The sequence below is a fragment of the Anabas testudineus genome, chromosome 17 (genome assembly GCF_900324465.2).
Source record: "Anabas testudineus chromosome 17, fAnaTes1.2, whole genome shotgun sequence".
Taxonomy (NCBI): domain Eukaryota; kingdom Metazoa; phylum Chordata; class Actinopteri; order Anabantiformes; family Anabantidae; genus Anabas; species Anabas testudineus.
The window spans coordinates 15,941,470-16,184,208 of record NC_046626.1 but is presented as its reverse complement, the minus strand read 5'-3'; the positions used below and the strand labels follow the sequence as shown (position 1 = coordinate 16,184,208).

At 39.1% G+C, this 242,739-nt stretch overlaps 19 protein-coding genes, 1 long non-coding RNA gene and 1 pseudogene across 31 annotated transcripts; 11 read left to right on the top strand and 10 right to left on the bottom strand.

Annotated features, from left to right (window-relative positions):
* Window positions 1–7,564: 7,564 nt before the first annotated feature.
* ranbp3b (RAN binding protein 3b) lies at window positions 7,565–19,125 on the bottom strand. 3 transcript variants are annotated; one of them, XM_026374587.1, is made up of 17 exons: window positions 19,036–19,125; window positions 16,943–16,998; window positions 16,585–16,621; window positions 16,423–16,500; window positions 16,229–16,300; window positions 14,818–14,883; window positions 14,611–14,703; window positions 14,276–14,382; window positions 12,898–13,017; window positions 12,433–12,533; window positions 12,266–12,341; window positions 12,074–12,155; window positions 11,249–11,376; window positions 11,042–11,162; window positions 9,839–9,981; window positions 8,900–9,095; window positions 7,565–8,748 (listed from the first exon to the last, which is right to left on the bottom strand). In XM_026374587.1, exons 1-17 carry the CDS (start codon window positions 19,055–19,057, stop codon window positions 8,705–8,707), a joined length of 1,542 nt encoding a protein of 513 aa, XP_026230372.1. In that variant the 5' UTR covers window positions 19,058–19,125; the 3' UTR covers window positions 7,565–8,704. The 3 variants fall into 3 exon arrangements, with proteins under 3 accessions (XP_026230372.1, XP_026230373.1, XP_026230371.1); XM_026374588.1 differs by having other exon boundaries at window positions 11,249–11,373; XM_026374586.2 differs by lacking the exon at window positions 19,036–19,125 and having other exon boundaries at window positions 11,249–11,373; window positions 16,943–19,005.
* Window positions 19,126–25,694: 6,569 nt separating this feature from the next.
* On the top strand, window positions 25,695–27,920 carry ccl25a (chemokine (C-C motif) ligand 25a). The gene is made up of 5 exons (XM_026373761.1): window positions 25,695–25,803; window positions 26,362–26,447; window positions 26,653–26,767; window positions 26,889–27,006; window positions 27,311–27,920. The coding sequence occupies exons 2-5, from the start codon at window positions 26,384–26,386 to the stop codon at window positions 27,335–27,337; spliced, it is 324 nt and encodes a 107-aa protein (XP_026229546.1). The 5' UTR covers window positions 25,695–25,803; window positions 26,362–26,383; the 3' UTR covers window positions 27,338–27,920.
* Window positions 27,921–31,029: 3,109 nt separating this feature from the next.
* Window positions 31,030–33,582, bottom strand: LOC113172174 (serine/threonine-protein kinase NIM1). Its single transcript, XM_026375026.1, has 4 exons — window positions 33,510–33,582; window positions 33,175–33,426; window positions 31,937–32,205; window positions 31,030–31,785 (listed from the first exon to the last, which is right to left on the bottom strand). The coding sequence occupies exons 1-4, from the start codon at window positions 33,577–33,579 to the stop codon at window positions 31,030–31,032; spliced, it is 1,347 nt and encodes a 448-aa protein (XP_026230811.1). The 5' UTR covers window positions 33,580–33,582.
* A 2,403-nt stretch (window positions 33,583–35,985) lies between these two features.
* On the top strand, window positions 35,986–40,052 carry im:7138239 (uncharacterized protein LOC497366 homolog). Its single transcript, XM_026375154.1, has 7 exons — window positions 35,986–36,094; window positions 36,524–36,619; window positions 36,783–36,922; window positions 37,188–37,464; window positions 38,211–38,392; window positions 39,300–39,358; window positions 39,827–40,052. The coding sequence occupies exons 1-7, from the start codon at window positions 36,046–36,048 to the stop codon at window positions 39,975–39,977; spliced, it is 954 nt and encodes a 317-aa protein (XP_026230939.1). The 5' UTR covers window positions 35,986–36,045; the 3' UTR covers window positions 39,978–40,052.
* Window positions 40,053–41,715: 1,663 nt separating this feature from the next.
* On the top strand, window positions 41,716–43,354 carry admp (anti-dorsalizing morphogenic protein). Its single transcript, XM_026375284.1, has 5 exons — window positions 41,716–42,007; window positions 42,105–42,241; window positions 42,362–42,484; window positions 42,580–42,769; window positions 42,930–43,354. Exons 1-5 carry the CDS (start codon window positions 41,716–41,718, stop codon window positions 43,352–43,354), a joined length of 1,167 nt encoding a protein of 388 aa, XP_026231069.1.
* A 1,882-nt stretch (window positions 43,355–45,236) lies between these two features.
* cib3 (calcium and integrin binding family member 3) lies at window positions 45,237–47,795 on the top strand. 2 transcript variants are annotated; one of them, XM_026375142.1, is made up of 6 exons: window positions 45,237–45,287; window positions 45,725–45,759; window positions 46,125–46,236; window positions 46,808–46,955; window positions 47,424–47,619; window positions 47,774–47,795. In XM_026375142.1, the coding sequence occupies exons 1-6, from the start codon at window positions 45,237–45,239 to the stop codon at window positions 47,793–47,795; spliced, it is 564 nt and encodes a 187-aa protein (XP_026230927.1). The 2 variants fall into 2 exon arrangements, with proteins under 2 accessions (XP_026230927.1, XP_026230928.1); XM_026375143.1 differs by lacking the exons at window positions 45,725–45,759; window positions 46,125–46,236.
* Window positions 47,796–48,263: 468 nt separating this feature from the next.
* On the bottom strand, window positions 48,264–53,236 carry LOC113171857 (ras-related protein Rab-8A-like). The gene is made up of 8 exons (XM_026374599.2): window positions 53,062–53,236; window positions 52,391–52,451; window positions 51,642–51,702; window positions 51,466–51,543; window positions 51,271–51,360; window positions 51,079–51,144; window positions 50,951–51,001; window positions 48,264–50,778 (listed from the first exon to the last, which is right to left on the bottom strand). The coding sequence occupies exons 1-8, from the start codon at window positions 53,183–53,185 to the stop codon at window positions 50,689–50,691; spliced, it is 621 nt and encodes a 206-aa protein (XP_026230384.1). The 5' UTR covers window positions 53,186–53,236; the 3' UTR covers window positions 48,264–50,688.
* Window positions 53,237–53,854: 618 nt separating this feature from the next.
* Window positions 53,855–61,636, bottom strand: tpm4b (tropomyosin 4b). 4 transcript variants are annotated; one of them, XM_026374998.2, is made up of 9 exons: window positions 61,316–61,633; window positions 59,276–59,401; window positions 55,969–56,102; window positions 55,597–55,714; window positions 55,430–55,500; window positions 55,242–55,317; window positions 55,037–55,099; window positions 54,885–54,954; window positions 53,855–54,162 (listed from the first exon to the last, which is right to left on the bottom strand). In XM_026374998.2, exons 1-9 carry the CDS (start codon window positions 61,427–61,429, stop codon window positions 54,080–54,082), a joined length of 855 nt encoding a protein of 284 aa, XP_026230783.1. In that variant the 5' UTR covers window positions 61,430–61,633; the 3' UTR covers window positions 53,855–54,079. The 4 variants fall into 4 exon arrangements, with proteins under 4 accessions (XP_026230783.1, XP_026230781.1, XP_026230784.1 ...); XM_026374999.2 differs by lacking the exon at window positions 53,855–54,162 and adding an exon at window positions 54,441–54,671 and having other exon boundaries at window positions 61,316–61,636; XM_026374996.1 differs by lacking the exons at window positions 59,276–59,401; window positions 61,316–61,633 and adding an exon at window positions 57,148–57,528.
* Window positions 61,637–65,768: 4,132 nt separating this feature from the next.
* Window positions 65,769–78,200, top strand: ap1m1 (adaptor related protein complex 1 subunit mu 1). 2 transcript variants are annotated; one of them, XM_026375140.1, is made up of 12 exons: window positions 65,769–65,959; window positions 66,568–66,724; window positions 66,842–66,909; window positions 67,028–67,158; window positions 68,483–68,630; window positions 68,821–68,947; window positions 69,293–69,435; window positions 70,937–71,008; window positions 71,300–71,458; window positions 71,779–71,904; window positions 76,898–76,973; window positions 77,370–78,200. In XM_026375140.1, exons 1-12 carry the CDS (start codon window positions 65,918–65,920, stop codon window positions 77,390–77,392), a joined length of 1,272 nt encoding a protein of 423 aa, XP_026230925.1. In that variant the 5' UTR covers window positions 65,769–65,917; the 3' UTR covers window positions 77,393–78,200. The 2 variants fall into 2 exon arrangements, with proteins under 2 accessions (XP_026230925.1, XP_026230926.1); XM_026375141.1 differs by lacking the exons at window positions 65,769–65,959; window positions 66,568–66,724 and having other exon boundaries at window positions 66,842–66,911; window positions 67,029–67,158.
* A 43,720-nt stretch (window positions 78,201–121,920) lies between these two features.
* On the top strand, window positions 121,921–124,206 carry klf2b (Kruppel-like factor 2b). The gene is made up of 3 exons (XM_026373781.2): window positions 121,921–122,246; window positions 122,494–123,406; window positions 123,520–124,206. Exons 1-3 carry the CDS (start codon window positions 122,175–122,177, stop codon window positions 123,693–123,695), a joined length of 1,161 nt encoding a protein of 386 aa, XP_026229566.1. The 5' UTR covers window positions 121,921–122,174; the 3' UTR covers window positions 123,696–124,206.
* Window positions 124,207–125,364: 1,158 nt separating this feature from the next.
* LOC113171436 (epidermal growth factor receptor substrate 15-like 1) lies at window positions 125,365–140,460 on the bottom strand. The gene is made up of 24 exons (XM_026373780.2): window positions 140,408–140,460; window positions 139,944–139,985; window positions 139,762–139,851; window positions 139,630–139,677; window positions 139,441–139,536; window positions 139,204–139,263; window positions 138,994–139,119; window positions 138,831–138,890; window positions 138,452–138,709; window positions 137,108–137,265; window positions 135,964–136,123; window positions 135,708–135,761; window positions 134,489–134,574; window positions 133,976–134,048; window positions 133,595–133,756; window positions 133,132–133,329; window positions 132,644–132,808; window positions 132,044–132,152; window positions 131,799–131,938; window positions 131,589–131,649; window positions 130,311–130,396; window positions 129,986–130,049; window positions 128,524–128,660; window positions 125,365–127,103 (listed from the first exon to the last, which is right to left on the bottom strand). The coding sequence occupies exons 1-24, from the start codon at window positions 140,432–140,434 to the stop codon at window positions 126,957–126,959; spliced, it is 2,607 nt and encodes an 868-aa protein (XP_026229565.1). The 5' UTR covers window positions 140,435–140,460; the 3' UTR covers window positions 125,365–126,956.
* Window positions 140,461–141,696: 1,236 nt separating this feature from the next.
* Window positions 141,697–145,221, bottom strand: calr3b (calreticulin 3b). Its single transcript, XM_026375313.2, has 9 exons — window positions 145,057–145,221; window positions 144,535–144,636; window positions 144,108–144,311; window positions 143,925–144,019; window positions 143,599–143,808; window positions 143,304–143,417; window positions 143,064–143,207; window positions 142,873–142,965; window positions 141,697–142,750 (listed from the first exon to the last, which is right to left on the bottom strand). Exons 1-9 carry the CDS (start codon window positions 145,151–145,153, stop codon window positions 142,538–142,540), a joined length of 1,272 nt encoding a protein of 423 aa, XP_026231098.1. The 5' UTR covers window positions 145,154–145,221; the 3' UTR covers window positions 141,697–142,537.
* A 1,436-nt stretch (window positions 145,222–146,657) lies between these two features.
* LOC113172532 (dynein heavy chain 8, axonemal-like) lies at window positions 146,658–179,118 on the top strand. Its single transcript, XM_026375537.2, is given in 94 exon segments — window positions 146,658–146,898; window positions 147,703–147,792; window positions 147,943–148,077; window positions 148,594–148,678; window positions 149,052–149,203; window positions 149,301–149,487; window positions 149,785–149,948; window positions 150,254–150,430; window positions 150,916–151,029; window positions 151,472–151,579; window positions 151,681–151,782; window positions 151,865–152,011; window positions 152,095–152,292; window positions 152,394–152,470; window positions 152,576–152,675; window positions 152,810–152,929; window positions 153,019–153,154; window positions 153,294–153,481; window positions 153,605–153,685; window positions 153,976–154,092; window positions 154,317–154,436; window positions 154,635–154,773; window positions 154,888–154,994; window positions 155,093–155,196; window positions 155,291–155,369; window positions 155,498–155,621; window positions 155,835–156,007; window positions 156,103–156,229; window positions 156,723–156,958; window positions 157,359–157,463; window positions 157,579–157,692; window positions 157,801–157,863; window positions 158,638–158,738; window positions 158,860–158,997; window positions 159,187–159,427; window positions 159,536–159,735; window positions 160,130–160,283; window positions 160,381–160,544; window positions 161,186–161,288; window positions 161,538–161,642; window positions 161,998–162,159; window positions 163,093–163,317; window positions 163,409–163,581; window positions 163,683–163,861; window positions 163,947–164,134; window positions 164,223–164,309; window positions 164,407–164,514; window positions 164,582–164,716; window positions 164,811–164,972; window positions 165,046–165,292; window positions 165,757–165,998; window positions 166,099–166,239; window positions 166,324–166,555; window positions 166,675–166,817; window positions 166,937–167,071; window positions 167,182–167,304; window positions 167,409–167,622; window positions 167,708–167,817; window positions 167,992–168,155; window positions 168,241–168,433; window positions 168,516–168,638; window positions 168,722–168,852; window positions 169,191–169,344; window positions 169,442–169,606; window positions 169,867–170,093; window positions 170,220–170,338; window positions 170,449–170,552; window positions 170,849–171,025; window positions 171,114–171,281; window positions 171,437–171,652; window positions 171,808–171,945; window positions 172,028–172,155; window positions 172,281–172,452; window positions 172,538–172,675; window positions 172,677–172,694; window positions 172,792–172,947; window positions 173,030–173,212; window positions 173,459–173,564; window positions 173,657–173,909; window positions 173,989–174,179; window positions 174,268–174,389; window positions 174,471–174,586; window positions 174,676–174,878; window positions 174,975–175,048; window positions 175,134–175,286; window positions 175,447–175,602; window positions 176,640–176,756; window positions 176,833–176,934; window positions 177,050–177,210; window positions 177,335–177,491; window positions 177,568–177,720; window positions 177,827–178,016; window positions 178,208–178,329; window positions 178,561–179,118. Coding segments are annotated over 93 exon segments (13,671 nt in total). The 5' UTR covers window positions 146,658–146,898; window positions 147,703–147,750; the 3' UTR covers window positions 178,849–179,118.
* Window positions 179,119–182,516: 3,398 nt separating this feature from the next.
* Window positions 182,517–187,280, bottom strand: rx2 (retinal homeobox gene 2). Its single transcript, XM_026375111.1, has 3 exons — window positions 186,998–187,280; window positions 183,263–183,519; window positions 182,517–182,954 (listed from the first exon to the last, which is right to left on the bottom strand). The coding sequence occupies exons 1-3, from the start codon at window positions 187,278–187,280 to the stop codon at window positions 182,517–182,519; spliced, it is 978 nt and encodes a 325-aa protein (XP_026230896.1).
* Window positions 187,281–191,653: 4,373 nt separating this feature from the next.
* On the bottom strand, window positions 191,654–195,290 carry cplx4c (complexin 4c). The gene is made up of 3 exons (XM_026375178.1): window positions 195,127–195,290; window positions 192,384–192,471; window positions 191,654–191,872 (listed from the first exon to the last, which is right to left on the bottom strand). Exons 1-3 carry the CDS (start codon window positions 195,288–195,290, stop codon window positions 191,654–191,656), a joined length of 471 nt encoding a protein of 156 aa, XP_026230963.1.
* Window positions 195,291–196,500: 1,210 nt separating this feature from the next.
* LOC113171920 lies at window positions 196,501–200,047 on the top strand (annotated as a pseudogene).
* Window positions 200,048–201,266: 1,219 nt separating this feature from the next.
* atcayb (ATCAY kinesin light chain interacting caytaxin b) lies at window positions 201,267–211,024 on the top strand. Of its 3 annotated transcripts, none has more exons than XM_026374307.1 (14): window positions 201,267–201,420; window positions 201,779–201,921; window positions 203,588–203,694; window positions 205,050–205,105; window positions 205,185–205,412; window positions 205,570–205,728; window positions 206,356–206,458; window positions 206,826–206,957; window positions 207,376–207,462; window positions 207,693–207,791; window positions 208,208–208,243; window positions 208,333–208,380; window positions 208,489–208,535; window positions 209,774–211,024. In XM_026374307.1, exons 3-13 carry the CDS (start codon window positions 203,618–203,620, stop codon window positions 208,526–208,528), a joined length of 1,065 nt encoding a protein of 354 aa, XP_026230092.1. In that variant the 5' UTR covers window positions 201,267–201,420; window positions 201,779–201,921; window positions 203,588–203,617; the 3' UTR covers window positions 208,529–208,535; window positions 209,774–211,024. The 3 variants fall into 3 exon arrangements, with proteins under 3 accessions (XP_026230092.1, XP_026230091.1, XP_026230089.1); XM_026374306.1 differs by having other exon boundaries at window positions 201,747–201,921; XM_026374304.1 differs by having other exon boundaries at window positions 201,267–201,428; window positions 201,747–201,921.
* LOC113171715 lies at window positions 205,272–217,738 on the bottom strand. Its single transcript, XR_003299722.2, has 5 exons — window positions 217,663–217,738; window positions 217,247–217,435; window positions 206,881–206,987; window positions 205,560–205,706; window positions 205,272–205,399 (listed from the first exon to the last, which is right to left on the bottom strand). It is a non-coding gene; the product is annotated as an uncharacterized LOC113171715 (long non-coding RNA).
* On the top strand, window positions 211,838–214,661 carry nmrk2 (nicotinamide riboside kinase 2). The gene is made up of 8 exons (XM_026374308.1): window positions 211,838–212,357; window positions 212,459–212,549; window positions 213,214–213,262; window positions 213,499–213,676; window positions 213,775–213,846; window positions 213,954–214,060; window positions 214,184–214,269; window positions 214,363–214,661. The coding sequence occupies exons 1-7, from the start codon at window positions 212,332–212,334 to the stop codon at window positions 214,267–214,269; spliced, it is 609 nt and encodes a 202-aa protein (XP_026230093.1). The 5' UTR covers window positions 211,838–212,331; the 3' UTR covers window positions 214,363–214,661.
* A 1,535-nt stretch (window positions 217,739–219,273) lies between the features above and the next one.
* loxl5b (lysyl oxidase-like 5b) lies at window positions 219,274–223,986 on the top strand. 2 transcript variants are annotated; one of them, XM_026374303.2, is made up of 8 exons: window positions 219,274–219,698; window positions 219,801–220,280; window positions 220,673–220,781; window positions 221,096–221,233; window positions 221,411–221,567; window positions 222,448–222,543; window positions 222,664–222,779; window positions 223,033–223,986. In XM_026374303.2, the coding sequence occupies exons 1-8, from the start codon at window positions 219,428–219,430 to the stop codon at window positions 223,037–223,039; spliced, it is 1,374 nt and encodes a 457-aa protein (XP_026230088.1). In that variant the 5' UTR covers window positions 219,274–219,427; the 3' UTR covers window positions 223,040–223,986. The 2 variants fall into 2 exon arrangements, with proteins under 2 accessions (XP_026230088.1, XP_026230087.1); XM_026374302.2 differs by having other exon boundaries at window positions 219,274–220,280.
* Window positions 223,987–229,892: 5,906 nt separating this feature from the next.
* Window positions 229,893–237,827, bottom strand: si:ch211-178n15.1. 2 transcript variants are annotated; one of them, XM_026375317.1, is made up of 3 exons: window positions 236,075–237,827; window positions 233,762–234,411; window positions 229,893–230,474 (listed from the first exon to the last, which is right to left on the bottom strand). In XM_026375317.1, exons 1-2 carry the CDS (start codon window positions 237,071–237,073, stop codon window positions 233,866–233,868), a joined length of 1,545 nt encoding a protein of 514 aa, XP_026231102.1. In that variant the 5' UTR covers window positions 237,074–237,827; the 3' UTR covers window positions 229,893–230,474; window positions 233,762–233,865. The 2 variants fall into 2 exon arrangements, with proteins under 2 accessions (XP_026231102.1, XP_026231103.1); XM_026375318.1 differs by having other exon boundaries at window positions 229,893–230,471.
* Window positions 237,828–242,739: the final 4,912 nt, after the last annotated feature.

The following is a 242,739-nucleotide window of genomic DNA, read 5'->3' as shown; positions in this document are numbered from 1 at the left end:
AACGAATAACCTTTCAATACCCTAAAAACAGTGCTGAGGCGTGTGGTAAATAATAAAGCAATTATTTTGTATGCATGACGAGTAGCCAACACTTTAGTCTGAGCTATTGAAAAATGATAAGGCCAATTTCAATGCGTATGCACTGTAATGTGACGGTCTGTGGAATGATGAGTGATTTATTTATTTATGTATTCAGTGAGTTTGGGACTGCTACTCATTCATTCAAGGTTAGTAATCTTACTCTATTTATACAACATTTCCATCTTGGAGGTGGATGCTTCTCGTAAAAAGCCTCACAGAAGTAACAGTCATGTGGCAGTGTTATTTTCCCAGCCCTCTTAGGAATGACTTGATTCCTTGTAAGGAAATAAATGACACAAATAAAGAATCATCAGAAAGTTCTTTATGGTATATCATAGAAATGTTACTCTGATGTTGATGATTGTTTTTATGTGTTTACCCAAGCTGCTCACAAGGATGAATATAATATGACTTTGATATATATTTACCTCTGTTCACAGATAGAAAAACAGCACTCCTCATCCACTCCTCCTTTTCCATCAGAGCATTCCACAAATTCTCATTTTAAGTATTTTCATCACAATATTTTATCAACATCTCCCTCTGAACTTAATCCTCTCTGACACGATTGTCTTTAAAGTGTTGCCAAAACTTCACAGGTTGACTAAAACTGTATGACTCATTTACAGATCTGCCTTTTGTAAACATGCTTCAGTTCACAGGTGATAACGGGTCTTAAAAAAGTGGCGTCAGAGGCGGTAATCTGAATTTTGCACTTCCTTTTAACACTCAGTGAGTTATAACACCAAAGCCAATTGTGTGAAGAAGAGGAATGAGTGTAGTGTTAGCAGGTGTAATTTATTCTTAGTGCCTAAGGAATTTTTAAAATGAGCCGTTTGAGTAATGACATAAGAGGTTAATTTGTGGGCTTTAACTTTTTAACAATGCATATCAGGTGCTTCTCATTGTGAAATCATGACATGTATATGCTTGAAAGTTGTTCAAGTCTACTGAAATTCAGGAGCTGCTGAAACTAAGGTATCACTTTTCAACAACTACCACCTGGTGTGAAGTAATGCATTTCTACGGTGTCATTTGCATTTAGTAGGCAGAAAAACAAAGTCTGAATATTCATATGAAGGAAAATTTATGCAAATTTATGCTGTGCAGAAGCAGAAGAGAACATTTTACTTGAGCGGCTACAGCATAGAACATTCTTCCTATTTTGATACCTCCATACAAATCATACCAGAGCTATACAGCCAGGTTTACAGCTCTGTCTGAGGTGTTACATTAAGGAACTGTGCCGACATGCTCACAACCACATTCAATTTAGTTTCGTTTTATTTATTTATATAGCACCAAATCATAGCAAAAGTCATATCAAGGAACTTTAAGTAAAGTAAACTCAGGACCTTACAAAACTATAGAGATGAAGCAAACAGATCCCCACTAGAACAAGCACTAGATGACAATGGAAAGGAAAACCTCCCTTTAATGGAAGATACGTCCAACAGAACCAGGCTCAGGGTGGGTCTGTGCCGTCAGTGGTCCAGGTTAGTGGTGGAGTGTGCAGATAGAGAAGAAGAACAACAAGAAGCCACAGACAAAACACCGGACAGGTTTGCAGAATGAAGAGAGGGAAGCAGAGAGGAAGAACCAAAACTACATGACACAATTTGAATTGACTGAATTTATAGAGGAGAGGAGAGGTGCTGAGAACATCAGACCCCTCGGAAATGAGGCCAGTAGGAATACTTTCAGGGTTATAAGTGTATGGTCATAAAACAAAGATTTAAACAAATAAAAAATGTGATAACCAAATTAACACTTCATAAACAATCCATCCAATAGTTGACACACTTGACTGGATACCATGAACCAAACGCTGCACGTGGGGCTCCTCAGAAATATTATTTATTTATTTATTTCGTTTTTTTTTTGTGTGTGTGTGAGTGTAAAATATGTTTACATAAAAAAAAATAATGGAGTAAACATAATTAAAAATGTAGTATAATCTTGTTTCTTGTTTTGATATTTAGTAAAATGGTCAACGACATTACGTAAGGTCGTAAGGTCAGAGGTCAAAGGCATCAATAGTCGTAACAAAACGACTGCCAACAAGTGGGTTGGTGTAGATGACGTTAAAAACTAAACATGCTAAAGTTACTTTTGTTTAGGAGATAACCTCCTTTTAAAGGTTTTCCACCATAAAACATGTTGGTGATGTTGGTTTGTCTTCTGTGGACGAACTGTTGGAAGCTAACGGCTACACAGCTAACGTTAACGTTAGCAGCAACCGGAAGTGGAGCCCCCGGTGAAGGGAGTCTGTCGATGTCTTCTTCAATTAAGGTAGGTAAAAGTACATTAAATTGTGATATCTTCAGAAAACAGACACTCGTTTAACTCATTTATAGTCATATCTAACTCCCCAAAGCCTCTTAAAACAATTTGGATATTAAAACGTCAGGCCTTGTGACTGAGAAACAATTTCTTACGACCGTTTCTGATCCCACTCAAATATGGCAGTCGTAGTTAAACCGGTTAAAACGTTGTTTTAATTGTGCATCAGACTAAATATTTGTCCGTCCAGATGGTTTGATGATTCCCTAAGGGTTCAGAAAATATTACTAAGTATTTCTAAACTGCCATATGTGCTGTACAAACAGTCTTCAGTTAATTAACACAGAGAAAACGATGGACAGCAGTTTATACCAAAACCTAATTTACATGAATCAATGTTAATGCAATATATCATAATAATAATAATAATAAGGAACTTTCACCAGTGTGGCTCAAAACAGATATTTCACAGAATTATGTTTTATTATATTTTATTTTTTCTTGTGAAAAGTCTACTGTCCACACCAAAGTCACATGTAGGTGTACATGGAGTCTCAAATCTACAAGTCCTGTTATATACCTTTTGGTTTGTGCTTTGTTTCCAGAGTCATTATATGGCCCTAAAACCTAAAGCATACAGTGGAAAAAAAGGCAAAGTTCAGAAAAACAATCATGTTTTTTTGTATGTCTGAACAGGTAAAAACCACCTTTGAATATTCTATGAACTCAGCTTGCAGTGAATCAGTGTTTATTTTAGTGCTGAGTTTCTTACGCAACAACGTTTTGAGAAGAGAATGACCCTAAGTACCATGTTTCAGCAAAGACTACAATAGGAGAGGAGTGGAGTGTTTTATTTTTTCCTGCATGGGTAACTTCATCCTGTGAAGAGAGAAGAATCTCAATTTGATCCCAATATAACAGATGGAACACATCAGGAAAAACATTCAAACCATTATATTGTTAACTCCAACTGCTTAGGTTTCATTACAAATTACAGTGATACCCCTTTAGTGTTGCAAGACATTTAAATAAATAGGAAGAATACAAATTACAGTGTAAAGAGAGCAGTTTACAGTATATCAAAAGAAAATTAATGACAATTAATTAATTAAAACATTTTCTCAGAGAGATAGTATTTTATTTTTGAGATTATAATCAAAAGATTTGTAATGAAGAATAATTCCACCTGGATAAAGTAGCACTTCAACTCAGGACACACAAACACATTATATTATTATAAAACTCTCGACAGATAGCAGGTAATTCCACTACATACAAATAGCTGCAGGCAAACTGAGGTTGACTATTCATTCCTAACCTGGGGTGGGGATTACTAGGGGGTCCTGACCACAGGGGGCCAGTGGAGGACAAACCTTATAACCTGTAGTCTTGCAGTATTGAGGATAACTAAAAATGAGAGCTGGTATCTTTGTAACCTCAGTGCTAATAATAAATCTCAGTGTTTCCTGCTTGACATTGTTTCAACAGTCTCCTGAGTTTGCATAAACAGGCTGCCCCAAAATGTCAGTTTTAACCTTGTTGCAGACAGTGGTGTCCTCGGCGTTGGGCATCCTTATAAAACGACAAACAATCTTATAATGCTCACAAAATACAACAAAACTTGGGATTACATTTGATCTCAGTCTGATTTTTAGGCTCCATTTGAAATCACTCATTCTGTTTTTTCAGTTAAGCAACATTGCAGAAACCAGACTCTTTCTTCACCCCAAATATTTAGATGATTTTGTTACATTGGGCCTGGCTAAGTCAGACTGTTACAGATCTCTGCAAAGAGGCTTTCAACAGCAACAAATGTATACTGAATATTTTACTTGTGATTTACAGGTCAATACATTTTCAGAGGGAAAGGAGCTGGTGTGCCCCCAACTACTGGAAAGAGTCTCAGGTCTTCACAGCACGGACTTCTGGCTGTTCCAAGGTCAGGCCTAACTAAAGCTGATCATAACCTCTCAGTAAAAAGCATATAATTTATGATAGCTAATCATAATTGATAGTGATTTTTTCTTGTATTTTATGGTTTGTAGAGCTCTATTTATGAAGTACTTTGTAACCTTGAGAAAAATCCTGTTTAAAGGCCCCGTGTTTATTTCTGCTGTAATTGCTCAAAATAGCATTAACTTTAATGGGCTTCTTAAGATTTGTAAAGTTCTTCAGTGCGGTAGGGATCTTTGCTGATAGTACATACTTTGTGTGGATTATTGTAGCTTTGAAATGTGTACTTTCAGTATTCAGCAGGATTTAGGTGATAGTACCAATATAGTAGAGAGATGTACATCCCATTTTCTACATCTAAAGTAGAACCTACACTGGCAAAAAAAGTTTGGAAACACCTACACACTTACATGTTTTTGTTATGTTTTGTTGGTTTTATTCAGTCAAATGGTTTTAAATGGATCTCGAAATGAAAAGGAAATGACGAACAAGTCATTGTTAGGCAGAATGACGGTCAAATCAATTTAGTATGTTAAACTTTACTTTCATCAAACAAGTTGCCCTTGGAGCATTAGCTGCCTGATAAATCTGTGGTTCTCTAGTGGTCAGTTTTTGTAAATGTTCAGGTGAGATTTCATCCTAGGCTTTCAGCAGCATTTCCTAAAGGTCTTCTGTGCTGGTTAGCCATGTTCATGAATTCCTAGATTCAGCTTGTCCCACACCATTTGATGAGGGTCAGATCTGGTGATTGGATTTGTAGCTATTTTTTTTCTGCAGATAGATTTTACATACCTAGGAACAATGCTTGGAGTCATTGTCTTGCTGCAAAGTTATTGAGAATAATTGATTGAGAATATCTTGATGCAGATCATCCACCCTCCCATTGTCAAAGTGTCCCCACATCATTGTGTATCCATCTTTACGTTTTACTCGTGTTAGGCCTCTATCATCTTTTCATGAGTTCTGCATCTGGGCTCTGGAGTGTATGTTGTTTGCTTGGATCCAAACAACTCAAACTTGGACTCATCAGTCCACAAGATTTGGTTCCAGTCCACTGTTTGTGCATCTTGGCCCACTGAAAACTTTTCTTCAAATTTGCCAACTTTAGTTTGGTTTTTTTCTTGGAAACTCTGCCCATGAGTCAACCCGACCGGAGTCTCCTACACGGAGTGCCTGTGCACACTGGTTTCTGACTTGTTTTACTCAACAATACATCAAATTCAGGAACAGTAAAGACATTTATAAGTACATGTCTTCTTGAACAAGTCTGCACTTGGGCCTTCCACTGGGTCTTCCTGATTGGATTCAGTTGCATCATGTCTCTGGAGACAACAGTGCACACCTTTTAAAGAATACTCACTCTCAAATGGAGAAAAAGCCAAATATAAACTGGACATTGATATTGGACATTTTAATTGATTATTTTAATTTAACATCAACATTTGAATTTATGGAAAAACAGATTGTTGCAAAGCCTTCAGGTTTAACACTGAGTAGTAAATGGTAGTTGTTGTAGCGTTGTTGTGGCTTTCCTGCTAATTAAATTATTAAATTTGAATGAGCAAAATGCTTTCTGTATTTTGATATTTTGTGTAAAAATCCAATAATGTCTTGTTTTTTCCAAACTTTTTCTTGCCAGTGTTTTTGAGGGATTTTGAAGCCTCAGGCGAAACCCCTCCAGTTATTATGCAGAAAGATTTACAGTGACTTCGGAGGTTTTTAGACCCCTTCAGTTTTTGGACACTTTGTGTTGTAGATTTAATATTTAGTGGATAAAATAAGATTTTGCTGAGAAATTCACACGCAATAACCTGTAATGCTGAGACATATTTACAAAAATGTAAGCAAATTTATTAGTAATCTCGCCTGTATGCGTCAGATGATTTTCATGCTGAAAAGTCAACAGTCATCCTAGTCTAGGTTGTGTGTACTCTGGAGCTTTTCTTTAAGGATTTCAGCTGCTGTCATTATTTCCTCAATTCAAACCAATCTCGCTGCTCCTGCTACTTAGCTAAACCCCCATAGCATGATGCAGAGCATGAGGAAAAAGACTCCCTGCTCTGATGAGTAGTGGTATTCCACTACTTTAAATGCTACTCCTCATCAGTTAAAATGTTATCATGATGTATATTCAGAGTTTATTGCACTTTATGGCTTGTTTTTTGGTCCCAACATGCAATTTGAATAGTAAGATCTTAATCCTTCACAGGCCTGTGCTTTTCTAAACTTCTAAATGTCTAGTCAATTCAGTGTCACACAGGGGACTCCAATGAAGTTTGACACACATCAAGATTAATTTAAGCAAATAGAACCTGATCACAATTCAGGGTGCGACAGTTAAATTTGCAAAAAATTAAAAACTATTTCCTCTCATGAATTGAATAATGAGGATTGTGCAAAAATGGCAATTTTATTTATTGAAAATGAAATCTATAACACAAAGTGTGCAGAACACAAGAGGTTTTAAGGGGCTCTACATCCAAGGATTCCATCTCACTGTTATATCCAAAGTATTTGTAAAATGTCATGTAAGGAGTAGAGTGATGGTTGTGTGTGGGTTTCGTGACAGCTAGACACTGATACAGAATGAAAGATGTAGGGGAATGGTCGAAAGCTAGTCTAGAGATATTACTATTATGGACGTCTTAATACCAAATACCAACTTAATACTAAAAATGTGTCCTTAGCTTTCCTGATAAGTTGTTAGGGTCGTCATTGGTGGATTTGGCTTAACAAAAGTTTTATAACCCGACAAAAACAAGCAGGAGTGTTGAGCCTCTTTAAATTTTATCCAAAGCAACTCTAGATTTTGTACTGTCCCAACAACTAAGGTTAGATTTTTTTTTTTTTTACTATACCACAGCAGTTATTTACATGAGACAGCATGAGAAAAAAAAAAAAAACTTCACTAGTGAGTCACCACAGAAAGGCAGATAAGGACTATTCTGGAGGCGTGGCAGTTTCTAGTGTAGATGAACTATTGTTATGTTTGACAATACTGGCACAAATCAAATATTCAAGAGGTTGTCTGATGCGTACAGTATATAAGCAGGTTTTAGTCTGATTTCTACTTGCAGTGCGCTCACAGCATGGCGTACATGGACAGGTCCAACACATAAATACAAAACAGATCAAGGACTTAGTGCCAAAGTATACCGTTGTCCGCTGATGTCTTACCCTAAAAATTTGGATTTCAAGTTTGGATCTGGCAAAGATGATCAAATTCGAGAAAGGAAAAAAAAAATCGTAGGTGTCAGTCCAAAATGGTTTATTTTGTAAAGGGGGCAGTCGGAAGAGATGAGAAAACATGGTGCGCTACTAAATGATGACATACTCAAATGTACATGACATTCAAAGGATATTACAGTTACCACTCATTTTTTTTAATTTTCCACACATGAAGTTAAGCCTTCATTCAACATGTTTTCCAAATGTAAATGGATAAAAAAAATTATACTTTCAAAATAAAAATGCATCAACACAATAAACCCCTGGGATGTTGTAAAGAAAATAAAACGGTTACATGCAGAATGTAGACTGAGTTAATTTTCTTGATTTGGAAAAAAAAAAAAGAATCATAAAAACCCACGTGAATGACTAACATCTTGTTAATTTAAAGAAAATTTTGAGGTGAATCCTTCTGCCCTTTTCATCACTAACTCACATTAGCAGAAACTGCACTGTTTCAGTCTTTTATTCACTATAATATAGGTCAATAGGAAATATAAGAAACCGCTATTAATGACAACTTGAATGGACTTGGCTAGCCATAACAAACAGCACATATGTGTTGAGATGCCTCATGAATATGACAGCCCAAAATAAATTACATTTGCCAAAACCTAATGCACATACTGGGTGGGGGTGGAGGGATGGACTCAATGTAGGAACAACTGACTGGATGGCAAGTCAAATACACTGTGAATGAAGCTTCTCTGGATGTGTGGCGTCCAGAGGTACGGCTGTAGAGTGAGTAAAAAGGTCCCAAAGTAGAAACTGCAGTCTTAACATGTGCCATACTTTAAAATGCTGAGGAAAACACCCTTACACTCATCAATATGATGAGCAGAAAAGTCCAAAACCAAAGCTTTGAAGTCTTTATTTTTGCTATCGGGGAGAGGAAAAAAAAAATACTCGAAAACAAAAATAAAGCACATAACAGGAGAGGGAGGGAAGAAAGACTCCAGATATTACGCTGAATGCAGAAAAGATGAACTGCACGAGTTGGGTGAGACACTCCGGCACAGGGGGTTATTTCCTGGAGCTAGACTTCTAATATCCAAAGGTACTGGTCTGGAGGACCCATGTTGGTCAAGGGGTGTCCATGGAGATGCCTACAGTAAAATGCTTCAACAGCAGCATCTTAGGAGGCTTTCCATGATTGACGCTATGTGCTTCCTGCTGCCTGGTTCTCTCCTCCCTCTGAATTACCTGCAAAAGAAAGTGAGTTTGATTAGAGTTTTTGGTGCAAGTGGTCTAAATACTTCCACAATATAAACATACAAACAAATCTTAGCCTTATCTTGATATTTACAGTAAGTAAATAAGTAAGTAAGTACTAAAGGAAACTAAAAGCACTGACTTGTAGCAGGAGTGGAGGCTGAAGCGGAGGCAGAGTTGTTGTCATCCTCGTCGCTGTCGTCCTCATTGGACTGCGGTACCTCCGCCACAGGGATGGTTGTTGTCGGGGCCTCGGGCTCCTGCTCTGCCCGGCTCTTCAGGGCTAAGATACGGTGATGTAACGCTGCAGCCAGCTGACCTATGTCCTTAGAGCTACCCTGGAGAAACAAAGACAAAAGTGGAGCCATACTGAAAGGGGGTAAAAGTCCTACAGACAACTTAAGATTCAAATTAGACTTTTCGCATTAAAAAGAAAATGATTTACAATAGCTTAATAATAAGCTAAGGTAAATTAGTATTTTTTAAATGGGTTTAATAATGTTTTAAGGGTGGAACAACAAATTGAACCCCATTTACAGAATTATGAAACAGCTTTCGTAGTTCTCAGGAATGTTGTCTAATAATTACATGATTTCCACAGGACCGGAAATCACACTGATAAAAAAACAAACAAACATAACTTAACTTGGAAAGTAAATATGCCAGTTACTGTTGACCCAGCATGAGGCAACATAATCTGAAAAAAGCAGTGCTTTGTCTTGAAGTGTTGAAAGTTAATATCACTTTTAAAAGTAACCAACTGAAAACACAGTTCACTGATTTGAACTCACTTAGATTTTTGACAAGCCATTATCTCACAAGGTGAAGGCTTGGAGGAGAAGTCTGTTTAGTGTGCACATTTTACTTATTAGCTCTGTCGTTTCTCATAACTAAATAGCTAATGCTAACTAGGCAGCTGTCAACATATATCAGGCTGATGGCGACAGATTAATTATGAGACAGCTTTCATAGCCATAGCAGAGCATATAAAGCAGTTTTATGTACTCTTTGGCTATATTTCAGATATAATAAGCTTTAGCTGTATACAAGGACACGCAGTCTTTTGCTTTCTGATACATACCGATATTAGGAAGACCTTGACCCCCTGGTCCTCTGTGTCCATGGCAGTGATTCGTACACTCTTCTCGCTGGCCTTGTCCACCTGCATCTGGGGCCAAAGTTTAGTGTTGAGGATCAACCGGAGGCTGCCCTGGGTCCTCATCACTGAGTTCAACGACAAACACGCATAACAGCAATGAAGTGCAGGCACAGGCAGCAATATGTTTAGTTTTACGCCATGTTTTATGGACATTAAAAAATGCTTACATTTAGCTATTTGTCAGATGCTTTTGTGTGTCTTACAAGTGAGGTGCAAAGCAAGCAAATACCTAAGCAAAGGAGACAAACTTTAAAGTAAAGTGCTCTAGAAAGAGCTGTTTCAATTTAATAGGGTATAAGTGCATTTTTCTTTTAGGTTTTAAGTGCAGAGTTGTGGAAGTTTGGAGTTTCTGATAGTTGAGCATGAGGCTGCTGAGCGTGCAGAGTGGGTAGGTTGTTCCACTAATGTGGAAGCACAGAGCTAAAATAATTTGCCTGGGATCGTGTGAGGGGACCACAAGACGTCTTTTTGTCAGCAGAGCGCATTGATGGATTGTAGACAAGGATAAGGGAGTTCAGGTAAGCCAGTGCTGTTGAGTACACTTTGTAGGCAAGGGTCAGGGATTTTAACCTGCTGCGGGCAGCTACAGGAAGCCAGTGCAGAGTGGTGTAATGTGTGTCATTTTTGGCTGATCAAAAATGAGTCGTGCTACTGCATTTTGAAACATCTGGAGGGGTTTCATAGTGCATGCTGGTAATCTGTCAGTAAGACATTGCAGTAGTCAAGCCGAGATATGACCAGAGCCTGCACAATAAGATGTGATCGGTAAAGCTCAGTTGATCATCAATGCTCACCCCCAGGTTTCTGGCAGACTTAGTTGGAACAATAACTGTGGACCCTATGTTGATGGCTTCTTTGTCTGACATGTATTCTTCCATTTTTAACAGCATCCTGGGGTATCAAGTCTAAAGAAGTTTAGTAGCGTGGGATTGGGCTCCCTCTTGTGTTCAGTGTCAGATATTCTAACAGTTATCTAAGAACTACTGTTATGGAATGATAAGCAGTAACAATATCTACACTGACTCAAAGATTAAACTCACATAAGTATTCAAACGATGCACATGAGAAATTGAACTATTATTGACAGATTTATTATCTATTATCTGTTTCTGCAGGTGTGTTTACCTAGACGGGACTGTAGCGTGCCGTCATCTGTCGATGCCATATCATTGAGCCTCAGCAGACCTCGACCTCTCTCTATCCATGATTGAGCAGTCTTCTCAAAAACATATAACTTGCATTGCATCTAAGAAAAAAGTGTGGGGGGGGTAGTGTTACTTTGTGTCACATTTATTTACAGCATGTCTTCAATAAAGAGAGTCCATTCTATACCTGTAAAACATTGCTTTCTGATTCCTCCCCAGTTTTGACGTCAACTTTCTCTAAGATGCACTTCTTGGCTGTGGCTTTGGTGTATGCTGCTGCAGACTCCTCCAAAGACTCTGACACGCTGTTTGCTGCTGAGATAAAACACAACAGTAAGAACCCTCACACCTCACTCGAGTTGTAGATGTTTGGTCACCAAGTGACACTTGTGACAATGTGATGCTCTCCATCACCACTTTGATGTGCATGTTTTCTCTTTCTCCCCAGACTTTCCTTTCTGAGCTTGCAGTTGAAGATAGTTCAGGTGTGAAATGCTGCCTTTTCGCTGTCATTGGACATAAGGACAGTCGTGGAAATCTTATTGTGATTAAATATGCTAAAATATGTTAAAAAGCTTTTGAGACATTAAATCCATTTTTTGAAGTGGACCAGTCAGAGCCAGAACCTAATATAAATTATATGATTAATCAGTTATTATTAGTTATTAAAACAGTTTACCTTTTCTACTATAATTGCGTATGTTGAATAAAGACATGAAAGATCATGACTGTATTTTCTCAGTGTATGAATGTATTGTTTGTTGATATTTGTAATCTTGGTGAAAATCAGATCATATTTCATGACAAATTTATGCAGAAAAACAGGAAATTGCCAACAGTGCCATTACTTTCTCTTTCCTCTATATTTCAATTACATTTTTTATTAATTATAGTTTCAGTGCACTGTTGCACTGCTTATTTAAGTGTGTCAGGTCTTTTTTGGAAAATTGTTGCACCAGGGTGCAGGCAGGGGTATTTTATTCCATTAGTAATCTTTGAGGTTTGCTTTTACCTTTCTCTGGTGTTGACTCCTGTGATGAAGGGTCTGAAGCATCTTTATTTTCCTCATTTGTGGACTCACCCTTGGGGGGACTCTGAAAGTACATAAAAGCTGATCATTGGAAACTGTTTAAAGTTCCATCACTAGGTGTTTTCCAATTTGGCAAAATGCAAATATTCCATGCAACAACCTGTATGAACTTACCAGAACACGCTCAGACATGTTCTGCCCAAAAACAAATTTTGCCCCACTGTCTGTACTGTTTGTGGCATTTTTTGAACTGAAAATGTAGGAAAGAATTTAACGTGAATGAGTTTATTTGAAATGAACATCTGTTTCTTAAAATATATGGAAGACACAAATTTCATTACCTTGGGGTAGAAATGTACTGTAAGAAATAATTAGTGCCCTCTGATTGAGACTCAGGTGGCACACTATCCTTCAACTTATCTTCTGTGCTGTTCTCGTCCAACTAAAGAAGGAAAGAAAAAGAAGAAGAAGAAGAAAAAAAAAAAAAGGTTAAATTTGGAATGCACAACACAAACTTTCACAAATCCTGAGCAATATGCATCATACAAACTTTCCATATAGTCTAAACCTATTTCTGCCTAAACAGTTCCGGACTAAACAAAAGGTACACAAACTAATATTGGACAAAACAGAAGACAAAATGCACTTCTTGTCAGAAACAAGAATTAACAAACCACTATAATATTCTATAATTACATTAAGCTTCCGACCATGCAGGCTTTAACAAGGTAACTCACTATTCTTAGCCTAAGAAAATTGAAGCCTCTCTTCTGTCACTTTCAGACTTTTACTTTACATCAACCCACCTTTGCTCTGTCTTTGATATTCTGACCAAACACAAAAGATATTGCTACATTTGTCTCCTTCTTCTCGCTTCCGCCTCCGTCTTTGTCACTACTTGCTCCATCTTCCTCATTTTCATGTTTCTGAAATGAGAACCAAAAAAGAACCTGTGAGCTACTTCTAAATTCAGACAAGACAGAGGTTTTTTGTTTGGTCCTAAAAACTTGAAAGACATCATGTCATTCATATTGTTACATTAGATGACATAACATTGGCTTCAAGTAATACTGTGAGTTATCTTTGACCATGATATCTCATTTAAAATCATACATAAAAGAAACCTCTAGAACTGCCTTTTTCACCTGAGGAATACTGCTAAAATTAGTAGCATCCCATCTCATGCTGAAAAACTAGTGCATGCATTTGCAACTTCTAGACTGGGTATTGTAATTCACTATTAATAGGATGTCCCAATAACTTCTTAAAAAGGCTCCAGTTAATCGAAAATGCTGCAGCCAGAGTTCTGACTGGAATCAGCAAGAGAGATCATATTTCTTCTACATTAGCTTCTCTTCATTGGCTCCCTGTAAAATCCAGAATAGAAAAAAATCCTTCTCCTCGCATATTAAGCACTTAATAGTCAAGCTCCCTCATATCTTGAAGACCTCATAGTTCCATATTGTACCATATTGTCCTAGCAGAATACTTTATTCTCAAAGTGCGAGTCAACTTGTGACCTAGAGTTTCTAGATGTAGAATGGGAGGCAGAACGTGTAGCCATCAAGTTCCTTTCCTATAGAACAAGCTCCCTTTTTGCTAAAGCTTATAGTTAGAGATGGCTCAGGTGACTCTGGGCCATTACTTTAGATTAGTCTGCTGTGGGACTTCTACCGATACACCGAGCTCCCCTCCTCTATCCATTCAAATGCCAGCATTGCATGTCATTAACTTTGTCTTTTCCCTCTACCATACCTGTGCTTCCTCCTCCCGTCTCCCTCTCTCTTTACTCCTCTGCAGGTATCCTCTGCCTTTCCAGAGTGCAGTTACCAGCCCTACCGACCTGCCCTCTCTCCTCTTTCCGCTCACACCAACCAGTCGGGGCAGATGGCCGCCCACCCTGGGCCTGGTTCTGCTGGAGTTTTCTATTGTTAAAGGAAGTTTTTCCCTCTCCACTGTTGCCTAGTACTTGCTCAAGTAGGGTTGTTGGGTTTTCTATACGATTCTGTATACAGTAATATTTTGTCCCTTGAGATGACGTGCTGCGATTTGGTGCAATACAAATAAAACTAAATTGAACTTGCATCCACTAATTTCCGTGTGTATTTTTAAATATATTTCTATAGCAAAGCTGTAGCTTTTCTATTACCAAGACCTTGACTTTTTAGAGGATGAGCGTCGTACCTGTGACTTGGCCATGGTGGCTGAGTGCTCTGTGTTGTTCAAGAAGAGGGACTGAATGGCTGCCCCATCTGATGACTTTTTCACACCGTTTGTTCCACAACTGGAATCTAGATGTAAACCAAAAAGAATAAAAATCACATACCACTTAGTAAATTAAACCTGTAAGGTGCAAAACACAAAACAAACACAATGCATGTTATCAAGTTATCAATATCAAGTATTGATATCAGTTATCAATACATTTTCAGACAAAGAAGGCTGAATGACGGTTTGAATGATGTCCTATTATGCAGCTAATATTGAGGAATGAGTTCAAGTGACTAAGCTTTTCTTACTTGACTCTATATGTGATTTAGAGGGTGGTGCCTGAAGGACTGCAGGGCGGAGGACACTGCGTTGCTGCTCCTTGGGTTTCTGACTTGGGACGCCTACAGCACAGCAAAATTGTCTCTTTTCTCAACATATTGTCGAATTCAGTTCAAGTAACATTTCCATTTGACAAATGTCATAAACATGAAGAAATAACAACAATAAAGACCAACCTGAACTTGGTGCCTGTCCATGTATGAGAGTTGGTGGCTTCAAACGGAATCCAACAGGCTTCTCCTCTGTTAACATGGAGCACAAAGGGGAAGTAGACATTGAAAAAAAGATCTACGACAGTTTAAGTGTTTGCCCATCTCTAACACAACACCAATTACCACAGATATTCATCTAGAGCATTAAGAGTTTAAATTCCTCTACGGTAACATGACAGTCTTAACAATGTCACATCTTTTTCTACCTCTCTCTCGCCATCTGAGTGGCTTTAGAAGCCTGGCATGACCTGGCCTTAATCAGTACTAAAGCAGAAAGCCTGAAGCATTTAGAAAAACTGCATCCTATTTTTTCTAGAGACTTATTAGGACATTTTCATCTCTTCAACCAAATTGTGATGTTATTTTACCAAACCAATATCCTACGTTCCTATGATTATTTTTAAGACTGCACCAATTAAGCTGGTGATATGATTTAAGGCCAAACACCAAAGGCACCAAAAAATAAGCTCTTAATCAAGGAGGTATTTCATTCATGACATATTACAGCATTTTTTTTTTCTTTGTACATCCCACCCGGATTTAAATATTAAAGACAAATGTGATCAACTATTACACGTCATATATCATAAGACAATCAGCTACTACCTATTATATGATAAATGTTTTATATTGTGCTCGACCTCAAACAGAAAGAGAAAGACTTTTCAACAACTGGGAACAACTATTAGATGCCTACACAGAAAAACAGACCCAACACTAATACGCCATTTCTCTAATATGTTCAACTGTATCACACAAACTGTAGCCAACTGTCAGAACATTATACTAAGGCACAGTACAGTAATAAATCCTCTGCTTCCACAAATATGAAAGTTGTTCCTAATACTGGCATCGTGAATTCGGCTAATGAACTCACAACCAGTTTCCGAGCCGATCTCGGCAGTCCTAACACTCATAATCTAGAAGATTATGGACATGCGTAGTCACGAGTCATAATGTTTCTACAAGTCATTTACCCTGAATTAATGGGCATTTTGAGAGGTTGATATTTAACTTCAATTTATATTTACTTATCCTTTAATAAGTTAATGAAGGAGTAGAATTACCACATGCAAGTTAACCTGAGCTGGTCAGAGTGAAGGGGGAGAATTTGCAAAAAAGGAACATGAAAAACTTCACTACCAACCTATTTAAGCCTCCCCAGTGCCATGACTGTAATAAAACAAATACATTTTCAAACATTTGTTCTTTTTGGCCACAAAAGATTGACTGCGTAACAATTTCGTCCAATTTCTGTCTGAAGCCTTGAATAGTTAAAAACAATAAATCTGACCTTTGAAACATAGATTTTTTTTTTAAGTTCCAAGGGCCTTTTAGCTCTTAAGAGAAACAAAGAGTGGTCTAGATGCCTCACCTGGCTCAGAGTCAGAGTTCCCAGTTGGAGACTGGCAGAAGCTTGAGGGCATGAATACATTGTTCTTGGGGACTGCAAAGTAGGAGACAGACATTACACTCAGCATACAAATTGATGTGTACACCACAAGCAAGGAAGGAAAAAAAAAAAAAAAAAAACAGAAAATGCTCTGCTTAGTCACCACATGCCCTTACCAGTATGTGGGGGTGGGAACGATGAGGTCCTTTCCCTTTTCACAGGGGGGCAATAGCTTGCCTCGTCTTTATCTGAATCTGAAATTGGCAACATAAAATTTATATTTCACTTCACTTCACATTAATCTTTGACAAAGATAATTCCACTACTTGGGCATTTACCTTCTCCATCCTCTGCACTTGAGCCCTCTGCAGACCGCTGAAATAAAACAAGTTGTTTAGTTATTATTCACCTCAGAGTAGAGCTAATGGACACTGAAATCACTGGAAAATTAATAACACTGGTTTAAATTGTGCTTGATGTCAGTGGGTGCTATTTAAAAAAAAAAAAAAAGAAGTGCTATTTAAGCAATATGAATGACAAGAAAAAGCATATTTTGACTTTTCATAAAGCTTAAATAACAGTTATGCAGTGTCTGCTTTTATTAATTCAGTCACAACTACACGTTATTATAAAGTATGTATGGTTTCATAAGTTTTAGTTAGGCATGATGAGTATTTGAGTAGCAGAAAAACTTACCTTCTGTGCTTTATCTTTTTGGAAAACAAACACAGGAGGCGCTATGGCAGGCTTGTCTGTTAAGAGAAGATGTAGGCTAGTCATCCAAGCTAATGTAAAATGTACAGCAATCCTATCCGTTTTATTCTTTGTGCTTTTACAGTTGAAAACAATGGCCTACTCATTTAGTAGTTTTGATGTTGATGGTCCGCTTTAGAAATAGTGACATCAAGACTGTTGATAAAGCTTAGAAAATGCCCATCAGTGCTACTCTGCAAAATAGTACCTAATCAGATGTCACATCTCATTGCACAGTGATCTATAAATAAACCACATCCAACAACAGGGTTGTCAAAACTATTGTGCACATCCTATACTACACAGAATCTATGTAATATAAAAATGTTGGTTTACAAACTTATAGTGTTTTATATAAACATTCTGGCAAAGATTTTAGCAAGGGAAAGCACAGCTCTGTTGAAATGTCAGGTTCAGCTGGGTTAAAAAAAAAAAGTGTGAAAACAATCTAAACAAGTTCACATGAGGAAATGCTTTTCTCTTGATCAGACTATACCACAGTTAATCATGCAATCCTATTAGGAGTACCAGGAAGACTGAGATCACATTCTGGTGACCTAAACAGTTCTCAAATATCAAAACAGTATGACCAAATATAAAATTTATATTAACATTAACATTCATTTAAAGATCTATGTATCAAACTGCAATCAGACTTCCAGTCGTTCGAAATGCAAAACAGCAACTATAGCTTCTTCTGCAATCAGAAATAAGATTTATTTTATTTACCTAATTATTTTGTAGCTACATTAAGCTTGTAAAAAAAAACAAAGGCAAGAGCAATGATAAGACCAAGTTATTGGGCCACTTAGTGTGTTTACTTTCACAGTGTAACTTGTGTACAGTGTGTAATCCTCTAACATTAGCAGACAAAGGTTTTCCTCTGTCTGGGCCTGTTACTTTGAGCAGGTGTAGCATCACTGTCGTTGTAAGGTCTGCAGGGAAAACGGTAAATACAGTAACAGCCAAATAACCAACAGCACGTTGCCAGGATTGTGGACCAACATTCACCGTCTCTGACACAAACTCTCTTGGATAAGCTGTTTATGTGGGAAACACGTTTAATGTCAAAAAGCACTGAAATGCTGTGTGACCTATATTTAACATCGAGCTTAGTATCTGCCTGTGGTTTGCAGTGGGTTAACGTTAGCCTGGCAAATTAGTGTATGAAATCCAGCATGCAGCGCTGCAGAAATTCAAGTAGCCCGAAATGTTCCCGACTTCTGTTAACTAGCTAGCATTTACACTAGCTGACCCGAACCAGCAAATAGTCGGGGCCACCGGTTGTTCCCTAAAGCCGAATGTAGCTTAGCTAGCCCGCTAATGCGCTACATCCCCGCATGAGTCATCTCGTCTGACAAGCAATGGCACCCTCATTCCCACTGAAATCTCATACCGTGATTCAATCAATCTATAGACGAGCAAACCCGAACGAAATGAATCACGCCAAGAAAGCAGCGATTAGATTGTGTCTTGAGTTTCCCTTTCTACGCGCCCAAATGAACGTGAAGCAACCCTGCAACTGCACGCCGATGCTAACTCCGTTAGCTTTGAATAATAAGACGACGCCGTACTGTAAACACTTCCTATCAGATGTGACATCAACACATTCGCACTGCGTTTTCACATCATCTTTAGCACAAACACAGGTTTCCATCTTTGGCCTAACAGGCTTGGATTTACAGTCACGTTAGGGCAATTTAGCTCAGCTCGTTCACCACAACCCGTAAAACACTCTCCTATAAATAGCCGGGTGCTAGCGTTAGGACGTAGCGTTGCCCCAGCTAATAGCAGGCAGCATTCGAGGGCGTTTAGAGTCATTCCAGGTATTAGCCAAGACCCAGACGTTAGCTTTGTTAGCTAGTTTGCTAACGCTGTAGCCTTGCAAGCACCGCGAAGCTGTAATTCCCACGAACTCACTGTTCACATGAGGCCAAGTGGCTCCGTAGCAGTTATTAAATGTACATATAATGGGCAGGCGCCGTTTACACCATCACAATAGCAGTATTGTTTTTCTTATACTGCCACTTACTCACCTTCGTTTGCCAAGTCCGCCATTTTACTTCGACGCTCACACACCCACAACCCACCGCGCAGATAAAACAAGTTGAGGCACAAACAGTTTCCAGCGGCAGCGCACAGACAGACGGCGCTCAGCAGGTCCTGCGACCCCTGATCTGTGCTGTGGCCTCCAGGACAACACACACACAGCCGCTGCCTGGTGGTGTCTAGTCATTAGGCACATGTTTTTAACTGAATGCACTTCAAAGTTGTGCTGGATTCCCAAACCTACTGCTACTAGTACTCCTAGTGCTGCTGCTGCAGGCCTCCATGGACATGAGGATGACACAGATGAGACCTTCAAGACTATTTACATGTCCAGAAATTCACATTTGCTTTTACCTTCACTGATTTTTTAAAATATCCTGCAACCACACGTCACAGTCTCAGGTTCACTGAGGTAGCAAAGGTTTAATTATCACTATTATAATAGTGAGAGGTGGAAAATAAGTAGCTCTGCTGATTCAAGAGCTATAGTTATAGATCTATAGAGAGGTGTAGTTTTATTCTAGTCGTTGCATTTATGCTGCTTTTATTATTAAGATAGCTTTGGTTACTACTTTGCAGTTGCATATTTCTAATTACATTTTATCAATATATACATTTTGTTTTTATCAGCAACTCAGTCAAAGTAATGCTCATATTAACCTGTTTCTTTGTGGAGTGGCTGTACCTTTGTAGTTAGAGTACAGTATTTTACAGAAGTGCATCAATCTAAGTAAAAACAAAACTGAAGCAGCACTTGTATGTGCACTTCTCGCACCACTGGTCATTGTGATTGCCGACCACAAGAGAACCCCAGGCGCTTTGAGGGACCATACAACCCAGATCTGACATAAAACACTAGCAAAACTAACTGCATGTAAGGATAAAATATATCTAGAGGACAACGATGAATTGCATCAAGATGAGTTCCTGAGGAATCACAGTTATATGAGACAGGGCGAAGGAGCAAAAATCAGAAGACAAATGATTTCCACCTTTTTTTTCTCCTACAACTATTCCTATGTTGATGTCTTTTCCTAGATAGACCCTCTTCATTGTCTCTGTTGACATACTGCATGACACATATTTATTTATTTACCTTTTACCAGTTTCAGCTGCAACTCAATCTCCTTCCTCAGAAATCTGCTGTACAGGTGGTGGTGGTGATGTTGGTTTGTCTGCCAGCGATGTGAAGGTAAACAAACAAAGGCATAGTTCACATTTCATGCATTCAGATTGTGTCATTTCCATAATCATCATGTTTACATTTATACACATGGTGGCGCAGTGGCGCCTCACAGCATTTCTTCATCTTTTTATGATAATGACAGAACGACGCATGATGTGATTTTAATACAGGCTACATGCTTATATTCACATCCCATCTGACATTGATTTAAGGTAATCAAACTAAAAAATCAACCAAATCAAAACAAAGTCAACAACAAATACAATCTAAAACTCTTCAATATGTGTTGGTGAATGGTCTGCAGGAATGAGAAGTATTATAATTGTCTTCAGCTGACAGACTAATTTAAACATAGACTTTAATTTAGTCATTTACAGTCAGTGTTCCTTCCAAAACATTTAGTGTGTGTCATTGATGTCTAACAGACATGTTGAAGGCATTTCCTGCTTCATAAAACATAAAACAAGTCTTCTTCAAAAATGTTTTGAAACCAGAACTGTTTACACCAGATTGCAGTCTCATTCCCCCCCCTCCTCTTTTACTGGCACATTGGTATCTTTTATGGAGGCCACATTCACGATGCCGTGGATCAAACATAAAAGCATCATGGATTGTTCTTCAGTGTTTATTGGTTCCTCAGAACTGTAAACACAGAGCCACTGCTCAATCAAATCCAGGAGTTCAACTTGCTTAGATATTTCTGCACTTTACGCAAATATGCGTCTTCAGTCCAGTTTTTTTTTTCCAGCATTCGTGTCTGAAGCTGTTTTCATATGGATGTGTTTACGACTTTGTGACATCTTGTTTGTCTTTTTGCTTGTGTCATTTTTCAATATAAAGTCAATGCACTAACTTCACCCACCACCAGAGGGCAAAGAAGAGCATGTGAAGCTGGACCTGCAGTGAACCTCTATCATACACAGTTATCACACATATGTACTGTATCAGCTTGTTCAAACACTTTATACAAAAAGGGAAGTATTCAAAACCAAGATGCTAAGTATTTTTATGGCCGTACTATTACATTAAATTATTCTTTGTATCTTATGAATCACTACAGACTTTTACATTATAATAAATGGTCTGTAGGGATTTCTTTTTTTATAATCATCAAATAAGAATTAAATTTCCTTCCTTAATACAAACATGTTTACAAGGTGAACAACTTGTTCTTAACTTGTCCACTGTGGGTTTTCGTGGCTTTATTCATTCATTAAAATATCATATTATTATCCAGATATAATAGCGTAATTATATTATCATCTTGTGATGATGTCGTGCTATTGTTAATATTTGTTGTGCTCCCATAAATAGTTTCTTTGCCATAGAATAAGGAACAAAGGAAGAACTCCTTAACAATAATGTAAGAAATGTTTTTAATCACAAAGTGACCAAAAAAAAAAAAGAGTCAGAATTCTCTGGGCAAATACAGCACAATCCTAAACATAAACCAGTTGTTTGCCTTGTTAGTTCAATTAGGGCCGAGGAACACTGAACACTGAACAGAGCACATTTCAAAAGACTTTGTGTTGCACAATTGCCCAAAAGTTCAGACTTCAGACATCAAAATTTTCCTCCAGGCACAAGTCAAACAAGCCGCTGCATGTGTTTATGCTGTTCGTTTGAGGGGCCTCATCTGTCAGAGTTTGGCTTGTACTTCGAGCTTTAGCCGTTTCACTTCTTCTCTTATCCATCACATAGTAAATGTACAATGTCCACTGTGAATCAGCGAGTCAACATATTTTTATTGGTAGCAGGCCAGGAGCTTTAAGGCTCACTAATCTCAAATTATACTCCAGCTAAATGCTGGTGTATTTTGTTGTGCTTGTAAATTGCCTGTTTTACCATGTAGTTTAGCAGATTTCTAAACAGACTCTGTAATGTTGTTAAAATGGTTAAGGGGGCCTGCCTCATTATGGAATCCATCAGCGATGGGAAACATTGACTTTCTAATGTATTTTTTTAATATTTGTTCCTTTAAAGTTATGTAAGACCACCTCATTCATTATGTGTTACATAATATTATTTATTTTTTCAGGTGATTGTAACCAATACTTGAAAATAAAAACCCGGGGGAATTCACTGAGAAAAACATTGGGTAATTATGTTTTAAACATTCTTTCAGAAAACCCCCAGTTCATCTTATTTGCTGAGAGGTACTATAATTAATCTTATCTTCTGAGCAGTGTCCTCTCAAGAACACAGCTCTAAATACAGCTGGGTGGGAAATAAATTAGAATAAATTATAAACTAGCTTCGAACGACACTCACACAAGTGTCCAAATCTGCATACGATGAACAAAACTGTATGATGGCCTGGAAAACTAGTGGACTGAGGTCAACACTGTAACTATGAGTAACTAATGTTTTAAAAAAGACTTTCATCTACAACAGGTTTGACATCAGGCAAATTGAAAATGAAATGTTTCATTACATAGTCCATGGAATAGGAACTTGAACCTCTGAGAAAATTATGCATCTTTACTTTAGATCATTTAGGACCCGATGCCCCAACCTATTCTTACTTTGGTTGTTGTTGGTTTCACCTTTGACGATTATGGGATTTTCTTTGTCTGTCACTTTTTTCTCTTTTTTTTTTAGTAATGGCTAAATACTCTTGTGGGAATGAAGTTTGCTACATTCATGTCCACAAGAGTAACAATTTGATCTGGGTGATTAGGTTTTAGTAGCAGATAAGCTAAAGCGCCCTTTAACATTAATATAGATTTATTTTAATGTTTTGCACATGCTCCCATCAGGCAGGAAAGTAATCATAACATGAAAAATCACATGAGCGTCTCTGTTCATTTATGAAAACTGGAGGAAACTTAATGCCTTTTTGATCATTTTTCTCTGTGATTGCTTTTATTTTACAGGCACATGCAGTTTACAAATGGATGGTTGCAATAGAGGTAAAAGTTAAATCAGTGTCATTATTCAGTCTAGCAGCTCTGTCCTCAGCTCTATTGTAGCTTTTCTGTACTTTGTGCCAAAGTAAGGTTCCTCGCACAGTGATAAATGGCTTCTTGGAGTCTTCTTTCATATGCATGCAAAATGACAGCAACAGCAAAGGTATAAAACAACATATCATATTGTCTGAAAGGAATGCTGGAGTCAACACAGTGTATCATCCAGGTAACTTTGGCAATGAACCATAATCGTCTGTCAAATATTCAGTGCCATCAATCCATCAGGATTTTTCTAAATATGCAATCACAACCAGGAATAGAGATAATTACAGCCAAGTCTATCTTTTTTTATAGAGGTAGATTTGTCAGTGAACATTCAGATCTCTTTCATGTTTTATTGTGATCGAGCCCACACAGTTCCCAAGGAGCGTTCATAGCAAGACCAGAATTGCACAAAAAGACTGAGGCAATTTATTAATAAATGAAAGTAAACCAAATTGACACGACCTGCTTTAAAGCCTGGGTGGTAGCTCGGGGAAAACAGGAAAATTTGCAGAACCACTGCACAGTTACTACACTGAACTATTGAGTGAGTCCTGCAAGCAAAATAAATAAAAAGAGCAGGCACGTGAAATGCCTCAATAAGCTTTATCTGGGTGGATGTGAGTTCTGCTAAGAGGATATACATGAGCTGCGCTATCAGATGTCCACTCAGCCACTCAAGGACCATTAATATCTGTCACAAGGCGTTCAACAAAAATCCCTGCAAAACGCCTATTTTGAAGTACTAACAGGAAAAGCTTCGGGTTAGAAATGCGATATGGCACTTTCTCCACTTGTCGGAAAACAACAGGACAGAGGACGTTTCATCTCTGATTCTGTACTACATCAGAGTCAAGCTCTTCTGAGCGAACTTACAAGCATACCAAAGGTCAACAAGCTTTTACTGTTAAGCTAGTGGATTTCAACACATCAGCAAAAAAAGTCAGTCAGGGAATGTGGGCCTAAAAGGTAATCAGTCATCATAATCACCAGTGTTGTGACTGTATAAATCTTACATTAATGACTACAGACATTACATTGTGCAAAGTGATGGATACATGCATTCATGAATTGGCTTATGATTTCCTCTGTCACAGTGTTTCAGTCATTCCAATGTCAAGTGATGTCAAGTAGGTTAATCACATTTATCCTGAGATAGAGTCTTTATGGCCTGATAAAAGTTGTGGCGTCTGTTGGGAACTTCCACAAGCAAATAAAAGTAAATGAGCAACAACTTCATCTTTATGCTGTAAATCCGGGGTTGGAATATTCTGTTCCTTGATGGCCACCAGACTGCTTGTTTTAAAACAATCTCTGCCCACACCAGAGTAACTGGATTAGGTGTGTTCAGTCAATCGGAAGTTGGAAGGCACCAGTTCACTTTATCTCCAACACCTCAACTCTCATTCAAGTTGAAATCCTCCAGCTGATTGACTAAACACCTTTAAATCAGGTAATCAGCTGTGTATAGAGCTGGGTCTGATGACACAGGGTTCATCACTGATGTTGTGTCCATAGACAGCAATGTCAGACAGCATATAGTGTGTGGTTTGTACTATGTTTAAGGTATTTAGAACTTGTAAATTTAATACAATGTCAGCTCTGTGGGTGCATTAACAGTCATCTTTCATATTATCAAATGAAGCTTAGCAGTGATTTGACAGCAGCTTTACAGACTCAAAGTGAAGTGTTTCTGTATGTGTCATATCTTGACAAAAAAATAATAATAAAAAATTGTATCGCATTGCACAATAAAAGACTAGAACGATGCTATGTTCACTTATATTAAAAAAGAAATCATTTACACGATGCCATTATCTGAACGTTAGCACAGTTCTCCTGAAACTATATGAAGTCAATGCTTTCTGCAGGATAAATGTCAAAAAGCTGCATCTTAGCACAAAAGTTCAGTCTGTCATCCCATCAAGGATTTTCTTCCAAAGTCTTTGGAAAAGATTTGAGAACAAATTATGTAAGACTGATTTTACTGAGAACCTTCATTCAACAGTTATTATGAAAGATTTTTTCAACATGCACCTGTCAGAGTGAAGCAATGTTAAAACCTTTAAGAGTTTCATAGGCCACACTCCAATCATAACAACCTCAGGCAACATGACAATATATAAACGTTCCCTATTCCTAAATCCAAATGTAGATTTTAGAAGTTATATGTTATTCGTCAGAGCAGCATCCTCCCAAACCAATGTATGGGCAAGTCGTTTCTCGAGAAACCATATTTCATCATTGCTCAGAATTATACAGGCTGTAAAACGTCTAACTCTGTTTGTTTAACTTTAATGATAAACCAAATCCCCAGCTCTTTTACTAATGAATGTATTATCCACAGTAAGGCATATGGAGAATAAGGATTATTTGGATTCAACTCCACAAACATCTTCATAGGGCTGTCATGTATTTCAGAGTAAAAGCTTCAAAAAAGCACACGTCTGTGCAAGTTGAAAGACAGAAAGAAAAATGAGCCGAGGTGCAAAGGTGACTTGTTAATGGAAATATGATCCTTGCCTATCCTTGATCCTGAGTGCTTAAAAAGAGCGCCTCTCCTGTACATGTTGATAGACACAAGAAGGGAGCTACCAACCACATCTGGAGCATCACAGGTAAGTACATGTAATCTTCACCTGAACTAAATGTTTGTTTTACTTTTCCTCCAATTTGTCTTTTTAAGGGAAAAAAATGCGTTTGCTAATTGACACAAATAATTTGATCATTATTATCACTTTCGCAAAGGGTTTTCTATGTTTTTTGTGTTTGTTCCATTCATTAGTTGTTTAATAATCTTGGAAGACTCATTTTTATCCACACTGCAAAGAAACCATGTATAGACAACAAATACAAATGTTTCATATACTGTTTCATAAGTTCATTAAGGAGATGCAAGCAGGTGTCCTGTGTAAAGGACAGTTATTTAGAAGAAAAATAGAATTTACAGGATTTAAAAGCATCTTGCAGCTTGTTAAAAAGATTCAGTTGATACAAATACAAGTAAGAGATAGACATACCCAAAGTGAGCTGGCGTGAATGATTTCGTTTAAGGTCCAAAGTTTCAGATGTGAATAGTGAAGGCGTGGGAGGAGGCGAGGTAAAATAATCACGTAGTGATAAGACTGTTAAGAGGTAAACACCATAATTCTTTGCATTCATCTGACTTGTTTCAGAGCTGCAACAACAGACGGCACCATGCGATTCAACCTGCTGTTCTTCCTGCTGAGCCTTTCTTGTCTCTACCTTGCACTGGCACAAGGTAAGATGTTATAAAAGAAGAAGTACCTGGCTGTAGTGTGACAAATGCAGCATGCAATAGAGATCTGTGCAAAGATAAAATGAGTCAGTGAAGCTGGTTTATGGTCTTTTGACTGAAGGGCTTGAGGGTATGTTGTATGTGTATGTTAAGTATGTTATGCTGTCAGAACTGGATTTCTAACTTTACTGCTGTTCTGCTCCTTCAGTGTCCTATGAGGACTGTTGCCTGACGTATGTAAAACAACACAAAACAGTCAAAAAGCTCGCTGTTATGTACAGAGTGCAGGAGACAGATGGAGGCTGCAACATCCCTGCAATAGTGTAAGGACACACGAACAGACAACAAGAACACTACAGCAATGTTTCTCATTTTGATAAAAGTGTTGTAAGTGCAAGTATTGTTGTTACAAAAATAAATATTTAAATATTAATTATGCTTCAGTTTCACCATGAGGCGAGGGCGTCGGGTTTGTGGCGATCCCAGAGAGGAATGGGTAAAAGCACTGATGAAGAACATTGACAAAAGTAACAGTAACAGTAACAGTAACCCAAAACACAAGGTGAGTGATTACAGAGGACTACAGAGTTTTTGCACTGCAACACTGCTCAGTTCTTGTTATTTAATATATAATACATTAGTTTTTTACTGATATATTATTAAGGCATTCTGCTGCACTAGAACTGAGACAGCTGTCATTTAACCTAAAATAAAAATTCTATTTACAAATGATTTCACCACAATTAAATGTTGAAATCTCTATTATAGACAAGATTATTTCTTCTGAGTGGCCTGAGCTTATGATTATTGTTTCTTTAAAAAGAATTGTAAGCTGATTTTTAAACGAATGTCTTTGCTCTTCGCAGCATTACCGGCATCCAAAGAGAGGCTAAGATTGACAACCTGCCACGGTGGCCAATATTCATCCTGCCCTTTGCCATCTTATCATTAAGTAACAAGTGGTTTATGGCAGTCATATCGTGTCTTACTGGAAGCCATTTGAGGAGGCTGGTCAAGGAAATCTTGTAGCATTACTTTTGCTTTCACTCTCCATTAAGATACAGGTCATAAGCTTGTGTGGAATTGCAGCAGCACGTTGTGTCCAGGGTTGAACTGCTGATGCAGAGAGACCACTGCATAAACAATATAAACACCTTTAATAGCATGGCAGCACTTTTTGCCTTTTAAGATATTCAATAAGCTGTTTTTATGTAAATGGTGACAGAGAATAAATGATAACAATGATAAAATAATATCTATATTATATATTGAATGTTTCTTACGTGACATGCCAAGATAGCTTTGTATATGAACGTGTGCATGTCCAAACACAAATTGTTAAATGTAAATAATTCTCTGTAATGTGTGTCATGGGTGTGTTGATTTCTGAATGGTTTAAGCATCTGTCTTTTCTTACATTTTGTTATATATAAGTCTTTTATGCAATAATACAATAAACTTGCGTATCACATCCTGCTCAGAGTTGTTTTAGATTTATTTGGTGGTGGCATGTTTTTGTGCAACAAGAGACACAAAAGAGAGAGAGATAGAGAGAACAGGGAACACACTGAGCATCCACAACATTAAAACCACCTAGTTAATCATATGCAGCTATAACAATATTTACTTGTAAAGTGACTACAGATCGTCTAATGTCAATATTGTACGCCCTAATTCTTGCACAAGACAAGCCCTGACGCTTTCTCAATTAAACATACTAAACTAGACGTTAACTGCGCTGTGCACACCGTTCACTGTGACTAGTAGATGTGTAACTGCTCTCAGCATAAAAACCTTTGAAGGGAATTCAATAACAGTTTCTCCTGTCACTCACTGCAATAAAAGGTGGTCTGTATAGACAGGTAGGTGATCATTTGAAATTAAGTGTTTTAAAGTTAAATAAATATGTGCAGAAAGAAATCAGGCAGATGTAAAACTTTAATGTCTATCAAGGTGATGAGTAGATTTACAACCGACAGTATCTAGACTGACACGGTGCTGGATTTCCTCATTGATCGACGAGCATTACTTAATCATAGTCATTTTCATGGATATTTGCGGGAACTGCTGGGACATGCAGCTGATAAGATCTGTGAGTAATGCAGTGTTTGACTTTGAGATTGATGACTTCCACACACTGGTGTGATTTGTAGAGGCTTTGTCTTTCAAACTGCAAAGTGCTAAAAAAATGTGTCAATAGCAACATCATCAGACAACGCAGGCCCGTGCACCACAGCGTAGTGATTATCTGATGTTTGTTGAACAAAAAGCTTGAACATGTCTTCTAAATTAATGTGCACGTGAGTAACGAGTGAGCGTGATAGAATTAGTGTTGAAAAAGTTTCAAATTAGGGCAATCAGCATTAAAAAGATGAAAATCCCCCACACATGCAGGTGCAGTCTTCACGTGAAGGAGCTGCCAACTTAGCTGAAAGGCAAAAGTGATCACTGACTAATATATAGCCATTAAGAAGACATTGATGACATATATAACACTGATGGAAGCCAAAAATTCCATTAAGTATGACTGATAGATGCACCACCTTCAGGGGTCAAAGAGTAAAGTTTCAGCTCGACTTTTGGTGCTGAGCTTTTATTTCGTCTTGTTTATACCACAACAATGCTGACAAATGTGCTGCAGACTTGGTTTTTGCATGCCGGGGCAGAAAGAAATGGCATGTTGGCATCATGAGGAGAAACCTTGGCATACTTTTATTAAAGGGGAAAAAACCAAGAAAGGAAAGAATGAGACTGCAAAACAATACGTAGGAAAAACACTTAATAGTGAAACAAATGCGATCGATTACAGGAAACGGGTTCTTTGAACACATACATGAGAAAAAGGAGAAAATTAGGTTATAACATGTTTCAGTATGTGTTATAATGAGTAATAAAACCAATAAAAATCACAGTACAAAACTCATTTTACTATCGTTGAACGTCTGCCACTTTCATAATGTGAAAATGTGGAAATTTATCAGAAGTCTATACAAGTTTGATTTGAAATGTTGACGGATATGTTGGAATTATAAATCCTAGCTGGAAAGAGGAGAGTGTAGAAAGGGGAACGGAATAAGATGAAAGCAGTAGTAAAACATTGTGTGCAATGTTACATATTTATTGCCATAATAATCATTATTGTTTTACCTGACCCCAGAAAGTGTCATAACACCTGCTTTCTTCTACCATGAACAGTGGTGTATTATGTGTATAATTTATTATTACACAGCATGACAGGAATATTTTGTAGAACCATAAAAGTTGTGTGTCATTTTTATGAGGTAACATCTCCAGATAAAAAAACATCTATTATTACATAAACATACTTCAGACATTAGAAAGATCTTTGAAATTATAAGTAATCAAACTAAATATCTAGGTAATAGGACATCATTTGGAGAAAAAAGTAATTGAAACTGTCATTGACATTTAATAGCAGATAAATTACTTCTGATACACTATAGACACAGACACTACTGCTCAAATGTTTGATATTATATTGTTTATTACACAAAATTAGTCTGAATAGGAAATAAAGACAAAAAGAACAGGACATGTTGACATAGTCAGAGTTAGAAATAATGATTTTGATGGAAATGATAACTGTGTTTTTAAAACCTTTTGCTGTAATTACAGCCTGGCAGACTTTAAGCATTCTAGCTGTCAATCTCATAAGCTTTCCTTCCTCAAAGTCACTTCCAGTCTGTACAAATCTCCTGTTTTACTACCTCCAGCAGCCAGACCATCAGGCTGCCTTCGCCATGCTTGACTAGAGATATTAAGCACTGTTCCAGCATCTTATCATTTGTTCTGCGTCTCACAAATGTTCTTCTATTTGATCCGAAGACCTCAATCTTGGACACATTTGTAGACAACACCTTCTCACCTTCTTCCAGTCTTCCAGCATCCAATAAGTGTGCTCTTTTGCCCATCTCAGTCTTTTGTTTATAGTGGCCAGTCTGCCATGACGTCCAGCATCCTGAAGTCTCCTCTTCACTGTTGGTGCAGACACTGGTGTTTGACATGTACTAGTTAGTGCAGCTGCCAGTTGAGGAGCTGTGAGGCGTCTTTATCTTACACTTCACACTCTGAGATGTTTGTCTTCTTGCACAGATGTGCATCGGGGCCTCCCACTCCTTTTTTCTGTCCCTGTCCCCTGACAATGTATTTTTCTTTAGAAAACAAAGAAATCTGATGTGATCCCAAACTTTTGAGCGGTAGTGTGTATGTATGAAAATCAAAAACTCTAGTATATACTCTACTATTGATTAGCTTTCTCCTCGTTTCCAGTATAAAAATAACTTCCACATACATGCTGTTTACTGAAAGATGGGTCATTGTCAGTCCTACATAATATTTTCATGTTCAGCAAACCTAAATGCAACTCACTCCTAAAACATTTGATGTTATCTTAATAGACAAACAATTACCGTCACAGACTAAACCACTGTCTAACAGTTCATCATTTTCTAAGAAACAACTGAAAAGCTCAACCTCACGTTATTGTGTTAAGTAGATTTACTTAGAATAAAGCCTGAAAGAAGTGGATCTCCTATCTCTAATGTGTTTTGTTAAAGAACCCACTCTACATGATGACACAGACAACAGTGTGGTGTTGGTTTAGCAGGCTGTCGGAGCCGGCTCTCCCTCTCAATCTGTTCCGTGACTCCTTCACGTACGTCTGGCTGTAGCCCAGAGCTTCCACTGAACTCCTCTTCTGGAGGCGATGGAGTAAAATTCGGTAGGCTCCAGTAGCAGGGCATCTCAGGTCTAGGCTGTTGTTGAGGAGATGAACCTTGGTAATACCAAGATCCTCCAGTGCTGCCTTTACGTTTAGGTCATCTGAGCTGAGGATGTAGGTGGGATCAACTAGATGGGAGGGGGTAGGGCTACTAAAAGGGTAGGCCTGGGGGTACTCAATGCTTTTCATCCAGTTGCTGGTCATAATCTGTACCAGAGTGATGCGGTCAACAGGCACTGGCCTCAAAAGGCCCTTAATGATCTCCTGACATGATACAGATACGTAGGAGGGAATGGCATATGAGCCCTGCAGGATACAACACCTGAGTCTCCCCGTGTTAGAAGCTTTGAAAGGCATATCGGCAGTCACCATGAAGTAAAGCAATATACCCAGTGCCCAGAAATCTGCATATTGACCGATGTAACCTTTCTCTTTAAACAGTTCAGGTGCTGCATAAGGTGGCGAACCACAGAACGTGTGAAGGACATCGCTGGGGCAGCAAGACGTGCTGAAACCAAAGTCCCCTACTTTAATGCAGTATGTGCTTGTGTAGAAGATATTCTCAGCCTTCAGGTCCCTGTGGACGATATGATTATCATGCTGGAAGAAGAAAGAACAGGTAAATGTTTATATTCAGTTTCATTGCAAGTGCGATAGGAAGTTCATTAGGTGCCACGTCACATGATAAATACGGGACATCATTTAGGAACATACAGTTTATACTGCTGAGTTAAATCTATTGCTGTCTTACCATATATTTGACTGCAGACACGATTTGTGAAAACACAAGCTTGCTCTCCAGGTCCGACAGACGCCCCCTGGTGCTGATCCTGGAGAACAGCTCTCCTCCGCTGGCATACTCCATCACCAGATAGAGCCTCTTGAATGTCTCCACTACCTCATACAGGCGCACTATGTTTGGATGGGCCATCTTCTCCATGCAAGCGATTTCTGATGCCAAAAGAGCCTGTGAATGCTTGCCCAGACGCACCTTATCCAGGATTTTTACTGCCACTCTTTCTATCAGGTGAAGACAGACATGGGCAAAGGTGTGAAGCAACAAGTAATAAACTTTACCTAACCCTTTTCTCTACCTTTCCTATCATCTAATCTGTCTTTTCCTTCTTTCTTTGTCTATTATTAATTCTTGCAGAATGTTGGCTTATCACAAGCGGACGATTGAAGATTAGTTGGTGGCTGGCTGATAAGATTATTTCTCAGATATTCCAGACATCTGGAATGAGTCAGACTAGACTTACATTGTGCAATACATTACATTAAGCTGATAAAATGTTTTCCATAAGATGAGTTTGAGTGTCATTATATTGATTATAAACCTGTGTTTTTATACAGTGTATATCTTTGTGTAGTATGAAATACAGGTCAACATGATAAAGGCTTCAATCTATATTGATAAAAGCCTCAGAACATCATCACATTTTCTAGTACTGCTATTGTGATTATACTATGCCCTTTTGGTTTTTGATCCATTGTAAAACTGAATTTCTGCAACGGAGTGACTCACTCTCCGAACTGCAATAAGTTGTTGTCATGTGCTTTACGTTACCTACATGAAGTTTAATACAAAAACATCATATACAAAAAGACCAAAACCGAGAATGAAATGATCATCAAGTGTTCGTTCCTGCTGTGTCAACTGTTCTCCAAAAGCTATTAATAAGTAACACTACCAGTGTACTCACTAACCTTTGCCACAGTAGTTTATTTTGACTTGATCCCACACACGGCCTCGCTGTCAGAAATTCTCACATAGTAAAACTGATTTGTAGATAAAACAGTTTCCAAGAAATGCACAGCGTACTGCTGTTTGTGTAACCTTTGCTAAAAGCTAAAAATTAGAAAGCAATGCTCCTCTAGTTTTGTTTTATTGCATTTGCTGTAAAGACAAATATACAACACTGCTCTCTTCGCCCTAATTGCTGATGCTGTGGAATTGGGAATAGAGGGATAAAGTATCCAGCATCTCACCTTTGGTCAGGTCATGTATCCCCAATCTAACTTGGGAGAAGTTTCCAGAGCCGATCTCCCCTCTCAGCTCGTAAAACCCCACCCGCCGTCCAAATGACAGGTCATTCATCACCTTCTCTGTATGGGTCAGATCATATAAGGCCTTTTCATATGCCGTGCGCTGCATCGCTTCCTCTTCCTTTGCCTCCAGCTTTTTCCCCACTTTTGGGGACGTGAACACTTCCTGGTGTGGCGTTGTTTTCAAGTGGGCCCCTTAAATGAAAACAGAATCTAATTGGTGTTGTTGTTTTATTTACATTATTATTTACAGCGCTGTTTAGTGAAATGTTACTCACATGTTTTCCCTTTTATGTTCTTCTTGCTCCGTTCTTTGCTGATGGCATAATTCCTGTTGGTCAAATACATGATTCCACTCCCAGACACCAGAGGGTACTCTTCTGTCCTTTGTAATAGATTTTTGAAGATTTAAGAAAATAAGCGGATGGTAAATTGCCAAGAAAAAGAATTTCCACAAAACCAGAACTGAAGGAAAAAAGGTCTAAGATGCATGATGTGTATTCAGGACTATTTGTATGCATCAGTAAAAAGATGATGAGAACTGCTTGACAGATGCTGTTGCAGTAGTCTTCTTCTCCAGCCTTCTCTCTCTATGCTATAGGACTGTCTCCTGATGTATAATCCAGAACTACTGTCCTGTAATCTCAGAGTCTGGGACTCCTCCCTCCCCAGACGGACAATAGACAGGCTTTACTGGGGCTTCTTTAAACCCTAGACATGGACCTAGAGTCTGACACGGGTGTTTGAAAGGACATTGATGGGATTACCTCTTCAATGTGCATATGACCATCATTAGAATAAGGGGTCAGTGGACTGAAGTAACTCTGTTAATGTGTTTCAGTTCAGTTTCAGCTGAAACTATAATGAAGACCAACTTTATGTGCTTTTAAATGATTATCTACGTTTTCTCATTTGTTCCTGTACTTGGTGCCATCGCTGTTTACGTCAAATTCTCAGAACTCCTTGTTTTAAAATAACCAGAGGAACTGCATTATCAATACAATTTTTTTATTTTCAGATCAATCAGAGGAATAGCAGAGGTGTTCCTTTCACTGCATCTCACAAGCACACAAGCAAGAGTCTGTAATGTGTCCAGGCTACAGTAACACAGTGACCCAGACACTGACCCTGACACCAAACAAGTGCTGACCAGACAAAATTCACAGACGTCTTGATGAACTGTCTGTCACCTGTCACCCCATCAACCTCTGCTGCCTGCTAGACTGGACACAGGGATTGTTTAGCAAACATACGTAAGCTGCATGTCCATGTCGCGAATGACTCACTGTAATCCAATCACCACCTCAGTTATGTCAGCACGTGCAACGTTGAATTCAAGTCCCCTAATGAGGAAAAGCTCACTGTGCCAGGAGTAAAGGCCACATTCAGACAGGTTTTTTATGAAATAGATAGTACTTTCATAGTTTTCTGGAGATAATGTAATATTATTGTCATCATTATTCTTATTGCTAGTGAAATATCACATCTATCCAAAATGAACAATGCATTTAAAATAACATCCAGAAAGGTGGTTCTTTAGTAAATGAAGCTTTCTACTGTTTCACAAAATCCTCCTCAGAAGAATATTCTCAACCTTAATTTAACAACACTGACGCCGGGTTGTAAATATGGTCGCATATGCTCAGAACAGTAAAGAATGGGTTTATTTCAGGTTTTAAATAATGAAAATAATAGTATTTCACAAGCTATTTTACAATATTTGTGACCTTCAGTTGAGTTTTCAAACCAACTGTTGACTTTATAAAGCTTTATAAAGTTTTTTTGACATCAAACTCTATGATCTACATAATTAAATTAAGTAATTACTAAGACTGAACCTGGGTTTTAGCAGGATTATGATGAATGTCAATACGTTTTGTTGTAACTTAATGAAAGGAAACAATTGAAACTGCTGTGTCTCCTTAATCAAGGTGTCTGAGTGCTGATGACTCCCCAAACGATGATCCGTTGATCCCGGTGAAAATGAGGGGATCACATCAGCACTTCAAAGAAGTACTAACACCTTATTAAGATATGAACAGAAAATCAGTAAAAAAACATGTTAGAAGAGAGCAAAATGTCTTCCTGTCATAAAAAATAAAACACAAACACAAACTGATTGTTCAGAGGCCCATTTAGATTAAATGTTAATTAACCACCAGGTGGATTCTGGGCTTTTTTCCAAATGTTCTTGTAGAAGTGACGTAAACTTTAATGAGTCGAAAAGCGTCTGATAACACTCATCTGAGCCACAGTTGTACTTATTCTTTCCACTTTCTCTGAGAAAAAGAAACAAAGATTTGAAGGGAAGCTCTGCGAGGTCTGGCCATTTGGTGTCATGATGAATAAACACAAAGGTGCTGGAGTTTTCTGCAGGGGAGGCTCGGGGCCCCACGCTGATCCTGTTTATGTGTTTGGGCCAGGTTTTGTTTTAAGTCAGAGGTGCTAAACACCTTCCCCCTGAGATAAAAGATGATTAATGCCTTTGAATGAGCGACACTTTAATGGCTCAAGGCTACTTAAGCACTTCATTAGGATAAGCTTGGTCCCGGTCGACACACTCAAGCCACTGGGTCCTCTTGTAGCAGAAACACAGAAGCTGTAGGGATTTCCTTTGAAGTGCTTGTAAGAACGCCTTCCCACGAGGCATTCAGCATGGAAATTTGATTAGCTTTTTGATTCCACACCACTCTGAGACCTTGTTTTTGGGTGACATTAGGGGCTGAAGCTTGAACCCATATAAATATCAGAGGCGTCAGAGAGCAGGAGGACAGTCGGGATCTGGCAGCTAAGGAGCAGATTTGGACTAAAGCCATGGATGTACCCTGTATCCTTCTCCTCCTGTGTGTCCTCCACCTGACATGTAAGTACAGCCTGCTTTACTTTACTGCTGCTGTGACATGGTTATGGATGCAGCTATTGATTTAGTGGACAGAGCTGAACACCAAACGGCCCAAATATGCTTGTTAATCACTTGTGACATGATAATAAACATATGTAGTGGAAGAGGGCATGATGGTGCAAGGTGTTTGTGACATGTTGAAGTGTGCTACTGCAAGAAGGGTCAGAATGGGCCCCGTGTAATTAAATATTAATATTTCTTCTTCTATTGGGTGATTGAGTGTTTTTCTTCTAGAAACCTATTGTTCTTAATATTCACATGGCTGCTGTGTGTGTGTTCTATTGATGTGATTTAAACATATTCATCTCTGATGATCTCTTAAATCAAATGTAGTATCTAATACCTTTTTACATATGCTTGTTTTTTGTTTGTTTTGTTTTTGTGTTTCAGTGACTGGAGTGCTAAGTAAACACATAGATCACAGAAATCTGTTCACACAGAGAGTGTGCTGTAAAAGACAGAGCCATTTTGTGTATATCGGACAAGGTAAAGCACAACACGTGCACTACATTACATCTATATGTGGACTTTTTCATCATCACACATGTTGGTCTCTATATCTTTTATCTCATATTCTATTGTTCAATGAGTTTAGATTTTAATAGCTTCATTATCAGTGTTGCTGATGATATCATCCGTTTCCCCTCAGACATCTCTGGGAGTCCTGTCAGCGTAGATGTGGGAATGTGCAGGTCACACTGCGGGGGAGCATCCAGACCCCCACATGAAGCTGGGCAGCAGGAATACTCCAAACACTCTTCAATGCTCGAGTTTCTCAGGAGCAAAAAAGTAGGTGACGTTTGCGCACACAGCCACGGGGGCGCGCTGTAACTTTGAGCTTCTCTGTCAGAGTCAAAGTCTCAGTTTGAAACTGTTAATGTCCATCATATATAATAAGATGTGGAAATTAGTGAACTATCTAAGTAGTTATATATATAAATATACATTTCTAAACCAGGCAAACCAAAACTCCCACCCCAAAGTAGAAACACACCAATGTAGAAAAATATGTTTTCCCATGTTTAATGCGATAAAAATATTTTTCTTACAAAAGATGAGGACACGGGGGCCGTCTGCTCCAGACAGCGCGGAGGTACTGAACCATCTGCCCTCCTGCGGGGTGAACCAGGTGTGTGAGCCGACCGGAATCCGAGTGGACCGGGTGCTGCTGTTGGAGGGACCCCGGGAGGTGGAGGTCATCGAGGAGTGCCACTGTGAGGTCAGGCTGAGCCAGTGCATCCGCGTCCCCGCACTCAAAACGTTTTACTCCGAGACACCATACGAGGCTGTCATCGACGTGGGAGGATGCTCCAGGTCCAAGGGCTCCCCAGGTGCGTGTGTGCCAGACCAACCAGTTTAAATCAACAACAAACAAACAGGAAGAGGTGCTCACCTGAGCAGAAAGCAGGCTGCAAAATGCAAAACGATTAAGGTCGCAAATTAAAGCAGGAACATTTCTTAACCAGTCTGCGTCCCGAGCTTTTGAAATGAAGTGTTAAATGTCACTCAATCATTTTAATAATGGCAATATTGGTGCTGACCCTGTATTATTAAATGTATGTCCAGTGTGAAAAATGAGGAGAAACAGTTTAAACAAGCTTCACAGTAAGAGGGAAATGAAATTGGTTGTTTTAATTAAATGAATTATAATTTAGTATTGCACAGTGAGTATAGCTGATAAATGTCTTTAAGTCCAATGTGTTTGTTGTTTGGCTAAAAGACAAAAACGTGCAGAACCTCGGGTGTAGTATTATAAGTTCAGACCTTAATTCAAAACAGTTCTGCACTGACTGACATGAGATTTATTGTTATTAACTACATTTCCAGCCTTTATGTTTGGACCAAACTATTTGAACTGAAATTACCTACATGTCTGACTGTCAGTTCATTTTAATGGCCCCTCATCCTCCTCAGTGTTCAAACGTTACTGACATAAACAAACCTTTTGTTCTGCAGTTGCTTTGTAAAGTAGTAAAATAGCTGTCTGTGAGTTTGAGAATGTCTTAAGACCTCATCCTGAATGAGCCGCTCTTTGTGCCCATGCAATTCTAACACTTTCTTAATTATTGATTCACAGAGGGATTCTCCTGTGTCCCCACTAAGTTTGATTCAGCCTTGGTGGAAACCCCTAACAAAGTGGATCTCATCCAGACTGTGGCGGCTTGTGAGCTGAAGGAGAGCTGCTACAGGGTCCCATATGTGGAGTATTACTATGAAACAGTTCACCATGCAGATGGAGTCAAAGAGGAAAGGCTCAAAGTAAGTCAAAACTTGATAAATTACCACCAAAGCCTGGACTTTTCTGCCTGTCTTCCTCCAAAACTTACACAGAACCTAATTTCTTTTGATTTGCATGGCATGCTTAAGACTAGCAGAAGAGTGATTCATTTGTGATGCTAGTTTCACACCCTCCTTTGTAATCTTGCTGAGAGGAAATGGGGGTCAGGTTGGGTGCCAGACAGTAATGAAGTGTCTTCATTCATAAGCCATGCATTGGGGACAGCACTCAATCAAGCTAATCCACAGGCCAGTGGCTGGCACCGCACACCCCAGGCGTCAATGACTTCAGGATGTGTTCCATGCTTATTCATGCACAACCTGCAAGAATACACATGGTAGACTGGCAGATTTCATTTGAGAGGAAGTCATTTTACCTGCTTCATGGTGCATGGAGGAGCCAAGTGTGAAGATGTTAAAACTCCAAAGTGTATGAGAAAGAAAAACTTTTTGACACATGTATTTCGGCTCATTACTTATCAGGATCCTAGTGAAACCCAAACAATGATGTTTCTGTACTGCTGAACAGTTCAAACTACTCTGTGGGCCTCCTCTGTCCCCAAACTGTGATTTAAACACTGGATTCTTTCTTGCAAACTTCATACACTTCTTTATCAGTGCCTCAGAAAAACAAGTCATTATCTGTGATTTTAAGATCAGTTAATAAATATGTTTAATGGAGAGGATTTCAATTTAATTCCCAGGCACAGTCATCTGCTGTGCTCCAGCGCCAAAAGTGTGAGTAGAGTGTAAACACAAATGGCCCCTGCAGGTGTCGAATCAAAGCGGTTAACATGCAAAACAGCAGCTGACTCCCATCTCAACTGGGTCAATATTGCAACAAGCTGTGAGCTGATTGCCCTCTCTCTGTGTCGCTAATTTTCCACAGGAAATAGATCTGGGCAGATGCTTGGGAGGCTGCACGACAGGAAACCGATGCCTTCTCAGGTAAGTACGAACACAGCTGCTACACACACACACACACACACACACGTCCTCTACCGCTCTCATAACAACTGCCTGCGAGCTCTGACACCTTCGACACTGAGCATCTGGGCCTTTTTAAATTCATTCCTACACCAAATGTCTCTTATATACCCACTGCTGCAGTTAGAGATTGTGGTAGACGTCTTACAGTCTAAGTTAGGAATAAGAATAATCTTATAGTGTCTTCATGATGTCATTAGACTAAAAGATACTGTACAAGTAAAACCTGAGTCTCACATACTAGGTTCATATTATTTAACTTTCCACAAGAATTTAAAATGAAGTTTGTGTTTTAGAGTTAGTTTTTTAGACTCTGTACAAGTAAAAAATGTAAATACTGCAGTATTTTGTGGGACTGGCATACACTGATTAAAACAATCACTTTATGTAGTGCACAGAATAATGATTTTAATATTCTTCTTGCTGCAGGGCTCCATCTGATCCAGACATTTGTCACCTGTGGGATGGGAAACAGTCCAGTTCCTGCGTTCCTCAGGGCTATGAGAGCCACAGTTTCCTCAACCAGCATGGGCAAATTCGCACTGTCCTCTCCATCACTTCCTGCTTCTGCCAAAACTGAAGACATCGCCCCCTACTGGAAAACAACTTCCACCACCTCACTGGGTTCCAGAAGTTCGATCCAAAGTGGACACAGCCCAGCAACCAAATACTATATCATTCATTTAACACTATTCTACTCTAAAGTATTATTTGTATTATATGTAATATATGTAAAAATGATAAATGTGTAAATAAATTTAGTATCATAAATTTCTATGAGGACTTTTTATTGAACCATTGTGCAATATGTGCTGAAATATAACCCCCCTAAGGACATTACCCAGAAAACAAACAAACCATGGACACATTTTTCTGCCAAACAGCAGCCTTCATTTTAATTCATATGTAAAAGAATAATTACTTTGAAGATATGGATATAAACTTCAGAAAACAAGTTTTTGATAGAAACAATAGCAAGTAAGCAAGATTCAGCTCACTGGCCATGTAATATTAGACAAGCTAATCTCACCAGCAAGGGCAATATACAGTAAATTATATATAGACACCTTACAAAATGCAGACAGTGCAGGTGCGTGAGACACTGCAAATCCAGTTACTTGTGTGAGATTCATTATAAATCACAAAAATATAATTTGCAGCAAATCAGTGTCAGGGTGAAAAGTTTCAAATAAGCTTTGAAAACGAGCACACCAAGAACCAAGATTGCAAATGTACACGTGTTGGTACTTAAAGGTTCCTTATTTTGATAGGAAAGTGTGAAACAACACGTTTCTCTCACAGTTTACTGTGTCATAAAAAGAAGAGGTTTTATTGCTTGTTTGCAAGGTGTGATGCAGAAAAAAACTTTGATCCCATGGAAGTTTATCAAGGTGAGGAACCCTTTTGTTTCAGTCTCAATCTGTCGTGCGTAATTGTGCGTAAAAAGGCACTAAATGGCACAGTGGACAATTTCTGGAACCCACATGAAAGACTTGAGTTGGTTTTAGATACATAGTTCTCAGTTGTCTGTATATATATTTATATATAGTCAGAAAGACTCAAGTTGGTGTAAATTAATTAGAATTTACATCTACGTTAAGCGAAACAATTCTAGAAACTATTTTATCACAACATCATCTTGTAACATTGCAGGTTGATCCAGCTAAAGTTATTTTAAAAGTAAAACGCCCGATTTGGTGATTATCCGGCTGTAACTGGATAAGCAGTTATGTAAATCTCACGACGTGTAGTCAGCGACACCCGTCTTTTCATTGGAGTAATTGGTTTCCACCTAAGACACTGTGCCCATTATTCTAAATTAATGGATTCATTTAGGCGCAGTTAACCTCCTGCGGCGAGTGCACTTCCTCAAGAGTCCAGCTCTAAGCTTTCTCTGTGCACAACTTTCATTTTCCTCCACTATAAAATGAGATATCAAAGTAAAAAATAAGTTTACATATCAAAATACTCACTGATCTTCAAGTATCGATCTGTTTCAAAGGCCAGATTTAGTTTATTTGAGCCTTTATTGCCAGACGTGGAGACAATGGGTTTGAATAAAATCTACAATCGGGTTCACACCTTGTTAACACCGCCATTAGTCCCCCTTTACATTCGCTGATTGGTGATTTACATTTGCGACCAAATAGCATCTTTACTGCTATTTACCAAGGCTTTAGGGACACTGGAGAGTGAAAGGGGGCATATGATATAAAAGTGGAGCTTCTAGGATCCTGCAGTCACTCCAACTCCAAGTTGCAGGCTGGCCGTGAGGTTTGAGGACACCGATGCTCCAGGGATCTAATCACGCTACAGAGATGTTGAAGTTTGTGGTCAGCTTTGCCACTTTGTGCGCCGTCGCTGCCCGGCCTTCATTCAACTACTTGGAAAATCATTTCAACGCCGAGAATGAGTCAGAAGAAGTCCGATCTGCTGCCATTAAGCGACTCCTGGAAGTTTTTGGGATGGAGGACCCTCCTGCTATCCATGGGCATAAGCAGCCACCTCAGTACATGCTTGATTTGTACAACACTGTTGCTGATGTGGATGGTGTGACTAAGGACCCTAATCTTCTGGAGGGGAATACTGTTCGCAGTTTCTTTGATAAAAGTAAGACTGGATTTTGTCCTGCATGCATTGTAACTACAGCTAATGGGGAAATAAGTCATGTTTATGTTGGTGCCTGACCATATAACCTCCTTTACAGTGCGCAGTGAACAGGTGGAGTTCAGGTTCAATTTGTCCACAGTGGCCAGAACTGAGAAGATTCTCACCGCAGAGCTTCATCTCTTCAAGCTGCGGCCTCAGGCAACACTGACATTCAACAGACATCACTTCTGTCAGGTATGTACACTGGGAAATAAAGACATCCACTCTAACCAAACGTGGGATGAGGGGAAACACGCAGAATCCAACCACAGGCATCTCTAATTTGGACATTACTAACATGGACTCTCCCTTTAGGTTAGTGTCTACCAGCTTCTTGACACCACCAAAGCCAACAACACACAGGAGAAGAAGCTGCTGTCTTCACGACTCATCCCAGTCCACTCCACTGGTTGGGAAGTCTTCACCATCACACAAGCAGTAAGTTTCCACTTCTCCTCAGAGCATACATAAACCGCTGTAAGCAAACACCAGAAAGTTCAATTTAACTGAGCAATGTGGATTTCTCCCTGAAGGTTCGCTCCTGGATGGTGGATGAAGGCAGTAACCTGGGGCTCCATGTGGTGGTTCGAACCCTTGGAGGAAGCCAGATGGATATGAAACTCATTCGATTTGCTTCAGGACGCGATCATCACCAGAGCAAGCAGCCCATGTTGGTCGTGTTCACTGATGATGGCCGCCGCTCTACTACTCTTGAAAGTGCAGGTGAGACTTGTTAACAGTGTTTTTACAAATGAGCTGTACATGTTATACTTTATAAACTCATGACAAAGATGGTACCACAACCTTTTCTTTAGGGGACTTGAAATATATACTATACTATATAAAATACAGTGTCTAATAAATCTCTCCCTTCTTTCACCAGACCCAAATGATAACCCAGCCCCTTCCAGCCTGCTTCAGGCCCCGCTGTCAGTCCCATCGTCCCGCAGTGCCCGCTCTCTGGACTCCAGTGAGGATGAAGGCATGTCTATGTCCTGCCAGCGCCTGCCCCTGTACGTTGATTTTGAAGAGATCGGCTGGTCAGGCTGGATCGTCTCTCCCAGGGGTTACAATGCTTACCACTGCAAAGGCTCATGCCCCTTCCCCCTGGGTCAGAACATGAGGCCAACCAACCACGCCACGGTCCAGTCCATCATCAATGCCCTGAAACTGATCAAAGGCATCGAGACGCCATGCTGCGTGCCTGACAAGCTCTTCTCCATCAACTTGCTCTACTTTGATGATGATGAGAATGTCGTACTGAAACAGTACAATGACATGGTGGCTGGAAGCTGCGGCTGCCACTGACATCAGCTGCTCACCGAGGCTGGGATGAACAGATATTCATTAAAATTACAAACGTAACTTGGGATTTGGTACAGCCACCTACCCTTTATAGCTCAAATGCAAGTAATGAGTAATCTGCTGAACCCCACACATGACACTGTAATATATGTAAATATCCATAAATTATAATATATGGAAGTGATGTAAGTGATATCCTGTGAGAGATGTAAATGTGTATATTTTATGATTTCTGTTGTGACTGATGATACAGTGAGAATAAATCCTGTAAACAAAAGATTACAGAGTTAAAGAGACTTTGTTCGTAAAATAGTTTGTATTTAAATGTGTTCCTTCATTTTGGGATTGAGAGAACAACAAAATATTTGTACATAATTTAGTGAAAATCATCTATTTGCAGAAATGAAACAGTCAGATTGGAGCAGTAGGTAATGGCCTCAGATTCCAGCCTACAACAATAATAATGCTAAATCGAGTAAAACAAATGTTATGAGACAATTTCAAATAATTTCAGTCTTATATGTCAATAATCCATTTTTCATACATCTTCTTCAGTCTGAAGATAGATTCTGTTGTAAACAGTAAAACCACGAAGACGGAGTATTATGAAAGATTATCACAACAACTGTTCCTTCACTTATCATTCTGACCTAGTGTGAACTAACTGTTGTGATCTTATTTCCATTTTCTTCTAAGGTTGTGATAAACGGTTCCTTTTCATTTGCTATTAAATCTTTTAATTTAATAAAACAGCAACCACAACATTTAACAAAGATTGTGTGTATACTCAATTTGTGTCACTTTGTTAAAGGTAGAAATGGAAATATTCCTGTGGTTTTACTTTGGCTTTAATCTTCATTTGGCAAAGCAGCAACACTTCAGGACATGATGTAAGTCATGAGCTTGTAGGATAATTAACTTTGGAAAATTAAGACCTCCAGGCAGGGAGCAAACAAAGACAAACAAAATCCAAATCAAGTGGATGCTGCTGGAAAGGAAGCCACATCAAAGCACACATCAACAAGACTGTATGAGTATACGCTTCTACAGGGGCCATCATAACCTTCAAGTCAGATGTGACGTGTGAGAACAAAGAGTGTTTCCCAATCTTTACAGCTCATGACCCCGTCTTCATATATGATCTTATATTTCATAACCTATGAGTGGTTGTCAGGAATTAGGTGATTTTCTTGAACTTAATTGGGCCCTGTTTTGATATCGGGTGACTGTACTGTAGGTGTTGTGCTTCATACTTTGTCTCTCTTATGATTCATACTAAAGGCTGAATACATGTGTGTGTCCTGGAGTGCTAATCTACATTTTCTAACACTTACTATATTGCTAAAATAAAAGGTGTAGCTAGTTAGACAGTTACTACATCTACTGCTTGTACAAGGTGGAGATATTTTAGGTTTCAGGTTTAGATGAGATATGTAACACCAAACCTAAAACTCAATGTACTGAATTGATATTACATACTGCATATATCCAATAACCAAGTTCTCAGCTGAAACAAAACGTGTCTCTCATCAAAAACTTTATGTGCCTACTACAAAACCCTGTCTCTAAAGAGTGTAACCTGAGCAGCGAGCAAGGCGTTGGCCATAGAGTGGCACTAAAGGGGGTTGATACCACTTGACATGATGCTGGACGACAGCCCTTTCTCATTGTCACAGGGGCTGCTGCTCACAATGGAGAAAACGATGAAATGCTGCCATTATAATGGGGACCAAAGAACCCTGTGGCAGCCCGACACCTGATCTCTTCTTTGGCTCTGGCTTCCTTTTGTCCCAGTATTTCATATCGGACATATCCACGCACCCTAAAAATGCACTTGATGTTGGTGCAGCGATGGACGTGAAGCTCCGTGTTTGCCCTCTCAGACATGGGGAATAAACAGACAATCTTTACAGCACAGCAGCTAGATGCCTATCAGGTTGGTGACAATCCTGTTTTATGCGTGAGAGCATTAGCAGTACTAACAACTGGTGTCTTTAAACAAAAAAAAAGGTTTTATGAAGAAGAACCAGGGTCATGTGGAGCACTTCATCATGTTGACAAGGAACAAGCTTCCTTCATGGTGTTTGTAGCTTTGATATTTTGTTAGTTACATTTTCCAGTCTTGCTGTTTACAAAGTTTGTCAAAATTAGTGACAGGATTCCCGAGTTACAGACAGTTTTAAAATAAATAATTGTATTATGTAATATGTTTGCATGTCGGAGGATAACCAACTCTTAATTGCCTTATACTTTAGTATTGCACTTCTGCACTTATCACACAACATGATGATTATTGAGCACCATACTGTTTAGGGACGTCTGCATCCTAATGTTCTCTGCAACATTGTGCCTTCCTCTCTTGTTTATTTGCAGGACTGTACATACTTTACAAGAAAAGAAATTCTCAGGTGAGTGACAATTATATTATATTATTTCTGAGTCACTGCTGCAGTAACACACCTAACACCGTTGAATATTGTTCTGTTCTGCACACAATACTGGACTGTAACTCTAAACTGCAGTGTCAGAGACTTGTCCTACTGTGGGGCAGTCTACCTTTGAGATGCATTTAAGAGTGTTTAAAAAAGTTTTTTCCAAAACACCTTCATAACTTTTTTTTTAAAAAATATTCTATGAATGTTTTCAGTGTTTGCCACATTGACGAAAAAAGAGACTTCATTACACAACTCAAGTGTTCCACTTGTCTTAACTACAAAGTCTCTAAAATACACAACTACACATTATAGAAGATATTCTGTAATTGAATATTTAGACTCTTCTACCGCTATCGGGATTTGGCACCACAGCTTGTTCCCCTTGACTACACCAACCACCCAGATGTGAAGTTACCATATGAGCTGATTGGCAGCATGCCAGAGCTGAAGGTAGACCCGCCGGTCCACACACACCCTGCATGCCCACTCTCTCCCTGTGTTCCCAATCCATAATTAATGACCAACTAATCGACAGAATTCTTTGATAGCTTATGTTACCCGACTCCTTTAAACTTGAAGAATGCTGGTGGGTCCCTCAGGACACACTTGTTGGAAAAGGGTCAATTATCTGCCTCTTAGCACAATGACAGCAAGGTAAACAGTGTGTTAACACACTGGTCACTGATAGCAAATGTCCAGAGAAAGCGAGAGTGGCAGCCTTCTCTGCCTCGTAGTTATTGTTATTCCAAATCTTCATCTTCTTCATCAGATTCACGCAAATCAAGCACAACTGGTGCTTCTAAAGCAACGCTCTGTGTGTTTTGACACCTGTGGCCAATGTTACATTTTTCCCATGCTGACCCCTCTTCGTCACAACATTAAAACCACTTCTTCTAATAGCATGAAACAGCATGAAGCTGTGAGATCTGATCTTAACAAGCACACGTGTTGACGTATGGATGATTAAGTGCAGAGAAAAGAGACTGACTTTCATGAGAGTCCTGGTGTCTCCTCTTTCCAGGACAACCCATTCCGTCAGAGGATCGCCGAGGTTTTCTCTGAGGACGGAGAGGGAAACATGACACTGGACGACTTTTTAGACATGTTTTCAGTCCTGAGTGAGATGGCGCCACGTGACCTCAAGGCCTACTACGCTTTCAAAATTTATGGTGAAATATAAAGAACAACTATTTCCCCCAGTGGGTTTAACAACAGTATATGAAGCATGGGAGTCGTGCCTTTTAATATGGTACTCACTGAATGATAACAGATGATGCGTGGTGAAGGGTTATGGAGCTGTAACCATGACAGGTGGTGCACTGAAAGTTGTAAATGATTAACAAGCCCACTATAGAAACAAAGAGCTTGTCAAAGTCCAGTTTATGTTGAGCACCGGTGACCCCCTAATTAACAACTGCTGACAGATGAAGAAGTTACATGGTCTTGTTCATGGGTCAAGGAAATGTTTTCATTCATTATTCATGACCAACAGAGGGGCGAAAGGTGAAAGAAAGTTGCATTATAATAAGGATGCATGTGATCGAATGCATACAATAACCTCTCTAATAAAGGATTTTGTGCTTGTGTGTGTTCAGAGGATGTAATTATGTTCCTTTCTTCAAATCATCCTTTTCAAGATTTCAACAACGACGACTTCATCTGCAAATCAGACCTGGAGAAGACGTTGAACAAACTGACTCGTAACGAGCTGACCGAGGACGAGGTGAGAATGGTGTGTGAGAAGGTGATAGATGAAGCTGACCTCGACAATGACGGACGTCTGTCACTGGAGGACTTCCAGCACATGATAGTCCGAGCTCCAGACTTCCTCAGGTGAGGCCAGGGTACCATACCATAGAGTAAATACGTCTACACTCAATGCACAGGAGCATTTCTGTTGGATGTTTTGTTAGTTATAGCAACATGTAGAATTCATTTACCGCTTCGAGTTCTAATTAACAAATATTTTTGTTATTTCTCTTTACAGCACCTTCCACATAAGGATATAAGGAAATGAAGCAATTAAGGACTTTTATTAACCTTCTTATCAACTAAATATGGACCTGAATATACTGCAAAATGTCTGGAAAGCAGGGAAATCCTGTACCAGTAACTCTTACATTTTTTGTTTGTATAATTTCAACCAGAGCTGTAACCAAAACCATTCTAATCTTCAGCAAAAGGCGATCGATTTTGACATCCGATTTTCTTTTATGACTGCAACTGCAGAAGTAACACCGGTCATGGTGTGACTGCAGGTCTACTATCTGATGAACGCATCAGCCAACCATCAAGACAAGACTCATTAGTTAGGAACATCAACTTGTGTCTAAAGTGGTTCTGTTACAAAAGACTATATAAATACATCCCAGAATATTCCAGTGGGTGAAAGTGGGCCAACAAGAAGAAGGCGTTCAACTGAGTGTAGTTTCCTCTGACTACTAGCCAAAAAAAAAAAAAACAATAATTAAAGAAGCTGAGTTTTATAGTCGTCTTTATTCAATCAAAAGTCCACATATCTACAAATTGTAGATTCATTTTATATGGGTTTAGAAAGTACAGTACAATTTAAGTAGACCTCTTTTTGTCAGTGTGATATTTACAATGTTTTTTTTTTTCAACTTTTTATCCAAAGTGTATAGTATTATTCTCCCTGTATACTTCACAAACAAAGGAATGAAAATATGGCTGTAAAAATAGCACAGACTATTGTGACATGTGATGGGAATCTTAAGAAAAGGATATGAATTAAAAACATAATCATAGAGGGAATATATTTTTGGCTGAAAACGATACAGCTTGAGTCCCACGAAAGCCTGCTCCCTATTTTTCTATATGACTTAAAGCTACAGAATCACTCGGATGAGACAACAGCACTGTCTCCACATTTCAACTTGCAGACTCCTCCTACTTAACCTTCATTGTGCTAAATTTCTCTTGCATTGATTGAGCAATATCGTTTCCTAAAAACAGATCACATCCTGTTTTTGGCTCAGTGAATGACACCAAAATAAAAATAACAAACTGCCTGTACATTCAACTGTACAGGCTTAAAATATAACATTACACATATGCACAGGTCCATGATTCACAATGCATAGCTCACCTATGACAGAACTTATTGTATCACCGGTTAAGACAAATGGTCATGGTAGTCATGAGGTCCCAAATTATTCAATATAAAAAGGTGCAGGCAAGCCAAAATAGATTCCCCTTCTATACTGTGCATATAAGAGCTTGATTTTCTGACTAGCAATAAATGCGAGAAGGAAACATGAGGAACAATGTAACCGACTTACACTCAATATCAATGTTAAACACGAGAAAAGGTGCAAGTTTGCATCACGCATGTCAAGTTCATGGTGGCTCGTGGTCTTGATAAAATACTGGTGACTCAGTTTGGGTGGTCACTGGGTGCATACTGTGCCTCTGGTGCCACCTAGCTGTCAAACTACAGGGCAACAATAAAACAAACGCACAAGAAAATGTACAATACTACTTAGGTCAAACCTGCTTTCACATAACTCAAGAAAAGATTACTTTTAAACTACCGTTTGGCAGGACAGGAGCATAGAAACAGAGTCTGACAAATCATTTTATAAATGATATAGTTCTTTACGTACATTATGGCAATGTTTTTCAGTGAATTTATACCAGGACAGTGGATCACTAGACGCTTAAGAGCAAAGGACATCATGTCAGTTATATGTAGGTGCAATTATGCCCATGATATTACCTAAGTCTCATTAGATTAAAACATTTGAACTAAGTATCTGTATTGTTGTATTGCAAAACTATCACTTGGCACAGACTACACACAAAAAACGAGTTACTGGTAAAGTGCAAGGAGAGCTGCATGGATAGCAGAGAGGAGGGGGCTTACAGTGTGAAACCTCAAGAGTGATTTTAATTGCTGATCAAATAACCAGAGACATCATTTAGCCTGAGAGTGAGTCCAAGCTGCTGCAAAACCTTCAGGTCAAAAATAGAAACAAAATGTTCTTATTTAGAGCTCGAACGATTGGTCTAATCATAAATTGATTTCTGGAATTGTCTTCTTAAGTCAAGTGTGATAATTAGCTGGTTTAGCTGCTATTTTTCTCTGTTGTCTACAGAGGCCGACATCTGGATTATAATTATAATCTTAGGCTTTGTGAGCTGAAATCTTTTGCAGAAAGTCTAAGAAAACTTCGAGGCAATACATAATGATCAGGGAACAGTGAAATACAACTTTTAGTCACATCAAATGTCTGTCGAGGACTATGTGCAAATAAATGAGCGGAACTCAACCAGGAAACCTTTCAATCAATTTCCCTTTTCCTTAGCCTCATTACACTCAATATGGTTCTTACCTGCTGAATAAAGAAAGCCTGCGCATCTCTGTTTCACTGGAGTTCAAGCCTTTCAGTCTCTGGGAGTCATTTATCACATAAAAAGGGAAACAGCACTAATAAAAATAGATCTAAATATCACATTTCTATTTATAATCCCAAAACTTTAACATTAATTAAATGATTTCTCATTCTTGGCTGTGCTACCAGCTGTAGGAAATACAAGTGTGTAGGACAGAGAGACTAACATAAGTAAGAGCCTGTCTTTCGGGTGATATGAAACATCTGGACAGCGCTCCTGGTCAGGTCGTCCACAAGTCATGCAGTCTGACCCGCAAACCATGAAGACAACAAATCTCCTTAAAAAAAATGGAGGAGATGCACCACTGGAAGCTTTCAGAAGAAAAAGGAAAGAGGTGAAGTCCTCCACTTATTGTGATTATAATGGTCTGTGGTGACTGGGAGAACAGGCTATGATTGGTGAGAAACAGGGGAAGAGAGGGAGTGCTAAGAGCAAGCACAGTCCATTTATGTCCAGCCAGCTAGCAGCTAGTGTCAAAGGCCTCGGTCCTCAGAGTAGGCTACAGCGGAAGAAGCTGGTCTTTTTCTGAGGTTCTGAGATCTTGACTCCGTGACTGCTCCCCTGCGGTGTGTTGCCCTCCTGCAGAAAGACAAACATGTCACTGCTCAGTCATGTAGAACTTGGTATAACAACTATTTTCATAAATGTTCCTTTGACCAATGTCACCTACAACAAAAGCTGCTGAAAGTTATTCATTACATATATACATTGATCAGTGTGACATTTACAATTTATCAAGAGTTTTTCTTACCAATTTTGTGTCCATTTTTGATTTGATGTCTCTGGCAAGTGTTAGAAATGCCTGTGAACCAGAAAAAATGAACTGTGGTCACATTTGTGTGTGATGCGATTATAACTCAATGAGGAATTGCTACTTACATTTTCCACATTGATGTTGGCCTTTGCACTGGTCTCCATGAATTTGATTCCATACTCTAACGCAAGCTGAAACAGAATGAGAGGGAATTATAGAAGTTACATTTTACTAAGTCTGATGACATTTTATACCCATAATCTATTTACAAATTTAAACTAGTGTATGTAATATATCAACTTCTACAAACTTCTTACCTTCTCGCCCCTCTCTTTGGATACCTGTCGCTTGTCATTGATGTCACACTTGTTGCCAAGAACCATCTTCTCAACATCAGATGATGCATGCTTTATTGAAAGAACAGTAATGTATCAAGAAAAAGCAAATTTGAGCCAATCAGATATTGCTGACATAATAAGTACATAAAAGAGGCCATGTGGGCCAGTAAGTACCTCCTCTATGTTCCTTATCCAGTTCTTGATATTATCAAAAGACTTCTCATTGGTGATGTCATAGACAAGCATGATGCCCTGTGAGAAGAAATAAATAAAATGTCTCGAGATTAACAGAGCTCAGTCATTTTTAGGCAAGTAGATTAAGTTACATTTCAGTGAATAAAGATACCCACCATTGCTCCTCTGTAGTAGGCTGTTGTGATTGTTCGGAAGCGCTCCTGGCCGGCTGTATCCCTGAAAAGATCAAGAAGAAATGTGACATCGCAAAGGGCCATTTCAGAACATTTGAACCTAACCTAACCTCCATTAAAAGTCGCTGCTAAACAAACTACAATCTTGTCTGACAGCTCCTGTCACTTGCATACAGAGTCCTACAGTATGTGCTGGCCCTGTTGGGTGAACTCTTACGTTGAAAAAGCATTTCCCCTGATACACTTTCTCTGTGTCAAGCAATGCTGGACTGCTGCACACAATTGCCCCTTGGGGAGAATAAAGTTTTTACTGATTGATTTTTGAGCAAAGAGTCACAAGGGAACGTTTAAAATCAATTTTGCAGTGCAGTTACAAATGGCAAGTCTATATGAAGAGGTTGAGCAGGTGGTTTGTCTTACACAGGTCTTAGAGGGACATATGAAAATCTATAATCACAGGATAACTTGTGATTAAACAGTTAATAACAGAAAAACCACAGACAAGGAGTCAAGCTAATGTATTCACACTAAAATTAAGAACTTGTACATTCAAATGTAAAACATTTTCAATAAATACATGTGCTTTTGTCTGCACACGTCTATATGGAAGCTTACTTTCAAGGTTTGCCGCCCATGACAGTTAACTAGGAAGCAACTTGATTAACTAGGCATTGACACATTAATGGACAAAATAATGCCATCAAATCAAGGCTGCGAGTTATTAAACTTACCATATCTGTAACTTGATCTTCTTGCCGTCAAGCTCTATCGTCCTAATCTTGAAATCAATGCCTGGAGCGATAAAGACGAATCGTGCATGTCAATCACATCATTACCTTGTTAGCTAACAAGCTAGCAAGTGTAGCTGTCAAACAGTGACCCTGATGTGGCATATAAAGACACTTCTGGAAACTGGGATTAAACGATAAAACTGCGAATTGTTAAGACAGACGGTCATAATATGTGCGTAAATATAACCCTGACGTGTTGATTAAGTTTGTATTAACCAACTAAAGCCTGCTATGTAGCTTGAGTCAGTCTTTCCGGTGTCTTTCCACGATATAGACGGGGACTAGTGTTAGCACTACTTGGCTAACGGCTAATGTTTGCCACCCGGCATGAGTTTATGGTTCAACAAAAACATTTCTACTTGTATATATCAGTCATATGGTGATCACAGTTAACATTGAATCGCGGCTCTTTATTATTAACAGATTAAATACATTAATCACGCATCAAGAGAGAAACATGTAGTTGACGGTTTACAAAAACTACACCCAGCCCTCAACTTAGCATAGCATAGCATAGCAAGTACTCCAGCAAGTAGGCCGAGCCTCGGGGACAGCCCATTGTCGTACCGTAAACAGAGCGAAACACACAATTCACGTCCACAGAACCTTACCTATAGTGGAGATGAAGGTGGAGTTGAAGGCGTCTTCTGAAAACCTGAACAGCACACAGGTTTTCCCGACTCCAGAGTCGCCGATTAGCAGTAATTTAAACAAATAGTCGTACGTCTTCGCCATACTTGATATTATTGCGGAAATCCCGCCCGGCGAAGCGGCGATGGCGGCGTGAGAGTGGCGCCCCCTGATGGAACCGACCCGCTGCTGCACCTGATGCTGTTTCTACTGCACCGCTTCTCAAATAGAAATAAATAGATGTTTATTATTATTTTAAAAATAAATAGATGTTTATTATTATTTTAAAAATAAATAGATGTTTATTATTATTTTAAAAATAAATAGATGTTTATTATTATTTTGGGTTGAATCTACTACAATTCACTCCACTACACTGAAGACAGATGCAGAACTTTAATAAAAAGTCTAATGAACTTATATGATGAAGTATTATTATGAATCTACCTGGCAACAAAGCTCAAGCGTAAATGTCTTAATAGACTAATTCAAACAGAGATTTTACTAAATTAAATAATTAGAAATATGTTTTTTGAAGTAGCTCTTTCCTGGAATCTGTTAAACCTAATAAGGCCTGAATATGTTGTATTTCTGCAAAGACCTTATACTCTACTTTCACCTACTAGTATTTATTAGGTCCAGCAGATTAAGATTAAAATAATTTAAATAATTAGTATGCATTAATGAAGATCTTATATATATATATATATTGATATTTATATCAATTTATATCAATAACATTTAATACATATAATAAGTCAACATAACACAAACTCAGTCATCATCAGCATCATTTTATTTGTGCTCAAAGTTTGGTCTTCACCACATATAGACTCACAACAATAAAAAAGGAAAGAAACAAAAGAACCATAAATATATAAAAACGAGTATACGTGTTTTAACAACTAGGAATAAGCGTGAAATCACAGAATGGATGGCATGTAGAAAAAAAACTTTTACAAAACAACTGTTTGGTTGCTCGATGTTCCTCTCGACACTTTACAAGCTGTTGAGCTCCTGCAGTGTTTGGTCCAGGACTTGGTGCATTCCTACGTTTTCTTCTTTTGCATGTGCTAGGCTCTCTGCAACAAAAAAGCAGCAGCAGATACAATATAAAATGCAACCAGTGGACATACGAGTTGTTAACATATGTGTGGTAAGCTAATGAAAGGCAACAAAAAAATAATATACTTATTTATAATATATAAGAATGTGGCTTTCTAGTTTTAACCACTAACTATATTCACTACACCCTGAATATCTGACTGTTTGGCTAAGGCAGAAATTTAGGCTTAAATGGAAGAAGGTAAAGCTGCAGAGTAGTGAAAGGTAAGCTTGATTGAAAAGACAGAAGACAGGATAAAATAGAAATATCTTTATTGAGCTTTATTTCAGTGGAAATGAGAGCAGTGACAGCAGAAGGGAGGAAAGAAGAGACAAAGTGTTTCCACAATCAAGCAAGAGGAGGCAAATGGAAACGTGAAAACATCATGAGCTAAACACAAGGTTTACAAGGTGTTCATATCATTGAGAGCATGATCCAGCTCCTCGCTGATAGCCTTGTATTTCAGCTTCTGAGTGTACAGTTCGTCTGCAGGTCAAAGGGAAGGCAGAGAGAAAGCAAGTGGAGGAGGTTCAGAGGTAAAATGTTGCAGACCACGAGGTGAAATTGGGAAGAGAAAGAGAAAAATCAAGGGAAAGGGATTAGGAAAACAAAGAATATTAAAGATCTGGACAAAGGTTGAGTGCAGAGACAGTGGAAATCACTGTAGCACGGAGAAAGAAAGACTAAAGTAAATCATACCTTCTAAGTCATCTATGGTCTTTTCCAGCTTTGCCACCGTCCTTTCAGCGAATTCTGCACGGGTTTCCGCCTTTCAAGAAGAAACAAACATCTGAATCCTCCGAACACAGTTAGTTTAGCTTCACTTTCACTATGAACAGACACAAACTTACCTCCTTGAGTCTGTCATTCAGGACTTTAATCTCCTCTTCATATTTGTCTTCTTTCTCAGAGTACTACACAAAAAACAGACAAGTAGTTAGAGAACTTATAAACTTTTCAAAGCTCAGTGTGTTAATGTAATAATGTACATTTTAGCTGACATTTGAATTAGTGAGTGTGAACGTGTGAAGAGTTTAAGAGTCAACCAGCATTTACCTTATCAGACTGAGCCTCTAGAGACTTGAGGTTGTTGGTGACGTTCTTCAGCTCCTCTTCCAGGTCACCACATTTACTTTATGAACACAGTAATGCATTTAAATGTTTTTAACATGTCAGAAATTGATGGGTTATCTCGAACAACCAAACAATGTGTGCAAACATGCATATAATATGTTCGTACTTACAGTTCTGCGATTTCTGCCCTCTCTTCTGCTCTCTCCAGCTCACCCTCGAGGATTACTAGCTTACGGGCAACCTGGCATTAAAAAGACACAAAATCCCAGTTAAGGACAAAAATGTCACCAGCTTCATCACCCCAATGAAAACTGAAAAGCCAACTCTGAGTCTGCACCTCCTCATATTTGCGGTCGGCCTCCTCAGCGATGTGTTTGGCTTCTTTGAGTTGCATCTCCTGAATTTCCATCTTCTCCTCGTCTTTCATGGCTCTGTTCTCGATCACCTTCATGCCTCTAAAGATGGAAAAAGATACGCAGCTCAGCTTAGGAGGAGTTAAATGACTGTACTGTATAAGACTAGAGCAGGGAGATCTGCTGCTTTTCTCTTGTTTCTATCTTTATAAACTGATTATTATGGATGATCTTAAGCACAATAAGACATCTTTAGACATGCACTGGAGTCTGGGGCAGTGCGGCTGATACTTCCAGCACCATTTTATTCCTAGGTTTTTGGGGTGAATTATTCAGAAGGATTTGTTCATCGTCACCTTTCACTCTCATCTGCAGCCTTCTCGGCCTCCTCCAGTTTCTGCAGGGCTGTGGCCAGTCTCTCCTGAGCACGGTCCAGCTCCTCCTCCACCAGCTGGATCCTGCGGTTCAGAGATGCCACCTCGCCCTCTGCCTGCAGTGACACACAAAGAAAGAGATGGGGAAAGAGAGAGAGAGAGAGAGGGGTCACAGGTCATCCAGGAAACGTGCTGCTACCACAAGAGGAAGGATACTGCTTAGGATGGTCAAACCTGCACATAAAATGACTCATTACATGTTAATGTGTAACCGACCTGGTTTTGTGTTCTGCAACTAGGGTAAGATTTAGATAAAATGTTCTGAAAACAAAGCAACACCCTCTGGCCGTGCACCTATTCATGGTGTCTTGTCCCTCTAGTCCAGTAAATCAGGTTTCTTTAGCGGCACTAGTTTAACTCCTAAGAGCTGAGGACAGCGCTGGACTTTGCAGCTTGACCAGACAGTTGGAAAACATGCTGACGAAGGACAAGCGAGTGACAGATTTAACCGCAACGTATCTGAAGTGGCACATCTGGCTTGACTTTTGTAGTGTCCACCCCTATATGTTTAGAGGAGGGGGGCAACAGATGGCTTATTGTCAGCCTGTTTCCTGCTGGACTGGTATCACAGATAGCCAGGTCTGCTCTCATCTTCCTGTGGAAAGCCGGAGGAGGAAGAAAAGGATTACAGCCCAGCTCCCAGGTTGATCTGTGCCATCCAGTCAGAAAGAAACCTTTTAGAAATTTTGCAAAACAGGAACAAAACACGTCCCTGGTGTCTAAATGTGTGGGAGGAATCCAAGCCTACAGCCTCCAACCACGCTTACAGTTAATCTGATAGCTACTGGGGGCGCTCGTAGCATTTCTGGGTGTTACAGTGCATTTAGGGCGGGTTGGAGTTAGACCAGCCGAACAAAAGCCTAGAGAGTAAAAAATATGTCCGCAAACATCCCCCCAACTCTCCACAGCACGCAGAAACGACCACACTCCCACATTAGATGGCAAAAAATCGAGTCTATTGGAGTATTATCTGGACCTGCAATCCGACACTGACGCATTCTTTTCAGCCAGTCCACAGCAAAGATGCTCGAAAAGGTGTTTGAAAGACAAGACAGCGATAAATAAAATGTGGTTCAGGCCGAATACGACACAAAATCTCACTTTTTCGCGCAGTTCCCGTTCCGTGTCCAGCTCCCTTTGTACGGCCAGCGCACGGTCCTCAGCTTCATCAACTTGTTGCTGGAGGCTTTGGATTTTCTTCTTCACCATCTCCATGATGCCGATTACTTTGTTTCCTCGAAAGCAGCGAGAAAGTAGCCCAGAGAGCAGCAGCAGCAGTCCAGATCGACTTGCTGTAGCCTCGTAAAAGTTTGCGTAAAAGTTGCAGGCCCCGAGGAAAGCTTTTTCTCTCGGACAGGAAATCTCGGGCGTGCAGTATCGGGATGGGGAAAAAAGGGGGCTGGGAGTTTTCAGGAAATTTATGGCGAGATCCTCCAATCCTGTGAAGACGCCTGCCTCAGATGACATCATAGGACTCAGGACGGGAAGTGACTTTTTTTTTTTTTTTACTCGCTTTTACGCAAAAGAGGTGCGTGATGTCAGGTGTGTGGGGTTTCTATTGTGGACTTATAAGGCAAATTTAAGGTGTTGCTTAGGCAGCATTTTTTCAGAGGAAGAGTCCAGTCTGAGTCATGCATCCGACTCAAACGTGTGAATCGTGTAACTGGACGAAGAGACAACACAACGAGAGTATGGGAAAGTGTGCGTGTGGACAACAGAGACGCAGGTTATAAAGTGTAAAGACGTCAAAAGGCGCAAAGATTCATTTCAACTAGGGGGAGGAGGTGGGGTCGAGTTGGGGTGTGGCGGTAATAATCCTCCTCAGCAGGGGTTGTTGACCTGCACTGGATTGGAATGTAAATTGATTTGGTTGCAGACATGACCCGTAGCCATCGGGTGGCGACACATTCCTTCAACACCCCCCTGCTGCCCCCTCCTGCCTCCTTTTCCTCTTCACTTTTCAGAGCAAAGCCTGGATTTATTTCCTCTATGTCTCATTGTATCACATTTCTATGCATCAGCAGCCATCACAAGCAGCGTGAAACACATTAGAAGAAGGATTTCTGGGAATCTGATAGGTCATCTGAGACAGAAATCTCTTCTCTGACCTTTAACCTTCGGGGTCTTGTCTCACCTGCATTCACTGGTAGTTTCTGAGCTGCTTATATTCGATGGCACCTGATAGGACAATTCAGTTGCACCATCATTATAGGAGATCAAAGCTCTCGTCCATTAATCGATTTGTTGAAAACTTCTCAACAGCTGTTTTGACAACTGATTGAAAATCCCACAGTTTTTTTTTTTATGTTTTATGAAATGAATTTCTTGAAGTCTGTCTAAAACTTGTGCAAACCATGACAATTGCATGTGCGAATATCAAAACCAGTGTTTAAAGTATTTCTGGTGTCCTGTCAAAAATATTAGTCGTGGCCAAATGTTCTGACTTTATTCTCTTAATGCTTTGCTTTATATATAAAACACTTTTTTTGATTAATTTTGTCTTTTTAGACGCCAGATATTAATGTACAAAAGAGCTCATAACTGAAGTAGCCACTCTTTAAAGTAAACTGTTGTTCACTGATAAGGTATGCACTGTGAAGCCAGACACAGGAGAGTGTAATACCTCTGCACCAAATAAGGCCAGAGCATTGATTTCATTAGACACTGCAGTTTGGGGTTCTGTTTGCTTAAGCTGCATTCCTGGGATTCCTGCTCGGCTACAGTGGCCAAGTTTTGTCTGTGCTTGAGAAATAGCTCAGACTTCAGTGAGCCACCAACAACACAGTGATTCTCACTCAATACTATCTGGGATAAGGAGACACGAGTCAGCCGTTTCAGGGTTGTTCATCAGCTTTAGTAGATTATTCTACATTGTGGTTGATCATTAGTTGCTGGGTAACCTGAGTTTAGTGTTATTGATTATTCCTGACACAGAGTCCAGAACTGCTGTATCTCACATGTTCCTCACACTTCAGTAAAGTAAAGTTATGATATGCACAGAGCCTGGATAACAAAACTGCCCAAATACATACGAATATCAGTCATATAGTTAATAACTAGACCACTCATAGTGTAGTGAAAAGTTGTTGGGTTTCTTTAAAATAAGTTCAGGGATTTGTTTATTTCTGTTCTAGTGAATAAGTTGATATTCATTCATTTTTAGGCTGGGGGGGGGGGTTCCACTTTAATATGGAGAGTGGGTTTCAGATGTTTCGTGTGGTAAACTCACATCTGTAGCCTTCTTCTCCGACAGTTCCAGTTTCTCCTGAGCGTCCTTCAGGGCCTCTGAGTACTTGTCCAGCTCGTCTTCAGTTCCCTTCAGTTTCTTCTGCAGGGCAAGAAGCTCATCCTCCAGCTGAAAGTCAGCAATAATGAGAAAAGCCGAGAGTCAGAGCATACAGCAAAATGGAACAATTATATATAGAACAAATATTAACATCATGTTAGCGTTGGCACTGTAAGTATTTATAGTGTTTTGTTCATGTTTCTAGTAATAATGTTCATCCCTGTCTTAGTTTAAGTGCTTGTGCTTGATACTTTACAAGACACTAAGCATGATGTCATCTACAAACTATCCTGTATTTAGTCAAAACCCAAAATATGGACAAATTAAAAATGAAATGGCATGATGAAGAGACGAAATGGAAAGTTACAGCTCAACCAAGATACTGCATTTTATTCTTAAGGTGATGATGCATTTATTCAATTTAATGGCAGTTCATCCAGAGATTGTTCACCAGTCGCTAAAGGAACATTCCTACCATGGATAAAAGTTTAAAGGATTTGTTCTGTTAAACTTGATTTACAATTGAAACAAGATGTCAACTGTTTTCATCAGGTCTATGTTTTTAATTTTTCATCATGCAGTCTGTGGGTTATCTCAGAAAAGACAGTGAATCTTTAAAATTCTTTGGTAATTTGGGGGGATAAATCCTTTTAATTGCTGCCGGCCTGTGTCTGAGGTTCTGTGTAATGTATGTTGATACCGAGCATTAGTTTTGTGTATTTTCAGCACCTTCCGTCAGCCTAACTCCGCTCTGATGTCCATCTCATCGTGCCAAGAATAGCAAAGAAAGCATTCTTAGCACTGCTTGCCCTGCCATCCAAACAAACTAAAGGGCTCTACATAATCTTCTAGGATTTCATGCTGACTGTTTCTTGATGTGGAAGACATGCCAGGCGTCCATATGTGCAGTGCCAGTGACAACTGTCACTCTCTGCGCTCACTGAGGGTCTGATTAGGGCATTAGCCACCGGAGAGAGGATTCTTTCCACTTGCTTTAATGTAGATCCTGGTTTTGTCCAAGCCTCCCCAACTCCCTGTACTCTGTTGCATTCCTGTCATACGGCCATGATGATGGCACCACCACCCATAATTGCCTCTATTTAGAAACCTCAAATATCCTACTCCTTCTCCAGATTCAAGTATGGTATCATTATGTTAGTTTTCAAAATATCAAGCTGTCTGCGGCTCCAGCACTGCGATACCTAACATACACAGTTAATTTAAGGGTGCAGCATTATCAGTCAGAGATAGTTGGGTTGTTTTATATATATGTGTAATCCCTATGGCTCTCTGTGGATAAGATGTCAAACAGTCGTCACTTTGTGATTCTGATCATGCATCCCTGTGGGCATCCTCCACTTTCACCTGCCCACCACAAGACGGTCTCAGCTGCTCCCAGTAATTCAGCATTTGCTGCTCGGCGCATACTGGACATTGCGTATTTGGCCCCTACACAGTCTGCTCAAATGTTTTGGATTTAAGTAAATTAAAAAACACTTTAATATGTGAATCTTATGTTAATAGCAAATTAATCACATTGAGCCGGTTTGTCAAAAGATAAAAGTGAAGGACCTCAGTTCAGTGCCTGTGAAAAAATTTTTTTTTTTTTCTGAACTAGATGTTTAATTTATTATCAGAGAATTATTGAGAACACTATTTGATTGTGACAAGGAACTATAATTATGTTGCTATATTAGCCCCCTTGTTGTTTTTCTGTTTGGCCCTTTGTATCTTTAATTTTGGTATCTGAGTGCTTCGTTTTGTGCAGAGTAGATTTTCATAATGTTAAGTGTGTAGTGTTCTAGTCTTTTATTTTATTTATGTATTTATATTAGCTTTGGTGAATTTCTGTGCCTAAATAATAGTTTCTATTATTTATCACATTCAGTGCAGCTGGTTTTAATCAAGCACACACATTGCTTTTTTTGAGTCTATGTCCATCCTGATGGACGGTTTTCCATAAAACCTGTCAGCACAGCTCACCTGCTTGCATTTATCCTCTGCTGCCTTCTGATCTGACTCAGCCTGCTCTGCCCTGTCGATGGCATTCTCCTTGTCCAATTTCAGCATTTGCATCTTCTTCTTGATGGCCTCCATGGTGATGTTTGGGTTTCAGTGTCTTGCAGACTTCACAGAAAAAAAAAAACTTCTTATAGTGGAAAGTTGTTGCAGATGTTTAGAGGAGCACCCCCTCAAAGAGCCCTCACTGAGTTGAATGGGAACACAAATGGCAGATGCAGAAAGGAGACAAGAGAGAGACAAGAGTTCAGACCAAGTGAGCACAGGAGAAGAGAGGAGATGCAAACTGATTTAAACTTGACTCAGAGTTTGGAGACAGCCCCAGTCCCTAGTGACAGCCCTTTCCCACCATTTGCTCCTTGCCGCCACTCCCCGCCTTGGCTACTTTAAAACCCACAGTGCTCCCCTCCCTTATCTAAACTTCACCCCTCAAAAGCTTTTGGAGGAACAGCATGTTGTAGATGTTTCCACAATATCCAGCCTATATCTCCTTATTTGGGTTCTGCGTTTTTGTTTTGGACAGAAGCAGGAGAATGATCCAGTCCCATTAGTTCACATTAGTAACACGAGTTACTGAAAGTTCATTTGGTCCCCCTATCTATATGTCTGTGTTCTTACTTAGGAATGTTCAAATTGATGTTAATACCAGAGTTGGTTTGAAACCACATAGTTTTCATTCTAGCGCTGAATGAAAAAGGGCTGTATGGAAAATAATCCAGCCAAAGAAAATTTAGGGGAAAGAGCTGTCTGCATGTGATCTACACCAGGCAGCCGGAGCTTTACAGCCGAGCTACACAGACATAAACTATGGGTCTACTGCAATTAAGATCCTCTTAATTACTATTGGCTTGACATACTTTAATTTAAATCTATTTTCTGTAATTTGTGAGGCACATAGTATCAAAAATGTTGTTGACTGTGGGATACAACGTGTTCCAGGAATATAGTTTTATGCTCCTATAAGAGGTTTAAAATATAGGTCATGCACAGCATTGGCTCCAGCCACTTTTTTATATTTACACTTATTTGCATGTTTTTAAAAGAGCAAAAAACAAAATGACAACAAAGCAAATCAAATTGTTAAACTGAAGAGAAGATTGAATGTAAGGTATATATTAATGTTTGATGTGTTTATTCTCTGTGTGCATGCTGGTGACGTCAGTACTGATGGGACCTGTCTTCTTTCTCTTCTGTGCCAGCTGCCCTGACTAAAAATAAACACTATAAGGAAAGTCAAACAACAGTGAGACGTACAGAGGTCAATAAAGTAGCATACGAAGACAAACTTCATCTCTTCTTTTTCATGTTGTATTTCCATGGTTGGTTGTTTTACTGCCTTGTACACTCTGCCCTGTTCTCTGTTCAGCTAATGACCCAGTCGAGGAAAAGTGAATCAAAAACAAACTGAGTTTACTGCAGTTTGAAATGCAGATGGATTAAGACTTCACAAGAAGAAGCGCTCCTTCTCTTCCACATTGAATTAATCATTTAAAATCAAATGGATTATCTAAAAATGATAACTAACAAGGCAATATTACTTAGTTCATTAAAAGATAGCAAGGTGTATGGTTTCCAATTAGCAGTCACGACAAACCGAAATAACCCTGTCTCATAGAAACTGACTAAGATCATGTAATATGAAGTTAAATCACTTCCTAAAAACTTTCTTACATTGTATTTGTGTCTTGATGTTTAGCCATTTCCGAAGTCATATTCATTCCACATACAATCACAAATCTTAATTCTTCTCTTTAAAAGTAAGCGACCAAAAATACTAAAGGTTGATTGTAAGGATTGGCTCCAGATCAACAGCTTTTAAATCAAGAGGTTAAGACAAGCTTACATCATGTCCTGTAGTGATAAGAGTAATGACTCTGTGCCTTATTTGGTTTGTCAGGAGGTTGGCTGCACACCGCGTTACAAAAACAAATTGCTTAGATAGAAATATGACAGTTTAATATAAGATATATTGATTTTGGACTTGTTATAAGAAAAAGAAATTTGAGATGTTCAGGTTGTAGAGTGAGCAGAAATGAGGGCCTGGAGCTGACCCAGGAGAGGAGAATAGATGGAGAGAAAGAGGGAGGAGGTAAGGGAGAAAGAAATAGAGACGGAGTGAATCAGACGCAGAGTGAGAGAAATCAGAACCCTCCCACAGGAAACCGAGCTAAACTCCTCTTCTCCTTGTATGGTAAAAACTCCCCCAAAAGCCACAGGATCGCCTAGGGAGTAGAGTCAAAGTCCTGCTAAGTATAAATCATAAAGCCAAGAGAATGGTGGAACAGATTAGAGTGTACGTCTATGAATTCTACCATGAAGAATACATACTAGTACAGTTTTAGTAGTCTTAAGTGCTTGATGTCATGCAAGCAATATGTGGACTGCTATTACAGCTAAATGTTTTTAACTAATGATAGACGAGGAGCATCGATTCACTCACAGAAACAGTAGTATTTGGTGCAGTAATGAGTCTAAAAACACAATAATGAACTAATGCATTATGTTTTAAAGGTTTGCAGTGTGATGTGTCTAATCCTGTAACACCTGTGTGACGCTCTGAATGGTAGTGTAGTGAGACAAGCCTGTATGTCAACCAAAGTCAACATTGACTGTGTGGTTTCCGTACAACCAAAAGTCACACACACACACACACATTGAGGGAAGTGGCAACCTTTTATATTTGGCTCTGTAACTCAGTCCAATTGTATCTATGACTTATGATAGATACATTTTGTCTTCGCTGCCAGATTTTCTAGCCGCCATCTTACCAGCCAAGGGATCACAGATCTGTCACTTAGTGGGCACACAGTTGTCTTACACAAGTCTGGTGCTGAAAGGCTTTTCATACCAAAAGGTGGTGGAGTTGTTCGACTAAAAACTCATTTTATATTATCTATGCGTCAATTAGCTGCATATTAACTTATCAAATGTCAGTACAGATATTTTACATGGTTTATATTCACACATCACATGCTCTTGTTTATCTCTGTGGGATCTTTCTCCATCTCACACCTTAATCTCTGTGTGTGTCACAGTACACAGAGGTGAAAAGTACCAGCTGTTTGGATTGGTGTACTTGAGTAGGCTTTTAGACCTCAGTTATGTTAATGCTAAGCCAGCCCCAACTCAATAATTACTCCAGTAGCAGTGTTTTATCATACACTGACATATTCATCCGCGGGGATATTTTTAGATACGTGAAGCAGCAATACTTCTCCTTATGTTTCAGTTTTCTTTTCACCTCTGATGAAGTAAGTGATTGTCGCTTGGCTGTCATTTAATCTTTGCACATTAGGGGTTATAGTAAGTGCAATGATCCACTGCATTAGTAAACAGAGTCAGGATCACATGAGCATTTGTGACATGTTCAAGCTTGGTGAAGTGTGACGCTTACATTTCCTCTGTTGACCAGTACAGTGGACATTTATAATGATTTATAATAATTCAATTAGAGTCATAATTTAAACACAGTTGTCTTATTATCATCATTACAAGTTTGTCAAAAGTTATTGAGTTTGAGTTAAGTTTGACAAGTTATTTGATAAAAACAATTTCTGTATTTGAATTTTAAAGGATATTCTGTACAGATTCTGGTGATCCTTAGTGATGATCATCATGTGACAAAGGTGTTTTTGTCCAAAAATACACCTCTGATGTAGATCACCTACTCCTCCAGCAGGGGAAGCTACAGGTTAAAAACAAAGATGATGACAGAAAAAAAAGCAGTTTAATACATCTCAGGAACTGGTGAGACTTGTAGATTCGTCAAATCTACAAGTCTCACAAGTCTGATTCAACAAATCAGCTAATAAGTAATTTTGTGATTTAAACTGTACATACTGTACATAACCTCAAGCTTTAACAGCTTAAACATTTTTAATGTTTACACCTGACTACACCAGTAATTATACCTCCATAATATAACATATACCCTTCTGTTCAATGGTATAACTTTCAAATTTAAATCTTAAGCTTTTGGTGATTTTCTTAGGCCATCAGTAGTGGAGCGTTTAAGTAGGCTTAGTACTCCAACTAGTGGTTGGTATAGTGCAAGAAATACAGGCATGGCCTTTATTTTAGACTGTTGTCTTTGCAAATTGTTTACATTCAAAAATGCATTCACAGTTTAAAGCACAAATGTGCAATACAGTCACAAAAACAATCTTTATGTATCTACTTTTAAAGGGTTTTTTTTCTGCAATTGTGCAGACCAACCATTCTTGGTGGAGTACTTGTATTTTTTCATGTAAAATAGCCTAAATTTTTAATCTGGTAGATGATTTTAACTCGAGTAAAGGATTTGAAGTGGTATTTGTACATGTAAGCGAGTACTTGCACTTCAGCATTGTATTCTTTGTACCTGCTTGTAGTTCCTCATTCCTCCGCCCCGACAGGGGGCGCTGCTTCGTCCGCCCGTCGGTGTGTCACACAGGGAAGGGTCGCTACCTTCCTCTCAGTATTATGAATGAAAGTCTGTTCTTTGAATTTTGATCTCTCGTTGTTATCAAACATTATTCACAAGGTGCCAGAAACGAGCTGAACTAAGCTCGTACAAATTAGTTCAAGATGTCGGCGAGTGCTGTGTATGTGCTGGATTTAAAAGGAAAGGTAAGATAACGGTGCACCCTGCTACGTTGCTAAGCTAACGTTAGCTAGCTGGCTAACACATTCTTCAGTGGTAGCATATGATGTGGCTCAATCTGCAGCACGGTGGTTAATGCTTCTGCTTTATTTAATACGCCTTGTTAGGGTTAAGACTCGAACATTACACCTTAACATATCGGTTATGACGTGTAAAACTGGACACAGGCCACGTAACGACAAGAAAAAAACAACCATAGCCACGCAGATTAACAACTGACCAGCTGTTGGCAGCAAATTCACAATTCCTCTGTTTTGACATATTTTTACTTTTGTGCAGCACATTGCATACAGTGTGTGATTTAGATGCATACATTTTTAGACTTGAGTGCCCTCTGACTTATTCGGCATACGTGTTCTTCATCATTATGCATTCAATTCAAGAAGCATCCGGTTTATCTTGTGTTTGCTGATGGTCCTCATAACAGGTGTCTCAGGGTTTGAGTTAGACATAACTGATGTTGATAACATTTTAATAACCTATCTCTATCTGTGCGAGAATGGTCGTACACAGCAGCTCTTGCCCCAAACAAAACCAATGATATGGCTGCACAAATACTAAATGTTTCTTACAGGTGCTGGTGTGTAGAAATTACCGGGGAGATGTGGACATGTCAGAGATTGAGCACTTCATGACCCTTTTGATGGACAAAGAGGAGGAGGGGACGCTCTCTCCAATCCTGGCCCATGGGGGAGTCCGTTTCATGTGGATTAAACACAATAACCTCTACTGTATCCTTCATATTCTCCTTGTTGAATTTGCACCCAAGCAGCTTGTCAACAGTTGATATTATATATGTTTTATGCTTTCTCTCTTGCACATGAATTTCTTAACACACATCACACCAGTGGTTGCAACATCCAAGAAAAATGCTAGTGTCTCGCTTGTCTTCTCCTTCTTGTACAAAATCGTTCAGGTAGGTTTGAATGCCAATAGTTATATAGCAATTTTAATTAATAGCACTGACAAACCATATACTTTATGCCCACAGTAATAGGCAATCAGAATTTATACCCAGCATTTGTGTTCATTAGGTTTTTTCAGAGTATTTCAAAGAATTGGAAGAAGAGAGCATTCGAGATAACTTTGTCATCATATATGAGCTGATGGATGAGCTGATGGACTTTGGCTATCCTCAGACCACTGACAGCAAGATTCTGCAAGAGTGAGTTTCCCATTAGCATAATTCTCATCACACTTAACCTAATAGTGATTCATCACCTAAAGAGTGCTGTCATAAATTTTTTTATTAATCTCTTTATGTTGATTGTTGTGTAATCTCTTAACTGACAAATGCTCGTCAGTCTTCTTTGGTTCTGCTCTGTGACACTCAGAAAAATAGAGATTATAATAGTAATATTTGGATAGGATTATTAGGATAGGATTGTTAAATAATATGATTTTGACTAATTCTTTTTCCCTAGAAGGCTATGAGTTATTGGGAATTTCTAGTGACACAGGCAAACCTCGTCAGCCCTGTCCAAATATACATTCCTTATCACACATGGTGTAGCATGATTAAAACGAAAACCTTTACTCCATTCTCATTTACAAACTTTGTGTCATATGTGCACCCATCACATTTTCCATCTAAGGATCACATACTTCACATCCATAACCACATAAGAAATGAATAATTCAGTGTGTCATGTCTGTTATTATTACGGAAGTTGCCTGTTACAACGGGCCCAAATCATCGCCGTTGGAAACCTGCATCTTCTAATAAAAATTAGCAAACATCTTTACATGTTTTTAATAAAAACATGTAAAGATTTTAATGATCTTGATTTCTATTGAGAAACACAAAAGTGACTTGCTTTTATGTTTTTGATGAAATATTATGTTTATATGACTTTGGTGTCAAATGTTAGCAAAACATCTCTCTTCCCATATCGTTTACACACATCCCTACATAAACACCATCTCCTGGCTACTTCTAGACAGTTAGGTGACCTCTGAAATGATTTCCTAAGCTAGGAAAGTTGATCAAATGTTTTTACTTCTAGTCCTAAACCAAAAATGCGTCACTCTACGAATGCTTGGTCAATTACAAGTGATTTCCTACTCAGATACATGTGATAAATACAGGGCTGATACTTAGGTCAGTTAATGTCAAACCTGTCAGTGTTAATTTCCTTATAAGGCTAATACTTAATAATTTTATTTGTGTCTTTATGGTTTATATGGTATTTTATACTTTTTATACCAGTCTAATGTAAGGTCTATGGATCTGAGCTTATTGTACTCCAACACTAACTGTAAACGACTGCTTAAACTTGGAGGACGTGGTTGATGCAGACATGAAGCTGGGTAACTCTGGATTTTCCCTCAGTGTTCTCTGAGTTCAGCAATCTGTCAAGTCAGACAAATCCTCCCTTATAGCCATGACACTCTCGGTTCTTCTTTGATGCTTTCTGGGAAGTTGTCACCACAGAAAGTTGATTTCCCCTTTTCCCATTTTTGCCTCATTGTTTACATTTTTCTCTAAGATACATTACCCAAGAGGGGCACAAGCTAGACACTGGCGCCCCACGGCCTCCCGCCACAGTCACCAACGCTGTCTCCTGGAGGTCAGAGGGTATCAAGTACAGGAAGAATGAGGTCTTCCTGGACGTCATTGAATCAGTCAACCTCCTGGTAGGAACTCCTTGCTTTAGAAGCGCTATGTTGCCTAAGGAATAGGAATCACAGCGTTTGTAAACTTCCTCCCTGCGTGCGTCATAAGACAGTCAGATTGCCAAGCTAGCTCAATTAGTTGTGTTTTCTGTGTTGTGGTATCTCTGTCCCACTGTGACCCACTGACACTTTCAATTCCTCCATTGTTTAGGTTAGTGCCAATGGTAATGTCCTACGCAGTGAGATCGTTGGCTCCATTAAGATGCGAGTCTTCCTATCTGGAATGCCTGAGTTGCGGTTGGGCCTTAATGATAAGGTTCTGTTTGAAAACACTGGACGTGAGTTCTCTCTCATAACAGGCTTTCCATTTGTCCTGATTTGAGCTGGGGCTGATGAGCTGTCTGATAGATGTCATGATGAAGTGGTGATGATAAATTACAATTTCAAAGTATGCAAGAGTGACGATGACACAGTTTCTTCCAGATACCCTTTGTTTTACCCTTTGTTATTCATCACATTTATTTGATTCCCCAAGCTCATTTGAAATCACCTTAAAGACATTTGCAAATGCATTTTGACCTGGGTATCATTCATAGAAGTTTTTTTAATTTTCTAGTTAATTGAATGCATATCGATCTATATTTGTCTCCTTGTAAAATTATTTCTGTTATTTCTTCATGTAGGCGGAAAGAGTAAATCAGTGGAGCTGGAAGATGTCAAGTTTCACCAGTGTGTCCGTTTGTCTCGCTTTGAGAACGACCGCACAATCTCGTTCATCCCTCCAGATGGAGAGTTTGAACTCATGTCCTACCGTCTCAACACTCACGTGAGTACTGTAGATTAAAACCACCTATAGTACTCACTGTGGTCATAGATTGCAGCAAATAACTTTATCCCTGTGGGGTAGCTAAACTGAAGCTAAGGGGAATCCAAATAGACAAATCTGGCAGGTACAGAGTGTATATGCAAAATATTTATAAGAACAGATAAATTAAAGCACCGTTCAAAAGCCTTGCTGAAAAATGGGGTCCTGACTCAGACCAATAATTAACAGACATTGTGTAGCAACATTGAGGAACATAGTCAGTTGTTGCCAAAATTTCTCTTCTGAGCACAATTTGTCAGGAGCTGTTATCATCTCAAAATCAGTTCAATAGTAGGTTAAGCAAACTGAAAGTGAATCATGACTATACACCACAGTACGTGGTCTTGATCACAACTGATGGCCATGTGTTATTCTGTGCTTCTTTTTCCTAATTGGGTTTAATTTGGCCAATTTGTAAAGTAGCCCATCAGGTGAGCTCCTGGCACACCTGAAAGTTGATTGTTGAATGTTAGAAGGTATAATCAGGATGTTAAGAAAGTATAAACTGGTTTCAAATTCTCAAATGTTTCACAATATGGTTCCAGTAAGGCTGTGAAAGGGAAGTAGTACAGTGGAGCAGAGGTTTTCAGTTGTAGCTACGAGCCATGACGCTCAAAAAACAATTTAATCAGTGACTCACCATATTTAAACATTTCACCTTAGATTAAATGTGAAGGCTTTGTGAAGGCTTTACAGCCTAGTGACTGATAGATTTGATCAGGATAATGAGTAATGAGTTTCCCTGAAGTGTTGTTAATTCATTCTGTTTGCAGATGTTTTTATAATTTGCTATGCCTGAGTTCATGCTCTTACTCTGTAAATTGTATTAGCAGTAGACCAAAATGATCATATAGCAGATATATATGTGTAAGTATCAAATAAAACATAACAAGACATTGAAGTTGAAAAATGCCAAGTTAGTTCTGGATCATTTAGAAACGTTTACATAGTTTGATTAGACTTTATTACTACACTGTGAAATGTGCTGCTCAGTATGTATCTTAGTTACAAATTAAATAAATACAAATTTAACTGATTGGGTGACATACAGCATACATTGTAATTAATATTCATATTATTAGTCTCCCAAATTTTCAGTTGGCTTGTTCTTGTTTGATGGATACGCAGGAAACATGTTACATAATTACTCAGTGTCGTTTCCCTGGTCTTGCACAATTTATGTTTTTCCCTAGTTTTCCTTGACATTGAGGGCAGACTACACTGATTCAACACAATGCAAATAGGTGTATTGGACTACTTGTTTGTTGATGGTGGAAATCGAGCAATTTAATGTCACATTATTAAACGTATACATTTTCATACGGTTTTTGTTGTAGTAAAAACTGCTGTCCACTAGGTGGTGACTGTGTCATATATGATTTAAACTAATTAATAAAAGTAATAACAGTCGACTGAAAATGAAGTTGCTTAGAGGTAAACATTTATGTTGTTTTGTTTTTAGGTGAAGCCCTTGATCTGGATTGAATCTGTCATCGAGAAGCACTCCCACAGTCGCATTGAGTACATGATCAAGGTAGGTGACTTTTTCAGCTGGAACACTGGTTGTAACGTCACCGACTGCAGCATTGTTGATGTTGTTTTACCTGGGTCTCATAGTTACTGGAGAAAAATAAAGCCAATTAACAACTTAATAGGCTGCAAGGTGTGTTCACACATTTAAAGAGTGTAAACTATAATTATTTTCAGGGACACTGTCTGGGGACACGCGTGACTAAACCTGATTAAACTGTACTGTCTTTAAGCCCTGGTTAAATGTGTAGGTGGGACACTGTGTTAAACTTGACCTGCTTGTTCCTCATCTTAGGCAAAGAGTCAGTTCAAAAGGCGTTCCACTGCCAACAACGTGGAGATACACATTCCTGTGCCAACGGATGCTGACTCACCCAAATTCAAGACCACAGTGGGCAGTGTGAAGTGGGTGCCTGAGAACAGCGAAATCGTCTGGTCAATCAAGTCCTTTCCTGTGAGCAGAAAGCGTGACTCATGAGTATCATACTGATGGTTACAAATTACTATGCAATCATATGTTCTGGGCTTTGGGTTGCAGTTTGCTTATTTTCCTGGCTCAAATCTTTAGTTCCTGCATTTAACACTTCATTTGTGTAAAATAAATAAAAACTTGATAGCAGTGTGGGTGTTCCTGTATGAAAACAAAGAGAAGCTGCTGGGGATTTTCACTTGATTTGATACTATATCATGTCCCGTTTAGGAGTTAAAAAAACCTTTGTGTTTTTCCCAAGTTTTGGTTTCATCTTCAAGAGTTTGTGTCTTGACTTGTCACAGGGTGGAAAGGAGTATTTGATGCGAGCTCACTTTGGTCTGCCAAGTGTAGAAGCTGAAGATAAAGAGGGAAAACCACCAATCAGTGTCAAGTTTGAGATCCCATACTTCACCACCTCAGGCATCCAGGTATGTCTCACACACACATATACAACAGACTGTGTCAAACAGTATTAGCGAGTTAATCCGCATATGATAAACCTCCTTCCAGCAGTACATAGGTAAAGCTAAAGGAAGACGAAGCTTTATTACAGAGGAGTAAAATATATTAGTACACAGTTTTAATTGACATATTCAGGCATTTATCACAGGATTATGTCCTTCAGAGCCACCTGGGAGCCGACTCAAGCAAACACAGTTTATTTGCACCTGTTGTTTGATTATCATGCAGCGTTATCATGCATGTATTCATAGCTCAATAATCTTGTGGTTCTTAGTTGTCTCTCTGTCATCGTGGATTTAGTGTTTATGTCATGTAGCCCTTGTGCGTCCTCTCCCTCTGCAGAACAGGAATTCAAACAATTCATGTTTGTCCTGTCGTTGGCCACAGGGGGCAGTAGGGCAGCACTGTTAGACTGTAAGACTCTGGGAGAAAATGTCTACTGTAGAACAAGCCAGAAAGTTACTGCTCATCAATTTGAACTTAGTTTTCAGCCTTCCTGTTAATTACAGTGATAGAAAATGTCATTCAAAATTACAGGTAAGTAGATTAATTGGATTTTGATTGTGATTCACATGAGACAGAAGCTAATGTTTTTCTTTCGTGTTTGAATAAAAACTCTTGCTGACCACAGACTTACACAGACGTGCAGCATATACTGTATAATCACAGTTGTCCTGTGATTACATGTGTCGTACCACAGTAACACAAAATTAAGTTTTCCCATGTCTTGATGAGAGGAAACAATGCCATCTCGACAAACTCCATTTGAAAATGTCAACATCGCAGGAAAGCAGTTTTTCACTGATACATTTAAATAGTTAAACCTCCGGTGTACATTAACCGGACCTCATTAGAGCTCTTGCTTTATTGTCTAAAGCAAGAGCTCTTAAGTTGGTGTATTCTCAGATATCAAGATTTTAAAGCAGAAGTTGTAAAATGTAAAAATTCAGCTGCTTTTTCCAGGAACATGGAAGCAGATACCAAAGTTTGTTTCCTAAGTGAACAGGAAGAGTGTTTCTTTAAATAAAACACACTTTAACGCTTATTAGGCACATTTTTAAATTAACTCACTGTAGATTTCATGCAGAAACACATAGATCACACATACTTCACTTTGAAGTTATGTTTATTTCTCAACTTCTGTAGATATGGTCAACCTCTCCACCAACAATCCCTCGAGAATTTTTACATTGTCACTGTAAATAGTCACTTCCTGTGATTATGTGGAGAACTTCTTACACAGTCATTCAAAAATGTGCTAAAGAAGCAGTTACTTTGTCATAGACAGACTTCACAAAGCCAAACGTTGATAATGGTTAATGAAAAAAATATGTATAAATTGTATATTAATACAAATTACACTTTATATGTCTGTTAAAACAAAATAAATAAAGTGCAGCGTTAACCTCTGGAGCAGCCACGGAGCATAATAACTCATATGACCATTTAATTCTGTAGACAAACTTACTTTAGCAGCCAGCATGTTGTTGACAACGTGCTTTTTATAAACTTGATTGATTCTATGTGACTTTCTTGCCTACACACTCTTATTTAGTTCTTAACTTTTTATACTGGCTTCTGCATGACTTTCTGCGTGACATTAAAAGAGGTAATATTTTCCAGCTTTTCCACATTTCCTATCATAGTCAATAAAACTTTATTAAGTTGTAGGGACATGAGGCCCACTCGGAAACAAGGCGCTCAAACCCAATTTAATTGAAATATATGATATTTGTAATTGGGGTGGGTATGGCAGAGTTGCTGCCACTTTCCAAGGTAATTTGGCAGCTGGAAGAAATAATGTGCTTTTCCTTCCTTTCTTCCAATATTTGCCAATCCATAAATGAGCAGATGCTTAAATAAAATAAAGGGTAAGCAATGATAGCATAGGCAAAGCAGGTGTGGACTTCATTTGCATATCCATATCCATGTTTGTCATGTCATTGAAGTTTATGACCAAAAATGTGTCAGTTGTATTTACCCCTAACATCAGATGTTATTTAATTTGAGACAGTGCCACCAAAAATATTTATTAGTGACATATTAATGTGAAAATATCTACTTACCACACATTTTTCATTTTCATTATAATCTGCTTACAAACTATAGAAAAAGCATGTTTCCTGTACACTCTATTCAATGAAATTGATTTTAATAGATTGGAGAACTGTTTAAAATACAACACGTAAAATAGCTTATACACGTGCAACATTTGAAGTGTAATATCCTGTCCTGTGTTTGAAGATCTAGATAACACTTACTCATCTGTGTTTTGGTGCATTAGCAGGTGAGTTTTGGTGATGGATCCTCTTTTTGTGGTTTTCTACAAATCATCACTCCTTGTTACAAAGGAGTGATGTTAAAAGCAAAATATCAACAACAGTTTAACAGAAGAATTCAGTGGCAATATCCTGGTTTTATAAAACAGAAATTTACCATTGTGATTAATGATTAATCATTTAAAACAAAATCATCAGACGTGTTGAGGTGGCTTATTACATCATTCTGTTCAGGAACTTGCCTGTGGAAAAAGTAAAATACAGCTAAAAACTTACAGTATGAGGCTCCACGATAAACGTGCACAATATCAAGAGCATTTTAGTCATTTTAGTCCTTCTGAGCACATTTACCTGTCAAAGTACAGGTAGTGCTCTGCTTGAGAACGTTTCTCAGAGTTTGCACTCACTGTGGTGCACCCGGCATCTCAGAGGCAATGTATTAAGAACCATTTTCCCATAGAACCCTTGTGTCAAGCCTGGAACCTTTTCTTTATTACAGGGTAACAGCAAACTTGGTCTCAGGCTCGAATGCAGCTACTAACACGACTCCCTACGTGTGAGAAGAGGCTGTGAAGTTTAATTAGATACATGTAAATATCAAAGCATGAGAAAGTTCCTCTTAACTCTGCCACTAAGTGTAGGGGAGAACATATGTGAAGTGTGTATAATGCACGTCACTGCACCTTATAAATTTAATTGGAAATGGAGGAACCCAGCACTTTAGCCAAGGGACAGTATGAGCAGAGCTGGAGTAACATTTTCAAATCTGCAGTCTTTAGGTGATGTTGAGAACCCAAACAAGTTGGCAGATGCTTTTCGGGCCATAGCTCCTACCAAAAGCCTGATAAATCCAGACCACACATGTAGTCTGTAGTTACCAAACGAGATACAACAAACATCCTCCTTTCCCCTTCTCATCTTACAAACCATAATGATATTTTGTGGAGGGTGGCTTTTGATGCTGTTTTGCTGACTACGTACTCACGGTCAGGCCGACTGTATGTTTGGCTCCTGGGTTCAGGGAGAAGTGCTGTGCCGGCAAACTCGGTGATCCAGCGTCTTATGTGTTTGTCATCATGTGTCTGGTGGCTACGGCGCTCTCTTGCTCTGACCTCACTGTGTAGTGGAAGGTAATAACAAGGCGGCCACTAGCGAGACCTTAACAGAGTCCGCCGCCACTCGACCCGCAAATTCCTGCCCTGTCTGTCCCCACTTTCAGCTGGGAACTGTCATGGTGGAGACATGGCATGGCGACACCTCCCAGCGAGGGGACCCCTCGCTTAAAATGGATGATTCTCATCTTTAATAATTGTGAGAAGAAGCTTTTTTTAGTGGAAAATTGTGTGAAAGTTACTAGTGCAGAAGAACATTGAAGCATGAACAACATGCCTGTAATTATTTCCCAGTGCACAGGGACAGATGCATACTCCTACCACAAGATGAAATTATATACTACTGAGAAGTAAGTTCTCAGTGTCACTGTGGCTAAATTATGAAACTATTATTCAATTTCATAATTCTAGAAACGTGTAAATGCAACACCAGCATGGACATATTGTGCAGCCACATCGGTTGACAGCTTTTCCCCACCTGACCTGGGGAAAAACAGAATGCAATCATGTTCAGCGATGTTCAGGATGGCAGGGGTATTTTTAGAGTCTCTTCTCGACATTCGACTCTGTAGTAACACTAGTCTGGTGAAATATCGGTTAATGGCTTGTGAAAGTTGTATCTTGATTATGCTGATGTGCATTTTCTCTGGCTTCGAAAAATACAGTTATGTAAATCAACAATGTGTGTCCCTTGAAAGCTGTTCTGTAGCTGCTTCCCTCTTCTCAGTGTGACTCATACTACTGCTTCCTCATCAGAAGCACTACTCTTACTATCATCTCACCACAAGCTTACATGAGTATTGTACTGGAAATCTATCTTTGGAGTATGAAATAGGTGATACCTGTAGTCTTATAGTTTGCTATTTCGACATCAATAACAACTACATTCAACTTTGGTAACAATAAAAACACAAAAAAGACCTGATCTTTCATGTCTGTAGTGATAACAACCACAAAACCCTCATAGTGCCAGCGGAAAAAGTATGTGAACCACCATATTCATAATTTATTTCTTACTGTGACCACAACTGTAATTTTTTTTAATGCATTGCATTGTAGGAGAATTGTGTGCATTGACAGTACACTCAAAACTCAAGCTGTGTTCTATTTAATATCCATACTGATGGTTTTCAATATAGTAAATGCCAGTTTTCTGGTGTGAAAACACTAGATATTGAAGCCCTACTAAAGAAGTACTATGTTATATGGTTATGTTAGTTATTAGTAGTTTAATTTTCTCTTCTGAATACGCTCAAGTTCGCCTCACAGTCCAAAGAGAGGCAGATTAAGTTTACTCTAGGTATGAAAATGCGCTTGCACAGTACAACCCTCTGCACTTCTGCATGGGGGAAAATATTTGGGATTATGTAGTTTTACCATCTAGAAATTCACGTTAAATCAGCCAACAACTTAAAGAACATTGTGTTAGAATTCAGCAACATACATCACTGTCTGCATTATTGCAAAATGTATTGAATAATCTGATGTTGCTCATGTTACATACATACACACACACGTAGATATATATATATACACTCTAATCATGTTAATTTCTGTTTTCCTAACAGGTGCGATACCTGAAGATCATTGAGAAGAGTGGGTATCAGGCCTTGCCGTGGGTACGCTACATAACCCAAAACGGAGGTAGGTTAAGAGGTCACTGGTACTCGCAGAGAGTGCCCATATGTGCAGGTATTAGGCAACAGTTGGGCAATGTAGTGCAATGCGGTGGGAACTAACATTGTACTGATGCAGTTCCATGAAAAAGGGGATACACTGTACTGTAGAACGTGAGGCAATGTGGCAATGTCCTGCAAAATGTGAGAAAGTGAACCTTTTTTGTCGAGCTTTCCCGACCTTACCAAGGTTGCACATGTTGGTCTTTTCACTAATGTTGCCATTAATTGCAAAACATCCTCATCTCATTTCCTTTGTATTCTATTCATTCTGGGTGGAAAGCATCAGCTGCCTCCGTTCGATTTCTCTCCGATTCTGTCGTTCCTTGTCCATTTGATTAAGCCTTGTCCATTTCCTCCTCAGATTACCAGCTCCGGACCCAGTAGGCAGCACTTCAGCCGGCAGCAGGCAGGTGGAAATCAGAGGGGGCGGAGTCGAGACGCTAATGCGCTATCAATGGCAGGTGTCCATTATGAGTCTAGAGGACTGTCAGTATCTACTTTTTGTTCTGTGTTTGCGTTAGTTGATGTTATACTCATTTCTGATCAATGCAATTATTAGATGGAACCATCACTTATCAAGGTTAAAAAGAAGTATTGATTTATGTATGATTTACTACTGTGTGGCTCCTAATGTCAGCGAGGCCGAGGAAAGCAGGAACGATGTTTACATCCAACCAGTGCAGAGCTGTACACAATCTATTACAGTGGGTCAAAATAACTTGACTGCAGATGTTACAATTCTCATTTACTGTTGCTGTAGTCACCTCCACACAGGTCAATAACACACTCACCCGTCAGTCTGAGTATGGTATTTTTTTTTCTTTTTTACATGAAGCTGCTTTGTTCTACCACAATTCCTATTTGTTGATTATCTGTATATATTTGTTCCATGTTAATGCCCTCAGTGTTATTAGTTAGACGACTGTAAATTAATTTCATTTTGTATCACCATCTTCATGTGATGCCATTGAAACATGTCTGAGCAATGCCTTCCTGCTTGGCTGTTGTGCTTTTTATTCATCAATTTAGCCCCTTAGACATGCAGCTTTGCAAAAATCATTAAATGCAGTGAGTTTAAGTTGCACAATAAACATAATACCCGTTGAAAATGCCTGTTTTCCACCTGTTTCCCCTTCTCCCTGTCTGTAACCATGCTATTTTAAATCATTAAATGTCTATTTAGAGAAAACTGTTCCATCGCGCGCTTCCGTCATTTCTTGTGTGATGTCACTGCACAGTGAGCTGTCAGTGTCCTCTGCAGGCACCTGTCCCACAGCCCAGTGAGGAATGCTGAATGGAGGGGAAAACTGCAGCGAGACGCCAAGGAGGGGGGTTTCCTGTGTCAGGCGTGTGGTTGTAACTAACCCTGGACGGTTCTTTCCACTCCATCCTGGAGGTCTTTTCAAACAGTGCGGCTCTTAATACCCGGCACCTATAATGTCATAGACAACTGAGATCCAGCCCTCCGTAAACATGCAGGAGATCTGGGAAGGATGTGACTCAAGCTGCGGTCAGCGGTCGCAGCCGTGCTAGAGAGAAACGGAGGATGGACTAAGACAGACTACCTATTGTTCACGTCAAGTCAGACTGCAGTGGTCCTACATGAGGTCATTGCTTAACCTTGTCTTGTATCGGTACTGCGATGCTCTCAATTCATGTGAGTCACTGTAAGCAGGTGAGTGAATCCATGTAACTGAAACCTGAGAGACAAATATGTACTTATTACTCATAACACGTTAGACTTGGAATTTAATGATATTGTTCTTGGAGGCACCTGTTTATGTCAAAACACCTACACAGCAACTGTACCCAGCCAGAAAACCATGTTTTTCCAGCCCCCAGTGTTCAGTCATCAAGACCAAGTTAACTGTTAACCTGCCTGCGTCCAAAACATTAAAGTCACACTGTCATCCTAAATTGTGTCTTTCATCAACCAGATTTGTTTTCTTTAGCTGCTCATGAACGTACCTCAGATAACATCATACATGTTTTGAAAAACTCAATTTCAAGCTGCATTTTCGTTTCATTCCTGAGACAGCATGACTGAGGAAACATGCTGCTTAATCCCGCTGTATCTGAAAAAACCTAATTTATCTATAATGTCATGTTTTTACTATCTTTTTTTTCCTCTTCTTGGGACTTTATACAGATGTTTTAATCTTTCTCTGATCAAATACCCGTATTAAATGTGCAGTTTGCATGTGAATACATGTCGTATCCAGCAGTGATCTGAATGGCAGGTACAAGGCTGGTAATAACGCCTACTCAGACCGGATTACATTTGTCTCATCTACTTCGACCTCTGGAAATGTCTTGGGGTTAGGAGGGATCTGACTCAGGATCCCTTCCTTTTTACGGCCCTGTCTTTTCATACCTTCTACAAGTAAAATAATAATTTAAATTCCCTGAAACACAGCTGTTGGTAGTGGTCACTGAGTGGGAAACGGTGTCTGTGATACTTGGTGGAGCGTGGGAATATAGTATTTGGCACATGATGAGAAGATTGCATTCATGAAGCACATGGAGCCTCTGAGGACTCAGAGGTGAGATCTGACATACCTCCTGTTGCAAGACTGCTTACAGAAAGCCTGTTGCAGCACATCATGAGTATCAACTCTTGTGTTCACAAATATTTAACTCTTAACTAAGATTAACCACAGGATGAGTCGGGTCGATACAGTATGTTCCAAAGATGCAACTTCCTCATTTATGTTAAAAATCTGTCATTTCCCAAAATTTTGAAATGATTATTAAAATGTTTTGCTCAAGTAAAAATAGTATAGTATTTCTTAGTATGGTATAAAGTATTAAAAGTAAAAGGAGCAGAATGGTTGCCGTCAGCAGTTTTTATTGTTGTACCTGGTAGAAACTGACCTTATTTAACCTACATAATATACAATAATTTAACCTCTAGCAACGCAGCAACTCTAAAGGGTAATTCTTTAATAGGCAGTGTAAGCATAGAAATACTGAAAGTACTCAAGCACTGTGGAAACTAATTGACAAACTTTAAAATGAAAAGGAAATGTGAGTAAATAAAATTATACATGAACTGTTTAGGAAAACATAATGATGTTAAAGCACTTTCTAAAGACTAAAAAATGTACATTTTAATTACATACATTGAATGATTATATAAATTATGATTGATGAAATGTCGCCCAGTTACTTTTTTTGCACGAAGATAAAGGTTACACAACTGCGTCATTTTAGCTTTGATCACTTCCTGAACAGAATACCTGCACTTTCTCATGCCTACAGTGACAGGTGAATAGAGCAGAAGTCTCACCTTTACCCTCAGGTGATCATGCGGTTGCCATGTCAACGTTACCCTGTTGTCACTCATTTTATAACTTCACAGTAGTGAGTTGCAATGGAAAATAACTATGGTTACTTAACAGCGTGGTGAAGCAACAGCTAGTTGTCCGACAGCGTGGCAGTGTCAACTTCAAACACAGGTGTGCCACGAGGAACCCCGTGTTTATCCACACACGGAACCCTGGTGCCTAGCAACCAAGGGAAATCCTCTGGTGTCGCATCAGGACTCTGATCCCTACGTGACGTCAAGGCAGGTCGTTCCCTTCACAGGCACGCACAGTGCCCCATAATCATCTTTAGAGCTTCACCCTCATTGTGAAATGCAAATAGTTGAATCACTTTGACACAGTAACTTCAGAAAAGGTATTTTATTTTAAGTAACGCCGCAGAATGTGAGGGACTTCCTCCCACAGAAACCTGAAATAGTTGTTACGCTGGTTGAAAAGCACCAGGAGCTCAGTGTGTGGTCCGGGCTGGCTGAGGGTATTCCTCAAGTGGGGGAACATTTCCATCCTCTAGTGTAGACTTTAGAACAATATTGCTTTAAAGAGCCTATAGTTGAGTGTTCAGCCGTACTGGCCTTGAGACACTGCAGTAATCTCTCAGTGTCTCCAGCCCACACATCGCTGACAGATAAGTGTGCTGAGAAAGCCGAGCGCAGTACGTGACGACTCATACCTCCCTATTTCAGCCTAAACATTGGGTCAATTACTCCTAGTGTCAGTGGGTCAAAGTGCACATCCGGGTAAATATTTGGCACTAATGCTATATTTACTTCCCATAAAAAAAGATTTCGTTAACAAGTGATTTGCTGTGTCTCTGCTTTGGAAACTGACTCATCAGCAGTGGAGTCCAAAGTCTGAAAGATCAGCAAGTACAGCGGAGCACGTACGACTGTACTCATCTCATAATGCACAGACCATATGATTATGGACTCCTAGAGCACCCAACCTGTGGGTCCGGCCCCTGAGAATAGTGGGTGGTCCCAAAATACATCCCCCTTAATATATCTGAGGACCACCCTAGAAAGTAAGGTCCCAAAATATATCATAGACTAAAGAGATGAGAATGAAAGAATGTTACAGAAAATAGTCGATTTTTCCAATTATTTCAAATGTGTGTTTTTTGTACTGTAAACTTTCCACTCTTCAGGTTTCTAACAAGAATCGAGCCACACAAGCAGCTTTGAGAGACTGTTTGTCTCCACACTGGTGCTGTAGGGTAAATTCCAACTTCACAATGACAATGGCATGCTGACATTTAGCAGGTTAATGAATTCTGCATTCACATTTCATTCTGATTTAAATGGCGATTAGCCAAACCAGAAAAAAGATCTTCACACCCTGGGAAAGTCTGTCAGCAAACAGATCTGCGTGAAACATATCCAAGAACAACAGGAAGCGTGGACAAGGCAATAAAACCAACACTAGAAACAATCAAAGCAAAAGTGACTCATTTGGCAAATTTAAAAGGTCAAACTACGGGTTTATTACTACCAGCACTGATACCCCATCAATCTGTCAAGACTTGAAAGCAACATTGCCAAACAGTGATGCCAAAGCCATTAGGCACTTGACCTTTAATCAAAGTATTGGAAATCTATGAGCTCCAAAGATATTGCGATATGTTGTGAGGTGACCACGATGACACATGATGACTTTCAAGACAGACCAGCATTTCCATCTCTGGACTAACGCAAATCCAAAAGAAAACTATTCTCAACTTATGTCACAAACTATGCTGAGAGGTCACAAGGAGATATTATTTAATTACAGCGAGTCACAAACTAAAACACTGCACTGGCTCTAAAGAGCCCACTGTCACATACTTTGGTGAGGAAATCTTTTATTAAGCACAATGTCTATTCACAACTATTTATAGGTACGTTTAGACACCGTAACCACAGACAGTAGTCACATACAATATGTACAGAGTCCGGTCAGTGACAATTACTGGAAGTCTGACTTCATTCTTTTCACTGTCAGAGTTATGCTGCTTGTTTCCCTGGTATCCAAGATGAAAACGCCACGCACCTCTCAGTGTCACAGGAGCCTTGTTGTCATTGTCATTCAGCACATGTGTCATCCATTTACTCATATTCAAACTGAAAGTATGGCTTTCTAAATAAGGTTCTTCTTCAGAGCGCTTTTTTTACCCATTTGTCTTGTTTGCTGAGGAGTTACAGCGACATCACATGTTCTGTCTAAATCTAAAGGCTGGTCTGAATAATGTTTTTCTTTCACAACCGTCGTGCGATGGCACTGGTTATGAAAAGTAAACAACCCCCCCAAAACAAATATAGATGTTTCCAGATTTCATGAGAAGGAAGTCGCCTTGTAAAAAAAAAAAAAAAAGCCTTCTATTATCAAATACATAGAATAAGGATAAGAAAACTTCATTCACGCAGCACTGGGTGTAATTTATGTCTTATTAAAGAAAAGGGAAGTCTGTCGTTCTTTTCTGTCTCTGAACAAAAGTGTCAAAATAAACGTTGCTCGAGGCAGCACTGATTGAGAAGTCTTTTCTTATAGCACAATGGAGAGTAAAACCCTTGTCTGTCTTTTTTTGAGAATGCACAGGACACCTGGCTGTTAGATGTAAGTTCAAAGGCTCGTAGGAGCTTTCAATTACCTTCTGTTCTTGTATTATATTCAGATAAAGACAGACAAGTGCACTGGGAAACATGGAGACACCTTGCACTCTGCATAATGACAATTTCAGATCTTCAGCAGTGCCACAGTGGATAAACCGCTGCTTTAAATTACAATTTTAAGTAGCTACAAGCCCAACATCTGGATATTATCTGAGCAGTAACAGCTGTAATAAACATTGACGCACTCGTCACAAACCCCCTAATTCACTTTGATTGTCCACCAGAGCGCCTTTTGGTTTCACTCGCTGCTACTGAAAATATTTGTGTTTTCCCTTCTCTCGCCTGTCTGGACATTTGATAGGCCTTGGATGGTGTCCGACATACTTTCTGCTGTCTTAATGTTGGCCCGATGCACCAAATGATATTTTAGCACAAGTGCATGGCAACAGCAAAACAAAGAGGCACAAGATGGATTCTTTGGCCGACCACTTTTTGAATTACTGATCATGTAAAAACCCACTGTGGCTCCCAGATTGCAAACATCAGTCCTTGGAGCCTGCATTCAAACCAGTCCTCTAAATAGGCTTGTCTATTTCTGTTGGGCTGCGGGGGGAAACATGTGTTTGACATCAGTGTCACCCGCCAGACATTTTGCAGCGGGGCTTCATTGTCCCCTCACGGCAACATGCCTTAGGTTATTGGTTGACAAAGGCTCAATCCTGAGACTAAAGCTAATCACAATCAAATCAATGCGCTCACGTTTGAGGACAGCTCTGCCAGCTGAGGTCGAGTGGTTTTTGGATCCAACAGCATGTCTCATTTTGAATCTGTTTGGGTTGCCGTTTATACTAGCCGTGGATAGACAGCAATAAAGTAAACAAAGACACAAAGTACAGTGTGTCCCGCGCCACAACAAACTCTCCAAGACTATCAAATCATGTACGACATGTTCAACATCAAAGGGCACAGTCATGAGCAGCTATAAATCAGTGAGTTACTCAGAAACCTGATGCGCGGTGACAGCTCGAGCAGGCGAAAGTGAACAAGCAGTTTTGTTCTGCCATAACGACTGCTGCTGCTGCCGCGAAGCTCATAATCAAAACAGTCGAGAGGAAAAATTGCTTCAGCTGCGCTGCTGATGACCCAGTGGAAAAATGCTTAGTAGCTCACAGGTGCGAAAATGCAACAGCAAATACGTGTCTTTCAGCTACTGAAGGGAATAAAGTCACACGAGTTGTTGTTATGACATGTTTTCAAATGACATTATAATTCAGTCCATGCAGGAGAAGTCAGAGACTCTGTTTGCTGATTACATGAAGAAGTATAAAAAGACTTTCACTGCAAGTGAAGTTTTCTTTTCAGTTTTTTTGTATGAAATACTAAACCCTAAACTTCATTCTAACCAAACCCTATTCGTTTTGTTTTTTTTTTATTTTGCTATAGTTCCCTATATATAACCCAAGCATCCGCTGTTGTTTAAACTTGTTGTCCGTGTTTGACTTTGAAAAGAAGCCTCACCACATTACATGAACATGGACATTTGTGGTGCTGCCTGACACACAATACTTTTGTGGTAAAGGAGCAAAATCTTCACATTGTTCTTGTCCATAACACAATATCTTCTTTTTGCAGTATCATGACATTGTGTGACCCTGAACTAAATGTCAGTACAAAGCAATATATGTTGCTGAAAAAGAGCCGCCCTACAACTAATCTTGAAGCAGAAACTCTCCTGTTAAAGCAGGTAGCACCCTCATGAACCCAAGCCGTTAATGTCTCCCTGTCCCAGAAGGACCTTGTGTATTTACCCAATCAGCTCATGGAGAAGAGGAGGAATGAAAGGCCTGTGTGACACCAGCTCGCTCACTCTATAATTTCCGTCCCCATTTTCCACCAAGACCACTCAATCTTACAGCCATATGGCGGTTTGCTGCCATAACCATTCACAGCTGAGTAAAAATAAACCTTTGGATGCATCCTTGGGACAGGGGTTTGAAGACGTATTCAGTAAGACTTGTGCCTGACTTTGTGCTGGTTACGATAACCTACTGTGATTCATCCTATCTGCAGATGATTCCCCTCATATAATTTGCAACAAGACTATGGTCAGGGTATACAATATCATTCAGTTCAAATTCGAGGGTGAGGCAAAAATAGAAATTCAACCACATGAAGAAGCTCAGACCAGAAATAGCTTGTTTGATGGGTATATGTTTCAGTGGTGCAATGATGGGGTCTCTCCAGTGAGCTTTAAAGGCTCCCCCTCATTTATGATTTGGGGTAGGGTGGGTGCACACGTGGTTAGCTTAGTGCGTGCTTCTGCATGAGAGGCTGAAAGTTTAAGAATTCCAGCATCCCGCAGCTTTTCGATTCAAACATCTTATAATGTAAATTACGCACATCTGCACTCCCAAGATCAACACACATGTTGGAAATGCCACTTATTGTTCGTCTTAGACATGATTCATTAGATTAGCTGATGGTCTTTCTTCAGCATTTCAACAAACACAGAATGTCTTCATATCACAGTCGGATGTAGTAACTAGTGTACATATCGGAGGTGTGGCTGCCGCCTACTGACTCCAATGCTGATTAACCTGTAAATGTGGTGTGAGGTGTGCAGACGGGGAGACAGCCTTCGCCCACCTCTAAGCAGTTAAGAGATTTCTGTCTCTATAATTATAGCTTTTGATTTATGGCCTTCTAGGTATTGTAACAGTTTGTATTTCACAATGGAAAAACACTGTTGGCACTTGTGTTCATTGCCAGCTTGAATGTTTTAGTTCTTGCAGGACGTTGATGCACTTAAACTCTTTGCGTATGAGTACTCAAAAGACTTAAATTCATTTAGATTAGATCAATAAATCCCTGTAAGTTTTTGGCCTATTGGGCTAAAACCAATGTAGCTCCAGGTCTGGTAATTCACCAATTTAGTGCAGACTGACATGTCACAATTACTGGATGGATTACTATAAAATCTTGTACAAACATACATGTTGCACAGATGATTAGTCCCTTTGACTTTAATGACTTGTCTTCTTGCATCACCGTGAAGATTCACATTTGTGGTTTTGTGTGGAACTAAACTGGATGAGTTGTCATGAGATGTGGTACTCAAATCCTCACCGATGTCTCCTTCAGGATGAACTGTAATAACTTTGTAGATCTCTTTACTTCCATATACCTCCAGCATTGTGTAATTTTCTTTTTTTTTTATTTGTATAATACTTGGGTTGTGAAAAAAAAAATCTGCATAACTTTTGCCAAACGTTGGCGTGTTCTCACGCTAAATAAAGATGATGAGCAAAGTACATTTAACTTACTTAACATTAACAGATTGCACCATTATCATTATCAGCAGCCTCACAGAGTTACTAGCATGGCTCTGAACTCTTGTCTTGTTTCATCACAGTTGTGACTTTTGTAATTCCTAATTTCAATAACAAGAAAATTACTGCAACAAACAGCAAAGGGTTTTTAAATTAAACAAAAGATAAAGAAAGGGGGGATTCAACTATTTATAGTGTGTTTCAAAATTGAATTTCAATTTCAAATGCACTAAAAGTGACCCCCAAGAGATACCTACCATATTATAATAATATCCGAGAATATCTTTTCCGCTCAGGTTAAGCGACCTGTGGACTCTCAGAAGGATCTGAAAGGTTTCAGCTGCCACCTGTGAGCTCAACAAGCTGATGAAGTTGTGCTGTGATCACTTGCTGAACAATAACAGTACAGGGAGCACATTACAGATGCAAATTAATCTGATGCCCAAAGGAGACCAAAAGGCACTCAAGTGAAGAATGAAGTCTGGATGAAAGACTGTGGCTTCAAGTGTGTGAAGAGGAAATATTAGCAAAATAATATTTCTACAGCATGGGAATTTTTCACATCTATTCCTGTTTAAAGCACATCATAATAGGATGTGCTTCCTCATACCTTTGTGCTTAAGTTATTGTTTTCACAACAGTACTCCAGGGATCCTTCTCCCAAAATGGGACAGGCATGAGAATTGTGAGCAAATAATTTACTGATATGCAAATCGTCAGCCCAAAACTGAACAGGACACATTGTAGAGTCACAGCTTGGGACGGCACCCAGGAAATCCTTCAGTTTCATAGAGAATACATGAGATCTCACTTTGAATATGTGAGGAACTGTTCTTTGTGACGAAAAAGACTTTTAAGTTTAAATGCAATAACCTTTTTATTATTATAGAAGACACATTATTTATTATTTATTATCTACTAATCAGACGCTGTGTGGCTGCCAACATTATAGTTTTAAAACTTCCAGGCACTGGTTTCTATACGACAATTTAAAATGTAAAAACTGGCATAGGGCATTCATTATAATCGACATATGACTGGCATCAAGTTTTCAAAGATGCATTGTTGCCATATCAGAGTGCAGCTGTGAGCATGGACCAACTTTTATGATGCACTCAGAAGAGAACAATGCCTGTTGTGAAAACGATAATGCAAATGTAGTCTTTTGTTGCACAAATGCTTTGCTAAATGCTAAAGAGTTCCCCAAACAGTCCTCGCTCACTGCTTCATCAACATGTGAAGTGATACACTCATTACTACAATGACTTTATTAATTATTTTTTTACGTGTTTTTGTCCATTTTCGCAACATGATACTGCTGTAAGGTCGGACATCATTCACTGCACAGTTTGTATTCAGTGGTTTCGGTGCTTACGTGTATTTGTGAGTGGAGGTGGGTCTGAATCTATAAATGGCGTGTAAAATTCATGGCATTACCAGAAGAACCAAACAGGAAATTGAGGTGTTTGAGCAACAGCTGCTTAATTTCGATGATGAATGTAGATCTACATCTGCCTGCGGGACGACTGCCATTTCCGTGACACAGTGTAAAATGTTTGAAGATTAAGGGGGAATTCTTCACCTGCCCCCTTTTTTCCCTTTCTCTGTTCACCCGACACATAAAAGGTTCAATATCTCTATCTCGTTCTACCTTTCTTGTCCTCATACACTCCTGACAGGACAGGTGAAGAGAGGTGAAGAGCAACAAGAGGCGATTGCATCCCTCAGGCTCCAGAGCCTCTCTCCTTTGATGGTACCTCACTAAACCCACCCCCCTTAAAAAAAAGACCTTCACAGCGAACTCCCTGAATTCAGGCTGCACTAATCTCTGTGATCTTTATCTCCACACATAAAAAACAACCTGTGTGTGTCTCAAAGTTCATCAAGATTCAAGAAAATCACTTGAATTACAGTCAATCTTTCTTTCAGTTTCAGTCCACAGCTCAACTCTGCCACCTGTTTGCATGCTGCTCGGACTCCACTTTCCAAAGGAGGCTGAGGGTGAGCCAGAGTTCGCCATTTGTGTCAGACTCGTAGCTTTTAAACAGATGCTGGACCCGCTGTAGCCAAACCACCCTCACTTTTAGTGTTGACCCATGTGGTAATTCTATTTAGCTTCTTACAGACCCCATTAAATTTACCCAAATGACTTGAGCCAAATATATCAAGCAATTTCAGTTTATATAGAGACGACTTTAGTGAGGCACTTTTAGTTCTACCAGCGTGCACAGGTGGTTTAAAGGAATCCTCCAAGTGATATTTTTTGAAAATGATTTAAAATTCAGGGAAGTTTAACATCACTCCCACAGGAGATGTGTTAAAGTGTTTGAGTTATATTGTTAGACGCTTGTGTGGGAAAGTGTTCAAGCATGTGTTCCCTCAGAATGAAACCAGTGTATGAATTGTTGCTTTATAATGTGAAGCACCCGCTGCCTCTGCGACTGACAGAGGGAGTGGATGGCAGAGCGAGGGATACATTCGAGCCTTGGTAGAAGACTAGTGGAGCAGTAGGCGGGTTGGAGAGGAAGAAATTAGTCAAATGTGTTGATTGTCCATGTCTAATTTAGCAGAACATCCCATAAAGTCATCTGCACTGCCTCCTAATCATCTATTACCCTCCTACATTCACAACAACAAGAAAATCTCATTTCCCTCTGCGGATAGTTAGCTGCAATGGTTTTATAATAGCTTACACTTTGACATGTCCTCTTGTATTTTATAGGAAGAAGGAAAAATAATAACAGCAACATTCCTGAGGGGCTGTAATTTTCTTCCGGCGGGTAAAAGTTGTCCATTATGGTCAGGGTCAAGGAACACATGCAACCCCGTCATCAGGGCTGCGTGGTCGGCCACATCAGAGAGGCCCGTCACGACCAGTGGAAAGGCCCTGTCTGTTAGCACAACACACAGCCAATCACCAGCCAGAGGCCCCAGCGCCTCAGTACATTTGCCCCCCTAACCACGCCACGCTCTAATTTAAGCACACATATTCCATTGAAATTACAGCATACATACCCACCCTTCCCTGCAATTTACATGATTTGCACGCTGATGGGGTGAACAACAATGCTGATATAGTGGATTCCGAGGAGGTTTCTTTTTCTTTGTTTTGAGCAGGTCAGCTGCAGCAATCAAGAGCTCAGAGGCAGCCGTGACACGAAATAAGAGGACTCATTCAGTCATCAGCGGCACTATCGCACAGTAATCAATCAGTGACCCATAAACGCGTAAAAGTCATTCACTGAGTTAATTTGCCGTTATCAGATGGCACACGAGATCTTCTCCTGGACACGTTTTATGAACGGGCAGCTAGAACTGAGACGTGTTTGCCAAAACTCACACCACATCTGCTCGTAAACTTACTGCATCCAGATGTGCAACGAAAACAAAAGTAAAGTGTTTAACGAGACTGTTTTCATTTTTCAAGTGCCTGGTGCATGTACTGTATGTGTGTGTGTGTGTGTGTGTGTGTGTGAGGATGTTTGAGAGTATTTTAGATGCTAGAATAACGACATTAATCCCAATCCTACAAGCAACAGCAATATGGTTGTTGTAAGTTTAACATTTAAACATTAAAAAAGTCTTCCTGATGTGTGTCCTATGTGAATTGTCTCATTATGCCGTGATGTAAAGCCAAAGACAACGCTGCACATTTTGAACGATGGAGGTAGTAACGACCTAAACAGGGTAAAAACAGACAGTGAGAGCCAGATGAGGCTTAATTTATGCCAGAAATTGTGCTCACAGATCTCTCTAATGAGCAATGTCAAAACACAACACACCCAAGCAGCAAAGTGTGAGTATCTGCAGGTGGGACAGACTGTCAATCACAAAGGGAAAATACTGCTCATCGTGGGTTTTGGTCATGCAAGAGTACATATATTTTATCACAAGTATGAGTGTGTTGGCTTGTGTGGGACGTTGCTTGGCTGCATCAACACTGCAATTCACGATGGAATTTTACAGGTGCTGTGGGAATGCGAGGCTCCTCACTACAAAACAACTTATCCACACACCTACACATTCTCCAACCTTCGCGGCTGTTGTTGGACCTGAAGTTATTCTGTTTATCTGCCTCTGAGGCGTTGACAGTGAACACCATCGGGATCTCACAAGGGTTGTCTGAGTATGTAATAGGTGCAACGAAAGACATGAAGACAATGTAACACGCACACCTCACCTGGGAATGCCTTGAGAAAAACACACACCGCTGGACGCTCGGTGCATGCCGGGATAAACGCTGACAGTGATGAGTCACTGCAGCAAGCTGGGAACTTGCAAGGTGCATGTGTTGTGGTGTCTTGGTATTCTGACTATTCAGACAATCAGACCCAGACTTGGTTGATGGCGTTTGACTTTATTTTTAGAAGGCTTGTCTGTTGTCATTTTGGTTTGTTTACTTTAGGTGTTGCGTGCACTTCTGAGAAGTGGATTCCATGAAGTGTGTGTTTTTACTTGGCCTCTGATGCAAGTCAACGGCTGTGTACAAGCAGCTGGCAGGTATCCGATGCAGGGGTGTATTTACGTAAATCCGGCACCACCACTTCCTAACCAGGGCTGCTTAGATGAATACTCTCTCATGGGATTAAAAAAAAATATATAATGATACAGGTGTGTTAATGTCCTTAATAAATAGCAAAAAACAATTACAAAGCAGTGGCACGCTAATCTGGTGCTGCCATACCTGAGTCACTTGTCATCAAATTGCAACTGAGTGTATGAAAGCCGGTTTGCAAACAACCAGATATATTGAAAGCTTATAGGTGTGGATAAAGTCATTAAAACTGCTAAAGTAATGGATAAACACTTAGCTACAAGCAATAAATAAACAACTGGAATTGCTAAAGTAGTTACCACGAGGAGATACAGAGAAGTGATGGGCTAGATAAAGAATAAATGTTCGACATTGTTTGGTAAAAACAACTATTAAAATGAACTAAACTAAATGAAGAAACAGCTGACATAAATTGCTAACAAATAATACACTATTCAAATAGTCATGGTTGATGGTTGAAATGCACAGCTTGCTGCAAATCTTGTGAGTTGTTATGTAGACGATTACTTATCTGACTGTGGGGCACGTCAGACTGAAATGGATGGGAACACCAAACCAGACAATGCTTCATGACAGAATTGTTTTAATCCCCGGGTAGATGTTTTTACTTTGGACTGATTTCAATGTGTCAAAAAGGTTTATGAATGATGAAACCTGGCTTCCGTTCAATGTAAGTGCATCAGTCGTGAATGTCACGTTTACAGTTCAAGGCCGGCTTTGTTCAACAGCGATGTGGTTCATTCATTTACTCAGGTGTGTTGAAGGCCCCACAATACCATGCTATCACACAGTAAGTGCTTTTCAATAGGAATTTGTTCATTGTCACATAAGATGGAGAGCCAAGGGGGCCTTGGCATTTGAAAAGGCCATATTTGAGGGCCTCCTCTGTGAGTGTTTACCTTCAAGGACAAATGAAGCCATTGAGTGCCTGCAAGCTGTGAATGAGCTCCTTCTGCACACACAGGCTTTTTGAATGCACATCAAAACAACCTCAGCAAACCCAGGAACACATTCCTCCGGCATTTAATGTGAGGGCAAATAGGCAACCACTTCAATAAAATACCTCTCGGATGGAATTGCATAAGTCAGAAAAGCAAGCGCTGGCCAGGCCGGGGTGAAGCTCAGCACCAACGGATGAAGGTTTACCTGTTTTTAAGGACTGTTACAGAGAGGGGATTTATCGTGTTGACAGATTTACCATGGACGTGCATGCAACTTAGCACAAAAATGTGACTGAGCTACTGCTGAGGCTGGCTCTACGTATCAAGATGCTGGATGGTGTCACCCCCAAGGAGGATTCATTCATCAGATCTGTGTAACATACAGAGAAGAAGAAGAAGAAGAAGAAGAAGAAGAAGAAGAAGAAGAAGAAGAAGAAGGAACTCGTCTGCCACGTCTATTTATACATGTCGTCTTTTTTGAGGTCGAAAAAACAATAACAAGTTGAGCCTTGTGAAGGCCATCCTATTTTAATTATATTGTACCAAAGCTCCCCCGCCCCATCTCCCTCCTCTTTCCGCAACCCCTTCCCTTCACAAACACACACAAAAAGGCATCACATTACACTCCAACATCCCAGCTCCCCGCGCCATATAATTATACAATCGGCAGAAAACATTTATTTTTAGGGTCCGTAAATGTTTGGCTTCTGCTTGTGTGCATGAGGCTGAGAGAACCGGCGGGGGTATTTCACCATAAATTTTTTAACAGCTCGAGTTTCATTGTCCAGTTTGAGGATTTTATGATGTGTAGGCGTTGATTTGAGTTGAAAGCGTTTAAGCATCCAAGAAAATACTTGGAACAGACGAGAGTTCTCAGTATAACAGGTGTAACTAGTTAAAGCTCCTGTACAGTGGGTGGATGTTTTAAAGTGACTCTACTTCATTATTAAATTCTTTGGCATTAAAGGGGCATAATACAGTTTGCTGTCTATAGTAGAATTTATAATATGTACTGTAATACATGTATAATTTTCATACAAGGAACAACAACTGAAGCAACATTATATTATTGTGCCCTGTCACAGTTTTTCAACTTTTACTTTCTGAGTCATAAATGTGTTGCAACATTGGTAGCATTGGTGATTGTCTACCCAGAAAAACCCAAGAAAAAAGGAACATAATGAAATGGATCATTGTGTCATGAAATAATAATATCATATAATAACATACTTTATTATATTAGATTTCTTTTGATATCAATTTCCCTTAATATCTACTGTCAAGTAGCATTTTTCTGCCATTTTAATGGAGCCAGTGAGAGATTTGAAAACCAGAAGTCACTTCCTTCATCTAGGAAATTAGTCAGTGGGATAGGTTGATATCAATCAAAGCCATAAAGATATAATATCTAATGGGCAGTTTGTGCTGTCGGAAAAGTAAAATCTTAGTCATTGGATCTGTAACCTCTGTTTGAGTATGGCACATTTTTACATGAGTGTGGTGGATGGTAGGAAGGTTTTTAGATTTTAGTTCATCCCTCCTATAACCAAAACTGTGCATTAGCCAAATCATGCCACAATAACAAAAAGAGGTGAGGTCTTTGTTATTTTTTTATTGAATTATCAGGCTTCTGTAGAAAATAGATACACTGATGGATTTAATACTTTTTAATAATTTGGTTTCCATTTCTGCCTGTTGACCAGATCCATGCGACGGCTTTGCAGTGAACGCCTGTGGCAGAACTTTCTGTGCTGTTTAACAGTCGTGTGAGTAAGTGAGAGAAACTTTATATAGTGATAATAAGAACAAGACTGCGCACAGTTCGTCCTATTATTTGTTACTCATCAAAAGTTCATTGAGGTATTTTAATGTCAAACATCACAAAGAGAAAGAAATAATTGCTGCTGCTATGTGCCGCGACTTGTCTCTCCAACGATTTGCTGTCTGTCATAAACCTTCTGACTGTAGACATGTCTTTTTGGCTCTGCTCACTTCACATCTCATTGTTCGAGGTACAGTAAGGCCCGGCACTATGATCACAACGCCAGGGTTCGGCTACTAGCACATGTTTTATCTGCGAGGTTCGTGTGACCTGCAGGGCTGCAGCCAGTCTACGCGCCGCTTTTATTTTCCAAGCTGCACAATCACCCAAGGAGGACTGTTTGTAGAAGTTGGGGCCTTATCTCAGATATAGAATAAATAAAACATTCGCTAAAGAAGTTATTGAATCTGGTGATGGGCCAGGTTTTAATCTAATCTACAGCGGGAGGAGACTGAATCCGTGCCAACAGAAAAGTGAGCTGTAGGCCTCTTCGTGACGTTTGTCTTATCTAATGGTGCCTATAGGTGTCTGATTGTCACAGAGACTTAGTGGACCACATTCAAGTTATGTTTTCATTAAAATTTTATGTCCATTAAGTTAAATCTCAGTACACATACAATCTAGAAAAGCAACATTAATGCTGTTCTCTCGATTACATATTTAACAAATACAAAATAAAAAGGGGAAAGGATCAAGCTTGATGTGTTGGACAGAGTTTCCTTCCCCATGAGCCAAAATCCCATCTTTGCCAAATTCTGTTATCTGTGGTGAATGTAGATTGACGGGGGACAGTAACCGCCACACCCTTGGCTGCGGTTGGAGTGACTCACACACAAAAAATCAAGCACAGTACAAGATTTTCACACATTGTTAGTTACACAAAAGCATCCAGACAATTCCAGAGATACAAAAGATTTACTGCTGTTCCTCTCAACTAATGACCTGTCAGAAAACCTCTCTGCAGCTTTTTTATATAACATAATGTCTTATAAACCTGTATCGGTCAAAACATATTACCCTCTTTATCTTTTAGTGGTACCTAGCCAGGCCGATAGTTCTGGTTTTATTTTACACAGCTTTTCTTCTGAAGAAATATGAATTTAGTTCTACAGTAATTCGTGATAACGTGATAACCTCATCCATTGGCCACTTGCTGTTGGTTCCTTCATGAAGAATCTGCAGACTTAGGAAGAAACTCAACCTGGTCAAGTTAACTCACCAATCTAACTCCAACAGTACCATAATATCCGGTTGGGTATTGCAGGTTGAGTACAGTAAAACAGCCTGGATGTTAATCAGTGCTAATCAAAGGAAGCTGCTGCTGGATGAGGTGAAGCAAGCTCTTCCTCGTTTTGGGTTCAGCAGGATGTTAATCAGCCTCAGACATCAAACAACTCATGTGCCAAGAAGTCCTTTTTGGAAATTCCTCCTACGAAGACAGTCACACATTAGGTGGGTTTCCAACCATCAGTTTTCATCTACATTTTTAATTGGGACATTCATATGGTTTACTGTGTGCTCTTACAGTGTTGTTCCAATACAGGAGTTTACCTGTATACAATAATTAGAGTTTATTCAGTGGTTTTTCTAACTAAAGCCCTGTTCCACATGAAAACACACGTTTTATATTGCCCTGAAGTTTTTGTTTCTAACAATACAAATGAGATGGACTTCTATTGTCATTCTTGATTAGTCTGGAGACAGAGGAACCTCAGGGCTACAGCTTTGTTACCTGCACTTAGTGTTTAATGTTGATAGGAGAAGGAGGGGGTTCACTTCAGCCAAGATGCTATCAGATGACGGAGTATTTACCTCTATTGGTGTTTTCTGTAATTAAAGAGTTTGCCTTTACTAAAAGCTGTGACCACTAATCACTTCAACAACTGTTGTCCTCCAGTGGCCTTTGATGGTCTCATGGAGCCACGTCTCCTTTGGCTAAATTCTGTACATACGTATCATAACCTCTGACACAGTAGTAATCAGGACTGAAAATCAACCCAGTTTCACAGCTTTCAGATAAGTAAGCTTTTTCTTTATTTAGATTGTTTCTCTGCTGCCGTAATTACACGATGATCCGATCAGCCGACTCACTTTAATGTTTGGAATAGCATCGCATCTTTGAAATGTGACACCGGCGCACAAAATCTGCAGCCTACAGGAACACCATGCCTAAAGGAAACCACTGAGAAGCCTTGACTGTGTTAAGCTGGACAGCTTATCTACAACACATCTCGAGGGCTGCTTAAAAAGTCCGCAATTATGGGTTGTCACAAAGAGAGAGATGATGAGTTAAGCTGGGCTGCTGGAACGTCACCAGCGTTTTTTTTAAAAGATTCCAATTTACATCAAACATGATGCGAATTCCATAACTGAGGAATGATGTTTTGTTTGGTTGGTTTTTTTCCACTTTAAGACAATTTTAAACAAAAGGGATGAAGGAATAAACTCAACACCTTCTAATGTTGTTAACAGAAAACTATAATCGTGACTAGAAGCAAATAAATGTCCGTGTTTCACCTTTTAATTTTCACTTTTCAAACTTTCAAATGAGAACTACCTCCTACGAGTCACACAAGCTTGTTGTTAATTTGTTGGACGTTTACTGAAAGGTGACTCAGTATCGCTGTGAGTCTACTCCTTCTATTGTCAGCTTGAAACATAGAACATAATATGCAAAGAAGTTGTTCACTGAGAAGCGTAGAATATCAAGAAACATGACCTCTATCACGCTGCGGACAATAAGATCCATGACAGCAGTGAATTTTAGATTTGCCATGTGATATCACACAGCTTTGCCAATGCAGGAGGAAGTCATGTGATGTCATTTCCACCACTTTAGGTGTTCGGCTTGGCAGGATTGTGGAAGATTAAAGGTGCTTCCGATGTGCTTCCTCTGCCTCAGAACAAGCCCTCGCGTTCGCCTTCTAATTTGCCTCCTGTCGTTTACTTTGTGTGCACACCGAAGCCTTTGAAGTGACGAGTGAAGCTCGCTTTGCGTATGATGTAAATGCTGTTTTGTGTGCATGCGAATGCACCAGCACTGGAGAGATAATACTAAATATTAGAGTTCAACAAAAGGTAGGTTTCCCGTCGTCCTCATTCCCATGTAACACAATGCAGGTGGACAATAGAAGCAGGCTCAGCCACCGTCATTATCCACCGAGATTTCACTGTGGGCTTCAGTTACATGAGCACAGCACACATCCCTCTAGTGACTCCAGTGAAGAGGTAACCTCTGGTTTATCGGCATGACCGTCAGTATAGGGTTGCACATGAAGGGTTGTGTTTCGAAATGCTACTGTATTTATGTGGATAAAAATTCTCCCAGAGCACACATGGTCATCACATAGACCGGTTTGTCACTCTGCTGACAGATGGTAAAACATTCCCAGATCTGATAGCAGCCGAGTCTTTGATTAGTTAAGTGAAACAATGGCTTTGAAACGAACGCATGAGAGAGAATTCAAAGCCGAACAAGAGAGAGAGAGCGAGTGGTGAGGCAGATATTGGTATGAAAGTTTAATTACAGCATCCTGCAGGAACGACGTGCACTCAGACACAAACACTGAATGTGCAGCAGAATGTGGATTTAACTGTTTGTATGTGTTTCTTCTTACATGTCGTATATTTTAACAGCTGTGAATAGTTTGTGCAGCAGATTTTACAGTTTTTTCACCCGGGATGAAAATAAAAACATACTGCCAACATTTAAAACTCCGAGTTACAGCCAACTACCTATCTGCTGACGACTGAAGAAGGATTAAGGGCTAAAGATTTATATTAGTTTTTACAGTAACTGTCAGATTGGATTTACTCCACATACAGTATAACATATTTGGCCCATTCTGTCACTATTAAAAGCGTGATTCAACAAGTTGCTGTCGTCTTGGTTCTGCCGTTCCAGTGACATGATTTCAACCTGGAGCTGAACATTTCTCTTGTTTTAGGAAACTCTGTTGACCAGTGGAGCAGTGAAGTTAGAAACACGAGCCGTTCATGTTTATGTGACACGTTACTGGAGCAGGTTTCTTTCGTGTTTTTTTTTTTTATATTTATTGCTTTTGTGTTGTTGAGGATCCACTGGCATATTCCCATTGTATTTGATCACTTTTTTGCGATAATTTCAGCAGCAGTTCATCCATATTCCTCTGTTCTGTTGCGGTATTTTGGTGCCCACACTGACTCTCAGTAGGTCTCTGCTTGCAGCCTGCTGGCAACACAGCCAATTCTCCAACACTCAGCAAGACAATAATACAAGAGGCCCTTCACAATGCAAGTGGCCACTCACAATACAAGGCTCCCATTAACAATGAACGGGGGAACTAAAGCAGCAATCAGGGCAGGACTCCTGATGAGGCAGACCAGAGCTGTGCAGACGTCTGGGCTGAGGATTTAACCAGAGGCCTCAGGCCATCATACCTGACCCTAGGCAACCTGAGACGCCGGCTGGAAGGATGGAGGGTGGAGGGGGGTGACACGTGGAGGGTTGAAAGACATCTAGGCAAATCATACAACAAAATAACCACCTGAAGACTTTTAAAAAGATGTATTAGTGATTCACCAACCATCCAAATGTTCACATCCACCACTGCTCACAGGTTTCTACGGGTTTCTACAGGTCTCTAAGTGGAGCTCCCAGTGGACGAGCATATATTTTGCTTGGACTACTTATTGTGTTCACTGTAATGACATGAACAAATTACCAAGCAGGGGCTAGTGCCAGGGGCACCAACTAAGCTAGAACCACTGTTGAAAAATTACTGTTCCTGAAATTTCTTTCTGTCTTTGAAAGACACAGACACATACACTAATGTCACACAAACACAAAGTCAGAGTGAACGTTTTATGTCCTCAGAACGCTCCAGGTTTTATGTCTGCAAAGTAGAAATTCACCTCCAAGTGACAACTTCTGAAGGAAAGAACGATTTCTTGAAGTGTATTCGTTTTTCAGGCGAAGTTTGAAACCTTGTGTTTAACAAAAAGTTGCTGTTTTAGCAAAGACGATCTACTATAATAATAGAAACTATATAAAGAGATCAACATCATAAGACAACTTTTACATGAATTGTTTACACTGTACTTTTGCGGGTACTTTATTTATTTGTTTGCATTTAAACATTAACAATATTAATTACTTGTCTCTTTAATTCTTCCTTTATTTTACTCTCCCACATAAAGTTTGAAAGTAATGAATAAATGCTATGACAACCAAAGCCCACTTTCTCAACCCTAAGCAGCAATATTTATGCACATTCACTCGACAGCTGACAATAATTTTGCAGGCGAAAAACTAAGCAACTACAACAAAAAAAATGTTTGTGTATATATATATATATATATATATATATTGGGTAAACAACACACCTTTAATAATTAAACAAGGTCAAGTGGGTGTTTGCAAAATGACGAGTGAATCTGTTGCAGCTCAAATCGAAAATATAAAAATGGACGAATGAGAGAGTAAGAGTGTGTGTGTGTGTGTGTGTGTGTGTGTGTGTGTGTGTGTGTGTGTGTGTGTGTGTGTGTGTGTCTGTGTTTGCCAGTTGTGTGTGTGTGTGTGTTTGTGACACGCTGCATAAATATTTACCATCTCTAACCAAACGAGCGTGCTGATGTGGATTTAAATGCTAACATTACAGAGGATGAAATAATGAGCTTGTGGTTTCAGGGAGCTGGAGAGAAACACTTGGACAAATAAGGACGGTGAGTAAATGGGGCCTTTGTTGAGCTCTGTGATACTTCTCACTCTGCGCAAACAGAAAGGACGTGTCGGAGGTGATTAGGAAAACAAATGTCAAGTTCTTTCACTCTGCTATCAGCTTTTATTCAATGCAACTCTGCACAGGTGCATGGTGAATGTGTTTATGTGTGTGTGTGTGTGTGTGTGTGTGTGTGTGTGTGTGTGTGTGTGTGTGTGTGTGTGAGTGGAAGCACGCCCAGCTGGAACAGAGTTATGCTACTGATGGTCAAGATCAGACTCGATATAGCTTTCTGTTAAATCTTACTCCGCGTTTTCTGTTCTCAAAGCCAATGTATTCTCACACTGAGAGTTTGAAAAAAAAAACAGAAAAGATTTGGCAGCTTTTTGGAGATACGTTTTAAAAAAGTGAGTTTTTACAAAGTGAATCAGCTAATAAACAACGAAGGCTCGAAGAGCTCGTGAACAGGAAGAAATTTTATGTGGTTTCCTGTGAGAAAATCTAACTTTTAACTGGCCTCACCCGTATGACTTGATGCTTCTCGTAAATGGTAAATAATTACAAAGTCACAGATGCAGCACAGAAAGCGCTTTGTGAAAAGACAGACAAAATGTAGCCAGTGCTCGTTTATTCTCGACTCTCTGTCAACACAAGTGCATGCTCCGTTTATGATATGCTCATTAAAATACCTGCAGAGTTTTCAGGTAACGTTTTACTGGGAGGCTGCGTTCAAGAAGCTCCTCTGAAGATTATTTTATTACGGCTTTATTGCTCGTCGATGTAAACAAAGAGAGGAGTGAACAAAAAACACAGTGAAATTTTCTTTGGAGGACTTTTCTCACTTTATTTCTTTATTTCTGTTGTTTTGATCCATCAATCAGTTCTCAGAGTACAACTGCATTATTTATTTTTTTAAAAACTTGAAAAGTAGAAATTTACAAAAACTGAAGTAAACATATGCAGGTATGATCAGTTAGAATAACTTTATGTCAATGCCTCAAAGCAGTAATTCTGTTGCATGAATCAGTATTTGTTACTAATACTCACAGTGAGGGTGTGAGCAGAGTTGAGACCTGAGTGGACAGGTAAACACACGCGAAATGTAGTAATCGTTTTATTAGCCTCTTAAACACAAAACACACCTACACTCTGTGTTACATGACTACAGAAACGTTCAAAGTTGATTTATTGTTATAGTCTAACACAGAAACCTCACTATCTTCTAGAAAATATATGCACAAGACATCATTTTACCATCAGTCATTTTGAAAAATTTAAAATAAAGTAATTGACTTGCAGTCAAAAAAAAGACCCTTGACACAGATTAATCAGCTTCACCTTATCAACAGAAATAAAGATAAGTGCTAAATGAAAAAACAAATTGCTGCGAAGCTGATGTCAACGCCCAATGCTTTGCAAACAGTTTTGACATCCTTTGAACTCTGCATTTACCTTGAACGATAGCAGGGATTTTATCAGTTCTAGAGTAAAGAAAAACTCAGAGGTGAGGAGAAGAAATGCAGAGTTAATAAATTATAGGTTTCATTTCTTTGGGTTTTTTTTATCAATTTCTTTGCCTCACTTACGTGTTTGTGTTGTGTTTGTGTCTCTTTTCCTTTCTTATTTTCTTCTCACCGTAGTAGCGCAGCTTTTCATTATTCCGGTATACACTAGAAGGATTTTAAATCCAAATAATAGTAATAATTAAAATGCTCGAAAAGCAGGTTAACATGAAAAATGCCTGAAGACTGAATGAATAACTAAAATGGAGGGTGGGAAATGTTTATTATCTCCAAAAGAAAAAACTGGCATTTAGCTGGGAGTGCAGAATTACCTGTTCTCCCTGAATGACCTGATCTGGTCAGAGCTCTGGTTTAATGGAGGTGGATGGTGTCTTAGTACTGAAACTGTAGAACCAAAAGTCACATCTAATGTCAGTGTTACAGTAATTATACATTTGCTTTTATTTCCAAATAGTGAAAATGTCCATTTAGTACACTATTATGATGTAAATGCACGTTTTCTATGCAAATGCTGCACAAGCATCTTCAGCTGTTTCTAAAAGGGAAACCTGCACCCCCCCCCCCCCCACCTCTCTGTATCTTTCCCGTAGTGGAGCTGTCATGTTAAGTCTCTCATCACCTCTGGGGTTAGACCCGGGGCGCTGCATTGTCTGCAGGTGAGAGGAGAATCCTTCTCGTGCTCATGTTTATCACTGCAGTGATGTGGAGCTGCTGAGTGAGGTCAGTGTAAACCAGGATTAACCCTTCCCACTTTCTGGTTGACCACAGGGTCAGGGGAAACCCTCCTGCCTCTCACTCAGCTCATGTGTTTTTACTTCTATTGTCTAGAGGAGCATCTCAAATATTTCAATCATTTAAAGAGCCTTTCTTTGCTGAGAGGTTGTGCCGTTGGTTCAGCTACTCTGGAGCAGGTGAAACAGGAGATGTTTGGGATCTCCAGGGAATTATTCGTGTGACACCAGAGGATCAAATGGCTTTATTTTAAAGTGGTTTGTTTTATGATGTAGTTTAAAATGGACACACTTAAAAAGGAGCCTTTGGTGTTCTTCAGGAACTTCCTGTTACCTTGCCATCCTTTCATTTTGTATCGCCAAGCAGGACAGTGTCAGTGTACACCACTTATCCACTCACAAACATAAAACATATTCAACTGAATGTCAATTGTAATGTTACATAACTTTTATGCACAACACCATTAATTGATGTTGATGCGTGCTAACATTCTTGTTCCGTGGTTTGCTCTATTGTTGTTGCTTCTTGTATGATTTTCGTTGGAACTGAATTTGGTCTTAGTCCAAAAACGTGTTGTTTCAACTATCATGCTACCAGATACTATAATTCTGCACGCAGGTGATTGAATAACAAACGTGAGACAATGAGACGGAATTGAATTAATGGGATCGATTAAATTTTTGGCATTGACAAAATGAATGGGTTTCATTTAAATACTGTGACAGCTACAGAACGTTTCAGCCGTACTGGCAACAGAGGATCGCTCAATGTCTTATCATGTCTTCTTTCAAATTGCCCCATCACTCACACTGTAATCAAGCAATTAGTAAATAAGATACGGGCGCCAAAGAGCTACAAGAAGGCTTCCTGTGAAATACCCTGAACTTGGTCTAAGGACAATCCAGGGCTCCTTGCGGCCACTGTGACCTCCCAGGCAGTGTTTGCTCTCTGGCGAAGCACGAACATGTTTTCACTGTGGATCCTGGGCTCGTAAAACGCAGTAATTAGAGGGCATCCTTCAGCCGAGTGCAACTATCAGTCAGTCATTTTATGTTTATGACCATTTTTTCTGTTGCTGTAAAACTGTGTTGCTGAAGTGGTGTATAGCTTACTTAGGGATCCTGGGACATTGATAAGACACCTATAATGCCCCCGTATCAGCACTGAGGTTAACGCTGTCTCCATTGGTCTGTAACCCTTGGACAAGCACCATTCCATATATCTGACATTCGCCCACGCATGTTTCCACAGCCAAGAACTGTGTCTGCGTTTTTGTAGAAGTGTGTTTTGTTGCAGTTCTACTCTGGCACTCTGAGTAATTCATATCCAACCATATTTCCAAAGTGATCTTGAGTGACAGGTACAATGCAATTCAAATGTTCTTTTGTCTTTGAGCTTGCTGTAGCCACATTCACGTGTAGCAAAAATGCACATGGAAACACCTCACCAAAGCCCAGTTCAAACAGATACTGCACATAAGACATGAGAAAAGATCAACAGTCCGGGTCCCATCCAGCAAGCATGTAATGAGTCACTGAAGCTTGGGCAAACGTTGTCTGGCGTGACTCATAACCACTGACACATGGGTATCCAGAACACGTGGATGGGCACACAACAGGCAAGTCGAGGCACACTGCTGCATCCAGCCTGACAGTGATTTACACCTGGTTAATTCCGCTGATCGATTGTATCACTCAACAAATCCTCCTCTTAACTCAACTCAGGGAATCTATGCACGTGGATGTGGATGTGAATGTGAATGCATGCGTTTTGGTGCCGTTTCCGTTTTTGTTTTGCTTCTTCTCTCTCTGTCCTCTTACACTCGTTTGTGTTTTGATTGGTCCCCTGACTACAACAGGTCCTGCTTCTACACCCACTCACATGTCCATATACCCTTGTGATTCCCAGCCCATCGCAAACGTGCGCCAGCCCTGCTGTGAGTCACTGAGTCAACATGAGAGTTGTCTTCTTGTCTTTGGCTCTAAACTGTTCCCATCACACATTCTCCAGATCTGTCTTCATGCCCAGCCAAGGATGGGAATATTATTCATGCATACATTTTGCAAACATCTAAAAATACATACTCTACACAACCTCCCAACATAAACACATATAGTCTTTTGTGTCTTTTGTTTTTTCAGATCACAGTTGCAAAAGCAAACACACACTTGTCACTCTGGCAGTTTGCAGGCTTTGCATACCCTGTATCCTGTGTTTCTTTTCAAACAGGATTTAGAGATTAATATTTGACAGTGAATGAAGCAGCCAACATCTTCAAATTGACACAAACCTATCCAATATAAAACACTTTGCTGAATATTTATTCCCTATTTTCCACAAAGAAAATATACTACTGCTTCGTGTGCTTCATACATTTCTTTAAGGTTACATTTAGGCTGGATTAGTTGCTTGGTTTTCTCACATTGAAACGAGGCAAACCTTCTTTAAACTGAAACTAGTTGGGACTTTGTGTGAGACGATTAATGACTCTCGAACATTCAGCACACCTGGTTGGAGCTCTTTATTGTATTATGTCTTCTTATACACCTGGTTATTCATTTGGTGGAATGTGGTAATTCCTGCTGATACCTTCAGACAACTAAAAACAAAACACCTGACCAACTGTTAAGGTCTTTGAGGACTATGTTGTACTTATGCGTCATGAAATCAGCTTTTTTAACAAGAGCAAACTTGTCGGAGGTATGATTTTAATTGCCTTTAATGTAAATTCACAACTTGTTCCAGGGATGTTCCTGAATAAAATAGCTTTAAAATAGAAGAGGGAAACATTTTGTACCAGTGCGTCTCAGATTTAATGAACATTTTCTTCACTGTGATCAGCTTTTTATATTCAAGAGCAGCTTAAGGTTTCTGGATTTATGCCATGCTAAACTAATTGAACATTTGGCTTGTGCATTTCTGCTGATTTTAGGATTTGATTTAAACATTCTTAATATGATAACAGCCCAATAACTATTTCTTAAAGCAAGAAGGAATTAATGAAAAAGAAGCTGTCATTCATCTAAAGTGTGTTCAGTCCATATTATGTGCCGGGGCCAATTAATAAATCATGATTAAGCCACAACAGGCAAAAGTTCCCAGCTTCCAGTTTTAAGATTTAGAACTTCAGCTAGTGGTGGCAGCACCCGGCTCCTCCTTGATTGATTAGGAGGAAGCTCCTCGATCAAAAACCTTTGGAAGAATATATATCTGCATTCCTGCCAAGCTGTTCTGTATTCACAAGAGGTATTTAAACGCACCTCTCTACAATAAGGGTTCTACTGAAAACGAAAATGGCCCCACCACTAATAATATCCATGTACAGCTTCTTGATCGTTGACATCTTTCTGCAAGAACTTCTTGTCGACTTGTCGACTTGGTTTTTGTGCAGATTCAACAAACGCACATTTGTGTTCATATCCATGTGTGCAACTGCAAGAAGGTTTGTTTTGTTTCCCAGGAGCACGAAGGAGGTACAAGAAGAGCTGGACAGAGCTGTAGAAGGGCAACAATCCATCGGTAGGATCGGTGTCTGCTGCAAATTGAAATCCAGCAGGCTACTGGTGTGAATGTTTCTGACTAAAGTGTCTGTGGCTACAGTGTTCAGGTAGTTCCTACAAACACGGTGACTGACAAAGGCATTGTGCATCTACCACCACAATCCAGGAGCCCTGATCCAGGTCTGGGAGACGATTCCTCATGACACTATCGGCTGACGCATCAAGAGCATGCCCAGACATTGTCAGGAGTGTATACAGCCATAGACACTTCACAATATGATTTGCTGTGATGAAATTCACAGCAGCTTGGATAATCCTGTGATTTAAAATGCTCACTCAGATCTTTAGTGTGACTTTGAATGCAGCTCTCTGTGGGTTAATGATTTCTGTTTATATTTACATCATTTTGTTCTGAACCAGAGCTACTGTATCCATGAAATCATATCTGATCTGTGATCTCCAAATTTATGTTTTTTATACCAAGTACTTGAGCTTCCACACTCACTAAGAAGCTGCTGCATGTCAAAACAATGCTGGAAACAAAATATCAGGTGTGCACTGCCAAGAAACCAGTTAAGTTATGAAATTTATGAGACTGATAAAGTGAAATCTCTGCCTCTGACATCTGCAATGAGAACTGATAATCCAGTCAACAATTTGGTTGGAAATGATTCACAGTCAGTCTCATTTTTTTATGTACACTTGTTATCTGCTGTTACAGTCATCTACAGTACTTTCCACAGAAAATCAGCTCTCCTGTAACTGTATGCGGCTGTGACCTCTCCGCGGCAACTCAGGGTCTGAGGGTGAAGGCGAGGTCCCTAGGATCCTGATGTGGCCGCTACGCTGGACACCACAGCTCAGAGGTCTCTAACTGAGAATGGGAAATGTTTTTTTTTCTGTTCTTTTTATTTTTTCTCCAGGGTCGCGTAAACACCAGCGCCAGACCTGAGTGGGATCAAAGTGCTCATTAAAGAAGCCCACAACCCTGAGAAATGGCAGACCAAATAGCAACCCATCGTGGCGGGCAAAAACTAAATTTGGAACAAGGGCACGCATTCATTTCCCAGGAATGGGGTGTCTCAGGCAATTGCCATTGAGCAACGGCAGTGCTTTAAACAGTCGTTTTTAAAGGTACAGCAACAATCTAAACTGAAAACAGGGGGAGGGTTGTTCTCGATAGATAGATAGATAGATAGATAGATAGATAGATAGATAGATAGATAGATAGATAGATAGATAGATAGATAGATAGATAGATAGATAGATAGATAGATAGATTCTAGATTCTACAATTGTATTACAAAAGGAAATAAATAGTTCTAGTATATAATAGATTGTGTCATTAAAAAGCAAAGTGGTCCAACTGAATATAAAAATCTGCCAGCAGTTCATTTCACAAGTGAATGGAGCCCATGTGTGATCAATAGGTTCCAAGGTGACCAAACCTCGTGTTAAAATAACGCACACTTATATGGAAAGAAAATGTGCATTACATCTAATTTTAATACCACAGACGTGTCATAGTTTCTGCTCATATAACGGTTTCCGCCAGCTGGCCAGAAATAGTGAAAATGCAGTATTTGTATGTGTGTGTGTGTGTGTGTGTAACTGAAACACACACTCTGTAAGTGTAACACAGACCTGCAATTCACAGTTGGCAACTGATTAAAATCAATGTGTTTTTTTCCTGTACAGGTGATGATCAGAATTTTTTATCAACTGGCACGATACAGAAAAACACCTTTGATGTGGCTTCTGAGTGAAAGCAAAAGAACAATTACATATCACGGCTTCTTAAAGGCTCAATCAGAGAAATGTTAGCATTGTGAGGGGGACAATAGGTTTTTCCAGCTCCAAATGTAAATCAAAATGCCCTTGTGTAAACAGAGGGAACAAAACAATCTGGAATCATCTGTTGATTCAGATTTCTATTTGAGTCTTTGTGATTATGGCTTTCCCACCATTGCTCTGTAATTATATGCCTGCTCTCCTCAGCAGTGAGGTTCACATTACAAGTGTGGTTATCAACATGTGTGTGAGAGTGAGTGAGAATGTGTCAGTGAGTGTACGTGACAGGCAGAGCAGGACTTACAGCACAAGTGAGCGTGCTTGTGGTTGACCTATTACTCTGAAAGTCCACTAAGGAGGTTTAATTATCAGAAATAAAGCCTCTCGCGAGTGTAATACATGAGTTTACCGTTGACAGACAGTCATATTTGTCAGTGCTGGAAAATAACGGAATACTTTTATCTGAGGACACATTTAAAGATACCAGATTTACAGTTACTGTTTCTACTTTGCAGAATACAATTTAGATTTTTTTTATTTATGTTGTTGATCAAACCACAGCTCCCTGTGCAACAGAAGCTCATGAGTTGAATCTATGAGTAGTTAATTGAGTTATTAGACAGACGTATGTTTTTATCTGTCCCATTCTTGTGAGCAAATGTCACCTGGACTCAAAGACGAACTAATTATACTTTTAAAAAGTCAAAGGTCAAAGTCACTGACCTCAGGATCACCCCATACTTGTGAATGAGATGTAACACAAGCACCGTGAGATGTGAGTATGAGTCTGACATACTTTTTTTTTTAAATAGTAAACTTTATTGTATTGTGTACCTTTGGTGCACATTTATATATTTAGTAATGATGCAGATCGTCCACTTACTGTTAGGTGGGTGGTATGATTAATTTTTCGTGAGGTAAGACGCTATACCCCTAGTTCGTGTGTATGTTTACTGCTAAGCTGCTTAGAATTGAAGCAAAATGTAAGTCCCCTACCCGAGCATTTGTTTGACACATCACAATCATGAAGATAAATGTGTTTGTCGTTTAAACACATGATTTTTCATTTATCTACATGTTTTTAGATTGTTTTTGATATTATGTTTACTTAATATCAGGAAATCTCTATATTTCTTTCACCACTGTTTCTTTTCTTGTGAATCCAGATAAAAAACTGAAGGATTAGGTAAAAGTCTGTTTCCTCGTGTGAATGGGAGGGTTTTTCAGGAGAAACTCAGGCTTAAAACTCTTAGGTATACACATTTTAAACTGTGGAATTCTGACTCTCCAGAGAAGTCATCAGTCAAGCGGAGGACAGGGCTGAGTTGTAGTTCCTTTAAGCTCATGAGACAGTGCCAACAGTCCCACTTTTTAAGTGTAGATAGAGATATTCCCAGATGAGGCTCAGACAGGCCGAACCTCGAATGATGAATTACGCTATTCACCTTTCCCAAATCCACACAGACCTCTGTGTGTTTTGTCACATGAAAACACAAGGTTGCCTCTTGTACCTCAGGCCCAACTATGTAAAAACAGAGGAAATAGCTGAAAGAAAAGGTGTCATTTTCCTTCATCTGAAAGAGCACGTGTGTGTGCATGTATGAGAGTGAGAAAGAGTGAGAGTGCCTGCTTGTGTGAGAAGCATATGGAGGGAAAGTGAGAGCGAGAAGGGAGAAAGAGAAACTGGCCTCTAATTTGCTGATCTCAGCTGATTACATTTTCCCGTCCAGACGGTAGACATTCCTCCAACCTGTGGCCGCAACCATCGGGCCCCTCGGTTTTAGCTCAGCAGCAAAGTCCGATTAGAGGTAAACAAGCATGAGTCTGAGCAGGCCGCAGAAACAGGTGGGTGTGAGGGGTAAGACTGGTCACAACAACTCAGTCAGAGGTCAGCAGACAGATATTAAATCATCCCTAAAACCTTTGAGAGATAACATACGGATACAGGATTCAAAGGTTTATAACCATCTGTACGTCTGATTTTCTCACAGACATCAAAAAGCAGGAAAAAAGATCCCCTGTGGTTTCTGTTTGTTTAGATGGCTGTGAAAGCGCAACATCAGTGACTCAAAGAGCTGAACATCATATCTGTTTGCTCCTCTAAATACAGCCTGGTAATGTGATCTCACTGAGTCGATCAGAGCAAAGCTGTCATTCCCTCAGGGAGTAAACCACTTCATATCTTGGTCGGTTGTGAAATAGCAGGACCTGCCGTCAGGCCCAGCCAGGGACACAGGAAAGATGTGACATGGCAAAAATGAGTCAGGTCATAATACATCAGTGTGTGTGTGTGTGTGTGTGTGTGTGTGTGTGTGTGTGTGTGTGTGTGTGTGTGTGTAAAAAAAGGTCAAAAGTTGAAGAGATTATAAATAATCCTGATACATAAATATGTAGGCAGCTTCCTCCTAAGGTAGCTGGCAGGTGTTTTAGTTATCTGTGTCATGAGGCAGGAGAGGAGCTAAACCAAAATTTAGCTACTCAAACAGAACTTTTCTAAAATCTATGCTGTGCTGTGAAAGATGGTATAATTTTATCACTTTGTGCTTTAATCTGTGAAAAATTTAACTATTTCTGAAAGTTTTAGAGAAGAAAGTCCAAATCTGTATTGGTGAAACGGCCAACAACCAGCCAAGGCCGACAGTTTTTAATAAACTAGAAAAAGGATATTAACGTGAACAGGACTTTATTTCCATCTGTAGTGTGGTGGTGGAGAAGTATGATGTAGCATAATGTGTAAATGCTTCAGAAAAGCAAAGGTACTAAGTGTACTGAGTTACTTTCCACCAATGCTGGACATCTACACATGGACACAGTCAAAACATGCACCTCACTCCAATGGCAGGATCAGTTTTTCCGCCATAAAGGCCACAAAAGGTCAGGGAAACACTGGCAGTGTTTCAACAAGGCCCCCATCCCCTCCCTTTCTCCTCTCCTCTGCAGGCCACACGTTTACTATCAACAGGAAACATCTTTCACAGTAAAGGAAGTGTTACTCTCTAATTGGCCTGATGTGATTCAGTGACCAGACTGCTCTCAGCCAATGGGAGGGGGCTTATTTTAAGAGGAGGTATAAAAGGGAACAAAGGCCCTAACAGAAAGCTTAGATGGCAGAGTTCTCACACTGACTACATGATGTGCTCTCTGCTCAACTTCTGCAAAGTTGTTAAGACTGTACATAGACGCATTACTAAGCACATCTGGTTTCATTGTTGTTTCATGGATCCCATAACACATCATGAAACCACAGTCTAAGCAAAAGAAGATGGGGGAAACCCAGAGTGCAAAAAAGCGGACCTTATTATGATTCTCGGGTCTTGGCACATGTTTTCCTACTCGCACATTTTATGAATAGAGAAAAATACCTACTGGATATCTGTGTATCCAGTAGCCTGTGCAATACCAAATCATAAATCACACAGGAGCTAACAGGCACGTTAAGGTGAAGGGAAAGTTATTGTTTCACTCTTGGAGCCCCCTCAGCTGCCACTGATGCCACTAACTCATTTCTACTCTGTGCATTCCTAAAGGTGATTGTTCTGGCCAAGTTTGACTTTTTCTTTTTCTTCTTTTTTTCAGCAGACTGTGAGAGGCATGAGACCAGAGCCAAAAATATCTTTATACAGAGAGTGACATCAGGGGAGTACGGCCTAGCGACAGGGAGCAATGACGGAGTTCCCTGATTAGTGAGTTACCACGCAGAGACAAAGAGGCCCCTGAAATCACAGGAAACAGAACAATAAAAGAGCCGGTGCACATTCCAAGAAAAGCAGCGTGCCACAGAAACACAACATGATCCAGGACACTGCTGCGACTGAGCATCTGATGAAAGCTTTAGCTGAACAAGTGCGGTGAATTATTAGAAAGGAATGGCTCCGAGGACAGAGCAAATAGCTGTATTGTTAAATCTTACTGAATAACGCATGCATCAGATGCTATCTTTGATCGCTATTCCTCATATTTTCCTGCTGTGAGAGTCAAAATAAAAAAGAATCTGAGACATTATTGGTTAATTATGAGCTCCACACTGTTTGAATCTGCCTTCTAATCTCACTGTCAGGTATTTTTATACATTTGCACATGCAAAACCATTCAACCATCCAAACTGTGGGGTCTCCCAGACCCCAAAAAAGACCAGCAGGCCCACACAGCTTCCCTATGATCTATTAAGTCTCAGCCTGGACTCAGGAAATAACTGGCTCCTTTCCTTTCTCCAAAATGGCAGCTCTGTTTCCGCAGAATTGGTTTGCTGGATTAAAACAATTCCCCACCAGCCCATAATTTGTGGGATTCTTATAACACGGCACACCCTGCCACATATTTCCATTATAACCCCATTTTATCCTCTGAGGAGGATATTTCGGGATGAAAGGGGACATGTCCATTTTATGGTGAAAGACCCTCTGGTTTTGGGGGGCTGCTTTGGGTTACAGCCTTCAAGGATGAGCTTTTAGCGGCAAAATGTCTCCGATTTCTCCTCAATTGTTCAGCAGCAGGTAACAACAGGGTTGGGCAGAAAACCCTCAATGTGGTCGCACAAATTCTAGGTCAAGTAGAGATGAAGGGGATCTATTTTCAGCAAAATGTGCTGTTTATCTCTGTGTGTAAAACCAGTGAAGAACCTCTTCCCCCACAAGTCAGGCCCACTTCTCTAACCTGTGGCATATGTGGCTGCCTATGTGACGAGGCTGCTAGATGATCTGTTTTCTCTTTCTGTCTTCTAGTTGTTTTAGTAGAACATTTTTGATTAGCAGTAATGAGTTGCAACTGCATTAAATGTAAGAACTTGATGGAGACCTTTTGTATTTCTAAAGGTTAAAACATGTTATCTTGTAAATCCCTCATCAGACTATGAAAAGCAGACAAGTGAAAGAGCTGTAAGTCCTTTCGCTGTGATTCTTGGCCAACAGCGTCAACATCAGTCAGGCTTGTGCAACCTAATGGTGCAAGGGTGAAAAATGCCAGATGAGTGTAAATCTGACCATGGTCGACATCAGAGTCTGCAAAAACAAATTAGGGCCCAGCAGTTCCCTTGAGTCACTTAGGCCCACATGTTATATACACAACTGGTGTACATGTGTTCTTGTTAATCCCTGATTTGAAAGACAACATTCAGCCTCAGCACGGGCAAGAATGTGGTATCTCTGTTATGAGTCTGTGTGAGGTCCACGCTGCTGAGCGGATCGCAGACAAAGCACAAAAGAAAGATGCAGCGATCAAGAGACAACGTGAACGTGGATCTCACATGTTACCGTTTAGGTTGAGCAGGAAGGTTCCAGCATGGTGCCACAATAGTGAACAATGCACCAATTTCCTGAGGGTGTTGAAGAAACAACTTCAGCACATGTGAATGTGCATATAATGTGTAATAAAGGACTGCTCATTATCACTTCACAAACCCAACGACACATGAAACTACGCTGGTACATAGATTTGCATAGCTGCACATGTACACACACACAGAAATGCACACAGATACACATGCTATTGGTGTGTTTTTGCAAAACCTTTAAATAGACAGTATTTGCAGCTCTTAAGGTGCACCACATTGAGTAGAGAGGAACTGTGATTGTTCATTGCAAACATGCAAGCCACCTCAGTTTGCGTTAACCCACAACACACAAATGCTCACGCTCACACACACGAAACACACACTTCAGGAAATTATGGCCAAACTGTGAGAAGATTCACTGTTCGAAAAACAGGAAGTGGTTACCAGCTGCATTAAACCAGAGTACACCTCTGTAATACTAACTCTCAAAATACACTGGCAACCTACAATATCTGACTACTTTAAAAGCAGAACTGAGAGAAAACTGTTCCACCAGCTCCTCTAATTGAATTTTTATTTCTTTTATTTGCATTAGAGACAGCTGGATGTTCAAACAAGTGCATTTCTAAAAGACTGTCATTTGTGTTGGAATGCGGTTCCTCAAAGAAGCAGTCCTTTGTCATTAGAAAGTCTCACGTGTGTGCAGGTCTTTTGTCAAAGAACATCTCTGTCCCTTTAACAAAGAATGTCTGAATTGCATAATATGCCAAGCAGGTAGATTAGCAAAGGCTTATTCTGTTGCACCGTGTTTGTGCTTCAGGTTAAACAGCAGCTGCATTTGAAAATGGGCTGTGCTTCCAAATGACAGCACATGCATTTATGGATCAAGTGTGTTTATCCTCTCAGTCTGCCACAGGTTGAAGTACGTGACCTGTCCTGCTGCAGAGCGATGCCCAGGCACGCTAAAATTTGCAAGTGCTTAGACGAGAACAAAAGCAAGAAGAGAATTAATTGAGCCAAGAGTCATTAACTGAGTGTTTAGTGTCAGCGGCTCAAAGCACAGCACGGGCAACAGGTCTCGTGACAAGCCAGGGTGAGAACAGGTTGTGACAGTTGAGCTGAGCTGCAAACAAGATGGACCTGATAAGTGCACAAGGACCAGCTCAGGTGAGTTTTAAGTGGTCAGTCAAGGTTGAGAGGGTAGAAACCTAAATCTCTCTCGAGGTCATGGACTCAGAAGGGCAGCCTCTTTGACCTTTGACTTTTAAAGAAGCCTCAGAGAAGCGGTCACAGGCTTAGACGCTGAGGAGTGAGAGTTGCTCTGGTTTGGTTTTCCCCCTCCGTCACAGCACTTGCAGTTGCTATGCATTGGGTGTGTGTATATGCACATTGTGTTACGCTTACTATCCACTGTAATAGTACAAGATGATCACATATTTTGGGAACAGCTGGTTGATGAATAAGAGACTCAGTCACAAAACACTGTGCAGCAGTTACGTCAGTAGTCCTCAGTTGTAGTAATAACCTAGATCATTCATAAATAGCTCTGACCTTACCTTGACATATTAGAAAAATATGCATTGAAGCCTGAGTTAGACATGCATGTTAATTATATAGTTCTGTAATCACCATCATTCTCATGTCACGCAGTGTCATCTTCCTGGATTAAACTATGCTATTAGTTTTGTCTTCACTCCTCTGCTTCTCTGCTTTGATAAGAACAAGCCCCCATCTATTTCCCCCCCACAAAAAGCCCATAAATTACAGTCTGACAAATGGTGGGCCCCATTCAGGAAGTGAGTGAAGAGGCACAGATGATACAAGACATACAGGTTATTAAAGAGCAGCGAGGAGAAGGGGGAGTTTGAAGTTAACCAGTCGGGTGAGGCCCCTGAGCCGTTACAGTAGGTTAATTATACCTTAGGTGAAGTGTTAAATGGACCAGTAACCTGCACTTTGGTGCCATTTATTGAAGCCAGGTGTAGTGAATAAATCAATTAGGTTGCTTCAGAAGGAATCTGACTCACTTCACTCTGTGGGGGAGTTTTCAAAGCAGTGTTCGACTTTATATTGAGCACTGTGTGGGTATTTTCAGTTCTGCTACAGTAGTAAAACACTACCATATTTAAAATAGATGGAAAACCTCCAACTGTAAACGACTTTGTACACATTTTAAATCAGGTTACATCAGTGGATTGCACATAGCCACAAAAGAAACTGCTGAAAGTTGGAGAGGAAACCGACATGCCGCTCAGTAAACCACTCTCTCCGTTGAGGTAGCACACTTCACACATGATTGGTGTGGATTCGCTCTGTTCATCGTGGACCCACCTGGGTAGCTGACAAAACCACACTACAAACACCAATTCCTGTCAGCAGGCTAAGAGTGAAACAGACACATCAAAATCTGAATGTTGCGCGTGCCAAATGGTCGGTACACACCGGATCTCGTTTGTTTGTCAACCACAGGTTGTTATCTTCTCTGTCTTTTTGCAACCAAACCCAAAAATCTAAATTACTCAGTTGCAGATACACCCTCAACACCTGAACACTCCCTTTAACTGTTCTAACTGTAGAAAATACACATTTCTCATTTATTGCACCCAGAAATCACTTAATCATCTCTTTTCTTCTCAAGCTAAAACCCACATTGCAGTCATCATTTAAAAAGACACTAACTGTCAAACAATAGTATAGTTTGGATAGTACACTGTATAATCCAAAGAGAAGTGACTTTGACTGTACTACATTAGACACCAGTTATCAGCATCTTTCTCACCCCTCACCCACCTGAAAAACAGGGGTGTTTTATGGCAGTTTGACTGGAGGTTAATGTCCCTATACTCCTTTGAGATAGCATCTGTAATGTGTGGGGGAACCTGCCTGACCCTCTCAGTGCCCCCTCACTGTCTGATGAGTTATTGACTTTTGGCTTGCAGGCTAACTCATGATTTGAGTTCCTGACAAAGTTTAAAACATTAATACTTTTCTATAATAGGATTTTTTATTGAGCTTTACTTGGAAAGGTTTTATTAATGCAGCAGTTAGAGACTTTTGAAATCCTGTATTTGTAAATGAATGATGTATTTTATGTGATATTTTATTAAATAGGTACTTTGGTAACAGCTAAAATCAAATCAAGACATGCGACTTTATCCTCACTCTTAACCAAGTCAAGTCAAACCGCTTCTTTCAGGAAGTGCTTACAGTTTTAAAGTGATGACATGTCAGTGTATTCACCAAGTTGGCAAAAATCAGATATTGGAAGTTTGACTATAAAATAAACAAAACAAACTTGCTACATTAAGTGAAGATGTTAGAGTAATTTGAAAGGAAGCAGGAAGCAGAGTGGTGTTGATGATCCAACTGTTTGGACAAACTAAGAAGAATGACAAGTAAACTGAACCGTGTGTAAAGATCAACACATAAAATATCCTTTGACCAGTGAGATCCTGCTCCTGAGGTTCATAAACTCCCATCGTGCACATTATCATGCTACTGAAGACTTGTCACATCCAACACGGGGCTCCTGCTCTCTCACACAGACACATCCTGACCTTTTGACCCTTGCACAGGACACGTCGGCTGCTGACTTGTCCCTGACACTCACTGTGTAGTCGCATTCATTTCACCATCACATTCAAACTCATAATCAGAAATTTCCCAAACAGCTCACTAATCCATTCCTGACAGTTTGGGCTGAAATCAAGCTTTGGCCTTTAAGGCGTGTGCTTTCAATGTCATCCATTTAGCACAACACCACGCCATTCACGGGTACAGGATCAATATCCAGTCCCTGAAAGAACGTGGTTCTGTGAAAACAGATGAATGCACTCAAGGAATCGTAACCAGGTGTAGGGGAGGAAATACCTGGAGCATTCTTTGCTCAAGGAATGTTTTTATTAGCCTTTTTACAAATGTCGCCATTTCGAGGTGTGTACACTATAAAGTGCACTGCAGGCTGGATCACTCAATCAAGCAGACTGTGCTTTCAATGGAGAACCTGTGTCAAGCCTAGGGTTATGCTATTTGAACAGCTGGCACAGTTTAGTTCGGCATGTTCAAATGTGCAGGTCTGAGGCTGCAGTACCACACGGAGGAAAAACACAGACCTCCCCCAGCTTTCAGCAGGATAGACTTTCCTTTACACAGTGTCATCATACTCAGCTGCATCATTCTCGAAGAGCTGCTATCCCCCCCGTTGCTCGGCTTTGGGCTGGTGACTGGCTGTAGTTGCATGATTAGTGTGCAAACATCAGAGTAGCGTCAATCAATCTATAGCCTGGCAACAAAGCAAATAGGACTGTTAGTTTAGTCAATGTGGCCACTGTACAAATTTGTACACTTTATACAGTACCAGTAACTGTTTCCCACTGTTTCCGGTGTGTGCGAATTAAGCTTGTAATTTTGGTATGGGCATGGCACGGACCTTCTCATTTAACTCTAGCTAAGAAAGAAAATAAAATAATCCAAAATATTTCTTTGAGGCAAAGAAGAAACATACCAACTATTTCCAGAAGTAAAATAATTAGTATTTCACAATGTATGCTGACCCTGGTAAGCGCTTTGAATTGTGTCCAAAGACTGGTCTGAAATGTTCCAGAGTTCTCCGAGTGGCCCACTTCAAGCCCCAGAGAGCCTGCCTATTCTCATTTATCAAATAAAAAGCACCTTTCTTAGCACTTTGGAGAGAAAAAAACAACATTTTGGCAGTGAAGCCATGCGTGCGTGAGTGTGTGTGTGGTGTGACGAGTGGGACCGGTATGATTCCTGGTGTTAACAGCTAATAAATTGGGGCCCATCCCCACTGGTGCTCTACTGGCTCAATTATATCCACATGTAGCCATTATTCCTGCCATGTTGGCCGGAGTGAGTTGCATATTTTTAAAAGGTGGGTTTCCATAACACTTGCTGAAAAGCTACCCTGGTTATCGAGACACATGTTTGGATTCTGTGGAAGCCAGACACTGGCTGTTTTAATGCAGAGGTGCAGAGGAACGAGCAGAGAACCAGTTAGCACGATTTGTTTTTCACATCGGTAATTTGTGTGGAGAGTTGAAATAGTTTATTGCATCGATAGCAAGAGAGAGTTTTCATTCAGTTCTAGGGTATTGGTACAGTAAAGTAAGCACTTATTAGTTAGTTTGTGGTCGTCGGGGTGTTTTTCTACTATTCAGTCTACACATAATTAAATAAAAACAGTGGTATAGCATAGTGGAAAGACCTCCCAGTATCTGTTCAACAAGCCCCCAGCTGTAATCATCGCTGATATTATAAAAAAAATCTCTATTAAAGTCACTATTTTACAAAAACTAGGCTACAAAACAAGAATAAATATTGAATTTATGTTAATGTGAGTGGTAAAAATTGGTCGGAGGTGAGCTGGTCTCTCTCCATTATCAACTGGTTTACTCTTACATCTTAACACTGTAAACAACCAGGCAGTGTCATGCAACACATTATTCAAATGAGTGCAGTGCAATTAAGTGATGTATGTACCGTGGGTTACTGGTAGCTCTGTTTGGTGACAGTTATCTTTATCAGTGAAACTCAACTGTTCTTTAGTTATGTTAATTCACTATGGAGACCTTGTTGGATGTTCTCAGCAGGTACTGCTCTGCGCTCAGACTGTCTGCCCTGTCCCCGTGCTGTTTTTTTAACAAATGTTTGAGGTTTTCTGTAATTGGAGCAGGACTGGAGCCAGCTCTTTGAATGTCACCCCGTTGGCGCGTGCCAACCTTTTCTGCTAAACATTGCTCCTCCTCTGGTCTCTCCCCCCCCCTTCTTTTTCCTACAGGGGGGATGGTGAGCCTCAATGCTATCATTCTTTGATTCTGTTTGAATCTGGCCGCGTGTGAGCAGGAAAAGGAGCCAAACGTGTTTCCTGAGTGGTCCGGGAGGGGGGGATGCTGTAATAAGCAAGGGGTGGGCAGTTAAAAATAACTGGGCTATATAAGCATGAAGCAGGATCCTAATCACTCTCAAACTCTCACTGACTCAGTCGGGACGTCCCGTGCAGGCCGGGCGCTACTGCTCACACTTACACACTGTTTTTCCATGGAAGTTAACAGAGTTTGCCACACAAAGCTGAGCTGATGTGTCCAATTGTTCAGCATAGTGATGGATGATGAAGGAAAATCTCTGAGGATTTAATGTTATGTTTTTAACGTAACACTAAACTTTGTTAAAAACATAATCTTTTAGGATTTTATGGTGTTTTTTAGCTGATTTTCTAAACACTGAAGGATCTAAATGGACCAAAATGCATGAGTGAACGTATTAATAATGATGCTAATGTTCACGTTTTTTTGTACTTCATTTCTGAGAAAGGCAGTTTGTATTTTGGTTCTCCCTTTCTGTTTTTGTGTTTGGGTGGGGTGGGAATGGGAGGTTATGTTTGTAAATAGCTACATCATTTTCGTGATTTTCAGTACTGATATCCCATTTCAAAATAAAAACTGCAAGTCACAAAAAGACAGGATCTTAAACTAAATTTAAAAAAACAAAACAACACTTAACAAACATATAGGCAGCCAACCTCACTGTAAAGGTGCTTCATGGGAAAGTTATTGTAAGAACAAGTGCGTTAAGAAAACAGCGTATTGCAAAGATTTAGTCTCATTGTCACTAGTGCAGAAGCATGTCGGCAACTTCACTACTCGTCAACAACTTGATTACTTGTTGATAACTTTGTAAGTTAACTGCACACAGAAGTCAGCAGCCTTACAATTGTGAAATGACACTAATGTTACCCAATTGTAAAACTATTGTGTAAATCTCAATTCAGGGAAAAAGATTTTTAGATGCTTCTCTAGAAATGTTGCTCACCCACATTCAGTACTGTTTCATAGGATTGCAGTTGTTCCTCTTCTGTAGGGAAAGTCAATTGGAGCTACAGGTTGGGAGACGGTGATTTGACTTAAAGGGTCAAGAATCTGCAGAGGACATGGAATCCAAACCAGCTCCGAGGTGTTTGTCTCATTTCTGACCTGTGACCTCTCCGAGAAGAGGTCAAGAAAAAGGAGAATTTCCCTGCAGCGACCAATTATGTGGCGCTTCTTTATGAACTTGTTACAAATCTCTTGAACTAAAACCTCCAGTGAGAAATGTTTTTATGTGTGGCTGCTGCAGTGAGAAGGGTGTCCCACCCATCGAGGCCCCGAACATTCCCTCCAATTTGCCGAAATGAAATTCTCTCGCCGGGTACGTACACTTCTCCAAAGGAAGTGACGGATCAGAATGAAATACAAACCTGTCTCTTAAACGTCATGCGAATTATTGAGCGCTCCCTCCAGGGAAGCACCAGACTTGCCAACTGCAGCTTTTTTTTTTTTTTTTTGCCTTTCTCATGCCTTTGCTGCACTGCACAGAGCAGAGCACGCTGTGAGCAGTTTCACATGATTTCAGACTGCTCAAGTGAAAATGTTTCAGTCCTTTCAGGTTGACATTTGAATCCACCAGGTGCAGAGTTGTCTACTCGAGTTTTTACACAGTTCATTTCAAACCTCCTGTTAACCAGGTGTGGTTAGCATCATGACACTTAACTGACTGTGTGCACATGGTGTACAAACCAGTCGTGACAAGCTTCCATCTGTGATTTGTGGTTTGCTAAATTTAAAATGAAAGATAATTGACCAAAGTGCAATTTGTTGTCTTTCAAAACTTTATTTTTCAGTGTCTATGAACATTTAGCACCTGATTCATTATCTACGTGGTAGAAAAGTTTAATAATTAACAGCAGGAGTGGCGACTTAATCCCTGACTCCTCTTATCCAGATGTTAAGTTTTGTAACGTTTGAAATCTCACAAAGTGTCCTGCATATAACCACTAATGAAACCACTAATGGTCTTTTAGATTTTTAGTCAGATTATTAGAGTCACGCTAGGTGTTCATTTCAAGTTAGGCTGATGTTTCACACTAAATATGAGACACGACAGTGGTACTAATCTCCTAATTTTATCCTGTCTTCAGCAACAAACCAAATGATAAAAGATCATATAAGTAAGACAGTGAATGACCTGCACAGTTAAAAAAAAGATATATAGAGAGAGAGAGAGACACATTCAGATTTTACATGCTGGAGCACAAATGGATGAAATATTAAACAGATGAGAAGCTCAAATGTGGCGTCGAAATATTGCACACGGCTTTTAAAGTTAAAGTTTTTAAGTAAATAAATGTAACGTATTGTATGAGAATGACTTCTCAGAGTTCAGCCGTGGACTAAGTTCCTTAAATTCAAACTTTGGAGTATTACAAAGCGTTAAAAGGTGGCTGAACAAGAGGAAGTGCAAGTGCTCCACTCTCACTGGTAGCAGAGCAGAGCAGACCTCAACACAAGAGCAGGGGTCAGAGTCAGCGGTCAGGGGTTCAGACATCAGGCCGACTGCTCTGTTGCTTCCTCTCCAGCATTACTGGACTCCTGCCGTGTGACGCACTTTCCACTGAACACACAGATCAGGGATCAGGATGTGGAAACCTAACAGCTGTATTGACAGACGTTACTGGTGATGGTCTTCATGGCACCATGAGGCAAAGAGTTGTGAAGAGCTGAGCTCAGTGCTTTTTACTGTACTTGTTGCAGAGGAGGGGTGCGTCCGTCCCTGGAGTTTTATATATATTTTAATCTGCACTAGTAGCACAGCATGTTTGATCTGTGGTGGATAGTAATAAAGTGCACTCACTCAAGAATTAGTATGATACCAGCAGTCAACTGCAATAAATGCAATAAATGTGCAGACCTACCTTTGTTTGTGATCCTTTAATTCAAATATTAGAAAGTGGTGTGTTATTCAGCTGAAGCTTTATTCTGAAATATGAGTTACGTTTATTTCTTTTGATAGAAATAATATGCAAAGAAATTCAAGGATAACCTCAACATCCAAATACTGAAATTCATGTTCTGACTTTACAAGAACGAATGTAATTCAGGACATATAATATTTTAAATCATCACAGGAGCTGATGCAAACAGTCTGACCGTCTCCAGGTCAGAAACCAGACCCTTCAGCAGAAACAGCAAAGAAGGCGAGAATTGTGATGTAAATTTGACCCCAATCGACACCGCAGCACCCCGTCCTTCATTTACACCTGAATGGGACGTTACCTTAAATCATGTTTACATCAGGAGTGGTTAGAGCGTTAAAAAGCCATGAAAACCGTTTCAGACAATCCTGGCGCCTGTTTGGACAAGCCTGCTGTGAAAGACCAAAACCATCTTCCAATAATGATAATGAGCCGAGAGCGAGACGCACCGAACAGGTGGAGGCAGCACAGCACTCACATCCATCTTTAGAGCATTTATTGTTTTATTTCGAACTCAGTTATTGTTACTATTCAACAAATAGGTGCCAAATGGAGAGCCTGAATAGAGTAGAGGATTGAGAATTACCTTTATGGCGCTGAGAGAAAATAAAGCAAATGCGCGCATAAATAAAAATGGATGCAGGTTGGAGTTGGAGGAATAATTAATACAGATATTTTTTCAGATGCAGTATTTAAATTTAAGTTAAACCCATCTCCAGCGCTCTGAACCTAATTATATTTTTATTACTGTTCATCTCCTTTATGTCGTGCTGATTAACTGAAGTACTGAGAGTCTTTAAAATATGTTGTCGGTGCGGCTTGGCCTCCAGCACTTTCTGTCATTAGGCTTGTTCTTTTCTCCCTATTACGTAAGTATCTATGGTTGCTATACAGCCCGTGTGTTTGTAATTTGCCTGCAACTTTTTTCCAGCCCCGGCTCAGGTGGGCCGGTCTGTGGAGTGTGCGTCATCTCGTGGGGGAGGGACTTGACTTTATAGGTTCCTCTGCGCTGCGCTCACTGTCATACAGCGCACTGAGCCCCGCAGCCTGCAGGAGCCACTTTATAAAGAGCTAAATTTACCGAACTACGTTGTTTCCTGAGCTCTCACAATTGGCCAGGGGTACTCGACTTAGAGAGTTATATAGTTGGAGGACCTCCTACCTCTGGTTCATGTCTTTTGAGAGCAGCTGTGAAGAGGCGACAGAGACATAGGCGCACAGACTCTGGCGCGGCTGCCGCTCAACACGACGGAACTTTGACAAGAGATAGTTTTTATTTCACCCAACGATGGCCTTATCCGGAGTGATGCTACCGTCATTTTCCACGTTCTCAAACCAAAGAGAAAAAACCTGGGAAAACGTGAGTTTATTATCTAGCTTTTAAAATCTGCGAATCACTTTGTTTCACCTGTTTTGATTAGGATGAGAAAAATAGTTGCAAAGCTGTTGGAACTTATTTATCTTGAGGGGAAAAAAAGGTAGAATAACTTTTTTCCACAGATTAAGAAAACAAGAGGCAGCCTTAGGAGTTTTTTATTTCGTAGTGCAACAAACTTAACCGCAGCATCATAATTGTTTTATCTAATAAAGTCTCTTGATTCTTTCAGAGGTGGAAAGCAGATATGGACAAACTAGTCTCCAGCAGCTGCTCCATGCTTGAAATGGTACACAACATGGACAATCACAGCAAAAAGGACGACGAGGATCTGAGTAATTATTTGGATCTGGATTTTATTCTCTCCAACACAAGTTGCTCAGACAACACGGCGGAATATGTGGGAACAGTTGATCCCAACATGTACACAACGGGAAACTCGGTGCCATCCTACTCAGCAGACGACCACCGCTCCCCACCGCCTCCGTACGGCGCCAGCCTCATGACAGAGTTGCTCCGCTCCGAGGGAACCAGCAACTATGGCATTACGCGCAACCCCGGCGTTCAGGGGAGATTTTATGTCAACTCTGCGCCTTTTCCTCGCCCGGACAACATTAAGGTGGAGCCACCCATGGACAGTTACGGACCCGTTTTGGGGATGGTTCCTCAGAGCTGCAGCAAAATCAAGCAAGAAGGGAACGTTTCGTGCATGATGTCCTTTGAGCAACCTCGGGTGGCCATCTCTCCCCGGGCAGCCAGCAACATGACGCCGCCTCTCAGCCCCGACGACCTGGGAGCTTCGGACTGCCAGGCACAGCTGTGCCAGCCCATGAACTTTCCACAGAAATATCACACACCGGCGGCTTTCCCGCACCACTCTCAGGCTCCCCACATGCAGATGCCATACCACGCTCCACACACTGCCTTCGCTATGTATGAGGAAAATCTCAGCCTGCAGCCGGGCGCGCAGAGGGTGATGCTCACACCACCTTCATCTCCTCTCGAGCTTCTGGAGTCCAAGCCCAAGAGAGGACGGCGCACATGGCCACGGAAGCGCACGGCGACGCACACCTGCACCTTCGCTGGCTGCGGGAAAACTTACACCAAGAGCTCACACCTGAAGGCACATCTCCGAACTCACACCGGTAAGTTCTAGCTCATATCCACTCATGACGAATAAGACTATTTTTGCGCACAGTGTGACTCGTTTCCAAATTCAGCACAAGCTAAATGTTTCTCCACTTCTCTGTCCGTGCAGGTGAGAAGCCATACCACTGCAGCTGGGAAGGCTGTGGATGGAAATTCGCCCGCTCCGATGAGCTGACCCGTCACTTCCGCAAACACACCGGGCACAGGCCCTTCCAGTGCCACCTGTGTGAGCGCGCCTTCTCCAGGTCTGACCACCTGGCACTTCACATGAAGAGACACATGTGAAGAAGCCCACATAAGAACTTGGGGTTCATGGGGGGGTTGTGTTATTTTTATTTTTTTTTATAGTGATTCAACTGAGGTGTTGTTATTTAAATTGTTTACCACATGACCAAAGTGTTTTTATATAATATTGAAATTTAAAAAAAGTTTTAGTGTTATTATTTTTAATAACGTAGCTGGTACTACTTTGGTTCTAGGAAAGCTTTAGAAAAGCTTTGTTTGCTTTAGAGCAGGCAGACCAAGAAGGGGCTGGCCCTGTATATACTACTCTTCTTTGACAGAACTGGAATGCAGTGTTTGACACAAGTGCCTTTCTATCACTATGCTACTGTAAAACTCTTCGTGACAGAATGACATGGCCACAAAATAGTTGATCCTTTTTAACAGGAGTGAACGCACATACAGTTGTGCAGAGACAATGTTTTATTTAAACTGCCTCAATGTCTGGATGGCCTGAAATGCTTTGTTTTTTCCCCCCCTATTTGGAGTTATGCTTGTCTCTTCTGGTGTGAAAGCCTTGGATCCAACCCCTCTGTACACTATCAGGGCTTGATGTCCTGTGCATTATTTTTTACTTAAATTTATATAAATATGTACATGAATTTTATACTGTAAAATGTGTATTTATTGTGAATATTAAAAACAATGACAACGAACAGTTGACTTGGGAACATCATTTCATGCATGCTTAGTCATTCTGGATGCATCTTGTTCACACGTTTAGTCTTTTAAACCACATCTGAGAACCGTTCTCATAATGTGCTTACATCCTATCTAAGTCGGGGCAGCAGCCCTGCACACCATCTGATCAGTTACAGTAAATAGGGTTATACATGTCAGAATTGAATAGCCGCTTTAATTTTAAAACATGAGCACTTGATTTCCACTGTGATGTTTTGCAGCTGCAAGACAGAGAAGGGCAGCCGCTTGTGGGCTTAGCCTATAAATACAAACACTCCATTTCCATAATTACAGAGTGAGCCAGGAGCCGTCTGGACAGAGGGGCACAGCAAACCCTCATCAGGGAGCCCTTAGACTCCCTTTCTGATGGGTAGAAATTATAGTAGGACATCAAAAGACCTTAATACTACAATTACACAGAGTCGCTGTGCAGTAGTTTCAAAGTATCTGAGTGTGCGTATTATGTCTGTATGGTGTCAGCGAGCATTTGTTTCACCCAGACCGACCAGCGGTGGATGTATAATTACCAGATATAATCATTTAACAAGTAAACATTTTGCTTCAGATATATATAAAATGAATTCTATTTTTATGTGTTATGGCCACTTTAAAACTTCAACAGTTTCATAAGATATCTTTGATCAAAGGCGGAGTCGCCCTGCTCCACTGTTATGCTGCATCTCAATTCATCCATAACTATAAAAAGCGCACGCAGAGTGCGACTTAAATGTGTCATGTTATTGCTAGAATTTCTCATTTAGAAAATAGAGGAAGTACCCACCAGGTCAAAAATATCTGCATTGGAACATGCAAATGTTATCACTCTCATTTCACTTTTTTTTTTTTTTTTTTTGTTCCAATATCAATGCACAAGTTCAAGATATATAAACAATCCATCTTGAATTCACTGTAGCATAACTCTTTACTTTCTTTACAAGAAATAGCTTTAAAAAAAGAAGTAAACAACACCTTAAAAATAGAGTTAGTCAAATTCGTTGTGACCCTGTTGTTCCTTCTGGCCACTCAGTACGTACAACTTTTTTATTTATCACAGATACATTAATGTAAAATTTTGCAGTTTTCCAAGAATATTATAAATCACTTTTATTTAAATGTTGTTACAGTTTGAGTCACTTCAAACTCATTTTTTTAAATCACATCCATACTGTGCAATAGTACATATTACAATGTTGATATGTTGATAAATAAGGCGCCGTCACTCTGCACATGTCTAGTAGGTTCTGGAACATACAGCGCATACATTATGTGCAGATTAAACCTGACTAGTGTTATACAATTATAACCAAGTAATATTGTAAGGCCTTTATACAAATGTCCTCCAACTAGATCAGAAATGTATTTATATCCAGGAGCAAAGATCTGATTATTGATTTGAGAGAAGAGCAACATGCTGGAAGCAGATGAAACTGTGCATCACGAGTAGTGTGAGGAAAAACAAAATGGACGAAGCTTAATGTAACAGCACCAGTATAAACAATGTAGTTTTACACTTTTTCCATTTCATAGAGGCTTTTAGTTGTATGGGAGTGCAAGTTGTTGCTAGTTACGACAAGGCAACCAATGATAAACCATCTGACAAACACAAGCTGCTGCTTTTGGTGGATGGTGCAACAGCGCTCCGGGTGGAATGAACTTTGTTCATATGACAGGAAGACATCAGTGATCATCATTAGCATCTTAATTATCATAAATACAGGGAAATGATGATGTGGAGCCAAATCAAATTTAACCAAAAGCTACATTTTGACTAAAATGCCTATCAAGTTTAAACATGATATCTTTGTTCTTTACCACACATATGCCTCTTCAGGGTTTGATTATGATAAAAACGGTTGTCAATCTATTCACTCTAAAGTCATAAATAGTAGATATGCAATAATAAATTGCAGGAACACTTGCAACATTTAAATAAAAATCTAAATCATGCCACTTCTAAGCTAATCCCTAAATTCCTGACTCCTGTGCTCCACTGCTTCTACATTAAAACCATCATCTATCAATATTTACAGTACATGAAGAGGTTTCCTTAAAAAAGAAAATGGACCATCTCGATCACAGCCTAACAGGAGAGTTAGCGTGCATTTTCTATATCAATGTTTCAGGAAAACTGTTAATACAGTGCATTTTACAAAGTCCTTCATACACCCAAAAGAGTAAAATAATTTTAAAAGGTTGTTTTTTGCAACAAACAGACTTTTGGATAAGGCAGGGTGATTACCCATAACAACATAGAGAGCTACATATAAGTTGTAGTCAAGAACTCTGCTGGTTTGGTTTGCGTTAAATCGCTGTGTTCTCGTAGGATGAAGTCGGGCTTAAATCAAGTGGCTCCTTATTGTCCCTGATTATAGTTGCAATGTAGTTTGGGAGCACTGAACCTTAACTGGTTGCTAAATGTGGAGTCATTTGACATGAGTCCAGTCATGGCTGGAAAACACTGGTCTCACTAATTGGTAACAGGGGCTGCTAGTCATGTTGGGCCAGTGTCGATGCTGTTGTCATGAGCCTGCGGACTGTAAGGCAGAAGGAAGAGGACTAAAAGTTGTGGTAGAGCATGACTGGTCAGGCACTGGGCAAGTCAGCCTTGCTCAGAGCGATGGCGAGCTCCAGGTCCTGCTGCTCCTGGAGCCGCAGCCTCCTTAGCCTCTCCTGCTCCTCACGCTCGCTCTCCCGCTTGGCCCACTCCAACTGCTGTCTCTCACTTCCAAACTAGAGCCGGGAAACAAACGTTAGATAGACCAAAACACAAGAGTGCAGATGAAAATGTCAACACATAAAAAGAGACAAATCGCTGGACACAAGCTCATGTAAAATAAAGACAAAGCAGACAAACTACATCTACACATAATAGCAGTAATTTGTGAAAATAAAAAACTACAAATATAGACATTACTTAGATGAAAGACATAGAGACTTAGATGTCACGAAAAAGCTAAAAAGCAGCACTAACAACTGCAAAAAAGCATCTTTCACAACACACAGTGCGTTGCTGGCGCCTTAAATTACTGGTCGCGTACAGTGGAAAATAATGGCACTGTTCACAATTTTCTGGTTTTCTGTATAAACTGTATGGCTGTTCTGCATTTTTTTAATGTGTTGCAGTGAGACATGTTCATTCATAATCACTGAGGGCTCTAGTCTAAATTCAAACATTATCATGGCGAACTAAAGGTAAGATGTTTGCTGCAGTGTGTGAGAAGGATGTCAGGCACCTGAGCGGGCTTCACGATCCCCTATATATGCAATCAGGACACGAAAGGTCTTTTAACTATTGTGTTTGTAGATATTTGTGACTTCACATTTTGTGACCAATTTGAGCAGAAAACCAGGAAATACGTGCAAATGTATTTCCCACAAATATTCCATGTTTGGATTAATGTGATTGAGGATATTACTGAAAATAACTGTGCTCATAAATCACTGTATTCAGATTATGCAGCGTGGATAGGTTTTTCACATGCAAAGGATTGACCACAACACTGTCTTACAGTCTTACCTTGACATGTTCAGATCCTGGCAGAAAAACAAAGATTACAACACAGAGCTCGATAAAAAAATCCCTTTCACAACTGTCATGCTGCCGTGAGGGATAAACTCATGTCTTGTGAAATGACATAAACCAGACACAAAAAGCTGCCATGCACCCTTTCTCTACTTGAGAGCAGGCTCAGCTGATAGGTTAAGACAGAGGACAAAGAGGCAGATTTACTCTGCTTTAAGCCACACATCATGCTCTGACAGCAAATTAGCCCTTAACCTGGTCTTTTCTATCTTAATATAGGGCTACCTGACCCAGCAGGTTAACTAACTCACCGACTGAAAGTGTATATGTATCCTAACTTCCTGGCAAGGCTGAAGCCAGAGACCACAGCAAGCATGCAAGTTCCTTTACCAGTTTGACGAAGGTAACAGTCAACTGTACTAGATGTTCTGTCAGTAGTTAGTCAACAGCCAGTAAACACGACAGTTCTGTGATCAATTTCTAAAGTTCTTGTGGTAGGGAGAGTTAACATGACGCCCATAACAGACAGGCGACACCTTTGAGCCTTTCAGCGAGATCCTGAGATCAGAAGCTCATGCAGGCAAAAATACTTGACCCAACAGAAAACTGTAGGCAGACTACACTTACAGAGCCAAAATCAGCAAAACCAACAGGACAGTCTTTCGATGTTTTATTCGAGTGTGTCGTAACAAAAGAGTCTCTACTGTCTGCTGTGGCGCTAATGTTCTGGAACGGCTGTGATGCACCCAAACTGAGCAGACCTACTGGAGAAGGAAGATATTTGTATAACCAAGAATCCCTGAAAGCAAAAATGCTAACAAACATTTGCTTCTTGGGAAAAAAGCCTCACACTTCTTGTAATGGCTAAATGTTGCTAAACCTTCACAGGAAGCAAACATATTTAAGCTCAGAGTAGTCACCCAGGGGTGATATTGGTTTAAAAAAAAGGTGTTAACCACATTTTTTGAGTAAAGCTCACTGAAGCATTGATGCCTAACAAGCACAGTGTTGCTTTTTTGGAACATAATTGTAAAAGAGAGACACACCCTTATATGCAGTAGGCTTTGAAGACATGTCCTATATTGACAGTATGATTATGTGGCCACACTGGCCTCATCTCTTACTCATCTCTCAAACTTAAACCAATACTTCATACACCACACATGTAAATGAAGGCACATCCCGTAAACAGACGGCTCCATTTTCTAAAACAAGAAGAACTGCAACAATTCCAATTTTATCTAATTATTGTTCATTTAACTAACCTATATGTTGTATTTGTTAAAAAGTTGCTGAAACACAAACTGCTAAATTGCATCTTCTTACTGCATCAAAACTGGTTGTGCAATTCTCTCTGTGATGCAGACATTCAGATCAGTTCATGAGTTTGAGAGTGGGCTTCTCACTTCCCCATCACATATCAGGCACATCTCTGGAGTTTGCTCATTGGCCAACAGTGGATACTCATCTCTACCCCTCTCTGTGTGGTAAAGCAAAGCGGAACACCAACTTTCTCACGCTGCGGCTTCTGCTGAAAGAATAAGTACTAGGTAACAGCGGAAGGGCAAGTGCTGGGCACGTTGTGTGGGTAGCGTGTCACTTCACTTACACAAAAACAGCCGAGATCAATATGCTGCTTAACGCAGCCAAAGAGTTGAGAAGAGTGGTTCTCAATCTTATCACATTGTTGAACTATTTCAATAGTTACTAACAAAATCATGAAAACCACTATAATGTCGGGATAGAATTAGCTTGTAAACCTATAGTACTGCCATATCTCTGCCACCAGCTTGTCTCCAGGTTACAGCTTCAAAAGAAAAAATTACTTTCTCTACCACACCTCAATGGGGAAGTCATTTTTTTTCTGGGCACAAACAGCCACGTTGGACAACAGTTAATCATGAATGACAGAATTGTTGCCATTACATTTTTGTAATTTCAACTCTGGTAGAATACATTATTTAAACTGGTTTAAACAAACACTACATGTCAATTATAAACATCACAAAACTATTAATGTCGAGTTAAGCAGCAGTCACACAAACAAACAAATCTTACATATATACACACGCATAAAATCATACCGTACCATAAGGAGGTGCAGGACGGTTAGGCACGTTTTTCTTTGATGGGAGCACAGGGTTTTCTGACTTCTGTTACAAAAAAAAAAAAACAACAAAAAAATATTTAAAGTTCACAGAAAAATGATGACTCCAGCAGAAATGTCAGCAAAAACATAAAACCTCTGGCCTCAGCCCAGAGAAGCTGTTTTCATAAATGTGATAAATTGGCAGAAAAATAAGAAATCACTCATGATGAGAGTAAAATTAACAACACAGCTTTCTACAGCTTAAGTGGAAAAGGATGCTTTATGGTGCAGCTGATTCATAGCTCTAAGAGTCCCAGGAGCTTACCTTTGACATCTGACTAAAGTCAGCAAATCCACCTCCCTTGCTTCCAAAAGACTTGCTTCCAAAGGGGTCCACTGTCCCAAACACATCTGTGACAAAAGTGCATTGAAAAGCATTTGGAACATTTGAATATGTTTATGGAAAGAGTCAGAACTATAATGAATTTCAGCCCCAAACCACACGTTCAAAATGATTTCTGCATCTTGCTTATTCTGAAAGGGCCTGCATGCTATTTTCAGAAGAGGGAATGTGGCATGACCGTTTAATTTTCCATGACATTTCGCAAAAACCTGGAAAGCAGAGGTTTTGTTTAACCTGACGTATGCATCTGATCAGCTAATTAAAGGCGTCAGTTGGCGCACTGTTAACCAGAACTGTGCCTGGGTTGTTTTGAAGCTCGGTGGTATGCCACTTTTAATGAAAAAAAGCCAAACTACAGATGGTTACAGTGAAAAAACAAAACATTGTAACAGAATATGTTTGTTGTGATTGTGCAACCACAAGAGACCCCATTCATGTCAAGTACGCAGTGTTTTCTTTTACGCACAGTAACTCAGCTCAAGTCTACAGTTGCCTCTGTGTTCTTCCGAAGGTGTGTCGCAGAGCAGAGCTTTGGCCTGCTGCAGCCACCGGCTTTAAACAACGTCCATACTGAATGAGCCAAAGCAGTTCAATAGCAGCAGATATGAAGACATGACAGAGGCAGTAGTGAGCCAGTTAAAGGACTGGCAGTGTATTCTCTTAGAGCAGGACCAGCAGCCATAAAGTTTCTGTTATGTTTGGCTCACGCCAGCCTCCTGTTTTTCCAGGGTAGGGGGAGTATTTTTAGTTGGCCAGTAGTTAAATGCGTAGGTACTCCGCTAAAAATAGCAGGAACCACAGGAAAAAATGAAACCACAGTGAGTAAAAATTGTTTGCCCTTAATGCCCCTCGAAAATAAAATCTAAATCTAACACGTCACCCAGAATGGCAAAGAATGACTCTTTGAGATGAGTTTCACAATTCGAACATTCTGTCACGTTTAGATGTCAGTTTATAGAGTCACATTCTGGGAAATCTGCACGGAAAAACTGCTTATATTTAGTACAGGGGTGACTATTTGACAGTGACATGACAATAAGTCAATGTACAGGACACTCTACGACAGCCAGGAACATAAAGGGAAAAATGGTTATGTTAGTACAAATAGATTCAATGCAGTACTTAATAGGTAGAACAGAATATTTAGTACTACAAACCCACACAAATAAATATAAGACGAGTCAGATGAGCAGCAAGTACCTGAATCCTTTAGTTTTGAGCTGTTTGAGGCGAAGGGGTCAGCACTGCCAAAGACACTTGGCTGAGAAAACAAAGATGTAAGGTTTTTAGCACTGTAAGTGAGCCATTTTAAATGATTTTACTTTAAATGCATATACTGTACACACACACACACACACACAGTGACCATTGAGCATCACTGTAGTGTTCAAAAGATGAGGTGTTTGATACCTTAGCAGGAGGTGTGGGTTTTCTACTAAAGGGATCTGACGATCCAAACACATCTGACTTGTCTGTAGGCTTAAAGAAATCTTCAGACGAGGTGCCTTTGAAGGGATCACTTTCTTTGAAAGGGTCTTCTCCAAATGGATCTAGAACAAACGAATAAGAACCATCATCATTAGCTGTTAAATAAAAGTATTAACTATTGACTTGATTCTTACAGAAATACGGCTACAAATAATACAAATTCAGACCTTTAAAGGGGTCAGACTTGAAGGGGTCTTCTCGCTGGAAGGGGTCTGCTGGAGCCTCCTTAGCACTGCTGTTGTTGAACTTGGCTAATTTTGACTTGAAAGAATCACCCTAAGAAATGGATGCACAAAATCTGCAATTAATAAATGGTAGCAAGCATGAAGTGTTGATTATGAAACAAAAAAAACAAACAAACTGTGTCACTATTTTAAGAGACTTGCAGAAAAACATGAGACAATGATACAATGAGCATGCACACTTTCAAAACAGACTCAAAACAAAAAGAACAAACACAGAATGTCTGATATGTAATTATAAGGCATGAGCTAAGGCCATTCCCATCAAAAAAAAAAACAACCTTTGAATTATAGGAACTAAAAACGTCAAGAACTACAAAACTGGGGAACAAAACAGGTTTCAGGAGCATAATGGGTTTTGCAGGTCAATAGGGAGGAGGTGACAAAAAGTGCTGCTGTCTGTATTTTCATTATCCTAGGAATCTTAATTAGAGCCAGGTTTTTCAGGCAGGAAGGCAGCACAGTTTCAGGAGATCACACAAAGGTTCCGCATTAGAAAAGAGGATATATTCAGCAGCCACTCACCGCGCTCCTGAAACCTCCGTTCTCCTTCTCAGTGAACCCTTCACTCAAGTCCGGCAGGTTGTTGAAGTTTCCCCCATTGATGTCACTCAAAGCACTGTTGTACTGCTCGATGGTCTTGGTCACCTCCTTCTGGTTGTCCTGGATCAGCGACAGTTTACTACGAGCCTAAAACCACACAAAAGAGCATTAATTACATATTTGATTCCATTATAATATACTCAATGGTTTCCTTTACTATAGTTTTGGAGAATTTTAAACCAAAAACAGAATTACCCCTCCAAAAGTAAAAAACAGTCTTGACCAAGATTGAGGTAAGTACCCAATTTTCAGCAAATGATGTAAGTGATGATTAATGTGTAAATTGATAAAATAACCTTCACACAGGGATACAAGTATTTCATTTCAGCGTGTTTCAGTTTTGTGTGCTTTAATGGACAAAAGTTGAAGAACATGCTTCTGTAACCTGCCGTCTCATTGTGTTCTCTGACCTGGCTGATCTCTTCCTGGGTTGTTTTGAGTGACTTGATGATACTGTCTAACTGGACACGAGCGGAGAGCAGGCTCTGCTCCAGCTGGGCTTCCTCCTCTTGCAGCCGGCTCAGGTTTGCCTTGGTGTGGCTCAGTTCATCCTCTTGGCTCTGGAGGTCAGTCTCCTTGGAGCTGATCTGGCCCTGCAGGGATGTTATCTGTATGTCGGATAAACCGAAAACAAAGAAACACGTAGGTTTTAGATTCGTGGGATCAAGTGTTTTTGTTTAACCATTTTAAAATAGTTATTTTGAGCATCTTCCTGTAAACACACTCAACTGCGCTCTCTGTTTGTTTGACATGTGATATGTGGTATTATGTCACTCCAAAAACACCAAAGTAATATCTGCATAGTAATAAAATGAAAACACAACACAAAATCTTTTCTTGTGATTATTTGCATGTCACTTGAATAAGTCTAACCATCTGAGACTCTTCCTGGCACTTCTGCTTGACATCGTTGAGCATTCCTTCCAGCTTGGAACGCTGCTGGTCCATCTCCTCCAGACGTTCCTGGGCATCCTGCTTCTGAGACTCTAGATCCTGCAGACTGCTGCTTTCCCTGTCCAGGTCATTCTGCATGTCCTGGGGATCCAACAAGCACACACAGCTGTTTGCAGTGTACAGCTACAGAGTGTCATCTTTATTCAGTTAAGAACTCTTTTACTTCAGCTTAATTTGGGATGAGATCTGTCATATGTCAACAACTATTTGTAAAATTAATTTTATATTGTTGAAACAGATATTTAGTTATATTTTTACCACCAGGAGGATGATTTGTAGTTTAGTCCTTTATAGCCTTACCTGAACCTCACTGTTTTGTTGTCTGATGGTGTCCTCGTTTATCCTGATCTCCTGCTCCAGAATGAATTTCTCTCTTTAGGTGAAGAGCAAGAGAAATAATTAATAAATTCTATTTCCACAAAAACCTGTCAGACAAAACGTACTGAAAAGGTGGCGTATCTGTTAACAAGATTACTGTAGTATTTTGGTTTCATGGGAAAAAATAAACACATACACCCCGTTAATATGAACTATTGTTAAGTACAGCAGGCCTAGAAACTGTGGTACATTAAATAGCTTAAATGAATTAAGCTATTTATTAGCTATGTATTAGCAAGGTGGAATTGTCTGTATTGGAATAAATTCAATAAGAAAAAAAAACAAAGCTAATATTACGTAAGAAATCTATATCTCATAACTTAAACAAGCTATGATCCTGAGTCTCAACATTACTTGACATCAATGTCCCCTTTTTTTTAAGTAGAGGAAGTGAAACAAAGTTGTCCTCCTGCTACTCAGGGTGCAGGAGCTCACCTCTGCAGCTGAGCTATTTCCTGACTGAGGTCATCTAGCTCTTTGATGCCTGTCAGCTCTACCGACCCCGTGGAGCTGGTGCTGTCCTGAGGGGAGAGACATTCAGATAGATGAGTGAGAGAAAAGGAGAGTTGGGTAAGAAAATATGATGCCGTACTTGAGGATGACAGAAGGTGAGAACAGAGACAACAACAATGATAATGAAAGGTGGGAGAGGAAAAATGCATGAAACAGATGCAAAAAAAGACGAGTAAAAAATGTTCTAAAGGGGGAAGGGGGACAAAAGGCAGGGAAAAGGAGAGTCAAAGGGACATGAGTGGTACGCAGGGAGATAGGAGCTCCCCACTGATATGTCTAGCAAAACAAAAGACACAGGAAGGAAATACAAACACCTCGCACAGCTAGGGAGAGAACAAGCAAGTGAGACAATGCCTGAATGAGAAGCGATGCACACAGACAGAACAATACAAAAGAAAACTTGGCCTATAATTCAGTGTTCAATGCACCTGTTGAGAAGTCTCAAAAGAAGCAAGCAGTCTATGAACTGCTCAGAAGATGGTTACACTAAAACCTTACTCATTTACTTTAAATTTATTTTTATTACTCAACCCGAAAGGGGCAAATGTTGTAAATATATTTTGGTCATAAGCATGCTTTTTGAGAATTAAAAAACATAAAGTGCACGTGTACTGTATTTTTTATTTGACTTGGTTATTCATTACATTGATTTTCTAACACTAAAAGCAAAAGAGCTGGTGTTCTTTGATGTGACTAGATAAAGTGAAGTTACCTATTCAAAGTTTGAACCTACAAGCTTACCCCAAGCAAATCCAAAGCTTAACCCCATCACCTATGGTTATTCTATATTTGTAAATAATAGGAGACACTTCTAGAAATACATCAGCAACTATACATAGATTTTTCTTTTGTTTGCCATAATGGACCATTGCTAATGAAACAACAGCAGGTGCCAACATTTGCCCTAAACACGGCTGAAGTTTAAAAAAAGACACGTGGAAAATCCAACGTAATACAGATTACATTACAAAGCAAATCTTACGTGAGACTGAAATTTTGTAATGGTGTTGTTGGGAAACTAAGACATTAATTAAAGGAACACAGTCCTTTTACCACCTAACGCTTCATAACGCTTCAAACAGGGACAGAAAATATGACAGAACAAAAGCGCCATCTTGTGACACAAAGCTCAACTACTCACTCTCCGCATATTAGCAAGGTCGGGTCTCACAGAAGAAATAAGGCCCGTGTAGCTCTGGTAGACAAGACAGAAAAGAGCAAAAGCAGAAAAAACTGTTTTGCAAGGCTGAAAAGTCAGACAGTAGAGCTCCCATTTCAAATACATGTAGTAGCAGGGAAACATAGATTCTTAAAGTACAGATGCAAGTGAAATATTCCAGTAAACAGGCTGCTGGAAGATGAAGCAACGGCTGTATTGGACTAACAACAAGACTCACAGCTGCTGCTGATGCACTCCTTTCTGAGGGGGGAATCATGTCTGGAGTGAGAGTGGAGGGAGGGTCTATGCCTTTAGTCACCTTCTGCTGGATCAGATACATGGCAAGATAGAACTGCTCCCGGTTCAGCTTACCCGTCTGTTTAGTGTCAGCTAATCCCCTGCAGACAGAGAGAGAGAGAGAAAAAGCACACTGGTCACCAAATGGTTACAGAGAATGCCACAAAACCATTTTGATTCTAGCTCGGGACCTTTGTTGCATGCAATGCGTATTTCTCTCTCCATCTTTGCACAGTACACTGTAATAAACAAAATACTAAAATAACAGTGTCTTTAAAAATCATATATTGGATATTTTAAAATGAAAAAGTATGAACTGAAACTTTACCTGTTACACGCACGCTCTGAATGAAATGTAATGATTTTAACTGACCACAAGATGGTGGCAAAGTGTTAAAGCTGGTATGACATGCTATGTGCACATATTAATGATTAAATCATTTTCAATATGCAGGTATGATAAAACCTATAGCGAGATTTGTTCTATAGGGGAGAACTAAACTTACACGTTTACGTTACCTATACACGTTACCTATACGTACAGGTTTCCCGTGTTTCAGTTCTGACTAAAGACTTTGGTTTATGATTAGTGCAATATTGAGTGATGCACTTAGTCGGGGCACGTATAGGATACCGTAGTACAATTTGCCCTTATCATTATTACAAAATTGATTATTGGTGCCAATCTGTGCAATATTTGTTTAATGATTGCAGCCCCTTGACTCTATTTTTGTACTGCTGTAAAACAAATAGTATATATATTCGGGGGATGTTGCAAAAGCTTTGCACTACAATGCAATACAAATATCATCCAATATTATTGGTAATATTGGTTATAAACCTAATGTAGCATAAGCCTTGTACTTTCTTTTTACCGTTTCCCAAAAACTTAGCTCTGTTGTTTTGGACATTTCTCTATTTGCTGCTTTCTTCTTTAGACCACATAACAACTGTCCAAGTGGTTAATGCGTTCTCAGTGTTTTCTTAAGCTGCCGTGTATCAAGTGCTCTCAGTAACCAAAAAGTAATGAGGTTGTGCAGATGTAATGAGGACACAAACCATGGTTATCTGAACCGAGGACTCACCATATCTGTGCCAGCATTGTCTGGGAGAGACTGGACTGCATGAAGATCTCTATGACCTCGGTGCCGCTGACGAGGCCGTCATTGTCTAAGTCCGTTTGCTTGAAAATGTCATCATATCTCTCCCTGTCAGCCACCGGTACCACCCAGTTCACCACTGGCTAGAAAAAATGAAAGGGCAAATTTATGTGACTTGAAATGAGAGAGACCAGGGTTTTAAAATAATAGGTAGAGTTGTGTAATGTACTGCTTGAAAAGGAACTTTACTTTATTATAAGTATATACCATATACTATGATACTATAAGTATATTCGTAGCTAAATGAGAGAAACAAGTAAACTCTTGTCAAGTGTTTACCAAAAAAGTTCCCTAGATGAAAATTCACTAGTTTAGTGTTTACCTCAGATATGATGATTTGTCACTGACCGATCATATACTGTCTCATAAATACAGGTCAATCAAAGAATAAAGTACAGGTCTTGGTTTTGGATTAATTACACAGAAAACATAAACTTGTGTCAGATGATCATGAGACAGTGTGAACAGAGTCTTGCTTCTCTTGTCTTTCAAGAAAACCTGTTCCTCCCAAAGCCGCAGATGAAAGATTCCTGCAGCTTTAAAAGCGTGGAAAGAGAAACAAACTGCCTCGTGCACAATGCTTAAAACAATGAGGCAAAACAAGTCTACCCATTAGCAAAGGAAAAGAATCCGTACAAGACAAGCTGGTTTCTTTAACATGCCAGGCTCTGCCCTTGTCACATTAACTAAGAGAGAAGTAAGTGAAACATTATATTAAATCTTGACTGGCACTGTGTTCCTTCATCCTTTTCTCTAACAATACAGTAAGTAAGCTAGTTACATGAAGCTACTTAAGATGCTGGAAATAACGTACTGTGAGTTTTGTTTCCTCCCTCACGAAGGAAACAAGACTTAAATAAATAAAGACTTAAATAAACATTTAGCAAAATTTGTGACAGCTGTTTTTTTTTTTTTTTTTTTTTTTTTTTTACTAATGCATACTTTTAATGGAAAGAACAAAGATGTATATACAATATTTTCTAAAAAATAGTAAAATTATCCTGAGCAACTAAAAACTAATCTCTCTAGTCTTTCATTTAATATGAAAGAGTTTGTTTTAGTGTAAAACAAAACACAACATGAGTTAGTTTGAATAGTTTTTGTGTGATAGTCGGTTATATTCCAATAAATGATATGTATTTCTAATAATACTGTGATATTAATTTTAACTATGACACCCAGTTCTAGCATAAAGCACTTGATTTCTTATAGACAATTAATGCTGTGATCACATCTAAACCCTTAAGCAACGCAGCTAAGGCAACATACCGATGAGCTGGATTTGAAGGAGTGTTTTGGAGAGAGGTTGACGGTACTAGAAGTGAGGGGAGAAGCGCTGATCAGAGGAGGAGTGCTTCGCAGGGTCTCTTTGAGAGGAAACGGGCCTGCACTAAGCCCAGGCAGCACAGCCACAGCACCTGGCAGTGCACCTGCAGACTTCTTCCTTTTAGAAGGGGGGATGAGCGAAGCAGGTAAGCTAGTTGGAACAGGTTCCTTCTCCATGGCCCTATATACAAGATGCATGGCCTAGAAAACAGGGAAATCTGATTATTAATTTATTTAAGCTAAAAACAATAATCTAGTCTAATTTATTATAACAAGTTTTTTTATTCATTAAGCAATTTTTCAGTAGTAGACAAAAGCTTACCACTATGAATTCATCTTTGTCCAAGTATCCATCTTTGTCTACATCACTAAGGTCCCAAATCTACAGAAACAATAAGTAAATGCCATAATGACAATGATTTATTTATTCTAAATTGTTGACAAAACTGTGTCTAACAATGCATCACTCTTGCTTGTTATATTACCTTTCCTAAAACATCCAGAGGTAGCTTAGAGTTTATCAAAACTGGCCTGACTTTATCACCAGACAGGAGACCGTTCACAGGAGACAGACTCTCGAAAATGCCTTCAAACTTCCCTTTTTCATCAGGCTGAGAAAGGAATAAAAACTGAGGATTAGCTGACAAGCTCGGTTCACATCCTGAAGAAAATTCATAAAAATGCAATCAGCTCACCCTGATTGCCCATTGTGAGTCAGATGCCATCATTGAAACACTTGGGCTGTTAGTATCTTTCTGTAAAAAAAAATTAATGATATGATACTAAGAGACATCACAGACCAACATATTAACAACTACATACAGAAGAGAAGTTGTGAATCTTCTCTTACAATATTGCTCTATGGGATAGTGTGTGTTCCCTATTAAATCGCTGGACATTGCACTTTACAGAACAGGCATTTCAACACTTACAAATTTGGGTGCAGCTAAGTTTTGGTTGAGATTGTTGAGGCTGATGTCATTTCCACTCTGTGCTGAAGCCACCAGTCTCAAAGCTATGAAGAAACCCTACAAAAGCAGAAGAAAGCAAAGGCATCCTGTGTTTTATGCACACATCAGCATCACTCTTCACAGGAAATTTGCAGAGGAATTCGATTTTACCCGCTTATCCAAATAGCCTTTTCTTTCTGAATCTGCCAAATCCCAAATCTAAGAAAATAAACAGAAGCAGTTTAGATGCTATTTACTGGATGTATGTCTTGTGTGTACATGGGACAAGTGTTTGAATCTCACCTTCCCCAGTGTACTATCTGACAGCCCTGACTTCTTAAGAAACTGGGCTGCATCTCCAGCTGATATCCTGCCTGTGCTTCCTGGATCCAGCTACAAACAATCAATTTCAAGACTGTGTTTACTGGCTGTTTTTATATGACAGAAAATGTTCATTTGAATGAACAGTAGCCGGTCGGTCTTACCTGTATGTAGTAGTTTTCATAAACAGAGTTTCCACTTGATAACTGGAGAAGCACACAGTGAGAAAGATAAAACTAAATGAGTGTGTCAGCTAGTAAATATAATACGAAGCTACAAATGGCTAGAAGAGCCCACAGCTACACCACAGTCCGTAGGAGCTAACAGAAGAAAAACACAGTCCTGATCGCTAATGTTAGTTAACTGAATGTTAGTTTTTGTTCAGATTTAACGACTAGTTGTTCTTTTCAGCTTTCTTCTCTCATTACAACTCACACTATCCTTACTTAAGTTAGCTAACCGTGTTAACTTAGTTCACAACGACAGGGTGCTAACACGGCTCCACAGCCCCATCTTCGCAACAGTATAAAGCAGTAATGTGGTAAAATCATACAGCGACTGTCACTGCCACCTAATAATGGTAAACAGTAAAATTAGAGACTTTTATTGAGCTATTTCAAGTTGTTACCTGACTAAGTGTCATGAGCGCCGCCATATTTCCTGGTGTCTCGGGAGTGCGCACACGCCCCTTCACCGAGCGAGCGGGGACGAGCGGCGACAGATCGGAGGAGGTTCCGGTAGGAGGAGGACCGGCTGGACCGCATGAGACCGCATCCCAGGATCAGGCTCTTCACGACCAAGTGATGTGACCAACGAGGCCCCGACTGAATAAAACCATCAAGAGAAATCTCGACAGTTCTTAGATCTGCTGAACTTTGCTTTAAGGACAAATTATGTCACCAGGACATTATTACATTATTATACAAAGAATGTGAAGAGCAGAGCAAAAGAGTCAAATACACAAGATTAAGAATACAACTAAAAATATATTATAAATAATAAATTAATTAAATATCATATGGTCAGTGTTATGAATAATGAAGTAAGGTGTCTAACAGACAGCCAACATGTTGTATTACACTAAAGGTGGGAAGTTATGTCCAGTGTAAGAATGATATCCCTGAATAAATTATAATAAAAGTGAGGTGCACTGCAGCAGATGTTGTCCTGTGCAGAAGAGCAACTGGTTATGAAACGAGAAAGAGAATCAACAGGAAAACTGGAACTACTGTGAAGAATGACAAACGTGATGTGAAGCTTTACTTTGTGGTCAGTGAAGTGATAGAATTGAACCTTTTCTGCATAATTAATTTTCTCACTATTTCTGGTCAGTTTTACATTCTCAGTGGACTTGCTCCAAGCCTGTTTTCACCATTTTGTTAAATTTGCACACTATGGCACACACAAAAATCAAAGGACACCAAACTAAATATTTAAAATAAATATAATTACATTTGAAACCAAACCTCACTGATTCTCCACACTTCACGTCATAATCCAGTTTAACATTTTGTGTACTAGTTTATATTCTATTAGGCACAAATTCATCATTGGTATATTGGTAAAAAAGTAAAAAGTTCCAAAGCAGGTAATTACTTTTTATACTGTAGGTACTTCATGTGATAGAAGCACACTGTTGAGCAAAGCCTTCTGAAATACATTAATAACAGAAACGGCATGCTTTTAAGTCACAGGTAATACTTTCGATATAGATCAAGATTTTCTAAAACTTCCCTCAAAGTTTGAACAGGCTTCACAGACAGAGCTGCATTTTATCGGTAGAACAAGTATTTCTGCCATATGGCTCATTCAGACTACTGAAACACATCACAAAATGTAGGTTTATAAGTCTAAAAACTCACATTTAAACAACATACTATCATAGTGTGCGTATAATGTACAAAATATGGCCAGATATTAAGGTTATAATCTTTTAATAAAAACTTTGGTATCAATATCATTCTGTCCAATACAAATGTGTGACCCTTAGTGGTGTAGTCATGAGTCACAGCAGAGGCTCAGCAATTGTTTCTCCAGACTTTCAGGATATAATTCAGGTTCCATCATGTGAAAACATGTTGAATATATGGCATTTCAATGTAGAAAAACAATTTCATTATGCATTTGATGATAGAAGACTCACTTACGTCTAAACATTTCATTCAATTATGTCCTAAATCATGTGGAAAGGCCAAAAGGTCAGTGCCAAACATAACCAAAATAAGTTACATCACATTAAAGGTTTCATTTCTCTTTGTATTTTATGATATTTATGTTTGAGTTCTGCATTATATGTTTAGTTATGCACATCTTAGTTTTCCTTCATCAACAATAAAATAGAAATCTGAATGGCTAATCGTTCTCTGCAGATACCACAGTTTGAGGTCAACTGTCAAAATACGTGAGTGGAAAAGCAACTGTGCAAGACAAGCTGAAAATAAAGTAGACGTATAGATCTAGAAAATCAACATTAAATGTCAGTGCCTCCTTATTCTGTTATTACAAACAAAGGAATGGACTTTTGATGGAAGACCTTAGAATCAACTTCACACCAGGGGCAAAAGGGGAACATCAAAAACAAAATGAAAGACAAACTAAGTCCATTAAACCCCACCAGCCTCTATTTACTACATTTGCCCCCCGAACCCCATGCAGGGTTGTGTCCAGATCTCAGGGAAAGGATGCACAGCAGCCACAATACCCCTGGAAAATACTGGACAGTTTCTGTAAGAGAGACTAAATCTCTGGCCCCACCCGCTCAAAGTTCATCTCTAGGCTTTGCTTCCTCTTCATCCATTTCTGAAAGTGCATCCTCTACTTCATCCTTTGTTTCCTCGTCCTCTTCTTCTTCCTCCTCATCTACATCTTCGTCTTCCTCCTCATCAGCTTCAGTGTCTTGTTCTTTGTTCTTCTCCTCCTCCTCTTTTTGTTTCAAGTCATCTTGTTCCTGTTTCATTTTCTTCTCTGGTTCCTGTTGGGAAATTTTAAATAATTATAATGTCTCTTAATCTTTTCCATGTCTTAAAGTAATTGTTTTAATTTGTTCATACAGTTGCTGTACAGATATTCAAAACTTTACTAAAACCGGCATACCTTTGTCACACCCCATGTCTCTTTTGCAATGTCTTCTGCTTCCTTGATGTCATCTGTGATCAGGAAGTTGTCAAAGATTGTTCCTGATTTCACCTGAGACAAACAGAAGCAATTATTACATTGGATATTACAATTCTATGCAGCACTAAGACAATAGCTTAACCATTAAGGGATTATGTTGTATTGCTCACCTGCCAAAGATCAAGACCTAAAACTCCAATTTTATCAAATTTATAGATGTTCGAATCAGCACTGTATTCAGGATTGTCAATCTCAGGATGCACCCAGACTCCTTTGTAGTTGGGATTGTCAATCTGTTTGGGTTTCCATTCTCCCTGTGATGAAAGAGGGATGTTGTATGTAAAGCTTTTTCTCAAACAAATTAGACACAAAGCATAAACTCTAATTAGAACTATCCTATTTCAACCTACCTTATACTCTGGGTTAGGGATCATAGGTGGCTCCCACTCTCCGTCCATATCTTCATCCCAGTCCTCAGGCTTTTTAGCATCAGGGTCTGGAATGTTTTCAGGTTTGTCCCAGTCCTATAAACAGAACACATAATCCCAATATTGATCAATCAGGAGTGGTGTGAAGAATCTGAGTAATAAATATATGAAATACACTTCTCCTCCAGCAGAACAGTGGTAGATTCTTTGCTTGATTGGGGCTAATTGACTGCATTAACAGATTAACTGTATTAATGATGATAATTAGCTTATTTACTTCAGGCTTGGTGTCATCGGCATCATCAATCTTAGCACGGTCATCCCAGTCCTCTGGCTTTTTGGCTTCGGGATCCTTGATTTTCTTAGGAGGCAGGAAGTCCCAGTCATCCTCCAGAGTGCCAGATTCTACCTTCTCATTGTCAATCTTCACCTCATAGGTCTGATCTGGATTCAGGATCAGTGTGTACAGGTGGCTCAACTCATCATCCTAGAAGAAACAGAGTGTTTGGATTAAGCCACTAATACAAAAACGGTGCTTCTTGTAGCTTTAACTAAAAAAAAAAAAAATCTAATAAATATTTGAAATAAAAAATCCAGAATTGCCTTGCACTTAATCTCTTTCTTGATGAGGTGATTCTTGCCCTTGTAGTTGAAGATGACGTGGACCTTCTTGGTGCTGTAGCCACAGATATCAGGGCCTAAAGTAAATATATTTAAAGATGTTACAGATGTTACACATCCCATTAATGTAACTCTTCAATTATTATATTATCTTTAAACACTTACCAAACATTAAGTAGTACGAGGACTCTCCATGCATGTCAGCCTGATCCAAGTCAGAAGGGAAGACTTTTACATAGCCACCACCACAATCAATCTTTTGCTCATGCTTCACTGTAAACTGAATCACCAAAGGTTTGCCTTCATTGCTGAAAGGCTCAAATCGTGCAGAGACAGCATAGAAACGAGCATCCTGGCTCGTCTGCAGACCTGAAAAAGAAACCGCAACAGAAATATTTAGCAAAGCAGATTCTCTTTGGCTAAGAGCTTGCGAACTGTGTAACAAAACAGATACATAAACGTCAATATTTCAGTAATGACAGGAATTTTCTGGCAACAATGAATCTATCACAATCAACATTTGTGTTTTCTCTTACGCAAAGCACATGATTGTTGCTTTGCAATATGTGGATTGGGAACTCAAAACATTTACCTTTGTCTTTCTCAGCATCTCCATAGAAGTTTCCAGCTGTTAGTTTCCACTCTCCATAGTCTGATTTGTGTTTGGAGTTCACCCAGCGACTTCTCCAACCATCTGAACAGAAAACGAGCAGCAAGTTAGGTGAGGCTGAGGACTGACCCCACGGGGAGTTTTTCAGATATATCAAGTGTCTTTTGGTTCATTTGTCTGACTAAATGTAGCTGTAAAATCAATAAAAATAGATTTTATTAGGTAGTTCAGGCCACAGTTAGCAACTTTACTGTTATAAGTATTAGTTACGTTTGCTAGCATTAAAGCCTTGCTAATGATTGTCAGCAAACAACCAGTTACATTTAGGACGATGAGCAGTGATGTCTTTTTCACAAAACCACCGAACTAGCGTCATTTTCGTTAACAGGAGAAAGTTTCGAGAAAACCTCACGATGCCAATTTTGACAAACCGATGGCTAACAGTTAGCATACACGACTACTTGCATCAACTAGCTAGTGTTATAATACATATGCGCAACTTACCACCGTCCAGAAATTCTTCTCGAAAATAAACAGATGCATGTACGCAGTATACTGCTAATATCACCGCAACGACACCCAACACTTGCATTTTCCCCATCTCAGCTCGAGTTTGCAATGCTAACGTGGTCCGTGCTGACTGCTGAATGCCGCTCACAGGTGGGAAGGGAACGGTTTAGAGTCGCTCCAGCGAACAGATGTCTGCCTGCCATTGGACCACACGACGGTGCGTCTGGACCAATCACAGTGCACCACGAAACACACGTCGGCTCCGGCGCCTGATCCAGGATCGGCTGTCGATTGACTCTCGAGGGACCGCTTCGACGCGCAAGGGGCTGGTCGACGGAAATAGCCGAAGAGTTGGTCAGCTGCTGGGTCACAGCCTACCGGCGTTTGACACGTCCCGGTCATTCCAGTGTTTAAAGTAGGCAGACCATACATTACACCGTCCTTTACATAACAGAAGTCGCCCCTGAAATAACTTAAAGCACACGGCACTTTGACATTTTATAACTATAATTCTTTGTACTTTCGTTTGTCCAAACACACGACTCTACGGAAGCTCGGCAAATATCGTTCAGCCACGTGACCCCGCTGTTTGCACATTGTGGCGGTCCTTCGATTACTCGTCTTTGCGATTATAATAATATTTTCGATTGTGTCGATATATAAATAGTCCAGTAGAGGGAGAAACATGCAAAAAATAGAGATACAACTATTCTGACTATTAACTTTTTAAAAATGCATTTACAATGCATCAAAGGAGCAATCTACTTTATTCCGAAAAACAAAATCCTCCAAGCACAATAAAGTTCACTATAGCCAACACATATGAATATGACAATAAATGTACAGGCCTATGAACATTTGTCTAAATGTCTCCAATAGATTTCTGCAACTTAGAAGCAGGAAACGGTGCAAGTTTTTAATTTCTAATGAAGTCAAAGACCATTATTCTTCCAGTGTGACAGAACAATTAGAATGTGTTTTTGATGTTTTCATTATCATTAATATTTCTTAGCTACCGTTTTATTTCATAGATATAATTAGTTCGCTAAGACAAAATGAGTAACCCACCTGTAGAAACTATGTCGTTAAGTTTTTTATTTTATAACTTGTTTACTACTAATACTAATACTACTAATTTTTCGTGATGCAATCAAAATCTATGCTTAATTCTGCAGAAATGTCTTTAAGGAAAACATCCTCTTAACATGATGGGAGATACTAGCAAAGACAGCTCTTAATAATTTTAACGATAATTTTAAGAGGTGATTACTCACTAAAATATATTTTAAAGTCAACATATTAGCAAAAATGTGCTGTTAGCTTCCCTCACAGGTAGAGGTTGTTAAGGTCGCACCACGTGTCTTAACGCTACTCCCTAAATCAGGTCCACGACTTTAGAGGAATAAGAAAAACCGACTGAAGGAGACTTTTAAACTTACAAAGAAGCACAGGTGGTAATTAATCAACTTTAAATCGAAGTACTGTACTGGAGTAGAGGATATGAAGTGGTATATCTTCTTTAGGTGCATATTAGTACCTAGTGAACTGTACCTGCAGGTCCAGCGTTACTTAAGTACTGAGTTTCTCAACTTGTGCTAGTTTTGAACTCAACACAAGTCAAACACATTTTTTAAAACTTGCAAGACCTCCAAAACTAGAGGAAAGTGGATTTGCATATAAAAAAAGCTAAACGTGGTTCCACAGTTAGCTAGGAAGTGGTTTTTACCAGGGCACGTGGTTCCTCAGCGGTAACGCTGAACGTCAACGGACCTTTGGATCCACACAGAACCGACAGCGAGTCAAACGGAAATGTGACCAACAAGCAGCTCTGATCAGGTAATTTGAGGTCGAAAAAAATAGCTAACAAAGTGACTAGAGGACATATAGGTGTAGGTGTTAGCTAAAGTTAACAGCGAACTCTTTGGTTTCATCGTGTTCTCACGTTAACGTCAGGTAACCGTTACCGTTAAGCTAGCTAACGCTAGTTCTTCCAATTTAAATGCTAACGTTAGCATCACTTAGTCAACCCAGTAACACTATTTCTCAGTTAGGTTAGTTATTTACAATTAACGCTAGTTAACGATAGCTAAGTTAGTAGAGTAACTCGCATTTACTTTTATATAAGTAAGCTTTGAGTACTTTTATTAATTATTGATGTGATAGTTACTTAACGTTAACCTACAGTTAAACCGTAACGTCTTCGCAACATTTAGCTAGCTAAGTTTAACTAAAATTAATGTAACTGACTAGTTAACTGAATTAACTTGACTAACTCATTATCAAGTGACTCCGTCTAGTTGGCATTACTCCGGTCCAAGGGTAAACTAACGGCTGAACTTTAGCTAGTTAGTAAACTTGACGCAACTAAAACGAAGCGGTTAACGTTAGTTAGCTAACAACTTAATCCGTCTATTAAGGTAACATCAGCTAACGTTAGTGACTAGAAAGGGGTCAAGTTGCCATGATTCAACTCCCAGATAACCTGGTTCACTTCGCCGAGACTAACTAACGTTAACATTAGTCATAACTAACGTTAATTGGGTGTTTTGCGAATCAACGGTAGCGCCACCAGCCGTTGGCAATGAATTAGCCTTAAGCTACTAAATATGTTTTATTTTTTTATCTACTGGGCTCATGCAGATCTGAGTTTTCTAACAGCAAAGGAAGTGATTTTGTCTGAGTCCTGTGATGGATGTAAACAACCTAGAAGCAAACAAGCATGGCTGTCAGGTACAGTAGTCCTAATCCAACATCTTTAGATGCAGGTGTACAGAATATAATGAAGTAACTCAGATTAACTCTGTGGCACACGTTTAATATAGCACAAGTTTTGGTTTTTGAGCAAGAACAGGTGCTATTTACAATTCTTGTGCTCCTCAGGCCAGATATAAGCAGGCAAGAGAAGAACGAAGACAGCTCCTCACCCCTGCACACAAGTACATGATTGACATCTTGGCTGACAGACTGTCTTTGGAGCCAACAGCAACAGAAGAATTTATTTTAGATTCTTTGTCTGTGAGTTTCTGATACTGGTTTTGGACCATTTGGTCTTTAGCGACTGTGTTTACATGCAGTAAAATAGGTTACTCACTGTCAGATATTAAGTTGGGCAAATTATTTAACATCTTGTCTAGGAGTGCCATCATTTTTGTCCTGGTCAGTTGAGCCACAACTCAAAAGCAATGTCTGATTTTCATGAGTTAATTTTTGGTACATTTTTTTTATTATTATTATCACTATTGTCAGATTCGAGTTATTTCAGTGACCTTTGTGGGGTTTTTTTTCTTCAAAGGAAGGGTGTCATTAGTTTTGTCCATGTCTGTATGTTCTACTAAATATAAATATCAGATGCAAGACGGGACATGCAGTATGCATATGTTTTTATAGAAAACTGACTATACCTGGGGTTACTTATGTACATGTGAATACACTGACTGTGACCAAAATTCGGCCAGGCTTGTTAAAGATTTCTTTCACCTCATTCATGGTAAAAGAATATAATTTCTTTATTTCATTTTTCTTGTTGAATAGTTGACCGCATTTGATAATTTCTTTGCCAAAGGAGGTTGTAAAACCATTTCCTTTGTGTACCAAGAGTCTGAAGTCCCAGGAATAGGTAGGCATTAATCTCACACTTAGCCAGCATGCCTCATTTCTTTTCTCATTAGTCTGTCATTATTTCTAGAAATATAATGCATATTGCCCATTTATAATAGTCTACAGTTACAGTGTTTTTGTATTTGTTTTTTAACTGAAATGCCTGAAATAGGAGAAAAGAAATTTCAAAAATGTATAATTTTTTATAATTCAGTTGACTTTATTTTCAAAATAAATGTTGGGCTAAATATCTGATAAATATAATTTTGTGGTAAATCTAATGAACTACATTTGTCATCATATTGCTGAACATTACTTTATAGTATCCAGAATTGATTAGTAATTAATACAATTTCTACCATCTTATCTAAATCATTTGGATTTAATTTCAGAGTGTGGCCGCTTATATCCTAGGACTACCAAAGGACGAAAGATACAGAGACTGTTTTTAGCCAATTTGACTCAGACATGCTTGACAGGAGTGTGCTGCTCCTTCACACGAACTAACACAGACATTCCTGTGAATTCAGAAAACATACATGAGGTAAGAAAGTTACATACACATTTAGATATTTCCAGTTCTTACTTTTGTGCCTTTAGATTTATGAAGTTATGGGTAATCTTGTCTGGATGCATTGTAGGAAATCTTTTTTTCAATGGTCGATGCCAGAGATGGTCTCCTGAAAGGAACAAGGAATGCCTACAACTTTGTGTTAACAGCTCTTGATGCAACACAAAATTGGGGTGTCCTAGATAAGTCTAGACATGGAGAAAAATTTAAAAAGGACTTCAAGTACACCATAAAACGCTGTCTTAACTCTTTAGATGGTAAGTAATTTTGTTCTTCAAGCTGTCAGTTACGTACACTTTAGTTTGTCACGACTTGATGTTTAGAATGTAATATCACAGTAACATGTCTTCACCACTTTTTGTCAGATCATGCTTGATTATCTGGAAGTTGAGCCATGACTCAACTTCCAGATAACTTCACCTGGACCGACATTGTGCTTGATTGTTTTAAACATTGTAATTTGCTCCATTATATAACAATAACATTTTTTGTAATTATTTTGGGGTCTTTAATTAGTTTTCATAACCATGTTGTATCTCTTTGTTGTACCCCAGATATTCAGATGAGCAGTGAGAGTATTGTTCATCTGAATAGAGTCACAGATATTGACTTCTCTAAACTGGTTTCCCTTGAAGAAATGCAAATTGCAGCTACCAACTTTGACATGGTGCATCGACTGGAAGAAATTTTAATGCAATGGTATAAGCAAATTGAGCAGGTTAGTTACATCAAGATTTTATAATTTCTATTAAAACACTAACAAACAGTTTACAACAGAATGTATGTAAACTGAAGCAGAACAGATTCTTCTCTCTGCACCAAAGATCAGGAAACAAACATTAAAAATGCAATCAGATTAAGATGTAATTTAGATAAACATTCACAGCATGTTTAGACTTAAACAGTCAATCCAAAATATACATTTTACAAAGACATACAGAATGTCTGTTAAATATAACATCCTACATTAATTTAATTCTTGGAAAAGTAAAATTTAACTTTTACTGTATCTGTGATTTTCAGATCCTGATAGAGAGTGATCAGCTGAGGAAAGGGGTTGATTCTGCAGGGCCACTGAGTGAATTAGAACATTGGAAACGAATGTCTCTAAGGTTCAACTCCATTATCAGTCACATCAAAGGCCCAGAGTGTAAGGCAGTGGTAATGGTGCTCCATATAAGTCATTCCAAGATTATTAAGGTATGAATTGTTGATTGTTCCAAAATCTTGTATGCAAGTTATTATACAGCTTTTTAGACAGGTTTTTAGTTAATCTGACTAAACTTTGACATGTTTATAGATATTACTAATTGATTCAGTAAACATTAAATTAGACAAACGTCTGTGCAAATTAGGTGGTTGCATGGTGAATGAAGAATCAATAAATACTTGTGAAAGTTGTGTTTAATTCTTAATTTGAAACCACCCTACTTTACAGTTGAGGTTTAATTTCACATAATATATATTTATTTATATATATTTTTTAACATAACACCAGTCCATTGGCAACATTGAGGTTGTTAATACATTTTATTAAATAAAGATATCACACAAATGTCTTTACCTTTTGAGTGTTCCGTTAATTTGAAAAATTTCATCCTGGACTATATCATTTAATTTAAATATTACATATTACATGGTATAATTAATTTTGTATAAACAAAATCAACAATGTACCTATGCAGATGTGGAGGGAACTGGATGCTAAGATAACTGACCGTGCCAATGAAGCAAAAGACAATGTAAAATTCCTGCATACCCTGGAAAAAGTCTGTCAGCCTCTTTACAACAGTGACCCTGTAAGTACTATATAGTCAGTAATTCCACCTGATGAATGTCTAGTTGTGGCCAAGGAATGGTTGTAGTGCTGTCTACATGTTGTAGGAATAAATAATTATGGTAGAGTAAAAAAATTTACATAAATATAAAATGTAATTAAATACTATCGGTGTGACATCAGTCAAGTGTTTTAACAGCTGACAATACGTATCATGTATCATTGACAGATTTACCTGTGTAGTTACATATAAGGTTGTAAGTAAAATGTATTAAACTTGTCTTAAACTGCTGAAGGCTAGTCATTTTACTTTAGCTAGGTCTGATGTTGGCAAACAAACCAATTAGAAACAAAGCTGAAATCTGTTTGTGCACTTTTCGGTAATGTTACTTAAGCAATGACAAGATTTTCCACTATGTATTGTGTTGTATGATAAATATTTGCACATGGTTATGTAATTGCAGGTCACCATGAGGAAAAGTGTGCAGAACGTCACAAATGCCATTCAAATGATTTACAGGGTTTCACTGTACTATAATACAAGTGAAAAGATATCGGCTCTGTTCATCAAAGTAAATATATTGTATTGTATTTCAATTGTTTTAGAAAATGTGCTTTAATGGGAGCACAATCGAAGGACACAACTTTCTTGCATTTCTTACAAACCTTCTAGGTCACAAATCAAATGGTTGCAGCATGCAGATCATACATTACTGACAACGGCACATGTCTAATATGGGACCAAGATGCTGAAGACATCATCAGGAAAATGCAGGTGAGAATGACATCTATTTATGTCAACAACATGGGGTGTCCATTACTGAGGAATATAACCTATGGTACTTTATCTTTGTCAGGATTGTGTCTGCTTGTATCAGGAGTATCAGTCTTGCTTCCAGAAAATAAAGAAGAAAACTTTGGAAATATGTGGAAAGAAGTCATTTGATATTTCTGAGATGCAGATTTTTTGCAAGTTTGAGGGCTTCTGCAAGCAACTTGAAAAGGTACACTCCACAGTGCTATTTTTAATTGTAAGGATTTAATCATACCATAAACTCTTGCAAATAACATGCATTATATTTTCAAGATCACACAAATAATCACAGTGTTCAAGACATTTGAGCCTCTGGGAAAATCAAACATTGAGGGTATTGAGATTCTGGCCAGACAATTCCACACTGTATCCATGAACTTGAAAAGGAAGCAGTATGATATGTTGGCTCCGAGAACAGCTGAATTCCAAACCGATTTTGCTAAGTTTATGGCTCAAATCAGCCACATTGAGGTATGTATAATTTCTGGCTGTGTCGAAGCTGCAACAGTGTTTGTCTTGTTTCCAATGTACTGTAGAAGGTCATTTAAATTTTTGTTCGTCCTTCTATACAGAACCAGCTGCGATCATTTATGAGCTCGTGCTTCTCAAACATTATCTCATCTCAGCAAGCTCTTCGCCTTATACAACGGTCAGTATAATATTGCATAGTAGGATAATATAAAGCTTTTAATGTAATGGTTTTAAGTGTATTGATTGAGCAATAAAATGAAAATTCCTAAACAAATATCTCTAGTTTTCAGAGGCTGAGCATTCCCTGTTTAGACAAAGAAATTTCCAACATCTTGAGTCTTATACTTCAGCATTATGCCTCAGAAGTAGAGTTTGTGAAAAAGGTATCTTATTGTGTATATCAGGCTTGACATACTTGAGTATTTGCCAAGAATACATTAATACATTTATTGTCAAATATATTGAATCAGGTGTTTGATTAGATGACTAGATTTGCTGGTGTAAATATTCTTGACAGATATATGACAAACAGAAAGAGGATCCCCCACTTGCTAGAAACATGCCTCCTGTAGCTGGAAGAATTGGTTGGGTCAGGCACCTCTACAAAAAAATAGAGGAACCGATGTCATACATAAAAGTGAGCCTTCATTCTTCCCATCACAGCAACTAAAATACCCAATTGTACTTTTATTTTGTAATGTTGAATGTCACTGTTGCCTTTGCTAGAAACACACTGACATCCTGCGCAGCCCTGAAGGACAAAATGTGGTCAAAATGTACAATCACACTGCTGCTGTGTTTGTAGAGTTTGAGTCTGTTTACCACAGAGCATGGATGGCTGAAGTGACAAAACTAGATTATGGTTGGTTCTCTGGTTCTAACTTAATATATTTATACACTACATAATATACTCGAATATCTGTAGCTAGGATACATCATATGATAACTGTTAATAGTATATTAATTATTTCAAAAAGTCTGCCTTTTCTGCTTCATATCAGTCTTGAATGTAACACTGCTGGTTCGACACCCAAAGACGGGAAAATTTGTCGTCAACTTTGATCCAAAACTAACAGAGGTCATTCGGGAGGCTAAATGTTTATTAAAGATGGGTCTGGAGGTTCCAAAGCAGACTCTGCGTCTAGTCAAGTTAGAAAGCACAATCAATGCTAATCGCCTCCGGCTACAGGTAAATCTTAATATTCAATTTTCATAGAAGATTCAAGGTTGAAAAACCTCCCCTTAGGGAAATTGTTCAGGATGGCCTATCTTGTAATAAAATTAAATCTATGTCTTATATGTTTTCTTATAGACAATTTTGGCAGACTATGAATACAGTTGTGAGAAGATTCCTGCAGAGTTCACCAACATGATGGCTTCAAAAATAAAAAATGTAAGTTTTTTATACAGTATATGTAAATATTATATATTTAACATATAATTTCTTATAAAAACATAAATAAACTATACATAGTTAAGTTCATTTGCTGCAAGTCACCTGCTTGCTTTGTTTCATGGCAGGAAAAAGCACTTGTGCCTTTGTTGCAAAAGCGATAAGCTGATAAATATAAAGCTGTGGAAGTGGAAGTTGTGGAATTAGCTATGCCACATATTTTTCTGTTGTCTGTGTGTATTCAAGATTTTTTAAATCTACATTTGTCAGTGTTACTGTAAAATTTCTAGGTGGAATCTGTACTTCGCCGTGGGTCAGTGCTGCTCACCTGGTCATCCTTCCTGCTGGACGAGTTCTTCAAAAATGTTGATAGTGTTTTGTTTGAGCTTAAGCACCTTTTAAAGAAGGTATGATACAGAGTATAAGCACTAATCACACTGGTATTGCTACAGTAAAAAATATTATATTTTTTTATAAAGTAGCAACAAAAAAAAATAATCTATAAAAAATGATTCCCTTCAGAAGTGTCTATTAATACACAACTCTTTTACAAAATTCACTCACAGTCTCACTCATTGGGTAGTAGTATAACCATTATTAAACAAGGGAAATGCCAATGTCATTTTTTCAGGTGCAGGATATCTGTAAGATACACATTGATGACACCCTGAAACACATCTCAGAGACAGTGCTGATTGAGCTCCCAGAAGATTGTGCATTATCAGTGCAAGACCTGATCAACCATAATGAGGTATAGACCACGATGACCATTTTATCTGCTAAATTAAAACATCAAGTAACCTTTTTCTTTCTTTTTTTTTGTATAAATTATTATTTTATTATTATTTGAGAGTTAGGCTTTTGTGCTTTTATTTGTTTTAGTTGAAAGTATGAATTGTGTCTGGTTTGCCAATCTACTCATTATACAGTATACTGTATGTCTTCTTAGAATCACTGTAAGAACTGGGCAAAGACCTTGAACGACAAATGCAGTCAAGTTAAGGAAGCCGTGAGGGAGCTTGGTAATTTGTTCAGTACTATTTATGAATCAAAAGGCACCAAGAAGACTGTTGAAGAATCAGTTTCAGGTACTTTTATGCCTCAGTTTAGTAGTAAGTACTTAATAGGGCTCTATAAGTCATACAGAAATCCAAACAGATGAATGTGTGTAATCTTATTTTGTTTTATTCTTTTTCTTGGAGGACGGAGGGGTACTGCACTATTAGGAGAGTCCCAGAGGAAGTCAAATGATGATGAGGGAATAAATATAGAATGCGCAGATAGAGATAAAGCAATCAAATTTGAAAAGGTACGTATGCTTACAATATCAATGCTTACACTTGTATGTACAGTATAGCAAGCAATGTGATAATGTTACTAAAATTCTCATTAAAATATAAATTTCAGGAGTTTAAGAAGCTTTATGAATACTTCACTGCAAGAGTATTAGAAGCACTGGTCAAAACAACAAAGTTATCTCTGGAGACCCTGAGAAGGAGAATTTGTGGCAAGTGAGTATGTTTGTTTTTGTCAGTATTAAAAAATGTTTTTTAAAAGAAATTATAGATTTTTCTTGAACGAGATATCAACATATGAGTATTTTAGTTCTTACCAGAAGTCAAAGTCTGAGTCTAAGCTGGTTCCAGTAGTAAAAGCTGAAGTCCATCTGGTCAGACCCAATGTGGTAAGTTTCTAATATTCATTAATGACTAATATTAGCTCAAATTACAGAATTAAATTGAAGAATGATGATTTAGAATTGTTAACCATTCTTGTGATACTGAAAAATGTATTTATTTCTCTTGTCATCAGGTAATGATTCCCACTGTAGATGAGATCCAGCAGGCTACAAATCATCTAATTGACTTAGTGTTGGAAGTCAGCAAAGGTATTGCATGGCAACAGGAGTGCAGCCCTGATGACACAAAGAATAAAGGTAAGTAAATGACTGAAAAAGGCTATATGAAGTTACTTTAAGTTAATGGTGTGCCAATTTGTAGTCTGCATTAGTTCTCCAACATGGAAAAATAGAAATGCAATTTTTTGTATCTATACAAATAGCTTGATTTTATTATACACTGGCCAACTTCAGTTGAAGTTGTGTTAAAGAATATTTTTATGTCAATACCTGTGTGCACTGATCTCATAGGGGGAGAAAAAGAGAATTTATTTCAGAGAGTTGTTGAACACAAGGACATCAAAAAGGTAGTGGTCATCCTGAAAACATTGGTTAGCTCTCAGAAAGACCAGGTAACTGATGTTTTGAAGCAGTTCAGTCCTTTCAGAGTGATCTGGGATGAGGACAGAAATCTTAAAGTCAAGGTGTGTTTTCCTGCAAACATAAGTTCCTGTTCTAATTTTTACACAAATCAATTTTCTTCTAATAATAGTATTATGATAATCTCAACCTATGACAGGAATTCATGGACACCCACCCATCGTTGACCCAAATCAAATCTGAAATCCAGCACTATGATTCAATTGAACAAGAAGTTTATGATATCAAACCCATCATTGTTTTTGGGTCTACTCAATTGTCAACAGGTAAGGTAACTGTAATGTGTTCTAGACAGAAAGCCGAGACAGTTTTTTTACTTCATGCCTTTAGTTTGTGTTGAAACAAATGGTATTGTATGTAGCTGGGCACACTTAAAAGTCAACTAGGGATTTGAGACAAGAAACATTACTGGAAGAATTCTGTCTTTACCATAGAAAATGCTTGATGTCAAGTTTTTGTTGCAAATGTCTTAGCTGTGTGATAGGCGGCTGTTTTTCTTTTCTTTTTTTTCTGAATCCTATTTAACCGTATTTAATATTATTAGTTTTACATTGATGAGCTTGAGGTGTAAAAATATGTGTATGATCTTAAAAGTTTTTGTTGTATCTCTCTTAACCTATTTAATTATTTGAGTTTTAAATATTAACAAACAAAATTACTATTTGATGCTGTGCCTTCTTATGCTTGATTTTAAGAAATGTGTGCATGTGTCAAAATGGAAAAATGCAATCTGACAACTGATTTTTATCTCATCTACAGTTCCATTGAAGAAGGCCCTGACAGTTGAGATCAAAGCCTGGAAGAAACTATTGTGCAAATATCTGAAAGAGGAGTACAAAAAGAAAATGATTAATACCAGCATTCATAATAACAAATACCTCAAACAACTATCTCATCCTGTGGCTAATCTGGAAGATGTGCGTCGTGCTATGAGTGCCCTGTCTAAGCTTCGGGATACTGAAATACATACTGATATGACATTGACTTCCATTGAGGTATGAATAAAATATTTGTTTGTTTTCAGGGATCAAGCTTATGTCTAAAGCTGTTTTCAAATAAACAAATAACAAATAAACAATAAACAAACTCTAGATGTCTAGATATTTTCAGATTTTTGTGAATGTCTGAAAGTGGCTCGTCATATAACTGTAATACTTATATGGTCATGTTTGTACAAACAGTAGCACTAAATATAAAAAAACTAAAAAATGTAGGGGCTGCATTGGCGAAGATGTGTGGCTACAGGGACCTGTGAGAGGATGAAATACCAGACATTATGCAAGAGCTTTTGTTTCTGCACTGGGAACCTTAGGGTGCTAGCTAAATGGTTTTAATGAAATAAGTAAATGCATTCTTAAATAGCAGAATTATATCTTATAATGCTATATTTTACAGGAGGCCTATGAAATTTTGACAAAATATGAAGCAGAGGTCACCAAAAGAGAAGCAGATGGTGTATACAATCTAAGGCATTTCTTCACAAAACTTCAGTCTACAGCTGTTAGTATTATCATCAGATTTAGATTTTTACATATTTATTTACTTTTTTTAGGATTTTATAAGGCGTTTTCCTTAAGTCAGCTGTAATTTTGTATGTAATTTGTGACTTTTCTAGAGATCAGTGCAAGATGAGCTTGTTCGTATGCAACCCAAGTTCAAACAAAACCTTCTTGATGGTGTTGCCATTTTCCAAAATGATGTTAACACTTTTATGAACCAGTATGATTTGGTAAGTATGGGGTCTTTCAGTCTAATTAGGATGTGCGTCAATTTTCAATTAGTAAGATAAATCAGTTAAAATATTTCTATTAATCAGTTGTATGATCTTGTCTTTTAGGAAGGCCCTATGGTCGATGGAATAGCTCCCCAAGTAGCCAGTCGTAGACTCCAGATCTGCCAGGTAACAGTGTCAGTTAGGTCAAACAATTTGAAAATGCATACTTTGGTCTACTGCATACAGTAATGTATAAAGATATTTAAATATAAGTCAAGATAAAAGGTCAAGATGTTTTTAAATTGTGCACATTTATCTAGATCACTCACTTTAATATTGAAACACTTATAGGTAAAAGTGAGATGGAGAAAACTGCTACCCAATGGCTAATGCTTAAATTAATATTTCCTCCCATTCTGTGGTAACCATCTTTCCGCCTCCGCCTCAGTGGGCGCTGCTATACAAAAGTGTAAAAATTGCTTTTCTGACATAGTGGAGGATGTGTTGTCCTTGTTCTTCATGAGCTTATTGTATGTCAATATAAAACTCCCCAGTGATGAAAAATTATTTCAAAATTAAAACAGATCTTTACAAAGGAGTATAAATGAATTAAAATATGAAGATATTCACTACCTTTAAATAACTCACCTGCTGTAAATCATCACTGGTGCTGTCACTTGGTTGAAGAAGTCACACAGTTAGTGAAATTGAGATGACCTAAGTGCAGTTAATGTTTTTTAAGGATTGCAGTATACATACACCCCTATTTGAAAGGTCCAGTTACTGATGAATCAGGTTTCCCTTTGCCAGAAGCAATTTTTAATTGTATGGAAGAATAAAAGAGCTAAAATGTGGCTGATCACTGCAAATTACCGCCTTGCATGCTCTGCTTGCATTTTTTAATACAGACATTTTGTTCTTTTGTTTTGTGTGTTGTTGTTTTGTTTGTTTTTTACCCAGGCTAGATTTGATGAATTGTGGCGAAATTTCAACACATACACATCTGGAGAGCAGCTTCTTGGCTTGCCAGTGACAGAGTATGACTGTCTACAAAAGAAAAAGTATGTTTACCATTCTTACTTACAAGAATTACTCAACAGTTCAATGTTAACGAACATTCTAATTATATTGGTTACTGGTTTATCTTTATTTACAATGTATTATACTTTATGTTTACCCCAGAAAAGAGCTTGACCTGCTACAGAAACTCTATGGTCTATATGATGCAGTGATGAGTAAGATTAGTGGATACTATGAGATTCTGTGGACAAATGTGGATATTGAAAAGATAAATGCAGAACTTCTGGAATTTCAGAACAGGTAACATAAATATTTCAGTTAATTCCCTCCCCCTCAGTTTTACTATACCACTCTCCTATGGATTGTGTTTTTATATATGATGGAGAACAGTGTGGCTTGTGCCTACATAACAACTCTAGGTATAATAATTCAAAATAAGCCCAAATTAATTGCCCTTTTACATACAAATGGGTTTTTTTCCTCTGTTAGGTGCCGGAAACTGCCCAAAGGCCTAAAGGACTGGCAGGCTTTTCTGGACCTGAAAAAGACAATTGATGATTTCAGTGAATCATGCCCTCTCCTTGAGATGATGGCTAACAAAGCCATGATGAGAAGACACTGGGACCGTATTGCAGATCTTACTGGGCACCAATTTGAGGTGGAGTCCAAAACCTTTACACTACAGAACATTATGGAAGCACCTCTGTTGAAGTACAAGGACGATATTGAGGTTTGCTAGCTGTTTACATGTTGCGGTTACAACTTTTGATGATTTTATAGCCACCGTATTTTATCAAATTTTATTAAACTTAATACATCTTTCTGTCTGCCTTTGTAGGATATTTGCATATCAGCTGTGAAGGAGAAAGATATTGAGGCCAAGTTGTCACAAGTGAAAGAAGTGTGGTCCAGTCAGACCCTGAGTTTGAATACATTCAAGGAAAGAGGAGAACTGATGCTGAAAGGGGCAGAAACAGCAGAGATTTTTACCATTCTCGAGGATAGTCTCATGGTGCTCGGTTCACTGCTGAGCAACAGGTCGAAAAAATAAACAAAGACTGAAATGTAGACTTGCTGGATTTCAAAATTATCTTTTACCTTTCTGAGGTGTACTTAATTCAGACCTAAGGACTCCTTTACATTTGTTAAAAACACGTGCTGTTGCAAAATGTTTTTTGTAAGTAAAGAGGGGTTCAGAATACACAGTTTAATTTTTGGAGGTTTAGGGTATGAAATAATTAAATAAGGTTTTAAAATTTTCACCAAGATCATAGTTTAACACAAGTCTGATAATGGATGGATGGTATAAAAACAAAATGCAATTGACACTAATAGAATGACTATTATATATGGGACTGTAAATTATAATTCATAGGGAAATTACTGATACAGACATAATGCTCACACTTTTGTTATTTTCTGTATTTTACAGATACAGTGCATACTACAAGGCAGAGATCCAAGATTGGGTGTTTAAGCTTTCAACATCATCTGAAGTAATCGAGCAGTGGATTATTGTGCAGAACTTGTGGATCTATTTGGAGGCTGTGTTTGTTGGAGGAGACATTGCCAAAGATCTACCACAGGTATAATATTAACTAAGGTTAATAATTTTTTTAGAATACAGTGTTATCATAGTTGTTGTTAAACTATAAATACTTTGCATCCTATTTTGCCATGTAGGAAGCAAAGCGTTTTCAGAATATTGACAGTTCCTGGATTAAGATCATGCAGCGAGCCCAGAAGGTCCCAAATGTGGTTGAGTGCTGTGTGGGTGATCCAACACTGGTTGAACTCCTACCAGATCTTCAGAAACAGCTGGATTTCTGTCAAAAATCTCTTGCAGGGTAAATATTTGCAAACATTCTTTTAGATGATTACCTTTTGTGATCACATATAGATAGAATAGTAGGAGTCACAAAAGTTAGAAACTTTGAAATCGAATGTCATGTTTCTGCTTAATAAAAGGATGTGGAGCAAACTTACAGTCAACAAACAGGTAGACAGGGTGGCAGGTTCAATAAATAAGGTATCAGGTAACAGTTTTACTCACTGAATTTAGAAAAGATACAAGGAGAAGGCAATCATTAAGTTAGGCAAAATTCTGTCTCAAAGTAGTTATGAAGAAAACAGATATGTTTTACTTTGTTGCTCTAAAACAAATGGTCAGTCAACAAATAGACTGTCTAGCAGCAATCTGGTGGCTTGGAGGAAGAATAGTGGGGGACATAAAGGATACTGCAAATTCATAGAAAACATACAAAAGGGGACTCTTCATGGAAAGGACAACGGCTCAGACTAAGTTAAAAAAAACAGACATAGGACTGAACTGCGGCACACATCTTTAAAGCTGCATTCTTTCAGTTGATGAGACAGCTTGGGGTAGGTATTCTTACTATCTAATCAACCAGTTTTATGTTCATAAGTCCTTTTTTTCCCTACTGACTCATTAAGTCTACACTGGAGATACTGTGATCTAATTCAACAGGTACCTTGAGAAAAAGAGGCTTCTGTTTCCACGATTCTTCTTTGTGTCTGATCCAGCCCTGTTAGAAATTCTCGGGCAAGCCAGTGATTCTCACACAATTCAAGTAAGGATATTGATAGCTATATACAGCTAAATGGATGTAAGGACACAAGCCAGATATGTATCTGGCTACTTATTACTTATTACTTATACATAAGCCAGATATGTATACATTTACATTTACTTATGTATAAGTAAAATGTTAAAGGCTTTCTCAACCATGTGTGAGAGAATTCTCATGATGCACTTTTTAAATTACATTTTCCACACTAACACGGATTTAGTCTTTTTTATGTTGTTGTTTTTTTTTCAGTCACATCTCCTTGGAGTGTTTGACAATGTCAATGAAGTGGAGTTTCATGCAACAGAGTATGACAAGATTTTGGCTGTTATTTCACAAGAGGGAGAGAAACTACCGGTGTGTACAGTCATTCTAATTACATTTACAGATTGTAACTGTAATGTAAGACAACCTCCCCAGAACATAATTATGCTGAATTACATGTTATAGTCTAAATGGAAAACACTTTCTTGCAGTTGGCCAAAATGGGTAAATACATCATATTGTTGGGTTGTTGAATGAATGAATGAAAGAAAGAAAATTTATTATGTGAGTGTTGAGCATCAGTGATCATTCAGTTTTGTTATGAAATCTTTATATAATACATTGTAACTACAGCTAAGTGTATAGGAAAAAATTGTAACTATAAAGTGCCTTAAATTTTAAACTTATATTGTACAGTAAATAATAAATGTGTGTTGTGTGGTTCCAGCTGGACTGTCCTATTATGGCACAGGGTCCAGTGGAGCTCTGGCTTGGAGAGCTGTTGTTACAACAGCAGGCTTCATTACACTCAGTGATAAAAGCCTCCGATCTAGAGATCAACGATGAAGACTTTGATCTTCTCTCGTTCCTCAACAAGTTTCAAGCACAGGTCAGAAAACAGTGCTTATTATTTTTAATTAAAAATGTCTGTATATTGTGACACCCAAGCTTTTTGGTGGCCAGAGGCAAGGTCCAGGGTTCAAAGGCAGGTCGGTAACATAAGGCTTAATGCAAGGCATGAAAAATAGGGCTGGGGAGTCAAACAAAGTCTGGGTACCAACGGTGGTTGAAAAACACAACTAGAGAGAAGGCAAGGTAGAATGGTTGGAAAGTGGTTTGAGGACTAACAATCTGTAAACGGTACAATGCATAAGTAAGGACAGGGAGGGCACAGGTGGATCTCATCAGAGCTGATACAGTGAAGCTAGAGGTATTAATGATGGTGGGGGACAGGAAGATGACCAAAATAAAAGCACAGGACAGAAAATGGACCTGCCAATGTCTGTTGGCAGGTTGCCACTCTACTACTATGAGCTGAGAAGTGCAGGGTGTAAACTTATTCCCCAATTACCCAAGAAATCTGGTTTCTCTGAGTAACTTGAGTGTATGTAAACGCACTAACTATAATAGATATCTGGTCAATACTTGACTAATGCAGGACATTGTTATGATAGCTTTTCTTCATTGCTTAAAGATGACACCACTAATTGCATTTATTAAGTCAGTTATTTTGCTACTTAATTATTATGTTCTCAGTGACTGCACAGTCTAACTGGAATTTGTGTATTTTGCTGGGAGGCAATAATATTAAATCTCAACAAAATGCTGTGTTTATGTTAAAATAGGTAGTGGATCATGTAAATATAAAAAAAAAAATTAAAATAGGGAGACTACTACGATATTCAATTAATGCAAAGATAATTTTTTTCATTGTAATACTGCACTGTACTGTAATATTAAAAAACATTTCAGTGTGTAATGGCCGAGTTTGTAAAACACCCTTGAATGTGTATCTTCTGGCTATTTGGTCTTAACTTTTTAGGTGGGCTTGCTGGGAATCCAGATGCTTTGGACAAAAGATGCAGAAGAGGCACTGCAACAAGCTGAAGATGACAGGGAGATTATGCCTCTTACTAAAAAGAAATTTCTAAATCTACTGAGTATTCTCATTAAACAAACGACCTATGACCTGAGCAAGTTTGACAGAATCAAATATGAGACGCTTGTCACAATCCATGTGCACCAGAGTGACATATTTAATGACTTAGTAGGTTCATTTTCTTTCTCTTTATATATCTTTGTGTTATTCTGTATTATTGACTGATTGTTATCAGATTGATATTCTACTTCGGTCCCAGGTAAAAAAGCGTATCAAATCTGTCAGTGACTTTGAATGGCTGAAGCAGAGCAGGTTTTACTTCAAGGAGGACTTGGATAAGGTCATTGTGTCTATTACTAATGTCGACTTCATTTATCAGAATGAGTTCCTAGGCTGTACTGATCGCCTGGTTATCACCCCTTTGACTGACAGGCAAGAGAAGAGCAATTTGATTCTGACACTTAATTGATGAATTCTCTTTGTTTGCTGTAATGCTTAATTTTGTTGAATTAGTGAAATGCTTTTATCTACAGGTGCTACATTACATTGTCCCAGGCTCTGGGTATGAGTATGGGAGGAGCCCCTGCAGGGCCCGCTGGCACTGGGAAGACTGAAACTACCAAGGACATGGGACGTTGCCTTGGCAAATATGTCGTGGTGTTCAATTGTTCAGACCAGATGGACTTCAGAGGACTTGGCAGAATATACAAAGGTATATCTGGAAATGAAACAATAAATCTAATAGTGTACCATTTTACCTTTTTCAGTCATTTCTTTCAACATATTCTTTTTATTAGGCCTTGCACAGTCAGGATCTTGGGGCTGCTTCGATGAGTTTAACAGAATTGACCTTCCCGTGCTATCTGTTGCTGCTCAGCAAATCTATATTGTTCTACAAGCCCGCAAGAAACACAAAAGCACTTTCATCTTTACTGATGGAGACTGTGTGGATCTGAATCCAGAGTTTGGCCTATTTATCACTATGGTAGGAATATACCTAAATACTACAGGAAACTCTAAGGAAATTTAGTAAGAACACCAACACCATTGACACATTTTCATTGCATGTCTAGAACCCTGGATACGCAGGCCGTCAGGAACTTCCTGAAAATTTAAAAGTGCAGTTCAGGACAGTGTCTATGATGGTACCAGACCGGCAGGTAAGCCCCGACTACTTTAACTCAAAAGTAATATGTTTTTTCTTTTTGCTGTAGTTGTTATAGAAATTACTTCTCCACTGTTTCTCAACTTTTGCAGATAATCATGAGAGTCAAACTGGCCAGTTGTGGATTCAATGAGAATGTTATCTTAGCCCAGAAATTCTTTGTCCTTTATAAACTATGTGAAGAGCAACTTACAAAACAGGTGAGAATCTTGTTGCCAGTGCATGCTTATTATTTTTTAATGATATTGATTTACTGCTGTTTGTCAGGTTCACTATGACTTCGGACTGAGGAACATCCTGTCTGTGCTGAGAACACTGGGGGCCAGTAAGCGAGCACGACCTGATGACACAGAGTCCAGCATTGTCATGAGAGTTCTGCGTGACATGAATCTTTCAAAACTGGTATGGCACGATTGTTGCCTGTGAGGTTTAATTCTTTAGTCATTGTATATTGTGGGCAGGTGCTAAACAGGCATGTGTGAATCTTGTGTTTCAGGTGGATGAGGATGAGCCCCTATTTCTTAGTCTGATTAATGATCTGTTCCCTGGTATTCAGCTTGATGGAAGCACATATACTGAACTTCAACTTGCTGTAGCCCATCAAGTTGAGCTTGCTGGTATTGTAAACCATCCTCCATGGAACCTTAAGCTGGTTCAGGTATCTTATCTCTTATTGTATATTGTGTAGTATTGTATATTTTTCTAGTCTCACTTATTACTGTTATTTACAGCTCTACGAAGCTTCACGAGTGCGCCATGGACTGATGACCCTAGGGCCAAGCGGAGCTGGAAAGACCATGGTTATCAACATTTTAATGCGAGCTTTGACTGAATGTGGAGCCCCACACAGGGAGATGCGCATGAATCCCAAAGCAATTACTGCTCCGCAGATGTTCGGCCGTCTTGATGCAGCCACCAATGACTGGACTGATGGTATCTTTTCTACTCTGTGGAGAAGGACACTTAAAGCTAAGAAGGGTTTGTTTCATGCATATTCAGAGCAACATTATGATGAATATTTCTCAATAAACATAAAACCTGCCATTGTAAAAGCTAATATACAGTAGCCAGAACTATATTATAAGAATAATACAGATCTTATTTCATAGTTGTTAAAATTATATACAAATCTTCCATCTACATACTGTATGATCACACTTACAGAAAACAAATACAGAACAACTAGTGCTATATAAACCAGACTGAAGCAAAGTTCATTCAGTGTAGCAGCTTTATTTTGTAAAAGCAGTTTCTGTTCACTTGTTGCTTAATCATTAGACAGCAGATCATACATGCTTACGCTTAACAATGTGAGAGGTATTACCTGTAAAAAGTATTTGAGACAGAACAGAACAAGTATTAGAATAAGTAACTGAAAATGTGGAAGAGCTACTTAAACTAAAATCTGTGTGATGTTGTGATGTCTTACTAATGTGCTTCAGGAGAGTTCATATGGATTGTGCTGGATGGCCCTGTAGATGCTATATGGATTGAGAACCTCAACTCTGTGCTAGATGATAATAAAACACTTACCCTGGCAAATGGCGACCGCATTACCATGTCTCCATCCTGCAAGCTTGTGTTTGAGGTGCATAACATGGATAATGCCTCTCCTGCTACTGTGTCCCGTGTGGGTATGGTTTTCATGAGCTCCTCAGCTCTCAGCTGGCAACCCATACTTCAGGTACAATTTTGTTAAATCATAAGTGTCCATGTTTGCAGAAAAATCGATGTAATGAAGGTGAAACACAATGCTTAGTTGGAACATGAACTTTATGTTGTAGGGATGGGCTCTTAAACGCAACGCACAAGAGGCACAAAGCGTTATGAGCTTATATAACAAGATATTTGATGATGCTTATTTGTATATGAAGCAGAACCTTAAACCGAAAATGGAGCTTTTGGAATGCAACTACATAATGCAGGTTTGAAGAGAAGCAAGATTGATTTTTTGATTGATTTAAACTGTTTTGAGAAACACATAGTTATTTATTATTATCTATCATCAGTCTGTGAATCTGCTTGAGGGCCTCATTCCAACCAAGGAGACAGGGGGCTTGGTTGGTAGCAAACACATGGAGCGCCTCTTTGTCTTCTGCCTGATGTGGAGCCTGGGAGCCCTTTTAGAGTTAGAGGATAGGGACAAACTGGAGACTTGCATCAGGGCACATGACTGTAAAATTGATGTTCCTCAAACAAAGCCAGGAGAGACTATGTTTGAGTACATGGTCAGCTCAAACGGTAACGAGTAATTCTGTACATCAAAATACCACCTTTTTGCTATCTTAATGTAGTTTTTAAGTGAGGTCTTGAAGGAATATTTTATTGTGGACATAGAAATGCTTGTATGTTGAATTCAGGTGAGTGGTGTCATTGGAATCACCATGTGGGGGAGTATATCTATCCAACTGACCATGTTCCAGACTACACCTCCATCCTTGTGCCAAATGTAGATAACACTAGGACGTCCTTCCTATTGGAGAATATTGCCAAACAACGCAAGGTTATCTTGCCTCTTTTAAAATAAAACTTAAAGTATTTTTCAGAAAAAATCATTCATTAAATACCAGAGAAATAGTTGTTGTTGTTTAGCTTTCTTGTATGCATGTTGTTTTTGTGTAGGCTGTACTTCTTATTGGTGAACAAGGCACAGCCAAAACAGTGATGATAAAAAGCTACATGAAAAAGTACGATCCTGAGACAGACTTGTCTAAGTCCCTGAATTTCTCATCTGCAACAGAACCCATGATGTTTCAGGTAGAATATTTGTGATATATTTATTTTTCTTTTTTTTTGTATGATTTCTTTTGTACAGAAACAGTTCTGAATAGTTTTTTTTGTTGCAAAGCAATTTCTTTCCATAACAGCGAACAGTGGAGAGCTACATTGAGAAACGAATAGGCAGTACTTATGGACCCCCAGGAGGACGCAGGATGACAATCTTCATTGATGATATAAACATGCCCATTGTCAATGAATGGGGAGATCAGGTACAGTTTTTTTTATCTACTATACATTTCTCTATATACTGTATTGTATTGTACTGTATGCTCAGTTACTTCAGTGTGAGAATTAAATATGACTATTCAAACAGATCACCAATGAGATAGTTCGCCAGATGATGGAAATGAATGGCATGTATAATCTGGACAAACCAGGAGACTTCACCACTGTTGTGGATGTACAGATACTAGCTGCCATGATTCACCCTGGTGGTGGAAGAAATGACATCCCACAAAGACTAAAAAGGCAGTTTACAGTGTTCAACTGTACACTGCCATCCAACACCTCCATTGATAAAATTTTTGGTAACTATCCCTATGATTATTAACTTTTCTGCTTCCTTTGGGTTGTATGACACCTAAATTATTTTATGTTGTCTCGTCTTTGCAGGTATTATTGGCTGTGGATATTTCCATACATGTAGGAAATTCAATCTGGAGATATCACATATGGTGAAGTACCTTGTGTCAGCAGGGAGGATTTTATGGCAGTGGACAAAGGTAGTAACTTGAAAGTATACATTTTTGATGACATATCCTAATGAAAGGTCAAAAGTCATTTAATATAAATAATGTGTTTCCATTTGAATGCCCACTCCACATATGGAGGTACTTTACTGTGTATTAATGTTTATCAGTGCAAACATAACCTGATTTTATCTTTTTACATTGAAGGTGAAAATGCTTCCCACACCATCCAAGTTCCACTATATCTTCAATTTGAGAGACTTGTCAAGGATCTGGCAAGGAATGTTAAACATTAAGGCAGATGAGTGTAATGATATTCCCACTCTTTTGGCTCTATTCAAAAGTGAATGTACAAGGGTCATTGCTGACAGGTACATTTCTTACATATACTGTAAATCCCCAGGCAAATGAATCAGAAATAACCTAAATAATACCCTAAATATTGTTTTGCTGCAGATTTATTTGCTCTGAGGACAGAGACTGGTTTGAGAAGGTTGTATCTCTTGTGATCCAAGAGCATGTTGACCCCAGTTTTGTCTCAGAACTTCAACGTGAGCCATACTTTGTAGACTTCCTGCGAGATGCTCCTGAGCCCACTGGGGAAGAAGATGATGATGCCTGTTTTGATGCTCCCAAAATTTATGAATTGGTATGAACGGTACTAAACTGTATTATATTTGTACACTAGGTATTAAAACTGTCATAAGTTGAGCAAAGTGATGTTCTTCCAGGTGCCAAATTTTGAAGTCTTATCCGAAAAATTGATGATGTATCAGGCCCAGCATAATGAGATTGTAAGAGGCTCTAGCCTAGATCTGGTTTTCTTCAAAGATGCCATGACTCATCTTGTCAAGGTCAGACTAGAAGTCAGCCTAATGAATACCTTTAGAGCAGGCTATGGAGAATTCTAACTAATTTGAGATTTGCTTTCTTTTAGATCTCCCGTATTATTCGAACAGATAATGGGAATGCTCTGCTGGTGGGGGTGGGAGGATCGGGAAAACAGAGCCTAACTCGCCTAGCTTCATACATAGCTGGATACAGCATCTTCCAAATCACACTGACAAGGTAAGAATAGAAAAAGTCTTACCACTGATCTTAGATTATTAGTTTACTTTAACTAAATGTTTAATAGTTAAAGCAACAGTATGTGACATAAAAAAAATAGAAATAAAAAAATAGAAATATGCTCCAAAATGCACCTTAATGTGGAGAAATTATATCAAAGCCTTCTGTGATCCAGACTCATTGGCAGCACTGCAAACACAGTGCAGGGATATTCATTCTAAAGGTTTCTGAGTAAGGCTTGCCACTACTAAGTGCTAGGTAGATTGTGGTGGAGCATTACGGAGTAGTCCACTGGAGGCATATTTCTTATTTCTTACACTGCTATGTTTTCTCATCAGGACATACAACATAAATAATTTCATCGATGACCTTAAACTGTTGTATAGAACAGCTGGGGCTGAGGGCAAAGGTATCACCTTTATCTTTACGGACAATGAAATTAAAGATGAGGCCTTCCTTGAGTACCTCAACAATGTTCTTTCTTCTGGAGAGGTGAAGACTTCTCTTTTGATATCTTTGATGCTTAAATCCAGGATCATCCTACATCCCTGTTCTTTCTTATTAGTCCCTTTACCTTCTCTGTTTGTAGGTCTCCAATCTGTTTGCTAAAGACGAGATGCAAGAGCTCACCCAGAACCTAATCCCTGTGATGAAAAAAGAGTTGCCTCGTGTTCCACCAACTTTTGACAACCTTTATGACTACTTCATATCTCGATCCAGAAAGAATTTACATGTAGTTCTTTGCTTCTCACCGGTAGATCAAACTTTGTACAGTATACTTAAAATTAATTATATTTGTTACCCAAAAGCAATATCCAAAAGGTGGGATACTGTGATACTGTATTTACTTGACTATTTCTCTTTTTTTTTTTTTTGTTGTTGTTGTGTGTTACTGTTGCGTTATGTGTAGCATTTCCTTTAATGATTTGTATCTTTCCACATTTATTTGTGTGGGTACACCTGAAGATCTGAAAATTCTGCTTTCGATTGCATTGTGTCTGCTCTCCTTGACAGGTGGGACAGAAGTTTCGCTCTAGATCCCTAAAGTTTCCAGGGCTGATTTCTGGCTGCACAATGGACTGGTTCACCCCTTGGCCCAATGAAGCTCTGGTGGCTGTGTCGAACTATTTCTTATCAGATTTTCCCATGGTTTGCTCCACTGATGTCAAGGCGTCTGTGGTGATCACCATGGGTACATATCATGACAAAGTATCCAGCACCTGTGAAAGCTACTTTGAAAGGTATAAAGAGCCAAACACATATAGTTCATATTGTTTTATTGGAATTAGTTATTTATAGATATTGATTTTTTTATTCAAGAAAATTACTTTACATTTGCTTAAAGTTGTATGTTTTTTGTCTTTCAGGTTCAGAAGAAGAACTCATGTCACCCCTAAATCCTACCTGTCTTTTATAAATGGTTACAAAACACTGTACTCTGAAAAGTACACCTATATCAACACACTAGCAGAGCGCATGAATGTTGGTAAGAAAATTAAGCAGCAAGCATATGATTGCTATAAAGATGACATGTATGGAGAATATTCCAAGGTTTACTTAAATAAAAAAAGCTTGAAAGATGTAATTGACATGCAGGGTTGGCCAAACTGATGGAGGCTAGTACGTCTGTGGCTCAATTATCTAAGGATCTTGAAGTCAAGGAAAAAGAGCTGGCTATAGCATCTGTCAAAGCAGACAAGGTAAACAATACTAGATACTGCACACTCCTCACCCTGCACATAGACCGTATATATAACTTAATATACAGTCTATGGCCATGCACAATATACTGATGTACAGTAATGGAATGGAAGCATCTTATCTTTATTTCACCATGTTTGTTCATCGGTTAAAGTGGGTTGTGGTTCATGTTTTTATTGCAAAGTGAAAATCTGGCTCAGATTATATAGAAACTCAAATTAATTGAATGTGGTAACAGTATAAGGACATGTAGTTTATTACATGATGTATTTGTTGCTGTATTTACTCACTGTAGGTAGTGGCAGAAGTGACAATAAGTGCTGAGGCTGCTACCATTGTGAAGAATGAGGTCCAGATTGTGAAAGATAAAGCTCAGAACATTGTGGAGGGAATTGAAAAAGAGAAAGCTGTTGCAGAGGAAAAACTGGAAGCTGCCAAACCAGCTTTAGAAGAGGCCAAAGCTGCACTGAATGTGAGCTTAATTGTAATTTTTGAAACATATACACATTTGTGTATTTTTTATTTTTTTATGTACCACACATTGTCTTTAAACTTTACAGACAATTAAGCCTGCTGATATTGCCACTGTGAGAAAACTGGCTAAGCCTCCACATTTGATCATGAGGATTATGGATTGTTGCCTGCTGTTATTTCAAAAGAAGTTAGAATCTGTCTCTGTTGATCCAGAACGACGCTGTCTTAAGCCATCGTGGGGAGATGCCCTGAAGGTTTATATAAATCCTTTTTAGAGAAATGTTTATTGTCATTATATCACAATTTCTCATAATTTAGATACTGAAAGCAACGGTGTAAATAGATTATCATGACTGATACTACAATCAGTTAAAACTTAATTTTGTAAATGTTCTTTGTCTGCTCCTAGCTTATGAGTGCTGCTGGTTTTATGACCTCCCTCCAGCAGTTTCAAAAAGACAAAATTAATGAGGAAACAGTAGAACTGCTGAGGCCCTACTTAGACATGGAGGATTACACAATGGAAAATGCCAAAAAAGTGTGTGGTAATGTAGCTGGCCTGCTAGCATGGACCCGTGCAATGGCTGTGTTCTTTGGCATTAATAAAGAAGTGCTGCCACTCAAGGTAAAGTCAGTCATCATCATCAGCAGTTTTTTTTAATTATTTTTTTTATTTAACTGTAGCCATTTTCTAAAAGAAAATATGCTTTGGTGGTGCTTTAATTGTTATGCTTCATAATGTGCTCTGTGTGGCTTTGTAAACTGTGTCTTTGTGTCTAGGCCAACCTGGCCATTCAGGAAAACAGATTCAGAGCGGCTAATAATGAGCTATGCAAGGCTGAGGCCCAGCTGGCTGAGAAGCAAGCAGAATTTGACAAAGTCAAGGCAAAATGTGATGCTGCTATGAAAGAGAAACAGGTGTGGGTGGACCTTAAAACATTTAATATTGAATATAAAATATTAATATTAAACTTGTGGATCACTTATAATATATTTTCAGGACTTGTTGGATGATGCTGACATGTGTAGGAATAAAATGCAGGCTGCATCTGCACTTATTGATGGACTTAGTGGAGAGAAAGTTCGCTGGATAGAGCAAAGCAAAGAATTTAAATCACAGATAAACAGGTGGGATGCAAAAAAACTTAATTGAATCAAGAAAAATATTTACATATTATTATCATAAGGTTTTTAGAGAGCTTCTTTTAAATAAAGAAACTCCTTATGTAATTTGCTTCTGATCTTCTTGGCAGACTTGTGGGGGATGTGCTCCAGCTCACTGGCTTTCTGTCTTATTGTGGACCATTCAACCAGAGTTTCCGTGACATGTTGCTGAAAGACATCTGGGAGGCAGAGCTCAGGAGCCATAAAATTCCTTTTACAGAAAATCTCAACCTCATTTCTGCCCTAGTGGACCCTCCCACTGTAAGAACAAAAGAGACAATTTTATACTAGGTACACAAAAATATTCATGTAATGAAATACCTGTGTGCTTCTTTTTATGTTTAAGATAAGTGAGTGGAACCTTCAGGGTCTGCCAGGAGATGACTTGTCCGTACAAAATGGCATTATCGTGACAAAGGCAACAAGATATCCCCTCCTCATTGATCCTCAGACTCAAGGAAAGTCTTGGATTAAGAAAAAAGAAAAAGGCCAATGCACTCCAAGTAAATAATAAAATAGAGTAGAGTTCTGCCATTTACATCCAAATGTGTTGTTTTAGTAACAAATAGTATGGGATTAATCTGTGGTCTCTATTTTGAGGTGACATCACTCAACCACAAGTTTTTCCGCACTCATTTGGAAGATTGTCTTTCTTTGGGACGTCCAATGATTATTGAAGATGTAGGTGAGGAACTTGACCCTGCTCTTGACAACATCCTTGAGAAGAACTTCATTAAATCAGGGACCAGTTTTAAGGTAATTAGTGATATCCTTTTGAAAACAATACAATTTCAAAATGCATCTTCTTCTAATCTTCGTATTTTCTTTGATTACATAGGTTAAAGTGGGAGACAAAGAGGTAAATGTGATGGATGGTTTCCAGCTCTATATAACCACTAAACTGCCCAATCCAGCATACACACCAGAAGTTAGTGCCAGGACCTCCATCATTGATTTCACTGTAAACATGAAAGGCCTTGAGAACCAGCTACTTGGTCGTGTCATCCTCAGAGAGAAACACGTCAGTCATTTTGTACATGTTTTTATTTTGTGAAGCTGTAAATACTGTAACATTGTAATGTAGTATATGAAAACACAGCAAAAAAGTTTTTGAGTGGCATCATGGGATACTACTCTAATTTAATATTTCTTTTGGTATTACCCTCTCTTATTACAATATTGTGTGTGTAGTATTAGTTGTGCCTTGGGATACTTATAAATTTTAGTTAAATTTATAAATTCTCACTCATTTAAATTCTTGTAACAGGAACTAGAGGCAGAAAGACTGAAGCTAATTGAGGATGTTACTGCTAATAAGAGAAAAATGCAGGAGTTGGAAGACAACTTGCTGTACAAGCTTAGCAGCACAAAAGGTAGATTTGCTGCTGGTGTAGTTTAATGCCATACCTGTAATGTAATATATTTTTCTAAACTTTAAAAAGTTTTTCTGTTTTTTTGGTGAAAGGCTCCTTGGTTGATGATGATTCCATGATTGGCATTCTGAGTACAACTAAGCAAACTGCTGCCGAAGTTAGCGTAAAGCTCAGTGTTGCAGCAGATGCAGAACTCAAGATCAATATAGCTCAAGGAGAATATCGTCCAGTTGCCTCCCGAGGCAGCATCCTTTACTTCCTCATAACTGAGATGAGTATGGTCAATGTCATGTACCAGACTTCCCTGGGTCAATTCCTAAAAATCTTTGACCTGTCATTGGCAAGGTATAGTTTTGGTTTAATAAATATATCTGACAAATGTTCTAATATGTTTATCAATCATATTTATTTATTTATTTTTCAGGTCTGAAAAATCCTTTAAGACTCAGAAGCGAATTGCAAACATAATTGAATATTTGACCTATGAGGTGTTCAGATACACTGTGAGAGGCCTCTATGAAAACCACAAGTTCATCTTTACACTTTTGCTGGCGCTGAAGATTGACTTACAGAACAATAAAATAGAGCATGACAAATTTCAGGTTCTTATTAAAGGTAATATTACTGCCACTGCTATAAAATTTGTAATCTATCTTCTGTTAGATGGTCACCCAAAATATAACTGTTTTCAATAAACAAATAGGTGGTGCAGCTCTTGACCTGAAGACTTGCCCACCTAAGCCATTTACTTGGATCCTGGATACAGTTTGGCTAAATGTGGTGGAACTCAGCAAATTGTCCCAGTTCACTAGCATCATATCTCAGGTAACCTAAAGTTCCATAGGTCATTTGTCTGAAACCTCCAAATGAGTGTCCATACAAAGTGTTGCTACTGACATTTTGTAGGTGTCTCAAAATGGGAAACCCTGGAAAGCATGGCTCAATCTTGATGCACCAGAAGAAGGTGTTTTTCCAGAAGGATACAACTCACTCGATGTCTTCCATAAACTTCTGCTAATCAGGTTGGATCTCACTGCTATCATGTTGATTATATTTTCAGACACTTTGGAATTATGCTGTATTCTTACTAGGTATAGTATGTCTTCCACAGGTCTTGGTGCCCTGATCGTACCTTGTCTCAGGCGAGAAAGTATGTGGCGGAGTCCTTGGACATGAGGTTTGCTGAGCCAGTTATCTTGAACCTTCACAGCACATGGGAGGAAAGTGATCCTTGCACCCCTCTAATTTGCTTCCTTTCCATGGGCTCGGATCCCACTGACCAAATTGAGGCACTTGCTAAGAATCTACAACTTGGTGAGTTTTACTGCCATACACCTCATAAACCTGTAACTTTTATGAAGTACTGATTTTAACCCTGAAGAATAATGCCTGCATTGTTGTGCCTTATAGAATGCAGAGCTATATCCATGGGTCAAGGGCAAGAAGTTCATGCACGAAAGCTTGTTCAAACATCAATGACACAGGTTTTATTTCAAAGTTAATGAAAGTAGTATGCTGTATGTATGTTATTTTACCTGACCTGTAGCCTTTGTATCTGCATATGTTTAGGGAGGCTGGGTCCTTCTGCAAAATTGTCATCTGGGTTTGGAGTTTATGGATGAGTTGCTAGAAACCATCTCAACTGCAGAGACCATACATGATACTTTCAGAGTGTGGATTACCACAGAACCACACAATCAATTCTCCATCACACTCTTACAGGTGACCCTGTGTAAAGTTTTATCTACAGTAAGGTTATATAAATTCTGCATGCATTACTTTGTATCTTGATCTAACCTCTGTGCAGGTAAGTACTGAGTTAGTTGTATAGACAGCACATGTACAAGCTTAGAGCAAATGGTTGTCATCTCTTTACTTTCAGTGTTCCATCAAGTTTACCAATGATCCACCACAGGGAGTGCGTGCTGGCTTGAAACGAACATTTGCAGGAATTTCACAGAATCAATTGGAAGTCAGCAACCTGCCCATGTGGAAGCCATTGCTCTACAGTGTTGCCTTTCTCCATACTGCTGTACAGGTATGTTTCATTTGAAACTTCACTAATGAAATGAGTGGAGCTATATTTCAAGCAGCTAATGACAAAATACTACCCCTGATAGAGTTCAAATAAGAATCAGATCAAACAATGGAAGAAATTTTGACATAGCCCCACTTCATCTGACAATTCTTATTTTTTGTTGTTATTTTGGCGAAAATACAAAAACACACAGAACGCGATGAAACAGAGAGAGCTGGAAAGCTACACTCTAACCAGGACTAGTTGTAAACAAACAATATATACTTAGGGGACTGAGCTGCAGGTTAACCAGAAGGGAGGGGGGAGCATAAGGTAATGCCAAAGGCAAATAAATATAATAAAAATGTTACTGATATAATATTAGTTATAACTAACTAAAATGGGGGACTGCAGACCAGAGCAGGAGGGAGTGACAGAGGGTTCCTTTTTTTTCATGATCCTTACTCAACCTGGAAGTCATTTCAGTTCTCCCTCTTGCAAGCACAGTCTCAAGTTTCTTATTTTCAGCAGCAAGGAGCAATGCTTGAGAAGAAAGGACGAAGGATACAAAAGGCCGTCCTTCACAGAATACTGATATTTATATGCTCATGTGCATCTAGGTTGTGAGAAATAAATACTATGTCCATTCAAGATTCAAAAAGCTTTATTAATTCCATAGGGAAATTGACAGCTGAGTTGCTGTCATCGGAAAAAGATGTCACCTCCGATGTCAGTTCAGACGAAATTATGTCTCATATCTCTAAAAACATTTGTTTCAAATGTTTCCTCCCTTCTTCCATTTTTTCCCTACATCTCTCCTTACATGGGAGTGATTTCATTGGTAGAGAAATATGGATGCACACAGTATAAGAGACTTGATACAATCTGAAAATTGTCTAAATGCGATGTGAATTCTGCAGCTTGTTATGTACATAATTTTTGCTATTCAGTTACTGAAAAACTATTCAACATGGCAAACAATCCCAAAAATTTAAGACAAAATAATGATTAGATTTGATTATATTTGTAAATGCTTGTTTTATTCCTTCTTTTTTGAGGAACGACGCAAATTTGGACCATTGGGTTGGAACATACCTTATGAGTTCAACTCTGCTGATTTCACTGCAAGCGTTGAATTTGTTGAGAAACACTTGGATGATTGCGGCCCTAGAAAGGTGAGCATCTACAGCCATGGTCTAACTTTAAAATACTAATATTTTTTGCCACTTACCATCATGTTTTTCCCAACAGGATGTGTCATGGGTAACAGTAAGATACATGCTAGCCGAGGTGCAGTATGGAGGAAGGGTTACAGATGACTATGACAAACGCCTGCTCAAATGTTTTGCTCGTGTAAGACCCCATTTTTGTTAATTCATGCATTCAATTTTTGTTATCAATAATTCTATTTATTGTGTTATCTATAAGCAAGGTAATGCTACATGATAAATTGTGTTTTGTATTGCAGGTATGGTTTAGTAAAAAGATGTTTGACCCATCATTTTGTTTCTACACTGGCTACAAAATTCCAGTGTGCAAGACAATAGAGGAGTACATGGAATACATTCAGAGCTTGCCTGCTGTGGATTCACCGCAAGCTTTGGGGCTGCATCCTAATGCTGACATTACGTGAGGAACTTTATTCTAAAACAGTTAAAGAGAATGATGATACTGTGCAGAGTATGTGTGTGCTATTATAATGTGCAGTATTATTACTAACATAGCATTTTTCTTTGTGTTGAATGTTGACCAGGTATCAGACAAACACATCTGCTGAAGTGCTAGACACAATCACAAACATTCAGCCGAAGGAAAGCGGAGGTGGATCGGGAGCAACTAGAGAATCCATTGTTTACAACATAGCAGAGGACATGTTAGAGAAACTGCCCACTAATTATGTGCCACATGAGGTGAGTTTGCTTTATTATTGGTCACAGTCAAATATTTCACCAACTAAAATCTAAACTGCAACTTTCATGGGTTAAGGTTAAAGCCAGGCTATTGAAGATGGGAGCTCTGAATCCAATGAACATCTTCCTACGTCAGGAAGTGGATAGAATGCAAAGGATTATCAGTGTGGTGCGCGCTAGTCTGACTGACCTGAAGTTAGCCATTGATGGCACTATTATAATGAGTGAGGTCAGATTTAGCCTATCATTCACTCTAAAACAGCAGCACTGTCATTTAAAATAGTTCTTTTACGGTTTAAATGCAGTAAAACTACTTATCTGTACTTGACTCTTAGAACCTCCGAGATGCCCTGGACAATATTTTTGATGCCCGTGTACCAAACCTTTGGAGGAAAATCTCCTGGGAGTCATCTACACTGGGCTTTTGGTTCACTGAGCTTCTAGAAAGAAATAAACAATTCCACAGCTGGGTATTTGAGGGAAGACCTAAAACGTTTTGGATGACAGGCTTCTTCAACCCGCAGGGTGGGAAACATGCTTTTGTAAAGTAGAGCCTTTTTAAGATCACCTTACCACCAATTATTTATATAAATATTGATGATGTTAAAAGTTAAATGTTAGTTAAACATCTCAAACAACAGTCAGTGAGGCTGATTTGTGTTCAGATTACATAACTACAATATAGTAATAAAGTTTTTCCTGGGGGATGTTTGCAGGGTTCCTAACAGCCATGAGACAGGAAGTAACAAGGGCAAACAAAGGCTGGGCTCTGGACACAGTTACTCTGCATAACAAAGTCCTAAAGCAGGCAAAGGAGGAGATTATGACTTCCCCTACTGTAAGTCAAATAGCATGAAAATACAGTATTGGCAATGCACCAGATCATATTAGTAAAATGTAAATCTCAAATTTATCTTACACTAACTTTTAACAGATCAGATTTTGTAGTAAGCAAAACAGTATTATATTATATTATATTACTGTCATTGTGAGTGATGAGTAAAAATGTGATGTTTATTCTTCTAAGAAAACACGAATTGTTCTGTGACTGACCCCCTTCTTCCTATAGGAAGGAGTTTATGTTTATGGTCTGTACCTGGATGGAGCTGGCTGGGACCGAAAAAACACCTATCTCGTTGAGTCCTCAGCCAAAGTGCTTTTCACACCCTTGCCTGTCATTCACATGTTTGCCATCAACTCTACTGCACCAATGGATCCTAAGCTTTATGTCTGTCCCATCTACAAGAAACCAAGGCGCACAGACCTGAATTACATCACAGCAGTGGTGTTACCTACAGTGGAATCACCAGACCACTGGATCTTGCGTGGGGTTGCCCTGCTCTGCGATATCAAATAAATGCTTGACTTTACAACATGTAACAGTTTTATAAGGGAAATAAATATTTCCATGTCAAATACATTTGAACCAACATACTTGCAGGACGTTGAGTTGAATTGGAATTCTGACAGCCATGACTACACAGTGAGATCTCATCAATCAAATGAGAAACTCTACAAGTAACCTAAACTAGTGTTTGAGAATGAGGCATTTAGCAAATCCCCTTGCATCCATTTTGCCCTCCTTAAACAGTGAAAACCGTTTACTACTACTCACCATTGTTATACAAGTAGGTTTCCTGAAAATAAATGAAAATGTGTGATTAATGGTCGAAAACTGCAAATGACAAATCCACCAAGAGTAGTTACTACATTTACATGGAGGAGGGAACAGGAACACTATATAGGTAAGAAAACAGTTTTCAAATGAGCCACGCATCACATTTTGGCAACCAATTAATCTCCATGTCTGTTCTGTACACAGGACCTGTACCAAATCATGTCATCTGTGGCGGGCAGAGATCATCTAGTAATCACCATGTTTGTTGCTGTCTCATGCTGTCTGTTCTACCTGTTGTAAGAGAAATTGTAAGTGTTTGAATTACTTTATAGAAAAGCCAGAGAGCCCCAACATGTCAGAAGATAAAGACAACCACCAGAGTTGACATTTATTTGAGCACCAAAACACAGGTAGCCGATGTTGGTAAATACATATGTAGTACAAATGAGTACTTGAGTCTCACTGTAAGACCTATATATACTTATATTAGCTCCGCTAAATAACAGTGTTTACTGTCAATGTTTTAATAAGCAGACCAAGTAAAGTTTTTGAAATAAATAGAAATAAGATATATAAGATGTAAATATAAAATATACTATGTGATATAATATTGCACATTTCTTTGACAAACCAGATGAAAAATCATCCATGCAGTCTTTATTTTTTGAAAATGCATTTTTTACAAATATATGATGGCAAAGAAAACGACAATCAATCCAACTGACTGCCTTTTTAAAAAACAAAAGCTTCTATTGCCAGTCGATTTTACTTTAGTTACATTCAGTGCTATGTAAGATGTCTTCTAAAAGTTCTGTTAGGATTAGTTAGTCATTTTTTAGTTTGTTAAGATTGAGATGAGTTATAAGACTTGATGTTTATCAATACAATCAAAGAAAAGTTCATCCAATAATGTGTCTGAATTCTGTGTGTGTATGAAAAGGGAGCGAGAGCTGTTTGTGTGCGATGTCCTTTTTCTCAAAGTGAATACTGGGGTGAAGACGAGCATCTGGCGCCAGCCATCAAACCCCCGTCCCCTGAGTGGTCAACAATAATGTCAGGAGGGGAAAATAGTGTCCCTTTGAAAAGTGTTCTTAATCAAACCCAATTAATTCCGCTCTTTTCCCTTATTATTTCCACCGTTGGCCGTGTTCTGCTAGTCACCCTGTTAACTAGAGCCTCAGCCTCAGCAGAGGTCATGCTTAACCAAGCAAAATAACATAATAATGTGTGTAATGCAATGTAATGTAATGCTGGAGTCTAGCAAATTCTGGGTGTTAAATAAAATCTTTCTGACAAAGGTGTGTGACAGAGGGTTATCAGTGGACAAAGCAAAGTCAGGGACTTTTTATCTATTTCCTTGGTCTGATTTATTATGCCAAACTCTTAAGCTGTCCTTGCAAAATGAACAGCTTGACAGAGACACAAATATAAATACATATATGTCCTAGCTGTCAACAAAACTGATTGGTTTTACCTTGTCTACCTGCTAAATATTTTTTACAAAGTGCATAGATACAACCTAAATTCATACAAAAATTAAATGGGGCAGTTAGGCCACATGGGCTACTGGGGGCAATTAGAACTTGAGCCCTTATGGCCTCTACAGCCTACCAGGCGAGGCCTCCTGACACCCCTGGTTGGGCCTGATGGAGTGGAGCTTTATCTGCCTAACAGCCTGGCAAAGCTCCATGTGCCTGGACGAACACAACAGGCCTCCATCAGGCCTGCTCACTCTGTCACAGCTTACATGGCCTATTGTAGGGCAGTGCTCATTAACAGCACTAAGTCATGTTGGTGCCCCACTAATAGATGTGAGGAAAGGAAAACAAGTGCCACAATGAAAGTGCTTCTACAGTAGTGTTACTGTAACTTTATGTATGTAGAAAGTTAATGTTACATGCTCACATATTTAGAAAAGTTTCTTTCTAATAAAAGTATTGTTCCTTTTTACGTCTTTGGCCTTTTAGTTCACAGTTGTCAACAATATTATGGATGCTGCAATTTCTAAAGGCCTTTCAATTCCTCTTCTTTACACATCATTACGATGTCCACAGTCTATAGCAGATAAAAACATTCCTGGAGATCTCAGTATTACCAGTATAATGTAATCTAATGATATATTTTTGAAAAATAGAGGTTCTCTTCCTTTTTCCTTGTTGCTATTATAGCCACAACGGTAAACAGAATTAAGAAAGTTGCTCGTTTTAAGAAAAACAGTCTTCTGCATCAATTTAATTTAAGTGCACATGTATTCTACAAATCTCACCCACTGTCACCATGACCTTACGTCTTTGTGCAACGTCATCTCCTAGTCGTGATTCAACAGTTACATAAAACTGTACTATTTCCAAGAGGTAAGAGAAGCTGCCAGTACCCATTAACTTTCCCACTCTAAATCCATCTGACTTAAGTCAGTATTTTATCAACATCGCCATGAGAACCAACCTTTACGAATGAGGATGAAGATTAATAGGGCAGAGTGAAGAACAACACTGATGTTATGTATGGCTGCATTTGTAGATTAGAAATAATTTAAATGGGAAGGTTTGAGGGGAGGGGTAAAGTTAATCACGGTTTTTGGGGGCATCTGAGGGCATTCTGTCTATGGCTGAGAATCTGAGGTTAATCGCTTTAAAATCAGTAATTAGGTGTTAAGAGGTATGCTTGTCTGTTTAAATTAGCCTCTGAGCCAGATTACGCTCTGTGACTTCCGTTGACCTCCCCCATCAGGACTCGAGAGTCCAAAAGGCATTTTTAATGATCTAAATAAATCAAAACAAAGGTTATTTTGAGTATTCTAAAACTGTCAATTTCTAGACAACTAAATACCAGCAAATACTCTTAAAACAAAGCATAAAAATCCTTAGGAAGTATGTGAGTTCATGAAATCTTACACCCAGCAAAGATTTGAAGTATGTTGTTTTCAAAAAGTGGTGAGAATACCATTTAAGCAGCAATTTATATAAGTTTGTATAAATGTTTAAATCTTTGAACATAATACAGAAGCAAGCTTCAATGCATTGACACCTGTTGATTATGGCAAGCATTAAATCTTGACCCCTTCTCACCACCAAAATAAAACCACCAGGTGGTCTTATGCTGTGACTGATCTGTGTATACAAAATCATTGATACATATAAATTGAAGTATTTCTTTTACTTAAACAAAAGTGTCTACTCCCAAACAATGTGAACAAAATGAAAATAAATGACCGCAAGATCAATTAACCATGCGGGGAAAAAAATGTTCTTTGAAAATTAATTACATTGTTATTTAAAAAATATCTGATTTTCAAACTTTTTTTTCTGTCATGTATCCTCTTCGTTAGTACATGAAACAAACGGAGGAAACATAGTTTGTAAACATTTACAAGAGCGTGTCAGCAGTCCTTCAACACTGTCTCATGATTACATGTGCTGCCAGGTTTTATCCATCGACTGAATGTGCTCTTTGGCCTTCATCCTGAGTGTGGCGATGCTGGAACTCCTGTCATCCTCCATTGGGTATTTATCATTGAAGCTGGGGGGGCACTGGTAGGGAGGTGGGCCCATGGGCTGCATGCCCTGCACCATGCCCGGGGGAGTGTTGAGGAAGCTGTGGCTTGGATAAGAAGGCTGCAAGCCCTGGGGAGAGCCCATGAACCCTGGGATGGTATGCATGGGCGTGGCACTCGAAATGGGCGAAGTCAGCCAGGGATCTAGGGGCATTGGGTTAGCTACTGGACCCACACTGGGCGGCATTGGGGGGCGATTGAAGGATAGCATGGGGGAGTCATGGAGCTTCATGGCGCTAGTGTCCATCTTTTCTTGACGTCTCCACTTTGCCCTTCGGTTCTGGAACCAGACCTGTACAGAAAAAATATGAAAAATAACATGGCACTACAGTGTAGTGATAAGCATAAAGATTTGTGGTTTCTGCCACTGTATTTTCAGATATTATTATTAGAATCATGCAATAGTCCTAAACATGTTTATGGTGCCTATAATTTTTTTACAGTTTTAATTTAAATTTGAAATAATATCTAAGTATGTGTATTTGTGTGTGTATCTGGAGCAAGTATATGTATTAAAAGTAGATTTGGAAGTTGGATCGGCCAGAGTAAAAATACAAATTATCTGGCAATTAAATGTGGTATTCTTTATCTAGTCTCTACCTGAACTCGAACTTCAGGCAAGTTGACCTTCATTGCCAACTCCTCACGACTGTAGACATCTGGGTAGTGGGACTTCTCAAAAGCTCGCTCTAGCTCATGAAGCTGATACGTGGTGAATGTGGTACGATTTCTTCTGTGTTTCTTTTTAGTGTGCTCTTCGTCTTTTATGGTCTCTGGAGACCCCTCAGCAGTGTCCTCTTCCTTCTGTAGGTCACTCATTTCTCCATCACACTTGTCACCAGAGAAAAGGCCAGACTCTAATATGTAGGAGAGCAGATATACAGTGCAATTTAGATTATGTACCAACATCTTTCATTAAATTATAAAAATAGTATAAAAAAAAGTTTGTCAACTGCCTGATTGTAAAAACCAAACCGAAATGAAATGGGACACCTCAGTGGCAGCATTTTTACCTGTGTTGGCTGTAATGGTATGCAACTTTAATTATTGAACACATCATTTAATAAATTAGTATTAAGAAGAGTATCAGAATTATATATTAATACCAAATTAACACATTGGAATTAGTGTAAAATTTTCAGTCTTTTTGTTCTGGCACTGCTGCTATCTTGACAAATCTTTTTTTGACGAAGTAAAGCTGAGGGCATGCGGACAGAACGAGATTGAGCTAAAATAGCAATTAAGGACCTTGGAGACATAGGACTGCTAAAACTGCGAAAGCAAACATAAATCAATCAGTCCTGCAGTTTATGGGTAGTTAGCCTACCTACAACTTCAACTTTGGCAACTCACTGTTGGGACTCAGGTCCCATGGTTCCCAGTTGTCCCAAAAGACAACTTGGTCAGTATTTATTTAATATAAATAACTAAAGAAAGATAACAGTTTAAGAAAGTAGGAAAAGCATTCCTCACAGCAGAAATTTAAAGTAAAGCCTTCTGTGTTTTAGGGACAAGCCGTCCAGTCACTTCCTACAGTACCTTCAGCTGTGTCAGTCTGTGTGTTAATTTCATTCAAGAGACAATCACAACAAGGAAACCTAAAAAATAACAGTGAATATTTTCTTACACTGTCTTTTTCTCTAGCTTTTAGTTAAGTCATTTGTGAAATCTAGGATTATTTTGATGGAAACATTTTAACATACAGCTTGTTCAGAAAGTGAAATCTTAGCTCTTCCCCACACGATAAAACAGCTTAATGACTGATGGCTCTTTATACTGTTGAGGGTTGGAGAACCCCAGGGGTTTGGCAGGTGCACATGTCATCACATCTTTCACTGAATTCTTCCTTTGTAGTAATCCCATAGTAACAGATGCTACCTGTTAAATCCACAAGTCCCCGCCTCTTCTAATCTAACAAGGGATTTTAGTTGGCTTCTGCCCAAGCCAAGTAAGCAATCATAGACCAGATTGTGAAGATTGTTTCTTCCTAGAAAACGATGTAGAGCAAGTGGGCCATGTGTGTAATGCACCAAAGCTCATTAATCATACCAAATCGTTTAAGGCAGTATGGTGAGTAGATCATTGGTGTGGATCAAAGTTGCCAAGCTGCAAACGCTTTCTGTTCAGGATAGTTTGGTCTGATCATTGTTGAACTATAAGAAATTGTGTGTGTTTTAAAAAGCTGTTTGTCAGGGAAATTATTCTCTCACCTTTGTTTAAAACAGTGAAGATTTTATTTAATATGCACAACTGTAGACAGCTCATAAAATCTTGAATGACTGTGGCAAAAATATTTGTGACTGTCAGGAGTCATTCCTCAGGCCTAAGACCCATTCCATGGTCTTTGCATATTGTCCTCTCAATGGACACTGTCATAGAAGAATATACGATATATCATATCAGTCATGTCTGTGAAGCACCAAAAGTGTGATCGTATAATGTAAAAGTGTAAAAACTTCACAGGCAGATGATGTCAATGTTTATTCAAAAAAACTCTTATTTTGTCTATGAAACACTTAAACGGTGGCAGCAAGTGTATAAAGAGTTGGTTTGACTGAAATTAGACATTGTGGTCAACGTAGATTGTTTATAGTTGAATCCAGTAGTAAAAAAACCTAATACTAGTAGGCATAGCATGTAACATGTTACAGGAGCAGAAGCTCTGTTTGTCCAGGTGTGTCTTAACACGCGCCATACAGAGGTACAGTACAGAGTGTAGGCCATCCACAATTAGAAGGTGTTCAGAGCCCAAGTGACATTAATAGAAGATAAATGAGTGAATATTAGACAATAGTCTTGGAGCATAAAAATACACTTCAGGCCGTGTTTAATATACAGTAAATTTAAAGGCAAATACAATGCTAGAAATGATATGCTCTGTGCACACAGCTGGATTGATTATTGTCTGTGAAACAGACAATAATAGATGAAAGAATATACATTCCTGCTCCTCATGGACTTTTTAGTTTGTTAAGATACTGTAGGTTGTAGCTATGACAATGAATTGTTAATATTCTCTTCTCCTAAGCATAAACATGTCTTGAGCTATTTAATATCATATCATCATCATCAATATAATATAGGCTATACTCAGCTACACTCAGTTGTGCTTAATTATATCCTACATATACAAAAGATTGTTGTTTTTCATAAAATAGTTTAGGGTTGACTGGCTAACAACATTTAGAAATGGCTGCCCAGAGATTATAATATGTTGCAGTTGCTAAGGGATATATAGGTGTCCATTAATCTACAGCACTCTAACTGTCTTTTTGTTTGTAGCTTTTTGTAAGATCTGTCTGGTAATAATTTAGGTAACTGGTAAATAGTTTTCTAACATTTAAAGGATCATGTATATCATGTACTTTAATAGGATTTTTAGCATGCATATAGGAAAACAAAAGAGATTAAAATTACTAGTATGCATCAAACAACACCCCTATTACATTTGCCTGCAGTTGCTTTTACTTTAGTAGTGGCTGGGAGTAGGGTGTTTACACTGACTTGCTTCCATCTAGACTACAAGTGGTTCTACACACACACATAAACATTATTGTAAAAAGCAGAGCCTTATTTTAGATATGTTCAGCAGCACATAGTTAGCAAAGCAAACAGATATGTCAGTCTGAATTTCCATTAGCAACATAGTAAGCAAAGCACATGAAGAGCAGAAGTAGCTAATTACATTACTGTAATTTAGACACTCTTCCCCTCAGGTGTGCCAGTAAACTAGCAAGCTCACAACCTAGAACATGGCACTAAAATCATCCTGTGTTGAATGTAACTATTATTTATATTATCATATACTGATTGAAAAGAAGAAGCGACACAGCAGAGAAAGACTTGTGGCAGGGAAATGGTTCTAAAAAAGATATACATACATACTATAAACTATACATATCTCTAAAATTATATGTATATTCTTTATTTAGATTAAATTAATTTTGTGATTTGATGTGTGATATGTCTACTATAATTTTAAAGCAATGTAAGGAGACATCTAATGGGAAAATGGGGATTCAGTTGGTTGATGAACAAATCTAGCATTAAACGAACACTATAAGCAATTTGTTCCTAATCTTCGTTTCTTTTGCTGGCCTTTATATTTCTGTTTTTGAACTGCAGATGTGAAAGTATCACATCACATCACAAATATTTGCCAATAATTGACAGCAGTGCCGATTATTGCATATAAATCTCTGGCAAGCTCAATTTAACACTTATTACACTTGTTGCATAGTTAAAGGCAAACCCCCCTGAGCTCTTTATGATCCTGAAGAAATGTATCAGCAAGGTTTTGTGCGTGATTAAAGTTTGTGTTGTGAGCAAACTCACCATGGTAGGAAGAATGCTGGGAGCTGTCACCCAGTTCTGGAAGGTGCCCATAGGGATCTGACGGGATATGTTTTTCAGGGTGGTTTGGGTTCTCTCCATTGGCTTTTTGGCTAGCATCATCTCCTACTGAATGAAGTAGTGAATCCTGGTCTTTAGTGAATCCCAGTATAACATCGATACTGTGGACTCTGCCTCCACCACTTGATCCAGCACCTTTTGCCATGTCATAGTTGTCGAGGCAGCTATCATCCACTATTCCTAGGGTATCCATTGACAAATGCATCCGAGCCTTTGGAGACTCTTTCTTTCTTGTTAGAAAAAAAAAATCTCACTGCAAAGCGAGAAAAAGCAAAAGCAGCGTTGGTATATTTTTCTACTTTACGTGCTGTATTGTTCAAGGATCACTTTAGTAAGGTTGTATTTATTGTTTCCCCAAGAGTGGAACAATTTCATATCTTTTCCTGAAAGTGAATAAAAGAAAAAACCTTTAATAGGAATCTAACATCACTAGTGTTTCGTTCAATATTTTAGTCTGTAGGATATGTTCGTAAACAGATTTCCTTGTTTTGATTAATAGGAAATACTTTAAATAGTGAGTGTCAATATGTTTCAAGTTTTTCTATAACAAATAATTTCATTGTACCGTTTCAATGATAACCACAAATGGGCATGTTTTGTTGATGACAAATTGCCACTTTTTGTCAATTAGAAGGGCACTTAAAGAAAAAAATAAATTTTTTTATCAGTGGACAGTTAATTTGATATAAAAATGTACCTAAAGACAGTTCTTTGTCATCATAGGCACAACAACAAACAAGCTAGTATGGGACAATGTTTTCATCTCATCATTTGAACAAATTAATACGTATCATACTTAACATATTATGCAATAAGTAAGTAAGTAAGTAGTCTTACCTTCTTTCAGATTCCCACCACAGGCTATGCTACGCACATGGTGTCTCTGTAGTCCATAAGTAGTCTAATGGCACTGACAATATTTAGTGTAGGCGATTGTTACTCCCATTTAAAACCTTGAAATCCCCTGTACACAAGTGAGCAAGCACATGTAATGTCTTTCTGTCCTGACAAAACTCTCTTTAACCACACGAGACACCAAAGCTTGCAGGGTAATGGTAGTAAAACCAAAGGGTATAAGAGGTTTATTAATTGGAATCCTTCCCCTTTAAGAATGACTGACAGTTGTTTTCTGGTCAAGTAATTGCTCCAAATGTGTCCTGCATTCAGACCACAGAGGGAGGCCATTGCTAATAATGCCTCGACAAAACTTTCTTTCAAAAAATCTATTGTCTGGAAGATAATGGCTCGTACAGAGAGTTTTCGCTAATCCCTTCATTAGAGACAATGTAAAGGAAGAAAGACACAGAGATGGACTTTTAACTTGAATGGCTACACATTGCAAAGACCTCTCTTAAAAAATAGTTTAATTTAAGTAGGCAATTCATTATTTATGAGTACTATTGCTTCTGGAAAGACAGACTAATAAAAAAATGAAATAAAATGAAGTTAATCAAATGTGACTACATTACACTGTTTTGCGGGAAATGTCTAAGTAGTGTTACAATGGTGTCCAATTTAAGAGATCCTGTCTAATTATGCAAAGTTCCTATAAATAGTGCAAAAGTAATAAGATGCATTATACAAAATAATTTTTTCTTAATTGTGCTTAAGGAAAGCAAAAGCAAAAAGTTAAAGTATATGTCTAGAGAAATAATAGTTAAACAGTCCCTTTTTTAACCTAATTGTGTCAAAGTTAAATATATTGCAAATAATCTGGCCTGTTATGCTAATAATTTTGTTCTGCCTCTGATAGTTCTCTCTGAGGAATTGGGTTAGAAGCATTGTGCACATCGTACTGCAGCCTACAAGTTTCTCCTTTGCCAGCTGGCACAGCCAAAGCTGTAGCAGCTACAGTAGGTGTTGCAGAAATCAATCCCATCCTTAATGAGGCTAAAGACTTAACCAGAGATTTCCTCTGACCTCACTCCTCCTAACTTTTTTGCATGTCAGACACAAAATCCAACACAGAAAGGTGTTTTGTTTTTGTTTTGTTTTGTTTTGTTTTGTTTTACATTAAATTATGTTTTGTGACCAAACAAATGTTTAAAAAAAATCCCCAAATTGTGAAAATGGGTTAAATCTCAAAAATCAGATAAGCTAAACTAAATGCATATAGTCAGTATTTTTTATTTTATATTACGTTATTATACCATTAAGGAGATAGCATTTTGCATAATCATGGGTGGTAAAAGGTTAACATATTTTATCAACCATTTGACTTTACACTTGTTTTCATGATTGACACATGCTAAGCAGCTGGGGAATTTTAGATGCTAACAAGTTTAAAGCCATCTGGCAACACAGGGCTACATTGCCAATGCTTTCTACAAGCAGAATGGCTGTGGGTAAGTGGCTTGGCTGAACACCTTTTCTTAGTTGTCAAGGCTGTTTTCCAAGAAAGCAGAGACTGACAAGCTCATTACTTTTGCCTGTGAGAGAATGAAATTAAGAACTTAAAGATGCACGTGTCACAGGGATATCCATGAAGTAGGTTTGGCCATAATGACAATAGAGAATGTTACGCTTGTGTTTTCAGTTTTCAGTATATTCATTATTCATAAGGTGCTATTATATTTAACTGTAGGTAGGTTTTTGTTTTTTTGTATCAATTCAAAAGTATACTGCAGCAAGGCCAAACAGTGAAAGGAGCATAAAAGAAAAGAATTACATTTTTCTAAAGTCTATCTTGAAAGAATAGTCAGGTGCCAATAAGTGCATTGAAAGCGTTTTGCTTGCTGTAGCACTGGCTATAGAAAATATCCCCTCCTAATGAATTTTTAGTCTAATTAAACTGTATGCAAACATGAAGCATGTATCTGATGCAGGTATCAGTGTTTAGCCATCTGACTGAAAAAAATTAAGTCAATATCACTTTTCTTTTTTAGGAGTCTTTTTTACTACTGGCACATCAATTACACCAAACACTGCTCCCCTGTTGCATTGGAAGGAAACTAACAAAAAGACATGTAGGGAACTTTTTTAGATATTCGCTTGATTTGCAAAACATCATGTTAGCCTCAGATACAATTTTAAATTAATAAGTTAGAAGGTTGTCTGGTTGTTAAGATATTTATAGAGTATAAACATATATTTTTACACCAACATCAGTATATAATGTATATAATGATTTGTATTAAAAGATCAGCTGGTATATATTGGGTTTCACATGTTTGGATTGCACTAAGCTACTGAAGTACCACTTAAAATTGTAGCAAGAAAAGAAGAGCTGTGAATAATGACAATGGTGGCTGAGCTCTGTAACAGTTTTTTAGTGCATAAGTTTGTTTAGTGTATGCAGGGGACTTCCTGAAATTCGGCCTATAATGTAAAAGCTGTTATGTTGATTTATTATGTAGGTGGTATGATAAGTCAATATGACTTCTTTTACATTTGATGATGTTTATCGTTTGGCAGACATTTATGTGACACTTTCTAGATACTCCTAATACCACCCAAGTCATAGGCTTGGGAAATTGATAATCATTTTTATCACATTATTATATTAAAGCTGTCCCTCTTTGCTCGTTTCCCCATTATCCTAATTGAGTGCAAATTGGTTAAGAGGGTACAGTATAGCTATCAAGCTCCTTAGTTTTATCAGATGACAATTTAAGCCCCTGAGATCCTATTAGGAAGAAAGCGGCTAATGTTTGAAGGCGCTGTGTCAGCTTACAAGGGGAAAGGGGGATGGTGAGCAGCAGGAGAATGGCAGGGATATGATGGAAAGGGAGGGTAAAATGCTGAGACGAGGGAAAAGCTTAGTGTGTTGCCTTTTGTACAGTACAGTCATACTGTAGATGTGCTAGTTCATGATTTAGTATGAGACTGGTAAAATTTATACTTTTTATTTTGAAAGCACCAAACCTTTACCCACTTACTCACTCTCTAAATGAATTGCTCTAAAGTTAATCATCTAATCTGGCAGGTAATGGAAGGGAGAACTGAGTATGAGGTTAAAATGTTAAATCCTAGATTACGCCATGTGTCCCATAATGTGTTCGATAGATACAAGCAATTAAAACCCATACAGTAAACCACTTCCAGTGGGAACAGGAGAAAGCATGCTGTGCTGTAGTTGAAGAGCACTATAATGTTCTAAAATGTGTATTTCAACCCAGTGATTGTATCCTACTGTTATCCTACTTTATACAAATTCAATAGGTAAGTGAAAATACATTCAGGTACTTTATCTTTTAATCTTTTGGTTTGTCCCAATAGTCAAAGAGGTTAACCCTCTCTCCACTCATCCAGATTAGGACCTTCATTGACCTACAGTATGGTTAATGCTTCCTCACTTAAAGTCTAATTTAACTCCTTTAACTTTTTAAATATAACCGTTGAGCTACTGTCATGAAAACATTCACTGCTTCATTAACTCAAAGACTTCATTCAAACATTTTTACAGACACTGATAGTTACAGAAACAGTCCCACTGAAAATAAACCAAATGAGAAATGAGAACAGTATTTTGGGAAGCAGTGAAACCCTTTAAACATACACACTGAACTTGAATGGTCTACCATTGCTTTTTGAAGACCTGAGCATAATGCGAGTACAAAATATTTTATTAAATGATGGTCACATTAGGGTACACTTATCCTCTGCTGTCTGCTTTATCTCTGTCACTGTTGCCTGTGCTTTGGTTTTCAGTGTGTCCACGTCCAAATTTTGAAGTTTTTTGAGGAATGAGTCATTGGTCTCCTCCTCTTCCTCATCTTCATCCACCATTTTTGCAAGCTCCTCTGGTAGGTCGATATCATCTCCAGCCATCTGGACTGTTGCGCTGTCTTGAGCACTCTACAAAAATAATAATATATTCATAGTAATGGTCAGAACTGTCTTGTTAAATTTCTTTTATTACTATAATATATACTATACTAGTAGTATTTTATAATTAAATGGCCACTGTAAAATAGTGATGTGGTATTCCAACTGGAGCCATTTGTGCTCATCTCCTGCACCCAAACCTTCTTTAATTTAGTGGTAAAAATGTCCACCGATATTAACCACCGATATCGAATGTAATACAAACAAAATAACTGAATACTAGCCTGTTTTGTGCCTCTGTAATAGTAGCTGTGTTAGTATGTAGTACAAGTAGTACATACTTCATTCTAAAAACATAGTGTTTTGAAGTCTTTCAGGCACTTGTTTAATTATACAACAGTAACTTAATAAGTGTAATTACTTTGCGTGGATTGCAAGTAACAATCCACGCGTAAACTATTCATTTTGATGAAAATAAATAGTGGTTGTATTAGGTATTAAGAGATGAGTTGACTAAAACAGTAACTAGATTATTACTTACATCTGGAAGTCTGTATTTATCTCTTAGTGCCACTCGTAGATTTGCCCTCTCAGCCTTTCTTATGGCAAAGTCTTTATCACGCTGAATCCTGCAATACAAAAACTACATGTTAAACATAAATTGTGCAATGTAGTTACAACAAAAATTCTGAGGTGCAACTGGTGTTGTTGCTGTCTGCTGCTGGCTTAGTGTTTATTTGTATCTTTATAATCTGTAATGTACAAAATTAATATTTTTAGACTTTTTAATGTGCCCTATACTGCTGTAATAAGACTACCTCACACCTAGCATAAGGGCAGTGTATTAAAAGGTTGAAGGGTAGACGGAGAAGCAGGTGGCTGTGAGTAAAGCATTCCTTAAAGATCAGTAGCATTACCACATTACAGTAATGTTGTTAGCAAAGGAAAACAGTTCACACCTACAGTGCCTAATCAGAGCCAATGAGATCATTCTATAAAACATTATCTTATTAATCTTGTTAACCAGTGTCACTATCAACTACTCACACTGCACTGTTTTGATTTGATTAAGCTACCTCTGTATCAGTCCTCATGTACTGTATATGATCTACAGTAGTGTTGATCTATGAGAATGAAGTATCTCCTATTTTATCAGCTTGGTGTTTTATTAACACAATTTTAATAACATTTTTAATCATTGTAGTACTACGTTCTGATTTAACAATTTATTTACAAAACTATGCAAATACAGATTGGCCCACTAGGGATAGTGGTTTATCTAAAATAATGTCCTTGCTAGCTATTGTTTCCAAGATGTTCATATTCACCATTGTTATTTTCTCTTACAGCCACTGTAAGAGAAAATAGTTATTGATAGTTATTTTACTGTAAATCAGTAGATCAGCGGTTAAGGTTACATTGAATTACTTGTGTTAGGAATCGGGTATGTTAGCGTGGTGTGCTGGCGTGGCAAAAACGTTTTCTTTAAGTTTAGGGTCCTGGTGTGGGCATGTTTAATTTACAATATTAAAAGGCAACTGCAAACTGCATTGTATCTAGAGTGCAGAGACCAAACTGGGAAGAAGATTAAAGATTTTTTTAAAGAAAGGTTAGTATGTCATTTGGCTCTATATACATGAAAAAAAAAACAATATTTTACTGTACTGAACAGAAGGATTTACACAGCTGAGGTTGAAAATACACTAACTCAATCCAGATTTACTTGTCTGGCCTAGAAAAATGTTACCTACGTCATTGGCATTATACTGTAAGCCCACATCCGTAAACCTACTGTACCTGTAGTAATTTTGTCATCAGTGCTGTAGGGCAGTTTCCATGTTTGTGCTAGACTTGACCCAGGTCTATTTAAGGGTGGTCTCCTCAGGCCCTGACTCTGTTTTAATAAGATTAGTTAGCTGCAGCTTGACACAGATCTGTGGTTACTTGATGTCTTGGCCAGGTCTGTATGCTATTCACCTTATTTCCTTCCAGTGTTATGCCATCTGGGGCAACATTTACTTGGGCTTAGTCAGAAATCCAAACTACTACAAAATCAAATGGAATAACAGAACAGCAGAAAGTAAACTCAAAGTTTTTTAAATGTGAAATGTAACCAAAGCAAATTCAGCACTTCTAAAACGGTGATCCAGGCAGAGACCTAAATATGGTCTCATACGTAGATACAGAAACTGATGACTTTAACATTATAATTTGTCTTTTTACTTAATTGAACACACAGCAGCATAACATGAGATTCTAAGGTGATTAAATAATTATTGTTTTAAAGCACACTGGCTTAGAGACATGTTTAATGGTGGCTTCTTGCAACCAAGCCTTGTCAATTTATTACACACAGGGCCTAATCTAATTCTCTGACTAATTTGAGCGCCAAGAAAATAAATCCCCACCTAAAGCTACCTTGTAAGCCTTGCTTACACCCATTGATGTCACACATACATCACACATAGCCATACAGGCAGGCTAGTTCACACTGTCTGATATACATGCATACAACTGAAATCAGCTTAACCTATGGTGTGTGGATTACAAATGGTACTGGTATCTACAACAGAAGAACAAATGATGATTTTTAGCAAACTAAATGCGATAACTGTCATCCTGTAATATATTATTACCACGATTGAGGCTGCCTGATGGATTTAATACTCTACTATACTATCCACTCTAACAAATTAGGAGAAATATAAAGAAAAATAATGGTCATAATCCTCAAAAATATATTATTTACTCTATTATGAAACGTATAGCTAATAGTGTTATGGCTAGGATATGCCAAAAATTAAGTGCTTACCTCACTTCATTTATAATTTTGTATTTAATTGTGTTACTTTTACTCTGTGTACAGTATATCTTTGGCTCTGAGACTAACATGAAGTGGGGGCCTACTTTATGTAATTCTAATCACACCTGATAATCTGTGCTAATGCGTATGTAGGTCATATTTTCTCTTTAAAACTGCTTTCTACTCTATTCAGCAAGTCAGAATGTCACATTCGCACATTGATTATGTAACGTTTTATGTTATCTGATGTGGAAAATATTTTCATTTACACAGTAAAATGTTTTATATTTTAATATGTTTTAGACAAAGATTATTTGTTGGGTATACTTCACACAAAGAATAGAATGATTTCATATTTTTTTAAGAAGGACATGCTATTTAGTTTACCGAAGGTTGGGCGCTGCCATACTGCACCTGCCATTAATATTGTTTTGACTACTGAAGACAGTTCATAAAGATATAAGCGTCATTGTTTACTCACTTCTCTTCCACCAGCTGCCTCTGGTACTCTTCAAACTCCTCCCTGGACATGCCTTTAGACTCTGCTGTTTCCTTTCCAACTGCTTCTGTCTTACCACTGTCTTCACCACCTCCGGTAAAACTCTTCAACTTATCGCCCAACATCTGATTCATAAGAAATGCCATTGATCACTTGAAATAGATGTTCAGTCCTATAGGGACTGGGGAAAAGGGAAACGGAGGGTGTGAATGGGAGAAGATTAACGTTAAAATCTGATTTCAATGTGTAAATCAACAAATTATAAGAGCTGCTCACTATACAAACTCCCCAAATTGAAACCTTGGCTATTGTGTGTCAAGATGATTAGACTGTATTAATAACTTGTGGCTGGAGTAAAACCTCTAAAGAGCTTAGCTTATAATTGACAGCCTACAGACAATGGAGAGTCGAAACTACTCAGGATGTAGGCCATGGCTGCTTCACTGCCCAGAACCAACTGGTGTTGTCATTGTTACTAGCTAATTTGTACAGTATATTTACATTTTAGTCATTTAGCAGACACTTTTATCCAAAGCAACTTACAAGTAGGGTACAATGGTAAGCAGGGCAGCGTGAGGAGGTCTTGCCTAAGGACCCCTACTGGAGGTAGGCCACAGCTGGGATTTGAACCCCAGTCTCCCACATGGGAGGCGGTGATCTTACCACTAATTATAGTTAAACAAATATGAGTTTTTGTGTGTGTATTACTAAATTCACAAAAACACTCATTGAATTGCTTAAATGGCCTAGCCCGTCTTTCCCAAGCTTATATAGGAACTTGTGTACTTTGCATCATGGGTATTGTAGTGCCTATTATTACAGAGTCCCCTATATGGTGCCCCTGGTTGGAATATACTCAATCTGCCAAAAGGAAATGAACTAACCTAACTGGACTTTACCACCACTTTATTGACCACACTGTCCGTACTGGCTGACCAGACTTGGAGAAATAGCATTTTAAAGGTCATCTTCTTTTTAACAATAGTACCACTAGACTGAGGAGAGTGTCAGATTTTTCACTTCTCATAGTTCTTGTTACTTGCACTACTACTACTGTAGCCAAGTTTACATTTAGTCATTTGGCTGAAGCTCTTATCCAAAGAGACTTTAAAGGTACAAGTCAAAAACAGGGTAATATTACCAATTATGTAATACTGGTTTTTTCAACCTAAGGTTTATTTTCAAAATTGTAGATAGTTCTGCTGTATGTTTGCACCTTCTGACAAGCTTCATGAAATATATTAGTATTAATATTGCAACAGTTTAGTTCGTTCTGTTAATGCACAAACAATCAAACACTTCCATCTTCTGTCTTTCAGTCGTCTGCTCTGGTTTCAAGGCATAATTATAAAAGAGATGCAATCCAGCCCCAATGATCCGTGTCCATTGGAGTCAGTAGAGGTTATAGATCGACAAGATACCCAAACATGCTGCACGAGCAGAAAATCCTCAGATTGTCTGTCGTCATCTGAGAATGTAGCTAATCTTCTGGCTTTTCTCAAGAGAAATGCATTTGTCCTCCTCACAATAATCACTGTTGCATTAGGTAAGTGGTTTTCAAACACATTATACTTTATTCTCTCATAAAATGTGAAAATTGTCTTTGATTCTACCATTAATCTACTGCATCACTGTGAAAACTGCATCACAAATTTTAAACTGCTGCTTGCTTGGTTTTTATTAGCATGTTGCTTTCTCCAGACCTCTCTGAATACTGGCTCTGCTGCTTTTGATGTTTTGAACTTTGGCTTTGATGCACTGATTTCTGTTTATGTGTCTCTGAGGAATTGGCCTGGGCTTTGCCTTGCGCCAGATTAATATGTCAACCAAGTATGTCAAATATTTAACCTTTCCCGGAGAACTGCTGATGAGAGTCCTGCAGATGTTGGTGCTTCCTCTCATCATTTCCAGTCTGATTACAGGTCAGATCCACACTTCTGCTTGATTAAACTGGATTTTCAGGTATGATTTTCAGTGAGTCAGTAAACAGTGTGATCCACATTACACATGGTGAGAGCTCCCTGTCAACACAGTAGATAATCAACAGGTAGTGTAAGAGTTGCCAAGCTTTAAGACTAATAAAAGTGGATTGCAGTCTGTGAGTAGAGCTGAGACTACTTTCTAGCGCATATATTAATTTAATTATTGTAAGATGCATCCACCCTGCACATCTGAATCAATCAACATCTGAATCAATTTTTAGTTTATTTTTTGTAACTACAAAAAAAAAAGATCCTTAAAAAAAAAAAAAAAAATTAAAAAGAAACCCTAAAACATGACATGAATGAGTTTGAGTTCTGGTGTTTTGTAATAAAATCTTCTCTTTTAACAGGCATGTCATCTGTAGACAGAAAAGCTAATGGGAAAATAGGGCTAAGGGCCTTCAGCTATTATATGGCCACCACAGTTTTTGCTGTGTTCACTGGCATTGCTTTAGCTGTTCTTATTCGACCAGGAAAGTCATCTTCAGTGTCCTCTAGTGGTGAAAGGGAGGCTGTACAAAGTGTTGATTCCTTTTTGGATCTGATCCGGTGCTGAACATTATTTAAAATGTCAGGATGCGATAAAATATCAGCATTCAGATAAGTAAAACTCCAAACCTGTTTTTCTGATTTATAGAAACATGTTCCCATCAAATCTGATTGAAGCTTGTTTAAGAAAGGTAAGATATGCAATGGCTATGATTTATATTAAAATTATTGTTGATTTATATTTAACATTTGCTTATACTTTTATCCAGTATAAAACTGTTTATTCCAAGAGTGTTTTTACGGGAATGGATCTTGGTGTCAACAATACGACTGAGGCCAATGGAAAGAGTGAGATTCCTATTTTGCCTTATTACTGTAACTGGAACTAATTGTCTTGTCTAACCCAGTGTCCACTGTGCTGATTTATCTGTAAAATACTTATTGTTGGTGTTAATATTATTGTTACATTACAATTTTACCACCATATACCCATATACGTGCCACAGTACCAATGCCAGGCACCGCAGATGGGGTAAATTTCTTTGGTCTCCTGGTCTTTTCTGTGGCCTTTGGCCTCATCCTGGGCAGTATGGAGAGTCAGGGGAAACCTCTGAGGGACTTATTTGATTGCCTGAATAAAGCCATTATGAATCTCGTCAATATAGTGATCTGGTAAGCATGGGAACTTCTAAGGTAAAGTTTCATTAGCACATGTCTGCATATATTCAGTATTTAGTGTGTTTTAGTCTAATCTTAGTCTAAGTGTTTTGGTTTATTTATGCTATTCAAATTGCATGTTCTCATTTTGTGGCAAAGTTTTAGATATACAGTATAATATAATATTTTATTGAGTTAGTGTTTGTTACCTTCCTAAGATATCAATAAACAAGTGAAAAATCACATTACACACTTAAAGAACACAGTCAATTAAGATGATTTATTTTGTGTCCTTCAGCACAGTCAGTCTGTCTAAATTCCTCTACCCTGATCTCTCATCTGTTTGTCACAGGTATTGCCCAGTGGGAATCCTCTTCTTGTTGGCAGGTCAGATTGTAAACATGACAGACACTGGAAACATAGGTCAAGAAATTGCCATGTATGCTGTCACTGTCATCACTGGCCTGGCAATCCACAGCTTCTTCACTCTGCCCCTCATCTATTTCATTGTTACGTGTAAGAATCCCTTTAGATTTATGAGTGGTGTCCTCCAGGCTCTGACCACTGCTTTTGGGACTTCATCAAGGTCAGTTACAGACATAAAATAAAAATTAAACAATGGACAATGCTATGCTGAAGCTCCAGTATTTTTAATGTACTGTATGTTTTTTCACAGTTCTGCAACTCTACCTGTAACCCTCCACTGTATGGAGGAAAATCACAACATTGATAAACAAGTAACAACGCTTCATGCTTCCTGTTGGAGCCACAATGAACATGGATGGTGCAGCACTCTATGAAGCAGTAGCAGCTTTATTCATAGCCCAAATAAATAATATAGAGTTTGACCTGGGTCAAATGATTGTCCTCAGGTGAGCTCACAAACATACTTCGAATTGAGTGGATTTCTTCTCAGTTAAATAAACCTTCAGTGTGTGTATTCACTGATCAAGCTGTTGAGCACCATTTCGTTGTAAGTAGATATATTAAGTAACTTATTGTTTCTCCTGTTCAGTTTGGTTGTTACAGCTGCAAGCACTGGAGCAGCTGGCATCCCACAGGCTGGCATGGTATCTATGATTATTGTGCTGTCATCCGTTGGACTGCCTACTGAACACATATCACTGCTTATGATTGTTGATTGGATTCTGTAAGTCAGCATGTATCTGTGAATGCTTTCTATACTTACATCTATTTTTTTATTTTAGATCTTGAGAGTGAATGAAACCTCTCACCTCAGTTTTCACTTCTGTTTAAGGTTCAATAAAGTATGGGTATAGTAAAGCTTGTGGCTACACACTTAAGAAAATGCTACAGTACAACATGTCAAAGTGTCCATGGGCTAGAAACTGAACCCTGAACCCTGAACCCTGAACCCTTGGTGCCTTTATGGGCCGTCTGTCCACCAAACTGTAACATTGGCATCCTAAACATTTAACTAGTTGTGATGAAGTCACTAGAAAGTTTTCCTTTTTTGTTAGAGATCGTCTAAGGACTGCCACCAATGCCCTGGGGGACTGTATTGGAGTAGGTGTAGTGCAGCATCTGTCCAGACATGAACTACAGAGCATCAGTCCTACAGAAGGAAGTTTGATGGAAGGACGCCTCTAACTCTGTTAAGCTCTCACAGCAACTGACACTACTGACTATCATCTACTGGGTGCATATCATTTTGTGGTGTTGCAGTGGGGCTCTAGATTTGTCAGATATGAGAAGTTTGACGTGGTATTATACTAGAAATCTAGTGTTTTGGAAAGGTCTAATTATGTATTTGGAATGGGTATGTGGTGTGTGTGTATATATATATATATATATATATATATATATATATATATATATATATATATATATATATATATATATATATATATACACATATAATATATTATATATATCTATATATATATATATATATATATATATACATATATATATATATATATATATATATATATACACTTTGTGAAAATGTTTTTTTTTTTCCTGGGTTGCTTTATGTGGCGTTAGTAAGAGGTCAACATGCTCATAAAAAATACATTCTTAAGGAAAAGGATGTTTTAAATAAATTATTAATATTAACTACTATCAGAAACGTGTAAATGGAATTCTATAGCTGTTTTTTATGTGTTTTTAAAAGATAAATTATTCATACCAAATATTCTGCTTGCATGAATTAAATAAATTGAATTAGCACAGCCTTTAAATTACATTAACAACAGCATATCAGCCAATGTAGTTGCAAAACACCCTAATAAGACTGTATGAAATGCACCAATGTCTTTCATTGGAAACACTCTACCACCATCTGGTGGCAAGGAAGTCAACTTGAAAGACAAAAAATTACATCATGACCCATTTCCATATGAGCCATGTCTATAAATACATATAGAACTGTTTAATATTAATGGAACTCCACTTTATAAAAGTGAGCACAGTAAACCTCAACAGCAACAATTGATGATGATGATTTGTGTTTGAAGTGTGTACAGTTAATTAAGGAAAATAAAATCCTATTAAGAGTATTTCACCCTAAAGACTTTTATTGATGTTTTAGCTACACATACTTTTAATGTAAGTAGAAAAACCCTGACACCTTTTTGACTTATGACCTTTTTGTTAGAACCAGTGATTAAAACCACGCTGGTATGTCCTTGAACAGCTGAGGTTATGTCCTCGAAATTCAGCATGTGAGCTGTACTATATTGGTGGAAAGACAAATGCATTTAGTCACAAACCAGAGCATATTCCAGTGTTGCAGTGCTGCGCAGAGTGGTGTTATTAATAGAAAACTGTAAACATGGCCAAAATACACTTTTCTGCCAAGCAGCCAATGGCAGGAGAAGAATTGGAAACTGTGGCTGATCCCACTGGGCATGAAGTGCAGTGTCACAGACGTCTCACTGTGTTTACTCTCTGGGCTGAGTGCAGCTGTGAGGAGAGAGGAAAGGAAAGGGGGGGGGGAGGGCGTGAGAGAGAGAGACTGTGTGAGGGAGGAAGATGCTGTTGCCAGGGAACAGCAGTGAAGTCAGAACGTCCTTCTTTTTCAGCTCGCAAGACGATAAAAATACATTAAATCATGGATGCAAAATGGGCTGAAGGTTAGGAGAAGGAACTCAGCTGATCCTGACTTCAAGCGACCTAAGAGAAGGTAGGCAGGTGAGATTACATAACCTTCATCACGCAGTTCCCATGCGGGTGACATCATCACAGTAGGATTAGAGCCCGGGGTGGGGACATTAGTGCTGGTGAATGGGGGAGGAGGGTAGAAGGGGATTCAGCAGAAACAAGCAAAAGTAAATGGGAGGCAGAGAGAGAGAGGGATCATCATGGGATGATCTAAAAGCGCGGGGCGAGGATTATCTTTTGTCCAAAAAGCAACGTGGGATGTGACTAGTAGAGATGGCTGAAAAGATGAAAGCAGGATGGTGTTGCGTGTGACAACTCTGACTCCCCTAATGATTCTTCTCTGTACAGGAGAACTCGATTTTTCTCTCTTTCTCTATTAGCTGCATCAAGAAAAGGAACACGTCATCCAACAGCCCAGCTCAAGCTTGCAGATGTAAACAGTGATGACCCTCACTGCGCTGAGGTAGCTCTGGAGGGAGAACAGACAAGCTTTCAAAAGAGGAAGTCTTCCTGGTTACACTGTGTGAGTACCCTGTCTTTTACATGAGAGGTAATATTTCTGATCACATTAAGTTTTTGTCTTCATGGCAGCCTTCACTGCTTTGAGCCACAGAGGTTGGATTTACTATCAGTGACATGATACATATTTAATCTATCAGATACGGTTCATATTACATAAAAGTTTCCATAAACTTTAAGATATTTTAATGTATCTTAACGTTTGTGTGTATTTATGTGAGGATATTGACAGATCTCAAATGCTTTTATCATCACTGTTCCCTTGCCTGTACATTACATTTGTCCCAAAGTTTTATAATGCAGTAGACTTGTAGTCAAGTGACAGCTTTACTTATTCGCTTACATTTGAATGTCAGAGTCGGCACTCGGTCCAGAAAAATATTTATTAAAAAGCATATAACATCTTTTTCTTTCTCATTTGTACAGATTTATTTTCTTTAATTGAGGCACACTGTTAGATGGTTTGGTAGGGAGAACAGAGAGGCCCACGAGACATAGTTTGGGGAATGAAGGCCACTCTGCCATCTGGACACAAATCCCTAAGCACGTGCTGCTGCAACATTATTTTGTGACCATCAATCAGGAGGTCACTGTATGAGCAGCCGAGCCTCAGCAAGAGTCATTGCACAAACAACAAATCACTAATCTGCTGTTTCCGTGTGAATTTCCCACTTCATTCTCAGCTAGTCAGGATACTTTTCTTTATGTAACAACAAAATGAAGAAAATCCAAATTTGATTTAGCCAGCGTTGTGTTTAAGCCCACACTTTACACTGCAACTTTCTCAACAGATTATACACATAAACACTTACACCGCGTTTAGAATTCAGTTCAAAAACGGCATCACTATCCGCAGCACGTCACCTGAGGGAATCTGCCTTTTAGCCTCCATTTACTGGTTTTTCCATATAGGTTTTGATGTGTCTCACTTTAGCAGATCAGTGCCATCCCAGTGGACAAATGGACTGTTCTAACATCTGCTTCAGCTTGAACTCTGACTGAGATAGTGACACAGGAAAGACACTCCTCCCCCATGCATACTGACGCAAGACCTGCATTGTCCATACACTGTGCATGAATGACCTTTATATGACAACAGCCTGCAACAACTGACCCAAACACAAAAGCACTAAGAAAAGGCCACACAGCATCGAATTGATATATCTGTCATTTCTGATTTAGCTGTGTAAAATAATAAAGTCCAAACCACCATGTGCTTTGTGACAAATAATAATAATGATTAGTTTGTATCTCCCTGAGGGGCTTTATGAGCATAATGGTGTTTTATTTTTATCTCCTTCTCAAGGCATGTAATTGAAGAAAATCCAGTGGTACTTGTATGTGTCTTTATCGCTAGTATGGGATAAAAATGAGCATTTATTTCTCTTGTAATTTAAAATACTGGATCCTACATTTCCCATAATCTAATTGGTGTAGTGTTTTTCATTAGCCCCACCCTGCCTCGTAAACACCTATGTCTTTCAAACTCCACACCTTCAGTTAGTAATTTGGGCTCCCTCGTAGAGTGACTCAAGTCAGAATTCAGATAATCCAAAGGGTTGGGTAAAATGTGTGAAATGGGTGGAGTGCCCCTTTACAACAGCTTTAAGTACTGTATGTTTTAACACTTGGTTTCATACTGAATTGTTCCATCTGTTTGTCAACCACAGTGAGCTGAACCCTGTCCTCCCTAGCAGAGGATGGGTACAGCAGAAGCCACTTTACGCATGGACAGCATGGAAGTTAAGGATGAGTGGCAGGATGAGGACTTCCCCAGGTATTTTCACGAGTTCAGTATTTGTGTGTATGTGAGTGGAATGTGTGTATTTGTGTGTGCGTGTCTGCGTACATCTATGAGTAAGAGAGAGGGTGTTGGTGTGCATGCATTTTTTTCTGATTTGCACACAAGCCACAGCAAGGATGGAAAATCAGTCACGTGTTTTTAATGTTGAAGGGTAGCAGGTGTGTTCTTTCCTTGATGTAGCTGTTATGTGATGAGGTCATGTCATGTCAGTGAACAAAGCAGCAGGCAGCACAGAGACTAACCAGTATTGGAAAAATCAGCCACCCACGCTTTTGCTGGCAAAAATAATTTCTATAGCAGAGGAAATATATTTGTGAAAAATGAGCACAGGAAACACATTGTGTAAGATGATGTGTATTCACAATAATGTGATGTACAGTTTTTACATAGCCTTATATCCTTTAATCTTTATGATCAAAGGTCATACAAGATATCATGAAAATGAGGGGTTTAAATGCAGCTCAGACTCATTGGTGCATGTCGCCATGTTTCTAAGGATTTTGAATGAGCTAACAAAAGCTAAATCGAAAATACCATCAGGATGGGGTCACTTTAATTTATGTGGTGGGAGAAAAGCGGAATAATAGGATTTAGAGGGTAATGAAATTTCATGTCAGATTTAATGTTTGTGTTTCATGTCACTTTTACCGTAGCTGAGTGTATGCTATTGCATTTGGTTCTTTATTCTATATATACAGTCTAATAATTCAAACTGTTGCAGGCAGTTTAACCTTTAGCCCTGCAGAGAAACATTTAAGCTTTTAAAGTGCATTTAAGCTTGTTCATAAAATGTGTTGGTGCTGTCTTTAACTTACCCTTACATGGCTACTGACAACATAATAACAGCAATTATCCCAGACGCTCCATCAGCTAGTCCATACTTGTGGTGTTTTAGGGTGTGTTTGTCTGTGCATGGGTGTCTGTGTTAATGTCTGACTTTTTCTGCTTGTGTATGTACGTGCATGTTTATAGGAGTGCTACTGTAGCGTAACCCTCCTGTCCCCCAGTGAGATGTCTTATTATAATGTCATAGCGGAGTTGGTAATTATTGGTGTTGCTTACTCAAACAACATGTATTGTTTTCAGGGACACACTCTAAACACACCAAAAAGCCTCAGCATGGAAATGCAAGGAATGCTTTATAGTTTGTTTTAGCATTTCAAGTATTTTCAATCTTAATTCTTTTAATTCACAATTTTAAAAAAACAACCAAAACATTAACCTGGTATTAAGAAAACAACAGGCCAAAGACAAACTATAATCTCTATATATTTCTAATTGATACTGTTTCTATAATTATTGTTTTTATGGCATGTATTTCTTCGCAGACCGCTACCAGAAGATGGAGAGGTTGATTCTTCATGTCTTACTGACAACAGAAACAGTAAGTGGAATAAATACACTGCATTAAAAATGAGTTTTGACTATATACTGTATCTAAACCTTCTGATGTGCTTGTCAAGATCCCCCCAGCACTCTGAATGTGGGCGAGTCCGTGACACAGCGTAAACGTCGTACCCTGGTCGCCCCAGACATGAACCTGTCCTTGGATCAGAGCGAGGGATCGGTGCTCTCTGACGAATTTCTGGAAACACCAGACGACCTAGACATCAACGTAGATGACATTGAGACCCCTGATGAGACCGACTCACTGGAATTCATCAACAATGGCAATGAGCTGGAGTGGGAAGGTCAGACAGAGGTCAAATGATAATGAAAAGGTTTCATAGTAGACACAACTTTCTGACTATATTCTACCTTATGGTTAATTGTAATTTCATGTAGGTTAAAGCAAGTGTGGAGGAAGGTTAAATGGTACAAGCAACTGTTTTTGTCACCTTGTGATAGATGACACTCCTGTGGCCACTGCCAAGCGTCTTCCAGGAGAAAGTGATGAAGAGAGAGACTCATCTGGCCGTCTGTGGCGAACAGTGATCATCGGTGACCAGGAGCAGCGAATTGACATGCAGGTCATCAGACCATACCTTAGGGTAGTCACACATGGAGGTTAGTAAGAGAGTATGTGTTTGCTTATCAAGATTTATTATGAAAGGCAAACAAAACAATTAAATGCTGAATTGAATGCACACAGAAGAATTCATAGTTAAATTATCTGTGCACTTTAATCCCCTGTGCTATGAATGTAAAGACTGAAAAATAAAGTTAAGAGCATTATAACAATTTCAGGTGTACAAACTGGTTTTATGTTTGCTTATGAAGTTTTAAAAATGTTTTGTATCATTAATGTGATAGTTTTTATCAGTTTTATAATAAGCCTGTTAAAATTGAGCGAATACAACAGCCAGAAACAGCAGCCAGACCCATAATAGCAAATAGGCAAGGCAGGCTTAATTTATGTGTCACATTTCATGTGCAAGAAAGACTCAAGAGTGCTTCACAGTTTAAATACATGTTGGCTTAATGCCCTTAAGCCCCAACTATCCACTCACAGACAGCACACACACGTTATTTGAATTTATTAAAGGCAACAGAACAAAAGAATAGCTGTAAGGCTGCTTTGAAAGAAATAAATCATAACTTAGCGAAGAATGAATACAGCAAGGAAACTCATTTTTGCTCATTTCTTAGACCCCCGTAGTCTTTAATGACATGATTGGTTTATTTTTCTCTCAGGTTATTATGGTGAGGGTCTGAATGCGATCATTGTGTTTGCTGCCTGCCAGCTTCCCGACAGTGGCTGTGAGGACTACACATACATCATGGAAAACCTCTTTTTGTAAGGTCCATTCTAGTCTCTTGATAGTCTCTTTTACAGTATCACGATTTATTATGCACCCTTTCATAACATCATTCTTCTGCTTATTGTACCTTTTACTGTATAATTGATCGAAGGGCATGACTAGGGAAATGTTTCCATGGACAGTTCCATGTAATGAGCATGTCAACTCATGACAAAAGATTATTAACAGGTAATGCCAGAGATGAAAGATGAAACACTCATGTTGGCCTGGCGATGTTTCATTTGTTAGCACTTGTCTGAAACAGAATCTTAATCACAGTTTGAACACAGGAATTCTCTGCGATTGAAGTGCTGTAATCCATGTTGTTGCACAGTCAGATCTGATGTTAGTTCATGCCATCAGGTACGTCGTGAGCAGCCTGGAGCTGCTGGTTGCAGAAGATTACATGATTGTTTACCTGAACGGAGCGACTCCTCGTAGGAAGATGCCCGGCATCAGCTGGCTGAAGAGATGCTACCAGATGATTGACAGGAAGTAAGGCAGGAAACATCAGAACAGTTTGGGCTGTGGTGGAAATGGGAATATAAACATTCAAGAATGTGAATCTGATGTCAGTATTGATAAAGATTAGAATAAACTAGATAACGGGAATTGATGTTGTAAAAATGATTGCTGGGAAACATACACTAAAGACGTCACAAGCATATAATTCAAGATTTAAAAAAAACTTTATTAATCCCAGAGGGAAATTGTTTTGCCTCATTACAGTTGTTCTCAACACAGAAAGAAGGGGAACCACAACCAGGAGAGATCCACACCAACACAAATACACAATAACATCAATGCAGAAAACTCAATATATGTACAGAATATGTAAAATGGATTAATGAGAATGGGTCAATATTTATAGTCCATGGTGGAATGACAGCAATTATGTGAATGTCTCTTGCAGACTAAGGAAGAATTTAAAGTGTCTTATTATCGCTCACCCAACATGGTTCATCCGGACTGTCCTGGCCATCTCAAGGCCTTTCATCAGGTAATAAAATCATGTTTTTGATCTATACGTCTAGATTTTGGCAGTGAAAGCACCTCTCTTAACAAATGTAAGAAACAGAGAGAAGATAAACAACAAGTGTAATCCAATAGAAGTGAATTGTCTAGTTGTTGCATAATCACAGTGAGTGAGAGTTACATACAATGTTACATGGTCTTTCTTTGATGAAACTCAAACTAGTATGTATTGTGCGTTGTTGATGCTTTCCGCAGTGTGAAGTTCATGGATAAAATCCGTTATGTTCACACGCTGGAGGAACTCAGCCAGATCATCCCCATGGAGCATGTGCAGATCCCAGAGTGTGTGCTGCAGTAAGTACTCTGAGCCGCCAAGGGTCACTGCTGCTTATCTTAGGTTATGTTTTTTATTGCAGGCTTACAGTAATAAAACCCTGAGGGAATGCTTACAGTGCAGTGATCAAACATAATCTACTGTAATTTTTTAGCATTTAGTTTAATGTTTAATCATTAGAAAGTATTACTACACATTATTGTAGTGTACTTTGATAGCTGAAACAGCTGATGAAGATAGCATGTAGTATACTGTTTTACAGTTACAGTTACAGTATTCACGTTGATGACTCCCTGTCTAAAATAAACCATGACAGTCAGATCCAATACAGCCTTTAATAGACTAGTATCACTATCATAACAGAGCCTGAGAAGAATCTTTGGTTTATGTGCTTGTATAATAATTTGTCAGATATTTCTATTTTCCCCTTTTAAAGGTATGATGATGAGAAGATAAGAGCACAAAAGGAAAGGTGAGAAACATATTTTCGTGTGATTTTATGTACTTTTTCTTCCATGTACTGTAAATAGTATTATTAATACTTGACTTTCTTGCTTACAGACTTGAGCAAGACCAGCAGCAAACCAACTCAACATTGTCTAAAGAAAGGTGACCTCACTTCACAATAGCTGCAATGGAAAAATGTTCAGAGGTCATTCTTTTATCTAAAAGTGACTGTGATTGGTGCAAATCTCAACTCTAATTTGTCACTTTTAGGCCAAAGTCGATGATAGCAGAGGTTGGCCGTGACATCTGACATTAAGGTAAAGGTTCTCACTGATTTAGGTACCTCTCCATCAACTACTTCCAAACTGGTTTGTAATGTCAGCCCACTGTAACTAATCTCTGCAGAGAACCATTCTCCTGCACATACACACACACACACACACACACACATGTTTATGTTCCCAAAAAGGTCACGATACAGTAAATCACCAAAATACTGGAAGATTGCCTGTCTGAAGTTTTGGGTCACTGAAAGAAGGTCCAAAGGGTCAGGTCTCTGTGGAAGCGATATCCAATTTATAATATCACATCAAAAGAAGTGAGACTGTAAAAAGTAAGAGGATGACTCTGAACTCAAAACTCATACTTTTATAGTCCACTAAAAAGATGCTGGATAAAGAAATAAATGTAACTATTAGTTTGAGTAGTACACCTTAAAGTATATCTCTTTTTATAAGCATACACACGGCTTAGCCTGATTATGCAAATGGAATCAAAACCTTAGTTGTTCCACATAATCACAAAGTACTTTCAAGAAATTTACCAACTGCTTCCATCTGTTCTCTGGGACTGAGCACTGGCCCAAAGGCTAAAATGCAAAATAAACTGCCGTGTTATTACAGTCAGTCATCAGGCCCAGCTCATTTCCACTTTTGCCAAGTCATGTTTCACGTCTATAAATTCAGACTATACTCAAGTCTGAGAAATGTTAAATGATCCTCCAACATCATATTCCTTCCATACCCCATGTTACGTAAAGCACAGCTGCTCATGTCTTTAAGCCTGCCTGCACACAACCAATCAATTCTATTTTTAATGGGCTGTATGACCAAGGTCTGGCAAATTGATCTGCACTGCACAGCCTGTCCTAAAATCGACGGAAATACCCAACACAGCAGGTTGGGGCGGGTTAGGGTGGTGTGGTGGGTTATTTTAGAACCCAATCCCCCCTGTGCTGTTCTGTGCTGCTGACCATTCCTACTAGCCTCCATATATCAAAGGAGCTATCAGTCGGAGACTGGACACATCCCAGGAATGGACACAGGCACCATCTCCTAACTAAATACCAGCAGAGGAAGCAGCAGAAAAATAAATAGACAAACACGATATGTGTCAAGTTAGATTAAGTTTAGATTTGTTCATGTCTGCTGGGGCCCTGTCCAACTAAGGATCATATTAGAAATGTTGTATTTGTGGAGACGCACAAATATTAAAGGATACATTTCAGGAAAAATGTGACATAGATAGAATTAAACTTTCTGTGTTTGCATTACAGAGCTTTTAATTGAAGAACCAGTGGGAATGTTCTCTCATTACAACAGGAGCCATCATCACACTCTTACTCTACAGGATTAAATCTCTTGACTGGATTTGCTAGATGCAAGACAATCCTTTTCATCATGTTCAATGTCATGCCTGCTTCTAACTAAATGATACTTTACACCAAAGCATTACAAGATATAACTAAGACAGAAAGCATCTGCTCCTTGCACGTCAAGTGGAGTTTTATCTACAGCATGACTTCACCTATATAAATGAAAATGTATGGACCCGTCTCCCAAGCTGGGAAAGTCATGTACATAATTGTGTAAATATATTTTGAGGAAGGAGTTTGCACAGATATTTGGTAATTGTTTGTTTTAATTGCTGTTTACTAAAAAATAATGTGCAATGATATTGTTCTTATTAGACCTACAGTAGATGTTACTGATGCAAGTGTAGTTTTCAGATTTTCCATAGTTTGATATGCAGGTTGCATGCTGGTTTATATGCTTCCTGTTGCTGTTGCATGTCTTTGTGAGTTTTTAAGTCATTTGTTGTCATGGTTTAAAAGATACTTTTACAAGATGGAAAGCACATATTGTTACAGATGAAATATATTTAAAAACAGAGTCCGTTTTATTGTTAAAAGTGTTATTTATGAAAATGTGCCATTTAATGTTTATAAAAAAATAAATAAATAAGTGAACTACAACACATTTGGTACGTCACCTTCTCTTTCATCTTTTTTATTGTCTGTAAATCCAGTTTGGTTCCAGAGGTTTTTGAAAGTCCTGAAGAGTTATTAATGGGTATACTTCTGATTGAATGTGTTGGCCAAGTCAGTTGATGTTCTTTGTGTCATCTGACAGTCCTGTGCTGTTCTTCATAGGGGTCATTTGGACGTAATACTCTTAGAGTGACCTTTCTTTATTTGTATCAACAAGGTTACTGTGATCACTAGATGTTAGGACAATGCTCCATATGTATGTATCTCAAATGAACTTTTGAGTTTGTTCGACATATATCTTAATATTTTTTAGGTGTATTAAGGAATATTGTTCTAATTTAACTTGTTTGTTTTTGTTTTTTTCATGAGCCAGAGAACACAATTTAGTATGATTAAATCAAATTACTTCCTTTTTGTCTTGGCTTATGATCATAATTTAAGGTCATAACATATTAAAAACAGAAATATTTTGGGAATTAAGCATATTCCAACTTGGATGAGAAGTTTGACGCCTCTCTAGCATCTTCCAAAGTTAAAAAAAAGACCTAACAACACAGCACATTATTTCACAGTGGAGAAAAATATATATATTATAAAATCCACTAAAATGTCACGTAAGGGTGTGTCTGTCCTGAGTCTGAGAGGGGAAAGTATGTGCACCACAGGCTTCACATGTCAGACCACATGGTGTGATGACCTGCAGTAGGGGGCAGTTTTTAGTCTCACATTCTTCACTTAAATCTACAGTAAATGTATTTGTTTATGAACATGAGACAACTGCAACACATCCATTTTAATATGAGTAACATTCTCATCACATGGTGTCAACAGGCATGACTTTTCCGTTAAGACTGTAATTTCAGTGAAACACAAAGCCCTGAACCTGAGCTCGGCCTCAAAGTTCACCTCCTGCTACACTGCTAAACAGATAAGAGCAGCTGTAAAAGGATGTGTTCAAATACTTTACAAACAATATGAACACAAGGTTAGTTTGCACACATCAAAAGGTGTGTTTGGGCTGATAAGCAGTGGGCACTTGAGTTCAAAGACACATACCTGCAACATCAGACCTATGGCCGTGACTCGAGGTATCGAGCTGCCATGGCTGGGAGCCATGTACTTCAACTTGTTGCATCACAAATATGTGTATGTGATGCAGACACTAGACCCACAACAGCCAACTAAATATAGTGCTGCTGGGTTTTGCCCACCCACAGATGTCCAAGCATTAAACTTTACCCTGTGAGATCCCTAATTATAAGACTTTTTTTTCTTTGCGCTCTGATACAAATGTCTCAGTAACAGGATGTGACTTTTAAGCACAGCATTTATTACAGTTAAGCAGCCTTTGTCTCCTCTCCATACAGTTTCACAGCAGCTTTCTGAGTTACCACATATCTCTGGCTCATTACCAAGATCATTAAATTGTGTTTCACAGCTTAGCCACATCACTGTTTCGCTGTTATCTTTTATGAACCCTGCTGGGTGTGGGATTTGTCATGCATTTGGTTGGCAGGTGTTCACTGACCCCTGGCAGCAGGTGGAGAATGTGGGATCTACTTTCATGCAAATGTGAGGCTCGTAAATGCTCCTCCTCTCATTGGTGGAGTGCTGCAGGAAAAAATGGAGCAATTGGTTTGAGAGGCTCTGACGCTGCAGCTAAATCCTTTATATGCCCGGCAAGGTGATTGTCTATCAATGAAGTAGTAAAAGGGGGAACATCTGTGGCAGAGGAGAGGGAGAAGGTTTGTAGAAGAAACCTTTGAGAGGCAGTTGGATTTGGCTGGGTTCCCTTCTTTTATTTACTGAATTCCAGAGGTGACCAACACACAAAAGAAATAAAAATGAAAATTATCATTGGCATTGGAGGGTAAGTCTTTTCAGTTCATTTTCCTAGCTATCCGTTACCAAAGATTTGCTACGACTTTTTTGTAACTCATCTGTTTGACATAACATTTATTTTTATTTTAGAGTGACCAACGGTGGGAAGACCACTTTGACAAATAGACTACTAAAATCATTACCCAACTGTTGTGTTGTGCACCAGGATGACTTTTTCAAGGTAAGATAAATTAAAGTAAACTTTCTCTTAAGCTTTTACAGTTTACTTTAAAGCTACAGTAGCTATTTGTACTATATCAGTGCTATTAGAGCTAATGAAAGTATTATTTTTTCAATGTGTTTTTATTTGCTACATAACATTTGCCCTTGAGGACATTCTGGGCTCAGATATAACCCACTAGTCTGACCTGCGGATGTCCTGACATCGCAGTAGCCTAGTAATCTGGCTGATTGTCTCCTGGACAGCCATTGAAAGGGCTGAGAGTCCCCACTTAAAGTCAGACTCTGTGCAATCATGTTGCAATTTCTGTAACCAAAGTTTTTGCATGAACATTAAACCAATTTGGCTTAAAGGAAGCCAGAAGACATTATTTCACCACAACCATCGTACCGTACAGCATTCAGGGTCAGGATAACTCACAACCTATCAGCTTGTTTTTACAACATCCCTGGTTTTTACTCAATATCTAATTTTCTGTATCTATAGCAAGACAACAAACGTCGAATACATAAACAATTTATAATTAATACTAAAACCTTGCCAAAAAATGTCGCCGTGCGCTACTTTTGGTGGAGACAAGTCCTTGACTTGTCCTGTCCAGGTGTGATCAGCTCCAACTGGTTACTAGGTTGCAGCAATGTTTTATTGGTGACTGTTATTTCAGAATCCCAATCAAATAGAAGTCGGGGAGGACGGCTTTAGACAATGGGATGGTAAGAATGGATTTCGCGTAGGAAAACGAGCAGTAATGTACTTTTTCTTTCCTGCACATTTCTTTAGTTTGGTAACCAATCAATCGTAAACTTTTTGATATTCTTCTATCTGTTCTGTGAATGCTACAGACATTCACGAACCGTGACTAATGTGTGTTACAGCACATTGGTGGTGAGTGTTAGTTGTATGTGTGGTAAAACCCTGTCCCCTCTCTTCTCTCCTTGTTCTGTATCAGTGATTACAGCCCTGGACATGGAGGCTATGGTCAACACTGTGAAAGGCTGGCAGGAGAACCCAGTCAAGTTCGCCCGCTCACACGGTGTAAGCCTGTCAAGTGAAGTCGAGAAATCTGACTCAAAGCAGGAGGAGGTCCATGTTCTCATCGTGGAGGGGTTCCTCATCTACAATTACAAGTAGGACAAGTGTTTCCATACAGGCTCAAAAATGTAACCCACAGACCTCATGACCCCTGAAGCTTTTCATTAATTGGAGCTCTGGTTCCTCTCTGCAGGCCACTTATTGACATCTATGACAAGTGTTTCTACATTTCCATTCCTTATGAGGAGTGCAAAAGGAGAAGAAGGTAACAAGCTCTTGGAGTGACTTTGACGTATTACACTAAAATGTTAAACACAGTATTAATATTACATTTGCAGTTTATAATATCACTTGCTTGATATCTTTTCACAGTACAAGGACATACACAGTCCCTGACCCACCTGGTCTGTTCGATGGCCACGTCTGGCCCATGTATTTGAAACACAGGACAGAAATGGAGAACAACTGCGCTAGTATAGGTATTGACTCAAGAGTGTCTCTGTTGCTCTGTCTCTATATTCAGATCCCTAAAGTCAAAATTAAAGCAATAAACGCTCCTCTACAAAACGATCAAATGCTAAATTCACTCTTCTTCTGGACAGAGTACCTCGACGGGATGACATCAAAGGAAGACATCTTCAACAAAGTGTTTGAAAGTGTTCAGAACTCCCTGCTCAACAACTCATAGGTAAATGAAAATGTAAAAGCGTGAACATTTTCTCCAGCAGAGCATTCATGTTATAGTCAGTGTGGGACTAACTTCTCTCTTCTCTCTCAACAGCAGGGCGGAGACAGCAGCGGATTTTGTGTATAGACCTGTAAATATAATTTTGAGTAAATGTGTAACACCGGTTCTGTACTTCTAGCCTGATTTGTACATAGTCAATCATGTAACTTATTAAGAACTCATGGCAGGACAGTTGTGTTTTGTATAATCCTGTGTAACGTTTTCTAAAAGATAAACCTTCTCTCAACTGACCAGTGTTTAACATGACATCTAAACTCTGATCTTGTTGGACTGGATGTAAAAGTGAAATGTGAGGAAAGGAGTTGTGTTTTGCAACTTAAAGAAACAACTGAATCCACTTTGTGCGTTGTTGTTTTTCTTCCTAATCACATGCTGTGGTTCTCATACACATCCTGTTCAGAATCATAAACTTGTGCTTTACAACACAAATATTAATGCACACAGACTGATAACATCCTGAGACTCTGGAATGAGCGTCCTTATCACTGCGATTAGATAGAGGGTCAATTTAAAAACTGTCATCACGTGGAGAATGTTTTACTCTCAAAGATAAAGTACGGGCTATCATGGTTCACAGGAAGGAAAAAGAAGAATTAATCAGTGTTCTCATTTAAAATAGATGTGAATATAACACTATAACATGTAATAAACAATAAAACAAACAGCATTTTATATTATATTATATTATATTATATTATATTACATTACATTACATTACATTATATTATATTATATTATATTATATTATATTATTATATTATATTATATTATATTATATTATATTATATTATATTATATTATATTATATTATATTATATTATATTATATTATATTATATTATATTATATTAATACACATTGGAACACAAGTGTATCATGAAATGTACCCTACCATATGTTGTCGCCATTCATTTTTTAAATAAATAAAAAATTATAATAATGTTATTAATGTTTTTAAATGTTATTTAAAAAATTTAATAACAAAGTTAATATAAATATACTAAAAGCTTTATACTAATTTTGTAGAGCTCACATTATTGATTATTATAATATTAGTTCACTAATACTGATGCAATAATGTATGTATGTGTGTAAGCAGCATTTTATTTGTAGTTAGCCAAGGTGAAGGTCAAAGTCAAGTTAGTTTGTTCTGTGTTAAATAAGCTTAATAAGGCATGATGTGAGACTCCTTGGCAAAAAATCCCCAAAAGTCTTTTTAAAAGTCTCCCACTCTCAGTCAGAACTGTCTGCACAGAAATGAGGGGGAACGCGGAGCCGTGCATTAAAGTTTTTATTGAAATTTCAAGATCAAAAACCCACTGAATTACTTTATATAATAACCTGAGAGTTATATTTCACTGCGTCCACAGAGGTTCCTTTGAAATATAAAACAAATGATGGGGGACGTCATATACAGTAATGACATCATATAGAATCCTAAGTCATATAGAATCGCTCCTTCCTCCTCTGGTCACACACTATACATGACTCTGAGAAAAGACTGCTCCGTCCCTGGACCTGGCAGAGCCACAGAGGGTGTGTCGGGGGGGAGTTGGGGTCTTGTGATGCATTTCTAGGAGTCTTTAAATGCCGACACTCAGCCTGGAACAGAGGGCGGCTGGTCTGTCCATTTATATTTAGCTTAAGTGTCTGGGGTGTCAGGGGAATATAATATATGAGTGCACAGCCATTTACTGATTGCTATCCACCCACTCAACGCTCCACAGCCTGGTATGACTCAGGGGCCAGCCCCCACACGCCACCATCGGGTGGGTAAGGTGAGACTCTTGTGGGTTGGCATGCTCCCACGTCACCCGCCATCATGGCAACCCCCAAAAAGTACAGCTGGGGTGTCCATATTTGGATCGAAAGGCAAGGACACATGATCTGAGCACCTGTCACATGCTGCACAGCGCCCCCAGTATGAGTGAGTGAGGACCCCTGAGGCCTGTTGAGGGTTGTGGTCATGCCACCGAATGATAGAAATGCCTGCGTCTGTCAGGTGTAAATAGTGAATATTATCTTATTAGTGATCCTAAATGGAAAATCATACATTTTTATATGTATTTATCATTTGTTCCTGCAGCCAATATTCACATGTGCACTGTTTTATCAAAAGTTTGACTCATTTGTGTTGAAAATTTATATTATTCCAAGGGAGATCATCAGTAAGTTTATATAGAAATGATTCTGTATCAGTGCACGTTGGCACTAATGGAGTCAGCATACAGGGTTTATTATATAAAAACAAATTTTTAATGCAGTAAATATGATATTATATATGATGTTATTAATTAATCACTTTAATGTTTCTGCTGATAAATGTGGGGCTGAATTTAACTATTGCAGAATCTATAAGTAGAAATATGAATTTATATAAAATAGAATAACTCCAGGTAGCTTTAACAGTACTGGAGTAAATGTACTTTATTTTCCACTACTACTCTCCTAAGGTCCAGAGGAAGATAATCCTTCAAGCACTGATTTTTACACTTGATATTGCAGTATTAGTGCTATAGAGTCAAAGTCCTTTTATGGATAACATTAAATTATCTCAACATCAATTTGTCACGTGTACATCAACAAAAACATGAAGACAGACACAGCAACATGTTGCGCAAAGCGGAAATATGAGGAGCGCTGACCAGGCGGACTCTGGCAAAGGTTAATCAAAGATTAGCAAAGATGTGTCACAAGAAACCTGGTGATCTGCAGTCGTGTGGTGTTCAAATGACCCACAATTCATCGTTCATCAATCATTCATATTAATTTTACTTTAGGTTAGAAGGCAAAATTTACTTTTATCGAAGAATTCACCACTTTCGCTTTCAGGAGGAATTAAATGTCCACGCAATTGGACAGTCCCCCATAAAAAGGTCAATATTGTTCATTTTCTCAAACATTTTTCAGCATCTCACCTGCATTGTCTCCCCATGATCTGTGGTAAACCCTCTGGATCTATCATTTTACTCCTCAGACTGGCAGTGTGAGGCCTCAGGGGAAGACAACAGGTACAGGTATATTCCTTGTGGGGAAGTTTTCTTGTAGTAAAACCATTTTAAGACCATCATCTTCGTTAAATCTCACAAGAAGCAAAGCCTGGATACCTAGATTCACGGAATAAGATATATTCAAAGCGCAAAAGAATTAGTCTTTCACACGGGGAAAGATCTCCTGCTGTACGTGTACCATGAAAACAACCAGAAACTGTTTATTTTATTTCTAAGCACTCCTAATTTACAGTAAAGATTAGTTTTGGTGGCAGCATTTGTTGTGATTTGTTTACTTTCAGGTCAGACACACAAGAAAGACTCAATTCAACGTTCATACTTACTGGCTAAAATTTGTGGGTTACATGTCCTGCTCGGGAAGTCTTGTGCCAAACCAGTGCCGAGGAACTGTGGCTCTTATAAATCAGGACTGCAGCAGAGAGCAGAGCAGGAAAGTGCCGGACTTTGGACCAGGGGAGGGTTTCTTTGACTAAAAATAGAAAAACATGCAGGCTCAACATCCTTATGCCCTATTTGGGGGAGGAAACACACACCACGATGCCTGAGAGGTGACAAATACTCAGTCTGAGTCCTCGGTAGATCAGTGTGTGTGTGTCTGTGTGTGTGTGTGTGTGTGTGTGTGTGTGTGTGTGTGTGTGTGTGTGTGTGTGAGCCTATGAACACTTTGCTTTACAATTTTCAAGTACTTATATCTTAAGTGGTTTTATATTTTATTTTTAAATGTTTGGATACATTAAAGCACTTTCAGTTGGGTTTGTTATTCTTGATAATTTGACTTTTACTTGAGTATTTTCTTTTTCTGCTGCTTTATACTTTGTATGTTGTACTTTTTACTCCACTACTCATAACTATCTGGCAGCTTTAGCTGCAATATACTTGTTGTTTACTTGTTAATTTGTGGGGCTAATTGTTTATTTATTGCTCACAAACCGATGTTTGCCAAAACCTTTTCTTTACGCACAGTTTTACGCAAAGATTCACGTGAGAAAAGATCAGTCTTTAGTTTTACAACATAAAGACATCTGCTTTATGTTGTAAAGTATTATGAAGCTGGTGTGGATCAGCACAGAGTAGGAGCCTGTTTGTTCTACTTTCACTGTAACACGCACAAACAGCCGACGGTGATTTAGGCACGTCCCGAATTTGTCGAACTTTGAACCCGAGGCGCGCCTGCGCAGAACTGTTTCTGCTGAGGGCGCTCCAGTTAACGATGGATGGGAAGAGGTGAGCAGGATCAGTGGTTGGATGAAGGATGATGTGATAATAGGATGGAATCGACTGAAAGAGCATTAGAACATTAAAACAGAGTTTAACCTCCTACGAATATAGAATTTAGTCAAAAATATGAGTTCAGCAAATATAAAATTATAAAATGTATGCACCTGCAGCAGCAGCTACTACAGGATTAAATGTTCTTGAACAGCGTTTGCTGGAAGGGAACACATACAGTAGATGCAGAGTGCCTCCTACTGGTGGAGGTGGAGTCTTGCATGAGGGTATAAATCCATTTGGTGTAGATTTTTATAAACTGTTAGAAAAATCTGACTAAAACTCTAAGTTTGATTGAGTTTAGGAATCTTGATAAACTGGTCGCATCTGAACAACATAGAAGTTAATTAAATAACTATTTTTCTGCACTTTATATTTTCTGTGGAAAACTGACAGTGAATTTTTAAACCAACACACAGTTCACATATCACCATTAGTTTTAACCTCTACTGGGTAAACTGGTCCTGCAAAATAACCAGTTTGCACACTTAGATTTAAATGACTTCAGTTAACACCCGTGCGTAAAGTTTACTCGACAAACTTCCAACACGGCAACGAATGGGTTCAACTTTCTTGCCAGAAACTTTGTGACCGGGCTGATTTCACTGAATGAGCTGGAAAAAAAGGTTGCAGCCCTCTTCTCCACTTTGCCAGTCCTCCTTAGAGCTGATATGTTGTTCTGTGTAAGAGCTGGAACTGAATGCGCACTCCTGCTTTTCATCCACTTTCCTCAAAGCAACATATGTGGGAGCAATTCATGTCATAAACTGACTGCTCATTGACGCACAGGAGGAATTGAACTTTTCTGGTGATATTGCCATGGCAAAATGCTCTGTTTTATTTTTATGCTTTTTCCAAGGACTAATTGCCCTCATCTCCGGGCAGCAGCGCACAACTGGCCCCTGGCGGCATCGGATTCAGTGGGAGAACAACGGGCAGGTTTATAGTTTAATGAGCACTGGCTCAGAGTATCAAGCACCAGCTAGATCTAGAAGCCAGTCGAGGGTTTATGTGAGCAGCAGGAGGGATGGCACCAGGAGCCAAATGCCGGGAGCGCATAGAGGTGTGACGCTTGTAAGAACCGGACAGGGTGAGTCCAGACAGTTCACGAGTAATCACGGTGCAGAACTAGGTTCTTTTACACCTGGACGCGATGGTAGACAGATTGTGCCTGTTAATGTTGGTGCATTAGGGGCCGGACAGCGTCCATATGGAGCTGGAGCGGCAGGTTTTCCAGGTGCACGACGTTTTAGCGCTGAACACCTTAACAACATCAACGTCTCACAGACGGGGAGCAGAAGAGGAGATGCTGTGCATGTTACTGCACCGCAAACCAGACGAGGAGAGCCAGGGCCCGGTGCGCAACACCAACAGTTACGCGCGGTGCCAGAAGCAGCGTCTGTCACCAGGCAGCACCCACAGACAGATCAGTCCATCCCTGGATTTGCCACAAGAGAATCTGACCCCCCTGCTCCATCCCCTGCACTTACAGAGGATGCTGCCAACGACCCAACCACTAATGGAGACGACATGGTTAACGACGACCCTCGAAATCCGTTAAAAAACCACAGGAATTCAGTGTTTTACAACATGTATCCCACAAGAGGGAGGCCAGTGGCCCGCACGCGCCGTCCACCTGGCACAGGATATGGGACCAGCTATTTCCAGAATGGTAAGTCCAGAGTCCTCTAATGATATGGAATAAGTTCTTATTAACAGGCATGGACAGTGGGTCCATAGCTGGGTCAATATAATTCAATAGATTTGAATCAGAAATGAAAGAGATTTTGGACAAACACAAATCCAACTCACTAAGAGGAAAAGGCGAAATTGCAGGAAGGAAAAAAAAAAATCTCATTTGGACTCTAGATCCCAGAACGACAGCCCAGGAATGAAAAACATGTCGAATTAAGCCAACAAACACAAACAGCTTCTCTAATTTCAACCTGGACACCGTCTTATTCACTGGATTGTTCTCAGCATAAATAAACTGGAAATATTAAAAGCTCAGAATTACAAAAGAAAAAAAATATCTTGGATTATCCCTTTAATCTCCTCTTCCAGGACTTCCAGACCTTGTGCCAGACCCATATGCCATCCAAGCAGGGGCTTACGTCCAGCGCATGCAGATGTATGCGCTTCGCTGTGCAGCTGAGGAGAACTGTCTGGCCAGGTAATGATTCATGTCTTTAGCATGCACAGTAGGGACTGAGGCAGACACACACACACACACCTTACACACATGCCTTTGGATGTTTTAGGATAACTGTTGTGTTAATTCAGTTAGTTTGATCTTGTGATGGAGGAGTGGTTCTCCAACATAAAGTCCAGCAAAGACATAAATGTTCTGGGTTGGTTTTCCCAAAAGCGTTAAATACAATGGAACAAACCCTTTGTGCTCCGGCGCTAAGAAAACTAGACCCGGGAACTCAGCCAGCAGCACTTTCCAACTCAGATTATGCCCTTTTCCCCTGTGATCCATCCAAGGTCGGCATATGGACCTGCTGTGCGAGACATCGACTTCAGAGTCCTCCTGCGGTTTCCCCAGAAAGTGAAGAACCAAGGCACCTCTGACTTCCTCCCTGTCAAGCCGCGATATCAGTGGGACTGGCACAGCTGTCACCAGTGAGTTTATCCAGCCTGACATCAAATAAATGACTTTATGAGCACGGCAACATCCAGATCTGATATAACAACCCAAAAGACCACCACACCCTCAACATTCAGCTGAGACAATAAAGCTGTGGCCTTAAAGGCATTCCTGGACTTTGCCTTAAGATTTCTTTTTCTCTAAACTTTCAGGCACTACCACAGCATGGACGCCTTCAGTAACTACGACCTGCTAGATGCCATCACTGGACGAAAAGTGGCCGAGGGACACAAAGCCAGTTTCTGCTTGGAAGACACGAACTGTGACTCTGGATTCAGGCGGCGCTACGCCTGCACATCACATACACAGGTAACATACACTTACAGGTCATCAATCATCACATACTCATACAAATGCTGTATAGAGAGACATGTCAAAGTGGTAAAGACATCATCATCATCATCATCATCATCATCATCAACTCATCTGGTCTGATGAACAGTAACTTTAAACCTGAGACAGTTCCATCCTTAGTCATTCAAAACGTCAAGATGTTTGTGAGACAGAAGTGGTTATGTGGTTTCTGCAGATCCCGGAGAAATCCAAACTTTTACAAGCTTTACACTCTCAGGGTTTCTGGTAAATTTACAGGCTCCAGATCCAAGATCCGATTATTCAAATAATGTCACTTTCATTCAGTCATTTACAGACTTAACAGATTGTGATCACATTATACAACTGTGCTTCCAGTCTCAGTTGCCATAACGAGTGAGTAGACTTGTGAAAATGAACAGAGAGAACCTATAAATGGCAAATTAAGAATCCTGTTTTGCAGTAACTCAGTGTTTATAGTCAACAGGCCAACAAATGACCTCAAATACATTTAGTGAATAAGCAGAAGTCGTCATTTTGCACTATTATGAGCTGTAGAGTTTGCAGAGTAACTTTCGTTTTGAAAATCCTCCAGCTCCACTTCTCAGAACTGTTTTTTTAACTAAAAGTCTGGTGTGTGCCAGTGAAAAAAAAAACATCCTGCAGACGGGAATATTTATTATATCTGTTGTCTGGGCTCTGTGATTCTGGCTTTGGGCTCCTTAGAACCGCTTTGCTTCCAAGAACTGTTTGTATAACTTAAACTCAAATCTGCTTCATTTGCAGCGCTTGTAGGAAAATAGTAGTCAAAGTCGTTAAAGAGCCTGAGTCAAAGCTTTAAACCACACTCACGGGGGGGTTGGGGTTGTGTTTTCAGGGTCTGAGCCCAGGATGCCATGACATCTACGCTGCCAACATTGACTGTCAGTGGATTGACATCACCGATGTACCCCCAGGAAACTATATCCTGAAGGTAACGTGTGTCACATAAGTTTCAGTCAACTTATTACGGGCTCTTTTTCACAACATACGGACTTGATTACCTGCCTACGGAGCCACTTTACCAATTTTGATCATGTTTTCATTTTTGCAGGTTACTGTAAATCCCAATTTCCACGTCCTGGAGTCGGACTTCAGCAACAACATAGTGAGATGTGACATCACTTACACAGGGATTTATGTTCAGACACGCAACTGTCGAGTAACAAGGTACTTTGCGAGTGTTTAGTGCATTATTCATTTTCAGTTTTTTAGTTTTTTGAGATAATTTATCTCAAAATGTATGAATAATTTATCGCACCATCCTAAATAAAGCATTAGAAAACAATTGAACTGGCTAAAAACTAAATAAATGAATGGGAATGAATATATGTCAATAAGTGTCCTCACACTGACTACCATTCAAAAATGCGTGCATGTTGGATTTCTGCATTTTCATATCGTTTTCTCTTTCTATTTTCAGGGGCTGAAATGGTCTGTTCCAATTATGATCTGCAGGAATTTGGCAGAAAACATCTCTCATTGTACTGTACAGCAGCATGGACACCGACTAACAAAAAGTGCAATTGTTGAAGTGTTTGTTACAGCTTTAAGTCTTTCGTGTGTTGCAGTTTTTGGTATTAAATGCAAAAGTTTACACCATTTTTTTATAATTGAAACTAGTGAGATCACCACATTTACTTGATGATTCATTACAAGAAGTTATTTAGTTTTTTTGCCTTAAGGAAAAGTACTGTGTTCATGTAAGTTTATTTCTTGAATGCTGGTTTACTGCTACAAATGTGTTTTTATTGCCTTTTTCTGCTCTGTGTTATTGCTGCATGCACATCATTGGCTGTTTGACTATTACAGTTTTATTTAAAGGATGAGATATACTGTGTTTTTGTGGTTGTTAACAAATCTCGTGAAAAGACTGAAACCAAAAGTGCACTGATCCTCTCTTAATACGTTACAACTTCCAAATCCTCTCAGTGGAACTTAGTCCCAATCCCACTGGTTTCTACTGAAGAGTGTTTATGTTCAGCTGCAGCAGCAGAATAGTTTGTGAAGGAGCAACTCAAGATTAACTACAGTAGCCACTGCAACGTAGGGACATGTCACCTAGTTCAACTGTTCATCACAACTCACTGATGTGTTTGAATAGAGACCGGAGACCCAGACGATGCTTGTTAGTCGAACGGTTCATTGTTGGTTCTGATCTTTTCATGGGATCTTTTCAAGTTGAACATCACTAGACTTATTCTTGAGCCCACTGGTGGTCGTAAATATCTCATTTTATGTTAAAGAGTAAGTATGAGTGAGTAAATGTGTGCCTGTGAGTAACTGCATGAATGTAAAATGGTTAATACTGCCTGAACGTTGTTGAAAGCTTGTTGTGTTAGTTTAAATACAATAAAGATGTGGAGGAGTGAGTTTATTATGATAACGTTTATTGCCTTCTCTTTTGAAAATGATTCCCACAGGCATCAGTTTAATTTTTATCCTGGATTTTAGCTGAAATTTAAGTCAAAGTTTGTGACATCCATCCAATCTTTGCTGAATTTCAAAAATGCCAAGCACCTTTAAAGAATAGATTCTTCTAACTGAATCTCAGGTGGACAAAAGCAGCTTCTTCATTAAAAATATCTCAGCGCTTGAAAGGACTGACTCAGGATTTCGGGCTGTTGAATGGAGGGGCTTCACTTGGGGTGATGTGTGCAGATTGTGGCCTCAGAGACAAACAGGCCAGCAGGCAGACATTGGCGGCATGTTTGCTGACAGCCCTCTGTGAAGACACAACCCACAGGATCTTATACAGCCGTGCCATATCTACCAAACCACAGTCAGAGCATGATGAATGGAGGCCTTTTCTCACCATGTCAAAAAGGAGTGTCTCTCAGCTGCTGGCAAAGAAATAATCACATCTTGGCTTCATTCACATCCACAGGGAATTGTTTAAGTCGACAGGCGTTTTAAAAGCGCAGGAATGTTTTGTCTGAGTGGGAAGATTGACACAACCCGCCTGAGAATATCTCCAGCAAGTCAGTCATAGATGTTTTAACCAAGGACAAACGTGTTTTTGCAGCAAGCACTAGACGGTATCAAACAGCAAGAGAATGACGGCGGAAACACTAAACCTGTGCAGAATGTATTTACTCTGGAACGGGTGGTGCTTCACCTGATTCGAAGATGTTTTTACCCTGAACAAATTACTCTGTGAAAAGAAGCTTCATATATTACAAGGTGGTTTGAGTGATGTACTGGAAAACACGCAGGATCCAGACAATGTGAACCGAAGAGATTAAGCCAAATTGAAATGGTTTATGTTGGAAGTTGCCAAGGCGCCTCCCTGCCAGAGTAGATTGTCTATGTTATTGAAAGTGTCTGGAAACCACCACCACCCCAGGATTTATTCAATTCTATTCCTGTCTGTCAAGGACAATATTTACAGACAGTGACTATTTCAGTTCTGGAGACAGGAGTCTGCATCTGCACCGGAACAAGAGCGAGCGTTAACATTTCAATCAGGAGAGACACAACTGAGAGAGAATGGATAAAGTACCTTAATGCATGTTACTGACCCAGTGTGCACAGTAGGAATATGAGAGGATCAGACTCTCCGTTGTGACATCATCATTTCCCTAAGACCTGATTGGTTAAGTAAAAGTGAACCCCCTCAGTCATCTGAGTGGGAAGTGAAGAGAGAGCAGGAGAAAACTGTGGACAAAGTAGGGTCTTCCTGGTTGAGCTTTCACTGGAACTTGGTCACAAACAAAAAGTATTGAAGAAATTACAACTTTGACTTGAATATGATTAGGAGAGAGTCATTCTGATTCATCCTCTGAGCACTGCGAGTACCTGCACCAGATTCTGTAGCATCCATCCAATACCTGTTAAGACATTTTATTATAAAACACAGGTGTCAACCTCATTATGACACCGGAGGTCAGAGGGTAACAGAAGACATAAGGAGAACAGTAAATGTCGGGTAGCTGCACAAAGCTTGATTTACGCCACCCAGGGTCTCGTCTGTTCAGAGTTTGGCTCTGAACTCAGCTGGTCTCCTCCTTTTTTAAACCGACGTGTCATTTTAAACATGCCACGCTGTAGTGAAGACAGTGGCTATTTGCTCAGCTGTGCAGCTTCACACCAACATCTGGATGGAGCATCTCGTCTGCCATACACAAGCTGGCTGGCACCTTTCAGTTGGCCTCAGCAAATCCAGTCCAGCGTCCAGGTAGGTAAGGTGAGGAGGGGACAGGTTTCGCCATCTGCAGCAGCCCACACTGAACTCACTGTGGCAGGGAGAGACATTTTCCTGATGCATCTGCACATCAGTGGGCAGTGTTTGGAGAGTTACAGAGGGCAGGGTTTGGTATTTGCAGGTCAGATTTCAACAAAGCAGGGTAGTAACAGAGGAACATGCCCGGCCTGAGGAGAAAGTCTTGACAGGTCGGTTTAGGCACAGTGCAGAGAAATTCCTCAGCACTTCTGTCATCCCGTTGAGCTTAAGAACAGCACTGAGGTCAGCCGTAGATCAGTGAGGGCGTGCAGGGCAGACGCACTGGGCTACTTCCTCACTTACGCCACCAGCAGTCATAAATTTGGAGAGTGAAAACTACAGTACGTCGAGCTCTGAGACGAAACACAGCGGCGTCATCGTTCAGTGGGATCGATGATGCATTCTGTTCCGCTTTCAAGCTGGGTGGTACTGTGACTTGGGTGGTATTTGAAGGGATGTCTCAAAGGATTTACTATTCTTTGATTGTTGATCCACTGTTCTGTCTGTAAGCGCTTCATCTCTTACTTCAAACACTTTTTATTAATTTTTCTCGGAACCAATTTGTTTTGTTCACTTTAAAACGCCTCCAGTCACGAAGGAAACAGATACTCTGTTTTTATCATGAGCTGTGAGACACAAGGGTTTTAGAAAATTAATTCCTCATGTGAAAAAAATGTATTTTGTTGACTTCAGAAAGACAACTGAAAATCCCCATTTGATTATAGAGTCTGAAGTTTCTTACTTGAACTCAGACACTTTGAGTCACTGACTGTCGTTTGTTTAAACTGTATTTCCAGATTACCGTTTTTTAAAGGTGTCCCCTTAACAGCAATGTATCCTCTGGGATCTTAGACACCGTTTCTAAAATCCCCTGGTGTATAAACATTAGTTTAATTACGCCTGTGCAAATATTTAATGTTTTCACATTTGTAAGTTCCTGAGCTTGTGGTAACTTGTGTAAATGCTTCACAAATAAAATGCTCAGTGGACTAATTCCTTGAGCTCTGTCTCCAAAACCCTGAGTAACTCACAAAACTCACAAAATAATGCAGAGTTCTACATTTGTTTGTGTTAACGTACAGCTAACCACATCCCTACTGTATCCATTAAATGTGTTTTACAATAAATTTTCATAAACTTTTCATAAAGTGTTATGGTGGAAAATTATTTGATGTATATTTCTAAATAGCTTCAAACTACCTCAGTATTTCTGTGCTGACAGATACACCAACATTTATGCCACTACAGAAATAGTACAGCTTTGAGTTGAGGTATAATTAAAGTAATTTGACATAAAACAGCAACATATCAATGAAAATGCACCTACTTAATATGCAGCTAAAATCTGATTCCTGTCTTTCCAGTCACTAAAATACGCAGCAGTAGTCAATTTGTATGTAATCAACTGGAATTACTTGTCATTATCTGAAAGCCCCCTCCCTGTCTCTGTGTTTTAGGCCTTTTGGATCTGTTAGCACATGACTAATAAATCCGTCCAGCCTTGAATCCCATTATGCCGTGGCAGTGCTGTCCAAAACCGAAACAGCAACATGAAACAGAAATTCCACTTAACAAGCATTAAACACCTGCAGTATGAACCGCATCCTTCTCATGTGTTATTTTTGGGACGGTTGAGATTTCTGCACTCAGTCATGTTCTTGGTCTAAAACTCGGTCTGACATTCCAGAGTGACAACAGCATTCATAAAACCGGCCCGCAACAACTGAGCCTGTGCGTCGGCATGCAGAAAGGTGCACACTTAGACAGCAGGCCGTCGGGATTTAGGTGCTGGAGACATGATTTGAAATCCAGGCAGGCTCTAAAGTTTCTACTCTGAGAATTTATAGTTGTTTAATATTCATACAGCATTTTGCTCTTATCTTAAAGTTATATTTTCAAATAGAATAGTTGAAAGAGATGTCTTTTTTTTTCTTTTTACTTTATCTCACTGCCAAAACACACCTGAATATTGAATAGCAAGCACACTGATGGAGTATCTGGAAAATCTCAAATATTCTGACACAGGTCATGAAGAAGCTGTAAAAATGTTAGTTTTTATTCCTGCAAGAAGACACAAAGGGTTTGGAAATCCAGTCCAATCCAGCTTCATTACGGTTGAAACTCAATTAATAGATACATCAACGATCATTTGTTTATGTAATATGAAGCAAAAAATGCAAATGTCCACAATAAATAGAGTTTCCAGCTCCTCCTCAAATGTGAGACTCTGCTGCCTTTCTTAAAAAGATGTTTTCTTTACAAAACGCTATAGATATGTTAGCTGTGCTCCTGATTTTTGGTTTTAAACAAGCTCTGGGAAACTGTGACTGGTATTTATTATTAATACTCTTGTTTTTTAGGCTAAATCACAAAACAACAATTAGATTAAACAGTAATAAAATATTTTCAAGCAGCATTTACACCCAACTCAAGGGAAATTATTTGAACATTTGCTTCTTTAGCTAACTGCTGATAAAATGTGCCAGTTACTTTGTCTGAAGGGACCAAATGTGTGAATCATAAGGATGAGTGCATTATAGGAACTGGATACTGAGCTCAAACATGACACCCAAGTCCCATAATTAAAAATAATCTGCATGGTACATAAGCCCTGCTGTTCCTCACTATGTGCTCTCATCTTGCCCATGTATATAAAAAAAGCTGTCAGCAGTTTCACAGACATCTCATTTAGTTGCAGGGCAACTTATTGTTTATATGCTGCTTGTGTCCACTGGGGAAATGGACAGTAAGGCTGTATGATTAGGACATTTTTATTATTCCTGTAAGCTGCAGACATGACACGCTACAATGAGGCTGTGGTACTGTAACATGGCCCTAGTTTATGGTTTTTGGGAAACTGTGTTTATGAATATTTTTAAAAAATGTTGATCAGATTCATTCATTCAGTCATAAAAACATCTTTAGTTTTTGGGCATTAGTTTCATTTGAACATTAGCTAATAACTGATAAAACATTATTTCAACTAGAAGTAAGAATGATCAGACTGGATCATTCAAAATCATTCGTCATTAAAGACACGTGTAGTGTTAAATAGGACAGTTTGACAGTAAGGGGTTTTCTTCCTGGTCCTCTCTTTTTCACCTTTCACTTGCTTCTCCAGACTCCTACATTTCCCTGGAATATTCTGGCCCCAGTGATTTTTCCATACAACCACCAGATGTCCCCAGATTTTCCCTCCATGTGACTCTCAGTCATGTGACCTTCCCTGCGTCCTCACACACCTGTTCCCAGTTCCCTCATCTTATTTAAACCTGCAGTTACACCAACTCGTTGCCACGTTTTGTTTCTCTCACGCTGTTTTGCTGTGGACTACTGTTACATCCTGTCTCCATTCTTTTCATTGTTGCTTCTGTTCCAACTACTAGTGCACTCTAACCTGCTCATCTGTGTGTCTGCATTTGGTTTCTCCTCCTCGTTGTTGTGTTTTAATTATGACTTATGAGGTCAGTATCTATAGAATTTGTGACCTTAAGCTCTAAAAACGTTGTCTTTTGAATCTCGCTCCTGATAAGTAATAATGGATTCTGGCACACAGCACCATAACCTTTAGTATCTTATTAACTCAACCTCACTTCTCACTTGTCATTATGAAAAAATTACTCCAACAACTATAGGCTGCAGACACAGAGAGTGAGTGTCCAGGACTCTTGACAGTTTGCATTTGTCATCCTCCATCTGTCACTGTAACTATGAGCTATGAGTGATACAGACATAAAGAGAGACAGAGTGAGAGATATTTTGTGCGGTGGATGAATTGTAGTGGTTCGCAGAGAGAGGCGGTGAGCTCTGATAGCAGAAGCAGCTTGTGAGAGCACAGTGGTGAAAGTCTCAGACAAGATTTAAACAAACAGAGACGCAGACGCTGGCCTGACCGGCCCGGGACGCGGCAGCGGGCGCCCTGACAGAATAAGGTCACGCGCTGCCATCTCTAGATCAGCTTGAGAAGTATCTCTAGAACCTCTGCAACCATCTGGGACATACTCCTACTTCTTATAGAGTCACTGAATGCATAAATAATTTCCCAGAGTCAGGGGCAGCGAAATGCTGGCGTCATTCATTGTATTTCATATTCAAATGTGGGACATTCAGTCGTCAATACATCTCTAGACTTTGATGACTGAGGCATAGGATTGATTTGTCAGAGAAAAGTGCATCAGAATCTGTTGTATTGCAGTTTAATCTTGGCTCCAGCTCCTTTTACATACAGCAACAACCGTGTAGCAGGGAGACAAACAGTCTAAATTCTCTTATGTGTAAAATATCTGTACATTATTTTAGATGATATAAATCTCAATATAGCATACATTAGGTTAGGTAGTATCTAGACTGGTGTAAGCTGCCTAAAAATAGATGTTTCTGCAATAAAAATAGTAAAAATAAGTTAGACTGGCATGTTTCTATGGGTGGTTGTAGCAGTTCACAGTTTATCCTTCTCATCTGAAGGAAGAGTAAGAGCATAAATTCTCAGGGTTTGACTGTCACTCCTCTATGCTTCTGTGCTTGCATGGTATACAGTCACGGGTTGACTCTTGGGGGGTGTTTTCCCTTTGCAAATATCCCCACCCTCAGGCCGTGCTCTGTTTCCACCAGCTGACAGCTTGTCTCAGTGGCATCAGCTCCTGCTGGAAACACCAAAACAAAACAACAAAAAAAGAGAAAAAAGTCATTTAAATTCAGAACTCTTCACCTCCGCGAGCTCGCAGCTTCTCTCCAATCAAATGTGGTACGCAGCAACCAGGCTGCTTCTCAAGGATTTTGCGCTAACATCTGTCATTGATGGGGCTGCAGAGACACAGTGTTAATCTTTACTGTACTGAAAGTGATGCAGCGTGTGTGTCCTTGTGAGTCATGTTGCCTCGTTTGCGGAGGAGCACTGTAAAGCAGATTTTAAGTTGTGGGAGGGACGTATATGTGTCTGTTTGGCTGTGTGCATCTGCTGTGGTGAAGACCAGGGTTCATGCACAGATTATAAGACAATGGACCACTGATAAAGACCTTCGTGTGTCTCTTCTGGTAGTTTATGTCTCTCTATGATCACATAGTCTCATTTGTTGATCATTTTTAAGACAGCCTACCTTCATTTTTTTGTTCTTTAGGGTTAGGGTCATGCAGAGGCTGTGGCCCAGAGCCTCTTTACCTCTCCCCTGAGCCTGTGGCTCGTAGACCCGTTGAGTAATCTGTCTGTGCCAATGTCCTCTCTTTTTGAAGTCTTTCAGAATTAGTACTTTCATTAACACTGGTGTTTTCATTAGTAGTTTAACCTTCAGGGGGATCTGAAAGTTGCTGTAGCATGTTTCGCTGCCACTAAGGAAATAAATTCAAGACAACTGAAAACAAGTTTATAGTGTCTCCTGACATCTTTACTGCAAAAATGTACCAGGCAGAAAGTCTGTCAAACAGCCAAGAATTACAGCTGTCACAGATGATGAGCCCAAAAGGCAGTCTGGAAAATCCTGTCAGAGAAAATCATTCTGTCTGCTCGACGGAAAAGTGTGACTGATAAACAAGATACAAGATGTGTGGGGTTTACATATTTCCATAATTCACATCTCATCGATAGACTCTCTCCTTGTGTCTCAGGGAAACTTTCCCAACATGACCAGTGTCAAAGTGCCTCCTATCCTCAGAAAATACTTTCTTAAGAACAGATGCTGGTAAAAGAAGGTCATCATATAATCGTATTTATCCTTTATTTGGGCCAAAAAAGATATAGAATAAAATATAAAACTAAAAGACATATAAGAGCACTGTGCGAGCACCATGTTGCCTTTAGGTTTTCATCGAGTACAGACAGAAAACAGCAACATGCCAGCTAAGTTTTGCCCAGACCTGCTGAAACCAGAACTCTTATGCAGTAATACTCCCTCTGTCTTCAAGTTTGCTTTGTACCAATTAGTTTGTGGTAATTTGATTAAAGACAAATGTATTTAGCAACATGCACCACAATATATCCTAATATCAGCTGAAGTCATCATACACTTTTAAAACTAGATCTCTCAGCTTTAGTTGATTATGTGATTTAGGTCTGGGGACAAGGGAGCCACTCTTCCTACTCAGGTATCAGCCTTATTTCTAATATAAATATGCAAATGAAATCAAATTTTTCAATTAGCTGTTGCCTCCTGTCTCTATGTTTTTCTGAGTATTTTTTATGTCTGTTCCTGTGTTATTTATGTTTATTCATACACAGCACAAACAACCACAAGTAGATATGTTATAATTAATTTAAGGTCTGTTGCTCTGGTGTTAATGTTAATTAGGTTTAGGTTAGGGTTAGGATTAGGATTGGGAGTGCACTATGTAAGTGAGAAGAGGTACTGTGGTGGTTACATGTGTAAGCTACTGTATTCTACGTTGTGTAGGTGAGATGGTGTATCTGACTTTAATTACATCAGCAGGTTGTGTTTGTACAGAAGACTCTGTTCTGCTCTGATTATGACTTTAAATCAATAAAATGGAGAATTGTCCATGAGAATCCTCAGTTTGGATGCACAATGTGTGTGTGTGTGTGTGTGTGTGTGTGGGGCTCAGGTTGCTTAGCACAAAGTCTGTTGCGTTGATCATTTTAACATTGAACCTGCTCTGGGTGACTAATTCAGATGAATCAGACCTTTTAAAAAACAGCTTACGTGCTTTGAAAGAGTGAAAAAACAGAAAGTGATGAACAGAAAAGCTACATTACACGTACATCTCATGAAACCCTTATCTCAGTATAGAAATGAAAACTAAAACACATGCACTTTTTCACCCAGCCTCAACTTAAACCTGCAGCCGGGGGAGCATGTCTCTCCTTGCAGCACGAGGTGAAGAGCTACTTTACTGTGATTATATGGACGTCACAAATATACCAAGAGTTTGCCTCACTCCATTCTGGCGCGTAGCCAGGGGGTTTTATGATTAAAACCAGATTGTGCTTGCCCAGCTCAGAGGCCAGAAAAATAGATTGCAGTTACGCATACTCTGCACAAGAGGGGAGTACAGAAACATGCACGTCTGCCTCTGCAGCCTCTGCAAAGGTGGACTTTCCAGGGGAGTACTTAAGAGTATGCATCTGCTGTTTAACTTCTCCCTTCTGCCAGAGGGACTTTTTCACAGATGTCATCTTGTTATTAAGTCTGCTTCTAGTTTATAGTATATCTAAGTGTGGCACAAGAAGAAAGGTTTAGTTCCTCCTCATCACAGCCTAACAGTAAATTATGCCAATTGTGAGTCAGAGCTATGATCATCCTGTAAATATAATGACTCCTCTTTTGTGTCACATGATTGGAGTCAAGCGGCTGTGGGGTCTTCCTTTGCCAGAAGTGACTGAGCTCCTGCCAACTCTCAGTTCCCTCTAAGTCATGACTAAGTTTCACTGTAAAAAAAAGCCTGTCTGAAGATTTTATCTTCACACTGAAGTGATTAAAGTGAAGTAATTGTCAAAAACAAACAGGATTTTTAACCTGCTTCAATGGAAATCATCTTATTTTAAGAGTTGTGTTTTAAATGATAAAAAAAGATAAAAATAGATTTTGCAAGATCTGAAATTCTCCAAATCTGCTTAGTAGTAGAATTTGACTACTGCAGGTGAAATGTCTGCACGTTTTCCTTGACCACATGTGCTACGAAACGTTCACTTCTCATTGCAGTGAGTCAGGCACATTTTGCAGTGTAGTGGAGGCTGGGAAATCACGTGACATCAACAAAAGGAGAGACATGACGCCCCCCCACTACCGCCCACACACAGACACCACACACACCACACATACATCAAACACACACATAAACCCTTTTTTGTAACAGGGGAGGAACGCTGCAATTCATTTACTGACTTTGAAAACTACGCTGCCAGTAAACACGGCAGACGTCATCCGCTCTCAGAAACAACAACACTGTGAAAAGAGAAAAGGCTTCTTGTATCCAAACTTACCATGAGTAGTTCCCCTGCCTGGTCCCTCTTTGACCTCCACTCGCTGCAGCAGGGTCTCATGTTTCAAGCCCCCATGGCACTGGGGCAGACCACCCCCTCCTCCTTCACACCATGCTGGTGCTCTGGCGGCCTCTACCAGAGTTGGCAGGGGTCTTCAGAGGTTTAGGAGGAGGGTACTGACCCTTGACACAGCGTCCATTTTGCGGGTACGGTGGAGGTTTCTGAGTTTTCGAATTGGAGGTGCTGTTCCCAATAATGACTTTAGGGTCTATGCTCTGTGGGTGTGGCTCTGGATGAGTCTGTCCAACATGGTTGGAGTCTCTATGGGGGTAAATGTGAGGCAAGTGGCCGTTTACACCTGGCCTTTCATGATTTATGACCTTGCTGTGGCTGGGTGGGGTGAAGCGGCTGGTTTTAACCACTGATGCAATGTGAACAGGTGAGGGAGAGTTAGTTCTTAAGATGATGCGATCTTCGTCATTGTGTTGCGACGCCAGGGCTGTAGAAGGTTTGTGATTGGGCAGCGGAGCCACCTTGAGGTCTCCTGAATGAGTTGAGCCATGAAAGTTATTGGACGGCCCCTGAGTGATGCTGGGCGTCTCCTCACTGAGGTCAATATTGGCTGTGAGACGATCAATCTGCTGGACCACCTGAATGATAATAAAGAGAGTCAATACTTGTCCAAACTGCTACAGTGGAGAATAATAAGTACTTCTACTTGAAAAAGTCAATTTAATGTTACTTTATACTTCTACTTTAATACACTTTAAAGTAAAGTATAATGTTTTTGACAGCTACAGTTACTAATTACTTTTAAGATTTGATATAGACCTAAATAAATTGAGTTTACAAAATACAACACATTGCTGAATCAGTGGTATGGTGCTGTTAAAGTCTCCTGTGACCCACATTTATGGAACAAGCTGGCAGCAGAGCAGAAATGTTTCCCCCTAAAAGATTTTGAGGGAGGCTCGCTCTTCTGACCAATCAGGAAACCCAACATCATGGGCGGGACCTCACAGATGTCAATCAACACACTTCAGGTCTGCAGATCCTGTTGCATTGTCTAAGATGTTTCTAAAGCTAAATGCTTCATAAATGTTTTTTGTTTTTTTCACAAAAAGGGAACAGTGGAGTAAATTCATGGTTTTATTTTATAGAAAAGGTTAAACTCAGTTCATAAAAAGCTAAAAGTTTAAAAATATTGCAAATTCTATATGGATTTGTTGCAAAACTTTTTAAAAATAGTTTTCTAACATATTGATCATCTTAAGACTTAAGACTAAGTTCTATCTGGTGACCCCTTTGGAAAGGCCTTGACCCTCAACTTAATAACAGTATACGATACAGTATTTGTTACTGTAAAATGCTACATACATCAGCAACAGTCTAATAATCTAATATTTAGTCGTTACGAGTTACTATTTGAAGTTTTGATACTTAAAGCTACAGTATGTACTTTAACTTTTTTAATATGATCCTAAACTTAGTATGTAGTGGTGCTGTTGAAACCTCCTGTGAGCCTCCAGTAACACTCTCAGAACAACCTGGTTGTGGTGTAGAGACATTTCACTCCTAAAAGTTTTTGAGTGAGGCTCGCCCTTCCAACCAATCAGAGAGTTTCTACTTGATTTGTAAGTTTTGCAGCATCCACTGTAATTGGCACCGTTACTTAAGTCCACCACTGTGAAATTCTAGTTAAACAGTAATTACAGGTTTTTCTCAGGCACGGCTAAAAGTGAAGCAATAACCAACAACTCAATCAAAGCTGGATTATCAAGCTATCACTTTGTTTCATGGAGATTTTTCATTTGTAATGTAGCTTTACTACAATGCCAGACTGTGCACAGATGCATTCAGCTGTGAATCAATGCTATTTTACAGCTGCATGCAAAATGGATACTGTAAGAGCAAGGCATAATTTAGTAACGGTCTCAAGCCAGGCTTTTTAATGTGCTGGCCGGAAAGCTGCCAATTTCTGCAACGTTCAGCAAAAGGTCAGTGAAAATTGTTCTCAATCACTGCTTCGGTAAGAGATGATGAGTGAGTCACAAACAATACAGTCACCATGCACACACACACACACACACACACACACACACACACGTACTGCTATGCTCCCATGTACATGTACACACACAGATACAAGACCTGTGTCAAACTGATCTACACTGTGACTCATTCTGTCAGCATCTGAGCCTTGTGTTAATCATTTTCAATGCTACAGTAACCAGGGGAAGAGATGAAAAGCTGGGACCTGATGCAGACCTCCACGATGTAAAGCATAAACATGTTAATAACAGACCCTCCTACCTCTTTCATCTCGACGTGAACTTGCTTTAAACCCCCCAACACATCCTCCAGATCTGTCACCACTTGTCGGATTTGATCCCTCACCGAATCCTGTCTCCTCTTCTGCTTCACTACCTCCAAAACCTGGTGCTGGTGCTTGTTGTTGGTTGTTGTTTTACAGGATTCTGGACTAGTCATGCCAGAGGAAGGGATGCAGGTCCCTTTCCTCCTGCTTTGGTTCAATTGTTTTTGTGGGACTTCAGTGGGGAAGAAACATTTGTGAGAGCCACCACGACCATTACAATCCTCCTCTGATCCACCCTTCTGTCTGCCCCATTCCTGATGACTATCTCCTCTCTCCCCTCCCTCAAAGAACCCAGGCCTCGGTCCACAGTGACCATTAGGCATGGGCAAGTGGGGCCTGTGTGGCTCCAAATGGTAGTTTTCAGGAGGACTTCCGCATCCTTCCTCCTCCTCATCCACAGTGACATACCTGATCGTCCTCCTGTGCCTGTACCCTTGACCTTTGACCTGAAGATGAGGGAGAGGATGTGGTATCAGGGCGTTAAAGGGGTGTGCCCCGGTGCTGCTGTGCATCACACAGCCACACTGTTCTCTGACAGACGGGTAGTGTCTCACCCCAGTCTCCAGTGGGTAGCTCCACTGGGCAGGGTTCAGCTCCCAGGGGCAAACTTGGCTCAAGTCATCTGTCTGGCTGTAAGGACCCAGCCCTGCAAACACAGGCCTCCTCTGTGGGCTACGATGACCACCTCGCTCAACTCTGTCCACTATGAAAGCTCTGCCTCCTACATCTTTAACTCGAGGAGCCTGGATGTCTCTCCTGCAGTCCAGAGATGGGTGGTCCGTTTGTCTGGCTGGTGCTGGTTGGTATGCCGGCCCACCGTTATGGCCGTACGGCTGCTCATAGTGTACACAGTTCTGGCAGGAGCAGGGGGCGGAGGTGTTGCTGTGCTGAAGAAATCGGTGGTGTCCCGTTGTTTGTGCGCCTTCTGTGTACATGTCCAAAGAAGTCCAGAGGCTTGTGTGGAAAACGCCTTAGAAAAGAACTGGTTTCCACCCCTGCCTGCTCTCTCCAGCCCAGTCATTCACTCGCTCTGTTTTCCTCATCTGCGTCTACCCACAAGAAAACTTTTCTTCAGCTCCTTTTTCTCGTCTCTAACCAAGACTTCTCCCTCCCTTTCCTTCCTGTCTGTTGTTTCCCTTCTTCTTCTCCCCTGTAGTTGATCTCTACCCCCGTTCTTTTCTTTCCCTGCACATCCTTTCTCCTACTTCTCCTAACTTTTTCTTACTCCTTCTTCTTTCTCACCTTCTAGCCCTCTCTCCTACACGGGGCCCTTCTCCACCTCCCTCCCTCTCTGTCTCTCTTTCTACCTCTCCCGCCTCGTTGTTCTGTCTCATTTGCTGCTGCAGGCTTCCAGTCTCTCTCTCCCTCCCTCTCTCCCTCTCTCTCTCTCTCTCTGGCTGTGTATTTCCCGTTTCCTCCCCTCCCCTCTCCCGCTCTCCTCGCTTTCTCCACCTCTTACTTCAGCTCTTGCCTGTGGTATATTGTCTCACAGAGTCGACTGTACCTGAATTTGTGAATTCTTTCTTTCTGCTCCACCTGAACTCCATTCTCCTGGTAATGCTCCTCTGGTAAAGGACTCCATATGGCTTTCTGTCTCTCAAAGACTGCGTATAAGAGTCCCAGCTCCGGTGCCGAGCTCATTAGCCCAACTACAGCTTTTGCACTCTGCAATTAAACGCTGCCTGGGAGTCCTCGGCCAGAGACTGAGAGAGGAGGGGAGGGTAAGTGAGGGGAGGAGAGAAGCACTGGGGGAGGTGGGGTTTCTAACACCGACAAGGCAGTAGACAGTACTCTGAGTCAAGGAGACAGAGCCACTGCCTTTGTACAAGGGTAACATTTTTCATTACACTATATCTCCTTTTATCTACCAGTCCCTTCCTCCTTTTGTCCTTTGCCACTCTTGTCATTCACACTCTATTAGTGTCACCTAAGGAGATTTCTTCTCAACAGCCGAACATAACCTCACTCTGACAGACTCTGTGCAGGGAAGTTCCTCTCAAGTCTACACAATATCTTTTAATGCCACCCTGTGTGTTCAAGCCATTTTAATTTCACCATCCTTTTCATTATATTACAAATCAATCTCCTCTCACTATAAATAAACATAATCTCTAGATGAATGATACAAAATTAGAAAAGCAGGATGAGCAATCCAGATCTCTCTCTCACCAAAATAGAATAACACGCCTGTGTTGTGGCTCTTTGTCCTCCGCGACTAAGGACTGAGGTTTTTATTTTCAAAGAAAATAACTGGAGCTTTGAAAACAATGGGTTGTGAAAGAGAAGTACTGAGAATAACAGCAGAGGAAGATGAAGGGGATTCATCCATCCCAGCAGGAGGATGAGCACTCCAATCCCAGCTGCTGGGAAATTGTTGACGTTACCATAACATGTTTTTTTTTTATTGGAGGATCTGAGCAATATTGAAAACAAAATATATACAGTATTTGTTGTTACTTTAATTAACTGCCTAAACTCTAATATAGTGGTATTAATATAAATGATGATAATAGTTCTGGGAAATAAATTAAGAAAAAAAGTTTAAAGCTGCAATAGCTGATTTTATTGCCCTTCGGGGGGCAGCATAAACAAGCAAAAACGAGCTCTAAGTGTAACAGTGATATATTATCGACTCAAAGTTGATAAAGTTAACAAACTGTTAATGATTTACACAATCAACACATTCAAAGCAACATTATTAATTAATGTAAGTTATCAATATTCTATATTCTTAATGTCTGCCACCTTTTCCAGAATGGTTTAACCTCCTGATGTTGACAGGATGATATGAATAGTTTGGCAAAATGTGACAGCTGACACATTCATATTACCAAACAGGATACAATTACTGTAAACTTTTTTACTTTATTTCTATCGCTGTATTGGGATCTTTCCTAACTTTGTATATAATCACTGCACTCTAACTCTATGTATCTCATGCATATGTATGCATTCAATCCAGACTAAAGACAGAAAGTCGATAGGAGGAGACACAGTAACACCTCAACCTGCTATCTTAATCTCAGTATTTCTCAGCAGGTGTTCCTCAGGCAAATCCTTAGCTACAAAAGTAATATCAAAGGTTGTAGCTGTCATACTGTCGGCACTCATACATATAGATGGGTGTAGTATGTTGCCTCAGAAAGTTCCCAGCCTGAGCAGTTCTTACATCACACTGCTTTGTGTCGACCTGCACAACTCTCGCTTCGCTGCACGACTGCAGGGCAACCACAAAGTAGAGAATGGGAGCCACACTTCGCCGCTCTCCGCAGCACTCTCCTGTCCTCAGCAGGGTCAAGATGACCTAATTGGCACATATGGATACTTCTAAATGAGTCTATAACCAGTGCTCAATATGCTGGTGGGGATGTGTCAGATGGCATGTGGCCTATTTACCCTCCTGCAGATATTAACTGAGAGCAGGGAGCTGAGCAGACTTGTGCCACAATGTGCGATGGAGATTATTGCTAAAGTAAATTAGTGTGCAAGACATAATGTATGTAATATGATTTTGTTTGTATTGTTTGTTTGTGATATCAACACACTGAATAAGTGTTAACCTCATTAAACAGGCTTTCAGTGTGTTATATTGATTTTAAATTACCCAAAAGGCACTATGGTACACGAAGAAGCCCTAGAGTACATTACTGAACTGTTAGTCTGTCCTTCAGTTGGTCTGCAATCACTAGACCATGGGAGAATACTATAACCAACTCACCTACTGTTTATAATCAATATTTTTTATAACAGTGATGAATGAACGGAGAATTATCACCTGAATCTGCAGCGTTACGCCGCTTTAGACTGAATTTCAGATCATTCATTTGCTGGTCAGACCACAACTTTACTGCTTTGGTTCTCTGTCACTGCTCTGCTCTCATTGTGTAATTCTCGCCAGCAGCAGACAGCAATTTTTAACAAGAGATCTCTAAAAAAAAAACCTTCTGTACGCTACCTCCTCAACACTAAGCAACTGACAGACACAGTTAGCCACAAACTGGTGAAACCAGTGAAGCATTTAGTGGCTGAATATCTACCTCAGGGTTTGGAAGAGACCACAATTCAACTAAAAGCTGACTGAATATTGAACAAACATGACTCTAAATGAACGATGTTACTCTGTAAGTGCTGGATGTGTAAAAAAGCAACAGTTTCCTAACATATTTTTAATCATGTCTCAGTTTGCACTGTCTTTGTGGCCCAGTGGTTACAGCACATGCCACAAACTGGCCTGGGACGTGTGCTGCATGCTTCTGATCTGATGTTTTTTCTTTTCTGCCTTTGTGTCCAATAAAGTTAATAAATACACATTTTAATATTACTTTGAGCTCTAATTACAATTATTCAGTGAAAATCTTGCACAGTACCTTGAAAATATGAATTTAGGTGCTACACGTTTTTAGATTTAACTTTGAGGTTGTAATGTTTTTACAATCATTCAAGTCATTTAGTGATTAAAAATGGGACTCTGTGTAACTCTGTTACTGCTACACCACATACACAGATAAGTTCTTGATGCTAAAGTTATCAAGATGTGTCGCAGTCAACATTGTTGACTTTAACTTCAGTGCCAGCTATCAAGTACTCCAATATCACACTGACGCCATACTCTTTGTTATTTGCAGGAGTGTGCAACATGAGGTTCTTGTGTGTATTTTAAACTCCCAATCACATACGTTATAATTGTAACACTGCATAATCAGGCTAAAAACAGCAGCAGACAACAGCAACTCTTCCCCGCCCAGAACTCTATAGACACACTGTCTATAGGACTGTGTGTCCTGTAGAGACAAATCTTTAAATTGAAAATAAAAATCATGAATGCAGCCGCTCACATCAATGCTTTAATGTACACTGACTGAATAAAGTATGAGAAGCATCTCTGTGGCACTGCAGTACAGATATTGGCTCGTACCTGTATTCGTGTTATTCGTCAAGTATGAAAAAAGAATGAGTATCTCTGATATAGTGCACAGTTCGTGCACATTGAGGGGTGCAATGAGTATGACCAGTTCTTGCATCTGGAGATGAGGTCAATCTAATTTCACTCTCAAACCATCTTCTAATATGAGTAAATGATAGCATTTCCTGATGAGCTACAATCATCATGAAATAACAAGTAACAGCTCCATCTAGAAATGACATTATATGTTATTTTAGATTTTTCATGGTAAGAAATTGAACAATGACAAATGACATGTTTAAAATATCAAAAACTGTCAGTGTATGTGCAGAATCATGTTGTTTCTCCTCCAGTAGCATTTGAAAGGTGAATAATTGTCCAAAAACCTTTGAAGCAGGATTAAACTCACTGAGACAAAGGAGAGTGGCTAGAGAATCTGCAGTCAGAAATGATTTTCTCTGCAGTGGGATAGTGACTAGTAATAGTGTCAAGCCCATTTTACATCTAAATCGAATACCCAGTGAGGTCATATCTTATATCAGTGCTCGATATGTCAGTGCATGTCCTGTTTTTAGGGAACACAATGGTTACATTGTTCCAAGGAGGATTATTAAACAATTCCTATTTTCAAACCAGGAAACCCAGTTGCATCATAGAGGCACAAAAATGCTGTGTCATGCAACTCATGAGATAAGTTTGAGTTTTTGTGGGAGAACAAAGTGGTTTTAATGATGGAAAATGTGCAGCTGAGACTCACAGTGTGTTCTTGCTTTAGTGGACAAAAAGCAGAACATCAAGAAAATTTCTGCTTCTATTCTTTCATTCTTAGTGTAAGGTTGGAATATGATTGCCAAAAGAGAGAAGAGTCTTTTTTTTCTTTCAACCTAGCTTCAAGTCCTTCAGATTAGGCCACATGGTCAGTCATTATTACATACAACTTATCTCACAGCACATTGTCCAGACAGTGAACCTGCAACAAGTGTAAAAGAACTCAGGGTGCTTCAGTTAATTTCTCTTCATGTGCACCAAGCATCAAGGACACCATGCAGGAGTCAGCTGTTGAAAAAAAAGACCTGAATCCAAATGACAATGGCAAAAAGCACTAATGGACAGGATAATGACAGTGAGAGAGTGAGTGTTGCCTTTAGAAGCATGGCTGAGATGGCTCACAGAAAGCTGTTGCCATGGCTGACAGTAAGAAAATGGGAATGAAATGATTCATTTTGCCCTGCTGGCGTGAGATGTACTTGCAGTGAGGACATGGGGACAAAGTACAGAAAGCAAGAAAAAAAAAGTGCTAGTGTTTACCTGGTTTGGCTTTAGAGTGGTGACAAGGAGGGAAGGGGAGATACTGTAGATGGCAGGCAAGGGAGGGATGTTTTATCATCTCTGCGTGATGGCAGAAAAGGACAGATTACAGTGAATGTTTGTTCAGTAGTTAAGATGCTTCTGCTTCCACATATTGAGACTGCATCAAGTGGTGCAAATCTTGTCCTTAAAGGCCAAAGTAAAGAAAAAGATGCTCCTGCATGTCAAAGATACACAGAGAGAAGAAAGCAGTTTGTTTATATGTTAGAAGATAATTACATAAGTCTAACAGCTGAAATCGCTCGTAGGACAGGTGAGACAATTTTAAAAGATGCACCAAGTGGAGAAAAAGACACTTTTAGAGCCTGTATTGATCTGATGAGGGCATCA

Coding starts and splice junctions, on each gene's coding strand:
- ranbp3b (XM_026374586.2), bottom strand. CDS start 17,026: ATGACTAGCCTACATCTTCTCTTAACAGACAAGCCTGCCATAGCGCCT. Junction 16,501..16,584: donor AAGTGCAGAGGATGGAGAAG/GTAAATGCCCAA, acceptor TGCCAATTTCAG/ATTCAGATAAAGACGAGGCA. Junction 8,749..8,899: donor AGCCTCCACTCCTGCTACAA/GTCAGTGCTTTT, acceptor TTTCTTTTGCAG/GTAATTCAGAGGGAGGAGAG.
- ccl25a (XM_026373761.1), top strand. CDS start 26,384: ATGCGATTCAACCTGCTGTTCTTCCTGCTGAGCCTTTCTTGTCTCTAC. Junction 26,768..26,888: donor TGCAACATCCCTGCAATAGT/GTAAGGACACAC, acceptor ATTATGCTTCAG/TTTCACCATGAGGCGAGGGC. Junction 27,007..27,310: donor ACAGTAACCCAAAACACAAG/GTGAGTGATTAC, acceptor TGCTCTTCGCAG/CATTACCGGCATCCAAAGAG.
- LOC113172174 (XM_026375026.1), bottom strand. CDS start 33,579: ATGTATTTGACCAACAGGAATTATGCCATCAGCAAAGAACGGAGCAAG. Junction 33,427..33,509: donor GAACATAAAAGGGAAAACAT/GTGAGTAACATT, acceptor TTTTCATTTAAG/GGGCCCACTTGAAAACAACG. Junction 32,206..33,174: donor GATACATGACCTGACCAAAG/GTGAGATGCTGG, acceptor TTCACCTGATAG/AAAGAGTGGCAGTAAAAATC.
- im:7138239 (XM_026375154.1), top strand. CDS start 36,046: ATGGATGTACCCTGTATCCTTCTCCTCCTGTGTGTCCTCCACCTGACA. Junction 36,095..36,523: donor GTGTGTCCTCCACCTGACAT/GTAAGTACAGCC, acceptor TTTGTGTTTCAG/TGACTGGAGTGCTAAGTAAA. Junction 36,620..36,782: donor TTTTGTGTATATCGGACAAG/GTAAAGCACAAC, acceptor GTTTCCCCTCAG/ACATCTCTGGGAGTCCTGTC.
- admp (XM_026375284.1), top strand. CDS start 41,716: ATGTTGAAGTTTGTGGTCAGCTTTGCCACTTTGTGCGCCGTCGCTGCC. Junction 42,242..42,361: donor ACAGACATCACTTCTGTCAG/GTATGTACACTG, acceptor CTCTCCCTTTAG/GTTAGTGTCTACCAGCTTCT. Junction 42,485..42,579: donor TCTTCACCATCACACAAGCA/GTAAGTTTCCAC, acceptor TTCTCCCTGAAG/GTTCGCTCCTGGATGGTGGA.
- cib3 (XM_026375142.1), top strand. CDS start 45,237: ATGGGGAATAAACAGACAATCTTTACAGCACAGCAGCTAGATGCCTAT. Junction 45,288..45,724: donor AGCAGCTAGATGCCTATCAG/GTTGGTGACAAT, acceptor GTTTATTTGCAG/GACTGTACATACTTTACAAG. Junction 47,620..47,773: donor CGAGCTCCAGACTTCCTCAG/GTGAGGCCAGGG, acceptor TTCTCTTTACAG/CACCTTCCACATAAGGATAT.
- LOC113171857 (XM_026374599.2), bottom strand. CDS start 53,185: ATGGCGAAGACGTACGACTATTTGTTTAAATTACTGCTAATCGGCGAC. Junction 52,452..53,061: donor CACCTTCATCTCCACTATAG/GTAAGGTTCTGT, acceptor TTATCGCTCCAG/GCATTGATTTCAAGATTAGG. Junction 51,544..51,641: donor CCTACTACAGAGGAGCAATG/GTGGGTATCTTT, acceptor TTCTTCTCACAG/GGCATCATGCTTGTCTATGA.
- tpm4b (XM_026374996.1), bottom strand. CDS start 57,516: ATGATGTCATCTGAGGCAGGCGTCTTCACAGGATTGGAGGATCTCGCC. Junction 56,103..57,147: donor AACGGGAACTGCGCGAAAAA/GTGAGATTTTGT, acceptor GTGTCACTGCAG/GCAGAGGGCGAGGTGGCATC. Junction 55,501..55,596: donor CCGACCGCAAATATGAGGAG/GTGCAGACTCAG, acceptor TTTTAATGCCAG/GTTGCCCGTAAGCTAGTAAT.
- ap1m1 (XM_026375140.1), top strand. CDS start 65,918: ATGTCGGCGAGTGCTGTGTATGTGCTGGATTTAAAAGGAAAG. Junction 65,960..66,567: donor TGCTGGATTTAAAAGGAAAG/GTAAGATAACGG, acceptor TGTTTCTTACAG/GTGCTGGTGTGTAGAAATTA. Junction 71,905..76,897: donor TCACCACCTCAGGCATCCAG/GTATGTCTCACA, acceptor TTTTCCTAACAG/GTGCGATACCTGAAGATCAT.
- klf2b (XM_026373781.2), top strand. CDS start 122,175: ATGGCCTTATCCGGAGTGATGCTACCGTCATTTTCCACGTTCTCAAAC. Junction 122,247..122,493: donor GAGAAAAAACCTGGGAAAAC/GTGAGTTTATTA, acceptor TGATTCTTTCAG/AGGTGGAAAGCAGATATGGA. Junction 123,407..123,519: donor ACATCTCCGAACTCACACCG/GTAAGTTCTAGC, acceptor CTGTCCGTGCAG/GTGAGAAGCCATACCACTGC.
- LOC113171436 (XM_026373780.2), bottom strand. CDS start 140,434: ATGGCGGCGCTCATGACACTTAGTCAG. Junction 139,120..139,203: donor ACTCACAATGGGCAATCAGG/GTGAGCTGATTG, acceptor TTCCTTTCTCAG/CCTGATGAAAAAGGGAAGTT. Junction 138,710..138,830: donor ACAAAGATGAATTCATAGTG/GTAAGCTTTTGT, acceptor CCTGTTTTCTAG/GCCATGCATCTTGTATATAG.
- calr3b (XM_026375313.2), bottom strand. CDS start 145,153: ATGGGGAAAATGCAAGTGTTGGGTGTCGTTGCGGTGATATTAGCAGTA. Junction 144,637..145,056: donor AGAAGAATTTCTGGACGGTG/GTAAGTTGCGCA, acceptor TTTTCTGTTCAG/ATGGTTGGAGAAGTCGCTGG. Junction 142,966..143,063: donor TAGGTCTTGATCTTTGGCAG/GTGAGCAATACA, acceptor TGTTTGTCTCAG/GTGAAATCAGGAACAATCTT.
- rx2 (XM_026375111.1), bottom strand. CDS start 187,280: ATGCATTTGTCAATGGATACCCTAGGAATAGTGGATGATAGCTGCCTC. Junction 183,520..186,997: donor CCAGCATTCTTCCTACCATG/GTGAGTTTGCTC, acceptor CCTACATATTAG/AGTCTGGCCTTTTCTCTGGT. Junction 182,955..183,262: donor TGCCTGAAGTTCGAGTTCAG/GTAGAGACTAGA, acceptor TTTTCTGTACAG/GTCTGGTTCCAGAACCGAAG.
- cplx4c (XM_026375178.1), bottom strand. CDS start 195,290: ATGGCATTTCTTATGAATCAGATGTTGGGCGATAAGTTGAAGAGTTTT. Junction 192,472..195,126: donor AGGCAGCTGGTGGAAGAGAA/GTGAGTAAACAA, acceptor TTTGTATTGCAG/GATTCAGCGTGATAAAGACT. Junction 191,873..192,383: donor ATAAATACAGACTTCCAGAT/GTAAGTAATAAT, acceptor TTATTTTTGTAG/AGTGCTCAAGACAGCGCAAC.
- atcayb (XM_026374307.1), top strand. CDS start 203,618: ATGGGTACAGCAGAAGCCACTTTACGCATGGACAGCATGGAAGTTAAG. Junction 207,463..207,692: donor ATCTCAAGGCCTTTCATCAG/GTAATAAAATCA, acceptor TGCTTTCCGCAG/TGTGAAGTTCATGGATAAAA. Junction 208,244..208,332: donor ATAAGAGCACAAAAGGAAAG/GTGAGAAACATA, acceptor TCTTGCTTACAG/ACTTGAGCAAGACCAGCAGC.
- nmrk2 (XM_026374308.1), top strand. CDS start 212,332: ATGAAAATTATCATTGGCATTGGAGG. Junction 212,358..212,458: donor ATTATCATTGGCATTGGAGG/GTAAGTCTTTTC, acceptor TTTTTATTTTAG/AGTGACCAACGGTGGGAAGA. Junction 214,061..214,183: donor GAACAACTGCGCTAGTATAG/GTATTGACTCAA, acceptor TCTTCTGGACAG/AGTACCTCGACGGGATGACA.
- loxl5b (XM_026374302.2), top strand. CDS start 219,428: ATGGCAAAATGCTCTGTTTTATTTTTATGCTTTTTCCAAGGACTAATT. Junction 220,281..220,672: donor GACCAGCTATTTCCAGAATG/GTAAGTCCAGAG, acceptor CTCCTCTTCCAG/GACTTCCAGACCTTGTGCCA. Junction 221,234..221,410: donor GACTGGCACAGCTGTCACCA/GTGAGTTTATCC, acceptor CTAAACTTTCAG/GCACTACCACAGCATGGACG.
- si:ch211-178n15.1 (XM_026375317.1), bottom strand. CDS start 237,073: ATGTACACAGAAGGCGCACAAACAACGGGACACCACCGATTTCTTCAG. Junction 234,412..236,074: donor TTCACGTCGAGATGAAAGAG/GTAGGAGGGTCT, acceptor ATTATCATTCAG/GTGGTCCAGCAGATTGATCG.